The sequence below is a fragment of the Periplaneta americana genome, chromosome 7 (genome assembly GCF_040183065.1).
Source record: "Periplaneta americana isolate PAMFEO1 chromosome 7, P.americana_PAMFEO1_priV1, whole genome shotgun sequence".
Classification (NCBI taxonomy): domain Eukaryota; kingdom Metazoa; phylum Arthropoda; class Insecta; order Blattodea; family Blattidae; genus Periplaneta; species Periplaneta americana.
This window is the reverse complement of record NC_091123.1, coordinates 59,556,738-59,827,313: the sequence shown is the minus strand read 5'-3', so window position 1 is coordinate 59,827,313 and position 270,576 is coordinate 59,556,738. Positions and strand designations below refer to the sequence as shown.

The window sequence follows — 270,576 nt, the reverse complement described above, 5'->3', positions numbered from 1 at the left end:
GCTACAATCCTGACGCTAACTGGAATGTTACTTGTAGCGAACAAGATCAAAAGAATGAAAAACATACATACGGAAAAAGAAATCATGTGGTAAAACAAGAGAAAACTTTATACGCAAATTTCGTGGCCGTCCGTTCCGTGTACAAAAGCAATAGTACTAAATTTATTAGCAGATTTAATGAAACAGGTTCTGTGAATGATATCATGTGAATAAATTATAAATCACATAAGATAGGTAACACTTCCAGCAGCTTCTGTGACAGTTAAAGAACTGTCAAAGCATATCTCCATAATATTTCTCAACTGTAAACCATAATTCACATAACCTATTTCTCACCTCCGCTCACTCATCTTCCTCGGCAATCCCGTACATATGAAGTAATTAGTAAGTAATACAGAAAGGACATCCGACGCTAAGACTCTGTGAACTGCGCGTATCCTTCTCAACCAGGTTGTCTGTGGTTCGATTCCCGAGGTGAACGGCGATTTAACTACATTTGAAGGGACTGTATGTTTGTCCCTGCCTTGTACTTATTCTCTGACGTCTTAGCAGTGGCTCCGCGACGTGCTGACCACATGGGCAAGGAGCCCGTCATAAGAGAGAGTCTAGTATTGGTGCAAAGGAGGGCCAAAACATCTATATGATGATGTAGAAGGATCACATCCATAACAACAGATACAATAACAATAATACTTACTTACTTACTGTCTTTTAAGGAACCCGGAGGTTCATTGCCGCCCTCACATAAGTCCGCCATTGGTCCCTATCCTGAGCAAGATTAATCCAGTCTCTACCATCATATCCCACCTCCCTACAAATCCATTTTAATATTATCTTTCCATCTACGTCTCGGCCTCCCCAAAGGTCTTTTTCCCTCTGGCCTCCCAACTAACATTCTATATGCATTTCTGGATTCGCCCATACGTGCTACATGCCCTGCCCATCTCAAAAGTCTGGATTTTATGTTCCTAATTATGTCAGGTGAAGAATACAATGCGTGCAGTTCTGTGTTGTGTAACTTTCTCCATTCTCCTGTAACTTCATCCCTCTTAGCCCCAAATATTTTCCTAAGAACCTTATTCTCAAACAACCTTAACCTATGTTCCTCTCTCAAAGTGAGAGTCCAAGTTTAATAATAATAATAATAGTAATAATAATAATAATAATAATAATAATAATAATAATAATAATAATAAATTTATAGCTAGAACAAAGATACATATTGTTTTTATATAAAAAAATCACTCTATCTCTTCTAGAAAAAAAAAGGCTATAGGCTACTTGTGCTAAGGGGGTATTTCACAAAATTTTAAAATAAGTATTGCATTAATCAGTAGAATAAAAGTAAAAAGAGAACAAGAAAATCACAGAAGAAAAAAATACAGATAAAAAGAAAAACATACTACGTGGTTGAATTCCCGGTGTAACCGTAAATTTATCTCTATTTCACGGAAAAATGTTTTGGTTTTATTATTTGTCTTGTATTTCTTACTTGTCTTGTAACTCCGTGCTAAGCACACGGTCAGGTCGATCTACTACTAAGTGAGAAAGTGTAGTGTCGGTTCAAAGAGAGGCCAAAATATCTAAATTATTTTATAGTGCCTCAACCGTCATGAAACAAGCTCTGTTTCTGATAGCTCATTCTTTCACCTCTCGCACAGCTCACATGCCAGGTCTCGCCTCTTCGTCTGTACACAAATTATGTCGTATTTTTACGACAGACACAAATTACTCATGTGTATTTAGTAATCTACCTGTCCTTCATACAGAACTTTTTGGTATTGTTAGTCACCAGTCCGAAGACTGGTTGGAACCTCATAAGTGGCAACAATAATGCATCACTCATGAGTAGACAGTGGATGCGGAATGAATTAAGGAAAAGTGAAGTTGTTTCGTATCAGAGTATATGGCATGTGCCGCGCCGTCCGTCTTTTGTGTACCTGGCGAGTACTGCAGCGTACAAAACGAAGGAACCCTGATCCGCTCACAGTAGTGTGCAGTTGTGTTATCCGGCTCAAGTATTTAGTACGCGTTGAATATGTTGTGCTGATCCATTCATAATGGCAAAAAGTTAAATTCGCTCAGAGATACGAAATGCAATTAAGAGGTATGAGAGTGACATTTTATGTATTAACGAAGACAATATCGTGTGTAATGTATGTAAAAATTGAAATAAAAACCAGAACAACTCAGACTATAAAGAAATATTGCAACAGTACATCGCACAGGAAATGCGTTGAAATGAAATCTGAGGAACCATCTACATCATCATCATCTTCATCATCATCATCATCATCATCATCATCATCATCATCATCATCATCATCATCATCATTTAGTTGTGCGGGTCTAACGACACGTGCAACATGATGCTCAGTACAAATATTCCTCTAAAGAAATTGAGTGATCCCCATTTTAGAGGTTTTCTTCAGAAATTCTCTCGATACAAAAACTGTTTAAGCGATAGGCGAAGACGATTCAGCTTCGACAACTTACGAGAATATATCGTCGTTTACTGCAACGCTGGTAATTGCATCAATGATGACGAGGACTGAACCTTGCAAGGTATGTACTAAAGTACGTTATTTTTCTTTTCCTTCTGACTGTACGGAGATACAGTAGCATGTTGACGTCGTCTGTTTACGTTTAAAACCTGTTGAGCCAATGGTCTGAATGAAAAAAATGTAACAAGTATAGTAAATGTGCACCTACATTCAACGATAAGTCATCCCGCATCCACTGTCTACTCATGAGGTAACTAAGCCAGGAAATAATGGGGTAGGGTAGCCAGTACCTTTTCCCATGCATTGCATACATCACTGACTGGTAACATATTTTCACTAATCAGACTTGAGATATATACCAACAATATTGTTCTTTCTCTGATACATCGTCAAGTGAGATGCACTACCTCATAATAATATTTTTGGTATAATATTGTGGATATTGATATCAAAAACAAATATCGTAACTTATTTTCAAGATATGCCCTTGAACAAACACATCTACAAAATATGACGAGGCTTCTTAGTCAGCGTGGCGAAGGCTAGAATGGGCACAGACTTGTGTCTGTGAGAGGGAGATAAATCTATTCTTCCATTTCGGAAATCAAACCCGAGTTTGTTCCTGTTTCTTAAGCTTCCTGTCACTTGAGCCTTACGTGACTTCCCTTGTCTTGGAGCAGGAATCACTTTTGAAGAAATGAAATTGATCTTCCCTTTCTCACCAAGTTCTTCAAATTTATTCTAAGAGCACTAATATAATTCTCCCATTCTAGTTGGCGGTATAGTTAAACATGTCATGCTAATATCTTTAGGAAGCCAGCATCTAGTCTACATCTCGCATCTTGCGATTTTTGGAGATTTCCAAATTTAATATGGAATGACAGGGGACAAAAAGTTTCGAAAATCGCCTACTTCATTGTTTTGTTGAATTTGGCTGATATAGGTCTTTCGGTATCTCGTGAAAATTAACTTCGCGTCAGGGGAAAAAGAATGTGGACTGAGAAGCTTCCCTCCCTCGCTACGCTCCTACACGTAGCAAGCGAGCTTACTTACCCCCACCATAAGGTTCTTACTATACATACTACGGCGCACGTAACCATTTGGTTTCACGAGATAACGAATGACCTATACAGCATTTTAAAAAGTGTATAGCTTCCTAAGGAAGACTGAAAGCAACAACCTCTTATTCTGACTAGTAAAACAAATTCGCGAATTTATCAAACAATCCTAATGCATTCACTTATATAATTCATGCTCACAAGAACACACATAACGTCGTTGTTCCTGGAATAAATCCTATGTGACATATTTATCGATTTTCAGAGTTTTGCTCTATTAAATATCTTAAATAGTGATACAGCAAATAATAAAATCTCCTATATGTAATTTTATTTCTTCGTTTCAAAAATGTAAGAATTCAGTCTCCTATGTATAGGATGAATAAATGTGTTTTTTCTTACTACAGAAAAATTTTATATTTTGCACATAGGAGTTATTGCAGGAACAACGACAATAAACAGTAAACACACACGAATATTTTCTCCCGCGATATCTTTCTTATTTGTGCTTAGCAATATTAATCTTCTTTAACGCGAATTCCTGAACAATTCATAACAATTTTCATAGATGTCAAGACAAAATGGATTCACGTTTTCTTTTCAGGATGCAAAGTGAACGTAAGGGAAGTGGTTTACATAATCTTCTCAGTCTTTATAACATTGTAAGATTGGCTATTTCTTGAAAAAGATATCCAAATGATATATTACTTAGAGTTTATAAATATTTAATTATTGTACTCCTAATCAGTGAAAATAATTAAACGAAATGTTTCTCTCTCTCAATAACTACATAATTGCAATACTTTCAGAATCGGCACCTACATAAAGGATTGTCGGCAAACATTCAAACTATTTAATGGATCTGTAACAGCTACAGGCCGCTCAATAAATTTAAGAAAACCGCATTCCTCTACATGTCAATCCACTTTTTACAGCAACACGATTTCAATATTATTATATACATTCACTCCCACACGATTCCATTAATGTGGGCTAAAGTCTCACACGCAGAAACATTTTTATTACATTCTGATGTGTAATTGAGCTCCTCACATACTTTCTCTTCAGGGTTATGTATAGGAAGATTATTTTACTGTCAATTTGTCAAGATTCTCTCGTAACAGGGCCAGCTTAGTAGACAACACTCCTTTCGTGACGATTCCAGTGCATGTTATTCATAAAGAAATCATTTGAATATAGATCTAGGAAAGAGTTCCCACACGTTGGATATTTCTGAACCCCACAACACTGTTGAACTGCCAAACATTCAGGGGCGCCCACAGTCGTGTGCAATAGGTATGACCGCCCCTTCCGAGAAATCAAACTTTTTTATTTTTGAATACATTACATAATTTTTTTAAGATATTGTGTTCACGAATAAATAAATTTTCCATGTGTGTTTTATTCGTTATAATTAGGGCTCGTTCACACCTGTGGAGTAACGGCTAGCTCGTCTGGCCGTGAAACCAGGTGGCCCGGGTTCGATTCCCGGTCGGGACAAACTATCTGCTTGAGGCTTTTTCCGGGGTTTTCCCTCACGCAATACGAGCAAATGCTGGGAAACTATCGGTGCTGGACCCCGGACTCATTTCACCGACATTATCACCTTCATCTCATTTAGACGCTAAATAACCTAAGATGTTGATAAAGCGTAAAATAACCTACTAAAATAAAATAATTAGGGCTCGAATCACCGGTGTAGCTCAGACGGCTAAGGCAGTGGTCATCATCACTCGCTGAAATGTGCAAAGGGTAAGCGGAGCCGTCCCGTGTGCCCCGTCGTGCAGCAGGAAGAGGTAGAGAGCATACCCGCTAGTAGCTATAAGTGCACCTTGGTGCACTGTGTTTTCCGAGGGTAAAAGACGCTAGCCCCAGGGTGCTCTGTGCTGACGACTCCTGGGCTAAGGCGCTTGCCTGCCGATTCGGAGTTGTGTTCGGGCGTGGATTAGATTCCCTCTTGGGTTGTTTACCAGATTTCCTCAACCGTAAGGCAAATGTCAGGTAATCCATGGCAAAACCTCGGCCTCATTTCGTCAAATAGCATCTCGATATCACCAGTCCTATAAACCCCTAAATAAACTAGTAGTTAATACAGCATCGTTAAATAACCAACTAAAGAAAATAGAACTCGGATGTTTATGAAATGTCATCTTTTGTCTGATATATCACAGACAATGCAGGATGCAAAACAAACTAGTTTCACTTCAACACGAACTACTTTAGCCTACTTTTATTTCGCATTTTTCTGCATTTTCGATCTTGTATTGCCTATGGTCATTTTGTTAGGAAATGATCTACTTTTTGTTTTATTTTTTTCCTTTTCTGCTTAAGAATGGACATTTTTTTACTGTATAGTCGCAGTCTATATTCGAGAACCTACTGCAGATTACTTCCGCAATTCGATTACGCCTACAAGAATTTTCCTGATGGTTGCATCAGTCTTGACTCCTGATCACGTGTGTTACGTGCTTCCCCCCCATTCAACGCAACAGAACAAATACTACAGCCGCAGTGCCCGTAGTCAGCATCCTGTATCACACAAATGAACACGTAAAAATGCCGAAAGTAAAACAAAGCAGACAACGATTTTTGCGACAGTTAGCGACTGAGTTTGGTGGCAATGTATGTTTCACAGATAGAAGTATACTATTTTTTTTTATTTTACTATTAAAATCATGTTTTTTTTTTTAATTTTAGTGGCATTTTCAGAAATTTTAGGTTATTTTATAGGTAATTTTTCTGTGATTTTGAGGTCAACTTTCGAGTCCTAGTTATAATGTATCAAGGGGGAGATAATAAGCACAAAATGTTACTCTTAAAAATTAACTCTATGGATGTCGAGGAAATGTTTTACCAATAATAATAATAATAATAATAATAATAATAATAATAATAATAATAATAATAATAATAATAATAATAATAATAATAATAATAATAAATAAGGAATAATGTGTGGTCACGCCCACTTTCTTCAGAGAAATTAAAGTAGTTAATTGCATAATGCATGCTTCGCCACTGAAGAATAGCTATTATGTAAATTTATGTAAAAATGATATCACATTTCTGCTTAAACCGTACAGCTTATAAATGAGAACATTATGTACATCTTAAATTTTGAGATTATAAAAGAATGACTTATGTATAACCCATAAAATGGAAGTTCATTTTCTTATTTGAATGCATAGTAGCTCTACACGATTTCATTTATGTTCTCATGTGTTTCTCGAATGATAGTTCGGGAAATCAAACTGTAAATAATAGGGTATAATAGAAGAGCAGGATTGTTACGAAACGCGCGAAGTATATAATGACAACGTTATTATTTGAGGCGTTCAGAGCTAAAGTGGATCAAGTCCATAAGACGTAGTTTTGAGAAAATAGGACTTCCAGTTAACTTTCTCTATTGGATTATCTAATTTGACTAGCAATAATTTTATTGCTTCATTCTCAAATTCTAGATTTATAAAATATAAACAATTGTGATGTTAATTGATGCAACGTTTTGGTGAATTGATCCACTATGGTTCAGAACATCGTGAACAAATAATCTAACAAGCAAACGTTCTGATGGGGGCAGATAAAGTGAAATTTTTTTTCTTCCACCATGTTAATTATGTCAAAAGAAGTGCTTATACAAATTCTGGCCATTTGACCGCAATTACGAGGGCCGTAAAAAAATAAATTCGCCAGGGGCCGTTAACAGAAAGAAAAAAACACAATTTCATTGGACAAATATATTAGAACGGACACAGTTTGTTGAGCTATTTTTCAACATATTTTCCATCGGAATTGAGACATTTCTCATATCATAGGATCGACAGAGAGTGGTGCAGACGCAGTCAAACGCTGGTTCCGGACTGAGGCGACTGACTTCTACGACACAAAAATTGATCCCATGCTATGAAAAATGTCTCAATTCAAGTGGGGGATATGTTGACAAATAGCGCAACAATTGCTGTATCTGTTTCAATAAATATTTCCATGAAATTGTGCTTTTTTCTATAAACGATCCCAAGGAAAATCACGTTCTGGGCGGCCTCGTAATTGCGGTCGAGTGGCCAAAATTTGTATAAGCACTTCTTTTGACATTATTAATACGGTGGAAGAAAAAAATTTAACTTTCTTATCTGCCCCCATCAGAACGTTTGCTTGTGAGCCAAAAGTGACTGGTGTCATCTACCGGCGAATGCTTGGAATTAAGACTTGATCCATTACTGCTCGGAAAAGATCCAACTTCAGATAATCAGAAAATGAATTAAACTCGATTTATGAAAATTTGTGACTTGATCCACATTAGCTCTGAACGTCTCATTTTATGCTTATTTCAACGTGGTCTATACTCTATACATTTGAATTACATGAGAATTTTATCTTTACAGTGTAGAATGAATTGTTTTAACCTAGGCGAATATGTCGAACACATTAGATATTCAACAGAATGCCCAGCTAAAACATTTTTTCTCTTTCTTTCATTTGGAATGTAGGCAGAGCGGCACCAAGTCTGGCCTGTTGACACCCCTGTCAACAGCTTTATTAGGCGTGTCATTAGTGGAAGCGGTATCTGCACCCCACATCGATCCTCGCTGAAGGATCTAGGTTTCAGAACCAGAAGCATCGCGGCCTGGCACACGTCAGATGACGTCCCGTGTCCGGCTCACTTGTAGGACGTCAAACTGGATTACTCCTGCACCAATAATAATTTATTTGTTTTGCGCAGGCCATTATCTCGGAGTCTAATCCGAGGACAACCTGTCAGATGTTGTGCACAATAAGACATGCATGCCGTTCTTACGTCCTGTTTATTGCTACTGAATCGAGAATACTCTGAGATCAAGGATGTGTCAGTGACATAAATCAAAGGTAAACGAGGAGCGAACTGTTGCGTCACTGCGAAGCGATGAGAGTATAATCACAGTCTAGTATATACAATCACGAAGCTTGAGTTGTGAGGGTGCTAGGAACAATAGACTGTGCCGGTACTATTTCGCATTGTCTGTAATGAGGCGATAGTAGCGATCCTAGTGGTTAGCAACTATCTATGGATGCATATTTACTACGTATTGAGCTTCGTGACTGTATATACTAGACTATAGTATAATGTAGGTGGAAGTTTAATCTTTTTATGAGGAATGATTCAAATCAGAAGAAATAAGTTACAGCATTGACCTGTGGATGGAAACGATTGTAATCAAAGAATATACAGAGTGAACCGTAAGCCATGTCATTAATTGAGCCGTTGAGAGCAGGAGTGGTGTAAGTCAAAAATGGATAATGAGGGTTAAAGCAAACATTCTGTAAAATACAGCGCAAAGTAGCAATTAATATTCAATTTATTTAAGTATTAGTAGTCAGTGGATAGCACGAAGGACATATTAATTGCTACTTTGCGCTGTATTTTACAGAATTTTTACTTTAAACCTTATTATCCAATTTTGGCTTACACCACTTCTGCTCTGAACGGCTCAATTGTAGAAGGTTAATATTTTAGAAATTCAAAACACAATAGTTAAGTACTAATATGCTCGTTTTTACTTAAGTTTCCAGATATAAAAAATAAAATGAAACGTTTAGTAGCCTATTTTATGATAACTATTGACTAAATTCCCAACGTCCTTTGTCGGAAACCCGACAAATCGTACCGGGAAATACATACCGCGACAATTCGTTCCAAGAATATAATTTGTACCGCGACAATTCGTCCCAAGAATATAATTTGTACCGCGACAATTCGTTCCAAGAATATAATAATTTGTACCGCGACAATTCGTCCCAAGAATATAATTTGTACCGCGACAATTCGTTCCAAGAATATAATTTGTACCGCGACAATTCGTCCCAAGAATATAATTTGTACCGCAAAAAATTGTTCCAAGGATATTTCTTCCCGAATCTACGACATACCACGATATATTGTCCCATTCCGAAATTTTAATAACTAAGAAATTTCAATAAGTAAGCAAATGTCTAGCAATAATTCTTAGCAGTTTGTTTAACAACAGGTGAAAATTTAAAACAAGATCAAAATTCGTTGTACAAACTGGTTAAACATCATGGAACGTCCATATCTCACCATATTTCAGAAAAGCAAAACCAAATTAATTTGAAAAGGATATTTGTACTCCAAGCATAGGGAAGGAAGAGAGAAAACAGGATGGAGATGTGAAAGAAGAGGAGAATGTTCTGCTAGAGTTAATTTAGAAGTAGGGTCACATCAAGTTCTAAAAGTGATCATACGCATGCTCCTGATTGGGCAACTGCAGAGCAATCGAAGTTTTAGCAGAGATCAAAGAGTGAGAGCAGCCATCCAGCGAAGCAACACCTTCAACAGTGAATCGTCATGTCAGTGCGGTGTCAAGTGAGACGTACTGAAAACTTCCAAAAAAATCAACCATAAATCGTTTGGTGCAAAGAGTTTGTAAAGAAAATTTACCTCCCGATTCTAAATCCCTGGATGATTTGGAAGTCATACCAGACCGTTTCCAAATTGATAAGGACAGCAGACGTGGCTCCTCTCTTTTAATGCCGGCAGTAAACTGGCAATATTTATGACTTATTTGGTACAAACGTCGGACTAAAACATGTTGGGACAAATACTTTGGAACAATTTGTTACGGTACAAATCTTGTAGCGGTACCAAAACGCATTGTGACAAATAGTTTGGGACGAACTGTCGCGGTACGATTTTTCCGGGACGAATAGTCGTAGATTCTCCTCAGTCAATTTAAGAGAGAAATAAATTCTGATAATGAGTGAATGAATGAGTAAATGAATTTATTTTTTTTTTCATTTCATTTATTGTATTTCATATAGCTTATTCCGAATCTCACCGGACCGGTGGGCAACAATGACGTCACGCGGTAGCGAAATAGGAACAAAACTGCTGGAAGGTTCGATGGCCATCATGGTGGCTGTACACGTTGTTTGTGCTTCGCTAGCAAGATTTTGCGAAATTTCCGTACTGTCAGCTCGTTCGAAGAAAAGAGAGCATAAACAATTTATTTCTTGAACCAGTAGTAATAATTGGTCCGTTGACATGTTCGCTCATAAGCCATTAACATATTGTTTTTAACGTTGTGCTCATTACAAACAATACAGCAGAACACGCCGCCATGACACAACAGTGCACGATGTCATTCGTCTGCTAATTCCCGCCCTATACAAGAACCAATCAGATTCACTGATGGCGGCTGATGGAGACTGCCACCACCTCTGCAAGCTGATGGCACCGGTGCGACAACGGTGGAGCACGTGGCTAACGAGAAAGACAGGCTGCGGCACGAATCGAAGTCACGTGATTATCAATGTCCAGTCATGGCCATCTTGACAATCGCCTAATATAAATACACGTTCAAAGTTCTATAAAACAAAGGAATTGCTATATTAAACTCATGTTAAACGTGCATTTATATATGAACTTGTTCAATTTTGGCCATATTATGACTAAGAATGTGACGTCGCACCGTAGCAAGAAAGTAGGAAAGGAAAGCAAGAAAGTAGGAAAGGAAAGCAAGAAAGTAGGAAAGGAAAGCAAGAAAGTAGGAAAGAAAAGCAAGAAAGTAGGAAAGGAAAGCAAGAAAGTAGAAAAGAAAAGCAAGAAAGTAGGAAAGGAAAGCAAGAAAGTAGGAAAGGAAAGCAAGAAAGTAGGCAAGGAAAGCAAGAAAGTAGAAAAGAAAAGCAAGAAAGTAGGAAAGGAAAGCAAGAAAGTAGGAAAGGAAAGCAAGAAAGTAGGAAAGAAAAGCAAGAAAGTAGGAAAGGAAAGCAAGAAAGTAGGAAAGGAAAGCAAGAAAGTAGGAAAGGAAAGCAAGAAAGTAGGAAAGAAAAGCAAGAAAGTAGGAAAGGAAAGCAAGAAAGTGGAAAGGAAAGCAAGAAAGTGGGAAAGAAAAGCAAGAAAGTAGGAAAGGAAAGCAAGAAAGTAGGAAAGGAAAGCAAGAATGTAGGAAAGGAAAGCTAGAAAGTAGGAAAGGAAAGCAAGAAAGTAGGAAAGGAAAGCAAGAAAGTAGGAAAGGAAAGCAAGAAAGTAGGAAAGAAAAGCAAGAAAGTAGGAAAGGAAAGCAAGAAAGTTGGAAAGGAAAGCAAGAAAGTAGGAAAGAAAAGCAAGAAAGTAGGAAAGGAAAGCAAGAAAGTAGGAAAGGAAAGCAAGAAAGTAGGAAAGGAAAGCAAGAATGTAGGAAAGGAAAGCTAGAAATTAGGAAAGGAAAGGAAGAAAGTAGAAAAGGAAAGCAAGAAAATAGGAAAGAAAAGGAAGAAAGGAGGTTGGAAAAGGAGAAGGAAAGGAATAAAGACAGTAGAAACAAGAGAAGGAAGGGAAGGAATAATGGGTAGAAAATGGAGAAAGATTGAAAGGGAAAAGTAGGTAGAAAATGAGAAGGAAGGAAAGAAGTAAATTAGGTAGAAAATGATATGGAAGAAAAGGAGGGAAGGAAGGAAGGAGGTAGAAAAAGGAGAAGGAAAGGAAAATGAAGATAGTAGAAGAAAGAGAAAGTAATCGGAAGAACGGATGTAGAGAAAAGAGATCCAAGGAAGAAAGGGAGTAGGCATGGAGAAGAAAAGAAAGAAATGAGATATAAAGAGAAGGAAGAAAGAAGGTACAGAAAGGGAAGTAAAAAAGTAGTAGAAGCAAAGAAAGAAAGAAAATTGACAAAAAAAAAGAGAAGTGAGAAAAAGAAGGCAGTAGGTAGGGAAAAGAAGCACGAAAAGGAAGGTGGTAGAAAAAGTGGAAGGAAAAGGAGAAAAGACGAAGAATAAATACAAAACGAAAAAAAAAGGAACAAACAATGAAATGAACAAATAGGAATGGAGCGAACGGAAAGAATTTGAAGTAGGATGACCTCATTGTAATGATGAGAAATACACACATATCGACCTCACATGTACCTCATATTAACGTAGGTAAGTATTGTTATAGCTTAAAAATATAAACAAGAAATGACTCATTTAGCATAGTAAGTTACGAGTATGCAATCAGCCTCGCAACCCACATCGTACAAGTTGGTTAAGGTTGGAATCATCACTCACAAATTTTATTTACCTTGAGGGACAAAGATGCGCGCGATTACTGATGCTTGACATTCTCACAATTCTCTTCCTAAACATGGTGGGAATAAGGTCTTGATTTAACAATTTGATATGGTGGAAACGCCAGTGTTAACCTCACATAGCGAGAGGATTATTGCTTTAACTAGGTCTCGAACGAGGACCCATTAACCAACAAACTTTGTCGTGACTTGCATTATAATGAATTTGAATTCCAATATTATGAGAACAGCACGCGCTCGTTTTCAAACCTATGAAACGTGATACGAACGGCACCTCACCTCTTAAGGGATTTCAGAAGCCCATTAAATAGATGGAAGCTCGAGCGTGACTACAGACATGCGAAGATATGCTTTATTGTTCTATGTCAATGTAAGTGGACTGTCGGAATGTAGGCTGCAAATAGGTCTGTATCCTTCAAAGGAAATGCATTATTTAATTTGTAGTGATGTACACTCAAGAATATAGATGCCTACGGCGGGCCATATATCAGTAAATCACAAAAAATGAAGAAAGAACTAATTTTAAAATTATAGTGGATTTATTTTAGTAGGTTATTTTACGACACATTATAACTATATTAGGTTATTTAGCTTCTGAATGAGATGAAGGTGATAATGCCGGTGAAATGAGTCCGGGATCCAGCACCGAAAGTTACCCAGCATTTGCTCATATTGGGTTGAGGGAAAACCCCGGAAGAAACCTCAACCAGATAACTTATCCCGACCGGGAATCGAACCCGGGCCACCTGGTTTCGTGGCCAGACGCGCTAACCGTTACTCCACAGGTGTGGACAAATTATAGTGGAATTTCAGCAACTATTGTATTTAGTAAATTATATAAAAAATCTTAAAGTACTTTCTAGACAAACAATGTCAAGATGAGGAAGCCTGGTAAATCAAAGGCATTCTCATTCATTCATTCTGCTCTGCCCAAGGGCAGATCTTTCACTGCTAACCCAGCTTTCTCCAGTCTTTCCTATTTTCTGCCTTCCTCTTTGTCTCCTCATATGATCCATATATCTTAATGTTGCCTGTCATCTAATATCTTCTTCTGCCACGAACTCTTCTGCCGTTCCAGTGAATCCTTCAGTAAATAAATAAATTATGGTTTATTTAACGACGCTCGCAACTGCAGAGGTTATATTAGTATCGCCGGTGTGCCGGAATTTTGTCCCGCAGGAGTTCTTTTACATGCCAGTAGGCCTAAATCTACTGACATGAGCCTGTCGCATTTAAACACAATTAAATGCCATCGACCTGGGACGGGATCAAACCCGCAATCTCGAGCATAGAAGGCCAACGCTATATCAACTACACTACCGAGACCGACTGCATCCTTCAGTAAGCAGTTTCTTCTCAATTAGTGACCCAGCCAATTCCTTTTCCTCTTTCTCATCAGCTTCAACATCATTCTTTCTTCACCCACTCTTTCCAACACATCTTCGTTTCTTACTCTGTCTGTCCATTTAACACGCTCTATCCTTCGCCATATCCACATTTCAAATGCTTCTTATACAACAGTATACCACAGTTTTTTTTTAAGATTGCTTAAAAGTCAATGACTTTTAATTTAACTCTGTATATTTTGTATTTATTTATCTAGAAAAAGCTTATGATAGTGCTTCATTAACAACATTATGGAAAGTTATAGAAAATATTAATATTACTAGAAATATAATGACTATAAGGGACTGGGTCTAGGGCATTTCGTAACCGAAAATTTCGTCACCGTTACAATTTGTCTCCTATTTTTTGTCATTGGATTTTTGGCCATCAAATACATTTTGTCATCTTTTTTATACTGAGGAGATTTCGTCACCAAAATGGTAATTGTATGACGTTATAAAATAGATGACGTAGCTTCAGCTCAAGTTCCGGCTTCAGCTTTCATTGCTTCGACACATTCTGCACCTCCAATTCCACCCCAATTTGCTGAGTGGTTCCAATGCTCTGTAGGTTCTTTTATAATGATTTTCTTATCTCAGGAAATAGTCATCAGTGAATTAAAAATGTCGTGCTGATCACATCTCCATACAATCCCGGTCTTTGTAATTTTGTGCTTTATATATATATATATATATATATATATATATATATATATATAAACTTATCTCTTGCTCTATTACGTTTTAAAAATCGAAATAATTCTCCCATACTTTAACTTGAAAATTTTGAAAACAATGAACCCTGTAACTTTAAGATTTCGAATCCAAAAAAGCAACAATATGAACACAATGCATCCTTTAACTTGAAGATTTCGAAAACAAAAATCAATGTATCCTTGGAAACGAAACGAACCACATGAACACAATGAAGTAGGAGGTTTTGTATTAAGTATTATTTTATATGGGTATCATCATATGCGGGCTAAAGCAGGGAGATGCACTATCACCTTTACTTTTTAACTTCGCTTTAGAATATGCCATTAGAAAAGTTCAGGATAACAGGCAGGGTTTGGAATTGAACGGGTTACATCAGCAACTGTCTATGCGGATGACGTGAATATGTTAGGAGAAAATCCACAAACGATTAGGGAAGACACGGAAATTTTATTTGAAGCAAGTAAAGAGATAGGTTTGGAAGTAAATCCCGAAAAGACAAAGTATATGATTATGTCTCGTGACCAGAATATTGTACGAAATGGAAATATAAAAATTTGAGATCTATCCTTCGAAGGGGTGGAAAATTTCAAATATATTGGAGCAACAGTAACAAATATAAATGACACTCGGGAGGAAATTAAACGCAGAATAAATATGGGAAATGCGTGTTATTATTCGGTTGAGAAGCTTTTATCATCTAGTCTGCTGTCAAAAAATCTGAAAGTTAGAATTTATAAAACAGTTATATTACCGGTTGTTCTTTATGGTTGTGAAACTTGGACTCTCACTCTGAGAGAGGAACATAGGTTAAGGGTGTTTGAGAATAAGGTGCTTAGGAAAATATTTGGGGCTAAGCAGGATGAAGTTACAGGGGAATGGAGAAAGTTACACAACGCAGAACTGCACGCATTTTATTCTTCACCAGACATAATTAGGAGCATTAAATCCAGACGTTTGAGATGAGCAAGGTATGTAGCATGTATGGGCGAATCCAGAAATGCATATAGAGTGTTAGTTGGGAGACCGGAAGGAAAAATACCTTTGGGGAGGCCGAGACGTAGATGGGAGGATAATATTAAAATAGATTTGAGGGAGGTGGGATATGATGATAGAGACTGGATTAATCTTGCACAGGACCGATGGCGGGCTTATGTGAGGGCGGCAATGAACCTACGGGTTCCTTAAAAGCCATTTGTAAGTAAGTTGTAAGTAAGGAATCATCAAGGGAAGCGACACGAAGGGGGGGGGGAATTGTGGTAGCAAATAGTGATGAGGAAATTAAATTGGTGACAAAATATGGTGATGACAAAAGTGATTTGGTGACAAAATATGGTGACAAAAGAGAATCAGTGACAAAATGTTGCAGTGGCAAAATGTAATACGTGACGAAATCACCGGGTGACGAAAAATTGGTGACGAAAATTCCGGATCCCAGAAGAATGTATAAAAATTCTATATCGATAGTTAAAATAGGAAGGGAACTGTTAAATGAATTATTTTTAAAAAAGAAAAGTTTATAACGAGGATGCTGTTTGTTCCCTTACAATTTTTAAAATATATGTTCATTAAGTTTTGAAAATTTGGAAAAATAAATATAAACATGGACATAATGACGAACGATGTAACAGACAAATTACAATTCACAGATGATCAGATACTACTGCCTTTAAGCTCTGGAGACGTAAAATACATGACAAGAACATGTATGGAGGAATAAGAAAAATGGGGATTACAAATATATGATAAATAAAAGTCAATGTACAGTAACTGATGAGAGTAGTGAAATATATTATTTGAAGATGTTAAAGGGTTAGGTACAGCTTACAACAGTAAATTTTTTGGAAATATTCAGCATTTTTTTCCTCTGTATCTTGTACAATAATGAAAATTGATATGTGTAAAAAACAGTCCTTCTGCTATATGAAAAAAATATTTTCACGATTTAAAAAAAATTATTTATATTTTTTTATTTTCAAAATTCATAATGGTTGTCGTTCACTGTTCAGTGATGAAGCGTTTCCCTCATAAATTATAAACTTGTTAACTTTTTCATGTTCTCTCTCTTTTATTTTACTGCTGAAACGCATGTTCACAATATCATGCTCTTTCAACTACATCCGTTAATAAATAATATATATTTTTATTTTGTGTTAGAAGAAAACACTGATATTTGACAATTTTTAATGAATTTATTTTCTATCAGACAATCTATCAAAGGTAGAGAAGTGATCTTGCATCATATTATCGATATGACATGCATAAATACACACAAAAAATTTCATCACAGAATGTTGGATAGTTTTTGAGTTAGGTGGGAAACGCTTCATCACTACACAGTGAACTGAATTTTGAAAAGAAAAATGTAAATAATTGTTTAATAGTAAAAAATTTTTTATATAGCAGAAGGACAGTTTTTTACATATACTTATTTTCATTATTATACAAGATACAGTAATGAAGGAAAAAATGTTGAATATTTCCAAAATTTTACTGCTGTAAGCTGTACCTAACCCATTAATATTGAAATAAGAAAGAGATAATTAAGGATCCATTTGCAATAGCAAAACTGAACGGAATTTTATAAGATAAACAAATATTTAAAAAATTCAAAGTTCATAGTGAGGAGTTCAATAACTTATTGTGTAGAAACATGAAATATGAATGCAAAATAAAAATAACAATTGCAGTCAACAGAAATAGATTTTTGAAGATCAGCACAGCCATGTTCTAAGCGAGATAGAATTGGAATTGATACTATAACAGTCTTACAAATAAACAATGTATAGTTTTTATACGAGACTTATGCAGAGTTGACACAGAAAACGTTACTAATAAACCGTGAATAAGCTATGGACGTATAAACAGGCTGTAACTATACAATGGGAATTGCTTTGCAGTAGTTATATACACGAAACCCCTTGTTTAAGCGTTGTATATAGAGACAAAATGGCCGCCCCTCTAACAGCTGTTCGTATCGACTGTCATTTTATGATGATGGATGCCTTGTAACCAAAGAAGAACAAACCAAAGATCATAGAATTATTAGAATAATATTGCTGTAGCTTGTACTCTCTGACCAAAATGTAGTGTGGTAATCGATTAGAGCCAGTTGTACTATCGATACTTAACATGCAACACTAGAACGCTCTACCGGATGCAATAGAGAACCTCAGATATTCTATTACCTTTTGTAACGAAGTAATGACGAAACTATGACGTAGCCGTGTAATAGTTGTACTGTTATACAATACACGACGTATGTAGTGATTATTAGTAAGGAATTTACACACGACGTATAAACGAGCTACTCATTGTATAAGTATAAGACAGTTAAACGTGTGTATATAGAGTTTTATTAGTAACACCGTAAGAGAAAAGATTAACTTTAAAATTATATTTACAGGCTAGTTTGTGGAAACAGAACAATTACAATAGTTTAGACATGAGAAGAAGATGGATGGAAATAAGTTACTGATGAGGAGTTTATAATAGGTCCAAAGTGACTAGATAGGAAGAGAAAGACCTCAGAAAACATGGTTTGAGTGTGTTACTGGTATAGAAGCGATAGGATCACTGGATGTTGACTGGGAAGATAGAAGTGAATGGAGGAAGAAAATTTCAATTTTATGAAAAGTTGGACACAGAAAAATATGCTATGCTGTATAGTTGTGAGAAAGAAAAACCTCAGACATACTTTTTGGAAATGTTTTCTTTTGTTCTAAACGTCATCCAACATTGAGCTCTTTGTACTATTTACCTCAATTTCAGTCACTCATAAAAACCGAATAGTTCTGCGGTTAGATACCGTCTGAGCACTTCATTCAGTGTAGATAATTTGCATAACAAATATACAGAGTGTCTGTTTATAATGAGAAATGCCGGGAAGCGTTCACGCTTTTCGGTCGTCATCACAGCTGACGGCACTTTCAGGATCTCGCAATCGCCACAAGCAACTTTCAGTATTGAGCACCCATCAGAGTGACTATGTTCCATATTTGCAATACAGTGTTCTTGCAACCTGGCGTTAACAGATACCCGTATTTTTTTTATAAATTAATTATAAGGTTTTCAATTGACAAAATTCAGTCCCATAAAAATAGTCAGATATGAGATGTTGATACCAATACTGCAACACAAACTGAACTTGCAAGAATAAACTGCGTAAAAGGTGATAAATATTACGATATAGGCTATAGAGTGACCGATAATTAGGTACCCTCTTTTATTTCGCTAAGATTTCTGTTGGGTAACCATTAAGTGGGAGTAATAACCGGTATCGCAGAACCGAAGATTTACGAGCAGCTGTGGAAGATGCCTCCATCCACGCACATGATCTTTAATTATATCGGCAGAACATCTGCCAGAATATGGCGCAGAATTCAGCTGTGTTCCAACAATGGTTGGTATGCATAAAGTTGAAGTAAATGCTATTGCTAAGGTTTTAGTAATATAATATACTACGGTCTTTATGTATAAAAACCCATAGTAAATTCTTTCCTGCATAGCAGAAATTTGATCTGGAAGGCCGTGTTTAGCTTATGCTAGAATTTGTAGTTTAAATCACTATTCATTTGCATAAGAAGAAGTATATACTTCTACTTCTAAGTGTAAACTAAGAAAAATCGTAGTCTGCCCTGTTTGAGACTTTGTTAGCTCGGGACAAGCATTTGTACAGTTTAATATTGGCAGAATTTATGTAAATTCGCGCTAGAAAACTTACAAGAAAAGACGAAAACAATCAGAACATGATTATAATAAGTTGTATAGGTTTTATAAATAAAAAATTTATATGATCAGTTTTTGTAATTGACTACCGAAATGTTGATTTTGAGATAAATGTAATTCTGTCAGTTGATTTTTGTTATTACTACTTGAAATAATATACTTTTAACAAAATGATTCTATGATATATTTATAATACATTTAATTTAGGTGACAAAACTCCGTGTGCGTACAATATTTTAGGTTACGTGTAAATTTAATGACTAACATTTTGGGCCTGTCTGATTTATGTCTGATTTTTACTTTACTTTACTTTTCATGTTATTCATTTTCTTCATAATTTGCTTTTTGTCCATTTTTTTCTTACTGTAAAGTTCCGACTTAACAGCCTGGATTGCTTTTTCATCATTTTTTGCGGCAGGAGTTTGCGACTTGTTCAATAATGCTGGATATTCTTTTACGAGTAGATTAACAAACGGCAGTTGTTCTCATTCTCTCTCTTCCATACTTCCCACTTCGTCGTAATTGTTCCTTATCTTGTTAAACTAACCAGATTTTGAGGACAACAATCAATTTTCCCACCAAGAAATTAACATAAATACATGGCAGGCGAAAACTAACGAATCTTAGCGGATAAGCCCGAAGTACCTGTCGATAATCGATATAATCGAATACTCTTGATAGTTTATACTACTGCCGCGTAGTACATACTTCGTAGTAGTAGTATCAGGTTTATGCATACAAAACGAAGTATATACTTCTACTTCAAGTGTCTTCTACAGTCAAAGCAAAAGGTAATACTGCAATTTTAAGCATTTCACCCAATGACGGTCTTTATACCGGTGTTCTGGACCCTTAAACCAACAGGTAAGTGTCTATATCAAGCATTCGATCATAACCACCATAGTATTAAAAATAAAGGGGGTACACCACTCAGTATAAGAATGAAACTGCAAAATTACGGTGATATAAGAGCACGGTTGTGCTTAGGTGCCTACCAACAAGGCTCTGGAAATATGTAGAGGATTTTAATCGATTATTTAACAACTCTATATCAATTGCGAGTTATCTAGATATGTGGATTGATTATACTGAAATGGTACAGTATTTGGCGAGATGAGCCCGAGGATTCGGCCATGAGATTACCAGATAATCAGCCCAGCCGGGACTTGAACTCACGCCAGACCACGGTTTTTAAAATACTACCTAGGTAGTTACAAATTTTACCCCTGGGCTATGCTAGTGGCTAACTGATGTGTAGAAAACACATGCTATGTGAGGAAAGATATAACGAAAGATACAGAGGTAAAAATACATAAATCTGTATGTGTAACAATGCTTAGAGCGGGTACTGAACTAGATACTTCAAATAACAAAAACATAACATAAAATAAAAATATAACAAGAAGAAAAAAAGAACAAACATTCAACAGAATAAAAACTACGATAGAGTGAATCGGGGGAAGATGCCTGACTTTTTCTTTGATTGAAAAGTTAAGATACTGTTCATTTAGTTTTGAATTTCATATTGAAATATGAAAGTCTGGAATGTATTTTGATACTAGATTTTTTGGTACAAAACAGAAAACATTATTACCTTGTTTATAGGTACAGGTTTTCTTCTTACCTGGACTGTAGGCATCTTTCCCCGATAATCGGGTAAGATGGCAAATGAAATTAACACATTTACTGATATATGTATTTTACCTGAACTTGGTTTGATACATGTATATAACAAAATTGACTTAATCTAAAGCTCATGGACACTTTTTGACTCTTTTATCACTATGTCAGCAACACAGTCATTGCACATATTTTATTGCCGTGTGCAAGACTCGTGAAATCACTTCTTGCACACAATGAATTCAATCCAGTACATTTTTCTTGTCTTCATTCTTTTTTAGGCGGCTTTTAAGTGTACAGTAAGGAATCCCGTATGCTTGCGATGCTCTAAAACAGTTCGATCCCTCTGTTATAACACGTTCCATCGCAAGTTGAAGACTGTCCTCAATCCACTGACTTCTATCAGAGGATTTTAAGTAATATTTTCACATTCCCTGCAATAAAACAACAAATAAAACTCTTGCAACAAGTTGCCATCTTACCTCTAAAAAAGTGATCTTCCCCAAGTATCGAGGTAAGATGCCTAGTGCTGTGACGCAACCTAAGATGGCGGAACAAGGTTGTTCGTTGTTAACAACATAAACTTTAGAACCTTTACTACAATATTCATTACAAAGGTTTGACAGTTATTACGAATTCAAGGATGTATTAAAATTTTAACATACCTTTGCAATTATTTTATAGCAGAAGAATGAGCCGTTTTCTTGCTTTTCTTCTTCTCACAACAAGAACACGTGGCAAAATGAGTTAGCTTCCACTCTACAGACATTCAACTGCCTCAGTGATCATGAAGACATGCACGTGGCGTTCTCTCTTGGAAGAATGTGAAACTACAAAGAAATAAGCATCTTCCCCCAATAGTCATCTTCCCTCGATTCACTTTATATGTAAGAAATTAATATGAAACTCAGATTATTGGAAAATAGGTACGCAAAAGACGACTTCAGAATATATATCTTTCGAAAGACACCCAATCTCATTGTCACAATAATGAGGGATAATACCCCAAGTAGGAAAGAAAAGGTCTGTAAAGCGGTATTAGACAATGCCTACACCATGAATTAAATCTTAGGGATGATACCAATCACATTGTCATTTACGAGCCAGGACAACATCCCAAGTGGGAAAAAAAAAGGCCAGGTTCACTGAAGAAAAGATGGGTGAACAGGCTGGAAGTCCCAAGAGAGACTGAAAAGAAGAATGAAAGAAATAAAGAAACACGGAGAGAGATGAAGAAATGCTTGTGTCGCCATAGGGAGCGGATGTTGATGAAAAGTCACCTTATTTTTCACATTAGGACGATGCCTATTAATATAGAAATCCTTTATATGTTAATATCAACGTAAAAAAGTAATTTCTTATATTGAATTTTTTGACGTTTTTGAACTATTATGTCATTTTTATATTTTTTCGGCATTTTGGTCATTTTTAATACTCTGAAGAACTTCTAGATCATTTGGAATGCATTTTACTTTCTTCTTTACCGATAGCTCTGTAAAATCATTTTATAAGCAAATACGTCAGTAGTAATTACCTACTGAATAAGTGAATAACAGTGAAGTTTGAGTTTTATAGTTTGGAACAGACTCTAAGTCCATCCCTCATTCCTCTGAAGGCTTCACTTCACATAACGGAAGTAATATAAAATGTTTGACAGCAGCTTAGTTTAAGTGAAGACTTTGACAACTATTGTTCTTTTGTCGGTACGAGGGTGTCTTTATAATTTATGTTTGGAAGGGGGAAACTTTCACCATGTCTTGAACAGGACGTTGTGTCCTCAACATGGTTCGGAAGGGATGTCTACGATGTCTACTGTAGTAGACAGTATTTTTAACACAAAGATTTCAAGAATGCACGCTACGCCCACAATTTGTTTTGTCATTCATACTCTCTAATGTGGAAGATCTGGTAACAAAAGTGAAGGGTGGAAGGAGGAGGAGACGGAGAATGAAGGCACTGATATGGACCAGCCCTGATTGAAAAGCATTGCAAACGCTCATTAAAATCTATAGTTTTCTCTTAAAATCTTCATTTTATTGCATGTTCTTTTCCTTTAACTTAGCCAAATTCCAGGAAGTTGCCTCCTCTCTCCGTGATTTGCAGGGCAGTCATTGAAACAAAGTGACTAATTTTTAAGAAGTTGTCGTGCAAATATGGTGAATAATATTTAAATGTCATTTTCTTTTAATTCAATGTCATTTTTCCATTAGTTTAAGGGCATTTTAATGATCATTTTAAGTAAATTTTTAGGTCATCAACATCCGCCCCCTAGTCATGAATTACGTAAATGAAAAATTCATTAACTTCCTAGCATTCTTCGGAGAAATTCAAAGAACACTTAAAGATGTGCTTAACGAAACATGCTATTAGGATTTTCCTTAAATGTCCACATTTCTGGGGAAAATATCTTTAGCAGAACGGAAATAGACAGGGAAGAATATACACGAGTACGAAGTCCTTTAACAATCTTACAGTAAGGCTTGGCGTGACTGGTAAGGTTTGCACAGCTAGCATATCGATAACGTCCTTCTGCGGTGATTTGAAAGTATGCCGAACGACCGCAGCAACCTACGACATCTATTATATTTAAATGAAAATAGTCGCCCACCGCAGTTCCACATAAGCTTTCGCGAACTTACAAAACCACTCATCAGTGCCGACAGGATCAAGCAAATACATAACTTTCGAGTTAGATGCACGGATTGTCCGTTCCAAGCGAACCTACACACACACTGCATACTATCTGCTTCAAACCTTGAAACTGAATGCAAAGAATAATAATAAATAATAGGCTAAATTATTATTTATTCTTTTAGGCAATCGATTCATTTTCAATATTTTATTTTGCAGCAGTCAGTTGAAAAGTGGAATATGTATAGTATGTGTAGTTTCGAATTCCATTACAACAACGAAATCTGTACAAGAAACAATGCAAATTTATGTCCTAACGTTCCTACAGATAACTGCACAATGACTCCGATAACAGTAATAAAAACTGTGATTTGCTGACGTGCCACAATTTATACTCGTGACAATAATATCTGAATGGTATCATTATCTGTCTTTAGTCTTTAAACAAAGGAACATAAATTGCGAATAATTTCTTAACAAGGCTGACTTACGTGTCCCTTTGAAATGCTATTAATACCTTTCTGAGTACTAACTTCTAAATCTCTTCCTTCGTAGCAGTATATAATAAAACTGAAATTTAGGTTATAAAGTGTATATTCCTATGCCACGAATGTATTAAGTAGGCTATAGCAAAAGCGTTAGTTTTCAAATTAGGTCATGTTATTTTTACTGTTTGAATTTTTTCACTTAATATCATTTCCTCTACAGTATGTACCTTAAAGTGTTAATCTATTTGCTATTATTATGTCAGAACGTTAGAGACAGGTAGCCAAGATTGCCAGACGTCCTGGATTTCCCAGGATTGTTTTGGATTTTCATGGTGTGTCTTGTGTATTGGATTGAGTTATATTTGTCCCGGAATAAAAAAAAAACGTTTCTTTTTGCTAATTTATATGATATTATTTTTAAAATTATTCATTCATTTTTTCAAGATCCTGTCCAATCTATGTTCAATGTCGTCGTCAACGCCGCCTAGCGCCTCCTATCGGATTGTATTCAAATACGAGTACATCATCTTGTAGGCCTATTATACAGTACCTTTATTCTGTACTCTCTTTGGAAGTTGGTTCATTATTAAGAGGATTTAAACACAATATCATGTATTTTTCTGTATCATCCGGTTGCAATGGGTCTTTGTTTCAATTAAAAACTCATAACAGCGATTTAGTCGAAATCAGTTCCATCGATTCTGTTGTTAATTTTTATTCTTTAATAGGTAGCCTATGCATTCAAAAGTGTTAGTTGATTAATTATTACTAGACTTCGTTGAATTGCCACACGCAGCATGCAATCAGGTTGCCGATGTACGGTAGTATAGAGGGGGTGAGAGACCGCCCGGTCTCGTAGTATAAGCAGTTCATGTTAAGAGTTTTGACCGGTCCAAATAGATAGATCAGCTACAGCTAATGTATACCTATGTAAGAACTTGTTTTTGCATTACTGTGGTTGGAATAGTCTAAGCTTAACATTTGTTCAGTGCAGACAAGAATTAATTCAAACATACTACAATGAGAGTGTTGCTGTTCCAAATAATTGCCGCTGGAATACCCTTACCCCCGCAGCCAGTCTTGACCCGTTGGGGAACGTGGTTGGATGCTGTTAATTATTATGCAGAACATTATGGCAAAATAATGGAGGCAATTGATGCATTGGATAGTACAGACAGTTCCGCTGTTACAGCTGTAAAATCATTACCTTCTGAACAGTTATTAGAAGATATTCTGTTCATTGATTCTAATTTTAAAATCGTGTCCAAAAGCATCATCCTGTTAGAATCGTCAAACTACAACTCTCAGAAGCCCTTAATATAGTGAATAAAGTATCACAGACCGTTATCTAAAATAAAAATTCACTAATTTCAGAAAAAGTGAAATGAAAGTTGAGAAACATTATTGCTAAAAATACTGCCTATTCACAACTTAGTATTATAAATGATGTACCATCAGATCACGACAAGACATCTGAAGTTGATGTACTAAAATGTAGTGACTTTCCATTCTTCAAATATGCACCTATTACATCGTGTGATGTTGAACGTACATTTTCCCAAAATAAAAACTGCTTAAGTGACCATCGGAGGAGGTTACTTTGCAGTCGCTCAAAATGTACGTAACTCTTCACTGCAATGCACATATTCAAGGATGATGTGAGTATCTTACATTAAATTTTAAGAATTAATATATCTCACTATAAAATAATTGTGTATTTACATTTTTAGACATTTCCTACTTCAAAGATCATTCATTATATTTCTTGAATGCAGGATACAGGTTTTATTGTAACCGCAGTATACTGCTCAGTGTTTACATCAGAGGCATACACCATCCTTTGCACGCCCCCTCCTCATACAGTCTATACCGCGTGCGCAGTAAACCTTGCGATTCTCGTGGCAATTCCACGAAGTCTAATTATTACTTAGGTAATCCTATACCGAATTTAAATATTTTTTCGTGTAAAAAATTGACAGGAAAACTAAGGAAATCGAGATGATTGCATGAAACGTATTAAATTAATAAAATATGATAAGCACTTTCTTTAACACTGCAGTGTATTTTGATATTCAAGTGCACACGTAAGCAATGTACCTAATATTTCCACGACTACTGTGTGGAAAACTTCGAAGCACATTAAATACAGAATGGAGCGAGACGGACCAAGTGGAAAACCACGAGGCTCGAAGTTCAACTTACACTTCTATTTCCATGGTGCCACGAGTGCCGTCAGCATAACCTAAACCTTTCATGTGAAAGAATTACAATTTGTCTCTGTTTTTCTTGAACATTGACAAAATTCGGGGCTTAAAAATAACTAACCGAATTTCTCTGCAAAATGAACCTAACTCGGGCAGTTACGTAAAAAAGTGACTTAAATTTTCTATCAAAATAGAATCATTATAATTCATTCATTCATGGTGTTCTACCCAAGGGCAGATCTTTCACTGCAAATCCAGTATTCTCCAATCTTTTCTATTTTCTGTCTTTCTCTTAGTCTCCGCATACGATCCATGTAACTTAATGTTATCTATCATCTGATATATTTTTCTGCCCCGAACTCCTCTCCCGTTCACCATTTCTTCCTGTGCATTCTTCGGTAGGCAGTTTCCTCTTAGCCAGTGGCCCAGCCTATTTCTTCTTTTTTCTCCCTGATCAGTTCCAGTATTATTCTTTTTTCACTCACTCTTTGTAGCACAGTTTCGTTTCTTATTCTGTCTGTTCATTTCACACGCTCCATTCTTCACCATATCTACATTTCAAATGCTTATAGTCGCTCCTCTTCACTTCGTCATAATGTCCATGTTTGTGCCCCATACAATGCCACACTCCACACAAAGCATTTCACTAGTCTCCTCCTTAGGTATTTTTGCAGAGGTCTGTAGAAGATTCTTCCTTTTTCTATTAAAAGCTTCCTTTACCATCGCTGTCCTCCTTCTGACTTTCTGGCAGCAGCTCATAGAATTATAATTGAAACTGGAAATATCTTCAGACAACATTTCTAAGACATAAAATGAAGGGTTCAGAGCCATAGTGGGCCAAGCGCCATTTATTAAAAACGGAGAAAACAAGGGATAAAATTAAGTGAATACCAAAATTCAATGAAACATATAGCAAGTAGTACTATAAAGTATGAATATTAAAACTAAATGATATGTGAATCGTCATTAAACTATGGTAGGATCGGTGCCAGGTCGTTCCTTTCAAGATCAAAACTGTCGTCATCCAGGATGCAGCGAAGTAGAAACCCTTGGACATGTTTTGGGTTATTGCCCTAAAGGAGAACTACTGAGGAACAATCGCCACCATAAAGTGGGAAGCTCCATCGCAACCACTCTTCGGAAGGCAAAGTGGGAGGTTTACGAAGAAGTGCACTGCTTGACTGAGAATGGGTCAACGAGAAGAGCAGACATTATAGCCATCGATCGCCGGAATCAAAGAAGCCTCATTCTTGACCCCACTGTTCGTTTTGAGAAGGATGATCAACAAGCCAATAACGTTAACGATGAAAAGAAGTCTATATACAACCCATGTATTCCTCACTTCAGTGAGAGAAACAAAATGAATATTAATACATGGGAAGTGAAAGGACTTCTTTTTGGCGCTAGGGGAACTTCATTTAAGTTAACCAAAACCATTCTCCTTTCTCTTAAATTTTCTAATGAGGACATTAACAAAATATGTATAATGGTATTCAGAGATTCATTATCCATTTTACATAATCACTTGTATAACACAACGTAATATTTTTTTTCACTTAATTTCATTACTCTTCAGTGTATTTTCATCTCATGTTTCTCCGAAATCAAATTGTACTTTATTTTTAAATTTATCATTGTTCCGTATTCTCTCCGCAATCATATTGTATTTTTCATTTAACCTCTGCTTTGTATTCTGGATCCTAGTGGTCAGCCAGATGTCCCAAATTGTGGAATTTGTGTGTAACCCTTGCTTTCTCTGTTTTTAATAAATGGCTCTTGGCCCACTATGGCTCTGAAACCTTCAAATACAGTATATAAGCTTACACTGGACCTACATTCTTCCCATAACACTGTTCTAGGTATATTATCATTCGTAAGATTATATTCATCTCAAATATCAATCGCCTGAGTTAGAAGTATAGATATGATGGAAAACATGGTACTCGCCTACAGAGGGCGACCATCCATAAAACACAGTTATTCCCAATTTGGGTCCTTATATAATATCCATGACCTATCTCTATATGTTCACTGTTCTATAACCAGACTACAGGGGTCTGTAGGTGTGGTTAACGTCCTTTACGTAACTTTGCAGTTGCTTTTTTTCAGAACGTGAAGAATGGCCTCTATCCAGCTGAACGGATACCCGCAAACAGGTGAATAAATTGTGAAGTTTCCGAGAGAATTGAACCGTTTATCCTCATTCCTTCACACTCCACTCACATCAACTTAGAACCTTGAATTAGCAAGTATGATGCGTGCCAGGAGTCAGTAGTTCGAGGTCGTTATTTCGGACTTAATTTAACCCGACACTCCTTTGTATGCTAATTACTCTGTGTTATGCTGCACTTATTGCCTGCCATATTATTACGTTCACAACTAATCTTTAGAGTGAATGTGAACATAGCAGTGCTACATGAAGGGTTGTGCAATTACACGTAAGAATTCTTTGTTTCTTATGTTCACTTTAACACTTGATTAAAACTTGTAAAACTTTCTAGAGTTAAAACGTTAAAGGTACGTGAACGAACACAAATGAAGAGTCCACTGCAAGAATGATGGATGTCACTTTCTTGTCGAAAATGAACCAAGACTGTCAATGCATAGCTTAAGACATAATTATAGAATGTACATACAGAGTTATATGGCATAAACACTGATAGTCATTGCCCAGTAATGATCTGAAAATCACAGTTAAGAGTTGAGCGCTAAGCATTTCAAACTTTCAATTGCTTCTCCTGCAAAATGTATTCCAAATGACATCCATCATTCTTGCAGTGGATTCTTCAAATATTATCAGAAATTGCAGGCTCTAAATTTCTAAAATTTTATAAGGAAATGAACTCACAATTGGACAAAAATTACAAAGTACCGCAACAAGACTTATTAGAACTTAAATATCTGATAAAAGTATTAAAAGGGTTACTAATAATATTTTTCAAACCAGTTTTATCAAAGTATGAAAAAAAAAAATTGCAGTTACATCATTTGTTAACCATAATATTATGGTCTCACTGACATCTTTAATATTTTTCCTGTATGTAATAAACACTTATTTCTGAAAAATAGACTACTCTCAGACATGTAGAGTTGTTTCTTTTGATATAATTAATTTTTATTTGTCCTATATAAAATATATTACAATTTACATAATGTTTTTGACCTAATTTTTCTATTTTCAAAGAAATGGGTATTATTGTTGTCTACCTCTTGCATAAATGCAAATCAGTGTACAGAATTTCAGAATTCTATCTCTAATGGTTGTGGAGTTACGAAATAATATGTGTGAACATTTTCAAATTTTGGTAAATTTAATTTAAAGTAAAAAGTGAATCCTAAAAAATATTATTAGTAACCTTTTTTATACTTTTATCAGATATTTAAGTTTTGATAAGTCTTGTTGTGGTACCTTGTAAGTTTTGTCCAATTGTGAGTTCATTTCTTATAAAATTGTATAAATTTAGAGCCTGCATTTTCTGATAATATTTGTGGTCGTTCACGTACATATACTCTTAAAGTGTTGTAATTTTAAAAAAAGGTAATGTATCTTTATGACAGACGGGCCCCGTTTCAACACCGGCGTGGTGTCATCTTCAGTTTCTTTCGAACTACTGCTGCTCCAGCTGGTCTTGATTTCCGGCGTTTGCTTTCGTCAGTGATGGGGGTGGGAGTGTATTGCTCGTATGGTGGAAGATGGTTTGTGTGTCATGTATTATGATATCGAATAATGTATGTTATTGAATTGTTTTCTACGTGAAACATAGATAAAGTACGCAAAAATAGAGAAAATTAAAACATTAAATAAAACATGTTTTTCTTTCGATGGTTATTGTTATTATGGGTGACAGAAAATGCTATAAAACAAGTTTTACCTTCCGAATTTTTATGTGCTCTTAACCTTTATTCCAACATTACAAACTACCATATTCGCAATAGTGAATGAATACAAAAGACACTCATTGTATAAACTTATCTCCTCATTAAGACGACAATTAATCACTAGTATTCATATAATTCACAATGACTGGTTCGAAGCCGTGAATTCCGTCATCAACATAATAACAACAAGACTTCTCCTCTTAATTAATTATGACTAAGGCCGTGACATCGGTATATTTGTATCAGTTTCAGGTAGATCGAAGGTGAAAACAAGACGCCAGACGTTGTTTCAAGTACAGGCAGCGGAAGCGAATTTGACACACGCCTAAGCAAGCACTTTCTGTGTTTTGTATACGATTATTTCGTATTATAAAATCAAGATGATACAGTCATTGTATATAAGGGTAAAAGGAATCATACAGAAGTTTGATGGAAGCGATGCAGTTTCCATAAGTAACGCCCAAACTCTTCTTGGTGACCCAAATATTAAAAAACATTGTGAATATATTTCATAAAATTTTGGATTAATCCCCTCTACAATCGAATGTCTCGAAAAGATTGGTGTGAAATTGGTGGAGCAAATTTCGATAGTAAATAATCTCATCTGAAAAGTGAATGGTCTGCAAGATGATATAAGCAAAAAGGTGTGTGAGAAAATTAACACAGTAATACAAAAAAAATGGTGGTTTCAATTCATTATGCAAAATTCCAAGAGTTTTGTCACATGAAAAGTGCGGTTGTTATCAATTTGATGTAGAAATGGATGCTGTGAAATATTTTACATATGCGCCCTTGGTTTCAGCCGATGTTGAACGCAGTTTTTCCGCATACAAGGTTATACTATCCGACACTCGGCGGCCATTTTCATTTGAAGCTTTGAAAATGAATGTTGTTGTTTATTGCAGCAGGAACCGAAACCAGGCGAACAACATGCAAGAAAAGTAAGATACGGAATAGATGTGATAAATAAATTAATGTAACAGTTAAATATAGTAAAAGCAAAATTGTACGCCATATACGTTTTAGGCATTCTAAAACTAATGCAAAATTCTAAATATATAAACATAAACATCTTCTCAGACTTATGTTTTACCACATTTATGACAATTTAAGTATGATTTCCAATAATTCTTCTCAAACTCATCAGCATTCTAGATATTTCCTATATTAACCCTTATATAAAGTGACTGTATTGTCTTGATTTTATAATACCCAATAATCGTATACAAAATACGAACGTGATTGCTTAGGTGTGTGTCAAATTCGCTTCCGCTGCCTGTACTTGAAACACGTCGACTACATTCTGACCGGCGTCGTATGTTCACCTTCAATCTAATACAAATATACCGATGTTACGGCCTAATTATGACTCACACACTTCACCCACTTTTTAAACGCTATGTGAAGTCACGTTTCATTCAATAAGTATCAATTCTTAATTACATATTTTGAGCCACATTTCCCTTTACTTGTTACGAAACGAGTTCAATAGCATTTAGTCTCCAATAAAACCAGGAATCTATTCTAATTTCTTTTCGCTAATGGCGGGTACTTGACTTTTCGCCATTCACCCATATAAAGCCAGTTGGTAAATTTACCAACAGAGTCGTTGTCCAGGATGCGCCATAGGAGGCTGGTCTACGCTACACCTACGATAAGAAGAAGAAGAAGAAGAAGAAGAAGAAGAAGAAGAAGATGATGATGAGTTTTTTTAACACATGCCATATTTACAATCTGTCTGCAAGAGACAATAAGTAAATATTATAAAAGAATATGACATGAGTGGAGATGTTATCCCATGACAACATTCCAAAAGAAAAATAACAATGTTTTAAATAGCTGTATTAAAAATGAATGGAAGGTCAAGAGCTTTGGTCCTTTTAAGTCTTCTTATTATTTGACTATTATCCAGCAAATTTAATGCATGATGATTGGGATGTTGATTTAATCGGTGCAGGTATTTTTTACTGAATTTAGAGATTTCTTCTTTCACAGTTGAAATGTTGAGGTCACGATGAATGACATCATTACGGACATACCATGGTGAGTGACAATGGAACGTAAAGTTTTAGACTGATACCTCTGCAGTATTTCAATGTTTGAGTTGATGATGAGATGATGGAGATTTGTTGGAATGCCACAGGGGAACCAGAGCTCCCGGAGAAAACCCCTGTGTTACGTGGACCACTGGTTTGCCCAAGACAAGTTATAAATCGGGGGTACACCGGGGATCGAACCCGAGTTTGTTGTAATTTTGGCAATCACATAATTTACCATAGAGATATTCTTAATTTAACTTAATAATTCTGCTTTTTTGATACCGTATTTCCTTCAGTTAATGGGTCAGATCTTTTACTCTAACCATTTCTTCAATTTTAAATTTCTCCAGTTATTGTCGAAAACATTTCTACCTTACGCAAAGGGATAGCTTTTCATGACATCCATGCTATTCGGTTCTAGTTATGGAAATAAGTTTCGAAATCATTCCTAGAAAATCTGATCCATAATTTCCCCATTAACCAACCAAGAAATCAGTCCTAGCGGTCATCGAACCCACGTCCTAGAGAAGCCCCGTATCGGCAGATAAACGCGCTACTGCCTAAGCTTCGCCAGTATATTGCGTGATGTTACATTATTTTTTAATGATATATAGTCTATTATAGTGCCCCAACATTAGCAACGTGTCTGTGTTTCGAAAATGTGTTACTTACTTACGGCTTTTAAGGAACCCGGAGGTTCATGCCACCCTCACATAAGCCCGCCATCGGTCCCTATTTTGAGCAAGATTAATCCAGTCCCTACTATCACATCCCACCTCCCTCAAATCCATTTTAATATTATCCTCCCATCCATGTATCGGCCTCCCCAAAGGCCTTATTCCCTCCGGCCTCCCAACTAACACTCTATATGCATTTCTGGATTCGCCCATCGAAAATGTGTTTGTAACTCTAAATTCATTAGTTGCAAAAAATGTAGCAATTTTCTACCGTTATTATTTACAACGCTTTCTCCTTCAGTTCCAATAACAATCATGACTGATAGATTACCAACACTTTCATTAAAATCATCAGCAATCATACGGTAACACAGTAATTTTTGTTGGCCGTATTAAATGAAGTTATGTGGTATAACTTGTACTATAAAAGTTCTTCTTTTTCTTTTCTGTACATTAATTTATCCATGTGCAAACTTTAACGGGGACCCGATGTTGTGGAGGTTTTCCTTCTTGTGTAAATATCATTGAAGAAAAGTAGTACAATAAATAGTTTCTTCAAGAAAAACCGAAAAGTAAGAACTTTAAATATCCTGTTTGGAGAACTGTTTATAATTTATAATATGTAGCCTATTTGAAAAAAGAAAAACGAAAATATGGTGCCCCTTTGTTCCTGTAGCAGGGGTTTGAGATAGTGTTGCAGCTGCCCTTCGCATTGGAGTAGCCACTATGAAAAGAAGAAAAACACCCTTAAACTGTCAATGGAGGATCGACAGTGCATTTTTTTACATCTTCTGTTTATAAGTATACAATATGCAGTTGCCTAATTTCAAATTTCTTCGCTTCATTCAGTAACTTGAAACTCTTGCGTCTGAATTTGAAAAAAAGAATTCGTCCAATATTCTGCTTTACAGCCAATAGTGATATTTGTATGAAAGTCCGTTTATTGTTGTTGATGTGAGTAAATCGGGAGATGTGAGTACAAAAACTTCGGTTACAAGATGGAAGATGATGAGTTAGAAATAACAGTCCTACAAGAAGAGAGCGCTTTGAAATCCCACGCTACGGATATCAATTTCTGCAAGCTGGTGGACCGGAATACATAGCTATAGCTTTGTATCGTTGCGTGTTTCGGCTCTACTTATCTTCGTGAGGCATTGTTTTCATCTACGAAATAAGAGAAAATAATATTCACAATCATGCCTGACAAACATACATTTGGACGTGCATTAAGAGTATCCTGTTCCGGTTACGTACTTGCAAATATTGCAGATATGTAGTATTAAATATCTTATTAAATTTCTACAATTATATTACGTATAATTTTTATAGACCGATTTAATTTGTGAATTATTCTAAATGCTATTTCATTGTCTCAAAGACATAATAACTTTATAACAAACTAGTTTTAAAAGGTATTCCCTCCATTCAAAAATATGGTATAGTAACAAAGAAAACAAATTTGATTAAGGGAACTGGGTAGTGAATTTGGGTGAAAAACCCGATCTTTTATTTTGTGTTTAAAAAAGTACAAAACTTGCTCTTTAAAACATAATGTGTGTATATATAAGTGTGTGTGTGTTTGTAAGTTAATATTTTTCAATCTTAAGTACATTTTTCTCTGAAATTACTGAATCTATTTACATAACATTTTTACAGCGTTTCCTGCAGCCTGTATTTTACAAAATAGACCTACAGGTTTATAAATATCACACACGTAACATAAGAAAAAAAATATAGTATATGCATTGAAAAAAATGGAAAAAATTATTAATCAAATTATAATTTTTTTCTGTTTCACTAAGAGTAAAATATTTAACTAAACATTGCTTTATAATTATAATACATATTACTTTACAACTTAAATACAAGGAATGAGCCTATGGGTGAAGATTATAGCAAGTAATGTGCACTTAAAGTTTGAAGTGCATTTTTTTAGCGAAGTGGGAAAACAGATTGCCAGTTAGGACCTTTTACACTTGACAAAGAAACTAATTAGACAATAATTGTCTCTTATACCACCGGATTCACAATGATTTATTGTATAACCATTGTAATTTTTATTCCACTCTGATAATTAAAATCCTAGGCAATAGCAACTAAACTTTTGTTCTGAAATGTTTCAATCGTACAGGAATCACTATCTACCCAGTCCCCTTAATGCGCATACGCGCACGAAATGTATTAGGGGCTGCAAGACAATAAACACATTTAAGAACAGCTTAAAAGATAACCTTATTAGCATTTCACTCCAATCATACTGATTTAAACTATCACTGACTACATTGTTACTTTTTTCTTTAGACATCATCCTGATTGTGCTGTATTTTAATTGTCTCGTAATAATCTCTTTCTATTATCTAATATTATTTGAAATATATTAACATTCTATGTATTTTAGTTTAATTCTGCTACACAGTTTATTTCAGTGTTTAATTAATAGTTCATAGTATTTTGTTGTTTAATTTGTAAATAACTTTTGTATACATGTAACTCTCATCTAAATCAAATTGTTGGATTGTTTGTAAGTTCATGCATATGTATATACACTTTTTGCTGGTTGAGTGGAAGAGAAGGCCTTACGGCCTTAACTCTGCCAGCTAAAATAAATCATTATTATTATTATTATAAATGTTTCGCGGTGTGATATTCTGTTCAGTAATGAAGGGACTATCAAACAGTGCAGTTGTGAATGTTTCTAATCTTCTGTAGTGCATCAAACTATAATATTTAAATAGTTCATTATGAACAGAAATCAAATGGGTACCTGATGTGGTGTTCCTCTTGCAGAAAACGTAACATCAACCCAGTCAATTTTGAATTTTTATTACAGTTTTTATGTTAATCTTCCTCTCTCAAAACAATGTTTGTTTTTTCTTTTATTAATTTGACATCACATAGAATGAAATATACATAATTTTTATGGTTTTCTTATAATAATAATAATAATAATAATAATAATAATAATAATAATAATAATAATAATAATAATAATAATAATAATAATGGTTTATTTTAACTGGCAGAGTTAAGGCCATTCAGTCTTCTCTTCCACTCAACCAGTATGATAGAAAATTACTACAATGCTATGAATATAACATAATTAATACAATACAATTCAAAGCAATACAATACTAGAATACAAGACAATATAATACATAATTAATACAATACAATGACAATTCTTTTCATCTTCACAACACCAATAAAATAATTATGTAATAATAATAATAATAATAATAATAATAATAATAATAGTAATGATAGTCATACCTAAATTAAATTAAATTATTAAACTAGATCACAATTATAACTTCAATTTGACTGCGCCCGTAAGAAATCGTTTAGCCTTTTCTTGAAAGTGGTTATTGTCTGGCAGCCCCTTATCTTCTGAGGTAGAGAATTCCATTCACGGGGGACTGAGACAGTAAAAGAGGATGAATAGTGGGATGTTCTGTGGGCAGGAATTGCTAGGATTTGCCTCTCCTGTGACCTGGTGTTTAGATTGTGATTTGAGGATAGCTAGTTAAACCGGGAACGAAGATAATTTGGAGTAGAAATGTGGAGAACTCGAAACAGAAGAGAGAGCGAATGAAGTGTTCTACGGTTACTAAGTTGCAGCCAGGATAAACATTTGAACGAGGGTGTAATGTGGTCAAATTTGTGAGCATTGCTGATGAATCTATTTATCAAACAAATAAGTATCTGGAATATGCATTGAAGTTACATTATATTACTGAGAACTTTAACAAATGTATTCCATATTTTGGAACAGAATTAATGACATCTTGGCGGCCGGGTAGCTCAGTTGGTAGAGCAGCTGGCTACGGACTGGAAGGTCCGGGGTTCGATCCCAGGTGGTAACAGGTTTTTTTTCTCGTTGCCAAACTTTCAGAACGGCCCCAAGGTTCACTCAGCCTTCTATAAAATTGAGTACTGGGTCTTTCCCGGGGGTAAAAGGCGGTCAGAGCGTGGTGCCGACCACACCACCTCATTCTAGTGCCGAGGTCATGGAAAGCATGGGGCTCTACCTCCATGCCCCCCAAGTGCCTCCATGGCATGTTACGGGGACACCTTTACCTTTTACCTTTTATTAATGACATCTTTCTATACCATATTTTGGAACAGAGGGAGTAGATGTAAAGGCATGCTTATTAAATGCCAAAAAGGCATATGGAGGGGACATGCTTTTATCACCTCGGGACTAGAATGAAGTAGAGCTGTCAGCACCGTGCTCCAACTGCCTGTTAGCCCCGGAAAAGGCCCGGTACTCAATTTGATAGAGGGCTGAGTGAACCTTGGGAGTCACTCTGTAAATTCCCGCCACCACCCGGGACTGACATTGGGATCTTACATATCTTAGCTAGTTACTCTATAAAATTGAGCTATCAGACGCTATGAACCAATTTTAATAATAATAATAATAATAATAATAATAATAATAATAATAATAATAATAATATTTAATTAGGAGGCGGATGTTGATTAAATGTAATTATTTTTCTTTCAAATTTAAAACTATGTCCTTCAGTACAGCATATAACAATTCAAAATATTTAATTTGTATGTTGCATGTTTTTATTTTTGCCATATTTGTAGTGATAGGTTTTTGTTTGGGGAGGGGCAATTACAATGTTCCTTCAATTCGTATTGATTTTTATAGCATTTTTAAAAAATTCGTTTTATTTTCCAGCAATTTTACATAATATCATAGTTGCTATTTTTCCACTGCTTAATATTTTTCTTTGCTAAGAAAACTGATCTTCAGTCGATGGCCATAGTGATCCGATAAACTGACAGAAATTGTAGAGTAGATTTTACATGGAAATATGGAGTTTACTATTGTTTAGCTGTCGGTCAGCAAGAGCGTGGAAGATTAGTCTACAGTTTACTTGTGTAAAAGGGGGAAAGAAACAAAATAGGTAAGAATGAATAATTAAAAAAATATATATATATTTTTTATCTCATCATTTGTGAATGGCTCAACCATAAGTATTTAACAGAAACATTAATGTATTACATAATATGTGACAATAATATGTTGTAGGCTTACATCCATTTATCCATTGTAGGCTATATTTAAGTGAAATCATCAATAGTGTTAGAGTATCTGGCCACATTAATATAATCATCTACAACTTTTCAAATACTATATTTAATTCTAAATTTATTCCAATTTTATGTATAAAAGTACAACTATATTATTTCCATTACATTTTCAGAACAAATACTTAACAACATTTATATATATACATATATATATATATTATTTTTTTATTTTTAGTAGGTTATTTTACGAAGCTTCATCAACAGCTTTGGTTATTTAGCGTCTGAATGAGATGAAGGTGATAATGCCGGTGAAATGAGTCCGGAGTCCAACACCGTAACTTACCCAGCATTTGCTAATATTGGGTTGAGCGAAAACCCCGGAAAAAACCTCAACCAGGTAACTTTTCCCAACCGGGAATCGAACCCGGGCCACCTGGTTTCACGGCTAGCCGTGCTAACCGTTACTCCACAGGCGTGGACCTATTTTCATATTACAAAGTGATAGTTAAGCATGATGGGGCACCTCATCACACTGTTTTTTTATATTATTCTTTTTACTTGGTTATTTAACGACGCTGTATCAACTACGAAATAATTTAATGTCGATGGAATCGATAGCGAGATTGTATTTGGCGAGATGAGGCCGAGGATTCGCCATAGATTACCTAACATTTTCTTATGGTTGGAGAAAACCTCGGAAAAACCGAACCAAGTAATCAGCCCAAGCAGGAATCGAACCCGCGCCCGAGCGCAACTCCGGATCGGCAAGCAAGCACCTTAGCCGACTGAGCTACGCCGGTAGCTACATCACACTGTTAAAAGAGTGGAAACCTTTCTGTCAGAAAAACATTCCTTTCTTATGGCACGGCTAGGAAATTCTGCGATCGAGAATTTGTGGAGACAGGTGAAAAAGAAAATGCCTAAATAGGTTATTACAACGCAGAATTGAGGATGTTATTAAAACAAACGGGGGGGGGGGGGGGACCATAAAATTTAAGGACTTCAAATGGGCTTAAATAAGCAGTATACTGCCATTTTGTTTCATTTCATTTTCATTTATAAGTGGTGGTGATAACATAGTAGTATTTTCAAATATAAAATTTCAGTGAATGTAGAATTAAAATGATCTATTTGAAAAGTTGTGGGTGTCTCTATTAATGTGGCCATTTTACCCACCGCAAACAGTAACACTCTGCAGTGTAAAATCTTAAAGCAAGACTTTTTTTTTCTATCTTCATATTTTCATATGATCAGCACAGGCTAAAAGAAGAAACAAAAATTGTTAGAGCAAGTTTTGTTACTTTCGTTGCTACCAATAAATGTTAGCTTTACTTTAGTTTAAAAACAACGTTATTCTGTTTTGCAGTATACAATCATGGTCATCCATGAATTTGTATTAATTGAGAATTATTTTAATACTTGCTTACTCACAAATGGCTTTTAAAGAAATCTGAGGTTCATTGCCGCCCTCACATAAGCCCGCCTTTGGTCCCTACCTTGTCCAAAATTAATCCAGTCTCTTTTATAATTTCCCCTCTCCCTCAAATCCATTTTAATATTATCCTTCCATCTACGTCTCGGTCTCCCCAAAGGTCTTTTTCCCTCCGGCCTAAAAACTAACACTCTATAAGCATTTCTAGATTCGTCCATACGTGCTACATGCCCTGCCCATCTCAAACGTCTGGATTTAATGTTCCTAATTATGTCAGGTGAAGAATACAATGCGTGCAGTTCTGCGTTGTGTAACTTTCTCCATTCTCCTGTAATTTCATCCCTCTTAGCCCCAAATATTTTCCTAAGAACCTTATTCTCAAATACTCTTAATCTCTGTCCCTCTCTCAAAGTTAGAGTCCAAGTTTCACAACCATACAGAACAACCGGTAATATAATTGTTTTATAAATTCCAACTTTCACATTTTTTGACAGCAGACTAGATGACAAAAGCTTCTCAACCGAATAATAACATGCATTTCCCATATTTATTCTGCGTTTTATTTCCTCCCGAGTGTCATTTGTATTTGTTACTGTTGCTCCAAGATATCTCAATTTCTCCACCTCTTCGAAGGATAAATCTCAAATTTTTATATTTCGATTTCGTACAATATTCTGGTCACCAGTCATAATCATATACTTTGTCTTTTCGAGATTTACTTCCAAACCTATCGCTTTATTTGCTTCAAGTAAAATTTTCGTCCTTTCCCTAATCGTTTGTGGATTTTCTCCTAACATATTCACGACAACCGCATAGACAAGAAGCTGATGTAACCCGTTCAATTCCAAACCTTCTGTGTTATCCTAAACTTTTTTTAATGGCATATTCTAGAGGAAGTAAAAAAGTAAAGGTGATAGTGCATCTCCTTGTTTTAGCCCGCAGTGAATTGGAAAAATATCAGACAGAAACTGGCCTATACGGACTCTGCTGTAAGTTTCACTGAGACACATTTTAATTAACCGAACTAGTTTCTTTGGAATACCAAATTCAATAAAAATATTATATAAAACTTCTCTCTTAACCGAGTCATATGCCTTTTTGAAATCGATGAATAACTGATGTGCTGTACCTTTATACTCCCATTTTTCTCTCCAATATCTGTTGAATACAAAAAATCTGATCAAGAGTCGATATATTACGGCTAAGATTATTTTATTTTAATTTTATTTTAAAATAAGATTAAAAAACCATTCGCTCTTTTGTGTTTATTTCCTCCCATGTGCACGTCCCTAGCTTTAATTTATTAACTTTTAAGGTCGTAGTAAATCAACTAGAAATTCCCCTCCCCCCTGTACTTTTTTTTTTTACATTCACGTCATCCGCATAGACAAGAAACTGATGTAATCCGTTCAATTCCAAACCCTGTCTGTTATCCTGAACTTTCCTAATGGCATATTCTAGAGCGAAGTTAAATAGTAAAGGTGATAGTCCATCTCCTTGCTTTAGTCCGCAGTGAAATGGAAAAGAATCCGACAGAAATTGGCCTATACGGACTCTGATGTACGTTTCACTGAGACACATTTTAATTAATCGAACTAGTTTCTTGGGAATACCAAATTCAATAGGAATATTATATGAAACTTCTCTCTTAACCGAGTCATATGCCTTTTTGAAATCTATGAATAACTGATGTACTGTACTTTTATACTCGCATGTTTTTTCTCTAATATCTGTCGAATACAAAAAAATCTGATCAATATTCTCTCTATTATGCCTAAAATTATTTTATTTTAATTTTATTTTAATACAAGATTAAAAAACCATTCGCTCTTTTGTGTTTATTTTCTCCCATGTACACCCCCTACCTTTAATTTATTAGCTTTTAAGGTCATAGTATGTGAACGAGAAATTTCCCTACCACCCCTACATTTTTATTATAAAATTCGAACACTGTAAAAGGAGAAACGCTGTACACATACAGAGGGCATGCTCATGCCACTTTTTCGGTACAGGGGATGCTAAAAACGTGTATTTCTACGTAAATGTTGTTCTCGATTTTTTGCAACATCACAACACTTTCTCTTCATGCCTCGTGCAATGAGAAAGTAACAAAATAATTACAAATGCAATAAATACATAGCTGAGTTGTAAAACTATCTATCCGCTCCTGCAAACCACAAAAACTGAGCTTCTGCTGTAGACAGCCGTTAAATAGCGTCCTAATCGCAAAAAGACGAGGAAGAGGAGGACGAGACGATGCGGCGATGCACCGCAGTGCAGTCTGCAGAGTGCGTATCGCGAGTTCAAGTACCCGAGCGAGATACCCGCCATGTAGGTCAGCGAGGAAAGTAGGTTAGTGCTGCGCGGATGAGCAAGTGCGAGAGAAGGTAGAGCAAGGGTGCACAAAGTCCGGTGACATATGCGGCCGCAGTGGATAACGCGTTGCAGGTGCGGTGCCGTGGGTCCTTCGTGACCGAGCTCGTGGCCCATAGAGAAATTTCGGACATAAGCTAGTAATAAACCACCGCCGCTTCCTGCTATACAGTCCTCGCAGCTAGCACTTTAAACGTTCAACTCCAAGCGCTTTGTCCCCAATTAGACCGTGGAATTGTACGTCTAGTGATGTGAGGTGAAACAGAGAAACTTTAAAAGCTTATTCTAGAAGTAAGTCTTAATTTAAGGTATACATCGACTCTAGAAATGTCAGATATCTTCAAAATGTTGGTAAAATTGAATAGGTTATTTATGAAAGGGCCTAAGTCTTGAATGCTAAATTATTATCAACTTAATAAAAACTGCTTACAAGCCGAAATTTTGAAATTCAGGCTCAAATAAAAATTGTATCATAAATTCTACTAAGCATTAGCGTGTGAAACTTAGTCTTCTTCATATTTAAATCCATGTGTCTACTACTCCCAAAGAGCAGTTATTACATTACAAACTCATTTTCACAAAATAATGATCCATTCTGAATGGGTTATTTATAAAAGGGCCTAAGTCTCTAATTTTGTGGAAAAAATTTGTAATGTAATACTGCTCTTTGTGTGTAGATACATCGATTTAGACATGAAAAGGACTAAGTTTCACACTCTAATGCTTAGTAGAATTTATGATACAATTTTTATTTCAGCCTTAATTTAAAAATTTCGGCCTGTAAGCAGTTTTTCTTAATTTGCTAACAATTTAGTATTCAAGACTTAGGCCCTTTCATAAATAACCCATTCAAATAATGTTTTTGGCTCATCTGGCAGCTCATTTCTTCTAGTTTTAAAAAATATACAACTTGTACCTATTATCTAAAAAAATGCATTACTATTTAAACATTCACAATATAAACGCACTATACTTTCTATACCTTACGCCATCTTCAGTGTCTGTTTTCTCCTATTTCACATTTTCCAAGATTTATTATCCTTCCGAAGGACAAAAAGTAGACTTCCAATTGGGCAAAAAAACTTCATTGAGGGACCAAATTAAAGCTTAAACATGTGGCTATGTTGTAAACTAAAATTATGATTTTCAATCGATTATAATTATTTTATCCCAAAAACATACAAAATTGAATCGCACTTTTTAGAAAGGAACTAAGTCAAAATTTGTTACTTTTGAGGAGAACAAAAAAACTTATTTTCTTGAATAAATACCGTGCCGTACTATAAACATCAACTTGATATTAGAGATAGAGGGAAAAGTTTGACTAAGTTCCTTTCTCTGCCAATGAATGCGTCTCGGAAATATAAATCATTCCATCAGTAAAAATAAAAATGACAAATTTTGACTATCCATGATTTTAAACATGTTAGTGCATTCACATGCTCCGAATTAAGTGCTGTTCTACGTTTAGTAACAATGTTTCCTGCATCACTAAACACGATTTTTTCTGATGGACAAACCAAAAAATTCTCGTATACCTAGAAAAATGGGACATGATAGGCATTCAAAGTCTTCTGATATACTCGTACTTATATAAAAAGTTCAGTTCCTTTTATAACCGTAAATGCTGAAAAAAAAGTATTAATAACGTTAGGAATGATTTTAAAATAAAAACTAATATGATTACGGAGACAAAGCTTCTGGTTATTAACCCAGCGGATCTGGATTAATTTCTCTCAGAAAAGAGGAGCTTTTCATTTTCCTTTCAAACGAACTCGGTGTCTTACTTATCTTGTCTAATGTCCACCTTATGTTGTTTTAGCTGTTGCCTTGTTACTATTCTAAACACACGCCTTAGTGCATTGTGTAATATTAAGTTGCGTAGTGTTAAAACTAGTTGTGTGCCGTTGGTAGTTTCGGTGTGGCGTTAATAGTTGCGATGCGGTCTTAATAGTTGCGGTGTGCTGTTAATAGTTGCGGTGTGGCATTAATAGTTGCGGTGTACCGTTAATAGTTGTGTAGTTAGTGTGGCGTTAATAGTTTAGGTGTGGCGTTAATAGTTGCGGTGTGGCGTCAATAGTTACGGTGTGGCGTTAATAGTTGCGGTGTAGCGTTAATAGTTGCGGTGTGGCGTTAATAGTTGCGGTGTGGCGTTAATAGTTGCGGTGTGGCGTTAATAGGTGCGGTGTGGCGTTAATAGTTGCGGTGTGGCGTTAATAGTTACGGTGTGGCGTTAATAGTTACGGTGTGGCGTTAATAGTTGCGGTGTGGCGTTAATAGTTGCGGTGTGGCGTTAATAGTTACGGTGTGGCGTTAATAGTTGCTGTATGGCGTTAATAGTTGCTGTATGGCGTTAATAGTTGCGGTGTGGCGTTAATAGTTACGGTGTGGCGTTAATAGTTGCGATGTGGCGTTAATAGTTGCGGTGTGGCGTTAATAGTTGCCGTGTGGCGTTAATAGTTGCCGTGTGGCGTTAATAGTTGCGGTGTGACATTAGTAGTTGCGGTGAGACGTTAATAATAGTTGCGGTGTGACATTAGTAGTTGCGGTGTGCTGTTAATAGTTGCGGTGTGACATTAGTAGTTGCGGTGTGACATTAGTAGTTGCGGTGAGACGTTAATAATAGTTGCGGTGTGCTGTTAATAGTTGCGGTGTGGCGTTAATAGTTGCGGTGTGGCGTTAATAGTTACGGTGAGACATTAATAGTTGCGGTGTGACATTAGTAGTTGCGGTGAGACGTTAATAACAGTTGCGGTGTGACAGTAGTTGCGGTGTGCTGTTAATAGTTGTGCTGTGGTGTTAATAGTTGCGATGTGATGTTAGTAGTTTCAGTGTCGTGTTAATAGTTGCGGTGCGGGGTTAATAGTTACGGTGTGGCATTAATAGTTGCGGTGAGACGTTAATAGTTGCGGTGCGACATTAATAGTTGCGGTGTGCTGTTAACAGTTGCGACATGGCGTTAATAGTTGCGATGTGCTGTTAGTAGTTTCGGTGTCCTGTTAATAGTTGAGGTGTGCTGTTAATAGTTGCGGTGCGCGTTAATAGTTACGGTGTGGCGTTAATAGTTACGGTGTGGCGTTAATAGTTGCGATGTTGCATTATTAGTTGCTATGAGAAGTTAATAATTACGGTGCGACATTAATAGTTGCGGTGTGCTGTTAACAGTTGCGGCATGGCGTTAATAGTTGCGATGTGCTGTTAGTTGTTTCGGTGTCCTGTTAATAGTTGGGGTGTGTTGTTAATAATTACGGTGCGGCGTTAATAGTGACGGTGTGGCGTTAATAGTTGCGGTGTGGTATTAACAGTTTTGGCGTGTCGTTAATAGTTGCGATATGCTGTTAGTAGATTCGGTGCCCTGTTAATAGTGTGGGTGTGATATTAATAGTTTCGATGTCCTGGTAATAGTTGCGGTGTGCTGTTAATAGTTACAGTGTGGCGTTAATAGTTGCGGTGTGACATTAATAGTTGCGATGTGACATTAATAGTTGCGGTGAGAAGTTAATAGTTGCGGTGTGCTGTTAACAGTTGTGGCATGGCGTTAATAGTTGCGATGTGCTGTTAGTAGTTTCGGTGTCCTGTTAATAGTTTGGGTGTGGTGTTAATAGTTGAGATGTGTTGTGAATAGTTCGGGTGTGCTGTTAATAGTTGCGGTGTGTTGTTAATAGTTGTGGTGTACTGTTAAGAGTTTCGATTTGGCGTTAATAGTTGCCGTGTGGCGTTAATAGTTGCAGTGCGGTGTTAACAGTCGCTGTGTGCTGTTAATAGTTGCGGTGTGTGAATTGTGCTGTTTATAGTTGCGGTATGCTGTTAATAGTTGCAGTACGCTGATAATAATAGTTGCAATGCTGTGTTAATAATAATAGCGGTGCGATGTTAACAGTTGTGGTGCAGTGTTAACAGTTGTGATGCATTATTTCATAATTGTGGTGCGATGTTAATAATTGCATTTTGACCCTTTCGTCTCCATACTTGTGAGATTTTTGCCGCTATTAACAGTCACAAGTAGCGGAATTTCCTGGCGTATAAGCACCGCTGTTTGAACAAATTGGAGCAATATGACAATATACAAATGAATAATTATGTGTTTAAAATTGAAGGAGAAAATCATGTTCTCGAAGAAAACCTGCCTCACCTGTGTTTATCTATTATAAATCTCTAAATATGATCAGGAATGGAATCCCTGTAAGCTTCGTTAAAAGGCAGAGTAAACTGAACAGGGCTTGTTCCTGTCAGCCATAGAGATTCAAAAGAAGGCTGAGTGTGTCACAGAATCATTCCAAAGGGTATGATGAAGAGAAAGATATTATCTTGTCTATGTCCGAGAACGAACCAGTAACTTTCCAATCTCCAGGCAGTCTATCTAACATATGATCAAATTCGATTCACGACTTAGACTTTAAGTAGGCTTAATATTCAGGTTTCGTACTGATCAAGTATTAATTCTCTATTGTTTAATTACGTTTTCTCACTGCTGGGTTATACATGCCAGCTTTTAATGCTGGCAAGAAAACCACTGGGTAAAAGGCGATAAGAATCAGAAGACTAACCAACATTTAAGACAAGCAGGTTGGAGGAAATATCCTGAGGAGTCCGGACTCTTTAACTACTCAGATCCCTACAGCTCAAAGTCACAATTTAAAAAGGCAATAAATAAATTGAGACCAGAAAAAGTTTTAAAATTTTATAACCCATTGGAGAAATACTCGGTGAAAACATTCGAGCAGCTGGCCAAAGAGAGATTCGAACCCACGCATAACAATAGCCTCGGAGCACGAATGCAGCTCGCTAACTTCAGGGATGTCAATTCCTGATAATTAGGGTATGTATTTTTAGGTCGTTAAAATATAATTTTAGGTGCCTAAAATAGGCTTAAATGTGTAGAAAATACTATCTAACAAAAAATAATGTTTTCTTTAAAAACATGTTCCAAATATCAGGAATTCACTTCTAGAATTTAATAATTTTAAATGCTTATATACCGTTACCACCACTACTACTAAAAGTAAAAGAACAACAAATATCTATAGTTATATATAAACTAAACAATTAAATGTGAAAAATAAGTTTTAGATATAAATTCAGTACACAGACAAATAAAATATAATCAATTTTTACTATGCCTTGTCCGTTAATGTCCATAATTAGCTTCACAATAAATTACTAATGCGTTTTCTAAATTTTCAACTAAAATACAATGCCGTCTGTCACTCACAAATTTGTACGCTGAAAATGAACGCTCCACATCCACTGAAGCAACAGGGACGTATTTCAATTTTGATACTAGTTGGACAGGAATGTTACATTGTAAATCCGTGCTCTTCCCTGCTAGGATATCTGAAGCAGTTCGCAGGTCCTTCAGTCCTACATTTCTCTGTAGAACTTGTCCCAGTTTATCCAGTACTTCATTTCCAACAGAACCAGCAACACATTCGGAATTCAAAATACAAATTTTCGAAATAAGAATGGGTGTTTCGAGCTATTAGACATAAAACATACTTCATAGGTCAAAATAGGCTTTGTCGTCAAAATAGGCATTTTTAGATGCTATTAAAATACCAATTATAGACATAATTTTATATAAAACGTGTACTTGCAAGTTTTTATGAACTTATCTTTCAAGGATTAAAATAGGTTTTTACCTAAAATCCGAAGTCTACTGATAACGCTTGGTCGCTCAATTGAACCTCAAAGTTTGCTAGATGTCGCTGAAAGACGCAATATTTATGGTAACTTCAAAAATCGTTACATCTCGCTTAAAAAAAAAAAAAGAACTTGATATTAATGGTAACACTAAGTGTTCTGCTGCAAAATGATATCAAAACACACCGTCAGGTTCAGACGCAAACCAGGTGAAATCGACAATAGTTGCTCCTTGCAGTAATATGAATTCATGAATTTACTAAAGATTGTTATGTTTTTGGTCCTACAAAATATATCTGTTATTAATATTAATTAATGGATTCGTGAGTCTTGCGTTCTTTTTAATATGAGAATTGAAAAGCACGATAAATCAAGAAGAGGAAGGAATCTTCAGAAAGAAAGCGCCAAAGAAAATAATATTGTAATAAAATATTAAAGCAATATTATTTTATGCCGTTTAATTAACAAACATACTCGTATTGATAAACATATTTGGGATTTGTGCCATGAAAGTCGTTCCCAGACTCGGAAATTAAATTGTTGTGAACACCAACCCATAATTCTCTAGATACGACAAAGTTATCAAGTCAGCAACACTCACTACCCTGCGCTACACTCTCTTCTGTTGTTGTCGTCGTCCTTTTTTTTCTATCCGTCTGTTTAGGTAAAGTGCAGAAGCATTCATTTTATCATCTCTTTCATTACTCATCTCGTGTGTTTTAGACAGTAATTTACTGTTTACGAAGTTATTTGTAATTGCCTTAAGTTACTGTTATAGACTAACTGTGATTATGTAAAGATAGGCCTTTTGATTTTCTGAAATTTGACTTAACACAGTCGTTAAAATTCGGATCCATTACTGAATAGGACGTATAAAGCAAGGAGAAGAAGTTGTTGTCATTATTATTATTATTATTATTATTATTATTATTATTATTATTATTATTATTATTACATATATTATAGGGATGTATATCAGTAAGTCATATCCAGCACAAAGTTTGTTGTTAAATATTTCATGAGCCATTGTGGGCTGTTGTATAGTTCGCGCCATTTAGGAAGATGTCCCGAGAGAGGAAACGTGAAATTGAGAGCCTTGACATGTGGAATTAAGCGCACTGACTTCTCCTCTTACAGAAGGCTTTGGAACACAATATATAAGTCACCTCAAATATTACATATCGCTCGAGGCACGAGAATCTGAGTAACTCTGTGATCGGTCAGATTGCCGTACTGTTTTCTAAAATCTTGCGATGAAGACTAGATTTACGACAAAAATTGGAATGAGACAAGTGGCCAACAGGCTTGGAGCTCACATAGACACTCCCTTTCAACCCCAATTTCTCTTGTAAGGACGAGTTTTCGCATACCTTTTTAATGTTTCTCCTCCCATTTCCCCATTCATTCATTAACTCATTCATTAATCCATTAATTCACTTATTCATCCATTCATTCACTTATTCATCCATTCATTCACTCATTCTTTCAACCACTCATTCATCCATCCATCCACTCATCCATCCATTCAGTCATTCATTGATTCAATCATTCATCTTTTCATTATTTTATCATTCAACTATTCATTAACTCTTTCATTTACTCATTCATCCATTCATTAACTCTTTCATTCACTCATTCATCCATTCATTAACTCTTTCATTTACTCATTCATCTATTAATTAACTCTTTCATTCACTCATTCATCTATTCATTTACTATTTACCCATTAACTCATTCATTCACTCATCCATTAATCCATTAATTCACTTATTCATCCATTCATTCACTTATTCATCCATTCATTCACTTATTCATCCATTCATTCATTCACTCATTCTTTCATCCACTCATTCATCCATCCATCCATCCACTCATCCATCCATTCAGTCATTCATTGATTCAATCATTTATCTTTTCATTATCTTATCATTCAACTATTCATTAACTCTTTTATTTACTCATTCATCTATTCATTAACTCTTTCATTCACTCATTCATCCATTCATTAACTCTTTCATTTACTCATTCATCTATTAATTAACTCTTTCATTCACTCATTCATCTATTCATTTACTCATTCACCCATTAACTCATTTATTCACTCATTCATCCATTCATTCACTTATTCTTCCATTCTTTCACTTATTCATCCATTCAATCACTTATTCATCCATTCATCCACTTATTCATCCATTCATCCACTTATTCATTCATCCATCCAGTCATTCACTCATTCATCCATTAATTCACTCATTCATCCATCAATTCACTCATTCATCCATCAATTCACTCATTCATCCATTCATTCACTCATTCATTCATTTATTTACTTTTTCATTCTTCCATCCATTCACTCATTAATTGATCCAATTATTCATCTATTCATTCCTTAATTCATTAATTCATTCAACCATTCATTTAATCATTCATCTATTCATTAACGCAATCATTCACCCATTCATTAACTCATTCATTCACTCATTCAACAATTCATTCGTTCACTGGCGCAACTAAGACAATAGGGCCTTCCCATTACTCAACCAGGTCACAAATACACAATAGGCCTACAAGGTATTCGTAGTTGGTCCCATGACAAGGAAGCTTTTATTTTCTGTAATTCCTAGCTTAATATCAACATATATTGACAATCTCACATTTCTTTCTATACATTAGAATTGCCACGTGTCTCGACTTACATCTTCAAATAACAATGCCGAGATGCTGAGTAAGAAAGTAAGATTTGTTATTGTAAGCGATAAGTGAAATGATTATAAAACATCAACAAGAAGGACACGTTTATAAATAGCAAAGACTCTTGTAATGGAACAAATAAGTACGTTACATTACAAGGAAGCCTGTGTTTGTTGTCCATACTTCCTAGCTTAATATAAACATCTTTTGAGATATGACAACCTCTTATTTTAAAAAATTAAATTGTTTTATTTAACGACGCTCGCAACTGCAAAGGTGATATAAGCGTCGTCGTTGTGCTGAAATTTTGACCCGAAGAAGTTCTTTTACATGCCACTAAATCTAGTGACAGCCTGGACTGGGCTGGGACCGAACCCGCAACTTCGGACACGAAGTCCAGCGCTATACCGACTGCGCCATCCAGAAAGACTCTCTTATCTTTCCTCCTACAGTAAGTTACATTATAATTTCCACGTATCTCGACAAAGTAAGAACCAGGGCTGGTTTAATTCTTATGTTTTGTAAATTATCATTGTGGAAGTTCTTCAGTTTGTCACATTGGGGTCGGAATGGTGCTAGCTATTTTCCGCTGGGAAGGGTGGGAAAAACTGGTAATAAGTGTTGCCAATCTGACAATAATTTTAAACAGATATTGTAAATATCCATTATTTACAGAGTTTGCCAGTTTTAAAACATTATTATTATTATTATTATTATTATTATTATCATTATTATCATTATTATTATTATTATTATTATTATTATTATTATTATTATTATTATTGGATTATTGGATTATTGGATTATTTTATTACCCTGTAAAAACATATCAGGTTATTTAGCGTCTGAATAAAATGAAGGTGATAATGCCGGTGAAATTGAGGCCGAAGTCCAGCACCGGGTTAAGGAAAAACCCCGGAAAAAACCTCAACCAAGTAACTTGCCCCGATGGGGATTCGAACCCGGGCCAACTGGTTTCGCGGTCAGACGCGCTAACAGTTACTCCACAGGTGTGCACTATAGTATTATCATTATTATTATTACTATTATTATTATTATTATTATAATTATTACTTTAAATATTAGAATAGACTCATTAGATGAAACCCCAGACTCTGAAAATAATAATAATAATAATAATAATAATAATAATAATAATAATAATAATGAAAAAATAAATTATACATTTGAACGTGTATAAGCCTGGCATATTCAGCCATTCCGAGAAATATCAAGAAAAGAGCTCGCAGGAGGATAATGCCACAACAACAAAGAATTGAAGGGTTCAGAACCATAGTGGGCCAAGCGCCATTTACAAAAACCGTAGAAAGCAAGGGTTAAAATGAAGTTATTACTATAACTCAATGGAAAAATTATAACAAGTAATATAAAGTATACACATTCAAACTATACGATATGTCAATCTTCATTAAACTATGGTATTCACTTAACTTTAACCCTTGCTTTCTCCGTTTTTAATAAATGGCGCTTGGCCCACTATGGCTCTGAACCCTTCAATTAGAAGTTCTCAGAATACTAAGAATCTTACAAAATAATTTTTTATATTGTACATAATTATGATATAATTTTTTATATTGCTTTTACTTTGTATCAAATAACTTATACAGTGTAAGTTTTATGAATATTAGACTATTTGCTTTCACGTATGCTGTTGTTTTTTATTACTGAAAAAATTATTTTGTTACTGCATATATTGATTTTATTACTGCACAAATTGTGTATGACTGCACATTAATAAAAAAAAACTTGAAGTTAAGGCAATGGGTGGTGATGCAAAAAAAAAAGTATTTCTTGTGGAATATGCCAAGGCCACAATTTTTTAGATTGTGCAGAAAATGAGAGCAATTAAAGCTACCTCTTACTCTTGAAAAACCCTATATATTGGGACTGGAAATTGCTATGTCATGCTCTATGCACCGGGACCTAGTTCAAACCATAGAAATATCTTAAAGACCGACATCTCATTGAAACCCCCGACTTTGGAAGACCCTTGTTCAGATCGAGCGAAGGAGATCCAAGCCCACAGACAAGGGAAAGATGAAAAGAGAGAAACAGGCGGAGCTGCTGATGTTGAAGTAGGAGGGGATGGCGAGGAGAGGTGTTGCAGACAGTGTGTGTCTTCCATTCATTCATACGCTGGACTGCGGTCTGTTTTGGATACGCTACCTCAGCTGGTGTGTGCTCTACAGTCACGCCGCAATTAAGCTCACCGGCATCTCTCGCCCTACTGCAGGCAGCAACTTCTGTTCGTAGCCAGTTTTCCGTGCTATCACATCTAGAGCACTCGACTGTCCCATAAGCGCACACCACGTGACAAATCAACGCGACGAGGCCTCCGACTCATGCAAGGATTCAGTGGCAATTGAGACTAGACACACAAGAGGAGGAGAACGCAAGGATCTTCGTGTTTGATAGTCATTCGGCTGGATAAAATACCATGACAACGGATGGATTAAAGTATTGAATATTAGAAAGTGTTGTGGGAGAGAAGATCAGAAGCTGCCAGGCAGTGGAGGAGAGATCTGCTGAAAACCGGAAGGAAGAGGACGTACACCCAGTGAAGACTGAGACCAAGACAGGCCCAAGGCACATGAAATGTTGGTAAGTTCGTTTTCAATACATTTATCTTACTGTCTTTGTTAAGTGTTGTCTTAAGAAGCGCTCTTCAGTGTTGTTTTTAATGCCTAATTATAGGCGGAGACGGAGGGAGGGTGGCACAATAGGATTATAAAATGAGCAAATTCATAAATATTATATATATATATATATATATATATATATATATATATATATAAAGGTATCTCCGTAACATGCCATGAAGGCACTTGGGGGTCATGGAGGTAGAGCCCCACGCTTTCCATGACCTCGGCACTAGAATGAGGTGGTGTGGTAGGCACCACGCTCTGACCGCCTTTTACCCCCGGGAAAGACCCGGTACTCAATTTTATACGAGGCTGAGTGAATCTCGGGGCCGTTCTGAAAGTTTGGCAACGAGAAAAAATCCTGTCACCACCTGGGATCGAACCCCGGACCTTCCAGTCCGTAGCCAGCTGCTCTACCAACTGAGATATATCTTATCATGAGAATACGAATGCGCCCATATGCATAAAAAGACAGAGATATACATATACAATGGACAAATAAACATTCATTATGCTTGACCGATTTTTGTTAATAAGATCATAAAATCCTTGTGTGATCTATACGTAGAGCTGTGCCTTCACCGATTCTGTCGGATGCTTCATGTTTGTCTACTTCATTTGTTTTCACTTGCACGGTCACTAGATAATTGTAGGATGAGTGTCATCAGCAGCAGCAATAGCAGATGCATCAACATTTACACTCTTATCCGTAGTTTCAGCAGGTTCTTCATTCTGGGAAATGTTCCAGGCTTGACCCAATTCTTTCTTATCTATACTATAAAAAGGTAAATCCCATAATGAATGCCTATATTTATAAACATAACGTTAAGTAAACGTTGATTTGTAGCTATATTAATTAAAAAATAAACCTAATATAACTCCTCAGAATTGTGCTTTCTTCATATCTAATGCTACAGAGAGACAGTAGCTTATAATATCACCACAGTCTAGTACATACAGTCACGAAGCTTGAGTTTATGAGGGTACTAGGAACAATAGACTGTGCAGGTACTATTTCGCATTGTCTGTAATGAGGCGATAGTAGCGATCCTAGTGGTTAGCAACTATCTATGAATGCATATTTACTACGTATTGAGCTTCGTAACTGTATATACTAGACTGTGATATCACTTTGACCTGGGGGACATTTCTCACCATTCCCCTCCGTCCCCGTATCAACGCCTATGTGTCTAATATTGATTCATACAGGCCAAAGTGCCCGATTTTTGAAGATAGATAATGAATACATTGAACTTATATAATTGTAGAGCTGAAGGTACATCTTGATCTAACACAGACACCTTCCACAGTATCATTTCTAGGCTATTCTTGTAAGTTAGCACGTGGGTGAATACTGTAAAAAAAAAAAAAACAAGCGGCCTATAAAAGTAGCTGCCAATGCAAATTGCAAGACATGAAATAGTTGTCAAATATAGCTTAAATTCTTTCCTTGTGTTAATAATCTTTCTATTTATTTGTCACAGTCGTCCTCGCTAGTGCGTTGGTCTTCCATCCAGGCGGCCTGGGTTCGATCCCCGCTCAGATCGTGATGTAATTTGTAGTGGACAAGCAGACGTTGCAGAGGGTTTTCCTCGGAGTACTCCCGTTTTCCTCTTATCATTTCACCGACATTTTTCATGTTCCCCTCATTTCATCCAAGTTATCATCTGCTTATACCGGTAGTTAAAAATAAGCCGGGATGTATTAAGGTTGGTTCACAATAAACCTGTAACGGAAACAACGAAAACGAGAACGGAAATATTGTTAAAATAAATGTATTTAAATATGAGCATTCACAATTAATTTTCACGTTCCCGTTCACGGGCTCCGGCAATCTTCTCGTTAATTGTGAATGCTCACATTGAAATACTTTTATTTTAACAATATTTTCGTTCTCGTTCTCGTTGTCGTTTGTTCCCGGTTTATTGTGGACCAGCCTCTAGTCTTGGGGATAGTACGCGTTTCCGTTCCTGATATATAAAAGATATGAGGCATCGGACTTATTCAGACTACTTGTCTGCGGATGGGACCTAGCTATATCAGGGCTGAGGCAGGATGGCCCATCTGTGACCATCGGATTCACAAATAACACCCGGACCACCTGTTGGACTTGAAAAATCATTGTATACGCCTTATTTATTCGAAGTTATGCAAACCTGCACAGTCACAGTCAAATCCGTAAACACAGTAGGGTACTCGTAAACATATCTTAAAATGTAAAAGAGAGTATTATTCCTGTCATAATACATCAGGTGATTAAGGCGTGTAGCTAATAATGGTTTGCGGATTCGACTCTTACACTATGTATGATACTTTAATGTTCTTGTTTTAATGACGTGGGAACCCCGGAATATTTCACACATTTGCTCTATGTTTCCTCTTCGTTTCTACGACAGCGGTGTCGTAAATATACTACAGAAACGAGGCCAACAGTTCGGGCACATATGATAAAATGGTTGTGCTTTTAACGCTAACACCTTAAATACTTATTCAAACCAAGAAGCAACGTTATTATAATTTATCAGTATAATCTAATCAATCATAGGTGTCTACTTTATTAGCATTTTAAATCGAAGAAAGTCTCTAAAATCTACTGGTGATAACTTTCCTTGGTAACCAAATAAAACGTACAGTTTCCTATTTTAATATTAAGGAAATACCCACCCTGGAGCTATAGAAATTTCACACCTAACCCTGCATTGAAGTCTCCCACAAAAAAGTACCGAAATTTCGTGGGCATGCAATAAAATGAAACTTAATAGTAAGGGGAAAGTGACTCACTCTATATAGGGCGCACAATGGACAAAAACAAGTACAAAGACCCGTTCCGGGCCAGCCCATTAAAAGCCAACTGCTCTTCATTGATCTAATGCCATTTTAGCCGTTGTATCAGAGATTCTCAGATTTAAACCCAGAAGAGGTTGATAAATTTTAAATGTCGATAAAATCCTTAACATACGTAGCTTCTTCTGGAAGGGAAAGTAAATAAGTGGAAACAGTGTCGTAGATTTAATGCACATAAAAATTCCCTAGTAGTAGAATATCAAGTGCTAGTAGTAATGGATGAAGTATAGAAGTAGATGTAGTAATAGTTGTAAAAGTAGATGTACCTACTGTACATACAGTATATTAAGATTTATTGTCAAGGTAACATACACAAATTACTTATCACGCGTTAATGGCTGTCCTGTCATATTTTTGTTGTCTAGTCACTAGCCTTAAGAATAAAAATGAGTTTTTTAATGACCCTGATAAGAAGCTATTTCTCTCACAAGCAAACATATTCATAGGAGCAGATAAAAAAGTTATTTTTTCTTCCACCATGTTAATAATGTCAAAACAAGTGCTTATACAAATTTTGGCCACTCGAGCGTAATTACGAGGGCCATTTACAGAAAGAAAACACAATTTCATGGAAATATTTATTGGCACAGATACATCAATTGTCGAGTATTTTTCAACATATTCCCCATCGGAACTGAGATATTTGTCATACCGTACGATCAATTTTTGTATCCCTGTGTCGTAGAAGTCTGCCCCTGGGATCGAAACCAGTGTGTGACAGCCATCTGCACCTCCCTGTCTAGCTCATTGTACGACAAATATCTCAATTCCAGTGCGGAATATGTTGAAAAAGAACTCAACAGTTGTATCTGTTTCAATAATTTTTTCAAATGAAATTGTTTTTTTCTTTTCTGTAAACGGATCCATGAAACTCATTTTTACGGCTCTCGTAATTGCGCTCGAGTGGCCAAAATTTATACAAGCACTTGTTTTGGCATTATTAACGTAGTGGGGAAAAATAACTTCTTTTATCTGCCACCATAATAATGTTTGCTTGTTAGCTAACCCTTATGGTTTAAGTTAAATTTACACATATTTACCTTTAATAAATAGTCATTATTATAACATGAAGGCCACCGGCATGGCTCAGTCGGTTAAGGCGCTTGCCTGCCGGTCTGAAGTTGCGCTCGGGCGCGGGTTCGATCCCCCCTCGGGCTGATTACCTGGTTGGGTTTTTTCCGAGGTTTTTCCTAACCATAAGGTGTATGTCAGGTAATCTATGGCGAATCTTCGGCCTCATCTCGCCAAATATCATCTCGCTATTACCAAGTCTCATCGACGCTAAATAACCTAGTAGTTGTACAGGGTCATTAAAAAACCAACTAAAAAATAACATGAACATGCTTATGATCCCATTTCTCCTTTATTAGGCTATATGTAAAACCTTTCCTGTTTTCTTCAAGCTTATTTCTTTTCTCGACCTACATAACTTCTAGTAAGCTACTCTCATATTAATTTTAGAACTGAATCGTCAATAAATAATTTCCTTAACCTATCATTTCCTGAACAAGTTAATAGTATATGCATAGCGTTCTCCTTTTGTCTTCACAAAGGACATACCTATATCCGTAATCTCCAAATTCACAATCATCATGATGCTAAACCCATCCGTTCTTATCTGGAGTTAACCCTTAAGTAGATGAAGTAGTAGTAATAGTGGCAGTAATGGCAGTAGTAGTACAATCAGCACCAGCAGCAGTACCAGAAGCAGTAGTAGTAGTTTGTATAACGTCCCTTTCAACTGCAAGGAGATCAGTGAGGGTCGAAATTCAACGCCGGGAGAAATGGTCGAGAAATATCCCTTGAAAACCTCTGTCTGGCATAGGCTTGTTTTAAGTGCCGTAAATATACTATACTGGCCTTCCCATTTTACTTCCTTTCAGGTGAAATCATGGTAAGGATTTTATCGCCCTTTAAAATCCATGGCTATCGTTTGGACTTGAACCGGCGAACTTATGATCAAACAGCTAACATGGTAAACACGGACCTCGGCAGAACTGAAACTCAGATCGCTGGTTCATCTCATAATTAACCACGATAGGTATTCAAAATTTCATCATCGTCATCATCCTCGTCTTCGTTGTCTCCATCATCATAGTAATTATCGTTATCGGGAAGACCTTGGGCTTGTTTTTGCTCCACAAATCCACTCTTTGTCTTCAACAGATGGACGTTTTCTCTGTTCCGTCATCCGTGTGGCATGTAATTACATTTTTTAGTCTCTCTACTGTCATTCATTCTTGGCAATTTGAACGCCAGATTTCTCGATTTTTTTTTTCATATTTTTATTCTTCGTCTTTTTCTCTTAGGTCCGCAGTATATTGTAGTATGATGGAACCTCATTAGAATGTGTGTAATTATCGTCACATCGAACGGTCTGAGACGAAATCGTCCTGCCCGAGACAGAATGTCCGATGCAGTATGCTGCCGGCCTTACCATTTCGGCGGTGTCAAAGTCATGCATTAAACATCTTCATATTACGAGTATCCCTGACCATGTAGTCACCACGAAATATAGCCACGGTGGAGACAAAATAGGAAAGCACACTAAGTACAATCATCCAGCTCTGTGAACGGAAGATAAATTTCTTCCGTTTCCTAGGCCGGGAATCGAACCACGGATCACACACATAGATAGGAAGTGCGTACACTGTGCACTATGTTAAATCACTAGAAAATTAGTTTTATTGATATCTAAATTATGTTATAATTACCCTCATATTTCGTATTTTCATTTTGCTTTGGTAATCTTATATTTTCTCAATCCTTAAGCCCCTATTCTCTTATTTTCTTCTCCTGTCTGTGTTCAGTAATTTAAACCATAAAAAAGGAGGTAATGCCAACACTTTGTGGAACTTCAGAAAGGGTTTCATATCTTATTTTTATTTTATTCTGTTAGTTTTATTGTGCCAAAATTTATTGTAGTTGGAATACACTTAATTTTGTCTCTAAATGTTGATCTTTCATTTTATTAGACAGCTAAACACTTTTATCTTTAATTTGTTGTATTGTTAGTTTCAGTTTAAACTATTAATTACAGTGTTAATAATTTATAACCTTTAATTTCAAGAAATCTCTCTCTTTCTATGAAATTTCCGTACTACAGTGTCTGGATATTGCATAAAGTGTGTACCCTCCTTAGATATTTCCTACACAAATGCTATTTCCGTCATCCAAATTAATACAATTTGTACCTATTCTAATGTTATCAGTTGGCTAGTGACATAATGGTCACTGTCGTTTCTGTTCTTACAATATTGTCATCATTATCGTCACAGTTCTCACAATCGTCACAGTCCTCACAATCGTCACAGTTCTCACAGTCGTCACAGTCATCAAAGTTCTCACAGTCCTCACAATCGTCACAGTTCTCACAATCCTCACAATCGTCACAGATCTCACAGGCCTCACAGTCGTCACAGTTCTCACAGTCGTAAAGGTTCTCATAGTCGTCAAGGTTCTCACAGTCGTCACAGTTCTCACAGTCCTCACAATCGTCACAGTTCTCACAGTCCTCACACTCGCCACAGTTCTAACAGGCCTCACAGTCTTCACAGTTCTCACAGTCGCCAAGGTACTCACAGTCGTCAAGGTTCTCATAGTCGTCAAGGTTCTCACAGTTGGTACAGTTCTCACAGTCCTCACAATCGTCACAGTTCTCACAGGCATCACAGTCTTCACAGTTCTCACAGTCGTCAAGGTTCTCATAGTCGTCACAGTTCTCACAGTTGTCAAGGTTCTCACAGTCGTCAAGGTTCTCATAGTCGTCAAGGTTCTCACAGTCGTCACAGTTCTCACAGTCCTCACAATCGTCACAGTTCTCACAGTCCTCACAATCGTCACAGTTCTCACAGGCCTCACAGTCTTCACAGTTCTCACAGGCCTCACAGTCGTCACAGTTCTCACAGGCCTCACAGTCGTCAAGGTTCTCATAGTCGTCAAGGTTCTCACAGTCGTCACAGTTCTCACAGTCCTCACAATCGTCACAGTTCTCACAGTCCTCACAATCGTCACAGTTCTCACAGGCCTCACAGTCTTCACACTTCTCACAGTCGTCAAGGTTCTCACAGTCGTCAAGGTTCTCACAGTCGTCGAGGTTCTCATAGTCGTCAAGGTTCTCATAGTCGTCAAGGTTCTCACAGTCGTCACAGTTCTCACAGTCCTCACAATCGTCACAGTTCTCACAATCGTCACAGTTCTCACAGGCCTCACAGTCTTCACAGTTCTCACAGTCGTCAAGGTTCTCATAGTCGTCAAGGTTCTCACAGTCGTCACAGTTCTCACAGTCCTCACAATCGTCACAGTTCTCACAGGCCTCACAGTCTTCACAGTTCTCACAGGCCTCACAGTCGTCACAGTTCTCACAGGCCTCACAGTCGTCAAGGTTCTCATAGTCGTCAAGGTTCTCACAGTCGTCACAGTTCTCACAGTCCTCACAATCGTCACAGTTCTCACAGTCCTCACAATCGTCACAGTTCTCACAGGCCTCACAGTCTTCACACTTCTCACAGTCGTCAAGGTTCTCACAGTCGTCAAGGTTCTCACAGTCGTCGAGGTTCTCATAGTCGTCAAGGTTCTCATAGTCGTCAAGGTTCTCACAGTCGTCACAGTTCTCACAGTCCTCACAATCGTCACAGTTCTCACAATCGTCACAGTTCTCACAGGCCTCACAGTCTTCACAGTTCTCACAGTCGTCAAGGTTCTCATAGTCGTCAAGGTTCTCACAGTCGTCACAGTTCTCACAGTCCTCACAATCGTCACAGTTCTCACAGTCCTCACAATCATCACAGTTCTCACAGGCCTCACATTCTTCACAGTTCTCACAGCCGTCAAGGTTCTCATAGTCGTCAAGGTTCTCACAGTCGTCACAGTTCTCACAGTCGTCACAGTTCTCACAGTCCTCACAATCGTCACAGTTCTCACAGCCCTCACAATCGTCACAGTTCTCACAGTCCTCACAATCGTCACAGTTCTCACAGTCCTCACAATCGTCACAGTTCTCACAGGCCTCACAATCGTCACAGTTCTCACAGTCCTCACAGTCGTCAAGGTTCTCACAGTCGTCAAGGTTCTCACAGTCTTCACAGTTCTCACAGTCCTCATAGTGCTCATATACTCACAGTCTTCACAGTTCTCACAGTCCTTACAATCGCCACAGTGCTCATATCGTCACAGTCTTCACAGTTCTCATTGTTCTCACAATCGTCACAGTGCTCATATCGTCACAGTTCTCACAATCGTCACAGTTGTCACAATCATCACAGTCCTCACAATCGCCACAGTGCTCATATCGTCACAGTGCTCATATCCTCACAGTCTTCACAGTTGTCACAGTCCTCACAATCGCCACAGTGCTCATATCGTCACAGTCCTCACAATCGCCACAGTGCTCCTATAGTCACAGTGCTCACAGTCTTCACACTTCTCACAGTCGTCAAGGTTCTCACAGTCGTCAAGGTTCTCACAGTCGTCGAGGTTCTCATAGTCGTCAAGGTTCTCATAGTCGTCAAGGTTCTCACAGTCGTCACAGTTCTCACAGTCCTCACAATCGTCACAGTTCTCACAATCGTCACAGTTCTCACAGGCCTCACAGTCTTCACAGTTCTCACAGTCGTCAAGGTTCTCATAGTCGTCAAGGTTCTCACAGTCGTCACAGTTCTCACAGTCCTCACAATCGTCACAGTTCTCACAGTCCTCACAATCATCACAGTTCTCACAGGCCTCACATTCTTCACAGTTCTCACAGTCGTCAAGGTTCTCATAGTCGTCAAGGTTCTCACAGTCGTCACAGTTCTCACAGTCGTCACAGTTCTCACAGTCCTCACAATCGTCACAGTTCTCACAGCCCTCACAATCGTCACAGTTCTCACAGTCCTCACAATCGTCACAGTTCTCACAGTCCTCACAATCGTCACAGTTCTCACAGGCCTCACAATCGTCACAGTTCTCACAGTCCTCACAGTCGTCAAGGTTCTCACAGTCGTCAAGGTTCTCACAGTCGTCACAGTTCTCACAGTCCTCATAGTGCTCATATACTCACAGTCTTCACAGTTCTCACAGTCCTCATAGTGCTCATATACTCACAGTCTTCACAGTTCTCACAGTCCTCATAGTGCTCATATACTCACAGTCTTCACAGTTCTCACAGTCCTTACAATCGCCACAGTGCTCATATCGTCACAGTCTTCACAGTTCTCATTGTTCTCACAATCGTCACAGTGCTCATATCGTCACAGTTCTCACAATCGTCACAGTTGTCACAATCATCACAGTCCTCACAATCGCCACAGTGCTCATATCGTCACAGTGCTCATATCCTCACAGTCTTCACAGTTGTCACAGTCCTCACAATCGCCACAGTGCTCATATCGTCACAGTCCTCACAATCGCCACAGTGCTCCTATAGTCACAGTGCTCACAGTCGTCACAGTCCTCACAATCGTGACAGTCCTCACAATCACCACAGTCCTCACAATCGTCACAATCCTCACAATCGTCACAGTCCTCACAATCGCCACAGTCCTCACAACCGTCACCGTCCTCTATTATAACTGCCTTCACATTCGTCATACTCATCGTAATTGCCATATCCATCACAACTGTAAACTTCACTATAATGATTATTGCCATCGATGTTACTACAATCTTCACAGTCATCAGAATCATCGCCCTCATAATCGTCACCGTAGTCGTCGTCGTCCTCATAATCGTCACAGTAATTTCATCGTTGTTGTAATCATCACCATTATCATCATCATCATCATCATGCTACCAGGATTCACTTCGTGACAGAACATAACGACTATCTCTCCTGGAAGAGAGACCATAAATTCTCACCCCTGCATAATTTTTGTAAGTATTTTGCACTGTGGGCGACGGCACTTTTTTATAGCACTCATACACTGTAAGTCGAGGTAAATCGTGAGTGATATCGATGAGGGTGTAATGAAGTGGTATGAGGGAAGGCCGTCGTGGTCTTGTAGTATTTTCCATTTATTGCTATCTTCTCCAACGCTCAGTTTTCCACGTGAACATGGAATGCAACGATGAATAACCTTCACAGTTGGCGAGTATGTCGCTTAGAGTTCACCTTTCCACTCCGCTTCGCACGATGCGCTTGTGGTTTGACACTCAAAGAAATGACCGAGAAACCAACGCTGAATTGCATTTAGTTTAAACAGATATTCTTGGAACGTGGTACACGAACCACTGGATGATCGCGAAGGGTTAACTTTGGAGTATTCATTTACATTAATTGCATTGGGTATGTACGTTAGGCTCAATGCTGTGAACATATTGTTACGGTTTGCAGTTTACAGATTTGGTACATTTTTGCTCATATACAGAAGTTTGGATCGAGGAGCATTACCTACTTTTGAGCAAGAGGGCTGCCACCAGAATGTTTAAGTCTCTGATCCAGTGAAAACTTGATCGAATGAAGACGAGTTCATTCTACTTATTGGCTAATGAGATTATAGAATTATTAAAACTTTGAATCTCACGCGATTAAAAATTCACCCATTTCTTCAGCTCTTGTGATGATAAGTTTACCAAAGACGTGAAATCAAAAAGCTGCATGGCTGTTAGCGGAAACGTCTGTGAGTAGAGTAGGCCTATAATGTATTGATCTTCTATTTCCTCACCATAATTGCGAGCTAAACCGACCAGATTGTTCATTCTCATGTAACATTACACTGAGAAAATCTTTTAGCATCTAGAAAAACTTGGCTAGTAGAATATAACCGAATGCCAGCATAATACCTATGAATATTTCACAATTTTCAATGTAACGCAAGAATTTTGGGTACCTACACCATTCATAAATGAAAAAAACATCCAGAAAAGGGCAACATATCTGTGGATCCATTACCAAGAATTATTCTCCAGAACTGGACCTTATCTACACAATGAATCAAAAGGTCTGGAACCAACTTATTACACCTAAATCTGATACATTATGTAACTTAAATTTAGACATTCCCATTTATTTTACTATAACACCAATGAATCAACCAATTAGCCTACACATGTAATTGTAACCCTCCGTCATCTTAAATCAGCCATATTTGATACAACTTTGAAATTTCAAATAGAAAAGGAGTCGTGTGGCCACTCTAAATTGTGTAAAATTTTGTGACAAAACTAATTAAAAAATCGGTTTTAAGATATCTCAATTCCCGTATAAAATACAGCACATTAAGGGGAGACTCCACTGAAATCATGAATTTTTTTCAAAACAATGTTATTGTCTATTTCACTTCTTCAGAATGTACATTGTCATACCCCAAATGGATTTAGTTCAATTCTGATTACAAATATGTTGGACAATGTTTTTTTTTTAATTAAGGCTGTAAGAGGCGTGGCATTTAAAGACCTATAAAAATTATTTTTTTCATCAAAAGATTCTTTCTTATAAATTTCTGATTACAAATCTAGTAACTTTTTGTTCTACAGTTGAGTCCCTGAAGTTACTAGATGAATGTAGCGAAGGAGAATTTTAATAGATGTGTGTTAAGTACATAAATATTCATTTTACTTTAAAATCCATTTTTTCGGAAGTTTATTTTTCTTGATTCAACATCAACTTTTTTATGCTAAATATTAATCAATCTGGAGTATTTATGAAGCAGCTGCATGTTTCTATGCATTTATTTTGTAAGAGACGCTGATAGCTTATTTTATTAATATTTTTTTCATGAATTATAGAAAAAATAGCATTTTAAATACTTCAAAAAATTATATGAAAGTGAATAAATGAGATATTTAATAAAATGAATGCATAGAATTGTTTCTATATATATATCTTGTGAATCTAAATAAAAGAAGGAAGCTTTAAAAATTGAGATCTTCTACTAAAAACTTGGGTTTGAAAATATTTCTAAAAAAAAAATAAAAAAAGATAAAAAATCAAAAGTTAAAAATATTTGGGAGTTCAAGATTTTTAAAGTCCTCTACATAGTAAACATCCTCTCAAAATTGGTTAAAAATGATTAGGGGAAAAGTTATCATTTTTAGTAGAGAGTTCTCTTAAAATTTCTATAAAATTGTTACTGCATTTCACACTCAAGAAGTATCATTAACATAGACAATTTCCTCGCAGGCAGAGATTTTTGCAGGATCTGGAAGACGCAACAGTTCTGCTCTCGAATGAGTAAAATGCAGTATAAAAACTGTATCCTAGCGTCACTATGCCACTCAATACTGATACGTACTCACGTCATTAAAAATAGATAAAAAAAAGAACGCAAGAATATTAGCTGTTTTAGGCATCTGATGTTAAGAGACGCATACAATGCTTATGGCTAACCTAACCTTACATTTTGGAACTAAGTTCTTAAATCTAATGAAAAATTTAACGTGAAGATAATAGCATAATACGAGTATAAGCAGAAAAATAGTAAATTTAAGCATTAAAAATAAGGAATGTATTCACAAAGGACAATCAATAATTCTATTATTTTACGATTATTTCCAGATCTCTCTTTCGTTATTGAACCTTTTTAAGTTATTCTTTTGTTGCATTAACAGCCATTTTCTTAAAGATATAATAATTATTTTTTTATAAAATTGAATCCTCTTCGTTGTGTTTGTGTTCTTCAATTCGATTTTATTCTGAATTTTCCATTACCGCGTCAGTCCTGTCTTGTTATTGGCTCAATTCTTTGTTGTGACGTAAACTTAAACGTAAATCAAATCATTTTCATTTAACACTGATATACAAAGTTACGGAAAATGTCAAAACGATACAAAATTGTTCAGAAATAAATTACAATTCAGTAAATGAACAAGTTAGAATAATTACTAATAACAATTGATAATATCATCATTAGTGCAGTCTTTAAAATACAATGAAACTGAACAAAGTCATAAAATACGGTACTAAAATAAAATAAAAATCAGAAGAAATGAAAATTAGTGCAAGAAATGAAAAATTTGGTTATCCAAAAAAATCTACATGAATATAACTGGCAGTTCCAAAGCATATAATTTGTCTACCTTAATGTAATGTGAATGATCCTATTTGCTGGCATGGCTTCCACCTTTCATGTTAACGGTACGTGTATCTTTATATTTGCATTAGGAATAAAGCGTAACTAAACGCTCTCAGGTCCAAATTAACATCATTAACTCGGCTGAAAACGTTAGGCTGCGAAATTATAAGGCAGGGGACGCACAAGAGATTTTTAGAAGGCGTCTACACGAAATCTGTTTATGACATCGCGAACCTCCAATTACATGAAATCAAAGCCATCTCACTAATACGTTAATAGTTATATATGAGAAAAGTTCGTAAAGGTTCTCTTTTTGGTAGCCTACGAGTGTAAAGTTTGTGAAATGAGGCGAAGCTGAGGGCAAAAAAGATAACTTTACGAACGTGTGCCATACAATGTTTTTTCTACGATAGCACAAATTTACATTAAATAAATATTTCAAGTTGGAGAGGTTATAAGATCACAATGTCATGGCCGTCTAAACTCAGAATCAATAAGAAATAAGTATCCATAGAATGGCAATCTGTTTTATTCATGTTCACGATTTCATGGCCGTCTAAACTGGTCATATAATCAACAAAGCGGTTAGGAACAGTTGAATAAAAAAATCTTGTTACAATGAGTAGGCCTACTACATGTAGGCCTAACTTCAGAATAATGACTAAAATGTATAATATATGAATGCTAAATTTGTTGACCAGCCTCATGGGCTAATGTTCCTGTGCTCGTCCATGGTCTGGAAATTAGGTTAGGTTTAGGTTTAACCCTTTGCAGCACAAATTAATTTTTTTATGTTTTTTTCATTTCATAGATCATAACAAAGCTTCGATCAATTTTTTTCAGCATTTTAACTCTGCACACAATTTCAAAAGACAGATGGTACCTCTATGTATACTCAAGAGGTGGTTTCTTGGTGGAATATCTGCGCCATAAAATTTAGAAAGAAACCGGTGGTTCTTCTGAATAACCACTATGCTGCAATGGGTTAAGACCTCTCCTGGCAAATAATAATAATAATAATAATAATAATAATAATCATCATCATCATCATCATCATCATCGGGGCAGCGTAACTCCGCCTTCTAGGAGTCTCAATTTCAGAAGTGTGTTACAAATAAGCCATTGCCAGAAGAGACCAGAAATGTCAAATGACAACCTGGTGGGATTGAATAAAAAAATGTTAAATTACTTACTTATTTGTGTTACGTGTAGTATTTAAGTAATGAAAGATCGAGGTAATACATTAATTTCTTACTGAATGAAGTTTGTACATTGAATATTACACTTTCTTTGGCAGTGCATAAAATGAACAGCGGTGCCTAAAGTGATTACTTACTTTTTTACGCACTAGTGTTTTAAAGGCTCACTTTAAGCACTGATAACAGTGGGTAAAATGCAACTTTACGCACTGTCATAGAAAATAGATAGCCTACACAGTAAGCTATTATATTCGATCTTAACTGACGATAAATTTGAATGCCCAACCAAACTGAATTAATTTTGGAATTTTCAGAATAAGGAAAAGTAAGATGACCTCGCGAGAGGTCGTTTCAATTCGGAAATCATCAGTTTATCTTTAACACAATTTAGTTCATACTCTTCCTAACGGTAAAAACGTGTTAGTGCGTAATATCCTGCTACAGATAAGGAAATGAAACATACGGGTACTGCAATTCCTGAATATGTGATAATTAAATCGGAATGTTTCTGTAATTTTACGTAAAGGGATTTCCCGTAAATTTTATAAAGGTCTTCGCTTAATTAGGAAGTTTTTAAAGGCGGAAGCTGAAGACTAGAAATGTATCTTGCATTAAAAACCAACAATCCTTGAAACTGCATCGTATTTCCTCTTATTTTACTAACATTCATTCTTAACATTTTTATGGCCTCTTTGGACAAGACCAAATCCCTAATCAAGTAAGGTAGTGTATGTACTATATCACTAATTCGGTGAATTTGTACGAAATAATAAGACACGATGGACGAATGAAGAAAACAGGAATGTTACCAAAAAACCTTCCTCAACAATGTATTTGTCAACTATTAGATTCAGTTGGTAAAAGTGAAGGTATTTCGCCGCATCTGTAAATCAAACGATAGCGCGTTCGCTCTCCGTTCAGACGGCCCGGGTTCGATCCCTAACCAAGTCGTAATGGAATTGTGGTGGTCAAAGAAGATGTTGCAGAAGTGATTTTCTTGGGACATTCCCGTTTCCCTCTATCATTCTACCAACACTCCACCTTCCCCTCTCTTCATCTATCATCCGCGATAGTTAAAAACAGGCTAGGATGAAATCTTGGGGTAGTACGGTTCTTCGATGCTGATTTAAGAAGGATTTTTGGACTTCGGGACATGAGGTTTATCAGGAATGGGACCTGGTTCTGTCAGAGCTATGGAAGGATAGTCTACTTTTCAGAATCGAATTCACAAATTCCATCCAGACCACCTGTCAGACTTAGATAATCATCGCAAATATTGAACGCATTGTGGGTCAATATGATCAAGTGGGAAGATCCGGCCTACGTCCCGTCCTCGCCAAGCCAAGCCAAGCCAAGCCAAGCCAAGCAAAGGTATACTGTGACGCTGCGCCGTGCGGTGTATGAAAGTAGAGTTCACATGCTTTCTTGACTTCGGCACGAGGAGGTGATGTGGTCAGCACCACGCTCCGGCTATCTTTTTACCTCAATTGGACAGGAGGGGTGACTACATCTTGGAGTCGTTAAGAACCCTGGACGTTCTTGTCTGCAGTCCGTTGCTCTTATTAACAGGTTGAGGAGAAGGTGATAATATGGGATGGGGTTGTAAAAGGGACACGGCTGTTTTTTTATGAAATTAATGGCGCTGTCTGTTACGTATAGTGGCATATTTTCCTCTTCGGGTAGTCTTTGTCTGCAATGGGATGTAGCAAGTCCATCGAGTAAGAGTTGTGCATGAGAGGGGGCCATGTTCATTACGCCAGTGTTAAAAGTTTTTGTAGAGGATGCTTTTCTCGGCTGTTACACAGTAACAAATTAAGGTAGAGGTATTATCTTTATGTGTAAACAAAAGAAGGAGGTATAGATTTGAATTTCCCAGCATCATGGAAATCAAATGCCATTGTCCAAGGTTTCATGTTATAGTATGATTGGTGGTATTATGGGACAGGGTTGTCCCATATTACAACATTACTATTCCTGTGAGAGAACTAGATGTTCAAGGCAAAACTAGTCTTAGAACCTTCTAATTTGTGGGTAAGGTACTAATAAACGTGCATGAAAGGTGCTAAGGACAAAGCATTCACCTATGGAAAACAGGGAACTTCATACTTTTATACAGGGCTTTCATTTCAAAACTTCCCAGTCTAAATAACCAATTATTTAAATTGAATTCAATTTAAACAAAAAACACGTCAATTTATATATTGAGAAGGAAGTCTGAAACCAGGCTTAATTGTATTCTAGATTTCACCCCACCCCCAAATGGCTCCCCTCCATTTTTATAGTTAAATATGAGAGAGCATTCAATTGTTTATATAACTCATTCATTTGTTTCCGCATCTTTTGTTTTCTATTGTCGCCTGACAACCTGTATTTTTGAATAATTTAGAGGGAAAAATTGTTCCGGAGCCGGGTATCGAACCCGGGACCTTTGGTTTAACGTACGTTAAACCAAAGGCTCCGGAACAATTTTTCCCTCTAAATTATTCAAATCAACTTTACAGGGAGTTATACCTCAAATCTTGATTTGCATAATAAACGTCACTGTTCGTTAACAGAAAACCACAATTTAAGTCACACGGAGTAGTGTGCACTCGAAGTTGGTTGCTTGACGGTTGTCAGCCCACTTTGAGGTCTGTGGATATAGAGGGAAAAATTGGATCGGTGTCGGTTAGAGTTCCCGAGTAGCTCAGTGGTAGAGCGTTGGTACGTTAAACCAAAGTTCCCGGGTTCGATACCCGGCTCCGGAACAATTTTTCCCTCTAAATTATTCAAATCAACTTTACAGGGAGTTATACCTCAAATCTTGATTTGCATAATAAACGTCACTGTTCGCTAACAGAAAACCACAATTTAAGTCACACGGAGTTAGTGTGCACTCGAAGTTGGTTGCTTGACGGTTGTCAGCCCACTTTGAGGTCTGTGGATATAGAGGGAAAAATTGGATCGGTGTCGCTTAGAGTTCCCGAGTAGCTCAGTGGTAGAGCGTTGGTACGTTAAACCAAAGGTCCCGGGTTCGATACCCGGCTCCGGAACAATTTTTCCCTCTAAATTATTCAAATCAACTTTACAGGGAGTTATACCTCAAATCTTGATTTGCAACCTGTATTTTTGTTATTATCAGTTGATTGTAGGATGAAAACAAAGCTTATTTTGTGTAATTTCCTAAATTTAATCAATAAGGATGATTTATGTTCTCTCTTGAAGAGTATACACCATTTTAAAATAATTTAATACACCAACACAACTATTACATGGAAAGCTCAATAAGTTTTTGTACCTTTATTCTCTTCAGCTCTAATCAACAGTAACACTAATCCAGGTTGCCAAGCGATGATAGAAAACAAAAGATGCGAAAACAAATGAATGAAGTGTATAAAGAATTAAATGATCTTTCATATTTAAGTATAAAAACTACAAGGGTGCCATTTGAAATTTTAAAGTGGGGCGGCTGGAGAGTGAGGGTGAAATCTAAAATACAATTAAGCCTGGTTTCAGACTTCCCCTTCAATATCTAAATTGACGTTTTTTTTTTGTTTAAATTGAATTCAATTTAAATAATTAGTTATTTAGACTGGGAAGTTGTGAAATGAAAGCCCTGTTTAATTATCAATTCATTGACTACCATATGAATCTGTGTCTAATGTGTTACCAGTGTTCATGTCTTAAACATTGTATGTGTTTTCAGGCTTAATTTTTTTAATTTACACATACAGTTTGTCTGTCCCATATTGCAATCTTATTTTCTGGAAGTCCAATTATGCGGCATGAGCACTTTCTAAAACATAACACCTGACCCCTTGATATAATCATGTTATGACTTTTCACACATACGGAGAAATGATACTCCTATCAGGGATCACCTCAAATCTCATTTTTAACTTCGTTGTTTTCAAATTAGAGACTTTGGAAGAAGACTATCCCATATTACCACCTTCTCCTCTACTAGGACTCCAGATTCGCTTCAACTTCTTACATTTAAGCCGAGTTTTCAGTGTGGAATGTGGGAGTTTTAATCATCTGGCTGACTTTGTCTGTCCTGTTTTTTACATCACTATTTTCATCATTCTATAATTTATTAATATTATCGTCAATTTTCTTAATGAAAATATCTTCTTATGAAGATTAATAATTCTACATTGAATATTCACAGGCCGTTAGGACTGGTTAGTCACGCAATCAGTATGAGGCAAGGCAAACTACGTAAAACAACACAACGCAAAAAAAAAAAAAACAATAAATCCACGTCCCTCTTGAAATTTTAACTTGCGTCCGCTGAATTTCTAGTCCAAAACGCAGGCGCTTCAGTCAAAGTGAAGGATATCCTCTTGCTCTCAGCGGTTAAAAAATAAGAAAAGAGCTTGCAGGTTGTGCACATACTTGATCTGTACTACAAAAATTACTAGGAAATTATAATTTTAAAATAAAGCTGGGCACGCAACATTATCATGAGAAATTTCGAAAAGCTTAGTGTAATTCGGAGAACCGAGCATGTTCCACTTACACTCCTTCACGATAACCAATTAAAGGTCGCTTCACAGCCCCATAAAATTACATACGCACGCCCAGGGACAGGTTAATGATGTGTGTATCCCGGTTAATCTTGGAAAAAATTACACGATATAAAACAGGTATAAAAATTTCCTAAGGCCGCAGTTACTTTCGAATGAGATTCTATAGGAGAACTGAGAATACAAAAGCCAACGAGGGTTTAAAAGTGGGTATTCAAAGAGAATAACAACCCGCAATTGAAGAGCAATCAAAATATTTTATAATCATGGACAGCTTAGGTTTAGGTTCATTTGAACCTGTTCCTCTTTCTCAAGATGCTCTTGATTTCAGAGGTTAAGTACACTTTACAGCAGTAAAATTTTGGAAATATTCAACATTTTTTTTCCTCCATTACTGTCCTTCTGCTATATGAAAAAATATTTTTACGATTTAAAAAAAGATTTACCTTTTTTTTTTTTCACTGTGCAGTGATGAAACATTTCTCACATAACTCAAAAACTATCCAACATTCTGTGATGAAATTTTTGTGTGTGTATTTATGCATGTTATGAATACAATATGATGCAAGATCACTTCTGTTCCTTTGATAGATTCTGCGATAAAAAATAAATTCATTTAAAAATGGTCAAGTATCTGTACTTTGATCTAACACAAAATAAAAAAAAAATTATTTATTAAGGAATGTAGTTCAAAGAGCATGATATTGTAAACATGAGTTTTTAGTAATAAAATAAAAGAGAGAGAACATGAAAGGTTAACAAGTTTATGAGTTATGAGAGAAACGCATCATCACTGCACAGTGAACTGCCACCATTCTGAATTTGTAAAAAAATATATATATATATATATATATATATATATAATATATAGCAGAAAGACAGTGTTTTACACATACCAATTTTCATTATTGTACAAGATATAGAGTAGTAATGGAGGAAAAAAATGTTGAATAGCCTGTTTCCAAAAAAATTACTGCTGTAAGCTGTACCTAACCCCTCAACCATCATTGTTAAGTCTTCTTCCATCTCAGCATCTTTAGGTTGTTACTGCAATGCTTTCATCGGTAAATGGATTGATTTCATTCTCTCTAGGTTATTCAACCAATTTTATTATTCTTTTGATGTATACAACTGTACATCTTATTCCATATTTTTAACTTTTAATTTCTGCGGAATGTATTTTAATAGCGAAAGGTCGCGCTGATATCGCAATTAAGCGTTCACACGGTGCGGGAATTTCTCGAAACGGGCATTTATTCGAATCGATTTCGTGCTGGCAGCAGTGTACACACGGTTCGGTCTTTTTTCCCGTGCATAATGAAATTTAAGTTATGTACGGGAAAAAATCCAACCGTCTGTACACTGCTGTCCGCACTAAAACGATTCGAATAAATTTCCGTTTCAAGAAAATCCCGTACCGTGTGAAGAGGCCCTTACTTGCCCATTAACTTTACGGACGGCGTCGTACTAAATGAAACCTCTTTCCAAGCGTACACCCGTTTCTAATGTTCTTTGTATTGTAGTTTTACTCCTGGTTGAGTGTTAATTAAGCCCCTATGGCCTTAACTCTGCTAGGTTAAATAAAACCACCACCACCACCACCACTATTGTAACTGTCGGTAGTTCAAACTGCGAAGCAAGTAACGTCGGTTGAAAATAAATAATTTTTAAATGCAATACAATATACAGAGTGGAAGTACTGTAACTGCAGATTTTAACAGCTCATTCCTTGGATAGAATATAACAAAAAATTCTGGTATTAGTTCCAAATGAATAATCTTCTCTCAAAGAAAGATCCCCTAAATCAGTGGTCGTCAGCACTCGCTGAAAGGGGTAAAGGGTGTTCGGTGCAACATCATATGCCCCGTCGTGCAGCAGGCAGAGAGGAGGGAAAGCATATCCGCCAGCAGCTACGAATGCACCATAGTGCAGTCTCTTATTCACGGGTAAAAGACGCTAGCCCGAGGGTGCTCTATGCTGATGACCACTGCCCTAAATGTTAACACTGTTTTACTCGATAAGTACACCAGTACTATTCCGATTTGTACTCTTATTATTAGGGAAACTGACACTGCATGATTTATCTCGTTGCAGTTTCTAAATAAAATTGACTGTTTTCTTGCAAATTAAATGAAAAGATTAACACATATCGTTATTTCCTGCCATCAGGAAGTCTGACAACCCTGCTAGAGACGGAATGCTGTTATTCATATTCAGACCTGAGTTCGTGTGTGTGTTCGTAGGTAAGCCGGCGATGCGCTGTTGCAAAAATACGCAGACTTTCAGCCTAATTCTCTAATTAACCATGCACTTAACCACAAAACGTATAATAGGCCTTTTTAAATTTATTTTAGTGTATTGTATTGCCCTCTTTAATCTGCACAATTATATCACTTCCACCCTGCACATTGCATTTAATTGACATAAGAGAACTTATCAAAATATAGGCTACTATATTGAAACTAGAGTTGAACATTGATCGAGAAAGCAAGACTAACAGCGTCCGCAAAGCCGTAAATCCGCAAGACAGTATTGCCTACGTCGTTGACTGCTTGTGAGTGAATCAAGCCAACGTTCAAGACATCGGGAGTGGTCAATTCTCGAACGTCAAGCAGCCTTGAATCGTCACAGTTGTTTATACCAGACTGAACTTTGATCTATTTTGGCAATTGTTATATATGTATAAACAATCAAGTAGCCTATTTGAAACATCATCTCTACCTTTCGGTGTATAATAATCCGTTCTCCAATTTTTATTTAATTACTAGGCCCTTATTAAAAGACTAGGATTTTTTTTTTTTGTATGTTTGAGATCAAATGTACAATCTCAAGTTGAAAACATTAACTCTTTATTTAACGTTATGTTTTATGTTTCTTAGAAATGCAAATTCATTTGAGTTTTTTTTCTATGTACCTATTTAACCATAGGTAATCTCTGATAAATAGAACCAGAACATTTTCATAACTATGATACTGTTTTGTTTTGTCTTGTCTTTTTGTATCAATTAAACTTCTTTGTTATTTATTTCAATGTGAAGTGCCACCTCACCAAAAGGTATATTGCTTAAAGACAAATTCATTCATTCATTCAATGTTATTTATTTCAATAATATATGTTATTCAAAGTTACGAAATCTTTCCACGCCGACGAATTGCTATTTCGAGAATGATGAGCGAGACTCGAAGCGCACGAGAGTTACGAGACGAGACTCGAAAGACAAATGCAACGAACACAGCGAGCGAGAGCGGCAGTTAGTTTTGTTCATCTCTAGCCTAATTGAAACCGTCAATTGTGATATAACTATTTAACTTTTCTTCCAAACTAAAGAGACTATACGTAGACAATGAAATGTCACGGCAGATATAATAAAGTGGCGCTATAATAATGATTGTAGAAACCGAATTTTTCTGAGAAAGCTGGCCCCACAAACATGTTATTCATCACGAATCTCTCACTTCTGTTGGGAATGGAATCACATTTTCTATGGTGAGAACTCGTTAACCGACTTAAGTATGTTCAGAACGTACGTATAAGAGTGCTTGACGAAATGTTTGTATTGCATTTTCAGCTTTAACGGCTCTTAGTGTGACTAGAAAATACAGAGCTGAAATCACAGAAGGGCACGCCATTATGTAAATATAGCCTACTCTAATTGAACTCTGTCCATTCCAATAGCCATGCCGACTACAGCGCAGGCACACTAGGGATCTGATTGTTAGTGCTACGAGTTTGAATCCCGATCGCGGTGTCAATAATTATATTTTCTATCGCTCTGCGTAACCTGCAACCCCTCAACGTAATACAATATGTTAATGTCATCTCGATTCGTATGATTATGTTTCCAGTACAATCAAATTCCCTTGTGACCATATTTGGAGTTAATCAGCAACTTATAGTTTTCCGTTAGATTCGAATTGCACGTCTTTGATGGAAACTTAGAAAATATGTGTAATGATATCAAAACGACATAAAATAGAAGTATCTGAAAGAGATTTTTGTGAGCGGTCAGATAAACGATATATTGAGGCAATAAGAGAAGAACTGAACATAGGGTAGAGGTTGGTAATATTGTGATACGAGTAATATCGCGATAGTTCTTTTGAGAATTTATTATAATTTGTATGTATGTATGTATGTATGTATGTATGTATGTATGTATGTATGTATGTATGTATGTATGTATGTATGTATGTGTATGTATTTATTCACACTGCAATGGGTATATACCCGGTGGCAGTGGTAACTAATTACAGTCAATAAAGACAATAATAAACGCAATTAATAAAAAATACAATTAATAATAATACTAATAATTAATACTAACAATAATTTATAATAATAATAATAATATTAATAATAATAATAATAATAATAATAATAATAATAATAATAATAATAATAATAACAGGGAACATCCTAAATTAAATGAAGCACGATCGGTTAAAATAACATTTAAAGTAAATCTAAAACCTTAAACCTATGTTCGAACTAAAACCCACGAGTATGATATGTTCATATCTGCACAAGTACCTTTCAACACTACACTCATTTCGCTGTCAACTCACTCACTGCACTGGAACTACGACACATTTCACTGATTCTATCCTGATTTCACTAACACTTCAAAAACATTTCACTGTTCAAATACTTTGCACTGCCACTATAAACTATAAAGCTTTACTGACAGGAACACGTTTCACTTATTCAACACACTTCACTGACATTACATACTTCACTGACACAACATAATTCTTCACTGATAGAACACTTCAATAACAAAATATCAATTACACCCTTTAAATACTGTGTATAATTATCGTCTATTAGTAAAGTCCTTAAGCCTATTTTTAAATACATTTTTGGTTGTTGGTAAAGCCTTTAGTAAGTCTACAGGTAAAGCATTCCAGTCCCTGATAGTACGATTGAGAAAAGAAAACTTTCCAGTGTCCGTCCTCTGTCTTCTTTCCCTGAATTTATATGAGTGGTCGTTCCTTGAAGAGTAATTTGGCGGCTGCAACCTGAGAGAGAGGAAGATCGGTTTTTTTGCGTAAACGTATTAAGGGAATGTTCGTGGACAAGTTGCTGCACAAAACCGGTCCTTTTCTCGCTCAGTAAAATTGTAATACATTCTCAAAAAGAACTATCACAATATTACTCTATCACAATATTCACAACCTTTACCCTATTTAATTTAAATAATAAAATAAAAGAATATCAAGAAAATTATTATGATCATATGTCACGGATGCCAGATTCCCGCATTCTCAAATAGATCTTACAATATAAACCTAAAGGGAGAAGAAAGAGAGAGAGAGAGAGAGAGAAAGACCTATGAAGAGATGGACGGACCAGTTTCTTTGAGAGGACGGAACAGGTCGAAAGGTCTAATCCATGAAGTTAATGATGATGATATAAAAATGATTTTGCTGTTTTTAGTTGGTTATTTAACGACGCTGTACTAACTACTATGGTCCGTCCCAGGAATCTGTGGAGTAACTTCGCGCATATGGGGGCGGAGTCTATCTGTGCCGTAGTGTATTGCGGGCAGCATGAGCTCGAGACCGCTAAGGGGTAAGATGCTCGTGGTAGTGAGTTCAGATAGAAATGATTCCCTTCTGCAAGCGATTGCTCGCTTCGTTCAAACAATGCCTCCCCCAGAGCAGTCATTGGCTCTAGCCCTCCCACATACCACTTGCGCAGAGGTCTTGTTTCGTCTTTCTACTCTACAGATTCCTGGGACGGACCACAGGTTATTTAGCGTAGATGGAATTGGTGATAGCGAGATGGTATTTTGGCCGAGGCCGAGGATTCGTCATAGATTACCTGACATTCGTCTTACGGTTGGGGAAACCTTAGAACAAACACAACTAGGTAATCAACCCAAGTGGGAATCGAACCCACGCCCGAGCGCACCTTCAGATCGCCTGACAAGCGCCTCAGCCAGCGAGCTACGCCGGTGGCGATTTTGTTGTTACACTTAACCGTTTTCCAAACAATACTGAAGCAGATTACACAATATAGCATGATCAGAGCAATATTTTTTTGTTTGTTTTATTAACTATAAGCTAAACGCGAAAGATTCTATTTTATGGATAAGGCAAAACTAGTTGCAGATTTCTTGTGAATTATCTGTAACATAGGACTTGCTTTACAGAATGAGAGCTGATCGAGTCTCCATGGGAAAGAAATGTTTCATGAAATTTTGGCCAGTGTGTGGGACCGGTGCCCATCCAGCACCATAATGAATTTGGAGAGCTACCCGAGGTAGCGAAATCCGATTTTGAAAACCAGCTATAACGGCTGAGGGGATCATCGTGCTGATCACACGATACTTCGTTAGAAGTATTTAACAACCTAAAATTAAACTCAAAAGTTATGCAAAACACTGATATTTCTTCATTATTAACCAGTTTTTACAAACGCGAAATTGATTGAAGGAAGAACTCAGGTTTCAGTTGTTCCCAATTACACAGCCAACTTTTTGTCTCACAAGACTTCTCAACAAAACATTTATTACACTTTTTCTTCGATGAAGTACCGTTTAAAAGGAAAAAGATAGTCTTTGCCCAATGCTTGCAGCGCTCTATTGCGGTAATGGCCCGAGAGAAATGGCTGATTGCTACACAAGCAGATAGGTAGAATTTTTTGCATATCAAACCGTTTGGTCATGAATTTAAATTGAATAATTGCAAAAATCGTTAAAATAAATCTTGCATCGCAGCGCACTGTCGCGCGTCACCGACTGAGTACAGCAGGGGGGGAGGGGAAGGTAAGAAGTGCAGCCGCGCCTATTAGAGTTATTGCAGTAGCCGTGATGTTGCCAAATGCTTCATAGAAACATAACTTTCCTCTAAAACGGTGTATGTTAGAGAAAAAAATTATTTAGATTTTTCAAATCTCTCCATATGATCAATTACTAGTCTCGTTTTGATGCAGAGGTTCCCATGGATCCTGTATACCGTTCACAGCACTCACAGAAGTAATGGGGTTATTCTAAGTTACTGAGCGGTTAGCGATTAGCGTTACAAGGGCATTCATATGTTGGCACAATTAACAGAACATTGCGGAACCACGGACCAGCTCAACCGTAATGAACAGGTCCAGCAATTGGAAAGTATCGGCTGGAAATACATGAGCACATAGCATACTTTCGTTCGAAAGTTCCTGCCTTTTGTGATGAGTACGCATCGATTCTTGCATCACTAAACCTAGTTCCATAAGAACACAATTACGGACACAGTTCATTTCTTAGACCACTTGTCCCCCTAACGCGTTGAGTAACTCTCATTCCCGTAACACTGTGTTAACTGTGTTAACAACTTTTCTGTTATATGTACTGCATGTTTATTATCTTACCTACATCAAATAGAGCCCAGTCATCAATGTGACAAGGGTACCATGACAGATGCTACGAAATCTGCAGTGGATGGAAACATATTCTCCAAGTAATTTGGTTTTACTTGACACTATCACTTCATCTGTTTTTCATTAATCTCATTAATTTTTGTAAGATCTCTACCGGTAGATCTGTAGACAAACATATTCAAGTAGGCCTACTTCGATTTTAGCTTTTATTATCACTTCATTAGTTTTCGTTAATGTCATGAATCCTGTAATATCTGTAGAGGAACATATTCAAGTAGGCCTACTTCGATTTTAGCTTATATTATCACTTCATCTGTTTTTCATTAATGTCATGAATCCTGTAAAATCTGTAGAGGAACATATTCAAGTAGGCCAACTTCGATTTTAGCCTATATTATCACTTCATCAGATTTTCATTAATGTCATGAATCCTGTAAGATCTGTAGATGAACATATTCAAGTACGCCTACTTCGATTTTAGCTTATATTATCACTTCATCTGTTTTTCATTAATGTCATGAATCCTGTAAGATCTGTAGCGAGTATATCTGTAAAGGAACATATTCAAGTAGGCCTACTTCGATTTTTAATTTTCATTATCACTTCATCTGTTTTTCATTAATCTCATGAATTCTGTTAGATCTGTAGCGAGTAAATCTGTAGAGGAACATATTCAAGAAGGCCTACTTCGATTTTAGCTTATATTATCACTTCATCTGTTTTTATTAATGTCATGAATCCTGTAAGATCTGTAGAGGAACATATTCAAGTAGGCCTACTTCGATTTTAGCTTATATTATCACTTCATCTGTTTTTCATTAATGTCATGAATCCTGTAAGATCTGTAGAGGAACATATTCAAGAAGGCCTACTTCGATTTTAGCTTATATTATCACTTCATCTGTTTTTCATTAACGTCATGAATCCTGTAAGATCTGTAGAGGAACATATTCAAGTAGGCCTACTTCGATTTTAGCATATATTATCACTTCATCTGTTTTTCATTAATGTCATGAATCCTCTAAGATCTGTAGCGGATAGATCTGTAGAGGAACATATTCAAGTAGGCCTACTTCGATTTTAGTTTATATTGTCACTTCATCTGTTTTTCATTAATGTCATGAATCCTGTAAGATCTGTAGCGGATAGATCTGTAGAGGAACATATTCAAGTAGGCCTACTTCGATTTTAGTTTATATTGTCACTTCATCTGTTTCTCATTAATGTCATGAATCCTGTAAGATCTGTAGCGGATAGATCTGTAGAGGAACATATTCAAGTAGGCCTACTTCGATTTTAGTTTATATTGTCACTTCATCTGTTTCTCATTAATGTCATGAATCCTGTAAGATCTGTAGCGGATAGATCTGTAGAGGAACATATTCAAGTAGGCCTACTTCGATTTTAGTTTATATTGTCACTTCATCTGTTTCTCATTAATGTCATGAATCCTGTAAGATCTGTAGCGGATAGATCTGTAGAGGAACATATTCAAGTAGGCCTACTTCGATTTTAGTTTATATTGTCACTTCATCTGTTTCTCATTAATGTCATGAATCCTGTAAGATCTGTAGCGGATAGATCTGTAGAGGAACATATTCAAGTAGGCCTACTTCGATTTTAGTTTATATTGTCACTTCATCTGTTTCTCATTAATGTCATGAATCCTGTAAGATCTGTAGCGGATAGATCTGTAGAGGAACATATTCAAGTAGGCCTACTTCGATTTTAGTTTATATTGTCACTTCATCTGTTTCTCATTAATGTCATGAATCCTGTAAGATCTGTAGCGGATAGATCTGTAGAGGAACATATTCAAGTAGGCCTACTTCGATTTTAGCTTATATTATCACTTCGTCTGTTTTTAATTAATGTCATGAATCCTGTAAGATCTGTAGCGGATAGATCTGTAGAGGAACATATTCAAGTTGGTCTACTTCGATTTTAGCTTATATTATCACTTCATCTGTTTTTCATTAATGTCATGAATTCTGTAAGATCTGTGGCGGTAAGATCTGTAATGGATAGAACTCTTGTGTAGAACATATTCAAGGTCATCGATTTACCTTACACTCTCACTTCGTAAGTTTCATTAAATCTTCAAAGGTACTACATTGATATCAAAAGTTCTATAACATATGTAGTGGGCAGAACTCTTACTCCGAACTTTTGCCTGTTCAAAACTTCGGTTTTACTTCATACTATCACTTCATCAGTTTTTCATAAATACTTATATCAACACAATTTCATTAACGTCATAGATTCTATAAGAACTGTAGTGAACAGACACTTATGCGTAACATATTCAATTACCTCGGTTTTATCTCACACTATCATGTCAAATTTTTTATGGATACCTGCTTCAATATTACTTTATTAATGCCATAGATTCTATAAGACTTGTAGTGGGCAGAAATCTTGTGCGTAACATATTCAAGTACTTTGAATTTACTTTAGATTATCACTTCATTAGTTTTTAATTTATATTTAAACACTTCTGTCTTTCTTCACTCCCTCAATACATTTTTCACTGCCGTTACATATATTATGATAGTATATTATTAGACATGTAATAGGCAGAACGGTAGAGTGTGAGGGAAATTTCCTTCAAGTTTTTAGATTTTCCTAAGTTTATTATCAGCATATATCTTACAAATTTCTGATGAACGTAGTGCTTATGAAACGCACATTTGCAAGTAATATTGTTTATATTGATTCATTTCTACTTCCTACACAAATTAGCTATGTAATTTATTTTGTAATATAACAAAACGTGTCTAAGTGTTCACAGAAATTTAATTTGTTGTTTTTTTTTAGTAGGTAATTTTACGACGCTTTATCAACAGCTTAGGTTATTTAGCGTCTGAATGAGATGAAGGTGATAATGCCGGTGAAATGAGTCCGGGGTCCAACACCGAAAGTTACCCAGCATTTTGCTCATATTGGGTTGAGGGAAAACCCCGGAAAAAACCTCAACCAAGTAACTTGCCCCGACCGGGAATCGAACCCGGGCCACCTGGTTTCGCGGCTAGACGCGCTAACCGAATTTCTGTTGTAATTTAGATCCTATGAAGCTCTTGTTAGAAATTTGTACTTGAGTTTTATATATTTTTTTTAAGTTATGTTGTCGAGAATAAGTGTTATTTCTAGCTTTTATAGAAATCCTTGATTTCATTTGCAATCTAACAAGGTTTATTAATCTGTTCTAATAAATCACATCTCTGATGTGTTTTATAATTGTAAATAAGTTTCCTAAGTGTCGAAATTAGATATCATGCAGTAGTGTTTGAACTGAGAAAGTAATGTATGATATAAATTTAGTGCTTTTAAATTAGGTTATCATTCTAAATTTGACAAAAGATTCCCAATATTTGTTTCAATTTAATTATCCTCATCTGCAGACATAATTATCTGCATCCCACATAACCCGTAACCCGTATGCTTGTTCCAATATATTGTTTTCTATTATAGTTTTCCCCCAAATGTATTGTCTCAAAACTCTAATTATTTTAAATTTTAAGGAAGAGTTCTTCATATCGAAAGCTTTTAAGAATAAATAAACTGAATTATAAGTGATCATCTTATCAACATATGAGAAGTTCAGAGCAAAAGTGGTGTAAGTCAAAATTGGGTAATAAGGCTTAAAGTAAAAATTCTATAAAATACAGCGCAAAGTAGCAATTAATATGTCCGTCTTGCTATCCACTGACTATTAATAGTTTAAATAAATTGAATATTAATTGCTACTTTGCGCTGTATTTTACAGAATGTTTACTTTAACCCTCATTACCCATACTTCACTTACACCACTTCTGCTCTGAACGCCTCATATAATAATTATACACTTAGGGAGATATTCATAGACATTTCGCTAGCCCGCGCTACGAGCGTGCTAAACTAGCCTCGGCTATCGACTGGTTACTTGTACAGGATTCATATAATATCATATCGCTAAGGCTGGTTTATGAGTACGAAAAACGTTAGGTCGCTGATCATCCACCGGAAGCCCGCGCTAAGAATGTCTATGAATACGGCCCTTAGTTTCATAGTACCTTGCATTAAAACTTTTTAGTATATCATGTAATTGTAAGACTACTTCACTCATCAGATGTAGATGAAATTTTAAAATCATTTCTGACTTCTTCATTAATTTCCTTCAGACATTAGTTTCATTGATTTTTTTTAACTTTTATTTTTTTAAGTGGGTATAGCGGGAAAAAGTTGAGAATAGACACAATGCAGTAATTATTCGGAACTATGGTTAAGTAGAATGACTAAGTGTGTGACATAAGTGTAACGTGATGAAGCAATTTAAGGAGGAGGATAAGTAGAACGAAAAATAAGTACTATTAACGAAACTGAATTGACAAGATATGACATGTTTTAATTGGGAAGAACTTTAAGACTGTTGTCAGCATAATACATTGTAGTCGATGTAATAGCTGTAATTTAGTTTGCTCGCGAGACTCAAGTATTAAATTGACACTGTACATTGCATGTCTGCTGGACACAGCCAAGATACGCTCACTGTCGTTCTCTCTCTGTCTTTTCTTAATTTTATTGTCCTACAAATATACATTTATTATTCTAATGGAGATATTTAAAAACATCTTGATTGATTCTGTTTTCCAAATACAGAGGGAATTTCATGTGCATCTTAACGTAGGATAGGCATGTCAATTGATGCCCACAGGAGCAAGCGCGCGCTTTAGAGCCCAGGAGAGCCTGAGCGCTTTACAACGGAAAGGAAAGAGACAGACGAAAGAGATGGTAGGCTATATGCCGCTTGGTCGAGCTATATTCAGGGATGGCCAGCACTGATTCAATAGATAAAGGGAAGAGAACTTATTAAAACTGTATCCATGTTAATTTTTAGATTTGCCTGAGAAGTATAAGTGCATTATAAGAATGTAAGTTTTAATTTTAATGCTCATTTTTCACAAGTTTGATTTTTTTATTCAAAAGAAGTATTTTCTCAACTTTTCGTATATAAAAGTGAAATTTTCAGGTATAGGCCTATTTATTTAGTAGCCTTACAGAATGTTTTCGTAAATCTAATATACCGTATATACGTATTACTGAAGATAGTGTATTTAAATTTTTGAAAATATTCGCATGGAAATAATTTGTAAGGAAATGAATTAACAAAGCAACTACTGTTACATCATAAGCAAAACATACATGCCCATGTGTTGTAAAAATGTCAGCTCTATAGCTTCAGCAAATTTCGAGAAAATAATTTAATATTCTGATGATAGGAAGTTTGCTCACAAATATCACCTTAAAAGCATAATGCGATAAGAGTTTTGTTATGTAATATTAGTTAGACTAAAAACAGATACAGTACCTAGGTAACTTTGTTTTGTACTGTAATATTGTTTTGATTAGTTTATTGATTACTTTTGTAAGGCTAAAGATACCATCAATATAAATTCCAACTTATCATATCATACTCAATCTCTTTCTTTGGAATATCACTTTCTTCATGAATGATGTGTTTCATCCACTTAATACAGTATAATATTATACTACTATGGAATTTAAGTGAATATTCCTTCTTAACTCTCTGTTACGTTATTAAGATTTAAAACACAAGTGCAATATTAAGAAATCAGTGTTAGTACTTTTGTTTTACAGACAATATAGATAATATTAAACAGAAAGTAGCCATATAAAAATAACGACATAAAATTTCATTTTCCGTTTGAAGTTTGTGCACCACTGTTTTCTTAATCCAACAGGTTGCTTATTTATATACACAACCCTTCCTCTTTCCAAACTTAGCTCTTGCTGCCCGCGCACGACGTCAAGGTCAGAAAAATGTGCTTGCTATGGCATCACTGACGTAGGACGTTCTGGTATAGTGCTCAGTACGTATATGATATTGTAAACCACAAACTTCAGAGCAACAAGTTCAGCATTAAAGAAGAATCCTCCCCAGGAGGAGTTCACTATTAGAACATCAGAGAACACTGAGGCAGTAAGGCGGGAAGTAATGATCTAAAAACCAGTCCATGCCGTTCTGCATCACGTTGCCGGATCTTGTACAGGGACATCATTTTACTTGTACTTCAATTTTTATTGTACCTGAGTTTTTTAATGTACTTCACCCCCACCCCTTCTACTAATGAAGTTCCAACTATCCTCCATACAGAACCAAGGCCGCATATAGCAAACAGTACTGAGTTAGTATAGTACGTTCCAAAAATATGTTCGCGTTTTCCAGTGACGAAAGAGCTTTCAATATTGAATCATATTTTCGCACAGGTACTGTCGTCCGTTTGCCTATGTCGCATCCCGATTTTCCCCACCTGCTTCTGCTCGCCCCTCTGTAAAAGCTAGTGGCTGGGCTGTCTGAGCTATTTTTTTAAAACATTAATTTCTGTTAGGAATTGGACGTCTATGTAATATTTTACAACTGTTTAAAATAACTTAACTGTCACTTGATTTGCCCTCTTTCTACGACCTTGCGACATAACCATTTGGACGGACAGCAGTAAATAGCTGAGTAATTTTATCTGTGCGGGTCGGGCAGAAGTGAAGATTGAATTTACAGCACGTAAGGTACTCTTTTATAGAGTAAGCACAGAATTATTTCAACATGAGTTACTAGTACGAAGGACGAAACTGGTAATTGGAATTGTCTATAGTGCGGTAATATGCACAAAAGAACTGAAGCCTGTATCGAAATGAACGGCCACCATTTTCAAAAATGTGTTTAAATATCCATATTATGTATCGAATATGAATGAGGTCTCGCCCACCTCATTACATATTGAGTCGGGTCCCGGCATAGCTCAGTTGGTTAGAGAGCACTCAGCGCGCACAGCTGAGGGGTCCTGGGTTCGATTCCCGGTGTCGGTACGAATTTTTCTCGTACTTAATGGTATAAAAAACAAACTGACTAGTCATACTAGTCGAGCAATATGTAATGAGGTGGGCGAGACCTCATTCATATTCGATACATATATGATGTTATCAGTTTAAAGAAACTGTTGTTGAATATGGCCATAAAGTCATTTAACAATGCGCTCCTGTATATATATGACGTGTACCGTCTTAAATGCAGGCAGTAAGGCCGTAACACGATACTACGAGAGGAGTTCGGCCGGCGTCGTGAGTCGGGTCCCGGCATAGCTCAGTTGGTTAGAGAGCACTCAGCGCGCACAGCTGAGGGGTCCTGGGTTCGATTCCCGGTGCCGGTACGAATTTTTCTCGTACTTAATGGTATAAAAAATCCATATTATGATTATTTTTCAATTTAATTTCATTCTCTATAATGTACGCTAATGTGCTGTAGACATAATATACACTGCATAATTAATAGGTTCCCATGGATAACTCAGTTCGTGAGTAAAGACACTTATTGTTAACACAGTACTGTATTTTGATTAAACAAAAAGCTAATAAAAATTATCAGACTCAAAATTGTGATATTTCCTAGTTTACGTAAATGATCGTCTCCCCTCCTATACCTGGTAAAGTGATTTGTTTTTATTTTAAGCCAGTATCATCGAACTCCAGTCGTGGAAGGGGGTAACAAACGGTGTTTCCGGTTCTCAACCGTTAATTCAAAGGTATAGCCACAATAAAGCTATATTTCACACTAGAAGTTTTCTTCTTATTTATGGTCGATTGTGTTTTTAACAACGTTACCGATGTTGCTGGTAGGCCTTGTAAGTTAAACTTACAACATACGTGCGGTAAGTAAATAAATCAAATCAACTTTTATTTATTTACTTAAAAGTAACAGAACTATCAATATCGCACATCACTATGTGATATGAGGAAATAACTAAATGTCATTATATCTTTCTCTTTCTAAATTAATTTATTCGAGTGGAAATTTGTAAGAAAACAGGAATTAATATAGATTAGACGTAAGCGTGAAAATCATTTCAAACGACTTCCGGCGCCACTCTGGAATCGTGGCTGAACGCGAAAATATCCATGGAGTAAAATACGTATTCAAGCATTAACCTCTACCTGTATGCAATTTATTTACATTGATGTATAATTAATGTGTCACCTACAAACATTTCCTAAATGTTTATTTATATTGATGTATAATTAATGTGTCATCTACCTAGTTCTTTGAAGACAAAACTAAACTTTCTATAATTTATTTTAGTACACATTTTCACAATCGCCGCCGTATAATAATAACGAATGAATGACACTTGTCGACAAATACGAATAACAACAAATGAATGACACCTATCGACAAATAACAAACGACGATCACATATGAAAATGTTAGCGTCCAAAAACAAACTATTTATTTAAATTAAAAATGATTAATAATAATTTATTTTTATTAAGATCGGCCAAAATATAGTATGCAATACATGTGTTAAGTGCATAACAGGATCTCCTCGTCTAATTATAATATGTATAATTCTATTCATTTTTCCCATAGCCTCAGATTTTTATTTAGAGATCAGCAATTTCTTGATCGGTCGGCCAAAAAGAAGGTGTGAAAATAGCAAAGAGACTGAGTATTGAAAACGAAGAGAGAAATGTCTACTTTGGAAGACAGAGGAAGTAGGAGAAATGTATTACTTTATATGAAATGCTATTTTTTTCTACATAGTTCAAAGAATATTTCAACCAGATAACAATATTATGCAGTCTACAATCTCTAACTACTGACCTTCGTACAATGGACCACTTGTTCGAACGTAACTTGTATGGATATAATCCTATTGAAAGAATTGCTTTCACCTTACGCAAATAACGTGTGTAAGCACTATGTAGTGATGTCCTACTAGTCACTTTTGTTGCTACTCAACTCGCTAGAAATTAAAACAAAGTTATAGCCTGAAGCATTGCAGTTATGAAGACCTACACCCACTTGTATCAACAAACAGGTGTGCAGAACAAGTTTCACATTTGAAGGTTGTGTGCAGAAAGCTAATATTTGCATTTGAAATCCCGCCTAGTCCAAATAAAAGCTCTTGTATACGAAGGCGGTATCGGGACACTAGGTATCCTCGATGGTTCAACACTCGGCAACACGGATTCGATCGTCGGCCTGGTCGTGTTGGAATTTGTGGTGGACAAGCTGACATTATCATGGGGTTTTATTGGGCTACACTCGCTTCGGTCTTCCATTTCCACAACATTATTCACATTCTCCTATCATTTACCATCTACAATAGTTAAAATAGGTTGGGATGAAGGTTTAAGTATTGGTTTCCGGTGCTGATACAGGTTTTAAGGTACTTATCTACTCTTGGGAGAAAAAATTGCAGTTTTTAACTGAAATTTTAAAACTATTTGCCTGATTACTTGACATATAATTAAGGATTTTCATACAAAATAAACCCCTCGAATATTTTTGGGAGGGCAACGGAGCAATTTTTTAAAGCGAAAACTGAAATTTCTTTGTTTTAGTCCTTGGCCCACAGTTTTTACGTTAGAACAAAATTTCTTTCACTGTCTTACTCCTAAAAGAACACAGAATAAGATGTGAAAACAGTTTTTGTGCGAAATCGTGCGTATTTGCTTGGTTTCCGCACAAAACCAATCCGCAGAAAGTGTAAAATTCCACATTCAGTATCCCCAACCTAACACACATAAAAATTTCCCTCTTATTACCGCTTAAGCGACATATTGATTGTACTGCTTTAGGCTTTTAACATATTATTTTTAGAGACGTTCAATATAGTAATAATTATAAATTGGAAACTTACCACTGCAATTTCATCTAAATTGCACTGTTAATTATTGTTTTTAAATATTTGCAAAAATTAAGTAAACTTTACAACTCCACTAAAGTTCCTGCATTCGTGATGCAAGTATCATTAAGGAAGCCGTGAAAAAATCAACAAGATTCCAGATGCCGATGTTATTACTGCAATATGTTATATAAATAATATTGTTAAAATATTAAAATGAAAAATAAATCATTACATAACCTTACCGTTTGTTTTAAGTTCGCATTTATAGACTGGGGGAAAAAAAGACAGACGTATATCACGGCCTGCTGAAGTACAGTAAACACAGAAAACATTTTAAAGCGACAATGTTGAAGATAGATATTTTTGTTTTGCAAATTTGCCGTCATTGAACAGAAACCAAGATGGAGATTTCATTGAAACTAATTAGAAATTCCTCTTTCAGTTATGTAATAAACGATCTTCGCACAAAATAATGTACGATACACGAGCGGTATGTTTTCTTTCAAGTCTCGGAAATTAAAAAAGCTCAACTACGTTTCGCTTTTTCAAACTTTTCCTCGAACATGAAAACTTCAACATACCGCTCTTGTAACGCATATTACTATTCCCTATCTTATTCCATTAAACCTCTAATTCGCAAAGTATCCTATAGGATACAACAGGTTAATAGGCTATATGCTATAATTTTAATAGAACAATAGAAAAAAATTGGTAGAAAAATTAAAATTTCACAGTAATATAATATTGTACAAAATATAAAATATGGATATTGAGATGGTTGTTTTCTTTACAGTCCGACACGGCTTAATAAACTAGTGTGAGAAATGAAGTTTTGCCAATTTAAGGGTTAAAGAAAAATGTCATTTTAATGAATACTTTACATAATTTATATTAAATGAGAAAGATCTCATCCATCGAAAGTTTTTACTGCATAGTTACATAGTCCAAATAATCCTATTTCAGTAAATTTTCTACAATATGTAATTAATCACTGTTCCATGACAGTTACACTGTAAATGCAAAATAGCTGATCACAATTTCACCATCAGCTCAGCACAATAATGTGGTAGTTGAATTCCTTTCAGAAGTACGTCAGGCACTTTTTTTCATCATCATTTCAGTTGCACACAATGCACACGCATTGTCTACCGGTCGTGTTCAGTCAACAGCATCAGTCTCCTCTACCAACGTCACAATAAATAATCAATCCCACTCTCACTTCTCCGATCTTCACTTGTCATCGTACGTTTCCAGGGTATCAGCCAAGTGCTCGTTGTCTCGCGGCTTCTTGAGCTGCTTCTTGCGCTGGTTCGGTTTCTTACGCTTGTGGAGTGTCGCCTTCTAGGGTCTATGATCTTCCATGGAGCGGATTCCCTGTTTCTCCAGTTATTCCTCTATCTTCAGGTTATCCGTGCTCTCAACTACCACAGAACGCCAGAGTTTCTGGAACTCATCGTCCACAGGCAGAGCTGCTGTCTTGTTTGTGAAGAACACAATCTTCTTCTTGTCAATCGGTTGCGAGATGTATAATTATCTCATTCTCCAAAGCCTTGAGGGTTTTATTACAATGTGGCAAAGATTCCTGAACGTCTTCCAACAGAATTCCTTCAAGACTCTTCAACTCTTGTTGTGTCAACAAACGTAGTTGATCCCGATATTAGACCAATATTTTGAATTTTTTTAAATAAAATATTTCCTCCAAAGCCAATGTTTGAGGAAATGTCCCCATAACACTGGCAGCATTCCCACGCCGGATAGCAATAGCGATTCTTTGTGTCAAGAAGTCAGTCGACCTGGAATCTCCATTGAGCGCTTGCAACTTTTTCCCGATGTCTGAAACCAGCATTTTAGCCTCTGAGCACCAAGGTCCCAACGTCTCAACAGCAAAAACAGAGAACAAGTATCTGTCCTGGATATCCCGATACTTATTCCTTTTGATGCTCACTGCGGATGTTGCAGCAGAACCAGCAACTTTGGAGGTGACAGGCAAATGGGATGGTGCTAAAGTGTCGACACAAGTGGCATCCAATAGCAGAGATTTTCCATGAGACCAGGATATCAAGGTCAACCTATCTGGTCTTTTTCCATCAGAACGCCAGATTCCAATAGGTTCCAGGATTGATGGAAAACCAGCAGAGACAAGTGCCCTTTTAATGATGTCGTTTAATTGAAAGTGGCTGGAAAATCTCCCGGTATTTTTTGGGCAACTTAAGCCATGGTGACCATAGGGATCAACAGTGGCTCCACAAAGACATTTATGTGGAAAACAGATCTTGCACCCGAGTCTTAAGGCGACAGCAATTTTAAAGGACATATTGTCCATTAATGTGCCTATATTGGAAGATGGTATTGACTTAAGCCAAGACCCTGATTCCTTCTGTCGTATTGCATGATATCTAGCTTGATCGACCTCAGACGATGAAGACGCTAGTAGAGCCTGGTAGATATCAGAGGCATGGATGTGGTCCCATTGTTTCTGAATATCACGAGAAGCTGGGAGGTTGTTGTTTCCTGTAATGCTGAATCATTTATCCAAAGCCTCATTCACATAACAGATCCCGATTTCATCACCGTGAATTGAGAGAATGGACTTGGCGAAATCAAGGACTCCATATGCAGAAGCCAAGAAAGCAGGCAGACAAACATCACTCACATTCCGGATTCCAAGACCTCCAAAGGCAATAGGCAGAGTGGCTAAAATCCAATTGTTATTTTCAAGACGTATATTGAGAATCGATTCCAGACTGTTTCTCAGTAGATCATCAGTCTCTTCAAGTAGGGATGAAAAAGCCATAATGGGGTGGTGCGAAGAAAATATGTTAATTTAGGAATTAAATAACAGTTCTTTAAGAGAAAGTACGCTGTATGTGTGGAAAGAGACTGCAGACCATCAAACAGTTGCTTCATAATTTCAAGCTTTTCACGCATACTTGACTCTACAGCGGCAAGAAAAATGGGAGATCCAAGGAGAGTCAAATTAGATCGAGATACTATCTTAATCCCTGGAGCTATATTATTGAATGCGGACACTACAGTATCGTCTTGTGTAGAGCAGAAGTATAATTCGCATTTATCGGGATTAATCTCTAACCCTATGGATCTGCAGGAATCTATAAGTTTTTCAAGATCAGAAAAGACCATATCTGGATCCCCTCCCAAAGTACCGTCATCCAGGTAAAAGAGGTTCAAGGTACTATTCAAATGGGTAATGACAGAATTCAGGGTTAGACTAAATAGCAGTGGACCTATCGGATCAACTTGTTGGACTCCAGTCTGCGATGAAATGATGTCAGAATTGTAATACAGGTTAGATGGGTTTCTATACGCTTGCCACAAGAATGCATAGAGTTGAGGGATCTTGCTCTTAACAAGTTCAAGCATTGTGTCTCTTTCAAGGCAATTAAATGCATTTCTAAAATCTATCTTAAGAAGAACATTTTAACTGCCTTCGTTCTGATTTAGAAATGAACGTACCGAGTGAATGATGGCTTCACATCCTTTAGCAGTGCCAAAACCAAGCTGCTGAGGGCGCAAATGTTGACCAACTTTCTCCTTAACAGAAGTGCAAGCTAACTTAGCCGATAATCTGCGAAAGGTATTTCCAACTGCGATTGGACGTATCCCGCCATTTTTCTTTTTAATGGCTCCATATAAAAGAGGACAGATTTCAGGATTAACTTTACCAGCCAACATTAGATTACATAATCTAGTAACAGCATTTAGGAGTCGCCTACCAGAATCTCCATCGAAATAGAGTTAGAAAATGATCCCAGGATGGAGGTAGCATTCCCTTGCTGAACCGCAATTCCAATGCGTTTACGAAGGAAATTGATACATCTGGGATCGCCGGTACAGACCAGTCATTTTATTTTTTGAAAATTTCAAACATAGAAATAAAAATTTAAGATCTTGGAGTTTTAAATTAACTTTCTTAAGTAGTAAGACACTGTTCGTACTTTGGCACTTAGCTACGTTAATCAGATTCATTTTGGTGCAAGAACGATGAAAATATCTAAATTCTAAGCGCACTTTATGTTAACATTAGCGTTGTAAAATGCTGTAAAACTGAACATGGAGAAAAATAGTCTACATCCTGAGGGTATGAAAAATTGTAACCCAATAACACAGCTTCCTGACTGTATGAAAAATAACACAGTCAAACTCTACCGTCAAATTCTAATTGTTATTACACGACAAATATATATAATTGACAATGTGACGGATTGACACTTGCAGAACTGAACTTCCGGTTTAAAGAAAGGGTGCTTCCGGTCAATAAAAACTCAGATAATTAATTAACCAAACATCATAGAAACAAAACTGATATATTTTTGAAAACTAGAAAGTTCAAGCTTTCAGATAACATAAAAATATTTTTAAAGGCAAATTTAAAATTAAGGGTAGATGAGTACCTTAAGGGCTTGGGGCTTCAGGCCCTAGAGTTTATCAGGTCCTGCTCGTATGGGGATGGTACCTGACTGTCAGAGTTGAGACAAGATGGCCCGCCGGTCAGCGTCGGATTCATTAATGCCACTCAGGTCACAATTATTTCATATTAAATTTTCAATCGTACTTGGAAATCATAAACGGACGAGAACTGCACCAGTATACGAATTATACAGAATTTACTGCAACAGGATTGTTTCTTTTATTTGTATACTCTAGTTGTTGAATTACTAACTTACAAACATATGTAACACATAACATTAAACAAATATACTTCATTTGAAGTTCTTCAGTCCAAGTCAATTACTGCACAGGAGATTGGGGTACACCAGTGATGTCAAAGAGCCTACACGTCGTCGTAATGTTCATGTTTCTGCTCCATACAATGCCGCATTCCATACAAAGCACTTCACTAGTCTCTTCCTTAGTTATTTTTCCACAGGTTCGCAGAAGATGCTCTTTTTCTATTAAAAGCTTCCGTGGCCATTGCTATCCTCCTTTCGACTTCCTGGCAGCAGATCATGTTACTGTTTATAGTGTACCCCAAGCAAGTATTTGAAACTGTTCACTTGTTCTACTGCCTCATTTAGAATTCTCAAGTTTACCTTCTTTACTTTTCTTCCTATGATCTTGGTCTTCGTCTTGTTGGCATTTATCTTCATTCCATACTGCTCACAACTGTCATTTAGCTCCAGTAGCATACCCCTTAATATCATCTCCTCTTCCGGTAACAATGCCATATCATCAGGAAATTTTATGCACTTTATTCTTCTTCCTCCTACTATCACTTCTACGTTCTTAAAACAGTTCTTCACTGAATCCTCAGAGTAGGTGTTGAACAGGGTAGGTGATAAAGAGCATCCTTGACGTACTCCTCTTCTTATTTCACTTCCTTCTAATATTTCTTCTCCTATCCTGACTTGTTGTTTCATATAAAGATTACTGAACAGCCTTCTCTATTACCAATCCATACCTATTTTCTTTATGGTCATCATCAGTTTAATATATTGTAAAGCTTTATTGTGAAATGCGTAACCTGCCATGTCTTTATTTTGAAAATTATTATAAATATACAGGGTGTTAAAAAAAGTATCCAATATTTTAGAAGGTGATAGTATGCATAAAAACAAGACAAAATGTCTCATAATCATGGGTCCTATAATACATACTTTCTGAGATCTGAACACTTGTTCATAGGAGGTGCTCAATGTGACGTCCATTTATGGCAATGCATTTTTCTGGCCTACAATACAGCAGATTACCAGATAATCATACAGTAATTGACACCCCTGGCATGGAATTCTGATACGTCGTAAGAAATACTGAAAAGAAAAGTTTGGTTGTGGATATGACCAGGATTCAGCAGAGATAGTGTTGTGAATTTTCATAATCAGCTGATGAAAAGTCCCATGCACTTGAAGAAACAAAGCTTCAGCACCGATTTTCAATCAACGTAAGGGCAGGCGTTCTTGGCAATAAATTAAGGGCCATACGTGCTACCACAATGATTAATTAACTGGGACTCGTTATCAGGACTTTCTAATTGCCTACCTTGCTGGAGTATGTGCCATGTCAGCAAAGACTACAGATGTGGTTCATGCATGACGGCACACCAGCACATTTTTTCAATAATGAGCGTGAACACCTGACGCTGACATTTCAGGACATTGGGGAGGCCCCACACCTTGGCCTGCTCAAATCTAAATCCCCTAGACTTTTGGGGCCGTATTCATAGACATTCTTAGAGCGGGCTTCCGGTGGATGATCAGCGAACTAAAGTTTTTCATATTCATAAACCAGTCTTAGCGATATGATATTATATGAATCCAGTACAAGTAACCAGTCGATAGCCGGGGCTAGTTTAGCACGCCCTTAGCGCTAGCTAGCGAAATGTCTATGAATAGTACCCTTGGTTATCAAGAACAACCAGGTCAATTTCAAAGAGTGCGTGATTCCTTACGCCGAAGGGCAGAGGAATGCATTGCCATGAATGGACGTCACATTGAGCACCTCCTATGAACAAGTGTTCAGATCTCAGAAAGTATATGTTGTAGGACCTATGTTTATTAGACTTTTTTTTCTTGTTTTGATACATACTAGCACCTCCTAAAATATTGGATATATTTTTTTAATAATCTGTATGTAACGTCTTATTTTGAACCAGATATTATTTATTTATATTTTAAAATTGAATATTATAGATTTTATTGCATATTCGCTTTAATAGTAATTTATGGTACAAATGTTATAATTAATGACAGTCCCACGTTTATCTAGTACGCCTGATGTAAGCGGTAGATTGCTAGCATTTCCTGTTAAAAATTTTCACCATATTGAAATGAAAAAATTGAACTCATTTGGGAGGGAGAACTTTAACTTATTACTTTCAAGCAGCATAATACTATCAGTATACGATGAAAGAGTAATGGAACGGAGAAAAATTCTCTCCGGCGCCGGGATTTGAACCCGGATTTTCAGCTCTACGTTCTGATGCTTTATCCACTAAGCCACACCGGATACAACCCCGACGCCGGACAGAATCGTCTCGGATTAAGCTCCAACTCTTGGGTTCCCTATAGTGGCCGCCCTGTGCACTACGTCATAGATGTCTATGAACGTAGGACCGAAGTCCACACATGTGCTGAGGTGCACTCGTTATGAGTGACTAGTTGGCCGGGGTCCGACGGAATAAGCGCCGTCTTAAATATTATTTTAATGTACCGAAGTACATATGATATTTCCATGCAGATATTCTGCGTCATCATACGATGAAAGAGTAATGGAACGGAGAAAAATTCTCTCCGGCGCCGGGATTTGAACCCGGGTTTTCAGCTCTACGTGCTGATGCTTTATCCACTAAGCCACATCGGATAATAATATATATGATATGCGTAAATCACTTCGTGATTTAAGACGGCGCTTATTCCGTCGGACCCCGGCCAACTAGTCACTCATAACGAGTGCACTTCAGCACATGTGTGGACTTCGGTCCTACGTTCATAGACATCTATGACGTAGTGCACAGGGCGGCCACTATAGGGAACCCAAGAGTTGGAGCTTAATCCGAGACGATTCTGTCCGGCGTCGGGGTTGTATCCGGTGTGGCTTAGTAGATAAAGCATCAGCACGTAGAGCTGAAAACCCGGGTTCAAATCCCGGCGCCGGAGAGAATTTTTCTCCGTTCCATTACTCTTTCATCGTTTGATGACGCAGAATATCTGCATGGAAATATCATATGTACTTCGGTAATAAAATAATATATACTATCAGTATAGTCCGTTTGTCATTGGTCAACTGAGTATCTAAGCTTAGTAATTGACTGGTAAACAAACGTTAGCGTAGAATTATCGTTTTAAATAGCTTTTTTAGTTGGGCAAGGATTTTCATATATTTGGTTTTTAAATTTAATGTTGCTCTATGTTTTATAAAACTGAATCGAAGTTCTCAAAACCACAACTGATGTGAACTAAGAATATATTGATGACCAGGGAACGGATTTATATGGACTAAAAATATATGAAATATGTAAATATATATGTAGTTATTTTTACCAAAATATGGAATTAAATATGGATTTTTACCAAAATATGAAATTAAATATGGACTTAAAATTATAAAAAAATGACTATGTACGTTAAATATTGGTACATTTTAATCAAACTAAACAAAAAATATAATGGACGTACCTTATCTTCCAATGTAGTTTCAACAAAACACAATTTTTATTGTCTGTTACCATAACAATAGGTTACAAACATTTCTTTCAAGTGCTGAAAAGTGAATCTTCTTCTATTGTCTCTGAGGATAGATTTATACTGACTAAAAGAGCGTTCGACGTCACAAGAAGTAACTGGTACATAATTCAATTTCACAATGTCTGCTGGGGATAAGTCCAAGTTAATCTTCACTGTTGATTCACCACTCATCACAGCAACAACCTTTTGTAGTTCTTCATATCCAGGGTTTTTTGAAAGTACAGTGTCCACCTTAGCTCTTACTGCATCTGCAACTTTACCTCTACCACGATTCAGTTGTTCCACAGTACTATTTATAATTTCAAAACTTTCAGATAGTGAAAGGTGCCTATTTTGGAGACTTTTGAGCGTTTTTATGATGCATGAAAATGTATGCTGAATGTGAGCTAAGTCATTCTTCACACTTATGTCACAGGTAACTGTTTTCGCAGTATCAATTGAGACTGCATCTTCAGAGTCCAATGCAAGGAGAACATTGTTAATAGAGTCTATATGTTCGGCATAATATTCAACTGCTTCTAGCCATGTACCCCATCTAGTTAAAATTGGCTTTGGTGGCAATGGAATTTCAGGGTACATTTCTTTCAACACGTTAACTCTACTGGGAGCTTTGAGAAATACTTTTTTCACTGATGAAATCAACAAATCTACTTTAGGGAAATTGTCTCTGACCACTTCTGCCACACGATGAAATGCATGCGCCACACAAGTAAAATGAGTCAATTTAGGATATACAACAGATAATGCTTGTCCAGCTTTGACCATATAAGGGGCAGCATCGCTAATAAAGAATAACACATTATCGTACATAATACCCTTTGGCCACAGGATACCCATAGCTTCGTTGAACAGTTTAACTATAGTTTTGTTATTGCACTTTTCTAGAACATCACAATGTAAAAGAATTCGTTCAGAATATTGTTCACTTAACAAACCGATAACTACATTACCAACAAGTCTACCTTCTTTGTCGGGAGTCTCATCAATGGAAACCCAAATTGAACTATCTTTAATTTCATCTCTTATCTTCTGTATTGTCTCATCGTAGATGGATGGAGCATACGTCTTCCTAAGTGTTGACTCATCCGGGATTGTATGTTGAGTATATTTTTCAAGGAATTCCCTGAAGACCTTATTCTTTAGTTTGTAGAGAGGAATATCAGCAGAGATGAGAGAACGGCACAGGTCGATGTTAAACTCAGATCTTACATTCGATGTTGTTGGTTGTGTTAAAAACAATTGTCTCTGCTTGGAATTTAGTTGTTTGTTGGCCTGATGTTTACTAGTTGTAATGTGTTGTTGCACCAGGAACTTTTGTGTAGATGATACTGCACACTGACACAAATTACAAAATAATATTTTATTGTCAGTTGATAAACCATCTTCTTTAAATTCTGAAATGTAACTTGTTAGTTTTGATTTTAAATTGACTGAATGACGTACTTTTGGCATATTTACCGTCTTTATAGTATGATTTACAAAACTGAACCTATGTGTACTCTGACTGGCATTTAACTGTTGAGCTGCACAACTGAAGTCTGTTAAAAATTTTAAATTAAATTAATACAGTTTTGTAACTTACTTTCCCATTGTTGATAGGACTGCTAATTTTCAAATAACTCTGATGTTAAAGGGATTACTGAACATGTGTTTAAATCTCTATTGTTGAAATGTATTTTTAAAAGTTAATGGAATTTTGTTTTGTTTTATTGTTAAACCTAATATAATATGGACTGTTTTATATGAAATATGGAAAATATATGGAAATTAACGAAAATATGTACTAAACTCTAAAATATGGAAAAATATGGAAAATAAAAGTAGGATTTTTCAACCCTACACATTGTGAAACATAAAGATAATGCAAAATATAAATTATATTAGCTTTATAAGTAAATATGTATTTACATATAAATCCTTTCCCTGTTGATGACTAATGAACACATAAGTCTGTAACAGAATGAGAAACTTATAGATGCCTGACAGACTCTTAACGTTGTGTTAAATAAAGAGGTTTTAGGTTTTCTGCAATCGTCATATCATTATTTCTCCGACTTTATAAATGGTCGCTAAATAAGTACTACCAAACCTCGTAAGGTAATTTTATTTTCAATAGTATAGTATGCGGGGTTACCAGTCTGTAAAAACTGTGTTACGAGAGTAAGGCCTGGTCATTGTGATTGTGCTATTTGAACACCGAGGCGTGTGTTTCGCGGCGTTTTTTTTTTTTTTTTTTTTTTTTTTTGTTCACAATTTATTTTCATGCGGTTGCACAATACAAAGCGTTACTTCCTAATTCGGAGAATGTCTGTTATATTCCCTTTGACGTACAGTACAAATGATGCCTGCAGCGATGCACATAGCTTGATAGAAATGCTAGGTCTCCATTTACTGACTCCAGCTAGCCACAACTTGCCTTTATATTGTTCCGAAAATAGGCAGAAAATAGGGAAAGATTGGAGGAAGCATAATTTGCAGCGAAAGACTTGCCCTTGGGCAGAATACCGAATGAATGAATGAATGAATGAATGAATGAATGATTGAATGAATGAATGAATTAATTAATTAATTAATCTTAGATGTTTTTATTGCAAGGAGGCCAACGTCTTTATTTTCCCAAATATTTATCAGAGAATTTCATATTTCACAAAGCTTACATATGTATCTATAAGTTAACCTCTGCTTTCATATAAAAATAATGAAATGCACTCATTCAATAAGGTTAATAAAATTTTTCGTGTGAGAATTGAAGGATTCAGAGCCATAGTGGGCCAAGCGCCATTTATTAAAAATAGAGACAGCAAGGGTTAAAGTTAAGTGAATACCATAGTTTAATGAATATTGACATATCATTTAGTTTTAATATGCATGGAAAATGTTAAATGTTATGTTTTATTTAACGACGCTCGCAACTGCAGAGGTTATATCAGCGTCGCCGGATGTGCCGGAATTTTGTCCCGCAGGAGTTCTTTTACATGCCAGTAAATCTACTGACATGAGCCTGTCGCATTTAAGCACACTTAAATGCCATCGACCTGGCTCGGGATCGAACCCGCAACCTTGGGCATAGAAGACCAGCGCTATACCAACTCGCCAACCAGGTCGACTAATATGCATGGAATGGAATCGAATTTAACTGAGGGGGGCACGGATGGCACAGCACTGCGACCTATTGAGCTAACCCTCGATATGGAATGAGTTGCGTGCCACAGATCCCCTACGCGCACCGCCCTAACCAATGACTCCCTTAACGACCGGTCCCTACAGCCGACAGAATCCATAAACCATTCCTGCTTCGGCAACTTCTCCCACGGCCCCCCTGTCGGTCCGAGGCGAAACTCTTCCCCCGAGTAGGTCCGCCTCGGATGCCATTGCAAAAGCCATCCAACATCGCTGAACTACATTCCACGGAGGCCGGTCGAAAGAGTCAGCAACTTCGGGAGGCCGCCGGTAGAGTGATCTGAAAAACCAGAAACGGGATGATGAGGAAAGGGTGATGGGGATGATGGGGGTAGGAAAGGGAGTGGCGAAGATGAGTGGGGTTCCAATCGCCTGATAAAGTTACCTGATATTCATACATAGGAGTGAGAGAAAAACCTCATCCAGGCAACTCGTCCTGACCGGGAATCGAATCCGGGACCGCTGGGTTCGGAGTTAAACTCGCTAACTTCTCAGCCACAACGGTGGACTTTAATGTGCATATTTTATATTACTTGCTTTATGTTTCATTGAATTATGGTAATCATATAATTTTAACCCTTGTTTTCTCCGTTCTTAATATGTGGCGCTTGGCCCACTATGGTTCTGAACCCTTCAAGTATCCAACTGAATACCACTCGTAGTGATAATTATCAGGTAATTTTATTTTGCTTTAAATTCATGTCTTTTTTTGTCGTGGGATAATTATTTCTCGACCTTTGGTCTCTAAATAACTATTATGAAAAAAAAAATTAATTATGATCAATGAAATTACCAGAAAACTATCAACACTTGTGGTGTTACTCTTGATAAGTTATTTCATATTCCTCAAAATAATGAATATTACATCTGAAACAAATACTAAAAATAAATAAATAGCACGTTTTAAAAACCAACGTGTATAAGAACTGTGACAGAGTAAATGATAAATGTGACACCAAAATAGTCTTTTTTTTTTTTTTTTTTTTTTTGCAATAATGAAAGTTGACAGTTTTCACCCTGCCTCTATTTGAGCCGTTCAGAGCAGAAGTGGTGTAAGTCAAAAATGGGTAATTAGGTTTAAAGCAAACATTCTGTAAAATACAGGGCAAAGTAACAATTAATATTCAATTTATTTAAACTATTAATAGTCAGTGGATAGCAAGAAGGATATATTAATTGCTACTTTGCGCTGCATTTTACAGAATTTGTACTTTAAACCTCATTACTCAATTTTGACTTACACCACTTTTGCTCTGAACGGCTCATTTGTCTCTAACATGATAAAGTATAAGTGTACACATTATTCTCTTTTAGATTTGAAATATAACGGACTAATAATTTAATTTTTTGGTGGGCAGATTTTACTCAGCCTTGGGATTTCATATGACCTATTTTTTTTTAACATTTTCAAGTTTCAATTCTGTGATTTCTATTCATTGTTGTAACTGTTTTTAATGCCGTTAAAACCGTCGATTGTTTCACTTCTTCACTTTACCACTTTCTTGCAGTGCGGAAGCTTCAGTTAGTAAATTGGTACTCTTTTTATTGATGTCCATTCAAATCTAGTTGTATTCAGGGATGCAGAACATAAACATGAGTTTTTTGTGGATAATAATAGGCCTAAATGTTTTGGATAAAAGTAAGATTACAGAGCTGTGAGAAACTGATTTACCAGCGGAATTGCAGAAACAAAGTGACAGTGAGAAAGATTATCAAGTTCTATCCCAAAACCAATATCAGATGTGAAAATTGTGGATTTAATTTACGTAAAAAAACATTCAGATACTAAAATTGTGTATGCTGGAGCATTTTTCTCGAAAATGATGTACAAGCACTGGAATGAAAAACTGATGTTTATTTTTTAAAGTAATGTAAACATTTTTGGTGATAAAACTTAATTGAACGTATTAAGTCTTTAAAAAAGACAATTTTTTGTTTCACTAGAAGTAATATATTTACATTTAATTAGCTGGGGAATTTTTGCCCACCTTTGGTAATCCACGTTACAAAAAAAAATTTAGAGTTAGTCATAAATTTCACTTGTAGGCCTACTCTCCACGATTTGAACCTGAGTACTTAGTCCAATATAGAAATCCTAAGCTCTAGCTGTCAAAAAGTAAGGTAAAGTAAAAACGAATCAAGTATGATTTGAGTCTATCAGTAGTTCAATTTGGTACGAGATTTTCGGGTATTTGGATCCATCAGATATGTTGCCCATCCTCTACTTTTCATGTATATGGAGTCGGTATTTAGCTCCAAAACTTTGTATGTCTTTACATCTATGGCATGGCGGAAAAGCCCAAAACCGTCGTGTAAAATTAAAATAAAGAAAGGTGTTCGAATACGTCATAAAACTCACATAATATTTCTAAACCTTGGCACGAAACAAGAATTGAGAGTTGGAACGAGTATTGAAAGCGTATCAACTGGTAGGCCTCATTAAGAATGCAAACTTAAACGCGAACTGAACGTTCACATGAAATGACATCATTAAATTCAACCATTCGCAACACGTTTAAGTATACGTAACAGCACTGAAGTAAACTTAGAATTAATAGCTCCAAGCATTATTTATGAGTAAGTTTAGGTCGAAACGAATAATTTGGCCAATCACAAGACAGGATGCACGCTATAATGGAAGATCGGTAATTCGATCAAAACATAGGATAAAATTACCATCGTATTTTCCGTCCTTGAAGGTATAAGGAACCAAATAATAGTGCAAAATATGCTTAACTATAGTCCTGTCGCTCTTATTTCCGGCAGCCAATCACGTTGCAGGTCGGCTACATTCAAACATGTGCTTCTTGTCATTCGCTGCTGATAACGTTATGCACTTCCTAAGACTCGATAAATACTTAATATAATCGCCCGCCATTTTTGTTCTTTCGTTGGCGTTCGCAGAAAGCACACGAGGATATTATTTGTTGCTCAATTACAGTGCGTTTGATTTATTATGATAGGAGCTACGACATGATAATGTTTAACAGTGCGGCAAATAGATTCCTTGTCTGGTAGCTCGGCAACGAAAAAACAAAAATGGCGAACGATACTACCTACCTAGACTTTATAGAGCCTTCGCTTCCTAAGGCGTAAGCAAAGGGGAGGAGTCACGCCGGAAATAACAGCGACGCAACTATAGCATCCATACTCCACGACACAGAATATAAACAAAACCTATCATGTTATTACTACCGCAAAAATCACTTAATAGTTTCTTCCCCAAAATTTATTCTATTAATCGGTAATACCAATCGAGAACTTATCAAATAGCTGCGGCGCGTGGCATAGTAATCTAGGAAGGCTCTGATATTTCAAATTTGCAGTTTCAGTTTGACTTTTAATAAAATGCCCTCAAAATTTAAAAATGACCTAAGAGATTAAAATAGCGAAAAATTATCAAAAACCGAGGTAAAAACTCTACATTTCTGTAACCAGCAGCTCGTATCCAGGATTTACATATTTACGGGCGTTGCAAATGATTTAAAGAAAAAAAGATATGTCATCAAAATCCGCGTCGTTCTTATAATGCAAGGCGGATCATTATAGAAGTTTCTTAGTTTGCCGCATTCGGGCCCGAAGGTTGATAACTGTGTTCCGATTGAAATGATAATAAAAAAAAACTGTTTATCAAGTGTTGTAAATCCGACAATTTTAAATATATATTATGAATATCCAATATTTACAGGATTTGTCAGTTTTATAACACTGATATTATCATCATTCAACTATGAAATCGTCTTTTGTATAGCCGATTTATGTAGAATATCAATCGGACATAAAGTAGCCATATTACCCTATTTTGTTCAGCTGGTCTTTGATTAGACGTTGGTGATCCTGTTGCTTTTGAATGTAATAAACACACCATCTGTTCGTTATTGTGAACAGCTCGGGTAGTAGAGGAAGTCTTGTCAATGGTTTTCAGTTTAATGTTCAACAATTATATTCATACGCATATGTTAAACCAAAACCTATATGCGGTATGTATATTATGGTTAAATATTTCATTTAAACTGATAAATAATTACGCGCTCCTTTAGGAATAATAATAATAATAATAATAATAATAATAATAATAATAATAATAATAATAATAATAATAATGGATACCTGTACCTAATACCTATCGGCTATCGGGCTGTGCAACATATGTACTCGTACTTCCGAATTTGGCACTAGTGGCAATAACATTCGCTTATAATTTCAATAGACAGTCGATCGTATATACAGAATGTTAAAAAAGTATCCAATATTTTAGGAGGTGCTAGTATGCATCAAAACAAGGGAAAAAATGTTTAATAAATATGGGTCCTACAACACATGCTTTCTGAGACCTGTACCCTTGTTCATAGGAGGTGCTCAATGTGACGTCCATTCATGGCCGTGCATTCCTCTGCCCTTCGGCGTAAGAATCACGCACTCTTTGAAATTGACCTGGTTGTTCTTGATAACCAAACTCTAGGGGATTTAGGTTTGGAGAACGAGCAGACCAAGGTGTGGGACCTTCCCGATCAATCCAGCGGTCCTGAAATGTCAGCGTCAGGTGTTCACGCTTATTGCGGAAAAAATGTGCTGGTGTGCCATCATGCATGAACCACATCTGTAGTCTTTGCTGACATGGCACATACTCCAGCAAGGTACGCAATACGTTAAAAAGAAAGTCCTGATAACGAGCCCCAGTTAATCTCTGTGGCAGCACGTACGGCCCTTAATCTACCGCCAAGAACGCCTGCCCAAACGTTGATTGAGAATCGGTGCTGATGCCTTGTTTCAGCCCACACATGCTGATTACGAAAATTCACAACACGATCTCTGTTGAACCCCACTCATATCCGCAACCAAACTGTTGTTTCAGTATACCTTGCGACGTATCATTATTTCATGCCAGGGGTGTCAACTACGGTATAATTATCTGGTAGCCTGCTGTATTGTGGGGTAGAAAAATATATTGCCATAAATGGACGTGACATTGAACACCTCCTATGAACAAGTATTCAGATCTCAGAAAGTATGTGTCGTAAGACTCATGTTTATTAGAAATTTTTTTTTGCTTTGATGCATACTATCACTTCCTAAAATATTGGATACTTTTTTAACACCCTGAATAGAGTTGGAGGTCTCCTATACTAAAAGCCAGTTTATGAACCGACTAAACAGGAAGTAGATAGCAGGGCGAGAGGAAAGTGCGGGTTAGAGGGGTAGCCTGTGCAACGATGACACTTTGAGTGTGGGGGGTTGGAGGGGAAAAGGAGTACGAAGCTTTTCATTGGACCTCACGTGAAAATGTCGTCTGCTAAGGAAAATCTGGCAACGGAATCACGGAGACAGTGTAGCCAAACTTCCCAATTCATTTGCAGTACCACGTGCATTACGAGTCGCATTTGGTACCAGCGTCATTAGCTCGTGTTTTCTTAAAAACAGTAATTTTAATTACTAATATTGCTGATAGTGTTATCGAGAACTACAGACTAGTTATTTTAAACATATCGGTGACAAATGCTGAACATGCTTTGAATCTCGCGCCACTATGTGGCAATAGAGCTCAGAAAGAGAGCAACAGAACGTTGCTTCCGGTTTAGTCGGTTCATAACCTGACTTTTAGTATAATGTATTTGTCTATGAAGTTTCCATGGCGAATGTAAAGTTACAATGTACAGAAGGTTTTCTCGGAAGGAGGAAGGGGTAGAAACTCTGAATGTTGAAATGTCGCAAATTAAGTTATCTGGAAAAATATGAATGTGGATACTTTAACCATAAAGGCTATTATGTCTACTAAACATGGTTGTTATTTTAACTATCGTATAATATCCTACATATTGAGAAAGTGTGTGTAATTGTCCTAGTGGTGGCCATTTACAATTTGTTTACTATTTTCCATTTTATGAGTAATGTAAGACACTTGAAAGTATGGGTACGTTCCGCTCGTAGAAAACGTTATTGCAGATACTAAGCGCTTGTAACCCAGCGGCAAAATATCTGAAACGTCATCTTAAATCATTCTGAATTACCTGCATGTACCGGAAATCGTGCACAGTTCTTAAAAGCTCGTGTTTAGAAGTAAGCGACAACTTAATAATATATATGCTCGAGATGGCGTCGCCACGAGGCTGAAGATCCTATAAAACATGCGCTCAAGGCGATAATTACGCATATCGGACGCATTGGCCCACATAACAATGTCAGAGGAGCAGTAAGTCAGCTATCACATAGCTTCTGGCGACTGGGTTAATTACTTCCCCCATTTTGACACGCCCCAATATTTCTGTTTGACCATCCACACTAATGAGTACGTATTAGAGATCCCAAGGGCTCAGGCTTCTCTCTCACAAGGCTCGACGTTAATTACATGGACTTCAAAAATCTTGTGTACGGGTGCCGTACGGGTCACATATGTAGCTAATTGCACAGCGGGCTACGGGCTAAAAGAAACCTGAAATTTTGTCTAGTATACGTAATTAAAGGATGAGAACATGTGTATATACTTAGAATCCTCAGGCAATATTTGGTAGTTCAGTAGGAGCTGTTATTGAAACGCGAATAAAAAGATACGCGAGTCGAAATAAACTACATTTTTTAGTCTACGAATAACGGATCATTATTCTATTTACATTACGTTTGTCTTCCAATATCAAGACACATTCGAAACCGTTGCGCAACAGTCCACGGATGGCCAATCCCTACCAGCCGACTTCTCAAATGCCTCAGCGATGGTGAACTATCAATACTAGAGTCGTGCACAACCGGTTACGAAAAATGGAAATTATATATTGCTATTGAACGCCTGGCTCTGTAGTCAGTATGCAAAGCTCTTCCTTCTCGCGGGGTTTGGTTTAACGAATATTTTAGTTGTTCCTCACTCTTTAATAATAATAATAATAATAATAATAATAATAATAATAATAATAATAATAATAATAATAATAATAATAATAAAATAATAATAATAATAAAAAATAATAATAATAAAAATAATAATAATAATAATAATGATTTATTTTAGCTGACGGAGTTAAGGCCGTAAGACCTTCTCTTCTACTCAACCAGCAAAAAGTATACATACTGTACATGTGTAAGAACTTACAAGCTACAAAGAATTCAACAATTTGATTTAGATAAGAGTTACATGTATACAAGAGTTATTTATGAATTAAACAGCAAAATACTATGAACTATTAATTCATCATCATCATCATCACCATCATCATCAGTAGCTCTACAACTCATTGCTGAGTCTTGGCTTCCTCAAGGACTCGTCTCCAGCCATCGCGAGCCAAAGCTACCATCCTCCAATTTCTCACCCCAAGAGCTCTCGCATCACCATCCACTCCATCAATCCATCTCGATCTCGGCCTTCCTTTCCTTCTTGTCCCATCCGGCTGAGTTAGCATTACTCTCTTTGGGATCTCTGCCTCTTCCTTCCTTATCAGGTGTCCTGCCCATCTTAGCCTGGTTAACATTATGTATTTAGAGACTTCCACATCTTCATAAAGAGAATACAATTCTTGGCTATACCTTTTCCTCCATACACCCCTGCCACACACTGGGCCATAAACTCTGTGCAATATTTTTCTTTCAAAACACTGGAGAATTTGTTCATTATTTTTGTTCATAGTCCACGTTTCACAGGCATACAGTAGTACTGGTCTAATGAGGGTCTTATAAGTTATAACGAGACCTTCACAGATCTTGATAATATGTTACTCTTCATATGTTGAATCAGACCAAAATAACATGTTGGCCATCTTGACCCGTTGTTTGATTTCTTCGTAACATGAACTATTAATTAAACAATGAAATACAAACTGTGTAGCAGAATTAAGCTAAAATATATAGAATTTTAATATATTTCAAATAATGTTAGATAATAGAAAGAGATTATTATGAGACAATTTTGAAAATACAGTGCTATCAGAATGATGTCTAAAGGAAGACGTAACAATGCAGTCAGTGATGGTTAAAGCCAGTATGATCGGAGTGAATTGCTAAGAAGGTTAAGCTGTTTTTTAAAATGTTTATTGTCTTGCAGACCCTAATACTTTGTGACGAGGAATTCCATTGTCGCGAGATGGATACTGTAAAAGATGATGAATAACTAGATTTTCTATGAAGAGGTATACTTAGCGTGCCACAGATAAGTGATCGGGTATTTACGTCGTGGTTAGAGTATAGAGTATAGGTAAGAGTTGTTATGTACCCCTCCTAAAAAGGCTAGATTTTCTTGGGCGTTGCCACTGTGATACACCGTGCACTCTGACTATGAAATCACTCACTGCTGGTCTGTCACCTCTCGCCGCAATTCAGTTGTCGGTGTGATTCCTACCGCAAATGACGTCATTCAAATTCATTTTCAGAGATCGGAAATAACCCTCTGTACAACGGATTTAATTCAAAATTGTACCTTCTTCTCCATTGACTTCCTTCTTCCATAGACCCAAAAATGCATCTAAGAATTCTTCTCTCAAATATACCCAGTCTTCCTTCATCTGACCCCAGGTTTCAGAGGCATATACCACCACCGGTCTTATAATCGGTTTGTAAGTTAATAATTTAGTATTTCTTGAAATTAAGTGTGATTTCAATTGTTTTCTGAGTCCACAGAAACATTTATTTGTAGAGAGTAACCTTTGTTTAACCACAATACTGGTGTCAATTTCGTAATTTATTTCAGATCCCAAGTAACTAAAAACCCAGATCACATATAGATTGCTCAGTCCTATGTTAAAATCGGTTGCACTTTGAAGAGAACAACCGTCAGGATCGCCACCCGTCCGCCGTAAACGAACACGAGATGACAGTACAGTCGCTAATGCAATTCAAATGGGAGTTATGACATGACTCCTTATGTCACAGCATAGTAAACTTGACAAAAGTTGGTACCGTTAAAGTCTATAACGCAGAGCAATCTGGGCATATATGATCTAGACCGGCCTGTACAAGGTTTGCGCTCTCCGAGCCGGCTCACAGCTCATGAGCAGAATGTAGATATTAGCTGCGCTGTGTATAAGGGTGGACTGGAAGAAGGGGTGCATCTCGTACAAAATATACACAAAAGGAAGTACTATTACGAGTGCTTATGAAATGAATTCCAGTTCAGCGTTTGCAAAACTATCTTGGACTATTATTAATTAATAAAAAAATATTTATTTTACAGAAGTAATAGAAATTCTATAGCTACTTAAAAGTACAATATCATTTTGTTATATTTTTACTTATCAGTACATGAAAACGAGGTTTTATGCTGTTTGCAGCTGAAAGGAACAGTAGCCTACTGATCGTAATGAAACATCAGTTACAGATGTTCGATGTCTGCCTTTATTAAAGTTGATTATAGAAAACAGTTGCGCACAAATATAAATGTTGAGCAAAACATAACAATCATTTTCACAGCCAGCCTGTGTAGTCGTGGATATTATTGCTAATGTTTAGTCTTGTAAAACTCAACCAGGCTAGTAGTATTATTCAAACGATCTTTAGCTCTTAGGTCACATTGAAGATCAATAAGTTCGAGCTGTAAATCGTTAAATGTTAAGTGTTATGTTCCGTCTTTTAGGTTCCTCCATACTGTACTGTAGCAGTAGGTAAGCAACGTGAAACCAGTTACTGAGAATAGGCCTACACACTGCACTCCACTAGATAACTGAGTGGTCGTTTCCCTCTCCTCTACCTATAGCAAGTCTATGTCATTCTGACTTATCTTCCTCTCCGTTTCGGCGAGCGGTGAACACCGCTCTCCCGCTCAGAAGGAGCGCGCGCGCTCGTTGAGCGCTGTTTGTGCAGGCCTGATCTAGATTAAAAGTGTGTACAGTCTCAAATTTATATGTTCCATTTTCTATATAGGGTGGATATTGCTTACAATCTTTTGATGTAACTGGCATATTTTGTTTTGTCTTAATTTATTTGTAGATGTATTACTCAATTCAAGCTACTTGAAAAATGTGAACGAGGCTAAAGCAGCCTTTTTATAAGCTGGCAGTGTAGAATAAATTCTCCCAATAACTCGTGAATCTGAAACAGAACATCTTCACTTAACATATAAGTAGAACGAAGTCTTTATCATATCGAACTCAGCATTAGTGAGTCGTAAGACGTCACATCGAGTTATGCTGATAGGTGTAGTATTCAAAATATAAATACACGCGCAAATAAAACCCAAAAGTTATGGACTGAAAGTCATCTGTTAACTGTATACAAAAAACTGGCTTTCCGCAAGGTGAGGCACATCCCCGTGGAGGAGGCGGGAGACTGGTTTGGAAAGTAGAGTAGTGATATGGGATGTGATCGTTCCAAAATGCCACACGGCTCGCTGCAAGTAATCGCGCTCCTAATATAGGCGCGGAGAATTAATCTCTGACATATCAGCGCGGGGAAATGACGAGGAATTAATGTCACCTTACTTTACGATCACATTAAACGAGATTACATTCATGTCTGGTAGGTAGCACTACGAATTGTATGTGATAAGAATGCTCCGTTCATGAATTTAAATTAATCATATATTATATAATTTTCTTATAATAATAATAATAATAATAATAATAATAATAATAATAATAATAATAATAATAATAATAATAATAATAATCCATATTTGCAAACTCAGAAGATAACCTGCAGAGGGTCTTATATAACTTGAACATAATAGCTAAATAATTTAACTTAAATATTTCTTAAAAAAGACAAAAGTTATGGGATTCAAAGGAAAAACACCAATAAGATTCAAAATAATCTTTAATGATGAACTAATAGAACAAGTAAACCATTTTGAATATTTGGGCTGCACATTATCATATGACAATATAAATGATTTTGACAAACAAAATATTAAAATTTCAAAAACTAATAGGAACAGTTAAAAGAACCTTCGTTAAGAAGTTTTACAGAACAATGGCCGTACCAACATTGGTATATGGCTGAGAGATTTGGAACCTAACTAAACAGCAAGAAGCAGAAATGAAATTTTTGAGACTGTTGCAGGATATACACTGTTAGATCATAAACACAACAAATACATTAGACAAGAATTAGGAATTTCAAATATAATTGATGTAACACATAACTATATAAATAGGTAGCACGAACATGTAGAGAGAATGTCATCAGACAGAGTTTCAAGAAAACTACACAACTATAGACCCATGGGACGACGGGATGTAGGACGGCCGAGACGAGGTTGGAGTGACCAGTTTTAGACTTCAATTAACTATTGGGACGGAACAGGCCGGACGGCCTAACCCGTGATGTTGTTGTTGTTGATGATGATGATGATGATGATGATGATGATGATAATCCGTGGCGCTACAGCCCTTCCAAGGGCCCTTACCAATCACCCGCCTGCTGGCCTCACGCACACATGCCAAAGCAGAGGTGGTTCCGTACCGTTTTATAGGTAAAAAATAATATGAAATGTAAAATGTAACAGTCTAAATAATTATTGTACATAACCTGATGCAGTTTCCACCAGTTTTTATTGATCTTTGTTAATTTACATTCTCGCTTATACATTTTCATTAATAAACTTGCTCGTATTTAATCATGAAAACTTTGTAACTAATTTAACAGTTCATAGCAAAAATACCCGTCGAAAATGACTTTCATACTCCATCGGCCAGTTTGTCGTGCTTTCAAAGAGTAGTGCGTTATATAGCAGTAACGAATTTTAATAGCCTCCTTATTGACAATAAAAGTGAAACTCAAAACATAAGATTATTTAGGGCCAAATTAAAGAAGTACCTAATTTCTCATGCCTTCTATTCTGTAGGTGAATTTATGACATTCAACAACACTGCATGAATATTTCTGTCTTGTATTAAGTATCGTTACTAACCTCTTGTGTTGTACTAGTATATTGTAAAACTCTTCTGTACATATTTCAAGAAAACTATGACTATAATTAATACTTTACAGTGCAATTAAGGTTTTTTTGACATGTTCCATATTCTAACTGTAGGAGCTAAGTACGAATACCATATAATATAAATAAATACAATACAATACAATACAATACAATACTGATTTGTAGTATACAATAAAAAGCTTTTATAAGTTTTCGAAATTCAACTCTGACAATAACTGTCGACATGGAAATGTCCTTTCTACAAGTTAGGTTAGGTTAGGTTAGGTTACGGTTGCTACGGGCGGGATAGGACGATCCTTTGTACGAGGGGCATACTGAGGCCTATTGTGCACCCCGAATGTGATGGGATGAATAAGGATGAGCGTGTACCAGCCCACCGGCCGCATGTGACCCCTCACCCGCTCACCCAATGGGAGCCTCCTACCCTTCTCCGCTCTAAGTTCATACCATCAAGGTGGCCAAGTAGCACAGAATCCATTTCAACGGCACTTCCAAGGTGCGAAGCGCCCTTGGAAGTGCTCTTAAGGAATTAATCCTGGCAGAGATATTGCGGAAGGCTGGGAACCCAAGAACGGTTGCGGAGAGGACATCCCCTCCCGTAAGCGGATGAAGACGTGCGTTTTCACCTGAATATGTCTATTGAATGACATGAGGAAGATGAATGATATATCTAATTTTTTTTCTGTACGGGAGGGGAAGGGAAAATTGACCGTGGCACTGATACTTCTAACCCGACATTTGCCTAAGTAACCACAAAAAAAAGCAGTCAGGTTGGTCAGTCCGGGAATCGAACCACGGACTTCCCAAATGCGAGTCCCATGTGATACGTATGAGCGAACTCTAACATGTGTGTTTTATCATTAAATATCTCTCGTAGTCCTTTCTACATCAATTGAAACAGAATGGACATGCTTAAAATACACAATATCACTGGTCATTGAATCACCGTCAATTGCCTCCCGTGAAAAATTGTTCTCCAGAACTCTTCTTATGGAGCACACCATGGCGCATCCTGCATTTTTATTTAAAACTTTCTTCATCTTTTCATTACAAATTAAAAGCTTCAAGAACCACTGTACTTTATTTTCTTGAGTTATCATTCTTTGAAGTTCTCTGGACCAGTCAAGATGTTATGCTATACAATTTTATTAAACCATACAACAATATGCTAACTAAAGTATCAAATGAGATCGAAAACAGAAAATGTATAAATTTGGACCAACAAATCATGGCTGTTTATCCTACAATATTTTATCACCTTCTTAGCACTTGTTTTTTATGACCTTCCTAACATTTAGGCTATCTTGTTTATATTATTTAGTTTAACTTGTAGCTTCTGCTGTATGAGATATAATTGAAGTTGAATGAAAATGAAACTGAATCAACAAAGCCTTCTTGTCTAGTAGGCGTAATCGTCCATAGAGTTCAATGAAGATTGTATAGTTGGCACAACCGGTAACAAGAGAACAGCATATCATAAAACACTACAGCCATCTAGCGGAATATTTGTAATGATGAGATGGTACAATAATACATTTTCAAGTCAGTTTAATAGTTAAGTCAATTAATATTTTATTGTATTAGAGTGCTTTATTTCTTCTAATCTTTATATACTTTTTTCTAATCGTGTAATAGTCAATTGAATCCCACTCGAGTTTTGATTTCTCTAGATAAATCAAAACCTGCAGTGAGATTAGTGTAGATAAATTTTTAATAATAAAATTAATAAATAAACACAATAATATAGTCTACTTCAGTGTTGTATAAAATACAAAAATTCAATTATGACAATTATTAATTAATAGTCTAAATATAACACAGTACAAAGCCTCTTTTCCTATTATGCCACATTCACAGTATAAATTAATTCTTGAATCTTTTCTTTTAGTTTTAGGGCATTTTCTGATGATGTTTCGGTCATAAATGTCTTATTTTTAGGAAAATTTTTGATAAGTTATGTCATCAAAATCCTAACTCTAGTGATGAGAATGATGAGATGATTTCATATTTTAAATAGGAACTTGTGAAATTTGAGTCAGTGAGTTAGTAAAGCTAGCTTTGTTGTACATGGAAGGCAAACTGGTTTCGCGCAGAATTAGTTCGCTGACCGACTGCGGCGTGACGGCCACCAGAAGCTTGTATGCAGGCAGCGCAGGTTAACAACAATAATTACCAGTGGACTGAACCCAGACACATTCCACCGGCTGGGCTGGACGTTAGCCTAGTTTCCGGTCGATATTGTTCAATGACATCAGGACCGAATGCATGCCGTTCTTTGTTTACTGCACTTTTCTATGTCCTTCTTCCTCTTCTGTTTCTCTCTTCTTTATTCTCTTTATTTTCTTTATCATCTCCCTCCTCTTTCCTTTATTCCTTATTCTCCATTTATTTTCTTTCTTCTCTGTTGTCTTCCATTTTGGTTTCACTTTTACTTTCCTTCTTTACTCTCTTTATCTTTCTGTCCTTCTTCATTTCTTCTTTAATTCATTCTTCCTCTCCTTTTTCTTAACTTATCTCTCTTTTTTCTGTTTTATTTCCAATTCTCTTTTCTTTATTTGTATCTTTCCTTGTCAATTCCAACTATCATCGTTCTTTTCTAAATTCACTTCACTCCTATCTTTCTTATACTCTTACTCATTTTTCTTTCTTACATCATTCCTTATTTTTCTTTCCTTTATACTTCTTTCTTTCCTGTCCCTATTTCTTATTCATTTATCACGCTTCCTCTTTTCCTCCGTCCTTCTGTCTTTGCTACCTTCTTCTCTCCTTCTTCATTCTTTTCTTTGCTTATTGTTTTAATCTTTATTATTGATTTTCGGGCAAAATGGACTTGAAGAAGAAGACAGTTGCGATTCTGAAGAGCATTTTTCAAATTCCCGATGAATCGAATGGAATTTATGATCCATCTTGATTACACAACTTTTAACACTATATCACTTCGGAATGTGTATTATATGTTTTTCTCGTGTTAAATTCTATCGTACCTGAACACACACACTCTTTGACTCCACATTACATTACACAAACACACCCTCCACAGGAAACAAAACGAAAGACGCCAAGACCAGCAACAACCAGTTCTGAAGAAGGCCCATACAAGGCCGAAACATGTTAACCAGGTAAGATAGAATTTAACACGAGAAAGACATATAATACACATTCCGAAGGAATTTATGACGTACAACGATCGTGTTGGCTCAATATTTCTGAGGTACAGTACTACCGTTTTCCTCTACGTTATTGCAATATCAAGTCCTTGGGGATATATTCCAAATCTCAAATAAGACCAATATCCTGAAAGTTGCTTACGATATCTAGGAATTCATGTACGGCTGTAGATGAAGATGGTGATGGATGATGGAAGGCAGACAGATTAGCAGATAGATTAGATTAGATTGGATTAGATTAGATTAGATTCGATGAACAGACAGACAAGTAGATCAAATCAGATTAGATTAGGTGAACAGACAAGCAGACAAATAAATTAGTAGGTATATATTAGATTATATGGAAAGATAGACAGACATGCAGGCATAAAGACAAAAGAAAGACAGACAGACAGGTTAATAGGTAAATCAGGTCGTCACCTGAATGCAAGAGCTAGGTAACTCAATTTTTCCTATTTTGAGATATTACCTATTTACCTATTTAATTTGACTAAGAAATATGTCTCGTTTTCTTTTATCTATTTGTTACATTGGAAAATAGATGTCGCTGGTATCGTTAGATCAGTTACCTAGTTCTTGGATTACATTCTGTGCGATTTTTGCTATGCTATGACAGATATAACTAAAAAAAAGCGAATTTCGAATTACCTAGTTCTTGCATTCAGGTTACGAGATTATATGGACATGCAGACTGATTAGTAGATAAATTAGACCAGATGGACATGTAAGCAGACAGATTAATAGATAAATTAGACAGATTACTAGACAGTTTAGATTAGACGATTAGTACACAGATTAGATTAGACAGGCAGAAAGATTAGTGGATAGATTAGCTAAGTAGGCACGAAGTGGGTAGCTTAGATTAGACAAGCCGACAGGCATTAGTAGATAAATTAAACATATTAGTATATAGATTCGATTAGACAGATTAATACATAGGTTAGACAGATTAGTACACAGACTAGATTAGACAGATAGGCAAGAAGATTAGTTAATAGATTAGATTAGACATGCAGGCAGATTAGTAAATAAATTAGACAGATTACTACATAGATTAATTAAACAGATCATTCATAGACTAGATTAGACAGATTAGTACATATATTATATTAGAGAGATTAGTAAGTATATTAGATTAGACAGCCAGACAGGAAGATTACATTAGACAGACAGGCTGATTAGTAGATACATTAGAAAGATTACTAGATATTTTAGATTAGACATATTAGTACATAGGTTAGACTAGAGAAATTAGTATTAGATTAGATTATACAACCAGGCAGGAAGATTAGATTAGATAGATTAGTAGATAAATTAGACAGATTAGATTAAACAGATCAGTCATAGGCTAGATTAGACAGATTAGTACATAGATTGAATTAGACAGGCAGGAAAATTAAATTAAACAGACAGGCATGCATATTAGTAGATAAATTAGACAGATTGCTAGATAGATTAGATTAAATAGATCAGTCATAAACTAGAGTAGATAGATTAGTATATTGATTAGATTAGACAGTCAGACAGGGAAATTAGATTAGACAGTCAGGCAGATTAGTAGATAAATTAGACTGATTAGTAGATTAGATTAAACAGATCAATCATAGACTAGATTAGACAGATTAGTACATAGATTAGATTAGACAGTCAGGCAGGAAAATGAGATTAGACAGACAGGCAGGCAGATTAATAGATAAATTAGACAGATTACTAGATAGATTCGATTAAACAGATGAGTCATAGACTGGATTAGACAGATTAGTACATAGATTAGATTAAACAGTCAGGCAGGAAGATTAGTTAACAGATTAAGTAGACAGATAGGCAGACAGATTAGTAGATAAATTAGATTACTATATACGAGGCGTGTTCTTAAAGTAAGTTCCTAAAGGGTGTAGAAAGTAAACGGAAAAATATTTACAAATCATTTTTGTAGCATTGTATTCCCCACACTTCAATTACTTCTCACCATAATCTCCACCATTATTGAGGCATTTATCGAGTCATGGCACAAGTCTTTCTATCCCCTCATTGTAGAATTCACCCGCCTGCGAACCACTCCGCAACATTTGTGGAAAATTCAAGGAAAGCGAAGAAATTGTGAACCTCCTGTCCTCATGAATTTTTTCATCGACAGCACGCACCAAATCGTCATTGATCAAAGATGGCCGACCGGTATGCTGCTCGTCATGCACAGAGATGCTGCCCTCGTTGAACTTTCTAACCCATCTCCTGACCATTCCATCACTAATGGCATCATCACCATACACCTCACAAAGTTGATGATGAATGTCAGCTGGTTTGATGTTTCTCGCATTCAAAAAACGGATAACAGACCGCATCTCACAGTCGGCGGGGTGCTCGATCACTTTAATCATTTCAACTGATCACAACTAACCACACACACGGACTGAAGCTCTGAAACTGCATGCACAGCTTGTCTGAGGACTGAAGAAGAAAACACGTATGCGCAAAATAACGATTGCAGCGATGCGACAGCTATAATTGAAAATGGAACTTACTTTAAGAACACGCCTCGTAGATTAGATTAGGCAGATCAGTACATAGATTACTTTAGAGAGATTGATACAGAGATTATATTAGTCAGTTAGGCAGGAAGAATAGTGGATAGATTAGATTAAACAGATGAGCAGGCAGAGAGATTAGCAGATGAATTAGACAGATTATCAGTTAGATTATTACATAAATTAGACTGACTAGTACATATACTAGATTAAACAATCAAACAGGAAGTTTCGTGGATAAATTAAATTAGACAGGCAGTCAGACAGATTGGTAGACAGGTGGATATACACTATAATGAGAATGGTCCATGCTATCTATCAGCGACACAGCGGTCCGTGGTCTACTGTTTGTGAGAGAAAGTAGGTCTATGACCTCAGAGTTTCATTACTTCTGGAGGCGATATGAGCAGCAAGTAAACCGATCGAGCGATTGTGTACACGAAGCAATGCGATGAATTCCAATAGCCATTGTTTTTGCGTGTGTTGCTTCTCCGAATCCAGCTTATGAAGATGTACTAGGTCAGGGAGGGTGGAGCATCTACAATGCACAAAACAACTTAATTGCACTACATCTGTGCACGAATTACTAATGTTAATATAAATGCCTTGAGCGAGCACGAACCAAATGCTTGTAATTTCTCACAAAGCTCCTCGGACAACACCACAAGAACGACTACGGTAAAGTCTTCATCACGAATTTTACAGCTTTCCTTAGCTTCTCATGTCACATTTCCAGCCTACTTTTTTGACTTTGTAGGAAGTGTGCTTAGTTATATGTTATGATGTTTCACGATCGTATCGTGTGCCGTTGAACACGATTGAGAGTCGTGTCGTTCTTCTGACCTATCCTACGTCCATCGGACAAAGTCCACTATGCTGGTACAGTACTTCTAACGTGCGTGTAATTGTCACGTACCGTTTTTGGGTCTCAAATGCTATCGCTCTAGTCTTCCATACAGGCCGTTCGAGTTCGATCCCCTATCATGTCATGATGGAATTTGTAGTGGACAAAGCAGACGTTGCAGAGAATTTTTCTCGGGGTATTCCCGTTTTTTTATATCGTAGAGGTGACGCAAGAAGAGCTTGCCACGGAAAGCTGCGCGAACTTTCGGAAACGTTCGGGTGCATTCGACCTCGCTTCGATTCGATTGGCAGTTCTCAGTCGTCTGCTGGCTTGATGTTTCGAGTGAGATTTATCACTGCGCATGTAACGTAACGTAAACCTTGTTGCAGAGTAACTAGTAACATAACATTGTTGAAAATACAGAAGCACGAATTTTTTTACACATAAAATCATAGAATGAAATGACAAAGATGTTATAAGCAGGCTTCGAGACTTCGGACCCGATAGAGCAGTTCAGTGGGAAATCCGCATAACGGCGTACTGAGTATAGTGGTAAAGCGTACAGTGGGTGGGGGTACTGTAGAATGAATGCCAACAAATACGCAAAGGAAAACGCTCTGGATTTGAAGGTTCTGACAAATAATTTGGTTTTCATACAAACCTATTTTCAAACTGTGTCTGAAACTATTACACGATTAGAAAAGTCAGAGCAAGAGGTGCCGGAAGCCTACAAATTAGTTGAGAAAACGACACAGAGAATTAATGAGACACCAAGTACACCGGTTACTGAACGTGTAAAACAGAAGTGGAAATCAATTTTATGTAAAAATAACGGATATGGAACATTGTGTAATATAAACAGCAAATTAGTGGACATAGAGTCATCCGAGAATAAAGGACTGACTCTTAGAGATTGCAATGATGTCAGGTTTTTTCGTTTTACTCCTATCACATCATGCGACGTAGAGTGCAGCTTTTCACAGTACAAACTGTGTTTGGCAGATAACCGAAAAAGATTTATGTTTGAGACACTGAAAATGTATTTTGTAGTACATTGCAATTCGGTACTGTAACTGCACTTCCTAAAGACGACCAATAGGATAAATGAAGAAATTAAAATTGCTACATGTTTATTTCCACCATAAACATTGTGTATAATTAAACACAAATGCTTATAAAAGACAGGAGAATAAATGCTTTTCACATTCTTTTGACATTGTCATTGGGTAATGTATATTTACTTTCATAATGTACATATATGTGTGTTTCCCCATACTACCGTACTCTATTCTAAATAGCAACGTTGTTACCTCAACACATCTCTACCTACCTGCAGCGAGTCAACAACCTGTAGTGCATGCACAGTAAAGTTATTGTATTGCGTCCAAAGTCTCGAAGCCTGGTTATAAGAAATATGTAATCGTGTAATAATTGATATTTGACGTTGTAATAAAACACTAATACTATGTGATTTTATTAAAATGTTCCGATAACTAGGGTACTATGGTCGGTTTATTTTAATCTGTATATACTCCCTATGTTACGAGTGGAGCCTGTTTCGTTTTTCATAAATTTATGAGCGTTATAAATAATTCCCTAGTTTGACTGTGTAACGTTTTATTAGCACTTCCTAATTTAGAGCGAAACAGGGACATTGTTAAGTACAGAACTCTGTTATTTCAACTACATAAAACTCCTGATATCAGGGATAAAAAGCAGAAAATGTAACGCAATGTAGCTTCTACCCGCTCTGCACAGCAACAATCCACGATACGAACAGCTCAAGACCGCGCTTTCGAATGCGCCCTGTAATCAGCATTAGGTGATTCATAGCAACCTGTAACGAGCATGGCGGCAGGAGGACCGAATATCATTCTCTGCGCATCAGTCAAATGAGCAAGCTTTCTTTGAGCTTCCTCTACACGTGATTTCTTCATGTGGGGATATACAGGGCAGAAGTAGCATTTTACAGCATTTTTAAAGTAGAACTTAGCATTTTGTAGCGTTTTGGATGGAACATTTTTGTGGAAAGTTTTGTGGTAGAAATTCAACGTCATAAATATGTTAACAGGCGCATTTTCTACATTTTTCAAATAAAATTCTTGAATATAATAAATGTACAAAAGGAACATACGAAATTAAAAAAAAAAAATTGTGAACATTATCAAGGCTCATATGCATTTAAAATTAAATCAGTATTCAAGAGAAAAACAGTTTTGTTTTATTTATAGACACTCATTGAAAGTTCAACAAGGAACAAATTTGAATGTTATTCCTTCAATCTGTTTTGCCTGTCTGTGGCAATTAAACTGAACTTATTAAAAATCGTCGTGCATCCACGCTACTGGTGGGTGGCCAGGTGGACTGAATAGCTGCATGGGCAGAGTGGAAATTTTATTTCCATTGCTAATAAAATTTGCAGGCAGTCAACCTTTCAAATGTCTTTAGTACTGGTTATTAAATGTTTATAAAGTAATCATAACCACATAAAAACGTCTGAGTCTACAGGTATAAAGTACGAAATTCTTTTCTTAGCAGCCAACACTTTTTTTAGAGTTTTTGGCAGCCATTTTCAACTAGTGTGCCGCGAGAAAATGATGAAGGTTGTAAATTTAAAAGTAAAAGTGAAAGAATTTTTTACCTTAGCAGAGCAAATGAACTGTAAAAAATATTTGCACACTTTTCTCCATAAAGAAGTACTTGTTTCAAAGTCACAAATTGCTGAGTTTGCAGAAGTATTGCAGCAAATAATAAAAATGATTAATTACATAAAAAGAAGGACACTAAAAACAAGATTATTTTTTTATCTTCATTCTAAATAGACTCAGCTGCTTATTTACACAGAAGTTAGGTGGTTATCACGTGGCCGCGTACTGCCAAGGTTTTATGAACTGAAAGAACTTGAACGGTTTTATTAATTTATTACTTTGTCTAAAGCAGCGGTCATCAGCACAGTGCACCTTCTTATTCCCGGATGACATTTCACTATCGTGCATCCGTGGCTGCTGGCGGGTATGCTTCCTCCTTCTCTCTCTTGCACGACGGTACATATTCAGATACACTTCTTACCCGTTACCCATTTCAGCAATCTAAAGAATATGAATATGCCGATTTTCTCAGTGATAATACTGATGATAATTGGTAGATTAATCTGATTTATTTACATTTTATGGTCCTCATTTCGTCGTAAAACCTAAAAAATCCCCCTAAGGGAGAATTCATCCTTGATTTGGAACCAATGCATGGTTTGGATTATATGAGCGTGTCGCGTGATTTTAAATTACACCTTTAGTGTGCAAAATTTTGAAAAGGGTTGAAAAACGCTGTTTTATGGCATTGATCTGACGAGCCACGGTTGAAAAGCTCGTTTACGGATTAAATATTATTGTATTTGTATTTCTGGTGGTGTGGAAGAGAAGGCCTGATGGCCTTAACTACACCAGAATAAATAAATAAATAAATAAATAAATAAATAAATAAATAAATAAATAAATAAATAAATAAATAAATAAATAAATAAATAAATAAATAAATAAGTAAATAAATAAATAAATAAATAATATATGTTCCTTTCAGTTTTTCTTTTGTCTTGCTAATCTGTCGTTTAAGTTGAAAATTCTCAGTTCCGTCCTTATGTCTGTGCTTCTTTTCTGGTCCAATAGAGTGTATCCCGCCACTGATCTCAGAAATCTCATCTCTGCAACCTCTATCCTTCTTCTTTCTGATCGAGTCAATGCCCAGCTTTCACTGCCATACATAAGAACAGGGACTGCCAGATGCAATATATGGGAGGACACTTTCCAAGAGGAAGGGACAGGCCACCAGGCCTAAACCTTGATGATGATTGATGATGATAAATAAATAAATAAATAAATAAATAAATAAATAAATAAATAAATAAATAAATAAATAATCGTATTTGGTTTTTATTAGACAAAAAGTCTCATAAAATGAAATTTCGCTCTTATTTCGCCATTTCATACGCAATTTCGTATTTTATCGCGTATTTAAAAACTGCAATAATATACTTTATAAATGCTTTTAAACATATTTTTTGACAGCATTTGGGCACATTTTGCATTTATCATGATTGCGAAAATCTATTATCTCGAACCATTGTCAATTTTTATCCCACGTGAATTTGTTTCCCCTCCGGGGAAAAAAAAATTAACTCAAAACTGATTGTTATCATGGGCCTTCACTATTGTTCAGAGGTTAAGTACCTGTCTACACGATAGATCATTACACTACACCGGGAGCTATGGGTACCTACAATTACAATATACAGACGTGCACATGAAATGGAGAGCACAAGGCCAAGCTCTGATAATTAAGGTTCAAATACTGCGTGCGTTTCTTCCGTGCACTGGAAGCCCACTTTCAACGCTACAGAGATCCACGGCTCGTACTCGGTTTTATCGCCGTGTTGCTGTTTTTATAGAGTAAGAGTTCCAATGGCAACGGATGGTTTCTTGCTACTTAGTAACCATAAAGACATTTATCTAACGCGTGACGCAAATTGTGGCGATTTCAGGTCAGATTCGCAAAGAATATGGACACAAAAAAGTTGTGCAGCTTTAGAAAAGTATTCAATGCAAAAAGTTATATTTCTCCTGAAGGCAAGAAGGGCAAATATTAATAACCCTCAATTAAAACAGCAAGTGCACTTCTTTCGCTGCACACGGCAGCCACGTGAAGAACTGCAGGATGTAATTTAGGCAAACCTTCACCGTGATACTCCGCACTTGAAGAACAAGTTCGAGAACTGTAGTACACGAAGCCGGTGCGTGTTTTGCAGTAATGGGACAAGACACGAGACAGTAATTCTCTAAAGAGATGCATTCTATCTTAGAAAACACAGTCTTACTTTCTAATTTACGATCCCATGCAAAGAGTATTTCAGAATTTCAACATCGCAGTCCTAATGTGGCTAAGAAAGTGTTATCTATTTTAAAACTTTTCTACAAGTAAACAATGTGTATTAATTATATTTATGCTTTCAATTGGATCTATTTATATTAATTATAGAAAATGTTATGTTCTGTTCTCTGTTCTCTGTTCTCTATTCTCTGTTCTATTCTCTGTTCTGTTCTCTATTCTCTGTTCTGTTCTGAGTTCTCTGTTCTCTATTCTGTTCTGTGTTCTCTATTCTCTGTTCAGTTCTGTTCACTATTCTCTGTTCTGTTCTCTATTCTATTCTCTGCTCTGTTCTCTATTCTCTGTTCTGTTCTGTTCTCTATTGTCTGTTCTATTCTCTGCTCTGTTCTCTATTCTCTGTACTGTTCTCTATTCTCTGTTCTGTTCTCTATTCTCTGTTCTGTTCTCTATTCTCTGTTCTATTCTCTATTCTCTGTTCTGTTCTGTTCTCTATTCTCTGTTCTGTTCGCTATTCTCTGTTCTGTTCTCTATTCTCTGTTCTGTGTTCCCTATTCTCTCTTCTATTCTCTATTCTCTGTTCTGTTCTCTATTCTCTGTTCTGTTCCCTGTTCTCTATTCTGTTCTGTTCTCTATTCTCTGTTCTGTTCCCTGTTCTCTATTCTGTTCTGTTCTCTATTCTCTGTTCTGCTCTCTATTCTCTCTTCTGTTCCCTGTTCTCTATCCTGTTCTGTTCTCTATTCTCTGTTCTGTTCTCTATTCTCTGTTCTGTTCTGTTCTCTATTCTCTGTTCTGTTCTCTATTCTCTATTCTGTTCTGTTCTCTATTCTCTGTTCTTTATTCTTTCTTCTATTCTCTGTTCTGTTCTCTGTTCTGTTCTCTATTCTCTGTTCTGTTCTCTATTCTCTATTCTCTGTTCTTTATTCTCTGTTCTATTCTCTGTTCTGTTCTCTATTCTCTGTTCTGTTCTCTACTCTCTGTCCTGTTCCCTGTTCTCTATTCTGTGTTCTGTTCTGTGTTCTCTATTCTCTGTTCTGTTCTCTATTCTCTGTTCTGTTCACTATTCTCTGTTCTATTCCCTGTTCTCTATTCTCTCTTCTGTTCTTTATTCACTGTTCTCTATTCTCTGTTCTGTTCTCTATTCTATTCCCTGTTCTCTATTCTCTGTTCTAGTCCCTTGTTCTCTATTCTCTTTTCTGTTCTCTATTCTCTGTTCTATTTCCTGTTCTCTGTTCTCTATTCTCTGTTCTGTTCCCTGTTCTCTATTCTGTTCTGTTCTCTATCCTCTGTTCTGTTCCCTGTTCTCTATTCTGTTCTGTTCTCTATTCTCTATTCTGTTCTGTTCTATAATCTCTGTTCTCTATTCTCTGTTCTGTTCCCTGTTCTCTATTCCCTTCTGTTCTCTATTCTCTGTTCTTTATTCTTTGTTCTGTTCTCAATTCTCTGTTCTGTTCTTTATTCTCTGTTCTGTTCTCTATTCTCTGTTCTGTTCTCTATTCTCTGTTCTGTTCTCTAGTCTCCATTCTGTTCTGTTCTCTATTCTCTGTTCTGTTCCCTGTTCTCTATTCTGTCCTGCTCTATATTCTCTGTTCTGTTCTCTATTCTGTTCTGTTCTCTATTCTCTGCTCTTTATTCTCTGTTCTGTTCTCTATTCTCTGTTCTGTTCCCTGTTCTCTATTCTCAGTTCTGTTCTGTGTTCTCTATTCTCTGTTCTGTTCTCTATTCTCTTTTCTATTCTCTGTTCTCTATTCTCTGTTCTGTTCTCTATTCTCTGTTCTATTCCCTGTTCTCTGATCTGTTCTCTATTTCCTGTTGTCTATTTTCTGTTCTGTTCTCTATTCTCTGTTCTATTCCCTGTTCTCTATTCTCTGTTCTGTTCTCTATTCTCTATTCTGTTCTGTTCTCTATTTTCTGTTCTGTTCTCTATTCTCTCTTCTGTTCCCTGTTCTCTATTCTGTTCTGTGTTCTCTATTCTCTGTTCTGTTCTCTATTCTCTGTTCTATTCTCTGTTCTGTTCTCTATTCTCTGTTCTATTCCCTGTTCTCTATTCTCTGTTCTGTTCTCTATTCTCTATTCTGTTCTGTTCTATAATCTCTGTTCTCTATTCTCTGTTCTGTTCCCTGTTCTCTATTCCCTTCTGTTCTCTATTCTCTGTTCTTTATTCTTTGTTCTGTTCTCTATTCTCTGTTCTGTTCTTTATTCTCTGTTCTGTTCTCTATTCTCTGTTCTGTTCTCTATTCTCTGTTCTGTTCTCTAGTCTCCATTCTGTTCTGTTCTCTATTCTCTGTTCTGTTCCCTGTTCTCTATTCTGTCCTGCTCTCTATTCTCTGTTCTGTTCTCTATTCTCTGCTCTTTATTCTCTGTTCTGTTCTCTATTCTCTGTTCTGTTCCCTGTTCTCTATTCTCAGTTCTGTTCTGTGTTCTCTATTCTCTGTTCTGTTCTCTATTCTCTTTTCTATTCTCTGTTCTCTATTCTCTGTTCTGTTCTCTATTCTCTGTTCTATTCCCTGTTCTCTGATCTGTTCTCTATTTCCTGTTGTCTATTTTCTGTTCTGTTCTCTATTCTCTGTTCTATTCCCTGTTCTCTATTCTCTGTTCTGTTCTCTATTCTCTATTCTGTTCTGTTCTCTATTTTCTGTTCTGTTCTCTATTCTCTCTTCTGTTCCCTGTTCTCTATTCTGTTCTGTGTTCTCTATTCTCTGTTCTGTTCTCTATTCTCTGTTCTATTCTCTGTTCTGTTCTCTATTCTCTGTTCTATTCCCTGTTCTCTATTCTCTGTTCTGTTCTCTATTCTCTGTTCTATTCCCTGTTCTCTATTCTCTGTTCTGTTCTCTATTCTCTGTTCTATTCCCTGTTCTTTATTCTCTGTTCTGTTCTCTATTCTCTGCTCTGTTCTCTATTCTCTGTTCTATTCCCTGTTCTCTATTCTCTGTTCTGTTCTCTATTCTCTGTTCTATTCCCTGTTCTCTATTCTCTGTTCTGTTCTCTATTCTCTGTTCTATTCCCTGTTCTTTACTCTCTGTTCTGTTCTCTATTCTCTGTTCTATTCCCTGTTCTTTATTCTCTGTTCTGTTCTCTATTCTCTGTTCTGTTCTCTATTCTCTGTTCTATTCCCTGTTCTCTATTCTCTGTTCTATTCCCTGTTCTTTATTCTCTGTTATGTTATCTATTCTCTCTTCTATTCCCTGTTCTCTATTCTCTGTTCTGTTCTCTATTCTCTGTTTTATTCCCTGTTCTCTATTCTCTGTTCTGTTCTCTATTCTCTGTTCTATTCCCTGTTCTGTTCTCTATTCTCTGTTCTATTCCCTGTTCTCTATTCTCTGTTCTGTTCTCTATTCTCTGTTCTATTCCCTGTTCTCTATTCTCTGTTCTGTTCTCTATTCTCTGTTCTATTCCTTGTTCTTTATTCTCTGTTCTGTTCTCTATTCTCTGTTCTATTCCCTGTTCTCTATTCTCTGTTCTGTTCTCTATTCTCTGTTCTATTCCGTGTTCTCTATTCTCTGTTCTGTTCTCTATTCTCTGTTCTATTCCCTGTTCTTTATTCTCTGTTCTGTTCTCTATTCTGTGTTCTATTCCCTGTTCTCTATGCTCTGTTCTGTTCTCTATTCTCTGTTCTATTCCCTGTTCTCTATTCTCTGTTCTGTTCTCTATTCTCTGTTCTATTCCCTGTTCTTTATTCTCTGTTCTGTTCTCTATTCTCTGTTCTATTCCCTGTTCTCTATTCTCTGTTCTGTTCTCTATTCTCTGTTCTATTCCCTGTTCTCTATTCTCTGTTCTGTTCTCTATTCTCTGTTCTATTCCCTGTTCTCTATTCTCTGTTCTATTCCTTGTTCTTTATTCTCTGTTCTGTTCTCTATTCTCTGTTCTATTCCCTGTTCTCTATTCTCTGTTCTGTTCTCTATTCTCTGTTCTATTCCCTGTTCTCTATTCTCTGTTCTGTTCTCTATTCTCTGTTCTATTCCCTGTTCTCTATTCTCTGTTCTGTTCTCTATTCTCTGTTCTATTCCCTGTTCTTTATTCTCTGTTCTGTTCTCTATTCTGTGTTCTATTCCCTGTTCTCTATGCTCTGTTCTGTTCTCTATTCTCTGTTCTATTCCCTGTTCTCTATTCTCTGTTCTGTTCTCTATTCTCTGTTCTATTCCCTGTTCTTTATTCTCTGTTCTGTTCTCTATTCTCTGTTCTATTCCCTGTTCTCTATTCTCTGTTCTGTTCTCTATTCTCTGTTCTATTCTCTATTCTCTGTTCTTTATTCTCTGTTCTGTTCTCTATTCTCTGTTCTATTCCCTGTTCTCTATGCTCTGTTCTGTTCTCTATTCTCTGTTCTATTCCCTGTTCTCTATTCTCTGTTCTGTTCTCTTCTGTTGATGTATGTATGTATGTATGTATGTATGTATGTATGTATGTATGTATGTATGTATGTATGTATGTATGTATGTATCTATCGCAGACACATTATTAGGATTATTATTATTATTATTATTATTATTATTATTATTATTATTATTATTATCATCATCACCATCATCATCCTGAAGAGGAAGAGATAAACCTAGTCCTACCGTCCGAATGAGTTATTCCGCTGATCCGCAGCTAGGCTCATTCTCACCCATATCGGCTACCTGTGCTTGCTTACTAAGGCTTCATGTAGACAAACTCTTATGTCCCTGGGCCAGCATCCTCAGCTCTTCGTTAACTGTTGATCGAAGAAATGATATCTACACGAATGAGATCCGCTGAAATGATATTAGTATTTATCTTGAAGAAGCGAAAGAACCTCGAGGAAGAACCAAACCGCGCACTTATCCGTCACAAGTGTCACTATAATGAAATATCCCAGGTCTGACCGGGACTCCAAACCGGACGGTTTGCGTGACAAGCTGATAGTCTAGACCACACAGCCATAGCAGAGACTGATAGAGACGCACTGGTAATGATCAAGTAGATATTTCTTTTCTGTGAACAGTTATGTTCAGTCAAAATCAAAAGAGTAGGTAGAACTAGACTGTAAACAAATCCGGATTCAAGTCTAGGTGGAGGCGAGAATTTATCGTCTCGTAACTTTCAAAACAATTCCGGGATCCATTCACCCGCCTACAAATTAGTGTCTACACCAGGGATATACAGTTAAGCGATCGTCTAAAAATTGAATTCAGGCCTACCGCTCATAACTAGGGCCCTTAATTTGCGTGCGCTCCTTGTATAATGGCAGTTGTCAACATATATGTCGAATTTGGAGTCAGAACATAAAGAGAAAAACATTGAGGATAGGGATTCGATCCTGTGCTGTGGATTGGACTTCGACGTAGCTCAGTGGTTACAGAACGTGGTACGTAGAATAAAGGACCCGGGTTCGATCGCCGGCACCGGGCGAATTATAGTCCACAAAAACCGAAATATAGTCTTAAATGTACATATTTTCTAGACCAGTGGATTCAAAGTGAGGAATGCGAACCCCCTGGGGGTCCTCAATCATTCTGGATAGGTAAATTTTTATCTTTCTTCAGAAAGATTTTTATTTTTATGTACTATTAATGTCAGAAGCCCAATGGCCATTGTTTTTTATCCAATTTAATAAACCCTATTTCACCCTGAGGTACCATGGCCATTGTTGGCAGAACTTAATTCTGATGAGGGCAGATAAAAAACTTAATTTTTTTCTTTCACCATGTTAGTTTTTTTTTATTTTACTTGGTTATTTAAACGACGCTATATAAACTATGAGGTTATTTAGCGTTGATCGGATTGGTGATAGCTAGATGATATTTGGCGAGTTGAGACCGCGGATTTGCCAGAGATCACCTGACATTTGCCCTATGGTTGGGGAAAACCTCAGAAAAAACCCAACCAGGTAATCAGCCCAAGCGGTAATCGAACCCGCGCCCGAACGCAACTCCGGATCGGCAGGCAAGCGCCTTAGCCGACTGAGATACGCCGGTGGTTCACCATGTTAATAATGTCAAAATAAGTGCTAATACAAATTTTGGCCACTCGAACGCAATTACGAAGCCGTCCAGAAAGTGATTTTCCCTGGGGCCGTTTACAGAAAAAAGCAAAATTGCATGGAAAAAATTATTGAAACAGATAGAACAATTGTTGCGCTATTTGTCAACATATCCTCCACTGGAAATGAGACATTTGTCATACCATGGAATCAATTTTTGTATCCTTGTGTCGTAGACGTCAGCCACATGGGATCGGAACCAGCGTTTGACAGCCGTCTGCACCTCTCTGTCGATCCCATGATATCACAAATGTCTCAATTCCGATGGGGAATATGTTGAAAAATAGCTCAACAATTGCTGTGTCTGTTCCAATAAATGTTTCCAATAAAATCGTGTTTTCTTTCTGTTAACGGCCCCTGACGAACTTATTTATTTAGAATTAGAATTAGCCCGTAGAATCCTGTAGGGCAAGGGCCTCTTGGCTGGCAAGGTGGTTATTCTGGCATTCCCGCGTAGCCAGTTCGGGAAAGATCCTCATTCTTTTGATGCTGCATTAATCAGTAGTCTCCACTCTCGGCGGTCCTTGGCTGTTGTCCAGTTGGTTCCAAAGTGAAGTTTCAGATCGTCCGCCCATCTTTTTTCTGTCGGCCTACGCTCCTTTGTCCGGTTCTTGGGTCCCAAGCTATTGTTTTGTACGCCCATCTGTTGTGGTCCATCCTCATGACGTGGCCCGCCCACTTCCATTTGATGTAGGTGGCTGATGTTGCTGCGTCTTTGATATAGCCCTCGTAATTGCGGTCGAGTAGCCAAAATTTGTATAAACTCTTCTTTTGACATTATTAACATGGTGAACGAAAAAAAAATTAACTTTTTTATCTACCCCCATCAGAATATTTGCTTGTAAGTATAAACACAATAACAGCAAACATTGTATAAGTTTTGTCTGTAATGGATCATCATAATACGGATGAAGATGAAATCAGAGATTGTTTTCCAGTTCCTAATTATAACAATATGTGATTTCAAATTCCTATAAGCATCATGAAGACTCACAGTATCACCTAAAATGAGAAAGAGCACCTTGTTGAGTTATCATGCGACACAGTTTGGAAAAATGTTGAAGTAAAAGTCAGCTTTTTTTTAATTTTTGACTGAAAGTTCATGCAGAACGAAGGCCATCTAATTACACGTACTGCAAAATTAAGGGTCATAGAAATTTTCTAAATATTTATGCTACATTTACGGTTTCTTGGGATGCTGAATCCACACCTGAGCTCAGATTTTCTCTATCACGTACCATTTTTCCGCAACATGCATCATTGGCACTTTTAGCAATGTGAATGTGGCGTTACTGAATTTAATATGAAAAAGTGATTATGTGAAACATGTCCTGTGGTAAATATTAAAGGTATATTTTACAAAAAACTATTAAATTGTCATAATTCACAAATCGATTTAGTAAAATACTTTATACTGCCTTTTTTCCTTCGTGGTGAAGTTGCGTTTGTTGCTTTTCCTCTTGTGTGAGGTTCAGAAAAATGTTCAATGTGGCCAGTGTTTTTGTTCCCAATGACTGCTTCTTGCTCTGCTGTCCCATTCACAGAGGAAATAATATGGAAACTTAGTATAACCAGCCTGCTGACTTAGAAGCATTCACAATTCCTTGAGAACTTCGCAGTGATCATCCAGTTATGATCTTCATATTTTATTTTTGTAAGAACCAGTACAAGATTCTCATGAGTTTCTTTAAGGTGTACCGAATGACCAACAGTTAACGAAGCATACTGGTTGTCATTGTGCAAATGCAATCGTAACTACTGCCTTCAGACTTCTTTTGGAGGAATCGATAAAAGTCTCCATTCATCCACTTCCTACTGAACATTAAACTTTTGTATCAAAGAGGAATAACACTGCAGTATGCTCAGGCACCGTCTTATGAAGAGCAGGGCGTAAATTCCTCTTCTCTACTCCTTTACCAATGAAGAAATGTTCCTGGTGCTAGCAAATTTATTTATTTTAATACGGAGCGTAAGAACTCATGCTTTTTCCTTGGATGATTCTAAATCTCTTATTAAATCATTGCATTCAAACTGGTAAACTCTTCAGGACTTTCACTCGCTAAATCACACAGCCTTCTAGATTATGTTTCTGATCCTCATCAACTGGTTAGTACAAAATTTTACATTAGAGCACTGGGTTATGGATGCAGCAAAATTATTAGTATATTAATAATATAAAACATAAAATATAGTTTCGTGTAAAAATGGTGCGTGATGTGCCATTTTTGATGTCATTTCTCGCTTCAGCACACAAAAATACATAAAGGAAAGCTAAAATTTGTTAAAAAGTTTCTTCATCGCAGGCCTGTGATTTCAGGACTGTATTACCACAGTCCAGTATATAGTCATGAAGCTTGAGTTTATGAGGGTGCTAGGAACAATAGACACTGCAGGTACTATTTCGCATTGTCTGTGATGAGGCGATAGTAGCGATCCTAGCGGTTAGCAACTATCTATATCGATTCGATTTTGGAAAACATAACAGAAATATCATTACTAATATTCACTTACTCATAATATTAACCCCAAAATATAACTTACTCATCGTTCCATTGACGACTTTGAAGGATCCGCGAAAATAATGATCTCTGGAAATACTGATCTACATGTAGTACTAATAAGTTTGAGAACCATTGCTCTATAGTGTAGAGGTCCAAAAAAAAATAGATACATTCCGTGATTATAGGAAACTGCCATAATTTTGTAACTATGCGTATTATGAAATTCATACCGATACCATTAGCCTAGATCATATATGTAACATATACAGTAACTCATCGCTATGTTAAAATCGTTTGCACTTTGAAGAGAACAACCGCCAGGATCGCCACTCGTCCGCCGTAAACGAACACGAGATGGCAGTACAGTCGCTAATGCAATTCAAATGTGAATTATGACGTGACTCCTTATGTAACAACTAGATGGCCGCGTAGTAAACCTGACAAAAGTTGTTACCGTCAAAGCCTATAAGGCCAACTATCTGGGGTATATATGATCTAGGCCATTAGAAAGAACGGCTCAAATAATTTCAAGGGATGTGCAGTTGTAATTGTTGGCGGAAAACAATAGATGGCACCATAAGAAAGAAAAGTCGCTGTTCCCATTGCTAGATAGAAACAATTGTGGTAAGTGGTTTGAATGTTTACATTTCAACTCAGCGTGAATTTTGCAGCATTTAGAATTATGGCGAACCCATAGGAACGTAGTTGGTGTGTATTATACCATCTCAGAATCATTTTATCAATAGGTGCCGTATGTTGAAACTCCTGAACTCTCACTACACTCCGTGTGCTATGGTACTCCAATAAACACCAATTACGTTCTTGTGGGTTTGCCGTAACTCTGTAAATGCTGCAGAATTCACATTATGTTGAGATGTAAACATTCACACCATTTAACACAATTTGCTTCCATCCAACAGTGCCACAATGACAAGCGAAAGAGCGGGAACAACGTCTTTATTTTCTTATGGTGCTATCTATAGTTTTTCGCCAACAAAATTACAATCACACATCCCCTAAAATTATTTGAGCCGTTCTTTCTAATGGCACCGGTATAAATTTCGTAACAAGCATAGTTACAAAATTATAGCAGTTTACAATCACGGAATATTTCTGTACTTCCCTGCCGTTTGTATACCCAACGGTATGTACACAAATATTTTTAGTTTTTATTCTACACAATCATTTAGCATTGTAGGAAGCCGTTAATTTCCATCTTCAGCATTAATCTCCAATGGATAACAGGAAACAATTAATCTTGACAAGGATATTAGCTAGCATCGCTCAGTACAGCCTGGAGTTCAGTTCAAAGGACCGACAATCCTTAAGATACGGATCTGTGTATTAACACCGAGCGTACGTGTAATTATGTTTGCCCCGGGGACAACCGGATCGAAGCACGTGGCAGATTATATAGTTCACTTGAATGCAGAATAATTAGGCTAAACGGTGTGTGCATCGTGTGTGAAAGAAACCGACTCTTTATACCAGTTTGACAAGGTTAAGTGACTCGACACATTCACACAAGTATTTGGGTAGCCTTGCCAACCGGACTCATTGTTGTTAGAATGTGGATCGGACAACAAGAAAAAATCCTCTATTTATAATGCAAATTAACCAAAATAAACGGCGTTGACTTATGTGACAACGAACGACGTTGCAAGATGGCAGCTGTAGGGAGGAATGTGTAAGGAAGGGATCGTGACCTATTTGGAAGAAGTAATACGGATTTACCCACCGGTCTCGGATAACATGAAAACAAGCAGATGGACTTTTATAGTACATGCTGTACCAAATACAAAGGAGGTAATTATTACACATTATCATATGCAAGTATTTAATTAATCCAATGAGAAATAAATCCTTCGCTTGCTCATGAGAGGAATATAATTATAGTCCGTAATTTTAGACTTTACGACCACCACAAACAATATCGTAATGAGGAACTGCATACTGTATGTAAGCTTTCCATACCAATTTCACTGAATACTACGTCTTTACATAACTATTCCTGTTATCAATTAATCATCGTCAACATCACCATAGTAATAATAATAATAATAATAATAATAATAATAATAATAATAATAATAATCACCACCAAGGTCCGTTATATATTTTTCTCTGTCTTTTACGATTATAATCATCATTATCATCATCACCAGTCAGATAATGTACACGGCGATTAAGTATGCATGCATCCAGATATACATACAGTACATACTGTACTTACACAATACATGCATATATATTATTACTTTAATTTCTTCCTGTAACCACTACAGGTTTCCAAAGACAAAGAGTACCATGATTCAATAAATTTGGAGTAAATGCCTTGAGGCTTACTGAAACATTTATGTTGATACAGCACAAAAAATTGAAATAGATTTGAACACACAGTAAACAAACAAATTTCAAGAAGATGTCCATATAATATGTGGGTGTTTCTACGATTTGGGGACATTCTCAACTTCGTAAAAGATATTTTTAAAATTGGAAAAATAAATATGAAAACTAATTTTTTTCGGCACTAACCGAGTCTTATTTTCATTATACAGGGTGAGTCAGGAGGAACGTAACATGGTGTGAGGGGTGATAATATTGGTGAATCTGAAAAAAAAAGTTTATATGAACATATGCCTTGTTCTTAACAGAATCTGACATACATATCTTTGAAAATCATGGGTGTCAGACTCATGTCCTTCATCAACATTCAGATGCGGACGCAACCAAAACGGCATTAGGTTGTAGTAGATCAATGAAACATATCCTGGGCGTTGGCTCGGTCGCGGTGAAGTAATTTCTCGGCCACCGAGGTCACCCGACCTTACTCTATTGGATTACTGTTTGTGGGGTTGCCTTAAGAGCGAAGTCTACAAGCGCAAAGTTGAAACAAGGGAAGAACTTGTCGCTCGCATTTTACAGGCTTGTGCTCAAGTAAAGGAATGTCCTAATCAGCTCAGATCAGCAACACAGCAGCTGTCTACAAGAGCTGCAAAGTGCATTGAAGTTGACGGTGGACTTTTTGAACATGTTCTGTAAAGAAAAGTACACAATTAAACGAAACATAAGGAACAATGTTTCAGTTTACTATCGCCTACACTTTTCCCGTCCCTCATTGTTTCCATTAGTTTTCTTCGAAAGCGTTAAGAACAGGACATATGTACATATAAACTTTTTTGTTCAGAATCACCAATATTATCACTCCTCAAACCATGTACCTTTCCGCATGACTCACCCTGTATATATAGTCAGCAGAGCTGAATTTTCATAAGTAGCAGTTTTTTTTTTACTTAATAAAAAGTTGATGCTCCATGCTGAAGATTCAACTTTTAATTCTAATGCTGAGATCTTGTAGGAAAGCTAAAACTTAATAAAAACCAACTATGTAAAAACAAATCACTTAATTGTTTAATATTCATATGTTTCGTAACTAGGCTCTACATACATAAAAATTGTTACTATTAATGTACTAGTAAATGTCATTCAATTTTAATTTAGTTTAATTTGGGCTAATAACTTGTCAAAATATAAATCACATATGCTTCAGTAAAAACTAAATAGAAGTATCATTAGCATGGCAAAGCAACAATGAAATGGACAATGCTAATGACAATGGTGATGCCCATGTCAATGACAAAGTAGTCATCTTTGATTCGTCTCTTCTAGAGATTAGATTGTACTGCCTCCAAGTTTGGGCTCTTGACATTGAACATTTCAATAAGTAAATGTATTATGTAATCATAATTTTACTATTATTACACTGAATTATACAAAGGTTCATGCTAATGACAATCAATTTACATACTAACATAAGTTTTTGGAAGAAAAATATTTCTAGAAATATCAGTCTCACAATTTCCATCCACAACATATTGCCACTCACTGTAGTTTGGATCAGTGCTACCACACATAGTAATAAACCAAAGAAAAAATCCTTTTCTTCCTATGGTCAAATTAAATTCATCCATCCTAATGACCAGGTGTCGGCCTAGGGGCACAGAGTAAACAGTATGAGGTTTAGAGTGCACGGAGTATAAATGACGTCATGACCCGTGTGAAGAGGTGAATGCAACAGCACAGGTGGGTCCGTAATGTGCATTACCGTTGTGTGTATTGCTGCTTGGCTGCGGTACGTGTAACAGGCTTCGGCGTAGGGACACCTGATTGAAGGTTACAACTCACGTTAATACTTCAATGGTAGACATTTATTGTCTGCACTAGGAATGTACTGTATATACAGCATCTGTACAGGGTGAAATATATTTTGTGCCGTACTATGACAGACTGTTTACACGTTGAGACACGAAGTAACGGCGCGCTCCATCTCCCAGTCCACTCGACCAACACAACACTATCGTCCGTGCGTTCTGAATTTCATTCGTTTTTGTGCCAAGGACCGAAGCCTGCTAATGACATAGTTTAATAACATGTGTTAACTTCAGAAAAATAACATGCCATTTGGAAAAATATTTCATGTGATTTTTAACAGACCGTATCAGCTTCTATGCTAATGATAAATTGCATATATAATTTTTTCCTTCCTGTTTTGCAGTAATTTTCCAAGACAACGTAGGGGAAACTGCAAGGGTGTAGGCCTTCTTGATAGGAAATTATTTGAAATTTCTCAGACAGCACAGCAAACAGTTTTACGGTGCTGGCACATGAAACTGACTCCCAATTGTGGAATCACCCATGTATCATGCCTGAAAATAGCTATTGATCATACATACACATATAACATTACATTTACATTTACGTACGTACAAGGAAACCTCCGTGTAAGTGACCGCGCCCATCAACGGTAAGATCCTCAACACTGGTTACTGCGCAATATTTCATCGATACAATCTCGTCCAACCGCAAGCAAAGAATGTCTTCATTTTGCGGTGATCACGAATTCTCTCACCACATTTAGCACTCGCTGCCCTACTTACTTTACGTATAAGGACCATCATCCATGCATAATCAACTTCGCCTATTCTACATTTAACTCATTTCTCGTACGCAGTGCCGCCACTGCTTCCGGTTGAACTGCATTTTGAGGATTTTCCTGTTTTATTGCTTCCTCTTTTTATCCATCATTTTTCACACGCTCAGTACATCGTACACGCTCATTCACACCACAGTCGAGACTCGAACTAGAGCACAGCCTTATTTGAATCCAGTGTCTCAAGTTGTCGCTTACCTTTCTATCTTCTCACAGCAACAGCGAGCGCCTTAATTCTGCAAGAGAACAGAGTGGTGGGAACTATTATTATTATTATTATTATTATTATTATTATTATTATTATTATTATTATTATTATTATTATTATTATTATTATTATTATTATTTGGAGAAATTCAAGTATCTTCTACCAACAGTAACAAAATAATATAAATGACACTCAAGAGAAAATTGAACGCAGAATAGATGTGGGAAATACCTTCTATTATTCGGTTGAGAAGCTTTTGTCATCCAGTCTGCTTTCAAAAAAACTGAATCATGGCCGGTGGTCATCATACGCACTACGATAAGGATCACAACATGAACTATGACAAGCACCACGATAAGGATCACAATATGGACTATGACGAGCATCACAAGAATCACAAGGACGACATGATCACGATAATGAATATGACAAAGACAACAAGGGTCACAATGGACCACGACAAAGATAACTAGAACCATGATGAAGATAAGGACGACGATAAGGATCACGAGAAGTGTGATTTTGAGTGTTCATAAATTAAAAGTTTAAGCTGAGCTTTTCATTTCCTATTAATCACCCCTTATCCATCTTTGTATCTATCTAGTATTTTCAATTGTTCGTTTTCTTTGGACGTCTTTATCTTAAATAATTTCTTTTTGTAATAATTAATTTCTTTCCATTTCTTAAAAATGTCCTTTTAACTTCTTTTGAAACCTAAGTTCTGAAAATGTATTATCTCTTTTTATATACTTAATAGGCCTACTTCCTTATTTGTAATTAAATCTCAATTAAGATGTAAGAATGAACAATAAGCCTAGTGTTACTGGCAGACCATTGAAAAGTGATGCCAGGGCAATATTATTTATAATATTGCGAAATATTTGCAAGAATACAAGGGTTCAATTTGAATTATATTATTGAATACACAAAGTGAAGCTTCGGGATTTTGTATCAGCTGGGTGAAGAGAATATTAAAGGAACCACTGGTCAGGTCAAATTTTCAACTTCGGAGAGAAAGTCTGAAGAGAGGCAGAAGAAAGTGGACATCAATTACAGTGGAATACATTGCATTAAATATTCACAACGCGTTAAGTCTGGTAACTCATCATAAAATGTACGGGCGTGGGATCGATTCCCGCTTGGACTGATTACCTGATTGTTTTTCCGAGGCTTTCCCCAACCCTAAGGCAAATGTTAGGCAATCTACGAGTATAACGAATCCTCGTTCTCATCTCGCCAAATACCATCTCGCTATCACACATTTCATCGACGCTAAATAACCCATTAGTTTATACAGCGTTGTTAAAAAACCAAGTAAAAAATTATGTCGATATGGAGATATGTTGAGGGAATGATGTAATGCCTAATATGGGGAAACGGTAGAATCACAGTCTAGTATATAAGTCACGAAGCTCAATATGTAATAAATATGCATCCATAGATAGTTGCTAACAACTAGGATAGTTACTATCGCCTCATTACAGACAATGAGAAATAATACCTGCACAGTCTATTGTTCCTAGCAACCTCATCAACTGAAGCTTCGTGACCAGTGGCGATTTTTCTTAAGGAGCACAGGAGCAGTGCACCACTTCTTCAAATAACAACATTTTAAAATTTATATCAATGAGCTGCAGTAGACTGTGTGAGCGACGTCATTCTTTATTATAATACTATATAAAAATAACGCTGCATGACTGTCTACTGTTCTTGTTGACGCCTGGGACTTACATCTACCGCTCGACACTTGCGGCACACTGTTCCATTCGAGCATGCGCAGTAGTACTGTTTCACTGGCAGGCTTTGGAGCATGGTAGGGAGGCAATACAATGTGCATAGGAGGGTTTAGGAGCACTTTCAGATGTGTTCCATCATAAATGCTACAATGAATAGTGTGCAGTATCTTTTAAATGTGTAATTTTCTATAAGACCTTTACATGAAAAGATCAAAATAAAGAAGATGGGTAGACCTACACATGAATTAAAATTATAAGTGACGAAGAACAGTAATAGAGAAGTGACAAGAAAATTAAACATTTGGACTTGAAAATGCAATATGCGGCTGCAATATAAAAGAGCTATATTTTCTTTTCCTTGCCTATTGTTCGACGGCGAACATTTATTGACAAAAATAAGTACGTTTTATGAATTTTATTTATTTTTCTGTTTGAATTTAGGATTGTGCGTAGTAACTATATAATTTTGATTATCGTTCTGCAGATATGATTGATTTGAAGCACATGAATGAAAGAATTAAGAAACACGATTCTTCAGTTGCACACATCAACAATAATGTTGAATTAGCAGTGTTGGGTCAAACAAACATATAGACACAATTGGATTCAATTGGATTGTTGAACTTCACAATGATAAAGTTACCAAGAACGGATATGTGCGTGCGGTTTTGTGAAGCTTTTAGTTGGCTTTAAGAGGTCACGAAGACGGAAACTCATCTTTAAACGCTAATATTTTTCTTGGCCTCATCAATTTCAGTTCTGAATTAGACGCACATTTGGAAAGAAGAACAGTGTTTAAGGGCACATCAAACACTATACAGAACGAAGTCCTTCAAGCCATTTTGATGTATGCCATGATGATATTTCAAAGAAATAAAGAAAGCTGCTGACTTTTCAGCAGTTAAGGCTGATGAGACGACACACGTATCGAATACTTGTGAACGTGTGAACTGTGTTATAAAACGCAATATAGCGAAAACAATATTATTTACGGTGCTGCAATAGAAATTGAACACTTTATTTTGCTATTACTGGACCTACATAGGAAACTGATTAACTGCAATTTCTTGACTAACAAAATTATGTAAATCTATACCTACGTAACATATGTTAATAGTTATGTAGTAGTTAGTACCTATAATAATAATAATAATAATAATAATAATAATAATAATAATAATAATAATAATAATAATAATAATAATAATAATAAAATAATAATGATAATAATAATAATAGAAATAGAAATAATAATAATATGATAATCATAATAAATATTTGTGCACCACCAGGATTATTATCACCACACGCCACTGTTCGTGACTGTATACTAGACTATGGTAGAACTCCGAAAGAAAACTCCAATTGCGATTTTGTCCGCCACAAATGTCAGTATTGATTTCTTAATGAAAAATTCCAGACCTGACTGGAACTCGAACCCGGACCGCTAGGCTGAAAATCTGACCACTCAGGCATCACATGCCGAAAGTACTACTTGTCTCCTCGAAACAACGACAGGTGGAATCAAAACGAGGTAACGCTGCAATGTGGCGTCTCTGTTTGTAGGGAAGATAATGCGACAACCGTTACAATTGCGTACCTATCTCAATGAAAAAAACACGGTTTAAAACGCCGTGACATGTAAACACGTTGACTTGTTCTTTCAGAGCGTGTCCTTGCTTGTTTTGGTTTGATCCATTCTCATTACGACAACCAACAGTTCACGATTTATTTATGAACACGCACGAATATTGCAATACTGCCACTCAATGCAATGGCAGATATCTAACATTTGCCCAAAGATTATTATGCTGCAAATAATATTCAATGCATAGGCGCCGACTTTTAATTTTTTCAAAGGGTGCTCACACGTTCCTACTGATATAAATTAATAAAAGTAAATTCTTGCCGACTGCATTTCCTTTAGCTTACTACTGGATAAGAAGCTGTAACATCAACAAAGGAACACACCACGACACATGACTTACAAGGAACTCCTTTAGTGCACCTTAAATCGTTTAATGCACTGGTTCTCAAACTTACTATATTTGCATTGCGGGCCTCCTTTCTATAGTGCAGTATTTTCAAGGACCCCTTCAAAGTCGTCAATGGAATGATGGGTAGGTTAGATTTTAGGATTAATATTAAGTGCAAATGAGTAGTGATGTTTCTGTTATCTTATTTACGTTTAGCTTAATCCAAATATAGGCCTACTGTTAGCATTGATTCGATTTTGTAAACTATAATAACTGTGGTTTTCTTAAATTCCTTCAGTTCAATGTAAAAAAAAAAAACAGAATTACGTCATAGGCAACCTTTTGTTACTCCCATTCCTAGAACTGTTTTCTTCAAGAACTCTCCATTGTTTTTTGTGTGTAATACTTACAACTCTCTGTCTTTAAACTGTGATTCTCAATTAGATTTCAGTTTAACACTTGAAAAATTTCATACAATATTAAAAATAACTGTATTTCCTTAGATATTCAAATTATGAAGAAGTGTATTATAATGTTTTTAGTCTAGTTTTTAAATAATTTTGCATCATTATATTGACTTTTGGCATTATATTAATTGCAATATTATATTCTAGCATCTATTACTGTTATGTATTTTCTTTCTTTCGTTTCTATTGTTTGTTTTGTTTTTTTCTTATTATGTATTTTGTGTATGTATCTATGTAAGCCACCTGTAATTGGAAGCCTGCTTCTGTTGGTGGTGGATTTAAATAAATAATAAATAAATAAATTTCATTGACGACTTTGAAATGATCCATGAAAATACTAATCTTGGAAAGGGGATCGCAGTGTAAGACTAAGTTTAAACACAATAACCACAAATAACAAAGGAACTTGCCACCCTACCCATTATCTCCTGGCCTAGTTGCCTCATAAGTGGTGCCTTGTTAATATCACTTATTAGGTTTAAACCTGTCTTCGAACAGTTTACTAAACAACAAACTAGTCTTCCCCTTCTTTTCCTCGTCTTCCACTTGTCCTCCATGGATTTCCCTTGTTATCTTTAAATTATCCTTGTCTTTCTTGTATGCCCCATGTTCTTCGTGTATTCCCCTTGTCCTCTTTTCTTCCCCTTCATCTCTTTGCATTTCCCACATTATTTTTGTATTCTCCTTGTTCAATTTATCCTGTTCATGTTTTCCGTGTATTCCGCATGTTCTCCGTGTATTCCCCATGCTCTACATTTATTCCACTCGTTCTCTTTGTATTTTCCTCGTTCTCCTTGTATTCCCCTCTGAGCGATAATCTTTTTTATTCCTGTCTTTCTCTTGTCTCACTGTGTTTCCCTTGTATTCCATGGATTTCCCTTATTCTCCTTAAATTATCCTTGTCTTTCTTATATACCTCATGTTCTTCTGTGTATTTTCCTTGTCCTCTTTCTTCCCCTTCATCTCTTTGTATTTCCCACATTCTTCTTGTATTCTCCTCGTTCAATTTATCCTGTTCTTGTTTTCCGTGTATTCCCCATGCTCTACGTTTATTCCACTCGTTCTCTTTGTATTTCCCTCGTTCTCCGTGCATTCCACTCGTTCTCCTTGTATTCCCTTCTAAGCGTTAATCTTCTTTATTCCTGTCTTTCTCTTGTTCTCACTGTGTTCCCCTTGTCTTTCCTTTCTTCCCCACCTTCTCCCTGTATTTTCATCGTTCCCCTTGTATTTCCCTTGTTATTCCTGTATTCCCCTTATAGCGGCGAGAAAAGGTTGCATTTTCATGTGACGGTCAATTCCAAATTACCCCTCCCCCATACCTGGTGAGGAGAGAAACGTAGATCTACGTTAAACGTTATTTGATTTTAAAATTGCAGGACAGTTCTGCAACTCTCCACATGGGTAATACATTAACAGGTACATACTCTCTTTTGTTTCAGAATGCCACAATGAGAAACTTCACCCTCCTCCTCTTCTGCTTACTAGCACTGACCGCTGCTGAAGAACGCAATACAACCTCTACATCCACAACGACTACTACGCCTCAGCCGCCAACGACGACAGTGAAGATCCCTAGAGTGCAAGTAACGAGGACAGCACTGCACGTCGCCAGGAGCTTGGATCCAGATTCAACCGAAACCGTCAACGTCCGCACGCGATCAGGAGACATCGCGACATTGATCGTCAGGAAACGAGGGGGGAAATCTAACCTCGCGTTACCTCCTCCTGTATCCATTAGGTCTTCATCAATTAACATAGTCAATGAAGAAGATCGAGAAGGTAAATCGAGGGGAATTTCCTCCCTGCACGTGCCACCACCTGCTATTATTCAGTCACCCAGTTTTTTCGTTGAGGATGAGGACCACCAACGAAGCGGAAAATCCACAGAAGATGTGATTAATATTGTAGCACCTCCTAAAGACTTGCGTCCACCATCTTCATCGCTAGAACAACTTGTGCAAGCACACAATGACGAGAGCAATCGCGGAAAGAAAACACTCAGTGTGCCACCTCCAGTTTACGTAAGATCCTCACCCATGAGTGTCAAAGGAGAACAATCTAGAACAGACGACTTCTGGAAGCGAGGAAGAAGCGTCATGCATATCGACTCTGACGGAATTCCTGTAATTCATGGAGTACGAATGCCTGACGATGAATCCGATCGTCAGACTTGGAGAAATGCAAGAGTTATAAACGGAGTTCTGGTGCCTTATGATAAACCGAGCAACCAGGAAGATTCAGGAGATAAACAAGAAATTACTCGTAAAGCAACAGTGCATCTTGAAGATCCTGCAACAAAGAAGAAACCAACCCAAGAGTCTAGTCCATTCCAGCCGTCCCCTCATCTTGAGCACACCGTGAAAAAGAAGCACCATTATAGTTATCCGTATGCCAGCGACACCCACGCTAGAATTTTAGAATACATCAACACTGTCAACCAGCGTGAGAGCAATCGCCTTAGTCACGGAGAATCTAGAGCACGAATGATACGTTTCCCTGCCTCGAGAAGATCGGATCAGGTTCAGGCTGAAACTGGAAGTGTTGCAACTGGCAGAAGCAGCGGCGACTCGGAATCACAAGGTCGTGTTTTACACTATCCCGGTTCCGCTATTTACCCCACATCCCTTCTCTATACACCACCAAGCGCTAAAACATCCAGAGTATCCTTTGAGGAAGGAGTTCGGACACCAGTGCTTCAATACGCCCATCCAGAACTCGGGGTTCAGCCTGCTAAAATCATGCGAAAACAAGACGATATAGAAGAAGTAGATGGCGTTCAGCGAGACACAAATAAAAGTGATGCAGGCAAAGCAAACTCTCTGACACTTGCTTATTTTGCACAGGATATTCACAGCGATCGCAGCCCATATGCCTATGAACCGGGAATGGAAGCAAATGAAGAGCAAACAGAGGCTGCTACAACAGAGTCCAGCGTATACGACAAACGTTCGAGCAGCAGTGGAGAAGAGTTGGCTGAAAGCAGCTCTACTTATCAATGGCCTAAGAGTTCCCTTGCTTACCTGCACGAATATCAGACATCTGATGATTCCTATGGCTTAGGCAACGACAAATACATAAAACGATATCCTTACAATGGATACAACACAGTGTATTCTGGCCCGAGTAAAGATTCTCACAGGTATAAGACTACAATTGGAGGATCCGGATACTCCAGATTTCCATACGGAAATGGGCATTACTCCATCCACGCTCACAATTCGCAAGAGAGGCCATTCTGGGAGCGCATCGGAGATACAATCAGGGAACATGTTCAGACCAGCATGGAGAAAGTTACTGACATCACACGACCAGTGGTAGAGCCTCTCGTTGAAGCAACGCACAAAATTTCTCATAACCTAGGATTTGCTGGCGACGGCAACAGACACGTAATCCAAGACAAAGTCGGCAGTGCCGTTTCAGCATATCCTGTGTTACTTCCGGCTCTAGGACTTGTGGCAGGCGGAGCTGCGCTTGGTCTTGGCGCAGTGGCTGTTGGACGATATCTCGACGTCGATGTCATGAAGCGTCGAATTGGTCTCGAAGAGGATGATTCCTCAGAACTGGAAGTGGAGCACAAGAGAGCTCTAGAAAGCATTATGAAAAATCTGAGTGAGAGAGAAACGCCGCGACAGGAAGGAACTTGGGTCGTGGCCGAAGAGTTTAAGAACCCAGAGGAACAGGCTAGAGTACTAGAGACTGCTGTCAGAGCGCTGAATGAGAGACAGCAAAGTGGAGACCAGGATGAAGTACAAAGAAAAGCAATCGAAGAGATTGTGAGGAGCTTAAGAAACAGGCATAATGAACGGCAAGGGCAGTGGGCGGTTACTGATAATGGCGTAAAGCAGGAGGATGTAAAAATGATTGCAGATGTTATTAGAAATATTAATCAGAAACCTAAACAGGCAGAAGAACAAGGAACTTGGGTCTTACTGAGGAGCGTCAATCCTAATGAAAATGAAAATACAAATACACAGCAGACAGTTAAAAGGAATGCGTGGTCCAGAAGTGATGGACTTTTAAACCAAGATGAACAAGAGAGGAAAAGCTTAGAGTCAATTGTTGGAGCATTAGCTCAGCGGGAGGCCATTGGTCATCGACAAGGTGGTTGGTTTGTAACTGAACAATCCAAAGACGTCAATCAACAACGATCTCATGGAGGATGGACAGCAAACAAAGAAAGTTTTGCTTCAAATGAGAGAGAAACCAAGACGAAACGATCATTAGATGATGGGGTTATTTTTGTAGTGGAAGAAGATCCCACAACTCAGTCTCGTGAACAGCTTATAATGCAAGAAAGTGGCCCTTATAGAGAACAAAGGGACATAAATGAAGAAATACTTACAACTATAGGTCAGGAATTGGCCCAAGGATCTTTAGACAGTATGAATGAAAACGATAAATTTGACAGTTATCAACACAGACTAGTGAAGAGATCAGAACACGAGTCACATGAAAATGTCAATGTACATCAAAGATTAAAGAGATCAACGGCAGATGAGCGTAAGATAGATGATTCAGCTAGAATGGACGATGGGGAACAGTACCTGAACAACATCCTTCACAGTCTGGAATCCGGTCAACAAGAAATATTTGCAAGTATCGCGAGGCTGGATGATCACCGTAAGGTTGACTGGAGCAACACCCCTTGTGCTAAGAAGGTCTTCTGTGAGGTTATGGTGAAGCAGCCAGCTGATGCTGTCATGCTCATGGAGAAGAAGATGGCCACATTTCTTTCGCTGTGAGTTGTTCTTAATAAATTATACTAAAAGGGGTTAGACGCGATGGAGATAATTTCCTAGTCTACAAACAGCATTATTTCATGATAGTGCTATGTGTAGGGTATCTTCAGTGACTTTGTTACAAATTACAGAGGTGATAAATATGAACAATTTTCATATAGGAACCCATGTCCGGAAAAGTTCCGTTTGTAATTGCAAGCTATAGTCTGGGTCATATTTTATACCCTAAGGGTAAACCCTAACCATTTTTCCTCATTATTATACAGGCCAGTGGATTATAGTTATTTTCTAGTACTCAGGTTGAATTTTCTTTTGCCAACTTAGTTTCGAATTTCGGTACTGGCAAATACAACTGATAGTTGCTTCAGTTACGTTGACAGCATCGTTTGCCTTTGGAAAAGCTTTCAACGTTCATGAAACGAAAGTTACTAGCGAGTGTTATTTGAAATATTAACGCAATTAATAATTAATTATATTAATATTAATAAATGATACAGTAACATTTTATAAATTAATAAACAGTGACATTGAGTTTTCAACAAATAAAATAAATGCTTGGGTTAGGTCTCATTAATCGTATGTTAAAGAAGCAACATCAACTATAACAAAAATAACCAACAAAATAAAAATATTAATAGGCTTCATTAATCATAAAGTACTTAGTCAAAGCAATGAACTGCATGTTGGCAGACAAAATACGTTTATTTTTCTGTTAGATTATTATTATTATTATTATTATTATTATTATTATTATTATTATTATTATTATTATTATTATTATTATTATTATTATTATTATTTTCTGGTACGTAACATTTTGATTTTACTTGCTTTGCTGATATCTGGTAACAGTTGGCAACATCTAAAAGACGGACATATTAACCTTTTAGGAACTACTCTTCCTGAATCCCTGTTCCTGCTAACGTTGGTGAATTCTTGCGAACATGGCATGAGCTAGCTGGCATCGTAAATGGTTTTTGGTTAATTAGTCCTTACAGCGTTTCTTCAATTCCCATTTGCTCTTCAATAAATGATAAGCGTATCAGCAATTTCTCTTAGTGTGAATCTTCCCGTAACAATAAGAAACTAAGAAAACCAAAAACCGTCTGTTCGTAATGCTTAACCCAAATAAACCTAACGTCATTATTATAATATTTTTTTTGTGTACGCTATAAACAAGCTTCCGTGCCTATTCGCATTAACTTTATCAACATTACAAACGTAATCATGGCATATATTAAAGAAAACAACGTAATTTATTTTATGAAGGCCCCAAATGTTACTTAGACCGGACAACAGACGCATCAAAGACTAACTACAAGCGGGTCGTTTTCGGACAAGGGTTTCTGTGTGGAAACTGTTCATATTGATCACCTCTATCACCCGTAAAAGTTTGTAACAAAGTCACTGAAATACCCTGTACATAAGACGTAATTACGCTGTAGATTATTTTGAGAATGTTGCCTGGAATTTGAAACAAGATAGGCCTACAAGTTAACATAGGCATACATCATTCTTTTCAAAATTGTATTATTATAATAGCCTATAACTTGTACAGAACATATTATCTCATTGCAAACTTATACATTAACTATTAAAACTTAATTTACTTTGTGGAATGCTGTCTCTAGGCACTTCCAAGCAGAGGAACGAACAGTCCTCTTACCTGTCCACTATGCTTGAAAGTATTCTGGGTAAGTGGCACAAACACTCGAGTTTAACGTAGTGAACTTGGTACACTTGCTTAGTTCGGGATTTGCAGATGTAGCTACGTAACGACGCCACTCAAGTGTTTCTGCATGAAGAGCAAACGATGTCATCAAACAATTACTGTATCTATTAAACAAATACTTTACTCAAATTTTCGTCAATCAAATTATATAATTTGACGAGAGAAAAATTTCATAAGCCACAGCGACAATGAAATGACTCCGTTGTGACTATATTGTACGTGTTAAACTATATGGGCAATAAGAACAACTCGTCAATTTTTTCATACCTACAGTGGACCATTTTGGTTTGTGTCCATTATTCTTTACATTTTATATTTTCTCATCGTCGCATTGTGTCAGGCATTCTCTATTCACTGTAACTATTTTTCGTAGTCACCACTTTTTTGGTCTGCCACGCTTTTTTGTTTCTTACATTCTATCATGCAGCATCCTATTTGGTGACGTTTTCGCCCTATCTTTCCATTTATTCTGACCATGCGATTATCCGGTACATGTCACATCTTGCACCACAAAATCATTATCTAAAACGGTTTTTTTTTAAATTTGAGACGCTGGAATAGTCAGTTTTGGGTATCATAATTTTTAATTTTCTTCACAACCGATATCGATTCAATCTCAGAAACGTTGCATTCTTTAAGCAGAGTTATCAATTCCCTGCCAGAATTACAGGATGATACATTATTTATCCAAAAATTAGTATAAAAATAGCGAAATAAAATATTTAAGCCTGGAGCCTGAGCATTATTTGGTAACACCAGCGGAAAAACGGCACATTATATGCACTGCTGCGATAAACTAATTTACTATTACTTCAATAAATGTTTCTCATGTTATAACTAGAGCTCGGACATGTAGACATTTAAAACTTTAAAGATAGGTAAGCAAAAAGACACTAAAAACTTCAAAGATGGGCATTTAAAATAAAACATGTACTAAAAATGCAAACTAATATACAAAATATGTATAATGGATATACAAATTAATAAACATTTTAACATGATCAGGTATGTTTCTATGATGCTTTAAATGCAACTTATTTCACACATTACCTGTAAAAAAAAATAAGGCAAATATATTGGACTGACTAATAATCTAATCGTTAAATGAAAATTTGTCAATTATTAAACCAATTTCCTTAAAAAACAGATCACGTAACCAATAGAAGGGTTAAATTTTTATTAAATTTCACTTAATTGAATTTTAAGCAAATATAGACTATATGAAAGGTCTCTATGCGATTTCACTGAATATTTAAGCAAAAATTCAATGAAAAGTCTCCATCCGATATAAATTATAAAATGTACAGATTAGTTTTTCACCTCAATATTATTATGTTTCAAAATGTCGAGAGAAGGAAAATCGGCATTACTAAAGTGCGCTACCTTTACATGATTTATGCATGCGTGAACCAGTAGTGGTTTCTCTTTTTCGTACTTAAACATTTATCAGAAATATAAAGACAAAAACATGTAATACAACCTACTTCTTCTTCTTCTTCTTCTTCTTCTTCTTCGCACAAATGGAAGAAAATTATCCTTTCGCCTGTCGTGAAATCTTCGCTTCCAGCAATTTACTCTTTCCTTAATGAACGTTTTTCTAACAGAGGTTGTTAGGAGCTCAATCACTAAGCAGAATGAAAGTGACAATGTGCTTCGAGAAACAGTACAACGTTGTGAAGAAAGCAGCCAATCTAATACAGGGACATCATTTTATTTTTACTTGCATTTTTATTGTACCTGCATTTCTGAATGTACTTCACTCTCACCCCTTTACTAATGTCCTTGCTCCCGTCAGACACACAAACTTACGGCCGCTGTTGCATTCGAAGTCTTCAAGCAGTGAAGTAAACACTGCAGTGTATAGAGTGTTTCATAAATATGATTGCGTTTTCTATAGAAGAAAGAACCTATATTAATAATATCGTACTAAAAAATATATTCAAGAAACGATAAATTCAATTTCAGAGAATATGCTTCAAAATGTTTTTAATAATATGCGTACTAATTGAAACCTGCATTGTAATGAACGGCAACCATTTTCAGCAACTTGTTTAAAAATTCAGATTAGATTTTTTTTAATTGAGGTGGCTAGAAGCAAAGGAATGCTAGTGACATTTGTAATAACATGAGTTAAGTGCATCCAGTGTAAGCAAAAGTATCTAAAATTTTAGTGGCAAAGGGATATTTTAATCGCATCACACATTAAAATTTAAATAAAAATTTCACCGATTTTACGAAAGCTTAAATATTTAAACCCCATTTTCTCAAAAGTAACTTATGTGCACTTACAGCCCTTTACTTATGACCCCTCAATTTAAATGCACTCTCTATATTGTATGTTAACACCAATAATTAATATGCTAAATAAAGTAGACATTACATAACGAACATAGCCGCCTGAAAAGTTGAGTTTTTTTTTTTTTTAAATGTTACTACTCTACTGTATTTTGATAAATTCCGTAAAAGTGATGATCAAACTGAAAATCGTAATATCGTATTTCCCTACAACATAAATGGATACACTACTTTTCTTTCCTCCTATACCTAGTAAAATGATTTGTTTACATATTGCACTAGTAACATCAAACTCCTGTAATGGAAGGGGGCAACAGTGTTTCCGAGTATAGCCAGGTTAATGTTAAAAATGTTGGTAAAAATAAAGTGATGTCCCTGTACAATGTTCATCTCAATACATCATTGGAGACACTGTTTCGTTACGAGCGCGCACATCTGCAAGAATGCTGCCTTAATAAGCGAATGCTAGAGATAACAGCAATAGTCGATAATAGAATAATTTCTACTTTGAATATTACAATAAAGGGAAAATTACAAAGGACGAAATACGTAAAATATATTTTTAATGGGTTCTATTAGGCTTATATTCTTAAAATAGACATTTATAGACACTATGGGCCGTATTCATAGACATTCTTAGCGCGAGCTTTCGGTGGATGATCAGCGAACTAACGTTTTTCGTATTCATAAATCAGTGTCAGCGATAAGATATGCTATGAATCCTGTTTAGCACGCTCGTAGTGCGGGCTAACGATATGTCTATGAATAGCACCCTGTAAAACTTGGACAGGCAGTGCTTAATGGTCTAATATGGATCTTGGATTAAGTTTCCTTATGGCAATGCCAGAGCTCTAGTTATAACTAAAAGCCAGCGTTTGGTCAGCGGGTGAAGAAAACAGGTTAGCTGTGCTATGGAGTGTAGATGATAACATAAGGTACGTTCGGTATAGTCAACGCAGAAGATAAAAGAAAACGAGTTCTGATGGTGACATGGTTAGGTGTCGATTGGTCGTCTAATTGAAACTTTCTTTGCCGACCTGTATAGAAATTGAAACATACTTAACAACCACAAACACACAACCACCCCATCACAGCCGACTCGATTTGAATTAATAAAGGTTTGCATATTTTGATGGACTTCTTGTGAAGTTGACAAAGTTTCCTGAAGCACAATGATTGTTATTTCAAAGAAGCAGAAGAAATTTAAAAATGTAGCCTACATAGTCATTAATTGTGGGCTTAATGGCTTTAAAAAGACTGCTTAATATCACAGTCGTAAAGTATAGGCTACTGTATATATATATATATATATATATATATATATTTTTTTTAAGTTTGAACAGAGGTTATAGTTTTTATTCTTGTCAAAGTCCTGCAATTATAATTTACTACATAGCCTATTTCGTTTTTTAATTATAAATAATCACGTATGCTGTTCTAATATAAACAATCATAATTCCGTAAAACAGTGTTTTGCAGATTAACACATAATTTCTTTCGTGAACTGATTGTACAAGTTTATACTTGTCCAGTATCAGAAGTTGGTCCCTTGCCCCATCGTTCGTTGCACAAAACCGTGGAGAGTGTAGATATGAGTTCACTAAACGTATAGTTCAATGTGACCAAACACTGGACTCTAGTTATAACTAGAGGTTAGGAAGTTCATGCATTTGTACATGTTTTGCCATTGCCTATAATTACTGTAATTGCTGATTAATTACCTTCACGAATCATCAACATTTAAGCTTATGTTGCATATATTTACATATATCGGCTTTTTTTTTATAAATGCACAATATCTCAAGATATGTAATATTATTGTGGCATATTTTCGCGTTCAAGCTCATTAAACTTGATTTTATGTTGCATAAAAATGCATAATTTAAAATAAAAAGTATCATATTCTATTTTCACCTCTACCCTCTGGGTGTAGGTTACTATCCAGCTCCCATTGCATGCTCTGTGGATGTTCAGACAACATGGACTCAAGTCACATTAAGACTTGCCCAATGCTTTCATTTGTCAGCTTTGTGGATAAATACTGGGAGGCCAGAGAAAGAATGCAACAGTGCTGACATCCCTCCTTCGTAGTTTCACTTTACACATTGTTTGCTTTATTTTGTTTTCTATCTTTCATTTTGGTTTTAATCGCCATTGTACGGCCAATGAGTCCAGTTAAATGCCACTGCATTGAATATATATATATATATATATATATATATATATATATATATATACAGGGTGCGTCAGAAAGAACGGATGGATTTCAAACTATCGATATGCAGCGAGGGGAGAGAATGCAGTTTCAGTTGAGAACATGGTGTTGGTCTGGTGCACAACGTGCTTTCATCGCAGAGGCATTTTTTTTTTTAATGAAGAGTCTGTGATCGCCACATAGGACTCATTTCGACATCGGATGTCACGCTGAGATTCCAACTCGGAATACAATTTTGCGGTGTGTGACTTCATTTCGTATCACAGGTTCAACATTAAAGAAGAAATCACCTGGACGAACACGGAGCGCGTGTACACCTGAAAATGTGGAGACAGACAGTAAGTTGTCCGGCCACCTCAACGATCAGCCCGCAAACATGCTATTGCACTGAGATTGTCCGAGGCTACGGTAAGATCTCGCGCCCTGGGACTTCTTTCTTCGGGACCATTTGAAGGCGTAAGTAACCACACACACTGGATGAACTGAAGAGGGCGATTCGTGAAGAAATCGCGGCAATCCCACCAGCTATGACTGTGAAAGTGACGGCGAACTTCAGAAAACGCCTCGATGCCTGTATCGAAAGCCAAGGACATCATATGGATGATGTTGTACACCATAAATAAACTGCATGTATTGGTGAATCTGTCGATCACAATAAATTTTAGATTTGATGAATCCTTAAAATTTTCTTGCCCTGTGAAATCCATCCGTTCTTTCTGACGCACCCTAAATATATATATATATATATATATATATATATATATATATATATATTCCATTTTTGAAAACTGGTATTGAGTGAAATTATTATAATTATTTTACCAGGAAAGTATTAGAAGTATCGGGGCACACCTAGTGAAGCTCACGGCACATTAGTGTGCCTAAAGCAATAACGTCCTTGGAAATGGTAGGCATATCTTTAAATGTGACGTTGCAAGTGTTTGAAGAAACAATATCCAGCCTAATTCCGTTCCTGGTGGTATAAGGGAAAAGCTTAATGATAAAATAAGTTATAAAAATACATGGTATCAAAAAATCCTGGATACAAGCAAATATGCAAAGTTAGGGATATTTTAAGCGGAAAATCCCCCATTAATCACAGTGAATTATATTTTACTGTGGAAGCATTTAAGTATGGCCTAGTAACTTCTTGCGACGTTGAGAGAAGCTATTCAAGATACAAATCTATCTTTAGAGACAATAGACACTATATCTCTATTGAAAACCTACGCCATACAATTATAGTGAACTGCAACCTATCGCTTTTTTTTAGACTGCGATTCACATGGTTCAACTTTTCAACAATAAACTAACTTACTTACTTACTGGCTTTTAAGGAACCCGGAGATTCATTGCCACCCTCACATAAGCCCGCCATAGGTCCCTATCCTGAGCAAGATTAATCCAGTCTCTATCATCATATCCCACCTCCCTCAAATCCATTTTAATATTATCTTCCCATCTACGTCTCGGCCTCCCCAAAGGTCTTTTTCCCTCCGGCCTCCCAACTAACACTCTATATGCATTTCTGGATTCGCCCATACGTGCTACATGCCCTGCCCATCTCAAACGTCTGGATTTAATGTTCCTAATTATGTCAGGTGAAGAATACAATGCATGCAGTTCTGCGTTGTGTAACTTTCTCCATTCTTCTGTAACGTCATCCCTTTTAGCCCCAAATATTTTCCTAAGAACCTTATTCTCAATCTCTGTTCCTCTCTCAAAGTGAGAGTCCAAGTTTCACAATCATACAGAACAACGGGTAGTCTAACATAACTGTTTAAAAAATTCTAACTTTCAGATTTTTTGACAGCAGACTGAATGATAAAAGCTTCTTAACCGAATAATAACAGGCATTTCCCATATTTATTCTGGGTTTAATTTCCTCCCGAGTATCATTTACATTTGTTAGTATTGCTCCCGAATATTTGAATTTTTCCATCTCTTCAATGGATAAATTTCCAATTTTTATATTTCCATTTCGTACAATATTCTCGTCACGAGACATAATCATATACACTGTCTTTTCGGGATTTACTTCCAAACCTATCTCAAGTTTAATCTCATCTAGTTTTATTTATAATATTATTACATTTTTTGCTTATTATTATTATTATTATTATTATTATTATTATTAATGATATATCAAGAAATAAAGATTTTTACTAGTGCATATTTATTGGCATATTTTAAGTTTTTTAAAGACATACTTGCATGCATATTTAGTAGGTTTTTAGGGCATGAACTTCCTGGCTCTAGTTATAACTATCGATATCACATATCACTGAGTACAAAGAACACAAATAAGATAATACAATATAGGCCTATGGCAGTATGTTTAATTGTCGTAATGAATATATTTTATTTATCTTTGTAAACATTTTTGTCGCGTATTTAGCTGGCTTGTTTGTAAGCCACTCCATTAATGAACAACACATTCGAAAGTGTTCAATATTTTATCGATCGTTGCAATCCCACGATACGATCATTCTTACAGCTGGTCAAGAAGTGGTCGAGGATCGTGCGTATGGCATTGAATTTGTCATGAAATATTTTTTCTTGTCTTGTTGCTCAGGATAGAGACCGATGGCGGGCTTATGCGAGAGCAGCAATGAACCTACCTCCGGGTTCTCTAAAAGCCATTTGTAAGTAATGTACTCTTATCACCGAAGCGGACACAAAGTACACAGAATTGTTTTAAGACCATAACTGCTCTCGTTACCTCAATGCTACGGTTCGTAATTCATTGACATCATGTTGGGTAGCCTACTGGTAAAAACAATGGTAACCCTCATTTTTAGATGTTCGCATCTGAGTGCAGAAATACAATGGTGACCCTGAATACTAATGCATCGTATAAATAAGCAGTTCTTCTGGTACAAATACCCAATGATTCGGCATTCTCTATCGATATTCATTACATAGAGAAATTCGTTCGGAGCACTTCGCTTCACTACGGTCTGTTATTTTTGTATACTGAAATAATGGTGAGAAAACAAATCACTGGAAGAGAAACCACACATTATCCATCAGCCATTGTGCTCCAACTTTCTAGCAGAATGATTTATTCTCCTAACATTTACGTAGCTCACTTTCATTTTTTTTTAAGTATCTCGGATGGAGGTTAATTTCGTGGAACCAAACTTCGGTATATGTTATTATCAGACCGTGCAAAACCTTGAAGAGAAAAGTGTTATCGACGTTTAGAATTCTAAAGAGCAATATAAATGTCTTCGTTTGGTAAATTATGATTGCATGCACTAATTCACTCAACAGTAGCAGAATTGGGCTTGTATAGTTGTAGCAAATGTATGAGTGAAAAGGATATTTAGATATGATGCATGGAAAAACATGATGGTCAGCGCGTCTGGCCGCGAAACCAGGTGGCCCGGGTTCGAATCCCGGTCGGGGCAAGTTGTCTGGTTGAGGTTTTTTCCGGGGTTTTCCCTCAACCCAATACGAGCAAATGCTGGGTAACTTTCGGTGCTGGACCCCGGACTCATTTCACCGGCATTATCACCTTCATTTCATTCAGACGCTAAATAACCTGAGATGTTGATACAGCGTCGTAAAATAACCCAATAAAAAACATGATGGTGTAGGCTATAGGCCAGTGGTGACCAAAACTCGAACGGCAGTGATTACACACCAGAGACAGTGTCAGAAGTAAAGAGACGGGGGAGAGGTGCATGGCATGAAAACTACAACCAGTGGTGGTTCGTGCACTAGCATTGAGTTCTTCATCAACCCTGCGAGTAAAAACCGCAAGCTTTGCTGCATCAGTAATCTCACACTACCGTCATCAAGAACCAATAAAAATATACACAATTTTGTTTGCTTTTCTTAATATTCCTCAATGAACACAATCATAAATTTCCTGAATTCTCTTCTGAATATTTAGTCGAGAAATGCGCAGTTTTTTCAGAATTAATTAACAATTTTCATTGGACCAATTATTTCAGCCTCCTTGATCATTACGCTTTTATAAAACTCTCCTTCGTTGGTAGGCTTAAGAGAACGAGCTATTTCGTTCGCCACAAGGTTGCTGGTTTCCTTGCATTTATTTATTTATGTCATCTTTCTCTTCATGACTATGATTTAAGACTGATTTCAGTTCTTGGAGTTTAATAGCTAGTTTCATTACTACACTAGCACGTAATATTCAATCAGTTTCTCCATATTATTAGTTACAGTAGAACTCCGATTATCCGTCACCCTATTAACAGATTGGTGGATTATCCGTCTGTCTTTCGCTTTTTTTTTTTTTTTTTTTTTGCTACAGAAATATATGAAGTAGCCTACTGTACATTGTATTAGCATATTATTTTTTTTTCTAGAGACTGTTATTACAAGCCTTTTTCCTTACACAGTATGGTCTACTTATCGAATTGTCGTACTGTATAACTTCTACATAAAATGTCTTCTACGGGAGTCAAAAGAAATCTTGTTGTGCTAAGTATCGGAAAAAAAAAGTGTAAATAATTGTAATCTCGCAACAGAATATGAGTTTGGAGTGTATAAAGCATGTAAATCTACAACTCGAGACCTCTACTATTCATATCCCGCCACAGGCAGCCATTACAATGAGTTTCCTGCCCCTTAAAAACCCGTCGTTAACAATGAGATTTAAATTAGTGAACTTGTGATCCACCCCCTAGCGTGTTAAATACAAAGGCCATAGAGGAAATTACCAAAGTGTAAGTATTATTCACTAAATTTACGAAAAAATTGTATGGTACAGATTATCCGATTTTTTCGATTAACCGTTCAGCCCACCTCCTTCATTACCATGGATAATAGAGGTTCTAATGTTGTATTATTATTATTACTATTATTATTATTATTATTATTATTATTATTATTATTGCTACTGATAAAACAACTACCACCACCACCACTATTATTATTATTATTATTATTATTATTATTATTATTATTATTATTATTATTATTATTAAATCAATAACTAGTAAATAACTGATAATAGTCATCAAAAGATTAAAAAAAGAAATTAAAATGGAGAGATAGAATAACTTAGTAATTATTTTATCATTCAAGGAAAGATGTAGGCCTATTATATTGAGGCACGCATATAAGAATTATGGTAACACTTGCTGATAAATAATAATAATAATAATAATAATAATAATAATAACAACAACAACAACACCTGTTATGCCTGTGTATTCGGCGTAATGCCCTGTAATGTCGCTTCTATATAGCCTACTACTACTAATTGAACCGTTGAGCAAAGCAACATATTACATTTTCTCCGACAGAACAGCGAATAAATTCCTCTTCCCATTCTGTACCAAACATTCTGTTCCTGCTCGTAGAGACACGGGGTTTTATAGAGCGTCATGGTACCGACACTGCTTACCTTCAGTAGTGAGCGAGACAGAGAGCAATGCACAGGAAACTCCCCTTAGTAGTATGTATTTTATTACACGATGTAATCATGATATCCAGTTTGGTCACCGCTGTTATAGGACTTCACTATAGTGGCTCTCATCATCCAGCCAATTCAAGTTTTTAATTTTAGAAGTTTTTAAGTAATATACACTGTCACATTTTCTTGAACTACCAACATTCAGAATAGTCTCCAACATTCAGTTACGCGTCCGAGTTCTTAAGTCCGCTGTCCTTTCTACATAGCTACAGAATCTAGGAGCGTGTCTGCTATCAATTTCAATGTCAAAGTCGGTCAACAAACACGATCGTTGCATCGAAACACAAGAATCGATGTTAATGAAATTTATAGCGTATATTAAAGTTTTCTGTTTAAGTCATCCTATAACAAATGTAAAGGATTTAATTATTTTTAATAATTAAATCTATATGATAGTGTTCATCATTATCATCATCATCATCATAATCCATTTACCACAGATATTAGATCTTATGACCAGGTTTCGGCCTAGGGACACAGAGTAACCAGTATGAGGCTTAGAGTACACGGAGTATAAATGACGTCATGACCCGTGTGACTGCAACAGCACAGATGGGTCCGTAATGTGCATTACCGTTGTGTGTATTGCTGCTTGGCTGCGGTACGTGTAACAGGCATCGGCGTAGGGACACCTGATTGAAGGTTACAACTCACGTTAATACTTTAATGGTAGATATTTATTGTCTACACTAGGAATGTACTGCATGTACTGCATCTCTACAGGGTGAAATATATTGTGTGCCGTACTTTGACGAACTATTTACATATTGAGACACGAAGTAACGGCTCGCTCCATCTTCCAGTCCACTCGACCAACACAACACTGTCGTTCGTGTGTTCTGAACTTCATGCGTTTCTTGCCCAGGACCGAAGCCTGCTTATGACCTATTCCGACATCAGAAAGTATATGAAATTAGTCAGCATCTAGTTATCTGTTGTTCTCTCGTTATATACCTACTTGGCTTATAATTAAAAATAATTTGGGAATTCACGTTCCTGGTAAACTACCCCTTGTACGTGTTCATCGAAGTTGATGATGTAACTCGTATTTTTCAATTTTCCGAATCACTAGTTTACTGACATGCTTAAATTATTCTTATATTTCAGTTTTTAAGTCCAAACTGAAATGGTTAATTAATTTGCCTGCCGACTCCCCTACATTACCAGAAATTAGTATATTCATTCTACACCTCAGGTCATTAAGCGAAAATCTGTGGTCCTTTCTCTTAAGCGTTTATAAAAGTGGAATATTTTTATATTAAGAGTCCAGTTCTCATATTTTTTTGCTTTCATATTACTACTCAATTACAACTTTTTTAAATTTTATATTCTGGGAGCAATCACTCCCTGACCCTCATAAATGACACCTCTGACCTCTATGCATTGTCTTCTATTTGTGTATTTAGTAAGTTAATGCTTTTTTCTCTTGTACTGTGGAGGGACCTGAAGGCATGTACTTCAGCCTGGGACCACTAATATTCTGTGCTTAGGTAGCCGAACGGCCACACTCTTGTACAGGGACATCATTTTATTTTTACTTCAATTTTTATTGTGCCTGAGTTTTTGAATGTACTTCACTCCCACTCCCTCTGCTAGTAAACTTAAAATCGTTCTCCACACAGAGCCAAGGCCGCGTATGCAGTACTGAGTTAGTGAGTATAGTACGTTACAGAAATATGTTCACGTTTTCCAGTGACGAAAGAGCTTTCAATATTGAATCATATTTTCGCACAAGTACTGTCGTCCGTTTGCCTACGTCGCATCCTGGTTTCCCCCACCTCTTCTGTTCGCCCCTCTGTAAAGTCTAGTAGCTGGGTTGTCTTAGCTCTTTTCTGAAAACATTAATTTCTGCTAGGAATTGGACATGTACGCAATATAATAAAATTGTTTGAAGTAACTTAAATATAAGGACCTCGTTAAGTAATTAACTGTCACGTGATTTCCCCCCTTTCTACGACTCTGCGACAAAACCAGTTGAACGGACAATAGGTAGCATTTCTGAGTAATTTTATCTTTTCGGATCGGGCAGAAGTGAAGATTAAATTTATAGTACGTAAAGTACTCTTTTATAGAGTAGGTACAGAATTATTTCAACATGAGTTACTCGTACGAAGGACGAAACTGGTAATTGGAATTAGGTACAATAGTCTATAGTGCGATAATATGCACAAAAGAACTGAAGTCTGTATCAAAATGAACGGCCACCATTTTCAAAAATGTGTTTAAATATCCATATTATGATTATTTTTCAATTTAACTTCATTCTCTATATTGTACGCTAATGTGCTGTAACAGTACAATATACACTGCATAATTAATACGTCCGAATGGATAGCTCAATTCGTGAGTAAAAACACTAAGTGTTAATACAACACTGTATTTTGGTTAAATAAAAACCTAATGAAAATTATCAAACTCAAAATTGCGATATCCTAGTTTACATAAATGGATGAACTACTTTTCTTCCCTCCTATACCTAGTAAAGTGATTTGTATTTTACCCCAGTGTCATCGAACTCCAGTCTTGGAAGGGGGAGCAAGCGGTGTTTCCGGTTCTAGACTTTTAATCCAAAGATATAGCCAGGTTAATATTAAAAATGTTAGTAAAAATAAAATGATGTCTCTGTACAAATAAGCCTACAGCACGTCGCACCATGAACTGAATCCGATGATGATGATGATGATGATGACGACGATATGTGAATTAATGATGGCGAAATGAGTCCGAGGTCCAACGACGAAAGTTACCCAGCAATTCTGCTTCAATTGACTGAGGGAAAACTCTGGAAAAAACCCCAATCATGTAACTTGACCCAACCATGATTTGAACCCAGGCCCGCTCGTTTCATGGCCAGATGTGCTAACCATTACTTCACATCGGTGAACAATTTAGTAATGTTTACAAATTTTCTGTCTGCTGTCAAAAAAACTGAAAGTTAGAATTTATAAAACAGTTATATTACCGGTTGTTCTGTATGGTTGTGAAACTTGGACTCTCACTTTGAGAGAGGAACAGAGATTGAGAATAAGGTACTTAGGAAAATATTTGGGGCTAAAAGGGATGAAGTTACAGGAGAATGGAGAAAGTTACACAACGCAGAACTGCACGCATTGTATTTTTCACCTGACATAATTAAATTAACATTAAATCCAGACGTTTGAGATGGGCAGGGCATGTAGCACGTATGGGCGAATCCAAAAATGCATACAGAGTGTTAGTTGGGAGACCGGAGGGAAAAAGACCTTTGTGACGTAGACTTATTTTTATTTTATTTCAGTTTAGTTGGCTATTTAACGACGCTGTATCAACTACTAGGTTATTTAGCGTCGATGAGATTGGTGATAGCGAGATGATATTTGGAGAGATGAGGCCGAGGATTTGCCATAGATTACCTTGCATTCACATTACTGTTACGGAAAACCCAACCAGGTAATCAGCCCAAGCGGGGATCGAACCCGCGCCCGAACGCAACTTTAGACCGGCAGGCAAGTGCCTTAACCGACTGAGTCACGCCGGTGGCTTTGTGACGTAGATGGAAGGATAATATTAAAATGGATATAAGGGAGGTGGGATATGATGATAGAAACTGGATTAATCTTGCACAGGATAGAGAACGATGGCGGGTTTATGTGAGGGCGGCAATGAACTGCGGGTTCCTTAAAAGGCATTTGTAAGTAAGTTACAAGTTTGGGAAGTTTGGGACTATGTAGAACAGCGTTTCTCAAACTTTTTTTTGAAGTGGGGACCACTTTTTAAAGTCAGAACAGTTCCGCGGACCACCTTACTTTTGTTCCCTTCGAAAGCAAATTTATCATTTTCGTAGCATATTTTAATGCCAGTATAATTATATTTTAAAACTGAATTAAGGTTCGGTACTTTGATCCTCTGTTATGAATTCGGGTGGTCCCTGGCTGGGTTACAGGCGCGGCGCCAGATGTGCAGGGAAAAGATGTCGAGAAGCACCACGAATATAGTGCTTTAAATCCCTCTTTTGTTGTTGAGAGTAGAGTGGGAAGTCGATAGACGGGAAGGGTAATAAAATTCATGAAATGCAGTACTGGGAGAAAAAGTGAAATTCGATTGCCATGTGTCATTTCCAAACTCTGAGATTTTAAGCTATAGTGTGATACGCAATTCGTTCGAATTTTATTTTTTCTTCTGTCTTTTTTTAAGGACCACAAGGGCAGACCTCGAGTACCATAGTTTGAGAAACGCTGATGTAGAACATTTCAGACTCTTCCTCAGTACTTCGAGCAGTGCGTCGTAAACGTGTGGTTAAAAAAAAAAAGATAGAAATTTTGACAGAAGTACAGTTTGCTATTTAATTACCAAGCAAAAAATGTGAGAAAACACTCATTATTTATTTAGTACACATCTGGGCTGAGTTAAGATAGTACCGTTAAGGCTAGTTACGGTTAAATTGACTTCCTTTCAGGAAGGTATAAACCACAACCTCGTTTTGTGTAACAAAAATTCCTTATTCATTTTTTCTGCAGTAGAAATACGTAACTACTGTACAGTATATTTTGAAAGGAAAAAGGGGTCCACCTGTGCGTACGGGGAAATTGTTTGTTGCCTGTAGACTGCTCTTCGTGCTGGCATTTGGGTCAATCAAGTAACGACCTCACGCCGGACGGCGCGGAGAGGAGAGTTATTGTCATGTTCAACTTTCTCCTAGCAGTCATGGCCAAGTCTCCCCGCGCGCCATTTGACTCAAGGACATCTTGACCGGCGTTTGTTTATTTAACTACTATTTATCAACTTATGAAATGTTTCAGCCTAAAGAGTTTGTGTTCAAATTCGTCTGTGAACGATGGATTTCTATGGGCAGTACAGACCGATTATTTAGTCCTGACAGCTGAGCGACGCGAAAGAGGGGAAGTAATCGGAGGAGTGGGGAGAGTTCCGGAGTAGAGATAAGGGCGAGCAGTCGGTAAAGGCAAGCGAGTGAATAACCCAAACACCCCTTGGCGTAACTAAATGGACTCGCCTCTCCAACGCGCACATCTCCGGCGACTGTCAGGGCTAAATAATCTTACTGTAAAATTCCAAGCACAGCTCCTTTCGAAAGCTAAGTAAAGCGGAAGGATTTGCAGCATATACCATCTGTGATTTATATCTGCGGATCTGAAGAGAATTTCGGATGTTACCACTGTAAAGTCAACCACTCCATTGTTGACAGAGCGTTTGGAGTTTAGAAAATATCATTATGTATATACGGTGAATCGTAAGTAATGTCAATTTCAAAGGGTATTCTTTGAGATATTTCAAACAAAATGTTTAACATAATTGATAGTTTTTGTTCTCTTCTTGAAATAAAAATTGTTTTATATGAAACATTTCAGAGTGTGTTTTGGGAAGGCCATTGATTGAATTCCCAACATGCTCAGTCAATTTAAGAGAGCAGCATATTATAATAATAAATGATTGAAAGAATTTTAGTTTTGTCCTTTAAATGACCAGAAATTTGATCCGAACAAAAGTAACATTGTAAAATTTCTTTGCACAAATAAATGTTACATTTGTTAGTATCTTACGTAGTAGGCCTATGTATTTGGTTTTTTTCTTTTTCTTTTTTTCATTTGTATTTACACTTGTATCTTGCATTTGTATCTGTTGTATGTCTTTTTATGTTATCTCCAATTTTATGTTCTAAGTAAATATTTTACTGTCTATTGTAATTGGGGCTTTGCCCTGTTATAGACGTAAATAATAAACAAATAAATAAATAAATGGATAGATAAATAAATAAATAATTTTCTGCACATTTAAAGAACAAAACTAAAATTATTTCAATAATTTATTATCAAATTACACTTACTTGCAAATGCCTTCTAGTAGAGAACCCGGAGGTCCATTGCCGCCCTCACGTAAGCCCGCCATTGGTCCCTATCCTGAGCAAGATTAATCAAGTCCCTACCATCATATCTCACCTCCCTCAAATCTATTTTTATATTATCCTCCCATCTACGTCTCGGCCTCTCCAAAGGTCTTTTTCCCTCCGGCCTCTCAACTAACACACTATATGCATTTCTGGATTCGCCCATACGTGCTACATGCCCTGCCCATCTCAAACGTCTGGATTTAATGTTCCTAATTAAGCCAGGTGAAGAATACAATGCGCGCAGTTCTGTGTTGTGTAACTTTCTCCATTCTCCTGTAACTCATCCCTCTTCGCCCCAAATATTTTCCTAAGAGCCTTATTCTCAAATACCCTTAATCTCTGTTCCTCTCTCAAAGTGAGAATCCAAGTTTCACAACCATACAGAACAACTGGTAATATAACTGTTTTATAAATTCTAACTTTCAGTTTTTTGAGAGCAGACTGGATGACAAAAACGTCTCAATCGAATAACAACATTCCATATTTATTCTGCGTTTAATTTCCTCCCAAGTGTCATTTATATTTGTTACTGTTACTCCAAGATATTTCAATTTTTCCACCTTTTCAAGGGATAAATTTCCAGTTTTTATTTTCTGTTTCGTACTATGTTCTGGCCACGAGACATAATCTTATATTTTGTCTTTTCGGAATTTACTTCCAAACCTATCGCTTTACTTACTTCAAGTAAAATTTGTCGTGTTTTCCCTAATCGTTTCTGTATTTTCTCCTAACATATTCACGTCATCCGCATAGACAAGCAGCTGATGTAACCCGTTTACAAACCCTGTTATCTTGGACTTTCCTGATGGCATATTCTAGAGCAAAGTTAAGAAGTACAGGTGATAGTGCATCTCCTTGCTTTAGCCCGCAGTGAATTGGAAAAGCATCAGGCAGAAAATGTCCTATACGGACTCTACTGTACGTTTCACTGAGACACATTTCAATTAATCGAACTAGTTTCTCGGGAAACCAAAATTCACTAAAAATATCATATAAAATTTTTCTCTTAACCAACTCATATGTCTTTTTTTAAATTTACGAATAACTGATGTATTGTGCCCTTATACTACCACCATTTTTTCTCCAATATCTGTCGACTACAAATAATCTGATCAATAGTATCATAATACACTGCTCTTCAAAATTGGCTGAGCATATTAAGAATTTAATCAATGGCTTTCTTAAACACGGTATGGAATGTTTCATAAAAAAAAAACAATTTTTATCTCGAAAGGGAAGCAAACACGAGCAAAACCGTATTAAATTTTGTGTTTGAAATATCTCAAAGAAAAACCCACTGAAATTAACGACATTACTTACGGTTCAACCCGTATAGGCGTCTTTTTAGCGGACATCCCCCCTGTTTTATAACGTAACTATAATAATTTGTTTACGTACTTTTTAACGTAGCCTATATAAAATAACAGAATTAATATAACTTACATATGTCTACGTTTGGACCGACAATGAAAAAAGATCAAATCGAAAGCCTCTCTGATCGTGTGGTCAGCATGACAAAGACCATCCCTGAGGCAACACAGAACAGCACATGGCAAAGGACAACACCCAAGACTCTTGGACGGAAATTATCTCTCTTCCACAGCCCAGACCGAAAGTCTAACCATAAACAGGTTGTATGGGAAGCACGTAAGCTAGCTATACAGCCAACACCGACGGAGAGATTATAAATTTGCAATAACCTACCAGGAATCAAATCCGAGTATGTTGGACTGTAGGAGAAAACACTGAAGTCATTCATTAAATGTCAAACGACTAATTAAGCTTAAAATAAAAATACAAAATGAAAGGTTAAAGCGAAAAACCATTACTATTCCTTATTAGCTCAATATACTTTTTATTGGTGTAATTACATGGTCCGTTGGTTTCTAGTACCGAGCATTCGACAGTAAAGTCATTGCTTTTCCGAACTGGTCTTTCCTTAATTGATATCAGTGTTCAATCTGTGTATTTCTTATACGTAACCGTACTTAAGCATTCTCTTAATCGGTCAGTATAGGGTTACCATATTTCCCAAGTTTTGCGGGATTTTCCGAAATTTAGAGAATTTATGTTATCATTTCCCGCTTCTGGATTTAAGATATCGATTTTCCGCATTTAGTTGAAAAACTTTGTAGAAGCTAAATTTCAGCAGTTTTAATTTTGCACGTTTGGTAACATAATTATAACATTGTAAGTTAGTTCTTTGCATTGAGCCAAGTATTGAAGATGATCTTGATTGAGCCTATGATTGATACTCGATAATGACGTTATGAGAAAGAGAAAATTCAGATATTCACTTTGATTGGAAATGTGTTTTAATCGTGTCTTTGTTTTTCTGTTGTGTAGTTCAACTAATAAATAGCAAATCCAAAGTAATCGGTGGTTTAATTTTGTTATGCTGTCTAAATGTTTAGGGAAGCGAAATTCTGCTGAAGATCCTTCATCGGAAAAAAAACACAAGTGTTTATTTAAAGAGATGAGAAGATGTGTATAATTGGCTTATATCAGGCAGTACATCTCATCAGGAAGAACAATTGTTTGTATACATCTAAAGTCTGATTTGTGCGATATGTAACTAGACAGCGATGTATGCATTGGAGGGGGAAAGAAACTGGCCAGCCACCCTACCCCATTACCTCATAGCCTAGTTGCCTCATGAGTGATATCTTATTGGTGTTACTTATGAGGTTCTTCGGACAGTTGACTAAACAACAACAACCACCACCTACGCGGAATAATCTCAATGAAGCTCACAATGAACCAAGAATGATCAAATACAATATTTTTAAAATTTCAAATACAGTATATTTTGCAATATTATTCCAAAGCCTTCGCAAAACTGCACTATAGTGGTAACTAAGTAACAATAAGTGCACTGTAATGGATCTATTTCAGTATAGTTTTATGTTATGAAGAATGGTTTCCGTAGCAAAAAGTTTCTGTGTGGAAATTCTAATTCTCAATGCCTAACGACAATAGCTGTAAATACAGAAAAAAACACGATCGTTAAAAAAATGATGTGTCACTGTGTCTAAGTGCTATAGTACAAGTATAAACCCTTAAATCAAAAGAACAAGAGATACTAGTTCAGAGAAATATAAAGAATCAGTCTGACATACATTTGAAAATAACTTAGCATTAAGTTCCATAATTTTTGTCGGTTAATAGGACATTAATTTTATTAATAAGCTTATTTTATTTAGTTTAATAAACAGTACGAAATCGTTAAAATGTATAAAATACCATTTTCCCGAATTTTTGTTAAAAAATTAGGAATTTCCCTAATTTTTTATAAAATTTTATTTAGTTTAATAAACAGTTCGAAAAATTTAAAATGTATAAAATATAGTTTTCCCGTATTTTTGTTTAGAAAGTGAAGAATTTCTAAAAATTTTTACAAAACCCATCTGGCACGGCAACCTTAGTTATACCTAACGTCGGTGGAATTGGTGACAGCGAGTTGGTTTTTGGCGAGATATGTTCGAAGTATTTACAACGTAATTATCTGGCATTCCTCTTATAATTAGAAAAAAATTCAGGGGGGGGGGGAAACTCAGCCGGATAATCTGTTCAGGCGACCCGAGACTTGAACCCACTCCCGAGCGCAACCTCGAACTACGAGTCAGCTTAAACTTTAGCTACTTCGTTGGCTATTTCAACGTTCAGTGAACAATAATCATATTTAATAGTTTAAAATTATAATGAAATATAAGGTTATAGTGACGCGAACATACTGTACGTTTTTTATGCTAGTAACATTTACAATATTTGTGACAAAGTTGTCATGAATTTAGTGTTCGTTCACTTACTTATAGGATAGAAGAGAGGCGTGTTGGAGAAAAGTTCTCTTAAAGGTTACTTGATCCATATCCGGAACTGCACGATATATATTGTTCCTTCTTATTACCACACAGATTTCATGGAAACTTTTATGGAGGACACGTCACGCGAGAAGTAAACTAAACTGAACTAAACTAATACGAGTGTAATGGATTATAATATCAACAAAGCAGGCAATTTCATAACAGTAACGGTATAACCCGTCTGAAGAATCATTGCAGACGGCAGGTAGAGTAAGCTTGGACATAAACATGCGATCGATACTGCATTACGTCATCCTGTTCTGACGTACTATGCACAGCGCTGCGTTAAAGAAATGCCTCAGTTCAGTTCGTTCAGTCTGCTAGTCGGTATCGGAATTGTGTGTGTACACAAGAGCGAATGGAAACTCCGCCGAGACACTCGTCACGCGCAGTCTTACACTCGCAAAGCAGAAATATTATATACAATGTGCTAAAATTTTGTAAAGAAGAGAAAAAGGAAGGTCTAATCATTCTATTAACGAACGCTGTGAAAAGAACAGCAACGGCGGTGGGGAAGAGTGAAAGAACAATACATACTGTAGCTAAGGAGGTGAGGGAGCAAAGCGCATTGGAGGACAATTTTCAACTCCTGGTGAAAGCCGCCCACATCCAAAGAAAATTATACTTGATGATTTTGAAAAAATGTGTCATCCGCAGGACTTTTTTGGAGTTTTATGTGAAGAGAAAAGAAATTCCGTCCCTACGCAAGCTTCTGAATGCTGTTAAGAAAAAGATACAGTTTAATGACGGAAAAGATACATTCTGGAAGCTGTCAGTTTTGAAACAAATGACCGCACAACCAATAAGCGAAATCAGCAAAGAAGTCTGGATAAAATGCTGCCAATCTGTTAAATATATCGAGGACGAATATTGACGTTAATGGAAGAGGAAGTAGAAAGGGTAGTACTCTTATTGCAAGTTATCTTGAACCTTCTGAGCGGGGACAGAGGGGCAGAGGGAAGGAAGCGCGTAACGCGGGTGGAGCCAACTGAGTTGTTTGCGCATGCTCCGCAGCATAATCTCTTGTCAAGAAACATAGTACTATTTCCTTCACTGCGTACCAGTAATGTTACCATGGAGCAGCAACCACAGGGTAGTAATTATGGTGAAATCACACCACTGCGGAGAAAAAGTAACGCTGTTATTCACAGCGGAGAAAGAGAAATTATCGCAAATATAATAAAATCAAGGGTTGCGAGGAGGAAAAATTAAACAAATATTTGCTGGAACCTCTTGCTAAGGAATATAAGAAAGCGGATAAATACTCTGGCAAAAGTATTAGTTCCGTGAAGAGAATTAAAAATAATATTGAATTACAACCGAATGAACCTCACACTACTCCGGGAAAGAATAGGTATGTAATGTTTAGAAATTATTGCTATAATAGTTATGTACAATAGTGTGTGTATTGAGAGCGACATAATGAATTACTGTTGCAAGTTATTATTTTCTTATAGTTCTACTAAACATATTATTTCATTCCAGAATTAGACTTGTGTAAAGTTGAAATGGACGACTTCGATCAACATGTTATTCGGGATACAATCGAAGAATTATATAGTGTTCAGAAAGTAGCACCTACGATTAAGAAGATAATTCCGAATGGATGATGCCATTGACGAAATAATTAATTTTGGAACAAGCGATGATGGCAGCAATGATAGGGATATGGATTGTGTATAATTGTAAATTAATGTAAATTCAAATAATAAGCCTGTAAAATATTGTTATAAGAATATGTACTTATTAGCTGAAGGTGTAAGTCATGCAGGCCTATATAATGTACAGAAGTAGCTGTAGTAACTCCGCCATTGCCGGTCCCCAACCCAGATGAGAGAGGAGTGTACACACGATTATATTTAAATACTTACTCATTACAGGTTAATTAAAGCTTGCTACGAAACTATTTTCTCCTCTCAAAACCGGAGTATCGAGAGAAGACGTATTGAACCAAGTTCTTTTACAGTAGAGAGCCGTAAGGTAAAAGAACCAACGTTTTTTGAAAAGAGTCACGTTACCCGAGGGAGGGGCATCCTTGCGTGCCGTTGCGTTGATAAGTACACGCCGTACCGAGCAGTTCCAAAGACAGACTTAGGGGATGTAAGGTTCAAGATAACTTGCAATGACAGTAATAAACATAGGCATTGTGAGTAGTGATGAAGATGAGATGGATTATGAAAGGCCATGTAGCAGCACAGATACAGCAGACGAAGGCAGTTCAACTGATAGTGCAGATGAAATTGAGACCTCTGCCTCGGGCATACAGCTACTGCTGGGATAAGGTGCGTGTATATACCGTACAAGACAGAAAAAGTAAATTGAACTATGGTATTAGTAATTGTATTTGATTATGTTCATAACAGCTGTTGATGTTTTTATTGTTAGACTGTACCAACATTTCTCCAGCTGACTCGCCACGCATCGAGACTGAGCGGATCGCATTCGCGACACACGAGCGCCCTCATCTGAAAACTGCAATGTTTCGTCAGACGGGTTATACTTCCAAACTTAAATTTAAAAAGTAACTACCAAATACAAAACAAAAAATACACAAAATACAACAAATAACCAATACCTTATCCTTTCCAAACGCCTCTTTATAATTGTGTGTGCGTTATCCTGCTTGTTCACCAACATTTTACGGAGTGAGACGCAAAAGGAAGTAGGGGGTGCAAATAGAAGTCTTGTGCGCATGTGCAACTGTGTACGATGCTCAAAGAAATTGTTGCATATATTTTATTGCAAATTTAAGAAGAAGTATTGCAATATTTATTTTTTGCTAAAAAAATTGTGACATATTAGTTTACTTCGAACTTGGAAAGAAATAAGCAATTTTTACGAGTAGCATGCTTCATAAAAAATTTCTGTTTAGTATTGTAAAATCAGCTAGAAATAGGTGAAGTATCTGGGATGAAATCCAGGAAAATGGCTAACTGGAATATCGTAAAATAGGTTAAAATAGCTAAATGTAACTGAATAAAAATGTATAAAATGGCTAAACCGAAAAAAAACTAGCTGTGTCGGATAATAATAAGCTTAAACATGTAATTATAAATGAAATAAACATAACAATATGAACTTATTAGTTTGAGAATTAGTTACGTACAGTAGATATTTTATTAAATTAGTGGAAAATCTACTCCCTTAAGAAAAGCACATTTTATGACAAAAACTCTACGTATATTCCACACACAAATAACATATATATTATATTTTTATTGCCTTAAAAATCGTCGTTATCGAATGAAAATATGTTGTCTTCTGGTAAGTGAAGGGTTAGGGATCTTCAAATCAAACAATGGTTATGGAGGTAGAGGACGAAGAATAAAGTAGTCTACGCTGTACATTAGGTCAGAACGCTAGCTAGACAAAATTGATTTGATAACTTCTCTATCTAACAAATTTATATGAAACTTTGTACAGAAGTTACAGGTAGCATATATTTTTCGTGTACAAACCCTGATCATGCTTGTATAAGAGGGACGATAAAATAACTTCGCTTCTAACAGATTCTTTTGAAAATTTGTACAGAAGTTACAGGTAGCATATAAACGTATTCAGAGCTTGTGCACATCAGAATATATGCTAACTATAACTTCTGTAGAGTTCCATAAAAATTTGTTAGATGAGAAGTTATTAATTATGTTTAAATGTGCCCGATATAAACGGATAGTTCCCCTTATGCAAACGTAATTACATTTTAGATTCGAGTATTTTTTTTAAATCCATAATCTTTTCCCTTCTCTAATTTTTCACTGTCAGAGTAACATAATCTACATCGACATAAGGCGTACACTCCTTTCTGTGCTTGGTACTGTGGCACGTTCGAATTATAACAATGTTATATTTATTATATAGAGACCTACCGCCTTACGAACCTTGTAATAAAATGAAGGTGACACAATATGAAATTTAACTTGTTGTCAAACATACTGAAGTGGTTGCTTTGACAATTCTGCAGCGCAGATGTTAAATATTGTGCATTGTCTATTTTAAATTCATTTTAAGAGCGATATTCACCCGTTCTTTAGAGTTCTGACTTTATTGTGAAACGTTCGTTTAACATTTTGTGCATTTGACAGTTCACATTTTTATAGAAACTTCAAATTATCGTTCCGGATTCTTTGATATGTCTAAGCGAACTCAAAGCTCAATTTTACAATTATTTAGCAAAAAGTCGCATAGTGATTCTCGCGAAGTTAGTGAAAATTTCATATTGGCAGCCGCAGCGTGACGATGTTTTTTTTTTTTTAATTGGGTTATATTACGACGCTGTATCAACATCTAGGTTATTTAGCGTCTGAATGATATGAAGGTGATAATGCCGGTGAAATGAGTCCGGGGTCCAACACCGAAAGTTACCCAGCATTTGCTCGTATTGGGTTGAGGAAAAACCCCGGAAAAAACCTCAACCAGATAACTTGCCCCGACCGGGAATCGAACCCGGGCCACCTGGTTTCGCGGCCAGACGTGCTGACCGTTACTACACAGGTGACGACGTTGTCGCAAACATTCTTCCGTTCTTCCCGGAACTAGTTTCACATCCCCCTGTGAAAACTAACTTAGCTGATGATGATGATGATGATGATGATAAAGTAATAATAATAATACACAAAATTTAAAATACCGATAAAATAAATTATAATCAATTTTAATAATGACCAAAATTCTGCGTACGTCACTGATAATAATAATAATAATAATAATAATAATAATAATAATAATAATAATAATAATAATAATAATAATAATAATAATAATAATAGACTAATAATTCATTCATTAAGGGCCGTATTATTCATAGACATTCTTAGCGCGGGCTTCCGGTGGATGATCAGCGTTTTTCGTATTCATAAACCAGTGTTAGCGATAGGATATGATTTGAATTCTGTACAAGTAACCAGTGGATAGCCGGGGCTAGCTTAGTACACTCGTAGCGCGTGCTGGGAAATGTCTATGAATAGCACCCTTAGTGTTTTGCTAATAGCAGCTCGTCCACTGGTAACCCAGCATTCTCCAATCTTTCCTATTCTCTCTCTTTCTCTTCGTTTCCTCATATGATCCATATATCTTAATATCGTCTATCATCTGATATCTTCTTCTACCCCGAACTCTTCTCCCGTTCACCATTCCTTCGAGTGCATCCTTCAGTAGGCAATTTCTTCTCAGCCAGTGACCCAAACAATTCCTTTTCCTCTACCTGATCAGTTTCAGCATTATTGCTTCCTCAACCGCTCTTTCCAACACAGCTTCATTTCTTATTCTGTCTGTCCACTTCACACCGTTCCATTCTTCTCCATATCCACGTTTCAAATGCTTCTATTCGCTTCTCTTTACTTCGCCGTAATGTCCATGTTTCTGCCCCATACAATACCACACTCCATAGAAAGCACTTCACTAGTCTCTTCCTTAATTCTTTTTCCAGAGGTCCGCAGAAAATGCTCCTTTTCTATTAAAAGCTTCCTTGGCCATTGCTGTCGTCCTTTTGACTTCCTGGCAGCAGCTCATAATAATACTACTAATAATAATACACGAAATTTAAAATACCGATAAAGTAAATTGTAAACAATTTCAATATTGACCGCCCCCTTGACAAAATTCTGCGTATGCCACTGATCTCCTGAATGCCCCGCGCTTCGTAATCGTCAACGATATCTTTCTTGTATACGACAGTGACTGCATCGGCGCTCAGCGGACGTGTAGTTTAACACTGAACGAGTAGTAGGAAGTCGCATTTCAACCTCCCTCCGAGCTTTGCATAGACCATAGGTGACTCCTCTTCCTTGAAAGGCATCTCGTGTCTTGCATTTTCCCAAGCTTTGCTCCATGTTGGACGCTTGATCATAAAATCGTCCTTCTTCCGATCGGAAAGTCAGTGGTGAAGCGTGAAATAAAGACCAAGGCATGCACTTTGCAATTACTTTTATTTCTTTCAATAAAGTGGGCGTAGCCACATATTTATTATTATTATTATTATTATTATTATTATTATTATTATTATTATTATACAGAATAAAGTCTATTCCTGTCGATTTCTCAGTACATTTATAGATGAAATTCAGCCGCTGTTAATTTAGGCACAGGTCTGTACTGAGAAAATAGGCTATAATTTGGTTTTTCACAAAGCTCAAAAGTCGGAAAGATTTTAATTTAAGTTTTCCAATGTCACACTGACACATTTCGTTACAGTCACCGATTTTCACATTAAATAAAACAACAAAATACAACTTTATCTTCTTATTGATCTGAATGAAACTTGAGCACTTCACAAGTCACGAAATCATACTACACTGAAAGCTAAATTGTGAATGGCGGATAAACGCTGTCCGTTTCCTGTTGTGCTAAAAAAATCATTGTCGGAATAACCATAAAAAAATAAACCCTCAAGCTGGCAGAAAACGTGCGTCAGTCCATCGCATGCTGTATAGCAGAGGTCTCCAAAAAGCGTATCGTCATTCGTGCTCTCGATGCTGCCCGCCGAACACAGTGTGCTGTAAGGCTAGAGAAGGGGAGAGACTTGTACCTCAACAGATGGAAGCGGTCAGTGGGGGATCGTGGCAACGGTCTGCTTATGTTTACAAATAATAACATCAAAATAATAAGAAATATCATACGTTTGCATATTATTTTGACATATATGAAGCTGGCGCCCCGTCTGTTGCTATTGACACAAGCCATTGCAAATTCAACCTCTTCTGTTCTATGGTGCTTTTCAGTGCCTGGAAAAGATCTTCTCCAGTTATATTTTGTAATTACATCTAGAAGACAATCAGGCACAGTAAAATGTTCATTAACTCCTCGGATGAAAATGGCTAGGTGAGCTTTGTCATTTCTATCTGGGCTTTCGTCCAATGCATGCGAGTAAGCTACTAACTGGTTAATTGTGGTTTCGACTTCAGATTCAATTACATTTACAATCTTGAAATTCCTTCTCTGAACTGTAATTGGAAACAATTTAATTTTCTTAAACTTTGACTTTGTTCTGGACACAGTATTTTAGTAACGTCCTGTATGCACGATTTTATAAATGATGCTTCTGTAAAGGGCTTCATTGATTTTCCAATATTCCAAGCTAGAACATAGCTAGCAAGAAGCTTTTTTTTTTTTTTATTTAAGACATGTGTGATTTGTGTTCGTATTTTCTTCTTTTATATTTATCAATATACTTTTAGGCCTATGCATTTCACCTAAAATTAAACGAAAAACTGTATGTTTGTCATGCGGAACTGAGTGTAAACGTATTGTAATATACTGATTATTATGTATAACCAACAGTTATACAGATAGCCCCAAAATAAATTATTTTCACAAGTCCAACATGCCTGTAATTGTATGATATTCTTTGTGAAGAGTCGAGTATTGTCGTCGCATGTTGAATTTTAACACACCCTTAAGAATTTAAAAAAAAATTAAGCATTTCACATTCTCCCCACTAAGAGAAAAATTTCTCTTCCTATTCATCCTTGAATGTATACGTCCATGATTAGAAGACATTGTGAAACGGTGAAACACTCCGACCAACACAATGATAATGGCAGTCCGCCACTGCTCTTCGTTTGCGCATAAACATTGCGTGCAGTACAGGTGGAGATGGGTGAGGCGGAGCGCGCTCATTACGTACTGGCTTCGGTTCCGTTCAGGGGCTTACTCGCGAGAAGGCTTTTGGAGACGTCTGCTGTATAACATGCAAAGTTATCTTCTACTTTTATGACACCCGAACTGACTGGTATTTCATCCTTAACAAACCTTTCCTCTGCTCGGCGCTTTTCTGAGATCTGTGAACATCATTACACCCCGAGGCTTCAGAAAGCATTTTTGTCGAACGCTGCATACAGGGCATATAATTACATGCAATCTAACCTGGTTAGATTTAAACTATTCTACATTTGGGCAGAAACTAAAACAAAAAAAAATAAATATAAATAAAACAATAATAATAATAATAATAATAATAATAATAATAATAATAATAATAATAATAATAATAATTTGAATTACAGAGAAAGTGTTTTTACAAATAACAGAGCATGCTCTGAATATTCGCCACTGCGGAAAGTGTAGATGTGAGAACTAAACGGGATGAAGATGCGATGAGCTGTTGAGAGTTAAGGGCAAACAAATGTAGATAAATAACAAAGCCCCATTTCTTGTCACTGATCGAGAGTTCCAGTTCCGGGATTAGGAGCAGGAGGCAGTCAGCGCGCTGACAGGTTGGGACGCCTCCACCGCGCCCAGCGATCCCTCTTCGGCCATGAACTCACTGCGCCGCGCATACCTGCCGCGTAATGGCGGAGATGACAAAACTTTCCCCAGCCTCGTGACCTACAAATGCGAGCATCTCCTTGCTTCAAGACAGGCATAAGTCTCAAACCGCAGTATTTCCACTACACTGTCTGCATATCCCTTATGTCGTCCTGCACTGAATTCGGAATTCTCAGGTTCAAACTAGGCGAAATAGCGACAGAACAACAATGTTTTTTTCATGTAATTGTTCGTGGCGAATCTTAGATACCGTAGAGTGAGTACCGTCATTTCCCATAATGTAGTACCTCGTTTATCTATATTATTTTTTGCTGTACTGTAGTTTGAAGTCAAGTCACTGCAGCTATCTACGAACGGTCTATGTTACTTCTACAATGCTCTTTGAATGGTTGTATCGTGGACGATAGTTGTGTTCCAGGACCATAGTTATGGGAAATGACGGTAATGTTTCTTTTGGGATGCATTTCGTTAAATAAGACACTAACCTCTTTTTCGATTCTCTTCCTATCGCCAGATAGCCGATCATCATTAGTATTTCAATTCGCTCTCATTCTGTACGAAAGAACATGGAAGAACAAATTGTTAGTCAACTGTTTTTGATTAGCTTTTGCCTATAGGTACCTAATATTATAAACTGATGGCGATCCTGAAGAAAATTGGTGTGGATTGGAAAGAGAGAAGGCTGTTCTTTGTATTGTATTGCATTTATTAACATTTCATGGTATTCATACATTGCTTCACAGCTAGAATATGGAACAAGTTAAAAAAAAAACTTAATACTATTATAAAGAATTAATATATAGTCACAGTCTAGATGAATTAGGTCTACAAACAGACTAGATTTACAATTTGTCTACTAGTACAAAACAACGTTTTAGGCCACCGGCGTGGCTCAGTCGGTTAAGGCGCTTGCCTGCCGGTCTGAAGTTGCGCTCGGGCGCGGGTTCGATCCCCGCTTGGGCTGATTACCTGGTTGGGTTTTTCCGAGGTTTTTCCCAACCATAAGGTGAATGCCAGGTAATCTATGGCGAATCCTCGGCCCCATTTCGCCAAATACCATCTCGCTATCACCAATCTCATCGACGCTAAATAACCTCGTAGTTGATACAGCGTCGTTAAATAACCAACTAAAAAAAAAACAACAACGTTTTAGTATCATTTTCATGAAGCATTATTGAATGTCATGAATTCACCTACAGAATAGAAGGCGTGAGAAATTAGGTATTCTTTAATTTGGCCCTAGTAAATAATGTTATGTTTTGAGTTTCATTTTTTATATCGATAGGGAGGCAATTAAAAACTTTTACTGCCATATAACGCACTCCTTTTTGATAGCATGATAGAGTTCCCGGTGGAGTATGAAAGTCTGTAATCTTTATACGAAACAACGAGTTAAAGTCAGTATAGGAGAAGAAATGTCAGAAGGAAGTGAAATAGGGAGAGAATTACGACAAGAATGCCCTTTATCACCTACCCTGTTTAACATCTACTTCGAGGATTTAGTGAAGAACTGTTTTCAGATCATAGGAGGAGTGATAGTAGGAGAAAAAAGGACAAAATGCATAAGATTTGTTGATAATATGGCATTGTCAGCAGAAGAAGAGATGATACTAAGGAATATGCTACTGGAGCTAAATGACAGCTGTGAGCAGTATGGGATGAAGATAATGCAAATAAGACGAAGAGCATGGTCATAGGAAGAAAAATACAGAAAATAAACTTGCTAATTCTAAATGAGGCATTAGAGCAAGTGGACAGTTTCAAATACTTGAGGTGTACTACAAGCAGTAACATGAGCTTCTGCCAGAAAGTGAAAAACAGAATAGCAATGGCAAAGAAGCTTTTAATAGAAAAAGGAGCATCTTCTGCGGACTTCTGGAAATAGAACTAAGGAATAAACTAGTGAAGTGCTTTGTATGGAATGTGGCATTGTATGGGGCAGAAACATGGACATTACGACGAAGTGAAGAGAAGCGACTGCAAGCCTTTGAAATGTGGATATAGAGAAGAATGGAACGTGTGTAATGGACAGACAGAATAAGAAACAAAGCTATGTTGAAAAGCGTAGGTGAAGAAAGAATGAAAATGAAACTGATCAGAAAGGGAAAAAGGAAATTGGTTGGGCCACCGGCTGAGAAGAAACTGCCTACCGAAGGATTCACTGGAAGGAATGGTCAACAGGAGAAGAGTTCGGGGCAGAAGAAGATAGCCTATCAGATGATAGATGACATTAAGATATATGGATCATATGCGCAGACAAAGAGGAAGGCAGAAATTGTTAAAGATTGGAGGATGCTGGGTTGCAGTGAAAGACCTATCCTTGAGCAGAACACCATGAATGAATTGGCTATGATTACTTAATTCATGACACCCTTATTATCCATAGTGATAAACTGAAAAACTGAAGCATTTCTCTTTGTTATATGTAGGCCTACACATATATTGCGATCATAAATTTGAGGCAAGTATTAAAAAAATAATAGCTTATAAATATTATGCTCCGATCGAAAACTTTACACAAATATCTACACAGATCTCTACGAATTACTTGGACAAATTAACATAGCTATAACAGTTTAGCCGATTAGTAAAGAGGTGTTGAAGTCAGCAAGCTTACAATTGAAAGTTTAAGGTAAGATTTAGGCTTGATATTAAAATCAGTGGGAATTTAATGACTTTGAAAAAGAAAGTGATCTTGGAGGAATGTGGCCATGAATAATTACCTAGAGGCAATGTTCCTTAACAAAGTAGTTATTTTAATTGCCCCCCAAACATGTATAGTGGGAAGAAATGTTTCTTTTAATGACTATTTTTTCTCCGATACCTCAGGATATGGAAATTGAAACCTTTCTCGTCTCCGATAGTTTGTTGATGTATACACAACTTCCATATTTTGTCATGTTGCACCTCCTCCTTTCACACCCATTTAAAATTATATGCGATGTAGGGGAGGGTATACATCTGTGAACCAACAATTGACAGACACAAATTAGGGCCTCTATTGTCGTGGGGTAAACACGGACAGGATCATCGCTGAGATAAAGCTGCGCCAGCGTTTTTGGCGTGTGTCCTAGATATACAGTGCCCAGTTTGTGAGCATGTTGTTAGTGCAGCTGAGAATGGTACCACTTCCTATACACATCACATCAGCCATTTGCCAAACACATTTTTCTGACTGACTGTGACAAAGGTGAAACACTCGCACTTAACGTTCCCATTACTTATTTCACAAGCCAAAAACGGTGACGCGGACTGTAACACACGACAGCACATGACAAGGGACAAGACGCGTCTATGGCCCAAGTACCAACGCGCTGGTCTTCCATCTAGGCGGATCGAGTTTGATTCCCGGTCAGGTCGTGATGGGATTCGTGATAGACAAAGCATACGATAGATGGTTTTTCTCGGGGTACTCCCGCTTCCCTATATCATTCCACCAGCACACTCTGCCTCTTGATTTGATCTATCACCTGCAACAGTATAAATAGACTGGGGTGAAGTTTCCGGGGTAGTACGGTAGCTGATATAGGAAATGCTTAACCGAGCGTTCCGCATGGGACACATTCGGGAGGTCCGTCGTTCGATTCCCGGACAGACCAACCTGACTGTGGTTTTTCACAGTTACTTAGGCAAATGCTGGGTTGGAACAGAATTCATCACGATGTTGGATGGACACCGGTCCCTTGCACTGGTCGAAATTTCGTGAGAAAATTCCTTCTCCAAGAAAACTCGAACCTACGCTCATTCTATAACGCGAGTCCAGGCACGATGCCTTATACAAGGTGGTTATAATTAAACTGACGGTGTTCAGCGTGACACAGAACGGACTCGATCGTAAGAGTGTAAAACCTCGTAGATATGCTAATTAACCAATACGCTCGCGAATTATGCCAAAAAAAATAATTAGTTCAAATTCTCGCCACCAGGTGTCAATATGGCGCTGTAAGCAGTTAAAACGTGCAATTGTCTGTAACGCTGAAGTCAGTATGTTCTTCCGGTTGCATTGCATCTAATTCACCTTTTTCTTCGAATTTTTTCATCATTTTCTTCAGCTCATTAATTGACATGGGATCTCTTCTCAACTGTTTCTGTCGACGATATTCCCGCGATGCAGCGTTGCTATTGCTGTCATTCTGGCAAAACAACTTCACTAACAGTGCAAGGTCTCTCTTCTCAATAGCCATTGCGTTTTCACAAGGAAAAGTTCAACCTTCTAACTTTTCAACGAGAATTCACTTCACTTACCGGTACGGAATCAACACGCGTCACCAAGCAACAGGGAACTGACACAATGCAATGCAATCCGACGAACATACTGACGTCAGAGTTACAGAGAAACGTTTTGACTGCTTACAGCGCCATATTTACACCTGGTGGCGAGACTTAGAACTAATTTTTTTGGCATAATTCGCGAGCGCATTGGTTAATTAGCATATCTACTAGAGTTAACACTCCTACGATCATTAGAGTCCGTTCTGCGCCACGCTGAACACCGTCAGTTTAATTATAACCACACTGTACTTAGAACACGACACTACGGTGAGGGACGAAGCCAGCATTACTGGGTTTAATTGAGCCTGAATATATTCGGACATGCGGTTGAACTTTAGTGACGTGTGGAGCAGATGACAACAGGACTTCATGCATGAGACAACACAAACACAGGACACCAACTCATAACAAACATTCGTGTTTTAGGCGGGATTCGAACTACTACTACTACTACTACTACTACTACTACTACTACTACTACTACTACTACTACTACTACTACTACTAACAATAATAATAATAATAATAATAATAATAATAATAATTTAATTCTCCTTTCTAAAACAAAATCATCGGATCTTACAAGAACAACTTTCCCAATCTCTCTGTGACAAGCTGTGACAAGAAAATTACTAAAATCGTGCCATCAAATTGTTCCCTTAGGGATGATCAACGTACCTACACAAAAATCTTAATATGAGACAGGAAAGAGAAACCGACCTTGCGGGTATTTTCCAATTAGAAGCTATCACAGAGACATTAATTCGTGTAAAAGCGACTAACTATAAATTTTAACAGATATCAAAAGAGAAATAATTTTTCACGCAGTTAAAATTAAAGTAAAATTCATTTATTGCAGCTGACGTACATTAAAAATTTTCTTACGGATTTATTAATAATTCTGTAATTAAAAGTACTGTATAATAATTTGTATACATAATAAGTTTCCTTCCAACATAATCTAAGTAGGGAGAAAGGAACTGGCCACCCTACTCCATTATCTTCTGACTTAGTTGCCTCTATTATTATTATTATTATTATTATTATTATTATTATTATTATTATTATTATTATTATTATTATTGAATTTCCAAGTTTATAGAGCCCTATTTTATCCGAAGGTATGTTAGGGCTGTAATTAAATCATACATATTATAGCCCTGTACAAAACTTACATAAAATATATACATAATTATTATATAAAGTACACATGTTACATTAAATGTGTATGACATAATAAAAATCGTAGTTGTATTATATCCAAATACGTAGATATGAGATAAAATAGACATAATATATAGAAACAGATACACAATATATGAAACACAGACATATTACATACAATACTTTCCCAGGACACATCACACACAGACTGGTTACATAAAAAAGTAAGCATTTCGTAGAAACATATTACTTTTAAGAATGTATAGACATAAAAATGACATGAAATAGTTACATGACATACAAATGCATGTTTAACATATAAGACACCGATACATTATATAAAATACACAGACAAGACATAAAAAAAACAGAAAAATTACATAAAAACTTATACATGATATGAAACAATGATATTATAGCTATTATTATTGTGATCATTAGTATTATTATTAATAGTAGTAGTATCTCCTTTTATTGCAGCTTGTTTTGCCTTGTGGCATTTTAGATTAATGATAAAAAAACCTGAACACATTCATATACCCTTACTAATTGCATTAACTACAACTTCTCTTACTATGGCAGAAACACACAAACTAGCTATTTACAGTGAATTGTAGTAGTAGTAGTAGTAGTAGTAGTAGTAGTAGTAGTAGTAGTAGTAGTAGTAGTAGTAGTAGTAGGTTTATTTTGCCTGGCAGAGTTAAGGCCATGAGGCCTTCTCTTCCACTCAACTATTCACTCAATTGTGAATATGTGATATGAATTTCTGAAATTCTCTTGAACGGCATTTCTTTTTAAACATAAAACACAGGGGTTTTTCAAATTGTCCAGAACATGAGATGACATGTGACAGTAATAACAGGCGAGCTCTTTCGAAAATTGGGCAATCAAATAAGAGGTGTTGAACAGTCTGGTCGCTTTCCTCGCATTTACACATGGATTCATTTACATTATTGATTTTGAACCGTTTAAAATATGTTTTAAATTTTCCATGGCCTGAAATGAATTGCGTAAGCACGAAATTGGGTATCATGTGTATACAGTTTAACCTATAGATTATTGTAGGAAATAATAAGTCTCTAGTTATAGAGCCGTTATTACTTCCTTGCCATTGAACAACCCAGCGTGCTAACATGTGCCTCATGATTAATGCCTTATTGATGCCATGATGTTCCAACCAGTCTTCGGACTGTTAACTAATCATAGTGTAAGTATATGATAATGCATTACACTTATTGTGTGATCCAGCCATCAATTAAAAAATCGTAGCATTCAGAGCATTTTTGAGTAGGCAGTCACCAACTACGAGTAATGAAGTTAGAAAGTGTAGCCAGTGGAGTTAGATACTTTATAGGCCATTCGTTATCTCGTGAGACCTTTCAGCGCGTCAGGGGAAGAAGAAAGTGGACTGAGAACAGTGTTGCCAACACATAAATTGTATCTCCGTCAGTCTAACACTTAGAAATGCGTCAAAATAAAAAAAAACACTCAATATATCTATATACAAATAAAAAGCAAATTTTAATATAACTTGCTTACCAATCTTGATTAAAAAATTAATTCGTCAACCCCTGACTTGATTACGAGGAAATCTGAAACAGGGGATTCTTTAACATCGTACGGCACAGTTCAATGAAAAAGTAAAATCCCCCAAAAATTAAACAAATAAAATGACAGCAGCTAAAAAAGTCAAAAGACGATGTAAATCGTAATTTCCGCTAGAAAATCCGTCACCCGTCAAAGCCGCTACGTTGAAATTCCGTCAGTTTTGACGGAATTTCCGTCCAGTTGACAACACTGACTGAGAAGCTTCCCTCCCTCCCTACTTTCCTACTAAACTTGTAGTCAGTGAGCTCGCTTACCTCCACCATATGCAACGGCGCACACAAACATTTTGTTTCACGAGATAACGAATGACCTATACATCACGTTAGCTACAACAGCTGGACAGAACTCATTTTGGTGCCATCGGTCGTATATGTAAAATCTAACAAATCTCGAGATCAATTGAAAACAATATAGTATCATCATCATGGTGATTTCACTCAATATATGGCTTAATCTGATCCTATAAATGAATTTTACAAGCTTCTTGGACTACCATGAATTAATAAGCTCACATACATACATACATACATACATACATACATACATACATACATACATACATACATACATACATACATACATACATACAGGACATATTATACACACACACACATAAAATCTTGCGGATATTTCTAGGATTGGACATGGATTAGCTCCCTATTGTTTCAAAATGATTCTTATGATTTACCCTATTAGCCCTAGAAGTTTGTAAAATGGTCACTAAAACACATGGACTAAGTACTCGTATTAATGGGAATATAATCAATTAACAATAATTAAAATATGTTCTGATGAAAAGTGTTTCGACAAGTTTTGAAAAAAAAAATTCTAGTTGGATGAACACCATTTTGAGAGTGGCAGTTAGTGTTACAACATTGTCTGCATTCGGAGAGAAAATTTCAAGTTTTTGTTTAGTAATGTTCATTCTATTCCAATGGTTGTCAACTTGTAGATATTGTCCTTTCACATATTTTAAACTAAAGAATTATAATGCTATTCAAATAGGCTATTAATGTTTATGAAAACATTCACTTTATATTACAACAACAATATCACAAGAGGATCATTAGTGGCCCGTTGTCCATCTTTTGAGGAACGTTGTATAAAGTAGATGGCATAAGCTTTACTGGAAACTAAATTTTTAGTTAAGCTATCATCATCATCCAAACCAGCATAAGGCCCAAGGCCCGTTTCGGTCTCAGTGAGTCATTTCTCGGTCCACCTTTTTCTTGGACGGCCTAAAGATCTCTTCCCTTGGGGACGGTATTGAAGCATGGGTTTTGGAAGTCTATTACGATTCATTCGTTAGACATGGTTTTTCCACTGCAGCTGGTACTTGTTTATAAACTGTGAGACTGGTTGTAATTGAAGTTCTTCTATGATATCCTCATTTCTTTTGTGGTCCAAGCGACTATATCCTAGTGTTGCTCTCATAAATTTCATTTCACAGACCGTTATCCTGCTGATATCCGTAATTCTTATGGTTCTTGCTCATTTCCGTAACAAAGTACAGGTCTAGTCCCGCGCCGTGGCCTAAGGCATCCTGCCTAGGACTCGAATTACGGAATGCGCGCTGGTTGGAGTCCTCATGGGGGAAGAAATTTTCTCATGAAAGTTCGGCCAGTGTATGGGACCGGTGCCCACCCAACATCGTGATACACTTGGGGAGCTACGATAAGTAGCGAAATCCGGTTACGCAAACTAGCTATAACGGCTGGGGGGCTCATCGTGCTAACCACACGATACGTCCATTCTGGTTGGATGATCGTCCACCTCTGCTTCGGCATGTGGCCGTGAGGCCAGCAGCCGACTGGTAGGTCTAGGCCCTTCATGGGCTGTAGCGTCGCGGATTATTATTATTATTATTATTATTATTATTATTATTATTATTATTATTATTATTATTATTAGTACAGGTCTAGTTAAGGTTTTATGCAAAATTTTTGCGTGTCGCTGTACTTGGGAAGGCTTCATAATTCTGTTGATTATTCCCATTGTTTTATTGTATTTTCAAATTTTAGAAGTTACATCTGTTTCACAAAAAAAAAAAAAAAAAAAAAAAATTAAATTATAGCCAAGATACGTAAACTCATTTACTCTTTCTATTAATTTGTTGTTTAAGCAAATTTTGCTTGCGACCGGGTATTTCCCACGAAATCATATGATTTTTGTTTTTTCAACATTGATTTCCATGTCGTATTTTGCGCTGATCATATTTAGATAATTATGCTCTGAATACTGAAGCTAATCTCCACTGCATGCAAGTACGGCTAAATCATCAGCAAAGAGTAGACTGTCAACCTGTAAATGTCGACGATATAGACTGAACCATGACGTGTCTGTTTCAAATCTTTAATGATACTAAAATGATGAAAAGTATTTGCGATATAGGCCTACTACAGCCTTGTCTTACTGCGCTATGAATTTGTTGCCAATCTGAAAGTCTGTTGTTGGTTCTAACTACTATCCTAGATCATATATACCCAGATTGCTCGGCCTTATAGGCTTTGACGGTAACAACTTTTGTCAGGTTTACTATGCTGCCATCTAGTTTTACATAAAGAGTCACGTCATAACTCCCATTTGAATTGCATTAGCGACTGTACTGCCATCTAGTGTTCGTTTACGGCGGACGGGTGGCGATCCTGGCGGTTGTTCTCTTCAAAGTGCTGCCGATTTTAACATAGGGATGGGCAATCTGTTACATATATGATCTAAGCTAACAACGTAGTTTTTATACATCTTGATTACACAAATTTTAATGTACCTTGTTAACATGTTTCGACCTATTTTCGGTCATCTTTGGAACTGCGAAGATGACCGAAAATAGATCGAAACATGTTACCAAGGCACGTTAAAATTTAACACAAGAAAGTTCTTATCATACATATTCCAACGTTGTTTTGTAAATGTTATGAATGTTAATTAAAAGCTGTTGGGGGACATGATCACCCGAGTTAAACTAACTAAAGGAAAACAAGTTTAATACTTATATTACATTAAACTTCTCTTAAAATATAAATAATTCAATATTAAATTATATTTGAGTACGATGGCATCTGATAATATCGACATGTACCGGTATTACATACGGTAAATATCTGGCTTAAACAGAAGTTTTTGATTAGGCCTATTACCTACTTGCTACATGCAACCATAATCTGCAAAATGCACTTCTTACTGTTTTAATATACCGTAATCTTCAGCGTTACCTATTGTTACGCAAGCTCAATTCATAAATAAACGGTAAGTATAAAATATGTATCATACATGCAAATACCGTCAACTGCAGCAGGCGTGACACAAGACATGAAGCGAATCAAGTAATGCTAAGTCGCTTGCTTTGCATAATGCACCGGGATGTAACTTTCTTACAACGCGGATACGTCGATATTTATCACTGACCAAAGTATCCAACAATAAGAATAACCCTCCCGTGGTACGCCATTGAAGATGGCTCTACATTACACCAAAATGATTACGATTATTGTAGAATTCATGAAATTCTGGTAACCGATAAGGATGTAAAGGTAAAGATAGGCCTATCGCCATTATACGCCTGAAGGCGCCTGGGGGGCATAAAGGTAGAGCTCCATCCTTTCTTGACCTTGGCACTATACTTCGTTCCATAATGTTTGACAGGGGACTTAAACAGTGTCAGCAGAGAGAGAGAGAGAGAGAGAGAGAGAGAGAGTGAAAGAAGTATAATTGTTATTTAACCAATGGCAGAGGTCTCATTCCACGCTTATCTTGAAGTTGAGCGGTCTGAAGCGTTCTATCGTCCCCCAATTTCGAGACAAGCGTGGAATGATACCTCTGCCATTGGTTGAATAGCAATTTTCCTCTCTCTGCCGACAATGTTTACATCGCTTGTCAGACATTATGGAACGAAGTACAGAATGAGGATAGTACTCGACGAAAACTTGTCGCAAATACCGTCTTTGCACATCACAAATTCCACTTGTTCTTTCCGACATTTGAACCATAGTCTTCGGATTGGAAAGTCAAACTACAGCTAACGACATGCTGCCAAGAAATAAGTGGAAATCATTCAGCACAAAATAACCAAAACAAAGTTCTAGAGAATAGAAAACGCAGTTGAATTTCATTTGTACTTATATAATCATAGTCCACGGTGAAATTGATATTTCAGGGATAATAACCCTCCCTTCCACAGATAATTAAAATGAAATATTCAAAAAAGGTCTAGCTCCTAATGCATCATGTCTTGGACTAGGGCTAAGGAATGAGTCCTCATGGAGGAAGAAATTACCTCATGAAATTTCGACCAGTGTACTATATGCATCGTCATCAATTTGGGGAGTTACAGTGAGTAGCCGGAATGGACGTAATCTAATGGGTACCACAAAGGGTGAAAATGTCGCAGAGTACAATCCAAAGCAGCAGAGCAGGGTCAATGAGTTTTCAAAGTACATGATGTAATACATAATGCGGCCTTTATTACTATTACACTAATGTGTCATTGATTCTCAATAGTAAATGATTATAATGTAACATGTATGATTCATGTCTGTACTTAGGGTTGGAAATGATAAATTTGGCATAAGGTTTTGTAAGATTTTACTTCCCGTCTTAGCAAGCAGCTTCATTACCTGATAATCCAGAGTGTGCTGGAACCCATTGCAAAACCAACCTTTTGTTAAGCTTCATTAGATGTATAATTTCCCAACAATCAGTTATTTTTCTATTTTTTTAAATGACAGATTTATTGTTATAACAATAATAGCCGGTACCCATTGCAAAAGCAACCTTTTGTTAAGCTTCAATAGATGTATAATTTCCCAACAATCGGTTATTTTTCTATTTTTTTAGATGACAAATTTATTGTTATAGCAATAATAGCCGGTACCCATTGCAAAACCAACCTTTTGTTAAGCTTCAATAGATGTATAATTTCCCAACAATCGGTTATTTTTCTATTTTTTTAAATGACAGATTTATTGTTATAGCAATAATAGCCGGTACCCATTGCAAAACCAACCTTTTGTTAAGCTTCAATAGATGTATAATTTCCCAACAATCGGTTATTTTTCTATTTTTTTAAATGACAGATTTATTGTTATAGCAATAATAGCCGGTACCCATTGCAAAACCAACCTTTTGTTAAGCTTCAATAGATGTATAATTTCCCAACAATCGGTTATTTTTCTATTTTTTAGATGACAGTTTTATTGTTATAGCAATAATAGCCGGTACCCATTGCAAAACCAACCATTTGTTAAGCTTCATTAGATGTATAATTTTCCAACAATCAGTTATTTTCCTATTTTTTTAAATGGCAGATTTATTGTTATAGCAATAATAGCCGGTACCCATTGCAAAACCAACCTTTTGTTAAGCTTCATTAGATGTATAATTTCCCAACAATCAGTTATTTTTCTATTTTTTTAAATGACAGATTTATTGTTATAGCAATAATAGCCGGTACCCATTGCAAAACCAACCTTTTGTTAAGCTTCATTAGATGTATAATTTCCCAACAATCGGTTATTTTTCTATTTTTTAGATGACAGTTTTATTGTTATAGCAATAATAGCCGGTACCCATTGCAAAACCAACCATTTGTTAAGCTTCATTAGATGTATAATTTTCCAACAATCAGTTATTTTCCTATTTTTTTAAATGGCAGATTTATTGTTATAGCAATAATAGCCGGTACCCATTGCAAAACCAACCTTTTGTTAAGCTTCATTAGATGTATAATTTCCCAACAATCAGTTATTTTTCTATTTTTTTAAATGACAGATTTATTGTTATAGCAATAATAGCCGGTACCCATTGCAAAACCAACCTTTTGTTAAGCTTCATTAGATGTATAATTTCCCAACAATCGGTTATTTTTCTATTTTTTTAGATGACAAATTTATTGTTATAGCAATAATAGCCGGCACCCATTGCAAAACCAACCATTTGTTAAGCTTCATTAGATGTATAATTTCCCAACAATCAGTTATTTTTCTATTTTTTTAGATGACAAATTTATTGTTATAGCAATAATAGCCGGCACCCATTGCAAAACCAACCTTTTGTTAAGCTTCATTAGATGTATAATTTCCCAACAATCAGTTATTTTCCTACTTTTTTTAGACGACAGTTTTATTGTTATAGCAATAATAGCCGGCACCCATTGCAAAACCAACCTTTTGTTAAGCTTCACTAGATGTATAATTTCCCAACAATCAGTTATTTTCCTACTTTTTTAAATGACAGATTTATTGTTATAGCAATAATAGCCGGCACCCATTGCAAAACCAACCTTTTGTTAAGCTTCATTAGATGTATAATTTCCCAACAATCAGTTATTTTCCTATTTTTTAGACAACAGTTTTATTGTTATAGCAATAATACCCGGTACCCATTGCAAAACCAACCTTTTGTTAAGCTTCATTAGATGTATAATTTCCCAACAATCAGTTATTTTTTCTATTTTTTTTAGATGACAAATTTATTGTTATAGCAATAATAGCCGGCACCCATTGCAAAACCAACCTTTTGTTAAGCTTCATTAGATGTATAATTTCCCAACAATCAGTTATCTTTCTATTTTTTTAGATGACAAATTTATTGTTATAGCAATAATAGCCGGCACCCATTGCAAAACCAACCTTTTGTTAAGCTTCATTAGATGTATAATTTCCCAACAATCAGTTATTTTTCTATTTTTTTAGACGACAGTTTTATTGTTATAGCAATAATACCCGGTACCCATTGCAAAACCAACCTTTTGTTAAGCTTCATTAGATGTAATTTCCCAACAATCAGTTATTTTTCAATTTTTTTAGATGACGGATTTATTGTTATAGCAATAATAGTTGATTAGATGTATAATATCCCAACAAACAGTTATTTGTCTAATTTTTTTTAGATGACATATTTACTGTTATAGCAATAATGGCTGATTAGATGTATAATTTCCCAAAAACCAGTTAGTTTTCTATTTGTTTTATATGACAGATTTATTGTTATAGCAATAATAGTTGCTTTAGAATCACTGAATATAACAGTTTGTTGAAAATAAGAGATCCGGTACAACAGATTTTGAAGTGTCGAATAGATAGCTTCAACTTCTCCATAAAGATTTGTAGCTCCATAACCTATGATTTATAAAACGAGAAAAGTTCACATGTAGCACAAGCACCTGAACAGTAGGGATTCATCGTGAAAAAATGAAGCCATTCTTTCTCAAGAAATCTACTATGAACAGTTTCCAATGCTTGAAAATTTGGGACATCTTCAACCAGGTCCAGATAATAGTCTATTTCTATTACTTGTGTTCGGTTAGTTTCATCAATTAAATTTTCTTTACCTGTTGGAAGATCTATCTCTTTCTTAATTTTATGTACTTTACAAAGAAAGCTTTCGTAAAATTTTAAAGTTCTTATCTCCCAATTGCTAAATGAAAGTCTGATCAATTTTTCGTATTGAATAATAACATTCTTTTCTAGTTCATATTCAATAGGAGACTGATGAACTATTAGTTGCATTGCAGGTATTGGAGTAAATCTGACAGCTCCTGTAATTAAAAAAAAAAAAAAGAGAAAACATTACATGTTGGGTTTCTGCTGAAAGACTGAGTTACTGCGGAACCACCGCCATCACAGGATAAGGGCAATGCTTGCTGACATCCTAAGACAACAAGAATTAGAAGTCCATGAAGAAGTCCATTGTATCTCGGAAGATGATTCAACAAGACGAGCAGATATTGTTGTCATTGATAGAAAAAAGAACACAGGAACAATACTAGACCCGACTATCAGGTTTGAAAGAGATGCACAACAGCCAAAACTTACTGATTGTGAAAAAAAGAATCATCTATGAACCTTGCATTCCTTATTTTAGCAAGCAGTATAACATCATGGCTAATCGTTGGTCAGACACGGACTTCTTTTTGGAGTTCGCGGTACCATCTCCAAATAGACATATAACCTCTTAAAATCAAAGGGATTCACATTTTAAAATGTTGAGAAAATCCTTAGAGAAATTCTGAAGGACTCAATTCAAATTTTGTAATTTCATCTCCATTTCAAGTAATATGATTCACTTTAATTTTCTTTTGAAATTTATTGTATGTGTTTTCATTGTTTCATTGTAAACTTTTATTATGTATTTGTTTTCTGGATTCTTGTGGTCACCCGTATTGAAGGGCAGTTTTTTTCAACTTAGACATCTATTCATTTTTATGTTTTACGGAGCATTGGTTGCGTGATTATAATATTGACTATATAAATTTCGATGGCTTTAAATTAGGTTATTATTTTAAAAGATCCAAGCATATTCATGGAGGATCGGCAATTTTTGTTAAAAGCAACTTAGAATTCAAACCAATGGAATTAAATGAATTAAAAATAGAATTTCACTTCGAATGTTCAGGAGTAATGATTGATTCATTTAAATTGATAATTATTTGCATTTATAGATCTCCTAGCGGTTCTTCAAATATTTTTTTAATACAACTCGAAAAGCTTCTTCAAATACTCACAAAATGGCACAATTACACAGTAGTAATCGGAGGAGACCTAAACTCTGACTTTGATGTCTTAACAGATAAAACAACCGTACTTGACCTATTAAATCTATTAAGGCAATATAATTTCTATCCAGGAAATTATACTCCTACGAGAGGAAAAGCTTGCCTCGATAACATTTTTATAAATAGTCAGCAGGAAACATACAACATTCTGGTAAATAACTTCCCATATTCAGACCATTCTGCTCTTACATTGAAATTACATATTCAATTGAGAAACGAATATAAACAACCTCAAATGGTTAAAAAACGTTTTTTACCACGGAAAGAGTAATGGAATTCTGTTATAATATAAACAATATTGATTGGGAATCCCTCTTTAATGTTAAAGACCCAATAGCTGCTCAAATTTTTAATGCATTTTTTAATTTATTATTAGAATATTTTAATTTAACTTTCCCAATCAAGAAAGTAAAACTGAATAAAAGTAAAAAACAACCAAACAAATGGTATTCAGAAGAATTAAAACAGATGAAAACCCAACTACTAATACTACATCACATCAATAAGGTGACAGATCTGCCCATGGCTAAAAATAAATTAAATGAAATTAAGAAACAGTACAGAAGCCAATTAACTCAAGCAAAACTGGATTATAATACCAAATTAATCGTAAACTCCGATAACAAGTGTAAAACTGCCTGGAATCTCATAAATAGAGAAAGATCCAGTAACACTCAAAATCATACAAAGAATCATAATATATCGCCGGAACAGTTCAATGAATTTTTCATTAATTCAGTGGACATAATCAAATCCAGAATTCAACGCTCTGAACTATCTCCAATGGATATACTAAACAGAAATGACAAAATCTCCTGTACTTTTAAATGGAAAGATGTCATCACCGAGCAGGTATGGGATACAATAAATACCTTGAAAAAATCAAATTCAAAAGACGTTTATGATATGTCAAATGATTTTAAAAAAAAAGTTAAAAATCCCATATATATTCCTCTAACACATATGATCAATATTTGTCTACAACAAGGCATATTTCCCGATCAACTAAAAATTTCGAAAGTAATCCCAATATATAAAAAAGGCAATAGAACAAGTCCAAGTAGTTACAGGCCAATCTCTATCATTCCTGCGTTATCTAAGGTATTTGAATATGTAATTTTCAATCAAATTTATGATTATTTTGAAAATTCAAATCTCTTTAGTACTAACCAATTTGGCTTTAGGAAAAGTAAATCAACAAATGATGCAATTGAGCTTTTAATAACGGAAATTTTAAGAAATTTTGAAAATAGGTCACCAGTTAATGCTACATTCTGCGATCTCACTAAAGCTTTCGATTGTGTTGATCAATAATTTAATTTTATCAAAATTAGAATTTTATAGTATTCGAGGGAACACACTAAATATTTTTAGAACCTATCTTCATGGGAGAAGTCAATTAGTTGCTATAGGTGAAAATTGGTCAAGTCTCACCACTACACATTATGGGGTTCCTCAAGGGTCAATAATTGGTACCCTATTATTTTTAATAGCAATAAATGATCTTCCAGAATTCATTAAAGCAATAACAATTATGTATGCAGATGACACTACTTTCCTATGTTCTTCCTCTGCTCTAAATCAATTACATGCTCTCAACAACGACACTCTAACACAGATGGCTTTATGGTTTGAATCTAATGGCTTCTTGCTTAATCAAGAAAAAACCAGCAACTTAACTTTCAGCCTAAACTATCTAATAAATAAGGACAACAAACTCAACTACACAAAATTTCTGGGACTTTTTATAGACTCCAGTTTAACATGGAATAAGCACATCGAGTACATATGCACAAAGCTATCAAGAGTTTTATATTTGCTGAAGAAATTATCTACTTGCATTTCTCAAAATTATTTAAGATGTGCCTACTTTTCTTTCTTTCAGTCGATAATTCGATATGCCCTAATTTTCTGGGGAAATGGAACCAAAATTGGAAGCGACTTGATTTTACAAAAGAAGGCCATTAGAATTTTATGTAAATCAAATTATCTGGAACATTGTCGGCCACTTTTCAGACAATCACGGATTTTAACAATCATAAATCTGTATATATATGATCTAGTACTTTACACTAGACAAAATATCGACAATTACTCATTAGTGGCCAATATACATGATCATGAAATTAGAAATATTCAACAAATTAATATTCCATATTGTAGATTACACAAGAGCAATACAAACGTTTTAATTACGGGGATGAAATTATATAATAAGCTCCCAAGTCAATATTATAAATTAACAATCAATAGTTTTAAAACTGGATTTTACAATTGGTTATTAAATAATCCCTTTTATTCTGTTGCTGAGTTTTTTAACACAAATTTGTATGACATTGTATTTTAATAAATAAGTTTAAATTGCAATTTAGTTAGTTTTCTTCAATTTAAAAGTTTAAAATTATTTCATGTTTTCATTGTATTACTTAAATTTTACTGTTTCTATTATTAGTGTTTTGTAAATGTATTTATATGTCTTTTTTCAATGTATTCTGACGAAACCTAAAACTCTATGTCTAATGGCCAAATAAATTGAATTGAATTGAATATAAATCCGATGTGTATTAATTCATCATTTAATGCTCATTGTCGACCTTAATTTCGTAATGCTAGTATTCTTACTGTAATTAATCACTATATTTATGACTGTTTAGACCTTACTAATATTAATTTAAACAGTCATGCTTCTCAATCCCAACTTCACAAGTATTTTACTAGGAATAATCATTATATTGTAACACCTACTGTTAGATTGACAAAGACCAAGAAATGGTTCAATGTTATTTCTTTAGATGTGTTTAACAGATTGCCTAAGAATGCGCACTCAGTTGGCTTATTTAGATTCAAAGTTGTCTTAAAAATGGCTTATGGATAATCCTTTTTATCATATTAATGAATTTTTTCTGAATTTAATCTGATTGCGTTCCTTTTGACTATTTTCTACAATTACGTAATCGTAATTTTGACAAATAAACATGATTGATTGATTGATTGATGGCTTGATTGAATTAATTGGTGACTTTGATTTTATAATCGTTTATGTTTTTAAGATCAGAACTGTAATTGTAAATGTTCTGTAACTTCGAAAATTGCCTGAAGCTAAATAACTTACATTGATACATACGAAGACATTGTTACAAAAACAGCCCTAGTCATTTTTAATTAAATTGAGGTAAGGATTCATTTGCTACTATCTTAAATGTTGATAGACTCCAAAAACTGTCCATGTCAAGTGCAATATACGCAAAGATAAAACACCAGTTGAACGGAAATAGCTGACATGTGTTATTCTTTTATTTTTTTATTGTTTTTCTGAAAAATATACGTTTCAGTTTGGATTATAAAACGCGAGTATTTCTCGTTTGAAAACTATCATGAATGCAAAAACATGTGAAACAATAGTAATATGCGTTACAAGAGCGGTATGTTGAAGTTTTCATGTTCGAGGAAAAGTTTAAAAAAGCGAAACGTAGTTGAGCTTTTTTAATTTCCGAGAATTGAAAGAAAACATACCGCTCGTGTATCGTACATTATTTTGTGGGAAGATCGTTTATTACATACCTGAAAGAGGAATTCCTAATTAGTTTCAATGAAATCTCCATCTTGGTTTCTGTTCAATGACGGCAAATTTGCAAAACAAAAATATCTATATTCAACATTGTTGCTTTAAAATGTTTTCTGTGTTTACTATACTCCAGCAGGCCGTGATATAAGTCTGTTCCCCCCCCCCAGTCTATGATGAGTCTGGAATCTTGTTGATTTTTTCACGGCTTCCTTAATGTTATTTGCATCACGAATGCAGTAACTTTAGTGGAGTTGTAGAGTTTACTTAATTTTTGCAAATATTTAAAAACAATGATTAACAGTGCAATTTAGATGAAATTGCAGTGGTAAGTTTCCAATTTATAATTATTACTATATTGAACGTTTCTAAAAATAATATGTTAAAAGCCTAAAGCAGTAAAAATCAATATGTCACTTAAGCGGTAAGAAGAGGGAAATTGTTATGTGTGTTAGGTTGGGAATACTGAATGTGGAATTTTAGACTTTGCGCGGATTGGTTTTGTGCGGAAACCAAGCAAATACGCACGATCTCGCAGAAACATTATTTATGAGTTCTTTGTTCTTTCTAGTTCATTGCTCTACCCAGGTACTTTTCAATTGATTTACGACCCATAGTTAATTCTCCCCTCCCTCTGCAGACGAAAATATTTGAACTCAACGCTCATAAACTATCTTATCAGACGAGTCAAAGCCTGTAAAGAAACGTAAGTTTGAAGCATACAATGAACGTAAAGGATTGACTTAGGTTTTCTAATGTAATGCAACACAAAAACTTGTACTGCTGCTGATACAAACACGTCGAACTGCTAGTATTAGCGGTTTGATCAGAGAACCAGATAATTATAATATGTAATATCTAAAAATATTATTAAACTAGCCGTACCCATGCGCTCCGCTGCACCCGTTAGAAATAAATATAAAGTAATTACATAATTAAAATAGGACATTTGATCCAGGGAACATTCGTGTTTTATAGAAGGATAAATCGTTTAATATGTTACTTAATTTAAATTGCATCCAAATAATTAAAATGCGATCATTTTGGTCCAGAGACACTCATTTAGTGCAATGACAATTCCTTTAACCTGTTTCTTAATTTTTATTACATGCAACCATAGTTTAATGAACATTGACATCATTTAGATTTAATGTGTATATTTTATTTTACTTGTTATAGGTTTCCATTGAATTATGGTAATAGCTTAATTTTAACCCTTGTTTTCTACGTATTCAGTAAATGGCGCTTGGCCCACTATGGTTCTCAACCTTTCAAATAACTTAAATAACTTTTATTATATTATATTATATTATATTATATTATATTATATATTATATTATATAAGAAGTTACTGTAATAACATTATAGCATTATGTTCATCTAGAGAAACTACACTTTCCAATGGTGAAATAATAATTAATTATACAAATTGGTTAATTTAGCTTCCGATATTACTTCATACAAACACAGAAATATTCTCTGTAGGCTATCTTTCATAGCTTTCGATTGTTGCTGTCCAAGGCCCCTTATAGACGAAGTCATTTGTTTTTTAATTCATTACACGGCCTTAGATGGCAGTTATTTTAATTTTAAAACTCATTTATCTCATTAAATATCAGTCCTATCAAAATTTTTCAAGGAATAAAACTAATCGAAAATTATTTTTAAAGAAACTTTTTGTTATGTAACATTTTTCACAAAAATCAATAATAAGCGAGATATTTCGATTTATTTAATTCAGGACCCCTTATAACCCCCCTTTTAAATAATGTATTTTGAATGCCATATAGCCTAAAATCTAAGTTACAACGAACTTAATTTATATTCCAATTTTCATCGAAATCCGTTCAGCCATTATCGCGTGAAAAGGTAACAAACATACAGACAGACAGACATACATACAAACAAAAATGTCAAAAAAGCGATTTTCGGTTTCAGGGTGGTTAATTATATATGTTAGGATCAATTATTTTTGGAAAATCGAAAATTACCAGAAAAATTTCGGCTACAGATTTATTATTAGTATAGATTACACAGTGAGACTGAGACATGGTTCTACTTTTTTTTTTTTCTAAGTATTGTTTGTATAACGGAGTGCCACATTTTCTAAAGTAAACGGCGTGGAAAAAGAATGAGATAATTACACACAGAACGGACGAATGAATGAGTGGTTGACTGGAAACGGATGGATGGGAGGGATCTTAATAGCTTGAGCCTCTGGAGATAATGATGCTGCCAAGCTACTTTTCCTCACCTACTTCATTGATTCACCACCAACATCTTGCCCACGTACATAATAAATTACCGCTAGCAGTATGAAACCATACTAATGTGTTTCTAATAGCGTTTTACATTTTACGACAAACAAGTCTTGTACATTCAACTAAAATTATACAGGTATAAAACTGTAATAATGTCAAAAACCATTTTACGGATTTATTCATTCATACTTTGTGTCCAAGGGCAGATCTTTCACTGCAAACCCAGCATTCTCCATTTTTACCTATTTTCCTCTTAGTCCCTGCATACGATCCATGTATAGCTCGCGAAAGGAACGATTACGTAAAAGCAATGATGGCGTTACTGTTTGTTTTGACGTGTGTATGTAGGCACGCCGAGGGAGCGAGAGTGCGGGCCAATGGAAGTAGCTGGCTCTTCCAAGAAGATGAACAGATGGAGACATCGCTGTGGAAATAAAGAGCGTAGCAAGAGAACAATCCGAAGCGAATTAAAACGCGCAACATATGTTTACGAATGAAATAATGATAAGCTGCGAGGGAACGCTCCATCACTACATATTATAATAAAATAAACGCACTTGGAACAACACACGTATTCACATGCAATGGAACTGAATAACACAGTAATGTAACTACCACAATGCAAGACTGATTCTATCGATGTCGTTTCTCTTCCGAATGTACTCTTGAATATCATTCAAGCTATCTCGTGACCTTTCCTATCGCCCTCTCTTCCTTATCGTATTGTTTCGTTCACATTCCTGCCGTCGGTATTCCTTGCTTTCGAGACCTATACCGTACTTAATGTCGTCTATCATCTGATTTCTTCTGCCCCAAACTTTTCTTCCGTTTACCATTCCTTCCAGTGCATCCTTCAGTAGGCAGTTTCTTCTTAGCCAGTGATCCAACCAATTCCTTTTCTCTTCCTGATCAGTTTCAGCAATATTCTTTCTTCAGCCACAACTTCGTTTCTTATGCTATCTGTCCATTTCTCACGTTTCATTCTTCTCCTTATCCACATTTAAAATGATTCTCGTCGTTTCTCTTCACTTCGTCGTTTTTTTTACTTGGTTATTTAACGACGCTGTATCAACTACGAGGTTATTTAGCGTCGATGAGACTGGTGATAGTGAGATGATATTTGGCGAGATGAGGCCGAGGATTCGCCATAGATTATCTGACGTTTGCCTTATGATAGAGAAAACCTCGGAAAAAAACAACCAGGTAATCAGCCCAAGCGGGAATCGAACCCGCGCCCGAGCGCAACTCCGGATCGGTAGGCAAGCGCCCTAGCCGACAGAGCTACGCCGTGGCTCACTTCGTCGTAATGGCCATGTTTCCGCCTCATATAATACCACACTTCACACAAAGCACTTCACTAGTCTCTTCCTTAGTTCTTTTTCCAAAGGTCTAAAGAAGATGCTCCTTTTTTATTAAAAGTTTCCTTCGCCATCGCTGTCCTCCTTCAGACTTCCTGGCAGCAGCTCATGTTACTACTTATAGTACACCCCAAATATTTGAAGCTGTACACTTGTTCTAGCTGCCTCATTTCGAATTCGTATCTTTACCTTCCTTTCTTTTTCTTTCGATAACCATGACAGTTACAGATATGTTAACGCGGGGGAGGGGACAAAATCGTGCAAAATAAGAAACAAATATTAATATTTTTATGAAAAAATGAGAAATATTACCAAAATATTATGAAATACGAAAATTGTTGGCGTTAATTGCATTCTACTTATCATCAATCATGAAAATTCTTGCAAATCGAGCTTTCAGGTATATTTACTTACTTACTTACTTACTTACTTACTGGCTTTTAAGGAACCCGTATGTTCATTGCCGCCCTCACATAAGCCCGCCATTGGTCCCTATCCTGAGCAAGATTAATCCAGTCTCTACCATCATATCCTACCACCCTCAAATCCATTTTAATATTATCTTCCCATCTACGTCTCGGCCTCCCCAAAGGTCTTTTTCCCTCCGGCCTGCCAACTAATACTGTACTCTATATGCATTTCTGGATTCGCCCATACGTGCTACATGTCCTGCCCATCTCAAACGTCTGGATTTTATGTTCCTAATTATGCCAGGTGAAGTATACAATGCGTGCAGCTCTGCTTTCAGGTATAACTCCCTGTAAAGTTGATTTGAATAATTTTGAGGGAAGAATTGTTCCGGGGCCGGGTATCGAACCTGGGACCTTTGGTTAAACGTTTAAAGCATATATATATATATATATATATATATATATATATATATATATATATATATACACTTTATATTCTGAAAATTGGTACGTTTAACCAAAGGTTCCGGGTTCGATACTCGGCCCCGGAACAATTTTGTGAAATTTTGTGAAATTTTATATTCTGAATCCAAGATATTTCTACTCGCGCTATGGGAACAAGGATTTTCATCAATAATTTCGAGGGAAAAATTGTTCCGCGGCCGGGTATGGAACCAATTTTCAGAATATATGTATATATGCTTTAAACGTTTAACCAAAGGTTCCGGGTTCGATACCCGGCCCCGGAGCAATTTTGTGAAATTTTGTGAAATTTCATATTCTAAATCCAAGATATTTCTACTCGCGCTATGGGAACAAGGATTTTCATCAATAATTTCGAGAGAAAAATTGTTCCGCGGCCGGGTATGGAACCAATTTTCAGAATATATGTATATATGCTTTAAACGTTTAAGCAAAGGTCCCGGGTTCGATACCCGGCCCCGGAACAATTTTTCCCTCGAAATTATTGATAAAAATCCTTGTTCCCATAGCGCGAGCAGAAATATCTTGGATTTAGAATATGAAATTTCACATTTTTCGCTGTCTCTACTCACTATTAACTGAGATAAGATACGTAAATCATATAAAGAAATGTCGGAAAGAACAAAGCGCTACAGATTTACAGCCTAAGCCTAAAGCAATGTTTTTTTTTACCTAGGCGGCGCGGTTCCTCAAAGCGTAATAAAAGGTCATTCCGTTACAAAAAACGATCAGTGTAACGAAATTTCTTTATAATAAGCAGTTAGAAATTATGCCACGTTATGCTAGGATTATAATCGTACACCATGGTAAAGAGCTGTATGCTAACGACCTCTAATTAATGTCATTTCACCCAAATTTACATTTAAAGACAGTCATTGTCATACATATCTCTGACACAACTAATACAAACCAATGTTCATTAAAAGAAATAACACACCCTAATGTAAAAAAAGTAAGTTTAATTTGTGAAAGTCTTCTTCGATACAGGGGAGCCGAGGGAATTCATGAGGATGTCAAGAGAACCGATGTTTGAAATCCACTAGTATAAAACATGATATGAGAAGACACAAAAATAATATAATCATAAATACAATATTTTGTAATACTCAGACAAAGATACAGAGAAAAACAAGCATTAATAGCAACAACTTCTCATGAACAATTTGATACTCTATGCAATTATTCAAGTGATTATGTTATTATTATTCTCAATTATTGTTATTCTGAAAATAATATTTCAGTTTTTATGTTTAATACGTAATTCCGGGAATTCAGTTTGTCTCTTTAATTAATAGACTAATTTCGACATTTCTGTTTGTGTGTCGTTAATGAGTAATTCCGAAATTTCAGTTTGAAAATATTTAGTGGATAATTCCGGAATTTTAGTTTATGAGTCTTTAATTAATTATTTCGGCATTTCAGTTAATGTGTATTTATTAATTATTCCGGAATTTCAGTTTCTGTGTGTTTAATGAGTAATTCCGAAATTTCACTTTGTACATCTTTAGTGGATAATTCCGAGATTTCAATTTGTGTCTTTCCGGAAATTTTGTTTGTCTCTTTAATTAAAAATTTCGGTATTTCAGTTAATGTGCCTTTAATAAATAATTTCTTCATTTCAGTTAATGTGTCTTTAATTAATAATTTCCGTATTTCAGTTAATGTATCTTTAATAAAAAATTTCGGTATTTTAGTTAATGTGCCTTTAATAAATAATTTCGGTCTTTCAGTTAATGTGTCTTTAGTTAATAATTTCGGTATTTCAGTTAATGTATTTTTAATAAGTAATTTCGATATTTCAGTTAATGTATCTTTAATAAATAATTTAGATATTTTAGTTAATGTATCTTTAATAAATAATTTCGGTCTTTCAGTTAATGTGTCTTTAGTTAACAATTTCGGTATTTCAGTTAATGCATCTTTAATAAATAATTTCGGTATTTTAGTTAATGTGTCTTTAATAAATAATTTCGGTATTTTAGTTAATGTGTCTTTAACAAATAATTTCGGTATTTTAGTTAATGTGCCTTTAATAAATAATTTCTGTATTTCAGTTAATTTATCTTTAATAAATAATTTCGGCATTTTATTTAATGTGTCTTTAATAAATAATTTCGGTATTTTAGTTAATGTGTCTTTAATAAATAATTTCGGTATTTTAGTTAATGTGTCTTTAATAAATAATTTCGGTATTTTAGTTAATGTGTCTTTAATAAATAATTTCGGCCTTTCAGCTAGTGTGTCTTTAGTTAATAATTTCGGTATTTCTTTAATAAATAATTTCGGTATTTTAGTTAATGTGCCTTTAATAAATAATTTCTGTATTTCAGTTAATGTGTCTTTAATTAATAATTTTCGTATTTCAGTTAATGTGTCTTTAATTAATTATTTCGGTATTTCAGTTAATGTGTCTTTAATTAATAATTTCGCTATTTTAGTTAATATGTCTTTAATTAAAAATTTCGCTATTTTAGTTAATATGTCTTTAATTAATAATTTCGGTATTTCAGTTAATGTCTTTAATTAATAATTACGGTATTTCAGTTAATGTCTTTAATTAATTATTTCGGTATTTCAGTTAATGTCTTTAATTAATAATTTCGGTATTTCAGTTAATATGTCTTTAACTAATAATTTAGGTATTTCAGTTAATGTGTCTTTAATTGGGTCTAATAATCTCGGTATTTCAGTTAATATATCTTTAATTTAATAATTTCGTGATTTCAGTTTGTGTCCTTAATGAGTAATTCCGAAATTTCACTTTGTAAATGTATAGTAGATAATTCCGAGAATTTAGTTTGTCTCTTTAACCCTTAAATTCGCAAAGTATCCTATAGGAAACAACCAGGTTAATAAGCTGTATGCTATTAGGTTTATTCTGTTCAGCATGGGAATTATACTTACAAAATATAAACGCATGTAAGATATTGCTTAAATCCAATAATTCCTTTCTACATGCTACAAGGAAATTATCCCAAGAAATTACATCCAGTCTCACAGCACTCAATATCACCGAATCAGCAAATATTTTGGACAAGTACGGCACTGTAGATACGCGAAAGGTACGGCAAGTATTAAGAGAAAAAGCGTTTGAGAACTGGAGCCAGAAAAAACATAAAGGCAAAGGCGTGCTCCTATACCAACAATATACCCCAGCCAATAAGTGGATCCGGAATCACAAGGGTCTTTCCTGTAGTGAGTAGAGGGAAGCAATCAAGATGAATGCGAAAGTGTCAGCTGTGCGTAGTGTACCTGGCAAGTCTTCGGGCAGTAACCTCTGTCGCGTTGCGACAGGGAGGTTGAAACCCTTGCCCATGTCCTGGGGGCCTGTCCACACGGTGAACTTCTACGAAATACGCGGCATCATACAGTAAGATCTATAATAGCAGCTGCCTTAAGGAACAAAGGTTATTCAGTATATGAAGAAGTACATGGCATATCCAGTGAGGGCAGTAATCGAAGAATCGACATAATTGCATTTAAACCTCCCTCTCTTGAAGGTTACATCATAGACCCTACTGTGAGATTCGAATCGCACGAACACCAGTCAGAAGAAGTACACGAGGAAAAAAGGAATATATATGAATCTTCCATCAGTTTTTATAAGAACAAATACCATCTGGAATCCATCGTCATTACGGGACTAATGAAAGGAGCCCGTGGGACCATACCCCGGTTCCTAGTCGACTTCTGTAAATCTTTTGGCCTGCATAAAAGTATTTTAAGAGATCTAACAATTGCAGCACTCAAAGGCTCAATAGCTATTTTCAGGCATCATACATATGGACCATGACTAATTCGCATCTCCTTGACGTTACTTCGTTTAATATAATGTGTTTCAATATAATTCAAATTGTTTATTTTTCACTCTAACAACAATTTATCACTAAGCCTCAAGGCATTTACTCTATTGTATCATGGTACTCTTTGTCGACGGCAACCTGTAGTGGTTACAGGAAGAAATTAAATAAAATAATTTAATAGAAAAATATTGGTAGGAAAATTGAAATTTCACAATACTATATTATTGTACAACATATAAAAAATATATGGACATTGCGATAGTTGTTTTCTTTACAGTCCGACACGGTTTAATAAACTAGTGTGAGAAATGAAGTTTTGCCAATTTAAGGGTTAATTGAACATTTGCCGATCAGACAACGCGCTTAGACAGTTGCACAAGTGAACTAACATTTAAATTATATAAAGGAACAGTAATATGAATACATTGTCACAATTTAATTAATAATCTTCAAAAATGCTGGGATCTTGTTCTCGCTTCCAAAATTTTTGACAGTCTTTTTGCGTCTTCCTCCTCAGATTTTGAAGAGCCCGTTTTCTTGCTTTATGAGAAAAAGGATCAGAATGCTGGCTTCAAGCCTTACCTTCTTACAACATAGGCACCTTACTGGATAATACGTCCTTTAAGATTGCTATTGCCTTAAGGCTTGGCATTAAAATCTGTTTTCCACACAAATGTATTTGTGGTGCAGATGTCGATTCTTCTGGCCTCCATGGATTAAGTTGCCTAAAAAATTCTGGACGATTTTCCAGACACGTCATGATTAACGACATCATTAAAAGGGCCCTAATTTCCGCTGGTTTTCCTACCATTCTAGAACCCAATGGCATAAATCGTTCTGATGGCAAACGTCCAGATGGCTTAACTTTAACACCATGGTCCAAAGGCAAACCACTTTTATGGGATGCCACTTGTTATAACACCTTCGCTTCTTCTTATTTGCCCAAAACTTTCAAACTCGCTGGGTCAGCCGCTGCATCTGCTGTTGCAATTAAACGCAATAAGTATCTCGATCTTCTGGATCGATATAATTTTGTCGTTTTCGCCGTAGAATCTACGGGCCCATGGTGTTCCGAGGCGAAGTTGTTAACTTCTGATATCGACAAGTATTTATCAGCACTTAACGGTGACTCTTGCTCTACGGCTTTCCTCCGCCACAGAATTAGTATTGCCATTCAACGAGGGAACACTATAAGTGTTATGGGGACTTTTCCAGAATCTAAATCGTTGGAAGAAATATTTTACTTCGTGTAGAGCTGTAGACAGTCTTTCGCATCCTTTAGTTTTGTTGCTAATTTCTAGTTTGTCCCTTACGCAATTGTTTAATTTAATTTAAAAATTGAATTACAATTTATTTTGTATAAGACAGTTTGATATGTTTTTTAGATAATATTGTTCTAAATTAAAGCATTACGTGAAATTGTTAAGTATGATAAAATCACTCTGTGAATTATTATTGTTACAATATTGTGTTGTTAGTGGTATTTACATTACCTCTAATTTGTCATGAGAATATCCATTTGATCATAATAGTCTTAGCTATAGTATAATTATGTTCGTGTATCTATGTTCTCTTATAATTAATATCATTTCAGGATTTAAGTTAATGTGTCTTTAATTAATTATTCAGGCATTTCAGTTTCTATGTCTTTAATGAATAATTGCGGAATTTCACTTTGTAAATCTTTAGTGAATAATTCCAGGATTTTAGTTTATGTCTTTAATTAATAATTTCAGTATTTTAGTTAATATGTCTTTAATTAATAATTTCGTGATTTCAGTTTGTGTCCTTAATGATGATGATGATGATGATGATGATGATAATAATAATAATAATAATAATAATAATAATAATAATAATAATAATAATAATAATAATAATAACAATAATACAACTAAGGTGTATTTTGTAAAAAAACTTGTAATCAATCAATAAAAACGAATAAATATTGCAACATAGTAATTCGGAAGCATAATTTGGGTTGGAGAAAGAACCCAAAAATGAAAAGAAATATAAATTTGTAACATTCATACAGAGTGTATATCCAATTTATTTTTTCTCTCTTTTACAAATCATGATTCAAAATAGGTTTCTTATAATAATCGACATAATTACAGGCATGTATTGTAACATTGATTTTAGATCTGTTTTCTTTTCTTCTGATACTTTTACAGCCTCTTTTATTCGAACTGCCACAGATATACTTTGCAAGATCTTTTCATGATTGTGTGACACTGCTGATGCATAGGGGACGTTGGAAAATTGCATGTTAACTGTTGAATGTTGACAGTTGAAGTCTTGACACTTCATTTCATGTATCATTAAATGAACATTCTTGGTTTTGATTTATTGTAGATTTCGTAATAGTGAAACAGGTCTAAATATTTCTGTGAATCGCAGTTTTATTTCTATGACACTGTGCACAGCATCTATCTCCTGCACTAAGCTGTGACGTGACTCTGAAAATTTCTGTTCAATGAATTCTACTTCTCTGTTTCTGTTCATAAATTCTAAACATGCCATATTTTTCTTCCAACTAGAAGGATCCCACTTTTTTTTTCCTTAAGCGAGATGTTGTTTCTCTGTTAACAATACAGAAAAAGGAAGAACGTTCAGAAAGGTGGCATGATAATAAATGGCAAGCAAGTTATATAAGTACCATACATAAATATTAATATTTTAAATAAAATTTCACTGAAAGCCGAAACAGTGGATGGGGCATATGTATTGTACCACTGTAAGCTACCTTATGAAATACAACGTTACATGAAGTTCACATTACAATTATTGACACCACGAGCCAATAGATTATACATCTTCAACTTCATTGCAATAAAATCACAAGTTAACAGACTGTAAAATTAATGTAAATATTTATTAAAACTACAAAACGTGCACATAAACACAAATAATTTTTATTTTTTTATTTACCTACAGATTTAAATCATCATTAGCTCCTAAATTCAGAATTTCTTCTTCCATGGTTGTCACATGGTGTGATTCTAGCATATTAATTGGCTTATGGACATGCAGATCATTCCCTTTCCTGTCACCAAATACATTGCAGACGACACCCCGGTGAAGGATGACCAATCAGAAGAGAGTACTGTGTCAGACAAGTAGCCAATCTGAACTTGATAAGCGAAAAGTAGTCCTAGTTTTTATGCAATTTTTTTATACTCTTATGCAAACCATTCCCTTATGTCACCAAATTCATCACAGACGACACCCCGGTGAAGGATGACCAGTCAAAAGAGAGTACAGTGACAGACAAGTAGCCAATCCTGAACTTGATAAGCGAACAATAGTCCTAGTTTTTACGCAATTTTTTATACTCTTATGCAGACCATTCCCTTTTCTGTCACCAAATACATCGCCGACGACACCCCGGTGAATTTATTTTTTATTTTTATTTTATTGGGTTATTTTACGACGCTGTATCAACATCTAGGTTATTTAGCGTCTGAATGATATGAAGGTGATAATGCCGGTGAAATGAGTCCGGGGTCCATCACCGAAAGTTACCCAGCGTTTGCTCGTATTGGGTTGAGGGAAAACCCCGGAAAAAACCTCAACCAGGTAACTTGCCCCGACCGGGATTCGAACCCGGGCCACCTGGTTTCGCGGCCAGACGCGTTGACCGTTACTCCACAGGTGTGGACACCCCGGTGAAGGATGACCAGCCAGAAGAGAGTACTGTGCCAGACAAGTAACCAATCCTGAACTTGATAAGCGAACAGTAGTCCTGGTTTGTATGGAATTTTTTATACACTTGTGCACACCATTCCCTTTTCTGCCACCAAATACATCGCCGCTTGGACTATAGTGCTGTGCCAGACATAAATAGCCAATCCTGATATTGGTAAGCGCCACCTTCTCACATCCTGACGCTCTTGTAGACGATTTCCATTGGCGGACAGTGACCCTTATTCTATGCAATTATTTTTTGTACTTTTATGCAGACCATTCCCTTCCTTACGTCACAAGAGATCAAGTAGTAGCATACGTTTCTTGCTAATATTCGTACATAGAGATTATTTATTTATTTTATTATTTATTTATTTATTTATTTTGTATTTATTTTATTATCTATCTGTCTGTCTGTCTATCTGTCTATCTGTCTATCTATCTATCTATCTATCTATCTATCTATCTATCTATCTATCTATCTATCTATCTATCTATCTATCTATCTATCTATCTATCTATCTATCTATCTATCTATTTAGCAACTTAAAACACAGTCTAGTATATACAGTCACGAAGCTTAATACGTAGTAAATATGCATCCATAGATAGTTGCTAACCACTATGATCGCTACTATCGCCTCATTACAGATAGTGCAAAATAGTACCTGCACAGTCTATTGTTCCTAGTACCCTCATAAACTCAAGCTTCGGGACTGTATATACTAGACTGTGCTTAAAACTACAAATTTAGCATTTATAGTACTTTTAATTTTAGGATTTAGCATTTTGGGATGGACCATTTTTATGGAAAGTTCATAATAAGAATTTAGTATCATCAATGTGTTAACAGGTGCATTTTGTAGATTTTCCAGTTAAAGATTTAGAAAATAATAACTAAGAAAAAGTACATATAAAATTACAGTGAAATAAAATTATGAACAAAGAAACATGTCCAAGACATAGAACTGTACAGAAAGGTCGCGTCTTCGACAAACTCATTTTTTTAACATAAGATATTTTCTTTGCTTTCCATAATCTCTACATATATTCTTTGCTTTGTTTTCGATATCTGAGAAAGTAGTCTGCCACTTAAACCTACGTTAGTTTTCTGTGGTTTTAAATTGATGTTTACTTTCGCTCGTGTGTGCTAATTATTTTTTATATGTTCTTTTTTTTCCAAGCCAACCTTTTGTTACAAAATTTGCAAATCAAATTAATAGAATGACCAACATAAAAATGCTCATTTTTACAATAACCCGCTCGTTGCTTAATGGTGACTTTATCCCGACCCATATTACTACTCAATCATAATCACTCGCTACCACATAGACTACAATTTGTTTGAGTGAACATTGGGCCTGAAGAGATCGTATAGGCAACCAATATTCTACCACCAGCATCAGACAAATTAGGTGAAAACTAAGAGTTCATAGTACAAATAACAAAGATGTGTGGCCAAACTATTTTAAAAAGGCGTAATAATATATGTGTGTGGCGGCGTCTTTACATAGATTCTGTTTTTTAATTAAAAAAAATGTCTCATGAAATGTAAATTTCTCTCTTATTTCGCAGAAAACATATATTTCGCATTTTGTACTCAACTTCACATTTTATTGCGAATTTAAAAACTACAATGATATACTTAACCCGCTTTAAAACATAAAATTAATTATTTTGACACAATTTGGACACATTTCACATTTAATGTGATTGCGAAAATCTACTTTCTCTACTAATACGCCAGGGTACAGCAGTATCAATTCTCACACATGTAGCATGCTGCTCTGAAATCCCTTTAAAGGCTACCTAATATGGTGTGAGCAATGCAATTTATTTACACATCGTTAATTTTACAAAATTAATGCAACACTTAAAGTACTTCACTAGTCTCTTCCTTAGTTCTTTTTCCAGAGGTCCGCAGAAGATGCTCCTTTTTCTATTAAAAGCTTCCTTTACCATTGCTATCCTCCTTTTGACTTCCTGGCAGCAGCACATGTTACTGCTTATAGTACACTCCAAGTATTTGAAGCTGTGCACTTGCTCTACTGCCTCATTTAGAATTAGCAAGTTTACCTTCTTTATTTTTCTTCCAATGATCATGGTCTTCGTCTTGTTTGCATTATCTTCATCCCATACTGCTCACAGCTGTCATTTAGCTCCAGTAGCATATCCCTTAGTATCATCTCCTCTTCTGCTAACAAAGCCATATCATCAGCAAATTTTATACATTTTATTTTCTTCCTCCTACTATCACTCCTCCCATCTTTTGAAAACAGTTCATTAAATCTTCCAAGTCGCCGATGTGGCTCAGTCGGTTAAGGTGCTTGCCTACCGGTCTGAAGTTGCGCTCGGGCGCGGGTTCGATCCCCGCTCGGGCTGATTACCTTGTTGGGTTGTTTTCCCCAACCGTAAGGTGAATGCCAGATAGTCTATGGCGAATCCTCGGCCTCATCTCGCCAAATACCATCACGCTATCACCAATCTCATCGACGCTAAATAACCTAGTAGTTGATACAGCGTCGTTAAATAACTCACTAAAAAATCTTCCAAATAGATGTTGAATAGGGCAGGAGATAAAGGAGAAACTTGTCGTACTCCTCTCCCTATTTCACTTCTTCGGCATTTGTTCTACTTTCCTGACTTTGACTCGTTTCATATAAAGATTACTGAACAACCTTCTCTCTTTCCAATCCATGCTGATTTTCTCCAGAATCTCCATAAGTTTTTTCTATTCCACTCTATAAATTAATAAATGAGGGCAAATACCATTTCTCATGCATTTCATAAAAAAAATAATTATAGAACTGTCTAGTATATACAGTCACGAAGCTTGAGTTGATGAGGTTGCTAGGAACAATAGATTGTGCAGTATTATTTCGCATTGTCTGTAATGAGGCGATAGTAGCGATCCTAGTGGTTGGCAACTATCTATGGATGCATATTTATTACATATTGAGCTTCGTGACTGTATATATTAGACTGTGATTATAGTATGTATTGGAAATCACTTCCATTGTAATACCTACATGGCAGCGTTTTTTTTTTTAAGTTAAAATTTCAAGCACATTATAGGCTACGAATTCACAGAGTATTTACATTACTCTATGTTTCATCATCTTAAACAAAACACAGCAGGAACTACGTAGTCTTCTCTAAATCACTTTCCATTTCTGTGTGTCAATTAGAAACTCACCAGCCTCAGATGCGATTATGAAAACTTACGCAGCAGCTTCGTGCACTGTTGATTTTCACTCGCACAAAAAGTCTAACAACTGTCACCTTTGTGTTTGCTATGGTTGGAGTCAAGAGTGAAAACAACCTGTTTGCATGTGCTACAGCTATAGCGTATTGTCTGTCATATGATCTTACTTACAAGACAACGCAATACAGGAATTTCATTTTCGCATTATACTCTTAACTGTAGAAACGCAATTTAACCGAACTGCTAGGACATCAACTTCCTGCATCAAAGACTCCAATTCAAACCCTGACGAGTCCAAAAAGAATGTGTACGTGAAAAAAGTGTTAAGGTAAATCTTAACAAAGTAATTCAATGATTTCTACAGTCAATCTTAATTTTTTAGGAAGTCTCTGGGCTTGCCACTCGGCGCTGTAACATACTACATATCCTGGTATGTGGTAGGAGCATATTCTGGCAAGTAGTACTGTAAAGGCTTCATATCTGAACAGATTTAAATTGTCAATATATTATGACATAGAAATACACAAAATAAATGTAGATAATTAAGTTATTCCGATGCTGTAAAAGTCTCAAGTTTGTATATTTTGGCACAAATACATCTACCATTCTTTTCATCGAAAAAGCACCATTGTCATACAGTCTTCCTAAGTATGGCATTGCAATTGGCAGCATTCTGTTCGCATTCAGAGAATAACAAATGAATCCCAACAAAACTAGGCGAAAACCATGCATGACAGATTCTTTCATATCGTCCATTATGAGGATAGTTTTACGAATAAGGGCAATCCTGGATGTCTGTATATCTGTGAATGTGTGTAAAAACAAAAGAGATTTCAAATAGTTTAGTTTTATTTTGACTATTACACTTTTACTACGTCACACTACTTTTGACCAATAAAACGGTACGAAAGGACGTCTTTCAAACAATCATGGCTGCTTATCGCACAATTTTATCGCGTCCCTAGCATTTGTTTAATTTTATCGCGTCCCTAGCATTTGTTTATTTTTATCACTACCCTAGCATTTGTTTCTTTGTTTGCCAACATTTCAAACTGCACTGGTCTGGACGTCAAAGAAAACAGAAAATTACAAACCACTCCAGTCGATACACAGCACTTTCAAATATGACTCACATTGGCATTCAAGAACAAGAATTAATAAAGATCACTGGTCATAGCTATGCATCTTCCCTGAAACCCTATTTACAAATAAATAAAGAGCACCATTCGGAAATCCTGAATAAGTTGAGGGATACACCATGTACATCACCGAGTTCACTTCTTTTACGCACACGTCCAAAATAACATCAACTGAACCACCAGCCACTAAAACATTCAAATTTGAAAATTATACCTACTTTCAATAATTGTTTCTTTTAAAATTATTCATGTTTATTTTTTATTTCATCATCGTTAATTAAAATGTTTCTTGTTTATTTCAGCATCCCTAATTAAAACTTTTCTAACACTTGTTTATATTATTTAGGTTATGTTATAGCTTCTGCTATATGATATTATAAATAGTCACGTATCAGAGATTGTTTTAATACTAAGATTTATTGAAAATCATCTGTCAAGTGACGTTGATTACTGGGATCGGGATAATTGAAGTGGAATGCAACTGTTTTAATAAAAATGAAACTGAACCAACAAAGCCTTCTTGACCAGTAACCGTCCAGAGTTCAATGAAGATTCCATAGTTGGCACAACTGATAAGAAAACAGCTATTCACAACACACTACTGCCATCTATTAGCGTAATATTTATAATTTTGAGATGGTACAAATTTGAAGACAGTTCTGTATTTTCGTAAGTCAATTAATATTTTATTGTATTGGAATACTTCGTTACTTCTAATCTTTATATACTTTCTTCTAATCGTGTAATAGTCAATTAAATCCCACTCGAGTTTTGATTTTCTTTAGATAAATCAAAAGCTCTAGTGAGATTACTGTTGAAAAATTCGTCAATATATAACAATTTTGAAAATGTGTCAGGATAGAGCCTACTGCGCATTTATTCATGAAGTCCACACCTGTAGAGTAACAGTTAGCGCGTCTGGCCGCGAAACCAGGTGGCCCAGGTTCGATTCCCGGTCGCGGCAAGTTACCTGGTTGAGGTTTTTTCCGGCGTTTTTCCTCAACCCAATATGAGCAAATGCTGGGTAACTTTCGGTACTGGACCTCGGACTCATTTCACCGACATTATCACCTTCATCTCATTCAGACGCTAAATAACCTAAGATGTTGATAAAGCGTCGTAAAATAACCTACTAAAAACACTTTGATTTACCCCAAATCACATTTGTATCTATGAAAATGATGATTTACTCCCATCCAGTAAAAAAAGGCATTTTGCCGAACATCCGGGCTCTACTTATCAAACCTTATGTAATGTTATTGTGTTCCAGAATCCAACCCAACGAAGCAGTATCATTTCACCTGAGTGACGTCATGGAGGCTGTCAAGCGGCATGACTGCTCGGAGTTCACGTGTCCAGGTGCGGTGGACCCCAGTAGAGTTGACACACCTACACACGGACCAGGCCCGAGGTAGACAGACCAACACTGCAGAGAACAGATCCAGACTTCACTTCCTGAACAGGAGACCGGTGGAAAGGGACACAACGCAGACTGTAGCCTCTCCTTACAAGACAACAAGCTTGTTTCATGAGGAAATAGCATGCCATATACACAAGCGTGTTATGGAAGATGTCCTAGCTTTAAGTACACAATGAAGACTTGGGGATAATTTAACATCTACAATTTTCAAGATGCTTAACAATGGGATTATCAAGTGAAAGTAGTAAAAAAAGTATAAGTTTAAAAAGTTATATAGTATTTAAGTCGTTTACTGATAAGGAAAGACTTTTGAAAGAAAGGGGAAAAGGTTTTACGTTTTCCAGGTCCATTAATAAACTAAAAACTGAGAGATTTTAGAAATTTTATATAATCTGTCACATTCATATGACAGCGAAATTCATAACTAAAGTATACAAGTAGTATAAAAGTGAGTTTCTTCAATTTCCGAGTGAATAAGTTCTGGAAATAACAAAATGTTTGTTTTTTTGATATGATATATAAGAAAGGTTAATAATATACAAATTGATATTTTCTTAATTCTCATTTTTCGTGCCATTCTAATTATTGGATATCTTTCTCACATGTCTAATTTATGTTCATTCTTCTTGTACACATAAACTTTATCTCCATTACTAGGGTCCGTATTCCAGCTACCTATAAAATGGAATGAGATTGCCTGATTCGAAGTGTATGTGACGTCACAGCGCAGGTACAGGTCTAGCTCGCGCAAGAAACAATTACCGAAAAGCAATGGTGGCGTTGCTGTCTGTTTTGACGTGTGTACATAGGCACGCCGAGGGAGGAGAGGTGCGAGCCGATGGAAGTACTGTCTCTTCCAAGAAGATGAACAAAAGAGGGAATCGCTATGAAAATAAAGAAAGTAGCAAGAAAAAAATTCGAAGCTAATTAAACGCGCAACATATGTTTGCGAATGAAATAATAATACCGTGCGATAGAAGACACGTATTCACATGCAATGGAACAAACTAAAGTCGTAATGTCACTATCACAACGCAAGACTGATTCTATCGATGTCATTTCTCTTCTGACTGTACTGTTGAATATCATTCAAGTTATCTCGTGACCTTTCCTGTCGCCCGCTCTTCCTTATCGCAGTGTTTGATTCGCATTCCTTCCGTCGGTAATCCGTACTTGCGAGACGGATACAAAATAGTTACGCATCTCTGCCCTCTTCCTCTAGAAAGTCAAAACCGGGACGCAGTCATAGTGAGTAGTCTTATCGATCACTGCTCTTACTAGTCGTATTATTTAAATAACTGCATCTTTGTGGCTGATTGAAAGTTCATTGCAGAGGTAAAAAGCTGTAGGTAAGACGCGCAAGCATGTAATATTGTAGGGCATAGTTGAGGATATTGAAGTAATATTTTTACTGTCAATATAGACAAAGTTACATATAAATTGTATAAAACAAACGTAAAAGCGACAAAAACAATGCACTATAAGACACTGCAATACCAAAAGGCACAGAAAGTGTGTTAAATATAATCTAAAAAACCAGTACAATCAAAATATGAAAATTATAAAGATATTAACTCGACGTTTAGCATGGATTTGTGTAACCTATCATGATGTTCAGCGCCAACATCCTAATTAATAAATTAAATAATCTACATTTTAGGGAATCTCTAGAAAAGTAGATACAAAATTAGTGGGTTTTCAGTGATGAGCGACATATGCAATATCCTAATGAAACACGAAAAAATATCAGACAATAGGAATATCTTGTACTACACCATGCACCAATAACGTCATGTTCTATTGAAAGAATTTCTTGCAATATATTTAAAATCATTTCAAGTGACATCCGCATATGTTCATGTTCCGTAACTTACGAATGCACGTTATTATTCACTGCAAAGATCAAGACGAAAATAAACATCACGGCTCAAGCATGTGTTTACTAATATAACTTCAGAATGTCGGGAGGTGACTGTACTCCACGAACACGCAGCGACGACCTGTTTGTTTATATCCTTTTCCGTTGCATCACCTGTGTCCGGCGTACTAAATACCCGATGTGTCTTTAACTTCAGTCTTTAGGTAGCTGGAATACGAAGCCTATCCATTACTATCAACGCTTACGAAACAAACTCTACCAATTTAGTCACTGAAAGTACATCTGCATGACATTCCTTCTTCATAATTTTCAAGAAGAGCAATGACGTATCACCTGCACTGTATTCGCATTTGCAAGCAAAGTTGGAGTGATCTTAATGTAATCGCATCTTGTTCTGGACGAGTCATACATAAATCATTAGCGTTTTCTTAACAACAGATGGCAGATACGTGATGTTAATAGCAAAGCATATAAATTATAAGACCGCTTCACCTTCACCAACAAAACACGAAAATACCACGATGGTATGTAAGATTGTTCATCTAAGAATTTAATTGAGAGAGTAAACGTTTAAAAGTTCACGGTGTTCCTTATTTGAGCAACATTACCAACACGATGTGTGAAGAAATATCTTTGTGAAAGTAAATACGGTACTATGTAGTGATCTAATTCAGTAAAACGAAAATAAATAATCTCTAAGTCAGTGGTCAGCAAATATTGTCATTAAATGCAGCCCGTAATACACAGCAAAGGGTAAGGTAGGAGGAGGATACGTTGAATGAACAAGTGATGGCTAAGGGGAGGGAGATCATGCCTTACTCCTCCGCCCTGCTTGGGTATTAAGGAATTGACTCTCGAGTCAAGAAATGCTGACCACTGCCCTAAGCACGTAACTTACTAGTAGCAGAAATGACATGTCATCAGACTGTCAACAGATTCACGAAACAGGACTAAATTAGAAATGAGACAATTTGTACAGGATTAAATATAAGGGAATTCTCAAACAAAAAATTATCAGGCAGAAGAATAAATTATTGTCGCACATGCAATGAATAATTTTTAAAGAATAAGAATAGAACTGAAGGTGAAAGGAACATCTGGCGTCCTAAAACAGGCATGCCAAACTCAATCGAAGGGGAAAGTATGACTTCAACCTCAATACTTTTAGGCACGATTGACGTCCATGAATCGCTCTCAATAAAAAACTTGCTTCAATGGCGGGTAGTACATAAACTCATATTGTAAAAACAATCACCACTCTAAACATAGGGTGACCAGACGTCCTCTTTTGTCCGGACATGTCCACCTTTCTAGGCCTTTGTCCGGAGTCCGGACGGGTTTTAAAAAAATCAAGAAACGTCCTCCTTTTCGTAACTTGTATGCCTGATATTTTGAAGTCATCTAATTTGACGCCTTTTTCAAGTAATTTGCCTATAGATGGCAGCAGCATCGACGGAATATACTCTTTCTGTCCTCTACCTTGACCTTCATATGTAGCTAACTGTAAAATGATAAGTTTTATCATAGTTATTTTGTAATAAAATAGATATTAACATACAGAGAGAGTATATTTTATGACGTGCATATATCAAACGAAGATCCGAAACAACTGTATACAGACAGGTATTACCAAAGATAAATCTGACACACATTACATATCTGTAATTGTATTGCTATTTTATATGGCTGTCTGCCTCAATTAGTACTTATCTTTAGCATGCAGTCTGAAAATGCTTCAAGGTATTTTATAAACGGTTCGACGTTTTATTATGACTTACGACAAAGTTTTATGAATCACTAAATAAAAATATTTGCAATATGTAATCCTCTGTAAAACGGTACCTTGCGATAAAAATTATTATTAGAATTGTTAATATTTTACTAATTATTACAGAAATAAGTATTATCTGTGTTTTCAAGGATATTTATTTTAGGTTCCTAACAATGTCATATTTAATACACAATAGGTTAAAAGCGCTTGGTATTTTCAATTGTAATGTAAGATATTATCAAGAGAGAGAGAGAGAGAGAGACAGAGATTACAATTCAAACATCCGGCGTAATTTACGGATTTATTTAGCGTGTTTGTAATCGAAATAATTTAGTACTGCTCAAGAGGGGTTTAGACTAGACTTCTGTTGTTGATGGAATATAGAACACGCGGTGTATCAAAAGTTGAATCTTGTTTCGCCTTCACATCACAAAGATAAGGGAAAAAGTTACTGAGAAAAAGACTTATCAACCTTTGAAACGCCGTGAGTTTTATATTTCATTAGCAGTGAAAAAAGTCCACTCTACACTCTTTGTAATAGCCGCCATTGCTTTGTCTCTCTCTTTCATTTAAATTCTAGTACTATGTTTATCTTTGAATGTTAATATGGTGAAAACTGTATCACTTACTCGAACTGTCAACAATGAAATGACTTCTTAAATATTGAGAAAATACTCATAGTAACCGGTGGGTAGCATGAGTAATAAAAACATGAAGAATGTTACACTTTATCGTACAAATATAAAGGTCAATTTACACAAAAGCAACGCAATATAACACCGAAGCAAATTCAGAACTTAAAAGTCCTACATACACTTATATCGAAACATCTTGGACAAACATAAAATGACACATCGTACATCTTCATCGCGCTTGCGCACTGATAGAATCAAATCTATGTCCTGGTGCAAGAACATTGTATGAAAAAATTAAAAGAATTTAAATAAATCCAGTAGGTTAGGTTAGATTAGGTCATGGCGACTACGGGCGGGTTAGGACGACCCTTTACACGTCGGCCTTACTGAGGCCTATTGTGCACCCCGAATGTTATGGGATGAATGAGGATGAGGGTGTACCAGCCCACCGGTCGCATGTGACCCCTCACCATCTCACCCAATGGGGGCCTCCTACCCTCCCCGCTCTATGTTCATACCGCCAAGGTGACCAAGCAGCACAGGATCCATTCAAACGGCCCTTCCAAGGTGTTAAATCCAGTAAACACATTCATATAGCAATATCCATCAATCGACAAAACCAAAACTGCCAAAATATAAAAGTTGTTAGCAAGGTAATTTATTTGTAATCATCGTCGTCATTGTCATTATCACTGACATCATCATCATCATCATCATCATCATCATCATCACCACCACCACCACCACCACCTAAGGATTAGGCTTAAAAACTGTTCAGACTCCAAATTCAGTTTAGGTTATAGTTGGACAATCTGCATTTGAATCTTAGTATGAGTAAGAATACTTTATGAGGGACTATCAACCTCTCGCACAACCTCACATACTGGAAGACCAGGCTTGTTAATCAGGGTTTTCCATCCCTTAAACAGACTTCAATTTAGGAGCTGTGTCTGGCGCCCACATAATCCTGTGACTGGGATCCTTACCAGGTACTATTCACTTTGAAGCCAAATAATAAATAAATCCACATGTGAAAGTTCAAGTCAACTCTCGCATACCCTACATGAAAGCTGATAAATAACATCATAATGCTCATTGCATAAGTCTCGTATGCCTGTAGACATTGCCCATACCGCATCTGAATATAAATATAGCAATTGTATGTCAGATTTCTAAATATCCATAATCTCAAAGGCAATGGGTGGTATGCATAAAGTTGAAGTAAACGATATTTCTAAGGTTTTTGTAGTATATACTACGATCTTTGTGTATAAAAACCCATAATAAGTTCTTTCCTGCATACCAGAAAGTTGATTTGGAAGGCCGTTTTTAGTTTATGCTAGAACTGGTAGAATAAACTATTATTTGTATGCATAACAAGAAGTATATAATTCTACTTCAAGTATCTTCTACAATCAAAGCAAAAGGTAATACTACAACTTTATGCATACCACCCAATATTCTAAGAAAGCGCATAATGCTAGTTAAATGGTTCTTGCAGCAAGCCACAGAAATATGGCAATAATGATTTACCGGAAGTCATATCTAATTTGTGGATTCTCTAATGAAAGATAAAACATATTAGACTATGCTTGTTAGTATTACTGAATTTGTTTCACTTTCACAAGTCAAATCTAACATTACACTTCCATTAAATTAACGTTGCACCATGTTTGTGTAAATGGGCCCTAAGGTCGAGATTACTGGACCTAATGTTAATTGTTATTATTAATAAAATATAAATTATTTAAACCCAAAAAATACATTTTCTGACTGTTGTTCATATTGTAAATCAGTTTGCATATATACATTTTTCTGTGTTTGTAAACTTATTTTTTAATCCAATAAAACTTTTATAATAAATTCCGATATCATTTCAACTCTTGACATCCCATACAACATATAATCAAATTGCGTAACTGTTCTATTGGTGTGCCTTATGGACTTGCTCATTTTAGTTGATTATTTAAGGACACTGTATTAACTACTAAGTTAATTAGCGTCGATGAAATTGCTGACATCGAGATGGTATTTGTCGAAATGAGGTCGACAATTCGCGAAACATTACCTGATATTCGCCTAACATTTGGAGAAAACGTGGGAAAAAATTCAACCATGTAATCAGCCCAAGTGGGAATCGAATCCATACCCGAGTGCAGCTCCGGATTAGCAGATAAGCATGCCTCCCACATGAGCTACGCCGGTAGCTTTTAATTTATTTTCTTATACAGTATATTTTAAACGAAAGGTCACTAGAGTGCTTGCATTAGGCTATAATAATCAAATGAATAATGAAAGTAATGACAATAGTGAAACAAGTACCCTATAATACATTATCGCCCACCGCTGTGGAGTAACGTTTATCATGCCTAACCGTGAAACGAGCGGGCTCGGGATCAAATCCTGGTTGAATTGCAATGATGTACCGAAGTACCTATGATATTTCCGTACAGGAATTATGCATTACCATATTATGGTGAAGAATGGGTAGAACGGAGAGAAATTCTCTCCGCCACCGGGACCCGAACCCGGATTTTCAGCTCTACGTGCTGACGCTTTGTCCATTAAGCCACACCGGATCCTAGCGCCGATGTTGGATTGAATCCCTCTCAGTTTAAGTTCTACCTCTCTGTTCCCCTTTGGTGGCCTATCCTCATGTACTGTGTCACGGAATATGTGACAGTGGCACAATGCCCAACACTATGTATTACAGAGGTACACTCATTACGAGTGACTAAGCGGCCGGGGTCCGACGGAACAAGGCGCCGTCTTGAATCACGAAGTGATTACTTACGCTTATGATGTACCGAAGTACATATGATATTTCTGGCATCGGAGCTAGAATCCGGTGTGGCTTAGTGGATAAAGTGTCAGCACATAGAGCTGAAAACCCTGGTTCGGGTCTTGGTGCCAGAGAATTTCTTTCTGTTCTACCCATTCTTCACCATATGGTAATGCAGAATTCCTGCATGGGAAGGTTTTGTTTTGCGAAGTATTGACAAATAAAAGAGGTTGAAGAGACGTCAAAGCTACAGCGTTAATATGCAGCTGCCTTCCACTCAATACAGTTTAGGTTAGTTCTTGGCAATGCAATAAACATAGGAACAGCGAATCTTCATTTATGATAGCCTACGTACATTATGAAGAAATCTTACAGAAAGTGTCATGCTATATTTTCAACAGTCGACAATTTCATTACTTATAACTGGTAAGCCAATAACTTACATTTGTAATGTAAATGTAATGTATAGCCTAAGTCTAGAGAATATTGCCGAAAACTAACACGCTAAATCACCGCTTAGCGGGCTGTCACATATCCATGTCACTTTTCGAACGGAGACGTGTTAAGAAAGACTTGTTCCCGGACATACTTCGAAGTATATACAAAGCATTTATTTTGCTATAGCCCGCTTGCGGAAGCTTAATGAGTTATGTGCGACATTGAACAGGTCAGCTGACCAGACTCGGCCCGCAGAGCGGTCGGTTGGGACTCAAGAACACGAAAGATAAGTCGTAGAAAGGACAGATTTTTGCAATCTGAAATTGTAAAAATGCTTACCTTTTCAAAGACTATGTTGAAAGTGTTCCCCATTTGCTGCGAGACAGTTGCTATAGCGTCTGAACCAGGGATATCGAGGCTACTTACTGGTGGTTGTGAGCTTGCCTCGTGCTACCATAGCTCGCTACTACCCCATCAGCGCACCCCTTGGTCTGAAGCAGAAGTAAACATCCTCGTTCAGTATTTGTACTCGTACAGCAATGGCTTGTGCACGAGACGCTATTAAATATTTTTATTCTGACTGGGAAAAGCTGTTCTGTGTGATAATTTTAGTACATGAATGAAGTTTTAGCTATGTAATCAAATACTACATGTAAATCAATCAACACATTAATAAATTATTTTTGTAATAAATTACGTAAAGTATATTATTTTGTTTTATTGAGGAATTACTTGTCAATAAAGTTTACTACGCACAATATACTTAACTTTATTTCAATCGGTAATTATGTATGGAATTATAGGATGTGGTAGCTTATTTAAAACCAATTTTAATCCACTTTATTTATTACAGAAGAAAATAATGAAAACATGTTTTCACAAATCTATTGATTTTTCATCTCAAAATTTGTTTTTAGACTTTAATGTTCTTAAAATAAGACAAATTTATTATATTTTTTAAATAAAATTCATACATAAAAATTGAAATAATTTTGAATTGTATCTCATAGTTATGAAACAAAAGGTATGAATTCTTTAAGATTGTTTGAACCAAAATGCAACACTGCTGCAGTATTTAATCATAGTAGTAATTTAGGCCCAAGAACATTTAACAAATTTATATTTAAATATCCTAATCTTGTCAATTCTAATAGTTTTAGTATTGAATTTAAAAAGTAATGTATGGATTTTATAAATAATGAAAAAATGTAAATTGAAATTTATATATTTTTATTGTGTAGCAGACATAAGACAAATTTTATTATATACTTCTTAATTTAAATTCAGGAATCTGCCCCTATGCATGAGTTCTATTCTTTCAGGGGTGAGCTAAAGTTTTTTTTCTGTTTTTATTATATTTTATGTTACAATTATTAGTAAAATAAATAAATATGACATGATACGATACCATACGATCCGATACGATATATGATACGATACGATGCAATATAATATAATATAATATAATATAATATAATATAATATAATCATTATAATCATTATAACCAAGACTGGATTTATAGAAACTAAAATGATTAAATACGAGTATCTGCATATGCACTAAACATTATCAAAATATGGACTAAGAATTTAATAAAAATTACCTAGATAATGCAAATAAAGTCTCAATTTTAAGTTTATCATGAATGATTTTCATGCTATCAAAATACACAAAAATTGAAGATCTTATTTCGTATACATGACAAGCCATAGAACATAAATTTAAAATGATGAAGTTTGACATTAAAATTTTTGGGGTACTTTCTGTGCAGTAATTAAATTAAAACAAGGTCTGCTTTCCATATTTCATGGAAAAACCGAAATCTCTGAAATTTTGATTCTAGTAGAGTAAATTTTAAGTAGTATTATGTGACAAAGAATTTCGAAATCGTAAAATATGGAAATAAAATGCTGAAATATGCAGAGATAAGACAAGTTTCCTCAAATATTTAAAACATGCGCTACAATCGTGAACATATAGCCTAATATGGAGAATAAAATATATTTTATGTCATTCTAAATATCATTATTTGTAAATATATTATAAAATTGCAATGGAAACGGTTAAAAAATGCGTATTCATATGGAAATCCTAGCGCTGACTGTGACTGTCCGAAGACAGATCTGAACCCCACAAGTGATACCAACAAGGCAAAACTTATGAGGCAACTAGGCCAGGAGATAATGAGTTCCTTTCCCTCTCTATTGCATACATCGCCGACTAGCTACATATTGTAGGGGAGACTGTTGTGCCTTTAGCATAGTGTACCTTTGAACATTTTTTGTTTTTTAATTTTTGCTGCTACCTAGAGGACTCAAAATGAAGTAGATTGTAGAGAAAGCCGCTAAGTAGCTCTGGTCGTAGTTTCAGTTTGATTTATTGCAAAGTGTGAGTTCCGTAGTCAAAAGAAGTTTTTTTTAGTACCAAAAGTAAACATTTCGTTCATTGATATATGTTTTCTAACACAAAACCAGATTGCATTTGTTAATATCTTTCAAGTACGGTGTGTTCCCTATCATCTGGTGAGTAATAACATATTTTAATTTCCATGATTTATTTGACTCTCTTACTTTTCGGAGCCATATTTGTTTAAACGTGCACCCTCTTGTACCTTTGAACACAAAACATCTTGTACCATGGAACATGTTCCAAATTACACGATACTATCGGTTTTTTTTTCTTTTATTTTAAGGTCATGTCACGAAGTAGTCTGGAATTAAAGAAGTCCCCAATTGATCCGGACGCCTTGAAGAAAGCTGTTGAAGCAGTTATTGCTTCTCCAGGAAATAAAATCTAAATCAGAGAAGCCTGCACTGGTTTATGATTGCAAATACATTTTAAATATGATTGTCAGTTTTTACAGCTATATTCCCTCCTATATTCCATGTGTTCCAACTTACAAGAGGATATGTTCCAAGGTACATGAACCTGTTGTACCTTTGAACACATTACATATCCCTTCATTTTATTTTTTTCCATCCTTAACAGATCTGTAAAACAGGAAAATACATACAGGAAGTTGTAAAGGAATCTTCAATAATTATTTCAAGCATTTTTTCATTTAAAAAATTTCATTTCCCAAAATTAAAAAAAATAAAACGTGAAAAGTGTTTAAAGGTACAACAGTCTCCCCTACTAATCAGACTTCAGATGAAAAAAAATAACCCTATATTACGTATTAGACGTCAAAATAGTAATAAGAAAGTTTCATATAACAATTTATTCTACATATTAAAATTAAACACTACTTTATAACACTGAGAAGAAAAACATTATTTGTGTTATGTAACATCTGCTGTTTCTATTTATGAAAGCATAGCATAGCAGAAGTGACAATATTACTTTCTTTTATTCAGCGCCTACGGTCACTAACATTTAAATTACATATTAAAAAAAAATCTTTCTGCCTCAACAGATACACAAGGAACCCAGACACATTTTAAAACAGCAGATATAAATTCAGAGTAATTCAACATGAGAGCTCTTAATGACTCAATCACGTCAATTTTAACATTGAAAGTTGTTTCAAAATTATTTCTTTCAAAATAACAAATGTTACACTGCAATCGGTACTTTGTTTTAACCCTTTCTGTGAGTGCATTAACTTTATCAGCATTATCTGTACAATTTTTGCTGAGTTGAATAATTTATTTAAATTTACAAACAATGAATATGAATGATGCAATTCGTATTTTTCAATTTTCTGAATCACAAGTTTTACTCTGCCGGTCTGAAGTTGCGCTCGGGCACGGGTTCGATCCCCGCTTGAGCTGATTACCTGGTTGGGTTTTTCCGAGGCTTTCCCCAACCGTAAGATGAATGCCAGGTAATCTATGGCGAATCCTCGGCCTCATCTCGCCAAATACCATCTCGCTATCACCAATCTCATCGACGCTAAATAACCTCGTAATTGATACAGCGCCGTTAAATAGCCTACTCGTACTTACTGGGTTTTAAGGAACCCGGAGGTTCATTGCCGCCCTCACATAAGCCCGCCATTGGTCCCTATCCTGAGCAAGATTAATCCAGTCTCTATCATCATATCCTATCTCCCTCAAATCCATTTTAATATTATCTTCCCATCTACGTCTTGGCCTCCCCAAAGGTCTTTTTCCCTCCGGCCTCCCAACTAACACTCTATATGCATTTCTGGATTCGCTCATACGTGCTACATGCCCTGCCCATTTCAAACGTCTGGATTTAATGTTCCTAATTATGTCAGGTGAAGAATACAATGCGTGCAGTTCTGTGTTGTGTAACTTTCTCCATTCTCCTGTAACTTCATCCCTCTTAGCCCCAAATATTTTCCTAAGCACCTTATTCTCAAGCACCCTTAACCTATGTTCCTCTCTCAAAGTGAAAGTCCAAGTTTCACAACCATAAAGAACAACTGGTAATATAACTGTTTTATAAATTCTAACTTTCAGATTTTTTGACAGCAGACTGGATGATAAAAGCTTCTCAATCGAAAAATAACAGGCATTTTCCATATTTATTCTGTGTTTAATTTCCTCCCGAGTATAATTTATATTTGTTACTGTTGCTCCCAGGTATTTAAATTTTTCCACCTCTTCAAAAGATAAATTTCCAATTTTTATATTTCCATTTCGTACAATATTCTCGTCACAAGACATAATCATATACTTTGTTTCCTAGGAATTTACTTCCAAACCTAGCTCTTTACTTGCTTCGAGTAAAATTCCCGTGTTTTCCCTAATCGTTTGTGGATTTTCTCCTAACCAAATAAATAACTTGGAAAAAAAACTAAAAAAAAAAATAGTTTACTGACATGCTTAAATAATTATTATATTTCAGTCTTCAAGTACAAACTGAAACGGTTAATTAATTTGCCTACCGACTTCCCTACATTATCAGAAATTATCATATTCATTCTACACTTCAGGAAATCTCTGATCTCTACCTATCCCTCTCCACCGCTGACCATGACTCTAGACACGCACATGTAAACAATTCCGTAAATATTGTAAAGTGACAGCAAACCTGTTTCATCGGACAACAAGTTTCCCTCTCTTATAATAATAATTAACAAATAAGTTGGGAAAATAATTTGAAAATATTTCAGTGATACATATTAATTACAGTGTCCTCAAAGTAATCTAGTCTGACGATGCCTGGGAACCCATAACAGGTTAGACACGGCGGATATACAGGGTGTAAGGGGTATAAGTGCTGTCCTTTTCACAGTCGTCGGGGACGGTCTACAGCAGCGATGGGCGTTTGAGTGCATTTGCCCTCCGTGCGCACGGGGAATTCTAAGTGCGTGCACTGCAGCGCGCTGGCAGCTATACCTTGACCAAAACTAGTTCCGACTTGACAGTTTACAGAGAAGGGGGAGCAGTGTTGTCATGTTGCCCATCCTTCGTGTAAGCGAGCGCGCTGCCGATAGAATGCAGTAATGAACGGCTGACATGAACGCATACATTTCTAAGCAATTTGTTGAACACTAGGCATTAAAATTTGTGTACATTATTACTTTAATTAGACTATTATTATTATTATTATTATTATTATTATTATTATTATTATTATTATTAGTAGTAGTAGTAGTAGTAGTAGTAGTACTGGTATTCTTCAATGTAATACTGTTAGAAAAGCGTCGAAAGGACTGTAAACTGTAAAAACAGGTTCAAATTTAATACGAAACGTCTACTTTTATGAGTGTCGGTATTCTTCAATTTAATATTGTTAGAAAGGCGTTCAAAAATTGTAAACTGTAAAAATATTTATGATTAAAAATCTGCACCGCCTTTTTCTTTTCCAATATCGATAACAGTGCTCTTATTAATTTTAACACAAGCAGCAGTTCTCATTACGACTTGCGCCAAAGGTAAAAAAGGCCCGCCATTATCTTTTTCCCTCTCAAAATACTCTCTTACATAACACACCATCTCTCACGCTTGACTCTTTAACGAAGCACATTGTACAATATTCTTTGTTCTCCACCTGCCTTTCCTTCCTTCCGACACTGCACAATTCACCTGTTTAGAAACTCTCGCAGAAACTAGAAAACACACACTAGCCATACATTCCACCAATGACAACGAAGATAATACGTGTAATATAATTGAAACAAAATAATTATCGATACCGGTACACTAGACCAATAATACAATTAAATAATATTTTTAATTCACACAAAGCAAGCGCTAACCAGCCAACTCAAAGTCACTCCGGGCACTGTATTCAGCTCTAGGCCGTGGTATTCACGTGCAACTTGTAAACATAGACACGGCAACACCGTCCCGTTACCATGGTTACGCCTCTCTCGTGATTGGTTGATTTGAATGGTTGCCATGGTAACATGCTAAAGACGCCATTTGTCAGGTCGGAAGTTGTTTTGGACAGACCATAGTCAGTCAGTTGTAGGATAGCTATCACGAGAGATGTCAAGCGACACTCGACGTCGCAGACTTTGTAGGGCGTCTGAGAGCTAAGTTGGAAGATCAAAGTCCCAATTTTATCCCGATTCACTGCATTGTTCATCAAGAGAACCTCCGTGCAAAGAGTATTGTAATTAAAGATGTTATGACAACTATTGTGACAATAGTGCATTTCATCAGATTTCGAACGTTAAATCACAGGCAATTAAAAACTTTCCTTACTGAGGTAGATACTGAATATGGAAATATACCTTATTTTACTGAATTTCGATGATTGAGCAGGGGGAAAATGTTGCATTGCTTCCTGGAACTAATTGAAGGAATAAAAGCGTACATGGAAATGAAACATCAATCAACCTGTTCCCGAGTTGAGTGATTCGGATTGGATTTCTGATTCGACATTCCTAACAATCTTACACAGCATTTAAATGAGCTAAATCTAGGACTTCAGGGAAAAGAAATTCTTATTATACAATTTGCAGATAGAATTGCAGCTTTTAAGGAGAAATTGTTGTTATGGATATGTCAAATGCAAAAGGGCGAAATATATCATTTCCCTTCCTTATCTAAGAGCATGGAATTGTTGAACAATGAAAAATTTGAAATGTACGCATGTGTTCTATCCGGTCTATTAGAGAAATTTACATCAAGGTTCCACGATTTAGATTGCCTGGAAATGGATTTGCGTATTTCTGCTACATGTTTTGATTCCAAATTGATTATTAATAACTTCCCCCCTTCATTAGGCCTACAGTGTGAATTGATTGACCTGCGATGTGATCGAGAGATGCGAGCGAAATATTATGATTCAAGGTCGAGTCTTATGCAGTTTTATGACGGATTCCCAAGAGGACACTTTCCCAATCTGCATAAGCTGTGTGCGAAAGTTCTGTGTTTATTTGGTTCCACTTATAGATGTGAACAGTTATTTTTTATTATGAAAATAAACAAATCTCAAACAAGAAATCGGCTTGCAGATGGACTTTTAACGGCAGTTCTTCGCATAGCTTGTGCTAATAAAATTTCTCGATATCTTGAGAAACTGAGTAATATGAATTAATGTGCAACAGATATGGTTGTGTGTAAGGAAGTGTTTCATTACTTCGTGTTCTTATTTAGTTTGGTAGAATAACATTTTCTTTTAAAACATACAGTACGTACCGCAACTTGAATAAACCGGTTTTCGTGCACTCTATAAGCACACTCCTCTCGTAGTACACCGTGCTAGCACAGAGTGCATAATTCTGCCCAACCCTGGTCTACAGGATCAAAAAATGTCCATACAACATAGGGTCAAAACTTGATGGTTTTCCCAGAAAGAAATACTTCTTCTCTTATTTTATTCGCGTTATACTGCTTACATCGTTAGTAAAATTACGAAAACAATTACATCAGTAGGTATTTCTAGCAAAGAGTTAATATTAGTTTAAATAAATATTTGTGTGTTGTTTTAAGTTTTCGTGAAACTAAATAAAAATACATGCTTAAATTTGTTAATATTCTGGCATGAGAGATGTGGCTACGTGTTCAGCAGGCAATACTCTATACAGACGGACAGTACGTACATGTCAGCTGAGTTCAAGCTCTCTGCCCATACGTGTACTGCCGAGCGGATGACAGTTCGGTACCAGGTATTCGATAAACAACTTACAATGTCATTCACATTTTAGGAATATCATATGTTATTAATTTATGGAGAAATTCGTCGTAATTCAAGTAAGGCAAGATGATGTATCGTCAATGTTTTCCGCAGTGAAGTTTACCTAATCGGAGAACTTTTGTAGCGGTTTCTCAACGATTATTAAAAACTAGGAGTCTCTTACCTCGTTTCGGAAATCACAAAAACAGAAATTTATTTAAAAATGGTATTGCTTTATGGAAGCGCGAGAGATTAAAATGTTGCATTAAAAAAAAGTTCGTGTGATTTTGTGCAATAAACCATTATTGTTTATTTTTTAGACGTACAGCAAAAAAAAAATGGACCAATATTGTTAAATAAAATAAAAATTTACGATAAAGTTCTATTAATGAGATTGAAAGTTTGTATTTGCTGTTCGTTTTATGTAAACGACGGTCCGCCCCTGCATTAGAACACAGCATCTGTTTTGTACCGGTATGTCTGTATCCGCTTGAGCTGTACCGTGTACTTGTAAACTTCCTCCTCCCCATCCAGCAATGTTGTCAAACGCCTAATATTGTAAACTTTAATAATAATTAGTTAAATATTGCAATTAGAAAAAAATTGTGAGGACATTTTTTCTTCCTTATGACATGAACAATCATCAGTTAAAATAATGGTACTTACATCCTGTAGATTCCTATGTTTCATTCGAAGCCTTGTGCGCTCCCCCAAAGTTTTGACGAAACATTTCAATCATTCTGTACGTATGAATATCGAGAATACTGTGTATGTCAGTTTGGTCTTTAATGACGTAAATGTAATTAGTCGATCTACCTCTCTTGCAGTGACAAAGAAGATATACTAATCTTAAGCAGAAATTCTCGAACTTCCATAGCTAATGTAAGAGCAGGGATCCATTTCACATTAAACATGAAATATTATTCAAACGTTCCAACGTCGTAGAAAACATGCATATGAGAATCTTATTTTCAAAACGACTCTTCTCCATTCCCATAACTTTGTGGGAAATCATGAAAAACGGTCTAGGTCTAAAATTTCTTAGCAGCTAGGCAGGAGACATTGTGAACGCAAAGAGGTTGGGTGCATTTAGAATCAAATGGAAACATGAGACTCTTCGATTCCAAAGCTGGAACTAATATTCTGTTGTAATTTTGCTGTGGACAAGAGTAAGTTTGATTTCAATAGTCACTTTTAAAGCAAGATTTTAGTGGTTTAGATGGCGTGCTGAAGCCAAATAACGATAGTTGTATGTAAAGTTATAGGCAGGGCCGGGTATTTATGGAGATCGCGAAAATCAAGACATAATAGACATACAATAGATTTTTACTAATCTTTGCGAATTAAGTGATTCTGATTAATAATATTCGGATAAAACAGTCGCGACAAATCCCGATATAGAGTTCTAATAGCGAAATATGAACACATTCGCGAATTATTACTATTGCGTTGTTTTATAGCGAATTTCATATTTTGAGTTTTTTCGGATTTTTTTTTTCACTTGAATTTGTTATATATCCAAGTAGGCTAAATTATATGGTATTCGAGGTGTTCTGATTACATTAGTGAACTCAAAAGACGAAGAATTCAACATTTCACTAATAATTTGAAAGTGTTAATTTGACGGCTGCATTCTTTTTTCGATTTTAATGAATGTGTGTTAAATACAGTTTCAATCCAACAAATATTGTCCATTGGCCATACCTCACCTTTACCAGAATCCAACGAACCTTTAATGTTAATTATTTTGAAAGTAATATTCATACTGAGTTAATACTCAAATTCCAAAATAATTGTATTTTCCAAAATTTCCATTAATCTCCGCCAAGAATACAAATAAATCTCCAACAATCTCCGCCGATACCAATATTAATAAACACAAATGATAAAATTAATCTCCATAAATACCTGCCCCTGGTTATAGGCTATTTGAAGAATTTGTGGACACAAAAAGCTTATTTTCGTTATCAGATGGACAAGAGATGTTTTTAAAATGAGCTCCTCATATGAGTTTTCAAAGAAAATATTTTTTCGTAATAAAATTCGCAAGTCTTTGCACATAAGTCAATAATTCAATTCAAACATTTTCTCTCCTGAAGACCTGCTTTCTTTTCAAATATATCCGCTCGCCACAAAATGCTCTTGTTAACAAATGCCCACTTTATGTTACTACTTCCTGGTTGGTGCTCTCTTTTCATTCTCACACCTAGACGCACTTTCAACAACAACAAAAGTAATAATAGGTTTTAACTGCTAACCACAAAACACACTATGCACTTTCACTAGCTGGGACGCACATGACTGATGTTTCTTTAAATGAGAGGAAGTACACTACACGCAATCAGCAACATTCATTTCGTCCAAGTAACACGGCTTAAAAAGAAAAGTAAGGAAATGCATACAAAAAGTTAATAACGTAATATTTCATCTAAAGACGTTCTCCGCTGTGACTCAAGCAATAGCATTTCTACACACACAATAGATCCGATTTGGGCCTGATTCTCGACGGCCAAATGCATGTCTAGATATCTTTTATAGGAATTAATCTATTACTCACCCTTGAGGGAGGGGCACGGACTGGGGACCACCCTCGTACGTGGGCGACTTGAGTAGGTCCATTGTACAGGGACATCATTTTATTTTTACTTCAATTTTTATTGTACCTGAGTTTTTGAATGTACTTCACTCCCACCCCTTCAACCGTCTTCCACACAGATCCAAGACCGCATATACAGTCATAGTAGCCACAGTACGTTCCACAAATATGTTCGCATTTTCCAGTGACGAAAGAGCTTTCAATATTGAATCATTTTCGCACAGGTACTGTCGTCCATTTGCCTACGTCGTATCCCGGTTTCCCCAACCAGCTTTTATATTCGCCAACTAGTGGCTGGGCTGTCTTAGCTCTTTTCTGAGAACATTAATTTCTGTTAGGAATTGGACGTCTACGTAATATTATACAACTGTTTAAAATAACTTAAATAAAAGGGCCTCGTTAAGTAATTAACTGTCACGTGATTTCCCTCCTTTCTACGACCCTACGACATAACCACTTGGACGGACAGTAGATAGTATGTCTGAGTAATTTTATCTTTTCGGGCAGAAGTGAAGATTGAATTTACAGTACGTAAGGTACTCTTTTATAGAGTAGGTACAGAATTATTTCAACATAAGTTACTAGCACGAAGAACTGGTAATTGGAATTAAGTACAATATGCTATAGTGCGATAATATGCACATTAGAACTGAAGCCTGTATCGAAATGTGTTTAAATATCCATATTATGATTATTTTTCAATTTAACTTCATTCTTTATGTTGTACGCTAATGTGCTGTAGACAGTATAATATACACTGCATAATGAATACGTCCACATGGACAGCTCAGTTCGTGAGTAAAAACACGCATTGTTAATACTGTACTGTATTTTGATTAAACAAAAACCTAATGAAAATGATTAAACTCAAAAGCGCAATATTTCCTAGTTTACATAAATGGATGAACTACTTTTCTTCCCTCCTATATCTAGTAAAGTGATTTGTTTGTATATTACGCCAGTATCATCGAACTCCAGTCGTGGAAGGGGATAGGAAACGGCGTTGATCCAGAGGTATAGGCAAGTTAATATTAAAAATGTTAGTAAAAATAAAATGATGTCCCTGTATTACACGGAATGTAATGGTTTACATGCCCCAAGGCTCCCCGCGCTACAGTCCTCGAACTTCCCTGCAGTCTACAGAATCCCTTTTCCTTTCCACGTAGGCTTCACAGTGGTCCCTCAACCCCGGTCCCACGAGTTACAATGAATCCAGGGAGAGCTTACGGTACTATCAATTCCATTAATGCCGTCATATTTTGAAATTGTGTTTAGAGTTAATACATCGTTCCCATCCCACTGTTATACTAGTAAGTATGTATACAAGACACACAGATAGCTATTCATATGAACAGTGGAGTGCCGCTGCAACTCTGAAATGTTAGTATACATCGCAAACCAGTTCTAATTACGTAGATACTGGGCCATTCCATGCAAAAGGGTATGTTTTTGAACCATGATGTCTCAAAAGTTAAAAATATTGTAGTAGGTTATTTTGTATGTTCTAAATATGAATTTCAAGCAATACTATATTTATATCTTTCATAGTTTGGCAGCAATCAAAATTCAAAATATTGGTTTAACAAAGAACACAGTTTCATTCATTGACGTTTTCTTACTATGTAAAGGAAGATGGAAAAAATCATTTAAATGCAATTCGAAAAAGGAGAGCCTTGTTTATAAATTCCCTTAAAATTAATATATATATATATATATATATATATATATATATATATATATATATATATATATAATTTTTTAAAGTTACCCACCGTAAAATAATTTTAAAAATATATAACACAAAATGCAATTCATTTTTACAGACAAAAAAACATGTGTTTAATTCTTTAGGTTATATTGATTCCACTGTGAAATTTTCAGAATGTTGACTTATATATCATGTCAGTTTTAATAAAAATAACTCACCGGAACAAAGGAGCTCAGCAGGTAGGTTCTCCCGTGGTACAGAATGTTGCGCGATCTAGGTCAGGGAGGCGGACGTTTGAGATTACTCATCGTTATGAAGTCTCGCGAAAGCTGCGACCGCCACACATAGCAAGCGATTTTCAACCGTCGGAACAAAAAATAATAATTTTATTATTCACAGGTTTTTTGAGATAAAGTCATAAAACTTGGGAGATGGATTAGGAATAAGATTTTCTTTAATACGAATGAAATTCGCATGAATTTAATTTGTTGCATTCGAATATAAAACTATTTCTTTTTTTCAATGAGGTGTTTTTATGAGCATGCCTCAATATTAATCGGATTAGACTTTAAGGTATTAAAATATGGTTTACAATGACATCTGTTTAGTTTCGATGACACTTCATATAGGGTGTCTAGAATATTGTAAATGATGGGTAACATGTAACTGCCACCCATTTTTCAGTCATCTGTATGACTAAAATATTAATGATATGGCGGTCATACTTGGCAGTTTAATTTATTTTCATGATAACATTATTATATTAAAAGCCCAAAAAAATTCATGACATCGCTGGCATATTCTTAAAATTTTGTATATTATAGCCTATTATAGCACGAACACCACTGAAAACCGGAATACACAAGACATACGAGTCAACCGCACATGCACGGTAGAGGTGGGGGTGGAAGACGGAATGAGACTGCATTAATGGAATCCAGCGTACATAGCACTACCACCAGCAACTAATGATCACATACCATGGGGGTCCAAGTTCGGTAGCGACCTGCAGCCTACATCGCAGCAAACTCGAAGTATGGGAAAGAAACGTAGATGAAGAAAGAGAGGAATTGTAATTATTAGGGCTGAAGAAAAGTATGACCTATAAAATAGCTGTTTATAAATTTTTTGTGGGAGTTGGGGGGCGGCGGGAAATTTTAGCACTGCCTAGGAGCGGCTCTGTCTACTTAATTTCTCCCCTTTTTGCAATTTCATAGCTGTTTCATCATACAAAACAATCAATTTCTTCATATTGTTACGATCTCTATACTGAAGGTTCAAGGCTGTATAGAAAGGACAATAAAAAGAGATACTGAGCTGGATGTTACAATAATTAAAACACGATACAGTATTTCCGTTATTGTTGCTCGAGTATGGCAGTAAATTTTGAAATTAGTACAGTATAATTATATAACTTAATACAACGCTTCTATTCATATCTGTCTTGTATATATACTTACTAGTATAACAGTGGGATGGAAACGAAGTAGGCTACTGACTGTAAATACAATTTCAAAATATGACGGCATTAATGGAATTGATAATACCGCAAGCTCTCCCTGGATTCATTGTAACTCGTGGGACCGGGGTTGAGGGACCGCTGTGAAGCCTACGTGGAAAGGTAAAGGGATTCTGTAAGCTGCAGGGAAGTTCAAGAACGGACCGCAGGGAATCTGTAGCGCGGGGAACCTTGGGTCATGTAAACCATTGCATTCTGTGTAATACAATGGACCTACTCTGTCAAGAGTTCCTAGCACTCTGATGTTCTAGTATGTTTTAGTCTAATGCTGGCTGCAAGATCTTATGTACTGGTACTTTAATCCTTGACGCTCCTGTTCTAAGGTAGTGTTGCAAGAACGTGCACAAACGCTAATGGGCCTGGTTGCCTAAAGAGTCCTGTACAGTAACTTGAAGGCCTGATTTTGGAAAGCTAAGAAGTTAACGCTTCGTAGTAAATAGCAAATAAATCACACCATGGATTCAAGTTATAAATTGGCATTCGAGAGTGATGATAAAATCATTTTTTTTTTCAATTGTGATTGCTTTTTTATCATATAGCTTCTTGTTTTTGTAACCTGTCCAATTTTATTGCTTATATTTAATGTTTATTTTGTCTTCTTCTTCTTCTTCTTCTTCTTCTTCTTGTTTCTGCTTATCTATAATGCGATTTTGAACATTTGCACAAACGGGGTAAATTCTTTAATTTATATTTCTGTTTTGTTTTAATATTTGGCATGTTCATTTTTGTTTGATGTATATAATGTTTTTTTTAATGTATTTTTGTTTCTGTTATATAGTTTCCTGATTGTAACAATAATAAATAATTTATTCGAAAAAAATAGTACAATACATCTTCATCAGATAATGTAGGCCTACATGGAAATTGAATATTTACCAAAAATTACAGGTTATTTATTCTTACAGACTAACACTTAAACATGACAGTAGTTTCGGCCCAAGACTTTATAATAAAATTACAAACCATTTTCCAAATTTGAAATATTTTAAAATTGAAGCTTTTAAAAAAATTATAAAATTATTCATGATATATACAATATTAACAAATGTGTGTATTTTTTTATTCTTTATTTCTGTTGACTATATTCATGTTTTTTTTTAATATCACTGTCTTCTGTCTGATTGTCAATTTATATTATATGTGTTTCTTCCTCTCTTTTTCTTTCTTCTTTTTTTGCTCTTGTGTGTTATCTATTGGTTTGAATTAAGTTACTTACTGTATTTAGTAAACGGTTCTTGTAAATTTGATGTTATATTATTGGCTAAGACCACACTGTACACGAGCCTGGCCCTTACGGTAGTGGCTAGAATCATTTTTGTTTTATAATTTTAATTTGTGACAGACAGACAGACAGACAAACAGACAGACAGACATACAGACAGACAGACAGACAGACAGACAGACAGACAGACAGACAGACAGACAGACAGACAGACAGACAGATAGATAGATAGATAGATAGATAGATAGATAGATAGATAGATAGATAGATAGATAGATAGATAGATAGATAGATAGATAGATAGATAGATAGATAGATAGATAGATTTAGATTTAGATTTATTTATTTAACCTGGTAGAGATAAGGCCGTCAGGCCTTCTCTGCCCCTCTACCAGGGGATTACAACTATAACATGAACAATAAGATTACAATTAATATTACATTTACAATTACAATTACAATAAAAATTAAAGTACGACAAGAATACCTGATTAATGAAAGCTAGACATTTTATCATAGAAGTTAAGAACAAAGAATATTTTTGTATTTACTAAATTACAAATTAAACCTACAATAACAAAATTCTATAGTGATGAAATTACCGGATATTGAGATATTTTGTGATAGATTAAAAGAACTATTTACAAGAAACCATGTCTGAACGAGTCTCAATTACTGACCAAGTGCCTAGTAAGTTTGCGTTTGAATTGAATTTTATTTCGACAGTCCCTGATGCTAGCAGGTAACGAATTCCAGAGTCTTGGCAGGGCTATTGTGAAAGAGGATGAGTATGAGGAGGTGCGATGGGATGGTATTGTTAGTATTGTTTCATGGCGAGAGCGTGTGTTCAGATTGTGGTGGGAAGAAAGGTAAGTGAAGCGAGACGACAGGTACGAAGGAATAGAAGAGTTCAAGATTTCGAAGAGAAAGAGAAGTGAATGTAAATTTCTTTTCTTATCTAGTTTAAGCCAACCTATTGCTTCCAGGGATGGGGTAATATGATCATATTTACGAACATTGCTTACAAAACGTACACACAAATTATGAGCACGTTGAAGTTTCATTTTGTTGTCGCTGGAAAGGTCAGTCAGTAAAATGTCAGCATAGTCAAAATGGGGAAATACAAGTGTCTGCACAAGGGACTTTTTTAAGCAAGAGGGAAGATGAACATTTATCCTTTTTAGCACATGAATAATAGAATATACTTTTCTGCAGGTTTCTGTGATTTGCATGTCCCAGTTGAGATTATTATCCATGTGAATGCCAAGATTTTTTACCGAAGAACTGAAAGGGATATGCACTGTACTTACTTTAACGGGGGAAATGTCGAGGTGCTTTACAGCGTCGGTTTGCCGTTTGTGTCCTAATATGATTGCTTGTGTCTTTCCAGGATTGATATTAAGATGGAATTTCTTTGTCCATGTCACAATCGAGTCAATGTCTTTGTTCAATTTATCTATAGCGTCATTTATTCGATCTAAGCGGGAAGAGATGTAGCATTGAAGGTCGTCAGCATACAAGTGATAGTTACAATGCCTTACATGAGATGTAATATCACTGACATATATCGTGAACAACAATGGTCCGAGTACCGAACCCTGTGGTATACCTGATGTTATGTTAAACCAGGAAGAGCTTCGATTCCCGGATACAACACATTGTTGTCTTTCCCGTAGATAGATAGATAGATAGATAGATAGATAGATAGATAGATAGATAGATAGATAGATAGATAGATAGATAGATAGATAGATAGATAGATAGATAGATAGATAGATAGATAGATAGATAGATAGATAGATAGACAGACAGACAGACAGACAGACAGACAGACAGACAGACAGACAGACAGACAGACAGACAGACAGACAGACAGACAGACAGACAGATAGATAGATAGATAGATAGATAGATAGATAGATAGATAGATAGATAGATAGATAGATAGATAGATAGATAGATAGATAGATAGATAGACAGAGAGAGAGAGAGATAGATAGATAGATAGATAGATAGATAGATAGATAGATAGATAGATAGATAGATAGATAGATAGATAGATAGATAGATAGATAGATAGATGGATGGATGGATGGATGGATGGATGGATGGATGGATGGATGGATGGATGGACGGACGGACGGACGGACGGACGGACGGACGGACGGACGGACGGACGGACGGACGGACGGACAGACAGACAGACAGACAGACAGACAGACAGACAGACAGACAGACAGACAGACAGACAGACAGACAGATAGATAGATAGATAGATAGATAGATAGATAGATAGATAGATAGATAGATAGATAGATAGATAGATAGATAGATAGATAGATGGATGGATGGATGGATGGACGGACAGACAGATAGATAGATAGATTTTTTTTATTATTTTAGTTGGTTATTTAACGACGCTGTATCAACTACTAGGTCATTTAGCGTCGATGAGATTGGTGATAGCGAGATGATATTTGGCGAGATGAGGCCGAGGATTCGCCATAGATTACCTTGCATTTACATTACGGTTGGGGAAAACCTCGGAAAAAATCCAACCAGGTAATCAGCCCAAGCGGGAATCGAACCCGCGCCCGAACAAAACTTCAGACCGGCAGGCAAGCACCTTAACCGACTGAGCCACGCCGGTGCCTTAGATAGATAGATAGATAGATAGATAGATAGATAGATAGATAGATAGATAGATAGATAGATAGATAGATAGATAGATAGATAGATAGACGGACGGACGGACAGACACAGACAGATAGATAGACGGATAGATAGATAGATAGATAGATAGATAGATAGATAGATAGATAGATAGATAGATAGATAGATAGATAGATAGATAGATAGATAGATAGATAGATAGATAGATAGATAGATAGATAGATAGATAGATAGACAGACAGACAGACAGACAGACAGACAGACAGACAGACAGACAGACAGACAGACAGACAGACAGACAGACAGACAGACAGACAGACAGACAGACAGACAGACAGACAGACAGACAGACAGACAGACAGACAGACAGACAGACAGATAGATAGATAGATAGATAGATAGATAGATAGATAGATAGATAGATAGATAGATAGATAGATAGATAGATAGATAGATAGATAGATAGATAGATAGATAGATAGATAGATAGATAGATAGATAGATAGATAGGTGGATGGATGGATGGATGGATGGATGGATGGATGGATGGATAGATGATAGATGATGGATGGATAGGCCGGCAGGCAGGCAGGCAGGCAGACAGACAGGCAGACAGACAGACAGACAGACAGACAGACAGACAGACAGACAGACAGACAGACAGACAGACAGATAGATAGATAGATAGATAGATAGATAGATAGATAGATAGATAGATAGATAGATAGATAGATAGATAGATAGATAGATAGATAGATAGATAGATAGATAGATCATTTCGTTTTGTATATTGCTAATGGATGCGTCATTATCAGAAGAAGTTACGGTACGAATTTTAGAATACCTTCCGAAATCATTAAAAACACAGTGACGGATCTAATATGAGAAACGGATGATAATTTTTAACTCTAATAAAGAGTAGGACAATTCACATTTAACTGAAAGTTTGCAGTGGTGCCATCTCTTGTGAAAACCGCGCTCAGTGAACATAGCCGTAGACGGTGCCTCACTCGGAATGCAATAGCTAACGGAGCGATAACAGACAGTCCTTTACATTTACATTACTTCAGCTAAGTTCTATAATGATTGGCCCGCTAACTTTAAAGATACGTTAGGTATAAAAACATAATAACACGTTTATCAGCTTGTTTTCTTTTAATCGAGGATAAGGCTAGGTAGCCCACGCGCTACCTAGTGCTAATGGCATTGCTGCACTGTGGAATAGGACTCGCAAGCAATATTATGCTAGGTGAAGTTGGAATCAGAGTTGAATTCAGTAAAATGGTACCGGTACCGTTCCCAACCTTAATTCGCTTTGCTTGACTTACGAGAGCCAGTACAGGGACGTCCATGCACTTACAGGCTCACAGCGGCTCTCTGTGCGCCTTATTATTTGAAGACTCCCTCAAAGAAGGTTGTATATCAATTTGTATATTTTTTTTACAGAAAACAGAAAAAATTGTCAGTTCTTTGATGTACAACCTTATACCACCAGAAACTCAACATTGTCAAAAATGTGACCTTCTTTGAGGGAGGTCCTCATTTGTCCATTCAATATTTTCGTAAAAATGCTATGATACAGACTAAACTTACCCGAAATGAACATGAACTCGTGCTCGGGTACAGTCCAGTAAAGCAAAAGTTTGGACTTACCCACATAAATTTTACGCAAACATTAATAATAAAAATACCATTACAATCGAAAATTAACAAAAAATTAATAGAAATAAAATTAGTACTACCAATAAATAATAATAATAATAATAATAATAATAATAATAATAATAATAATAATAATAATAATAATAATAAAGACTGCCTCTGTGGTCTGTTGGTCAGCATGCTGGCTTCCAGATCAGGAGGTCCCGGGTTCGATTCCCGGGCTCGGCGCTCGGTGAATTTTTCTTGAAGAAGAGGAATTCCCTGGGTGTCTATAGTCTGGAAATTTGTATGAGTGTGACTGTGAGTGTGCCGGGTTAATATTAATTAACCAGTCATCACAAATATAAAAAAAAATACGTCAGGACTGTCGCTGGCAGTAACCTGAACACACGTTTCAGCGTCACATTGTTGACAAGTAACTCCATCTGTTAGCACAACCATAAAGCATCTAATAGATGCTATAGATTTACCAACAACGAAAAAAAAAAGTAATAATAATAATAATAATAATAATAATAATAATAATAATAATAATAATAAGTTGATAAATTAGATATATAAAGCCACTAAGCGAGAGAGAGTTAATACAAAAGCATGTTATAATCAGAACAAACTGTAAGTCTACGAAGTCCACTAATGTGAAGTAACGGTTAGCACGTCTGACCGAGAAACGAGCGGGCCTGAATTCAAGTCCTGGTTTAGATTTTTCCGCGGTCAGAATTACTCATTTTGCCATCATTAATTCATCATCATCATCATCATCATCATCATCATCATCATCATCATCATCATTCATATCATAGCCCGGTGCGGCGTCAGGCTATCCAATCATTCATAGAATAGGAGTGATAAGCACAATTAGCCTCAGACTGCAGTGCAGACCTTCGGGCCCTTCCTCCGTTTAAGAGAAAAAAAAAGTACACGAAGAAATTCTTTGGGCCGTATTCATAGACATTTTTAGCGCGGGCTTCCGGTGGATTATCAGCGTTTTTCGTATTCATAAACCAGTGTTAGCGATAGGATATGATTTGAATTCTGTACTAGTAACCAGTGGATAGCCGGGGCTAGCTTAGTACGCTCGTAGCGCGTGCTGCGTGCTGCGAAATGTCTATGAATAGCAAGCACCCTTTGTGTCGCAGACGAGAGAAACCGGCGTATTGATATTATACTTATCATGCATTAACAGGAATGAACCTGAAAATATACATCCAGCCATCCTCTTCGAATATCTGCACACAAACCAGAGAAAATTAATATTGAAAAACAAAACATTTATGTATCAACCATTCCTTATTTCCGGAATAAATACAATATTAATACTAATTATTTTTTTTAACTAATAGCGGATACCGATACTTGACTTTCGTCATTCACCCGTATGAAGCCAGGTATGTAGACCAATTTACCAACAGAGTCGTTGCCCAGGGTGCGCCACAGGGAGCTAGTCTGCGCTACACCAGCAATGAGATGAGGTGATGAAGATTTGTAGGGATGCAACAGGGGAACCGGAGCTCTCGGAGAAAATCCCTGTGTTACCTGCACCACGGGCTTGTGCAACACGAGTTATAAATAGGGAGTACGCCGGGAATCGAACCCGAGTCCAGCACTCTAGCCACTAGACCACCGTGGCTGCATATATTAAAATATTATACTAATCAAATTTCAGTTACAGGTCTCCTCTTTGGTGCTAGAGGTACCACAACAAAATTTTTTATTCAATGATGTTTAAAAATGTCTAGAGACAGAGAAAGTATAGATATCTTCTTCTTGTACCGCAAGGATTAGGCCCTTTGGCCTGTTCCGACATCAAAGAAAATTATCGTTTCAACTGGTACGGAGTCCACCCTCATTTCTACAACCCTTTGTTCTGTTATCCATTACAAGTTCTGGGATTCCGTAATCTTCCGTTCTCAATATACAATATCACAGTTTAGTATAATACAGTCACGAAGCTCAATACGTAGTAAATAATTATGCATCCATAGATAGTTGCTAACCACTTGGATCGCTACTATCGCCTCTTTACAGACAATGCGAAATAGTACCTATACAATCTATTGTTCCTAGTACCCCCATAAACTCAAGCTTCGTGACTGTATATACTAGACTGTGGTAATATGTTGATACCAGTTGAGTTTAAAGTCTCCGGTTTTTCTCCGGTAATTGTGCTTTTATATCTTACTTTTTTACCTAGTCTATGAGAAGTACCCAGTAATAGATCTCATTTCTGCAGACTCGATTTTGCATTTTTCTCTTCAGTTCAGAATTAAATCCTCCGTCCCGTATGTTAAAATTGAGGCTCGTCTTCTTTTATTTCGTATATTTTTCTTTATTGCATTATTACACAATCATTGAAATTAAATTACAATTGAATCAATAACCATTTTCGTATGAAATATTGCAACCCAGAGAGGTTGTATTCGTTCACATAATTTTCAACTTCGTTTCCTGCTTTGACTGTCAAAGGCTCTTCTGTCACATGAGAAGTTGTCCTAAAAAATATATGTCCACAAAGTAGGGACATTGATGTTGTAAGTAACATATGGTAGGTAATATCGCCTTTAATTATCCAAATCAGAGAAAACTTTCCTTTTGCACTTCGTAACTCTAAATTGCAACATGGTATCCCCGGTTTTACTTCTCTTCTGAAGAAAGCAATGTTGAACATTTTTATCATTCCCTAAAAATCCACCGTTCTCTGCTAGGTTTTTAATTCGCAAATTTGAATAAAAATCTAGTATGATACCACAGTCTACTACTGTATATACAGTCGCGAAGCTCAATACGTAGTAAATATGCAAACATTAGATAGTTGCTCACCACTAGGATCGCTAATATCGCCTCATTACAGGCAATGCAAAATAGTACCGTCACAGTCTAGTGTTTCTAGCACCCTCAAAACTCAAGCTTCGTGACTGTAAATAGTAGACTGTGATGATACCTACTAGACTACTTAGGGTGACATTTTGCATTTAGTATGCTGGAAATGCTCGATTCTTGACGAACTTCTTCACTTTATTCCCAGTATAGGCTACTGTACATATTTAATGTTTAATCATTTTTTAAATGTATTCTGAACTTTGACGATATTATCTCCATATAAACTGAGCAGCATTCCTTTCCTTGAAATCCATTTCATGTATGGGGATAAAAAGCGAAGCGCACGTCCTTCACATCTTTCATATAAGGAAAACATCAATAAAACAGTCACGAAATAATAATATAATTAACAGAATGCTTTACTTCTGTCAGGCTGAAGAACTGCTTTACGGCACCTGTTTTCTTCTGACATTAAATTATTTTTTAAAGAACAAAGTTGTTGAAAAATGTGTAACCGTATTTGGTGATAGAGCAATGACCTAATTGAACATCGTTGAGCAACATGTGAACTTTATTACTGTAAAACAGTAAATGATGATTTTTAAGTCCATGGAGATCGAAGGCCTGTTAAAAACGAAGGCATTGAAAGTAGATGCCACAAAATAATGCAACATGCAAGGAAAGTATTTGAATATTTACAGTTTTAGAAAAAAGCTGATTATAAAATTATTCGGAGCTGCGTTCGGGCTTGGGTTGGATCCCCCGTTCGGTCTGATTGGTTGGTTTCTTCCGAGGTTTTCCCTAGTCGTGGGACTGATGCCGAGTGGTCTATGGCGAGTCCTCGGCCTCACTTCCCTTCATCCCCGTTTGGTCTGAATACCTGGCTTGGGTTTTTCCGAGGTTTTCCCCACCCATAAGGCAAATGTCAGGTAATCTGTTGGCGAATCCTCGGCCTCACCTCATCACACTACATCTCGCCAAAAAAATAAAAAAAAATAGAATTGTAATTGTAATCTTGTACTTCATTGCTAATGTAAGAGCTGTGGAGTAACGGTCAGCGCGTCTGGTCGCGAAACCAGGTGGCCCGGGTTCGAATCCCGGTCGGGGCAAGTTACCTGGTTGAGATTTTTTCCGGGATTTTCCCTCAACCCAACACGAGCAAATGCTGGGTAACTTTCGGTGCTGGACCCCGGCCTCATTTCACCGGCATTATCACCTTCATTTCATTCAGACGCTAAATAACCTAGACGTAAAATAACCCAATAAAATAAATCTATGGAATACAATAAATGAAATGAAAAATTAAAATTTCTTTATAATATGATAGAATAAGATGATAATGCCGGACTGAAAAATATAGAAAACGACGGATCATTGACAAAACGCGCGAACTATTCGCTTGCCTCATGACATTTATTATCTCATTATAATTTTATCATCATCGAGATAACAACGACAATGATGATACACGATGAGAGCTTTCTATTGTACAAAGCTGATCAGTTTTCTTCAGTTTTTTTTATGAATGTGATGTAGTAAGGAGAGAAAATAATTTAATTAAGAAAATTATTATTATTATTATTATTATTATTATTATTATTATTATTATTATTATTATTACAATATATACCGAGACTCACCAATCACAGACAGATACCAAAGACTGGAAATTCATTTTCAAGACAAACAGAGAAAATGGCTTCAATTGCTTGATTAGGTAGAACAGCTTCACCACACTATAATAATTCATGAAACCTCCTATGTGACAGTACAGGGCAATTTTTTTTCAGGAGGAAGGAAAAAGTAATTACATATCAATATGCCTACATAAGAATATTAGGTAATTCGGTAGAAAACGTTGGTGAATATGATGGGCATCAATGACATCATCGAGGTCCAGTGTAGGCATATTGATATGTAATTACTTTTTCCTTCCTCCTGAAAAAAAATGTCCTCTGTTCTGTCACATGCGAGGTTTTATAAAATCAACGACGAAACACAACTTCGCCATCAACGAGATTCGAACTCACTCGGGTTCGCGGTTATCGTAAGTCAGCGCTCTGCGAAGTGAATTGTCAAGACACTTTGTCATATGATTCTTAGGTAAATAAATATTTTATTTGCACTGTAATAGAAGCTCGTAATTCTGTTTTTAAGCTCACCTGAGCATATATTTTAAATTTTATTTCACATAAAAACACATATTTTGAATTTTAATGTAAATACATATTTTCAAATATTCACATGAAAACACATAAAAATTAAGTTTTCATCAAATAATTTTCGATAAAAGCCTCATTTCAGATTAATAATTATCACCCGAATGTTCAGTCTTAGCCGGGACAGCTGGCAACTGTTTCTCGGAATTGCCGTGGACTAGTGGAAGCAGTCTGCTCCCTCACCACTAAAAGATTGTATTGTAACTAACTCACATAAACAATGATGTGTCATTTAGGAGTGCCTTGCAAGTTATCATAACGTTGATTCAGGAAGCAATTATAATTTCGTAAACATCAGCTGCCTCTATTTTCGTTTCCAATCATAAACATGTCTCTAGGGAGTGCATATTGTTTCTCAATGGCCAGGGCGCTCTTTTTCCCAGTACAAGGCAGTGTTCCGCGATATCGTCAGTCATTTGTGATGGACAGCTTGAGGATGAATTTCATTGTGTACTGTAATTCTTCTGCAGTTTGGGAGACAGTATAATTTATATTGGTGAGTACTGCATATTGTTTATTTATTTTTATTTTATTGGGTTATTTTACGACGCTGTATCAGCATCTCGGTTATTTAGCGTCTGAATGATATGAAGGTGATAATGCCGGTGAAATGAATCCGGGGTCCAGCACTGAAAGTTACCCAGCATTTGCTCGTATTGGGTTGAGGGAAAACCCCGGGAAAAACCTCAACCAGGTACCTTGCCCCGACCGGGAATCGAACCCGAGCCACCTGGTTTCGCGGCCAGACGCGCTGACCGTTACTCCATAGGTGTGGACTGCATATTGTTTATATTCACGTAAAATACTGAAACATAATTAAATATTTTCGCTTTTTTTACATATGTTTTCGATTTTTAGCACATAAAAAAATAAATATTTTCCCCATTTTTAGTACTTAAAAATCCGAGCCCTAGTCATCAATATGGACAAAAAAGCTCCGTTACGTTTAAATGTTTACAGAGATTAGAAAATTATAAGCGAGGACAGCACAGGCCAAAGGACCCAAGCCTCAACAGTTCTTTTTCTGGTGATAATGACTAGACATTGGAAGTTAAGGCACTAAAAATCATATTTTAGGCGGCTAAAAGACTCTAAAAACAATAAAAATAGGACAATAAAAGGCATTGAAATTATATTGAATCACTCATAATTCATAAAGTAAACATCCATAAGACCATAAGTAACTTAACAAAGTGCACTGGAGAAGTAGTTTCTCTGTTCTATGGACTTGGTTCACTTGTACTTACGAATCCACAACTTCACGTCCATAATTTGAGTTATTGTACAATGAACAGCAAGCAACTTTTCAAGATTAACACAAAAACTTCTGTCACGTTTATTGAATAAAATCAGTTTATATGCTGAAAAAGATCTCTCAATGTATACTAATGTGACTGGAGCATACTTAAACATCCTGGCTACATAATAATCGTTCCATTAGTTGTGAAAGCAGGAAATTCTGCTACCCACTGACGATATAAAGAAGCTTTCGATGTTTTCAATTTTGGCATTTTTCACTATACAACAGTACCCTCACAAAGACAGTCCTAGACTGACTGGGTATTTCGTTTTATCAACACAGTGCTGGAGTCAGAAGGACAAGGTCGATTCCGGAGCAAGCAAAACAACAACACTACATTGCAACAGTGTGTGCCATATCTATGGCTACTACTGGGTGTTCAGTTGAAAGTGTGTCATGGCTCGCTGTATACCGTCATGTGGCTAGTCGATGAGCCTAGAGAATTCAATCTTCCTACACTTCCGCAGATGTGTATCACCTATGTGCCAGAGAAGTTGCCTAGGAAGTACGGCGTTCATTCTGAAGAGTACTTACCGATACGTACGGTAACGCCGGTAGTGGCAGGAATGTGAACTGTTTCGAAACATGTACTTGAGTTTTTTTCTTACTGTCGAGATATGGGGAGAGGGTTAAGACGATTACTTACTTATTTGTTGACATTAACTTCGACGGTCAACATGGACACGGAGCATTTGATTTGTATTGTAAAATGTTGCCGTACGCAATCGATGATAACAAATACCCTCCGTACGACTTGGCCGCGCAAAACACAGTTCGAAAGAGGTTATGGTAGCACACAGACCGTACGGACCTCCATCTGTTGCTACGACGTTCAAGTTATACCGTACACGTTCTCAAGTTCAGATTGAACGCCTTGATTAATAGGCAACTTCTCTGACTTAAAAGCTGAAACTCGCTTCAAATCGCTGACTCATCAACAGTGACGTCATGACACACTTTGAAATGAACACCCAGTATAAGAACTGCAATTTCCTTAGTTTCGAACGCAGAAATAAATGCAGTATTGTTGAGTGAGTAGTCATATAAAGGAAAAAAGAAAAAAATACATATTAAAGCAAAAAAGGGGCAAAAAGTACATATTAAAGCAAAAAAGGCGTTAACGGCAAAAATGCAGAATGGATCATTTCTCATGATTCGTGCACATTTACTAAAAGCCTTTAAATATGAACATTCTAATAAAATAGGCATTTTCATAAACATCCGATGTCTAATAATGACAAACGACAAAATGAATGTATCCAGTAATAAAATTATAATACAGTATACCCAACAGATGGAATTTGTAGAAATTCCTGTTGGAGGTATCTGTCACAGAGCTAGTATGTGAACTGATATATTTCACAGAAAGGGTTTCCGTGCAATGATAGGACTTTAAGCATGTATATTAAGCATGTGAATACTGTTGTAGATAAAACGGTGTAACGTTCTGCGTTTACAGTACTGATGGTCTGCAACTTGATACAATTTTAATTGTAAAATTTATAACCAGATATGACAGCCTCAAGGAAAACCTGCTCATTTATTCACTTAAGCGTCCTTTCGCATACCATCTCATTTGCCATCCATGATGTGAAGAAACGTATCTCACTTGCTGCATCGCTGTAAGTGCATTATTATTCAACTGCATCTCTCTTGATTGCAAGATTCCTATCTGCAAGAGACGAGTAGTTTCATTGTAATAAATATGTGAACCTATAAAATTATAATGCAATAAACGTCTCATGGCCACCTATGTCTGAACGAGTAAGGATTCGGATTTCCACATTGCACAGCCCGGGTTCAAAAGGCAAGGCCACAGGGAATTTTATCTTATTTTCGTCGGGTTTTTTAACCGCTCATATTAAACTGAGATATAGAATAATTTCAGAAATGTACACACGGCACAAATTAAGTAAACACATCACGTTTAATACACTGCAAATGCCAGGTAATCTTTCGGCGAATCCTCGGGCCTCACATCATCTCACTACATCTCGACAGAATATTGTAAAGAATTGTAAAAATTTGTAAAAATTGTAATTGTAATAGTGTAAAATTTTGACTTATTCCACATCTTAAAGCTTCATTGCTAATGTAAGATCTATGGAATATAATGAATGAAATGAAATGAAAAATGAAGAGTGCAGAAGAAAAACAATCAAAGTCACAATTCTCTTTTAAGGGTGATGTCATCTTCTAATTCAGTACATTAGACTACTGCCAAATTTATTGCTGTTCCTAATGAAAATGTAAGAAATAATGACTGTATCCATGGTGATAATTATCTTTCAACAGTTTTGATAAGAAAAACACTAAAGTTTGCAGTAATATACTGAATTAGATGATGACATCATCCTTTTGAGAATTGTGACTTTGATTGTTTTTCCCCCTGTAGACTACTCTTCATATACACAATTCCACTCAAACGATTTGCACATACATAAATGGGTGTCACAGTATCTGGAACATCTGGAAAGAAAAATAAGTGACAGGTTAGGTTTGGTTTGTTCAGGCTTTTAATATGTCTTGCATATACGTTTTTTGATAGATGGGTGGATAGAAATAAAGTTTTCGTAAGGTCGAGAATCAGTGACAGGTTAGATTTGGTTTCTTCAGGCTTTTGGTGGTATGCTTTTTGATAGGTAGATGGTTAGATAGAAAGAGAGATTTCATAATGGATAATATTTCACATTATGCATTATGCTTATTTCCTTTGCTATTAACAGTATCCATTTTTTATGTAATAGGCCTAGTTAAGAAGTCAAAAGGAGAATGGCAATGCCAAAGGAAGCTTTTAATAGAAAAAGTAGCATCTTCTGCGGACCTCTGGAGAAAGAACTAAGGAAGAGACTAATGAAGTGCTTTGTGTGGAGTGTAGCATTGTATGGGGCAGAAACATGGACATTACGACGAAGTGAAGAGAAGCGAATAGGAGCATTTGAAATGTGGATATGGAGAAGGATGGAGCGTGTGAAGTGGACAGACAGAATAAGAAAAAAAGCTGTGTTGGAAAGCGTGGATGAAGAAAGAATGATGTTGAAACTGATCAGAAAGAGGAAAAGGAATTGGTTGGGTCACTGGCTGAGAAGAAACTGCCTTCTGAAGGATGCACTGGAAGGAATGGTGAATGAGAAAAGAGTTCGGGGCGGAAGAAGATATTAGATGATAGACGACAATAAGATATATGGATCATATGAGACAAAGAGGAAGGCAGAAAATAGGAAAGACTGAAGAATGTTGGGTTTGCAGTGAAAGACCTGCCCTTGAGCAGAACACTATGAATGAATGAATGAATGAATTTTTTATTAGGTTATTTTACGACGCTGTATCAACATCTAAGGTTATTTAGCGTCTGAATGAGATGAAGGTGATAATGACGGTGAAATGAGTCCGGGGTCCAACACCGAAAGTTACCCAGCAATGAATGAATGAATGAATAAGTTATGAAATTATTGTAAGTTGATATACTAAATATCATAACAAAGTTTATTGTATTACAGTGTCCAGTTAACTGCAGGCCTATTTCAAGTAAATATATTTATTTTACTCCGACACAGTAAATTTCCTTCAGTTGTTACTCCGTTTGTGTACTCGGAAAATTTCAGTATTCGTATTTGATGAAGTGCGCTTGGTGTTCTGTCTAACCTGCAAACCATCAGGGTAATCGCTTGAAGGTTAAACATGCGGTCGGATGCTTGACCTGGATGTTCTCTGACCAGTCGAATATTTTTATTGGGTTAATTTACGACGCTGTATCAACATCTAGGTTATTTAGCGTCTGAATGAAATGAAGGTGATAATGCCGGTAAAGTGAGTCCGGGATCCAGCACCGAAAGTTACCCAGCATTTGCTCATATTGGGTTGAGGGAAAATCCCGGAAAAAATCTCAACCAGGTAACTTGCCCCGACTCGGATTCGAACCTGGGCCCCTGGTTTCGCGGCCAGACGCGCTGACCGTTACTCCACAGGTGTGGACACCAGTCGAATATAAACCGGGTCTAATCCTATTCTTCAGCTCTCTATACTTCGTTCCATAATGTCAGGCAGGAGACGTAAACATTACCGGAAGAGGAAGGGAGAAGGATAATTGCTATTCACCTAATGGCAGAGGTTACATTCCAGGCTTGTCTTTAAGTTGGGCGGAGGTAGAACGCTTCAGAACGCCTAACTTCAAGATAAGTCTGAGATGAGACCTCTGACATTGGTGGAATAGCAATTATACTTCTCTCTTCGTCTGCCGGGAATGTTTAAGTCGCCTGTCAGACATTGTGGAATGCATTCAAGGTACTGCCGATCATAAAGAGCCTGTTAAAGTTCAAAGGGGCATTAATTTCCAAAGTATACACTGTGTGTTTTGCAAGGACATGCTTTCATTTGAAATTAAACATTTCCATGTTGTATTTCTGCAGGTTCTTCTTAATAAGAACTGGCGCGTTGTGTGTAGCGTCTGTATCTGAAAATTAATTTGTATTAACCCTTGTTCTGAAAGGCGTAGGTCACTGGTTTAGATTACATTGTGAGTTGTAAATGTTTGTGTATGTGTGTGAGTGCTTTGCAATGACATTCCCCCATTTGAATTTTAAAATTTCCATGTTGTGTCTCTACAGTTTCTTCCTAATCTGCATAGCGTCTGTATAGGTCTCGCAAGCACGGATTACCGACGGAAGAAATGCGAATCAAACACTGCGATAAGGTAGAGCGGGCGAGAGGAAAAGTCACGAGATAACTTGAATAATATTCAAGAGTACAGTACAGTCGGAAGAGAAATAACAGCGATAGAATCAGTCTTGCCTTGTGACAGTTACATTACGACTTTAGTTTGTTCCATTGCACGTGAATACGTGTCTTGTATCGCACGGTATTATTATTTCATTCGTAAACATATGTTGCGCGTGTAATTAGCTTCGAACTTTCGTCTTGCTACGTTCTTTATTTCCACAGCGATGTCCTCATTTGTTCATCTTCTTGGAAGAGACAGTACTTCCATCGGCCCGTACCTCTCGCTCCCTCAGCTTGTCTATATACACACGTCAAAACAGACAGCAATGCCATCATTGCTTTTCGGTAATCGTTTCTTACGCGAGCTATACCAGAAAATTAATTTATATTATTCCTTGTTCTGATTGGTGTAGGTCACTGTTTTAAATTAAATTGTGAGTTTCAAATGTTTGTGTATATGTGTGTGTGTGTGCTTTGCAAGGACATTCCTTCATTTGAATTTTAAAATTCCCATGTTGTGTTTCTACAGTTTCTTCCTAATCAGCGAAGTGTCCGTACCTGAAAATTAATTTATATTATCCCTTGTTTTGATTGGCGTAAGTCACTGCTTTAGATTAAATTGTGAGTTTTAAATGTTTATGTATATGTGTGCGTGATTTGCAAGGACATTCCTTCATTTGAATTTTAAAATTTCCATGCTGTGTTTCTACAGTTTCTTCCTAATCAGCATAGTGTCTGTACCTGAAAATTAGTTTATGTTATCCCTTGTTCTGATTGGCGTAGATCACTGGTTTAAATAACTGCAATGTGAGTTTCAAATGTATGTGTATGTAATTATAAAACGTAAATTGCAAAGTCGTATATTCTCATCATATCAAAAATACATATAGCAGCACATATGAAAGTGATTACTCATATTCCTTAGTGACTGTACTTTGCAATCAGCTTGTAAAAACATTAATGCTCCGGCAGGGCAAGTCACCCGATAACTTTGGTACGGACGCAGATTTTGGAGGTAAGACGAAGTTGCAAGCTTATCGCTTAAAAGCGGACCTCTTTGTACTCTGAGTTGCCGTACTGCATTGTGTTCGCTGGCCGGAAACAATAAAATTTCCAACTACTGATAAACGTATACGGTATGAAATAGGAGAAAAATACTGGAAAAGGTGTAGTATTCCGAACTGTATCGGACGTATTGACGGCAAACGCATTGAATTAAAGTGCCCTAATAGCGCTTCATTAGGCCTATATTACGAGTAATTTATTTAAAAAATTGTCTCCCAACGGAGGTAGTCCCATAGAACTCAGTATACTCACAAAATTTGGTACAGGTATTATTGATACAAGAATGACTTAATATTTGACAAGATTTTTTAGAATTGTAACTACAATTTCGTCCGTTAGTGAGTTGGGTAATCCAAATTGTTTCCGAAAAGTTTCAAAAAATTTTGGAATAACACCTCGAGACTCAATTAAAAGACCTATCACTTCCAGATGTTGAAAATGGCACAGCCTATTCTCTGAAGTAATAAAATTAATCCTCGACTCGTAAATTTTTTTCTTCTCAGTATGAACTTCTTCAGGTTGTCGTCTCCCTGTTTCCATACTAATGGCTGGGTCAATAATGAAGCCTTTTTTTGGTGGTATTCGAATATGCCAAAATATAAACAATACTCTTCTAAATGATTGATAAATTGGCAAACTTACTAGTGTTAATTATATAAGCACGTGTGGCTTACAGCTGTTTCGGTGTATACTGTACACCATCATCAGAGCCTATTAGATCCTGGCGTCTTTTAGATATCTCTACCTGTTGTAGAGGTGTGTTTGCGTGTTGAAAAGTGGAGTCAAATAGTGAGTGTGTTCTGAAATTGATCTGTGTGTTGAGAATTTGATTAGGGTGTGTTTTAGTGTGTCTGTATATTTCATATTGTTCTAGTGTGTTGAGCTTTTTATCCTACACATACAACCAAAAAACCAAAAACTCAACACACTAGAACAGTACGAAATACAGAGACACACTAAAACACACCCTAATCAAATTCTCAACACACAGATCAATTTCAGAACACACTCACTATTTGACTCCACTTTTCAACACGCAAGCACACCCCTCCAACACGCAGCGATATCTAGATGCTGCCAGGATCTAATAGGCTCTGTGATGGTGTACAGTATACACCGAAACAGCTGTAAGACACACGTGCTTATATAATTAACATTAGTAAGTTTGCCATTTTATCAATCATTTATATTTAAGTGTTAAAAGCAGTGTACGCAAGATTCAAGATGAATACTTTTCTATATTGTAAACCGGTAGGAAAGAAGGAGATTTGACAGAAGAAGAAAGAAAGAAAATAACATCTCTCTATAGTATTCCAAGCCATTGATGATGCTGAATTTCATTAATTACAAAAATAATAATAAGTTCGAAGAGAAGGCAAAGTGATGGTTGAACATTTAGAAAGACCATAATTAAGAAAAAAAAAACATAAAATTTCCATGTTCCCTCAGATGAACACGAACATAAAAGTCCAGTTTCTTTTAATGGTTCTGTCAACACTGACAGGCCTATAAATTACTTCAAACATTCGAAGATGTAGCTATACTTTTGCATTTATATCATCTGTATCACGTTAATTTAACATTAAATGTTCAACACATCACTGTCACTTTGCAGCTGCGCCATATTGCACTTTTAGGCCTATAATATGGCATTGCTACGAAGTGGTAGATGTGAATATTTTCGTAAAAGATGAGTATTTTTCCTGGACCAAAAATACAATATGGCGTTGCCACGAAGTGGCGGTGATGTACTAAACATTTACCAAATTTAACTTCTCACTTTCCGAAACGTTGACCACTATATCATCTAGTAAAAGAAAAAGGTAAAATCAACTCCATGACAGGCCAAATCAGCCCAGAGGGTGTCAAGAGGTTAAGGCTCCGAACTTTAGAGACAATCGGCATTTAATGGCAGTAGGGATGTCAGTCCTACGTGCCCGCCGATTTTACCTCAGGAAATGTCCCTGGTAGAGTAGACCCCAGAGCTATAGAGCGGCTGGAAGGATTAGACCAATGGAAAAATCCATTATCCTCTCGGGAATCGAACTCGCGCTGCGGGTTACTTGGAGGTATTAGGTAACCAAACGCAGGATTCTGATTATTATCAGGCAGTACATCTCACTTGACGATACGTGTCAGAGGAAGAACAATTGTTTGTATACATCTGAAGTCTGACTAGTGTAATATGTAACTAGACAGCGATGTATGTAATGGAGGGAAAAAGGAACTAGTCACGCTATTCTATTATCATTAATCATTAATCACAATTATTAATACAATATGATATAATAAATTGGGGTGGAGTAGTATCATCTGTACTTAATCCATTAATTTTATTACACGGAAGATTAATAAAAATTTGTCTGACCAAAAATATGGATTACCCAACAAATTTAATTTATACAGATTTTAAAGTATTAACTATTGAAAAAATTAATAAATATAGTTTACTAACTTACTACCACAGAAATCAAATAAAACATAAATCTAATCGACATGAATATCGTACTCGAAGACAAAAGTCTACTTTCCCATTAATTGAGCCTAAATCTCATACAAGTGCAGCTCTTAAACATGGTGCTAGTTTCGGCCCAAGACTTTATAATAAAATTACAAACCATTTTCCAGATTTGAAATATTTTAAAATTGAAGCTTTTAAAAAAGAAATTTATAAAATTATTCATGATAAATAATATTAAAAAATGCATTTTTTTACATTTTATATCTGTCGACTACATTCCTGTTTTTATTGAATATCACTGGCTTCTGTCCGATTGTCAATTTACTTATATTAAATGTGTTTTTCCTCTCTCTTTTTTTGCTGTTGTGTGTTATTTTTTGGTTACAATTAAGCTACTTACTGTATTTAGTAAACTGTCCTTGTAAATTTTATGTTATATTATTGACTAAGACCACACCGTTCACGAGCCTGGCTCTTACGGTAGTGGCTAGAAACATTTTTGTTTTATAAATTTAATTTGTACTCACTAGCTAGCTAGCTGGTTAAGTAAATATAATTAAATAAATCTCTTGGCTTATTTGCCTCATGATTGATGCCTTATTGGTGTCAATTACGAGGTTCCAACTTGTCTTCGGCAGTTGACCAAACAACATCAATAGGTTAAATTAGCTGTCGAATCACTTGTGCCGGTCAAGATTGTTACGTTAGATTCCCCCCCCCCCTTATTTTTTTTAATTACCATACATCGGTGTTGAGTTTTGTTACTAAATGTTTAATTGATAGCATTTAATATAACTGATTAAAAATGTAATTTAATATATGTTTGAATTCCTTGGATGTTTTCGAATAAGTGATTATGTAAAAAATATTTTGTTACCCTGAATCCTAAAAATAGGCCCTGTATCTAAAGCTCATTTACGCGTGCATATTTATGTATATGTGTGTGCATATTTTATAGTATTATTACATATTATTGTTATGTAATATACTTACAAATTTCTTTAAATGTGCAATAGTTTTTGCAAAAATACTGTAGTTACGGAAGCAAAGTAGGGTAAAGTTGCCTAATTCCGTGATACGCTTTTTTCACTGAATGTCATAGGATTGGGCATCTTGCTAGGAAGTTCACCGATGTCTCAAAAGTAGGCGAAAGATGCACTCTTTCGTGAAAGATGTCTGGCGCTATGGTTGAACGGCAAAGCTTTGACTGACATTCAATTTTTAAAAAGTATCACGGGATTAGGGGTATCACGGAAATAGATAACTTTACCCTACAACATATTGGCTCTTCAGACCTGGGAACATTGTCTGTGTCGCAAATGCTAAGGCCAGTCTTTCACAAGCATAAGCTATCCATGGATGAAAATGCTGAGTTCGTTTCTCCAGTGACTGTATCTGGGGTGGCAGAAAAAAATAAAGGAAAACCTCTTGTTCAAGCTATAGGTAAAGAAACTAATAAAAAGTAGACCATAAAATTTAATCTTGGGTTTCAAGGTTCTTCACCCCCCTCACAAACAAAGGAGAGTAAAGACTGCAGAATGGACAAGGAGAAATAGAAAGACGTGGAGAAACTCATGCAATTGTTTGAAATGTCAAAAGAAAGAAAAGAATTTTATGAAGAAATTCTCAAACAAGAATAGGCCTATGCTTGTTACTATTTTGATCACTTTGTATTCTATGAATTTCGGTGTTTATTTGTCATTTTGTATTTCTATGTATGTTTATTGTTTCATTAACGCAGAAAAATGCAAAATTTATGAGCCCACAGTTCTATTCTATTTGGAGAAATATCACCTCACCTCCATTGAAGTTGTTGGGCTAATCGTTGGCGCTAGGGGTACAATCCTCGCCTCTTTGTCAGTTTCTGCAAGAAGTTTCAGCTGAACAACGACTTCATTCGTGATGTTTCCCTTACTGCTACCAGAGGATCACTTGCCATTTTAAAATACCACCTCTACTTTGTTTCCTAAAAAGGAAGAACTTTTGTTTGAACGTCTAATCTGTTTGTTTACTATGTTTAGATCTATTATATGTATGCTATTATCTTTCTTGTCCTTAATTTTCCCTTTTTTGTCGTTCCCTACATTATTTTTTCACTCTGTGTGTTAGTTATGCTTTGTCCAATGAGGCAATCCCGTTAGTGGGAAAGCTAAAAGAGTGTCTTTCATATTATCAGGGCCGCCGAGAAGGGGGAGCAAAGGGGGCAAGTGTATATGGGCCCGTGAGCAGTAAGGGCCCGTCAGATTAAGTGAGTCTGATTACTTTTTATTATCACGAATAATCATTCACAGATACATACCGGTACTATAACATTTGTAAGAACATTTGTTACATGAATCTGACATATTAACCAACAATTAATAGTAGAATTAATACGAATTACCACTTAATTATGTAAATGTTTAACTTTTATACAATAGAATATTGGTTTCTCACGTTAACAATCATCGACACGACACACAAGGGCCCCGAGATTTGCCTGAAATATGTTCCCATGGCTTGTACCGAACACGTTCAATTGGCTTGTCCTCTTATCTACCAACCCCTGAAGGCCCACCGTAATATGCTAGTGGACTCTTCCAAATCCAAGCCGCAGGATCACGTTTCCTTTTCAGTAGGGCCTACATAGTATGTTTCGTGACGAAACTTCCGTCTTTTCGTTGTCGTTTTCTAGTAAATTCTGTTCATTAGTGTTACCAGTGGACAATGGACAAGTAGAAGCATAAGTTGGGAGCTGAGAAGCGCAAGGAGAGACAGAAAAATTGGAAGATAGGCTATTGAGAAAGGGAGTAGATCTTTGTTTGAAGTTGGTGTAAAATCACCGCCGTCTGGATTGTAATATACTGCCTGCTCTATGACGTCCATTTTGCGTATACAGTCTGCTGAAAAATCTCCGCTAGATGGCAGGTCATACAATACCATACGCAACATTAGTTATGATGGAAATGTAAATCCACTCTGCTTAATAAACACAATTATTCTCAAGTTTTCCTTTAATTAAACCAGATAATATGTGTAAATGTATACCAGAGATAAAAGCTTACCTGGCAAAAATGATGTCCATCCATTGAAGTCACAACTTCAGAATTTTTCTGGACTGAGGCTTTGAATAGCACACAGGTCGAAATGCACGCTGTGTTTCTTTCCTTCCCATATTTGCTAGTAGTGGCCGTACAAACTTTGTTATTATAATGTGGCTAACCATCTGTTGATGATTTGGCATACTGCAATTCAATAATGCGCATTCTGAAAGAGGAGAATGCGCAAATGTGCGAATCGTTTTTGTTAATTGAGAAGACTTAGTACAATATGGTACTGCGGCTTCAACGAATTCCTGCAAATGTTTTATTAAGGCAACAAAAGTCGATTTTGGATATCTAAGCCCTCCTCTGTCTTGGCGATGGATAATTTCATTCAATGGCGTCGAAGTTTTAGGCATAGATATATTCCTAATACAACAATCACAACTTACTTTCTCCTCAATTACGCGTATTAAATATCCGCAAATCAAAGCTTGGGAGACAGTTTCTAAATTAATGTCTACTCTGTCATTTGGTACTGTAAGTTTGTCCAAAAGAATCAAAACATGGTCAGGAAGAACAAGGTCATTTTCGATACCGGTATCAGTGATACTATTCCCATCAGTTGGAAAGGTTTCTCCACAATATGCATTATCTCCAATGACATTGGCTGCTTTGGAAGCTATCATGAGACCAGACTTCAATATTGTTTTGATAGCATACGCCGCTGTACGTGCATCTGTTACATCGTTACTGCCACCTCCCATTCTAACGGCGCTAAAAAGTGCCTCTACTGGATCTCCAGAAAATCTCCTTGTGAGGACGTAGAAAAATCCATTTTTCAAAAGATGTATAATACAATGAACAGTAGAGTTCACAGTGAACAGAAGTGCCTCTGTCGTCTCTTTGGTTAGCCCTTTCAATTTAGCCCGTTTCGATTCAGCCTGAATCCTTGTTATATATCCAACGAAGTATTCCTGTAGCCACTGCAGTCTTTCATCAGCTACAGAATAAAACTGCATGGAATTCGGGTTGCATTGCCTCATATGCTGTGTTCTGTCACTTACGTCATGCACAGTGAAAAATTTATATATACACTTCATGAAATGTACAGATGGGCCAGCTTCTGAGAAGCCTACACTGGTATTGATACGGGCATTGTTATTCTTCATGAATTCAACTGTGGCAGTGACTGCAGGAGAGAAAACTTGTACAGCCGTTAATACATTCATTTTTTCGAAGTTTGTAGGTTCAATGTGTTTTTTGGTTAAGTATCGAACGGGCTTCACTGTCAACTTCGCTTGCAGACGATATATTTCCTTCAAATATTTGGAACTTATTAGTCCGTCACCGTCAGCCATATCCCTGTCTAGGAATTGAGACCTAATGTTCTTAATCAAATGACAGTAATCAAAACTTAGAAACAGTAGACGTTGAGGATCACAAGGGTGTGGAACACTGAATTTCAGATCTCCATTTCCAAACTGTCGAAACATTGAGACATTTGTTTTATGGTTGTCTGTCACAATTCTCAGTACATAGAATCCACAGTCTTCTACTGCTTTGATTACTTGATTAAACAATTGATACAACTCTTGACCCTGTAAACTTTTAACAAGATAATAAGCTGCTGGTATTGTGAATCTTTTTGAGAGGCCATTCACCACAAAACAGAGTAATTTGTTTGCCAATGTTGGATATTTTCCTACGCATTTATCATATATACCCTCTGCATTAACTATTCCGAAGAACTTGTCACTTGTTCTATCGTAAAGAAGCCGTTCCTTTATTGCCATTCCGTCGGCGATAATTGAAACAATCTTTTCCATGGGTTCCAGGTTTTCACATTCTGTTTGGAGTCTGCTCTTTACCAATGGAGAAATCCAAACATCACAATCAACATTACCTATATATCTCTCCAATGTGCTTCGGGAAGGGGCTGATATTAATTTGGACATTCGCGCATGGTCATAACCCTTGGGTGACACTAGTCTCCATGCTAGACAGTAACGGATACTTAATTCTGACCATTCAGGCTTTTTCTTGCCAAAATTATTTATTTGATCAAGTAAATATACAGCTTTTTTATTTTTTTCTTCAGCTAATTCTTTTATAACCGTTAGTTGATCTAATTCCGGATGATTAATTAATTTTTCCTGCATTTTTTTCAATTCAATTTTCATAGCTGTCATGTTTTTCTCTAGTCTATAAATTTTAGATCGGAGCCTATTAATTTCCCTTCTTGAGCATGCAGAACTGTTATCATCTTTGAGATTAACTTGAACTCCTATCTCACACTTGTATTCAATTTCATCACACATTTCTGTGTGGAATTTATTTGACCCACCTGAAAAAAAAAACTTTCTTCTAGCAACAATACTAAGATAAAAAATTCAAGTAAATATTAAAAATTTGTTCTTAATTAGGTACCTACCAGAATTCCCGCAAAGTTCTACTTCACTTTTCTTATTCACTGAAGTAGTTCTTTCCTTACGAGGTGTAATCTTCCGAGATTGCAGATAACTGGGGTAAGCTGGGAAAATGCTTGGTATAACACCAGGCTTTAATTTTTTTTCTTGCAGTTCTCTTTATAGTCTTCTGAACGAAAATGGAGACTACACACACGTGAGTAATCGGTTGGAACCCACCTGCTACCTTTACAGGCACCTTGTCTGGATATAGACGCCAGCCACTTTTCTCTAAGTTCTTTTGCTGAGGGAATTTCATGATATTTTATTCCTTTTGAATGTGAACTTCCTTGTCTAGATTTACAAAAGGGAACACAACAATTCACCATTTTAAATATGAACACAGCGTCTAATTCATGTCGAAAATTAATATCACGTTTCGCAATAATTTATGACTTTGCACAAACTTTATATACACAAATTAGAGCACAGACAATCAATATTTTTATCATTACTGACTTAAACGAGTATTTAGCTTAGTCGGATGTAATAATTAATCATACAATCACTAACAATCGTCTCAACACTTTAACACCTGCAGACTAGAAATGATGCGGTATGGTGCAGTCACAGTCGCGCTCTAGCGGCAAATTCTAGAAACATTGCTATACGGCGTTTCCGATGTTAAATTGTACCATAGAGCAGGCAGTATATTACAATCCAGACGGCGGTGTGTAAAATTGAGCGACCTTGGAAAACTAAAAAGTAGCAGATAAATTGTGTCACTGAATGTGTTGTTCGGGAACAAGAGCCTTTCCAAAAACAGTATTCCAGTATTTTCAAAACTCAAGAATCGAGAATGTGGTCCCAGAGACTGGCTAGTGTGGAGTGCACCAAATCAGGGAAAATAGTACAATCACTTATTTGTTTCACTCCACACTAGCCAGTCTCTGTGAACATATTCTCCATTCTTGAATTTTGAAAATAATACTGAAAAGGCTCTTGTTCCATCACTTAGAAGGTTATTAGCCAGGTTGACTTTTTCGAAAAACATTCAATGACACTTACAATTTGTCTGCCACTTTTTAGTTTTTCAAGGTCGCATGTTACTTGCCATGACTCAGAGTTAGAAACTGGTGTGTGTAAATTTGTTTCACTTCCACATATTAACAGATCATTTTTACTATTGATTGCTTGCTCTGATTCAATAGTACTATTATCAGAATTTTTTTCTAAACAGCCACAACCATCAGTATTCACTTCTAAGTATGAACTGTCTTCATTTTTGACAACCTGAACAGACAGGCTTGAGATGGTTTATTTTCTGCACCTTCACTAGCAACGCTCAATTTCATACCAACTTCAAACAAAATGAAGGAAATAAAAATGTATTCAGAGTAACAAGGTGTCAAGAAAGACTGAGTAACCTTAGCCTCCTTAGTCTGGAGAGCGATCTTTCTAGGTCTTTAAATTTTGATGATATAATTGATGATTTTGTGTCAATTAAGTCAAAGAGAGTTGTTTGTTGATGTTGGCCTGCAAGTCAGAAATTACAGCTGTTTAAGAATAGTGGAAAACGAAACGAAACAAACGACAACGAAAAGATGAAAGTTCCGTCACGAAACGTACTATGTAGGCCCTACTGAAAAAGAAGCGTGATGAATATAATATATTAAGCTAGTGTGAAGTTTTGTTAAAAGTTTTCAATGTAACAGAAGTGTATATTTTTAGATTCATATCTGTATGGAGTTGTCTTTTATTTATTTTGAAAATAATTATTATGGTCAGAATAATTGGTAACTTGTTATTTTTAACTTTTTTTTTCCAATAGGGCCCGAGCACAATATTGCACAGGGGCCCATAAATCCTGTCGGCGGCCCTGCATATTATTATAAAGTTAACTCACAAAGAAAGAAAAGTTAAACAAATAATGAAAAAAATAAAAATATACAATAAAATAATTTAAAAACCAATAAAACTAATTAATGTAATAACAAATTATCGTTCATTGACAAATGTTTATCTTGTAATACATGTTCTCTAGTGACTTTTGAAAACCTACAGTTTCTAACTGCGCAATATTATCAAAAATAGTTTTTTCCCTCGGATAATTCAATGCGGCCTGATTATTGTCCCATTATAAAAAAAATGTGTATTGCCAAGAATATAGTTTGTGTAATGAAAGGTTTTGTATTATAATTAAACAAAGCAATTCCTGTAAAATTACGTTTCGGTCCTTTGTCGAGATTTGAAAAAAACTCTCGTAAGTCTTGTTAATAAAGTGACACTATTCCATATTAGTCACATTGAGATTATTGAACAAATAAGCTATTTTACGACCAAATTACACTTGTTACTTAGCACACAAATTAATTTCAATGAGTAATATATAATACATATTATTCTCTAACAAGACAAAATGTTATTTAAGTGCCCTAATTTAATTACTCTGACTGGTGATGAAAGAAGATCCATTTAGTTAATATGTTGTACAAGTAGTGAAAACTTTTTATGGTGATTTATCTGCAAACATTAAGGTTAGAAAACATATATACAGAGTGTTTCCGAGGTGGTGTTACAAACTTTCAGGGATGATGGGGAAGGGCACATGTATCAATTTGAGATAAGGAACCCTGGTCCGGAAATAAGCGAGTCGAAAGTTACAAGCAAAAATATTTGTGTGGAAATGACATAATTTTATTCCTCTGTACACCTTATTTATGTGTATTTATCTGTACATCTTACACATACTGTTTTCAGCTGACGTTGTTTACGTTGTCTACTTACAGTATTCCATTCAGTGCGCTGTCTGAGGGGTGGGGACAAGAAACTAAACTAAAGCAATGCAGATGGCGTAATGTGTAACGGACATGGTCGGTCCTGATATGCACATCTGTAGACAGCAGCGTATGTGTACAAGTTGCAGTGTCCAGTCGATCAGTCCTAGTGAAATGGAACAGTACACGAGAGCGGAATATGCAGACCTGATTTTCGAATTCACAGTACCCACGTAGGAGACATCCGAACCATACCATCTTTCCGCGACTGTTCCAAAAGTTAAGGGAAGGAGGGCACGTGGTGCCAAATTACAATTCCATTTCCGCACAATTATTTTTGCTTATAACTTTCGACTCAGTCATTTCCGGACCATGGTTCCTTATTTCAAATTTATACATGTGCCCTTCGCCATCATCCCTGAAAGTTTGTAACACCACCTCGGAAACATTCTGTATATTATATACTAGTCTACTGTTTTGCATTAACTAAAAATGTAACATGAGTTATCCGCCGCTATGAAGTAACGGTTAGCTCGTCTAACCGTGAAACGAGCGGACTCAGGTTCAAATCTTGGTTGAGACAAGTTGCCAGGTTGTTTTTTCTTAGGGGTTTTCCCTCAACCGATTGAAGCAGAATTGCTGGGTAACTTTCGGCGTTGGACCTCGGACTCATTCCGCCATTATTAATTGACATAACATCATCCATACCATAGCCGGTGTTAAATTCACGGTGCGGCGTGCTGTACTTGTACAAAAGCTCGGACCTTCGGCTACAAATATCATTCACAGAACAAGAGTGGTAAGCACAATAAGCCCCAGGATGAAGTGTTAGCCTTCGGGTCCCTCCTCCGCAAAAAAGAGAAAAAAGGTTAAAAAAAGTGATTGCAGAATATATAGGCCTACTAAAATGTCAAAAAGTATACATTAATTTTATTCACATCAACAGAAAATTGTAAATGCCAGTACTGTTATTATATTAACTGTACTTAGTTATAAACTGCAAGATACTTATTTAAATAATTTGCAATCTACAAAAATAATAGCCTACATATTATGTCCATTCACCAGATATTATCAACTAAAACTTTTATGGAGTTTGCTAGTGTGACAGAGTTAAATTTCATATATGAAAATTAATAATCCATTAAACTTAAATGGCAGAATTATCTCAACAATTAGGACTATTATTATACTTGAATATTAACAGGAACGAAGAACTGCTCTTAAATATTACTTGGTGTCATTTCATTCAGGGCAGGATCGTTTTATGGACACTAAATCTATAAAATGGGACACTCAAAATCACGCCCGTTTCGAAATAAGGTATGCTACAAATTTTTATTGTCCTTAAAAAATCAATCGCCAATGGTCGCGAATTTTTATCCTAGAGGGCAACTCGAAAATGGAAACAGTTTAGGCACATATATACAAAAATCATCCCTGCTGAATAGTATTGCTCACCCCTTGTAAGAAGTAACGTCATCTACTACAAATTCTGTGTCTCCCACACAAAAGGGTGGGATCCTTGACCTACATACCTATGGAGCAAAAAAAAAAAAAAGTATGAAGAATTCTACCTGTGTCTGGGTTCGGCATGAAGCATAAAAGAGATGACCTGATTAAGAAATAGACTTAACGGTTTCTACAGTATATCCCTTACTATGTATGTCGCAAGGGTGAGTGTCAATAAATTTACCATAGTAGGCAAACGTCGCTACAATCAACTACCTACAAGGACTGAATCAATGTTGCCAAATCGTCAGATTTTAACAGAAAAATTTTTTGTTAAGAGACAAAAGGATTTTTTTTTATGTTTCATGCTGTTTCTGTGGCGGCCAAGTATCTCAGTTTGTAGAGCAACTGGCTAAGAACTGGAAGGTCCTGAGTTCAGTCCAAGATGGTGACGGAACTTTTCTCGTTTCCAAAACTTCCAGAACAGCCCGGGGTCCATTCAGCTTCCTGTTAAATTGATTATCGGGTTGATTCCGGGGACAAAAGGCTGTCGGAGCGTGGTGCCAAGCACATAGGGTTGCCAATTTTTTTTTTAAGAAAATACGGGAGACTAAGGAATCGACAAAATTGCACATAGAAAACAGACAAATTATTCAGTTGAGTTAGTAGAAAACAACTTTATTCTACATGCAAATCTGGCTTTCAGGTAAAGCTCTCCGTGAAAAAGACTTGAATAATTTCAAGAAAAAATTGTTCTGGGGCCGCACCAACGCTCTACCGACTGAGCTACCCAGGAACTTAACCCGAAAAATCACATAGTTATACAGAGTTTGTGTGGATTTCTGGCGTCTTGTCCCGGTCATTACTTTGCCTATATTTTCTGTCTCACGAGCAGATACACGTATCTACAAATCTTTTGAGACTATAGTGGTCTCCTTTGCTCGAATTTATTTATTTATTTATTTATTTATTTATTTAATTTTACTTACTTATTTATTTATTTTATTTATTTACTTACTTATTTACTTACTTACTTACTTACTTATTTACTTATTTATTTACTTATTTACTTATTCACTTATTTATTTACTTATTTATTTATTTATTTATTTATTTATTTATTTATTTATTTATTTATTTATTTATTTATTTATTTATTTATTTATTTATTTATTTTACTAATAATTGTAACATAAAATATAAATAAAGAGAAAAACAAAGACAGCTTTCTAGTAAATCTGTGAAGGTTCCGAAGACTTCTACGAGATCGTAATAGTTTCAGAAACGAAAGAAAATGTGTTAATAGTGAGAAGGAAATGTTCAGCTATTTCACATCTTATATATATAATTTGAACTGGTAATGGAAATTACGGGAAAACGGCTGAACGGTTTTTAATAAATGGCCCCTCATTTCGAAGCTTGGAACTTAAAGTTTTTCAGAAAAATAGTAGTTTTCAGTGAAATGTCAATTTTTCAACATAATTTTCCTATTTTCCAAAATCCATCTGTCATCAGTTTTGAGAACTAGGTAAACTAGCTAATTGCATTTCAGAATAAAACAAAACACACACTACAGTAAACAATATTACACGAAGGCCATGATCTGCAAGAATGCTGACATATCTAGAGCTCAAATTAAATTGGTTATTAAAAACTTAACTTACTAAAAATAATTTACAGGTTCGATTCTGTGGTGTGTAATTTTCTGGGTACAGCTGTGTATTGGATATTAAAAACTACAAAACTTGAGGTTGTTTGATGACATTATTACCATTAGAAATGCAATATTATTGTAGTTAGTGCCATGATGTGACTATTTTTCATTAATTATACATATTAATGCTATATTTATGATATGAAAGTGAAATGTTTTGGGGTTATATTATAAGTAGATGTAGAGAATAACTTAAATTAGATTTTGATTTCTATATTTTACTGAGTGGCGGCTATATAGTATATATAGTATACGTTACTGAAAGCTATAAAACTTACATAAGATAATAATATTATTAAAAATCAAATATTTTTATAGTTATTAATCAAGTAGGGTTGGGTCTTTTTCATATATTTAATGGCGGTGTGGTGTAGATATTTATATGCGTAGTTCTCTTCAGTATTGGCTCGAGAGAATATCTTTCATTGTTATGGAAGCAAATAACTTCCCGAATGTCTGGTATTCTTCATTGAAAATAAATCTGAAAAATGTTTATTTGAACGTCTAATGAACTTAGTTTGCAGCATTTGCTGCACAAGCCACTAGTCTAGACTAGTTACACCAATTGTTTCCTTCAGAGTCCTGTCATTCAAATATACGACAATAGCTCTATTGGTGGACATCATTAAAATATGCACAACAAAAGCTTTACAGACATATCTGGAAAGGTTATTCTACTTATTTTATTTAAAAAATGACAAGATTAAAATGAAAATATATAAGTACGGTGTGATTTGATTTCACGATTCGCGAAATGATTGTAACATTTACGAGTACACGAGGCAATCTTATATAATTAAGTAGATACACATCGATGACTTTAAGATTCACTTTCAGAATCCTAATTTCTTCAACTTAATACTCCATCATTTTATGGTTCATAAGTGGAATAATGTTAGAAAACAAGTGACCTTAAATCACAAAAACCTTTTCTAATGTCATTTACTGTTCTAAGAATCCTATTCTGCAAGCATCACTAAATACGAAAATATGCACTGGAGTAAGTCAGACTGCGCTTCAATTTAATTTGTCATATTAAATTAGTTCTCTGTTTATTTGTAACATTCTTGACAACCAATAATCTAAAACATTGAGAGTACCGGTACGTATGCAATCAATCCTCACGCAGTTCTCCTCTCCAGGATTTTTAGGAGATATATTTCAGAATTTTATTTTCCTCGCGTAATTCTTCTATCATACATTAAAAAAAAAAATGTGCATTACTTGCCCCTTCAAGGATACCTGGTAGAGATTGTCAGCTGTTCCGTATGCTTTACCTTCCTCAAAAGAAAATGAATTTTCTACAGAACTGTGGCAGATAGAAAAACAAAATGTTCATCAATCATAAAACATATCCTGCAGAGTTTATTGATATCACACTAAGTACAGTAGTCTCCTGGGGCCGTATTCATAGACATTTTTAGCGCGGGCTTTCGGTGGATTATCAGCGTTTTTCGTATTCATAAACCAGTGTTAGCGATAGGATATGATTTGAATTCTGTACTAGTAACCAGTGGATAGCCGGGGCCAGCTTAGTACGCTCGTAGCGCGTGCTGCGAAATGTCTATGAATACCACCCCAGCTGGAATCTAAAAGCATAGCGGCCGTTAGCTTCGTCCGTAAAACAGAGAGGCGCATCCGCGAGCATTTACTAACTGCACTGCTTCTACCCACCGCTTGACGTCACTCATGCTTGCAGATCCCAGGCGGGATGTGTAACTAGGGTTATTTTCTTTCAGTTGATAATAATAATTAAGCACTGGGGTGACAATTTCTGGTACCATTTTCTCAGAAACTATTTGCCAGAATTTAATGAAAATATTTGTACACGTTGTGTATTGTAGATGGAATATTTTTTGCCATAAAGTCTTAATTGTTTTTTTTTTCTTAATTTCTTAATTAACACAATCAGAATTATGATGTAGTTATTTATTATCAAATGTTAGTTTCTGTCACCATTCATTCGTTCATAGTTTTCTGCCCATGCGCACATCTTTCACTGCAAATCAATCAATGAAACCAATCTTTCCTATTTTCTGTCTTTCTCTTAGTCTCTGCCTATGACCCATACATCTCAAGTCGTCTATCATCTGATATCTTCTTCTACCTCGAAATTTTCTCCGTTCACCATTCCTTCCCGTGTATCCTTCAGTAGGTAGTTTCTTCTCAGCCAGCAACCCAAACAATTCCTTTTTCTTTTCCTGATCAGTTTCAGCATTAGTTTCATTAGCATATGAAAATGTTTGATGTTATTTATGATCAGTTTGTACTCGATATTTTGCAGTCATCGCGTAAGTCCCCCTTCGCGATATTTTGCCTACAAATTTTGAAAAATAAAGAAGAAATTACCTCAAACTTTAAATGCACATTACTTGCTACAATCTTCACTCGCATTCCTTGTATTTTTTTAAAGTTATCAAGTAATGTCCTACTGTAGTGAAAAGAATAAAAAAACATATACTTCGATTAATCATTTTTGCCATTTTTATTAATATATATTTTTAATATTATTTGGCGTGTGACATTCATAAACCTGTACGTCTACTTTTCAGAATACAGATTGCAGAAAACACTGTAAAATGTCATGTAATAGTATGTTACGATACAAGATTAGAAGTGCTTTTTACAAAATCGAGGAAAAGTTTTAAATGTGTACTGTACAGTATTTTTTTTTGCACGATTGTATATTTTTAAAATAATATTTATAAAAATCCTAATATACAGTACGTAAAAAAGCTAACTGATGTTAGCAATCTTGCCAACGTACAAACTTCAATGTGAAGGAGTAAAAATGATTCAAGTACTTGTAATATTTCGTGTTCAATTGGAATAATGTTTATTCTTTTTGTTAAATGAAGTTTCAATTGTTTAAATAAAGTTCAGTACATTTAAAATGCAGTGATTTGTTTCGTATAATGTATATTAATTTTAATACTACCTTTTGCGTATGAAGTTTACATGCATTGTAGCATACATAAGTATGAAGGCAGTCGTTTCCATTACAACACCAGAGCAGTTATTTGTACTATTTCAACATATTTATGTAGGTTGGCAACTCTGAATTCTTACTCAATCGTGACGGCCGTTTGCTTAACGACGAGAAAACACAATATCGTGCAAAATTATATTTAGGCGTAGTGGTTTCAGAGAAAAATGCATTTAAGTTTGAAAAATCTTACTTAAGAAAAACTGCATTAAAAAGATGTATGAATTACATGCCCCGCCATATTTTAGAGAGACCATTTAAAAGTTTATCTGCAGGGATACTCCCATAATATACACATATTGTTTTAAAGAGCAAATTTTGTACGCAGTTTCTGTTCACTAAAACGTTCACACAGTCTCGCTGGGGTTCAAACCCATATTTTCAACAATCATCTCACTAGAGGTTTTGATTTATCTATAGAAAATCAAAACTCGAGGGAGATTTAATTGACTATTACACGATTAGACAGACAGACAGACGGACAGACGGACGGACGGACGGACGGACGGACGGACGGACGGACGGACGGACAGACAGACAGACAGACAGACAGACAGACAGACAGACAGACAGACAGACAGACAGACAGACAGACAGACAGACAGACAGACAGACAGACAGACAGACAGACAGACAGATAGATAGATAGATAGATAGATAGATAGATAGATAGATAGATAGATAGATAGATAGATAGATAGATAGATAGATAGATAGATAGATAGATAGATAGATAGATAGATAGATAGATAGATAGATAGATAGATAGATTATTTTGCAAAAACATGTGGAACATGTATGGCATCGTCATATACATTAAAAATACATGATATCATACAATGGATACAAATTAAGATACATGAATATTAAAAAAACTCATCGACATCATACAATGGATTTGCCAATAATATAGTCCTAATTCGTGTCCTAAAAATTCGGAATGGAAGATTCCTTATATCAATAGGTAGACTATTAAATAATTTAAAAGCAAAGAATAGAAAACTATTTTGAGTAATACTGTATTTACATTTGTCAATATATAAATTTGTATTATTTCTTGTAGAATATTTATGAACAGAAGTACATGCTATATAATTATTAATGTTATTCCGAATGTAAAGGAGACAGGCCAATACATACATAGACGACAATGTGAAGATTTGTGACCTTATAAAAAGAGGTTTACAATGAGTCGTATTTGGTACTCCATAAATTAATCTTAAAGCTTTCTTTTGTAATATGAAAAGAGCTTGAGCAGAAGTACGGTGACCCCAAAGAATAATACCATAATTTAAATGACTTTGTATATGGCTAAGAAATATTGTAAACAATACCTTGTTAGGTAAATTATTCCTTAAGAACCTTAACATATATAGGCCTTTACTTAATTTCTTAGCAACATAGTCAACATGAGTTTTCCATCCCATTCTAGGCTCAAGAAAGATGCCCAGAAACCTAACAACAGTATTACTAACAGTAGTAAGACGATTAATACCAAAGTTTAATTTAACAGTTTTGTTAGAATTAATCATCGCACTACACCAATCAACAACCCTACTTGATACATCAGCAAGTTCCATAGACAATATGTCACTATTTTTATGAATAGTATTAACGGCTAAATCATCAGCAAACATAAAAGAGTCAGAACATCCATTCCGAATATAGTCGGGAAGATCATTAACATAAATAATAAACAATAAAGGTCCCAAAATTGAGCCTTGAGGCATACCATGTTTTAATACCTGATACTGTGACCTTTTACCATTTGCCAAAACAGATTGATGCCTATCATTCAAATAAGACGCTAAAAATTTTACACTAAGACCATTAAAACCATAATATTTAAGCTTAAGTAAAAGTGTTTCATGAGAAACTGTGTCAAAAGCCTTTGAGAAATCATAAAAACTACTACTAATATGATAACCATTTTCAATACCCACAAAACAACGTTTAACAAAAGACACCACAGCCTCCACAGTACTATGTGAAGTCCTAAAACCATATTGACAGTTGGTGAACAACGAATTAGATTCAAAGTAATTGTAAATTTGTTTCTTAAGCAAAATCTCAAAAACCTTCGCCAAAGTAGGTATTATACTTATAGGTCTATAATTAGATATCTCATTTCTACAACCTTTTTTTAAAAATAGGTATTACCTTAACAAACTTAAAAGAATCAGGAAAAACTCCAGAGTCTATACAGCAATTAAAAATATGGGCAAGAGGCTCAATAATGTATACCGAGGCAATCTTCAATATTTTAGAATTAATGCCATACACATCAAGACAAGAGCTATTGTTCATACCTAAAATAACATCATAAATTTCATCAATCCCAAAATGTTTAAAAGCAATGTCTGAATAGGTTTGACTCTATTGACTAAAAAATCTTGAGCATGGTGATTTTTTGTGAGGTT

The 270,576-nt window shown here is 36.1% G+C and overlaps 1 protein-coding gene across 1 annotated transcript; it reads left to right on the top strand.

Moving 5' to 3' along the window:
• Positions 1-52,310: 52,310 nt before the first annotated feature.
• LOC138703146 (uncharacterized) lies at positions 52,311-213,119 on the top strand. Its single transcript, XM_069830788.1, has 3 exons — positions 52,311-52,769; positions 142,367-145,665; positions 212,140-213,119. Exons 1-3 carry the CDS (start codon positions 52,764-52,766, stop codon positions 212,282-212,284), a joined length of 3,450 nt encoding a protein of 1,149 aa, XP_069686889.1. The 5' UTR covers positions 52,311-52,763; the 3' UTR covers positions 212,285-213,119.
• Positions 213,120-270,576: the final 57,457 nt, after the last annotated feature.

Coding starts and splice junctions, on each gene's coding strand:
- LOC138703146 (XM_069830788.1), top strand. Junction 145,666..212,139: donor ATGGCCACATTTCTTTCGCT/GTGAGTTGTTCT, acceptor ATTGTGTTCCAG/AATCCAACCCAACGAAGCAG.